Source organism: Plectrocnemia conspersa, unplaced genomic scaffold (assembly GCF_051122295.1).
Source record: "Plectrocnemia conspersa isolate PC_06_02 unplaced genomic scaffold, ASM5112229v1 ptg000010l, whole genome shotgun sequence".
Classification (NCBI taxonomy): domain Eukaryota; kingdom Metazoa; phylum Arthropoda; class Insecta; order Trichoptera; family Polycentropodidae; genus Plectrocnemia; species Plectrocnemia conspersa.
In genome coordinates, this window is record NW_028277174.1 from 31,085,535 (window position 1) to 31,329,327 (window position 243,793).

General features: G+C 31.4%; 19 protein-coding genes and 1 long non-coding RNA gene across 40 annotated transcripts; 11 read left to right on the forward strand and 9 right to left on the reverse strand.

Annotated features, from left to right (window-relative positions):
- Nucleotides 1-3,117: 3,117 nt before the first annotated feature.
- On the forward strand, nt 3,118-13,511 carry LOC148231357 (uncharacterized). 4 transcript variants are annotated; one of them, XM_088195251.1, is made up of 9 exons: nt 3,118-3,211; nt 3,616-3,724; nt 3,792-4,162; nt 9,261-9,365; nt 9,430-9,709; nt 9,789-9,857; nt 9,930-10,076; nt 10,296-10,456; nt 12,776-13,511. In XM_088195251.1, exons 2-9 carry the CDS (start codon nt 3,633-3,635, stop codon nt 12,847-12,849), a joined length of 1,299 nt encoding a protein of 432 aa, XP_088051377.1. In that variant the 5' UTR covers nt 3,118-3,211; nt 3,616-3,632; the 3' UTR covers nt 12,850-13,511. The 4 variants fall into 4 exon arrangements, with proteins under 4 accessions (XP_088051377.1, XP_088051378.1, XP_088051379.1 ...); XM_088195252.1 differs by having other exon boundaries at nt 9,261-9,341; XM_088195253.1 differs by lacking the exons at nt 9,789-9,857; nt 9,930-10,076.
- Nucleotides 13,512-14,922: 1,411 nt separating this feature from the next.
- Nucleotides 14,923-17,117, forward strand: LOC148231358 (uncharacterized). Its single transcript, XR_015811089.1, has 3 exons — nt 14,923-15,062; nt 15,232-15,285; nt 16,911-17,117. It is a non-coding gene; the product is annotated as an uncharacterized LOC148231358 (long non-coding RNA).
- Nucleotides 17,118-43,729: 26,612 nt separating this feature from the next.
- On the forward strand, nt 43,730-89,387 carry Sulf1 (Extracellular sulfatase Sulf1). Its single transcript, XM_088195205.1, has 16 exons — nt 43,730-43,910; nt 74,962-75,617; nt 75,829-75,968; nt 79,889-80,040; nt 80,361-80,530; nt 81,269-81,407; nt 81,573-81,760; nt 82,032-82,199; nt 82,262-82,656; nt 84,812-84,981; nt 85,204-86,591; nt 86,810-86,921; nt 86,992-87,211; nt 87,277-87,561; nt 87,628-87,688; nt 88,551-89,387. Exons 2-16 carry the CDS (start codon nt 75,049-75,051, stop codon nt 88,639-88,641), a joined length of 4,248 nt encoding a protein of 1,415 aa, XP_088051331.1. The 5' UTR covers nt 43,730-43,910; nt 74,962-75,048; the 3' UTR covers nt 88,642-89,387.
- Nucleotides 89,388-91,128: 1,741 nt separating this feature from the next.
- NdufA3 (NADH:ubiquinone oxidoreductase subunit A3) lies at nt 91,129-91,528 on the forward strand. Its single transcript, XM_088195270.1, has 2 exons — nt 91,129-91,172; nt 91,242-91,528. The coding sequence occupies exon 2, from the start codon at nt 91,244-91,246 to the stop codon at nt 91,454-91,456; it is 213 nt and encodes a 70-aa protein (XP_088051396.1). The 5' UTR covers nt 91,129-91,172; nt 91,242-91,243; the 3' UTR covers nt 91,457-91,528.
- Gnf1 (germ line transcription factor 1) lies at nt 91,527-99,723 on the reverse strand. Its single transcript, XM_088195208.1, has 16 exons — nt 99,644-99,723; nt 99,422-99,529; nt 98,308-99,109; nt 98,131-98,240; nt 97,939-98,067; nt 97,098-97,878; nt 96,230-96,353; nt 95,985-96,109; nt 95,774-95,920; nt 95,642-95,716; nt 95,232-95,575; nt 94,956-95,107; nt 94,775-94,883; nt 94,558-94,703; nt 92,024-92,423; nt 91,527-91,818 (listed from the first exon to the last, which is right to left on the reverse strand). The coding sequence occupies exons 1-16, from the start codon at nt 99,650-99,652 to the stop codon at nt 91,747-91,749; spliced, it is 3,633 nt and encodes a 1,210-aa protein (XP_088051334.1). The 5' UTR covers nt 99,653-99,723; the 3' UTR covers nt 91,527-91,746.
- A 727-nt stretch (nt 99,724-100,450) lies between these two features.
- Nucleotides 100,451-103,755, forward strand: LOC148231362 (uncharacterized). Of its 3 annotated transcripts, none has more exons than XR_015811084.1 (6): nt 100,916-101,070; nt 101,142-101,206; nt 101,273-101,341; nt 101,412-101,528; nt 102,514-102,591; nt 102,667-102,719. XR_015811084.1 is itself a non-coding variant. In XM_088195256.1 (6 exons), the coding sequence occupies exons 1-6, from the start codon at nt 101,040-101,042 to the stop codon at nt 103,590-103,592; spliced, it is 1,263 nt and encodes a 420-aa protein (XP_088051382.1). In that variant the 5' UTR covers nt 100,916-101,039; the 3' UTR covers nt 103,593-103,755. The 3 variants fall into 3 exon arrangements, 2 of the variants coding, with proteins under 2 accessions (XP_088051383.1, XP_088051382.1); XM_088195256.1 differs by having other exon boundaries at nt 101,412-101,505; nt 102,667-103,755; XM_088195257.1 differs by lacking the exons at nt 102,514-102,591; nt 102,667-102,719 and adding an exon at nt 100,451-100,793 and having other exon boundaries at nt 100,884-101,070; nt 101,412-101,666.
- A 1,668-nt stretch (nt 103,756-105,423) lies between these two features.
- Nucleotides 105,424-107,350, reverse strand: LOC148231363 (uncharacterized). The gene is made up of 5 exons (XM_088195258.1): nt 107,278-107,350; nt 107,150-107,214; nt 107,010-107,082; nt 106,873-106,940; nt 105,424-106,805 (listed from the first exon to the last, which is right to left on the reverse strand). The coding sequence occupies exons 1-5, from the start codon at nt 107,306-107,308 to the stop codon at nt 105,834-105,836; spliced, it is 1,209 nt and encodes a 402-aa protein (XP_088051384.1). The 5' UTR covers nt 107,309-107,350; the 3' UTR covers nt 105,424-105,833.
- Nucleotides 107,351-108,006: 656 nt separating this feature from the next.
- LOC148231364 (uncharacterized) lies at nt 108,007-110,729 on the forward strand. 4 transcript variants are annotated; one of them, XM_088195223.1, is made up of 4 exons: nt 108,017-108,091; nt 108,589-108,649; nt 108,709-108,794; nt 108,871-110,729. In XM_088195223.1, exons 2-4 carry the CDS (start codon nt 108,619-108,621, stop codon nt 110,650-110,652), a joined length of 1,899 nt encoding a protein of 632 aa, XP_088051349.1. In that variant the 5' UTR covers nt 108,017-108,091; nt 108,589-108,618; the 3' UTR covers nt 110,653-110,729. The 4 variants fall into 4 exon arrangements, with proteins under 4 accessions (XP_088051346.1, XP_088051349.1, XP_088051347.1 ...); XM_088195221.1 differs by having other exon boundaries at nt 108,023-108,452; XM_088195222.1 differs by having other exon boundaries at nt 108,023-108,164.
- A 1,626-nt stretch (nt 110,730-112,355) lies between these two features.
- LOC148231365 (uncharacterized) lies at nt 112,356-114,597 on the forward strand. Its single transcript, XM_088195224.1, has 5 exons — nt 112,356-112,445; nt 112,515-112,579; nt 112,635-112,695; nt 112,758-112,849; nt 112,915-114,597. The coding sequence occupies exons 1-5, from the start codon at nt 112,418-112,420 to the stop codon at nt 114,460-114,462; spliced, it is 1,794 nt and encodes a 597-aa protein (XP_088051350.1). The 5' UTR covers nt 112,356-112,417; the 3' UTR covers nt 114,463-114,597.
- A 7,417-nt stretch (nt 114,598-122,014) lies between these two features.
- Nucleotides 122,015-124,111, reverse strand: LOC148231366 (uncharacterized). Its single transcript, XM_088195244.1, has 5 exons — nt 124,027-124,111; nt 123,888-123,952; nt 123,772-123,832; nt 123,638-123,708; nt 122,015-123,573 (listed from the first exon to the last, which is right to left on the reverse strand). Exons 1-5 carry the CDS (start codon nt 124,052-124,054, stop codon nt 122,452-122,454), a joined length of 1,347 nt encoding a protein of 448 aa, XP_088051370.1. The 5' UTR covers nt 124,055-124,111; the 3' UTR covers nt 122,015-122,451.
- Nucleotides 124,112-127,480: 3,369 nt separating this feature from the next.
- Nucleotides 127,481-143,796, reverse strand: Smox (Smad on X protein). 2 transcript variants are annotated; one of them, XM_088195243.1, is made up of 11 exons: nt 143,544-143,796; nt 135,958-136,048; nt 135,783-135,888; nt 135,602-135,713; nt 135,448-135,525; nt 135,300-135,379; nt 134,436-134,601; nt 134,169-134,266; nt 133,993-134,100; nt 133,770-133,914; nt 127,481-130,639 (listed from the first exon to the last, which is right to left on the reverse strand). In XM_088195243.1, the coding sequence occupies exons 1-11, from the start codon at nt 143,765-143,767 to the stop codon at nt 130,516-130,518; spliced, it is 1,332 nt and encodes a 443-aa protein (XP_088051369.1). In that variant the 5' UTR covers nt 143,768-143,796; the 3' UTR covers nt 127,481-130,515. The 2 variants fall into 2 exon arrangements, with proteins under 2 accessions (XP_088051369.1, XP_088051368.1); XM_088195242.1 differs by having other exon boundaries at nt 134,436-134,616.
- A 109-nt stretch (nt 143,797-143,905) lies between these two features.
- On the forward strand, nt 143,906-148,751 carry LOC148231368 (guanine nucleotide-binding protein G(f) subunit alpha-like). Of its 7 annotated transcripts, none has more exons than XM_088195259.1 (9): nt 143,906-144,139; nt 146,007-146,101; nt 146,289-146,451; nt 146,516-146,613; nt 146,707-146,821; nt 147,306-147,392; nt 147,455-147,585; nt 147,649-147,832; nt 147,897-148,751. In XM_088195259.1, exons 1-9 carry the CDS (start codon nt 144,047-144,049, stop codon nt 148,095-148,097), a joined length of 1,167 nt encoding a protein of 388 aa, XP_088051385.1. In that variant the 5' UTR covers nt 143,906-144,046; the 3' UTR covers nt 148,098-148,751. The 7 variants fall into 7 exon arrangements, 3 of the variants coding, with proteins under 3 accessions (XP_088051385.1, XP_088051386.1, XP_088051387.1); XM_088195260.1 differs by having other exon boundaries at nt 146,707-146,815; XR_015811085.1 differs by lacking the exon at nt 147,897-148,751 and having other exon boundaries at nt 147,489-147,585; nt 147,649-147,773.
- On the reverse strand, nt 148,121-149,955 carry LOC148231369 (metaxin-2-like). The gene is made up of 6 exons (XM_088195264.1): nt 149,725-149,955; nt 149,542-149,648; nt 149,244-149,477; nt 148,997-149,173; nt 148,853-148,917; nt 148,121-148,706 (listed from the first exon to the last, which is right to left on the reverse strand). The coding sequence occupies exons 1-6, from the start codon at nt 149,762-149,764 to the stop codon at nt 148,535-148,537; spliced, it is 795 nt and encodes a 264-aa protein (XP_088051390.1). The 5' UTR covers nt 149,765-149,955; the 3' UTR covers nt 148,121-148,534.
- A 1,662-nt stretch (nt 149,956-151,617) lies between these two features.
- On the reverse strand, nt 151,618-163,476 carry Cul1 (cullin 1). The gene is made up of 17 exons (XM_088195211.1): nt 163,278-163,476; nt 158,076-158,354; nt 157,776-157,998; nt 157,557-157,703; nt 157,245-157,391; nt 156,868-157,182; nt 156,633-156,791; nt 156,428-156,557; nt 156,227-156,357; nt 154,312-154,491; nt 154,092-154,241; nt 153,907-154,025; nt 153,723-153,843; nt 153,551-153,651; nt 153,379-153,484; nt 153,202-153,315; nt 151,618-153,126 (listed from the first exon to the last, which is right to left on the reverse strand). Exons 2-17 carry the CDS (start codon nt 158,210-158,212, stop codon nt 153,046-153,048), a joined length of 2,361 nt encoding a protein of 786 aa, XP_088051337.1. The 5' UTR covers nt 158,213-158,354; nt 163,278-163,476; the 3' UTR covers nt 151,618-153,045.
- Nucleotides 163,477-166,047: 2,571 nt separating this feature from the next.
- Nucleotides 166,048-167,997, forward strand: LOC148231371 (NF-kappa-B-repressing factor-like). The gene is made up of 8 exons (XM_088195250.1): nt 166,048-166,380; nt 166,449-166,692; nt 166,752-166,898; nt 166,965-167,128; nt 167,203-167,342; nt 167,403-167,490; nt 167,588-167,796; nt 167,862-167,997. The coding sequence occupies exons 1-8, from the start codon at nt 166,165-166,167 to the stop codon at nt 167,968-167,970; spliced, it is 1,317 nt and encodes a 438-aa protein (XP_088051376.1). The 5' UTR covers nt 166,048-166,164; the 3' UTR covers nt 167,971-167,997.
- A 1,518-nt stretch (nt 167,998-169,515) lies between these two features.
- ND-19 (NADH dehydrogenase [ubiquinone] 1 alpha subcomplex subunit 8) lies at nt 169,516-170,433 on the reverse strand. Its single transcript, XM_088195267.1, has 3 exons — nt 170,243-170,433; nt 169,880-170,058; nt 169,516-169,816 (listed from the first exon to the last, which is right to left on the reverse strand). Exons 1-3 carry the CDS (start codon nt 170,366-170,368, stop codon nt 169,591-169,593), a joined length of 531 nt encoding a protein of 176 aa, XP_088051393.1. The 5' UTR covers nt 170,369-170,433; the 3' UTR covers nt 169,516-169,590.
- Nucleotides 170,434-174,529: 4,096 nt separating this feature from the next.
- LOC148231373 (synaptic vesicle glycoprotein 2B-like) lies at nt 174,530-191,021 on the reverse strand. Of its 6 annotated transcripts, none has more exons than XM_088195216.1 (12): nt 190,794-191,021; nt 184,752-184,997; nt 184,489-184,685; nt 179,809-179,956; nt 179,577-179,739; nt 179,282-179,506; nt 179,089-179,209; nt 178,827-178,997; nt 177,354-177,727; nt 177,062-177,285; nt 175,224-175,383; nt 174,530-175,155 (listed from the first exon to the last, which is right to left on the reverse strand). In XM_088195216.1, the coding sequence occupies exons 2-12, from the start codon at nt 184,822-184,824 to the stop codon at nt 174,975-174,977; spliced, it is 2,037 nt and encodes a 678-aa protein (XP_088051342.1). In that variant the 5' UTR covers nt 184,825-184,997; nt 190,794-191,021; the 3' UTR covers nt 174,530-174,974. The 6 variants fall into 6 exon arrangements, with proteins under 6 accessions (XP_088051342.1, XP_088051341.1, XP_088051344.1 ...); XM_088195215.1 differs by having other exon boundaries at nt 184,489-184,694; nt 190,794-190,935; XM_088195218.1 differs by lacking the exon at nt 190,794-191,021 and adding an exon at nt 187,250-187,533.
- Nucleotides 191,022-195,316: 4,295 nt separating this feature from the next.
- Amt (Ammonium transporter) lies at nt 195,317-202,794 on the forward strand. The gene is made up of 12 exons (XM_088195234.1): nt 195,317-195,570; nt 196,822-196,908; nt 196,977-197,175; nt 197,243-197,388; nt 197,447-197,610; nt 199,434-199,519; nt 199,585-199,667; nt 199,738-199,887; nt 199,952-200,029; nt 200,095-200,273; nt 202,224-202,346; nt 202,414-202,794. Exons 1-12 carry the CDS (start codon nt 195,426-195,428, stop codon nt 202,669-202,671), a joined length of 1,698 nt encoding a protein of 565 aa, XP_088051360.1. The 5' UTR covers nt 195,317-195,425; the 3' UTR covers nt 202,672-202,794.
- Nucleotides 202,681-235,947, reverse strand: qsm (Zona pelucida superfamily protein qsm). The gene is made up of 10 exons (XM_088195262.1): nt 235,482-235,947; nt 230,978-231,113; nt 204,699-204,794; nt 204,517-204,623; nt 204,299-204,453; nt 204,154-204,234; nt 203,938-204,087; nt 203,723-203,870; nt 203,525-203,654; nt 202,681-203,460 (listed from the first exon to the last, which is right to left on the reverse strand). Exons 2-10 carry the CDS (start codon nt 231,054-231,056, stop codon nt 203,240-203,242), a joined length of 1,167 nt encoding a protein of 388 aa, XP_088051388.1. The 5' UTR covers nt 231,057-231,113; nt 235,482-235,947; the 3' UTR covers nt 202,681-203,239.
- A 3,968-nt stretch (nt 235,948-239,915) lies between these two features.
- Nucleotides 239,916-241,788, forward strand: LOC148231376 (heparanase-like). The gene is made up of 2 exons (XM_088195263.1): nt 239,916-240,235; nt 240,869-241,788. Exons 1-2 carry the CDS (start codon nt 240,011-240,013, stop codon nt 241,520-241,522), a joined length of 879 nt encoding a protein of 292 aa, XP_088051389.1. The 5' UTR covers nt 239,916-240,010; the 3' UTR covers nt 241,523-241,788.
- The last annotated feature ends 2,005 nt before the right edge of the window (nt 241,789-243,793 follow it).

Here is a 243,793-nt window from a genome sequence, read left to right on the forward strand (position 1 = left end):
AAAGACTAAGTCACGCGGTTTATAGGCTGTAAGTGAATACAACCTGATAGAAAATAAATTGATGTACTTGCGGTGTCTAGCTAACCTACAATAATTCTTTTGTCTATTTTATCATTTTAATTTTATGTACTGTATGTATAATTTGTATCGTAAATAATTGTTTAAATTTTATAAAATATCTAGTATTTTGATTTAAAATTAATTTGATAAATATACTGAGACTCGAATCGAATTATATAATAGTTTTAGTTATATAACTAAAATTATTATATAATTCGATTTAATTACCCCTCAAATTGATGTAAGAAACTTTTACTCAACAGTGTCACTGACAACTTCCAGAAAATATAAAAATAATATTTTGACAGTTTACTCATTAACTGCTATTAAATTTGAATTAAAAGCCAAGCAAACATATTATGTTTTACTGGAGGAAAATAATGATAAGCAGCTCGAATTTTCAAAAAGAGGGCTTAACTTCTTCCTTCGATGAGGTTTTTTTTTAAGTGGGATGGTCGTCTTACCGAAGCTCTTATGATCAAATAAAATACTTAAGCTGGTTTCAATTATTGTACTTTATTACGTAACCTTGTACATAGGCTCACTACCGCATCCTCACAGTAAGGATGCCAGTAGTATAAGGAAGAGCCGGCGAGAGTGTACCGCTCGGCTTATACCAAACATCTTTTACCCGTTACAATATTTGTAACGGGCATGCCGCAAATAAATCAGAAGAACGAAAATAGCACATTCGTGTTATTCTTATAGCCTTGCCTACAATTAATAATTCCCAAAACATCCCTGTGAATTGTGTTGAACTCTTAGATTATGAATTTCGCATGTACTGAAGGATATGATATAACTAGGATCAAAAGCAAATGGTGAGCCTACGTTTAATGTTACGTTAAATAAAATATAGCAATCAAACCCATCAGAAGTGTTTCAGTTTTTCATGTTTATGTGATGCAACATGATATTACAAACAATACAAATAAGGTATGTGTCGTAGCATCTGTTTATTACGAGTCGTTGTTGTTATTCACGACATTAAAGAAATTCCTATTGTATATTTTATTGAAAAAAAGTACACACTGAACACGGTGTATCCGTCTATAATGCGAACGGGTATCAACCGTGAAAATGGAAATCACAAATGGAAAGTTAAACATGAGGGCTGTCAACGAGCTCGCAGTAAAAATTCCCCCGTGAGCCAATAATTGTGATGTCATTGGAATTTCTGCGTTTGTCCACGTGCCGAATTCAATCTTCGCAATTGAGGATATCTATTGTTGTTTATGTGCTAGATTAGCATCGTCAATGCTTGAGCGAATTTTATACATCGGAAACGAGCGCAAAGTAATTACGAGACTTTTAAATAAGCCGACCACGATAAATAAAAAAACCCACGTTAACAAATAAAAGTCTCTTGATAAATTCAGTGTAGAAGGCAAAGGGAAAACAAATTAATTTAATTAATTTCCAAAAAATACTAGTTGTTAATAATGTAAAAGATTCGTATCTCTATTGTTGCAAAATACTTTCATATGAGGCGTTGAAAATATTATGTACAAACCGAACAATGTGTCATTTTTTTTTATTTCATAATAGTATTTCTTAAGTTTCAAAGATAAGAAAAAGTTTATACCATAATACATTCTAAAAGTCCTCTAATATAATAAATAATCTTTTGTTGCTATTGCACTATTCCAAATGGATATTGAAAATTGATCAAAATTATATTAAAAGCACTCAACACGCAACGCAAGATATCTCAAATTTCCATCATTCAATTACCCGGCCTTGGTGGTGACAATGACGGCTACTAGAACCATGCGTTAAATTGAACCATAATTTTAATCACTTAATGAGCTTAGCATCAGTTAATGTTTTCAACACCTCATTTGTAAATGAATACTAACGGGGTAAATCAATTAGTACACAATCAAAATTTACAAAGTATTTACAATATTTACTTCGGTATTAAAACGCGAAACTAAAATCAGTCGAAATGTAAGAATCGGTGCGCTCTCTATTTAAAAACTCATGACCGGTCTTATACTACTGGCTTTCGTGATGTACGGTCGCAAACAAGGGGGGGGGGGTGAGTGTTTTCTGTTATTACGATCCACGTGAATCGAAGCCATACGCGTAAAAAAAAGACCCCTGACTTCTCCTCGAGGGGAGAAGTTGAACGTAAACGCATTATTTGGCCGCGTAATTTGTTCCTCCCGCTTCACGCTTATTAAGTTCCTCCACTGAATAAAAATTGAATGACGTTTATTATGTTAGACATTTTAGCTTTAAAATTAATTTAAATGTATGCATATTACATACATTTAAATTAATTAATTAATTACACAGCCCTAGTTCCAACAAGACTTACCACACATCGGGTGCAACGTTGGATATTAGTTGGATATTTCCCAGTAACGTCAGCTGGCCGTCAAGATAATGCGATTTAACGCCGTTGGATTTTTGGTGGGGTTACGCTAAGAAACGTGTTTAGGCCGACAAATCGAAAATGTTGGAGCACCTAAAAACCAACATCCGCCAAATCATATCCAAGATTTTTCCTGAAAAGTGCAAAAATTACATCGAAAGGATCATCTGCTACAAAAGGCCCAGAGGTGGCAATTTAATTGAAATTATTTTTCATAATTGATAAAATACGTAAAATATTCGATTAATAAAAGAAATTTGAAGATATCCTTGAACTTGTGTGTTTTTTAAAAAAAAATTCAAAAACTGAAGTTAGATTACCTTTTACTAATAAAAATAAAATACAATAAATATTGTAATTTATTATATAATTTATTTTTACAGGCAATTGTGAATTTTAATAGTATAACTGACACGTGGGTAAAATATAAAAAAATCACCTAATAATCCTACATGGAGACGAGTCAGAGTCGTATTTATTAATTTACTCTGTATCCCTAAAACATATGTACAATTTATCGCAATTTATAATTAAATATCACTGAAAATGTATTTGAATTAACTACTATTGTAAAAAATATTTTTAAGATTTATTATTAGTAATTAAATTGATTTAATAAATTTCCTCGTTTGTAATACATAAATTAGGTAATGGCAGAATTAAACGGCGCTACGACCGGCATGTATTCGACGAAAAGCGAGGCAACGCTGTCCGCCATTTGTGACGGCAAAAACTAGGCGTTCGCGGCCGGGCGTCGGATCTGACTGTAAAGTGAGTACTTAAGCTCTTTAGTATCGTCCGACGCCTTCGTCGATGACGGTCCGCGCTTTTTGCGTTCGGCCCGCCATTTTTTGCGTCGATAACCTGAGCGCTTCGTAAGGAGCATCGCATTTCTCCATTGACAGTAACCTAACGCCGAGAAAACGCTTTCGTACGCTCGAACGCAAACGGCATAACCTATATCTAAACCGGACGACGTTAGCTAGCTCTATTTTACGACGTCTCACCGAAATACGATACACTGGTGTTTTATTGCGTCCGAGCTTATCTTAACTGCGAGAGACCGGTTATTTTTCGCTTACATCGTCTCCGTTACAATTAAACCACAATCGCCGACATAATTCAGATGCAAACTGTTGACGTTATATTATAGAATAAACAAATCGCTTTTACAGGCAAATTGAACCGAGCGATGGAAAACGCTAACGGACCGAGAGGCCCTAGGCCGAGGGGAGGCGGACCCATGCAGAGGGGCAGTCGAGGAGGGTTTGACGGAAGAAGACGGTATGTGTCTATTTATAATCGGCGTATCCGACTGACGTGATTTTAATCTTGTTTATTTACGTTTTAGTGGCATGATGATGGGTATGAGGGGCAGAGGAGGCATGCGCGGAGGGCACATGGGTCCGATGGGTCCCGGAGGACCCGGCAATCACATGGGGGGACCCATGGGACCGCCGATGGGACCCAACGGCCCTATGGGGCACATGGGAATGGGCGGACCCATGGGTATGGGTGGACCGGGACCGATGCGCGGCCGCGGAGGATTCAACGGTCCGCGCGGTCCTTTCCCGCACGATCAGAGAGGCGGTTTCAATCGCGGAGGTCGATTCAACAGAGGAGGAAACTTCGGTAATCGTAGAGGATTCCCCATGGGTAACCCGCAAGGACCCGGACCTCATCCAGTACCCACCATCGAGACGAGGGGTCCGCCTCAGAATCGTAAGTATATTTTAATAGGTCCCAGTGAAACATACCTATTTATTTCCGATTCATTATGCAGCTCTAACCGATAACTCAAAAAGCATTTTCATGATTGATTTTAAACAGAATAGTATACTTGATAAATACTATTATTAACACACTTACTGACATCTTTGATTATTTTAGGGCACCAAAAGGGATTAATTATATTTTAGATAGTGTATTTCTTCTTCTAATAGATATCGATAATATAAAAAAAATTTTTTTCGAATATTGTTCAATATTATCCTAAATTGGTTTACTTAAATGTCACACCATAACGGATTCTTATTTAGGCTAGTCACACATGTGGTGTTCGTATTCTGAACTATCATTTTATGACTTAATGGCATTTTGCAAAAAGGGACAAACATTTTGCGTAAATTGAATATTTACGACCAAAAATTTCTCATTGATATTGTATTTGGTGAGTGCCCACACCAATTTCTAGTAATATGGCAATTTGAAAATTTCGATTATTTCTCACTTTTTTCGACCGCGTGCAAATATTCCGGCTGTACGTGTGTTTTTTCACGCAAAAGTGCGGTGTTGAGAACGGAATAGCGTAGTTCGTTACGTCTCAGACTAATAACTCCATAGAGTAATGAAATAAGTAAAGAGGGCGACGCGTACTAAAAAATCGTGCAATAAAAGATAAATCTAATAAGCTAGTCTCTCGGTCATCACCTCGCCGTGTGCGCCTGCACGGTACTAGGACTGCGCATGCTTTACTTGGCATTTATATTTAATATCAAATAATGAAAATTATATTTAATTAGTAAATACTTTTGTCACATATTAAGGTTAGTATTATTATAGTAGGGCATAATAAAAATCCAACGGCACTACAATTTACAAAAAGCTTGTTACTTACTTAGAATTAAGAGACTCGTTTAGGGGTAATTGCATTCCGTTACAAAATATTAGCATATTGTCTCCATCCAACCACATTAATATAACAACAGATAGGCATAGAATTACCGAAGTCAATGATACTGATGAAAATTTTAACTATTTAAATTTATTACGAAATTGTGGCATGGTCGTTTTTTCCCCGCGTAATCTGTGAAAACGGGCTGTTTCGGGAGAACTTTGCGCAACAAGGAGTTATAACAAAAATCTTCCATGGTTTAAAAATGTTATGCTTATAGCTCTGTCACGCTTTAAAAAAATTTAAGATCAAGGTTTATTATCAACTCTTGTTTATACAAAGAGCTCTTTGATTGTACCTCACATGGGAAGTCAGCTGGGGCAATAAAAATAATTATGCATTGAAATATTTTTTATCTTAAAGTACAAACATTCATTCATAGATGGTAGCACAAAATGCTTTAGTTTTTTGACAGTAGATAATACTGGATCCATCGTTAAAAGTCAGAAATCATAAAAAGTAGTCAATACTGGTCCCGTCAATTAACATCAGTGGATGAAGCCGGTAAATACTACCCGGCTTGTTGGTCAAGTGTTAATATAGATGTTGCCGATTCCCAGACTTTCAGTCTGGTGATTAATACTTCATTATATCTGATTGACTTACTCAGTTGGTACAGATTTAACCCGTTGTAACGCATTGGGCTTACACCTGTCAAATTACAACGGAGGATTTAAAAAAATAAATAAATATTACACAATTTATAATTGTTATTAATATATAAATGTCACCGATTCCAGACTTGACTGTCTGATTCACCCAGTCGATACAGATTTACCCCATTGTAACACATTGGGCTTATGTTACAGGATTTAAAAAAATGTTTTTACAGCTTTAGCCAAATTAGCATGATGGTGACAATTCAAAGATGCGAAATTATTTCATTAAAAAAATCAATTTGTGGTTAAGAATTGCTTGTTTCCCATTCATGTAAAAAATCAAGACTTGAAATATAATTAGACGTAAAGCCAAAATATTGATTTTCCAACATGCGTTAATCAATATATTAAAATATTAAGTCACTGATAATTTTTGTAAAATTACTGAAGTTTCAATGAATAAGAAGAATTAAAACGTTATTTACAGCTTTTTTTCTTAATAAATTGGATCTTTCGAAAAAAGTACATAGAAGAATGTTGATATAAAATAGTTTCTATATGCCAATTCCGCCTCAAATTTACAGTTCATTTTTTATTCTGTTATCTTCGTAATGTTTTTTATGCAATTAATTTGCCATTTCGTTGCCCTTTAAAGTAAAAGAAAAATAAGTAGTGAAGGCGTCTGTTTTCATTGACCAATGTGTAGTGTAGCAATGTTTTGAAACAATTTACAACAATAATAAGATATAAATAAATATAAATCATTCAGATAATACCAGCTATATTTAATAAAAACATGTTCAATAATTTCAACACAAATAATGGAATAATTCATAGATTTTTCTGAATCATATTGAGGTAATAAAATGTCACGAATTGAGTGTCATATTTTGATCTCATTTAAAGCTATAATAACAATTTTTTAAAGTCACAACATTCTTTTAGAAAATGACTCAAAAATTTCTTGCGCAAACCCATTCTTTCCTATACAGCAGTATAGGAAAGAATGCACAAATATATGCACAAATTGAATTTTTAACAAAAAAAGCCTACAAAAATTTTTTCGGCAAATTTGCTGATTTTTGAGATGATAATTCACAAATGTAATGATAATAATATTTTTTATTGAAATTTATTACTTCTAATATGCTACCACGACTATATCCATAAATATTTTTTATTACAGTTAAGGAAACTTGATATGTAATAAAAAAATCTTTTGGAAAAATTAAAAAGCATTTTTTTTGAGAGCTTATGGGCAGTTAGAAAAATAAAAAAAAATGATAATGTATGCAACAAAACATTAGAAATGTATTTTGATATAAAATTAATAAAATACATTTTAATCTCTAAAGTTGGTCATTGTTATTGATGTGATGAATAAGAAACTGGGATAAAAACATGTATGTAATGATGTATCGACATTTTTTCAATTTCCACAGTATCAAAGTTGAACGGTCTTGCGAATATCGTCACGTAAATCGATCATAAAGTGTTATGCCTCCACTTCACTCTCCGAAAGTTGTCCTAGTGAAAGTTCGACCGAAGTCGGTCAAGGTCGCCGTTTTTCGAATAGCGTTCGCATAGCCGGGAATTTCATACGCGTGCGCGCTTCCCGACATGGGGGACGTGCCGTCACCGCCCTATGTGCTCTCGCGTATTATAACTACGTGCGTGTTTTAAACACAAAAAAAAAATTAAAGCCAAATGGAGAAAAAGGAGATGGTGGATGATTGCAATGCACCAGAATAGATCAATGTTAGTAAATAAGACATTTTATGTTGAATCGAGGCTTCGCTGTCACTAATAAACAATAAACAGGAAACGTTCAAGTGTGCAACTAATGAATAATTTCTATTATTTTTTAAGGAAAAGTATGGAAAATCAATTTGCTGAATTGAGATTTTATATACAATATATAGCTTAGGTCTTTCTCTTTATGATACATGTAAAATTGACTGCGGATTTTTGCGGTTTTTAACACATTGCATACCTTAAAAATGCATTATTCTTAAAAATGGGACGGGACTTAGTCGCGAAAGTTACGACCTAAACCTTTTAAACCATTATAACTTTTTAAATAGGTAACGTGTTAACGTTAAATTTAAAATACACTTTTGTAATGATTGTAATTTTTTAATAATATGGATACCGTGGTAAAATCAGTAAACGTCAAATTGTGGATCGCGTACTAATAAAATAAAATAAAAATTTGTTTAGAATCACTAAATATACACATATTTAAAAAAAACGATACCGAGTATGATAAAATGCTAGTCAAATACTTCTAGTAAAATGTTGAAATGATAAATAGGTTTTGATTTCATATAGAAATCGGCAACAAAACGTGGCACAAGGCTTGAGCCACCAGACCTAAAGCGTTGGCATATGCATGGAACACGTGTGAGCCACCGGCTTTTAACGTTTGGATAGCCCATGGAACAAATGTTGGACCATCCGACTCGAAAGTGTTAATAAAAAACAGCAAATTTGTGACATATACAATTTTTTTTTTTTACGCTACGCGGCGAAATTCGCATGACCGTTCAACACGGAATTCCTATTCCTCGGGCCTACAATTAAAGAAATACTTTAAATAATTGTATTTTTTAGCACTTATTATAATATTATATATTTGACTAAGAGCACTTATGGAATCAACTAAAGTGGAGAAATAATTTTGGCCGTCCAGATCGGGCAAAAATACCAAACAGTGCAGCGATCGTGAAGACGCCCATATTGAAATTGAATCGTTATATCTCAGTTTGCGATAAACCATCTCTATCTCTCTCTCTCGTCACTTAATACGCGAGAGAGCGAAAGGGGAAGTATCTCGCCGCTCGCGCTCGAAAGGAAAATGCGTCTTCGGGAACCAACTTCGGAATATTTCGAGGCGGTCGAAGTTGACCGCGTGGACCTAAATTACTCCCACTTTACCTCCCGTTCGGGGTGACCTCGGAGAACTTGCGAGAGATTTTAGCGCGGGGACAACCGAGCTCGACCGAAGTAACCCCGAATTTTCAAATTATATTCTCCGTCCTTGGCCAACTGTCGCCTACTTTCGGAGAGTGAAGTGCAAGCATTAGCATAAACAACTTTTCTCGAGGCAACATTGTTATTAAATATATTTATGTTTTGCTATACTAATATTTAATTTTAAATAATTCTGTCGGTGCTCAATGCATTGTGAATTTCATTTTGTTTCTTTATATTAATTACATCAACCCTAGTAAAATAAATATTCACCGGTAAATATGATTTCACTAAAACAGTTGTTCAAGAATACCTTTGTTGTTCAAGAATATTTATCAGATAAGAATCACAATAATTGAAGTCGAGCATCCTGTTTTGTATTAGTGAAATATCAGTGAAATAATACAAGACATATCACTACAATAAGAAAACCTTTTTTTTTACTTAAAAAATTTACAATTTAATTTAGAATCGATCATAAATTTCTGTTATTTTTTTATAATTTTGCTAAAGCAAAAGATCTTTGTGACAAAGTTATTTGTACATATGCTTATTTGTGATCGTTTCGTTTAAGGTGATCAAGGCGGAAATTCCGGCTTTAAAGATCGCGGACCGATGAACAGAGGAAACTTTATCAGCCGCGGAGGTGATAAAGGTGGAAGAACTTTCACAGGAAGAGGTTCATATCCTCTTATTTCTAACGGTTAAAAAGTGTATTAAACTAACGATTGATTGCTTTTTAGGCGGCAAACTGAACATGCCAGGTAAACCGATGGGCAACTCAAACATGGGTAATTTTAAAGGAAAGCTTCCGGATAAGACGAGCAATAATACGTCCGATTCACCGAATTCGGGGATTCCCACGATCGAGAGGAGCAACGTGCCGGTGATCGGCGGCGGTATGAAGAGGAGCGATCGAGGAATGCACAACCAAGGCGGAAAGCGACCCAGGAGAGACTTCGGAGGAAAACAGCAGTCGTATCAACAGTCAAACCAACAGAGCAATGGATACGGAAGACCAAAGTGAGTGATCGTTCGTTGTAAATATGTGTTTCTGTACGTTTATAAGTATGTAATATAATGCACGTTGGTATTTTTCTAGTAATAATTCTTATCAGTCGTACGATAATACACCAGACCCTTATTCGTCCAACAATCAATATTCGCAAGGGTAATTGAATATCTAAAGAAATGTAAATGCCATCCTTTATGTATAGAATAAATAAAATAACGTAAATTTTAGTTCGTACCAAAACGATAACGGATATTCTGGAAATAACTTACAATACGGATCGCAGCAGGGATCAGGATACGCGCCCAATTCAGCTTATCCTACAAATAATATGCCTCCGTCTCAAGCGTATGAAGGGTATGAAGCTCGAGAATATAGGTGCTTAGTGTAAAACGACGAACAAACCCTGTATTAACATTTACTCTTAGATATAGACTGTCATATATATATATACAATAGATAATGTATCTTATTTATAAGCATATATTATTATTTTATTTTTATTTTTTTTGTTCAAATGTCAATAGTGGGTTTGATTTTTTTTTACTGATTAAATGTTGTTGCAAATTTTTTTATAATGTAAATTTTGTACGCCAGCAATCAATATCCGCCGGCTGACAACTTGCAGATGTACAATGATCAGTATTCGATGAGCGGCTCCGGATACGATCAGTCCGTTTCGCAATATGCTCCCGTACAATATAACACGCCGGCTGCCTATCAACAGGCGCCCCCGCCGCAACCAGGGTATAATTACGGTATGTGGTAATCATTAAAATGCAGTAAAATTCCTTAATTTGGAATTTTTAAATCCATGTATGTAATACAAACCAGCAACAAAAATAAGAATCTTGTAATTTTAAATGATTTTTGTCTTGAAATTTTTGTAAATTTATCATTATGAATGCGAAAAATAGTTAAAATCATTAAAATTAATATTTATTACAATATGTTAAGAGGTATATTACACTGTACGACAATTTTACACGTTCATTTTGCCACAAAGATTGATTAGCTTGGTTTATGTACAAAAAAATTACATGTTGATTGCAGCTGTATCGCTAGATTTTCTCAATGTTTATTTTGGGTCACAATCAGATTGAACAATAAATTTAAATCAAGCTACAGTCTGAATCGTTTATTTTTAATGAATTTCAACCAGAATACGTGGGAACTTTAGTTAAAAGAGCGAAAATCTTCTTCCCTTAACACTTTGATTGCCAAAATATGATCATCAGCTTTTAATACAATGGTAAAATTTGTCAAATCTGACATAATTATTGAAGATAGAATCAGATTATTTGCTTCAGTGGAAAATAACATGTTTTCTGAACATATACTTTCTTATTATGTTACACATCAATATTTAGATAGTAATCCCAAAGGGCTCGGCAATTAAAGGGTTAATTTTTTTACGTATAATAATTATTGCGAATTTTTTCCATAAGTCATTTACTTATAAATTAAACACCGTCCATCTGAAGATATCTAATATATCAACATATACTAATTATTATTTTTGGACGACTTAATATAAAAAATACGTTCTTTAATAAGTTGATCGAGACAAAGTTTATCTCTTCCGCTTTAGTCAATTTACCTATAGGTTAAGAAAAATAAATCACACGATAATGTAGTTTTTCTAAGTTATCGATTGTATTAATTTTTAAATTGATAACATTTTGAACACATCTTTGATGAAATATTTAAAAACAATCAATTCATTTTTAGTTGTTTTAAATTAGTTATTTTTACAGTAGAAAAAAATTGTGTCTAAGAATAATTTTTTATTTGATTTTTTTCAAGTCAGATTGTGATGCGTAATTATTTATATTATTTCGCTGAAGTTACATTAAAATAATAATTGCTATAAAGATTAAAATATCTGATTTATCTAATACAGTAGACCCCCCAATAACACGGTAAATTGGTGCGTGTAGTTGGGGTACTAGAAAATACTTATACAATTTTTTGCAATACGTGTGGTGAGATATCCTCTCTTTGGCTCACTCCCACAAAGTAACGGACATCCAAATAACACGTCCCCAATTTACCGTGTTATTGGGGGGTATACTGTATGTGAAGTTATGCAACGAATTGAATTTTGAAATCGGTGCATAATTTTTAGCTATTAGCTCTTTTTGGCAAGAAGTTGAATAATGTATATAATTTTCTGTTGTACTCATCTGTAAAAAACCTAGGGCGTTTTAAACACGATTTTAAAACCAAAAATTTCACTTTTTTTTGCTACATATTTATAATTATAATATGGAAACTTAAATATATATACTATTCGTCATAATTTATTGTTATCACTTATAACATCTAAATCTTAAATATTTTTCTAAAAAAAATACTTTATTAAAATTAAACTATTGCTACAGCTGGAATAAGCATTTAATTTTACATATGTATAAATATATATCTTTGTGGCAAAAATCTTGTTGTACAGTGTTCTAGTAGAAATGTTATGTAATTCGATGGGTGGCGCACTTAAAGTAGTCTGAAAAATGTGTGATATAAAAGCAAAAATACCTAAAAATCCATTTCAATAAAAATATATACATATTACATTGAATATGTTGTATTTGAATGTAGTTAATTTTGGAAAAAATTCAGATAATGAGATATTTTGTATATTGTAAATTTACGAATATGTAATTAGTTGTATATTTATTTAAAAAAATGTTTCATTGGACATTGGTGTTTTTGCCTTTAATCCACTTCTAAGTATTGGTGTGTTGAATATATTATGAATAAAAAAATCATTTTTATATTAATCAATAAGGTGTAGCAATTATTACTAATGATTGATGTGATTATTACTTATGGTATATATATAATATTTATTTTATAATAAATTATACAGGAAATTAATTCAATAAACTACATTTAGAATATACCTATATTTAAATCGAAATGTATTATTAATTTAAAATAATCTTAGAGAATTTACGATACACGATTTATTTTATATTAATTAAAAAATAGAGTTCATTGTAAAAAATTCAAATTATAGGAGTTTTACTGTAACATCCGTTGTATTAAAATGTACAGACTTATCGTTGATTTTATAGACTCCGCCTCTTACGCACCACCGATAGACTACAATGCAAAACCTGAATACGGAGCAGCTCCGGCGTATTATTAAGAATTATCTTGTGAACGATCGGTGAGTTTATAAGTAAGCAACGAGAGAATCTATTTAATATTGTAACGCATTAAAATATGTGCGTCCTTTTGGTATATATTGTATACATACACAAAAGTTCATGTACATTTTTTAAATCTATAACAATGTACTTTTATCGATGTGACTCAATATAACAGTAAAAATTTTAATTGTTCCAAGATGTGAGAATAACTCGATTAGATATGAACTCCATGGCATTTTCTTATTATTGTTTTTATATATGTATGTTATATGCAACACCTGTTATGTCAATATATATCAAGATATATATTATATACATACACATTGATGTATATTTTTTTATAATGATATGTATTGTTTATTTGTTTATTTTTTGTAACAATGCATGTGCATTTCTAACACCCATCGATTAGTAAATACATATATACAAGTTTGTATGAGATTCAATGTACAATTACAAATCTGCAGTTCGGGATTCAGGAACTGTAGATTGTTCATGTGAATTTAAAAAATGTAGTATACATTTACATTAATTTAGTTATTATAATAGTTAAAATTTTATCCAAAAATACATGAAATAACAGTATCGCCGTTGTAATGTGAAGTAATTATGATCTTGATGTAATTTTTTATATAATAAATTAGAAGCTGTGCAGAAAGGCTTTTCAATTCAATGTAATTCTTAATAATTTTATATACAAAAAATAATATGTACAACTTCAATTAATTTAACCAGTAATTTTTTATGGTTTTCTTAAAAAAATCTAAATTTCAATCTAACGAACAAATGTTAACTATTATTATTTTTTATATATGTGTGATTTTGATGGTATACAATTATTTTTCATTCACTATTAAGATAATAAACGACAATTTTACAATTGTGGAAAAAATTTCTGATTATTAAAATCCTCAAAATGATCCTAGTTTTTTAAAGTAAATTAATAAACTGAACAAATAATTCATGTAAAAAATTGACGAGTGATCAAACATAATTATTGTTATTTGATCAATTGCTTTTTTTGTTCATTTTAATTTATATATTATAATAAATAATTTATTGCTTTAAATATTCAACATAAATTTATTGATTTATTAGAAGGATAAAAATTGTCTTTTATTTTATTTTTAAACTAGAAAGTTTATACAATTGATGTTTTTCTATAAATACAAGTGAATTGATGAAGAGCATCTTAAATGTATAGAATCGGAAGATGCAGCACAATCAAATGGAAATTAGAGAAGACTGAAAACAAGGCAGGGTAAAGTTTCTATGAGAAGTTTTGTTAAACAAAGATTAAGTTCTCGAGACATAATGTTAACTATTTAATACATAAAGATTAAAAGTAAATTAATTTTTATAAAATGTATAGTACACATTTGCTTTTTATTAAATAAAGGGTTTCATTGTTATAAATTAAACTATAGTTTTTAATTGAAATATAAAATGCTAAATAAAGTATTGATAAAAGAAACCCTTAAAAAACAACTAATAACGATATAATATGTATGAATTTTAAGATTGTTACAGCACAATGATGGTGTTACAATAAGTGCAATTTGTAAGGTGTTGCATAAATTGTTAATGGCATTTGACCGATGGTCTAATTTTTTTGCAAATTTTACCATGACTTGATTGTTTATCTTATTTACTTTTATGATAAAAACAGTCTCGGTTAAAATTCAAGCATTACAATTAGTTAATGCTGTTTGCTATGGTAAGTTATTTTTCAATGAATCATTATTGTATTGTTAAATTAATGTGTAAGCGACGACCGATCGGTGACGATCGTTTCGTACAGTAGACTTACTTGAAACCGAAAACAGAAACAATTGGAACAAATATATTGATTGGAAAGACATTGTAAAAAATATTTGAATTTCATATAGAGCTAAATGTAAACCGTGCTTTTATTTTAATCTCTTGCGTACCGTTTGCCATAACAAAAATATTTTATTTTAAACATCTTGGCAAATTTGTCACGTGAGAGATTGAATTATAATTATAAATAGTGTAATGCAAATATAAATTAGTTTAACCTCGAAAAAATCTTTTGTGGGTCACAACCTAGTTATAATATGTGTGTATAAATTTGATGAAAATGTATTGTTGTTATATATTAAGAAAACACATTATAATGTATTCGCACATGTTTTAGGAAGGATTTCTTGGAATTGATCTTTGAAGGAATCACAAATTTCACATCAAGGTTAGTATGGATTTGTATTTTATATATACGAAAAGAAATCTTTTTTACTCAATTTTAAACACAAAGTGTTTGTTATTTATATGTATATATATAAAAGGCTTTCATTTCAGTATTTGTAATGCATACTAAAAATCCTGTTTAAATTGATAATTTTTATATATGTTTTTAGTCTATTAGATCAGATCAAACGTCCACGTTTATTGAAGAGAATTTGGCAAGCTTTGTAAGTAAATAATATCATATAATACAATAGATAAAGCTAAAGATAATATTTTAATCTATCACTGCTGGTAATATAATATATAAAAAACAATAAAGCAGTGCTGAAAAATCATCATTTTGGATAGGAATTGATGCGATACGTTTATTGTATATTGTGCATTTAACTGATGTAGAAATGAACAAGTGCGAACGACAAAGGTTAAGTGAAGTAAAGGCGCGTTTACAAATTCTTGTCCTACATATTTACATAATTTTTAAATTTTCTTTTTCTTATTAAAATCTTTTTATATATGTCATTGCTACTATTTTAATTTTTTGTTGTATTATTAGTGACCCCTATAAATCCATAATCGTATAATTCCTACTGAAGAAAAATATAATACAGTAGTCCCTCCCAAATAACACGGTAAATTAGTGTTATTTGGGTGCCCATTACTTAATGTATAAAGATATCTCACTACATGCGCCTAATTCGTACATACGTATTGCAAAAATTGTATTAGTATTTTCTAGACCCCCAACTACACGTACCCAAATAGCACGCTTCTAATTTACCGTGTTATTGGGGGGCTACTGTACTAGTTTATTTTACTAACGATGCCCATCGATTTAAACTATGTATATTATAGTTTGGTTCACACCTTTTTAAATCGATAAGATAATTCATAAAATTCATTAAAACATTTTTTCGATCAGGGGTGTTCAAACTTTTTATGCAGAGTCCAAATTTTTGTATTTGAGAGATTTTATTTCAAAGATAATTTTAAGTAAATAGCATGTTACAAAAATAATCACAATATATGACTTTTCGAGTCAATAATTCTGGTAATCTTGAGTGTACTTTCCTCTTGATAAAATAATGTCAATTCTGGATATCTACTTTTCAAGGAAAGACAAAAGCTTTCTAATTAGCTTTGCTTTAAAATATTTTGTAATGTAGAATCATTTTATTAATTTTATTAGTCATATTCAGTCAAACCATTTAGTGTGAAGAAATTAGAACATATTAGAGAAATGATTATGAAGAATGATAAGTGAGTGATTAATTTTAGTTTTGTGCGCAATAGTTTTAAAACCAAGTTCGATATGTGCTGTCTCGGAACATCGGCTTGAACGCTTAGATTTTGGTTTTCATTGACGTAAAGTGGGAAGCTGCTGCTTTCTTGTTAGATACTAGGCGTAGCTCCATAGTTTGGCTTAATTCGATTGCCCCAACCTGGAAGCGAAGTAGTAGGAAAATGAAGTTCTGATTTATGGAAGTGTATTCCAAAAGGCAGTGTTGTGAGTATGCTATTTTTTTTATCATATTGTTCTATAATGAGTTATAATCTTTCCTTAAACTTATCAACATCCCTCGGTATATACAAATTGATGATGAATTGTCCATTTATTTTTACGAAGATTTCATAATAGGGATCGTAAATCATAAAATCATATCTTATAAGAAGGTAGCATTATGAATTTTAAACATGGAAAGATTTATAAATATTGTGATATACACAAATCTGATTCTTATTTAATTAGTTGTTAATTAAATAATTAAATTAAACATTTATTTATAGCTTTATCTTGTGTATATATTAAAATATTATTTTATAAATCACTTGAATTTAATTTATTTTTAAGGGACTGGTCTGCAATTTAAAACAAGGTATGTTTCCATACAAGGTTCAGGTAAGTTAAATTTTCTGATTAATACATGTTTTTTAATATATTATAATTATTTCCCATACACAATAGAATAGTCTTATTTGTACAAAACTTACACTTTCCAGGTTATGATGTAAATCTGCTATAATAAACATATTTACATATTAAAAGCATTAAAAACAATTAACCTGTCTTTTCATTACTGTGATCTATAAATATACACTACTTTATATATTATGAAAATATCAACTGTCATCGCCGTAATCAACGGTGTTATTTATTTAGCATAATGTTAGTACTATGAGTCGATCGTAAATCTTAACACTTTCAGAGCAGACCCAGCCCGACCATTTGATACTTCCAGACCCATTAATCATAATCAATGGCGTACGAGTTGTAATTGAATTCATTGTACCCCACACAGGAATTACGCTATAAATTTACATAAGCACCGTTTAATTGATTCCTCGGTTACATTTTTCCACCAATGGGAAATGTAATTTGATACTGATTGGTAAGGTATTTGACCTATATACAAAAAGGAAAGGTAATTACTTATTTTATTTTGTATAAATTTTCAAATAAGTAGTTCTTTCTCAGTATCTTCTTTTCGTTTTAAATAATAAAATGTTTACTTTAAATCCAATTTTACTGAAAAATATTTGAGGTTGTGTCATTATTAGCTTTTCTAATGAAATATTTAATTTGCTATTAAATATATTATTAAAATCTCTATAAAATTATAACTGTTGCTATAAAAAGTAATTGAACACCAGTTTAGCGTGCGACTATAATTTGCAGCAATTATTATGCGTATTTACGACTTGCAGAACAAGTGTATTCGTCGTGCCGACGTTATACAAGCTCACGTAATAAATCAGTGATTTGGCAACTTTCCAATGCAAATTTATAATTGATCTGTATAAATTAAGGTGGCTTAATTAGATTTTGAAAATGTCAAAAAATAACACTAAAAATAAAAAGTCAATTAGACGCATTGAGCCGCTGCAGTAGTATTTTATTTAGATATAGTTACATATTTAATATATATAAATGATGAACAGTGCACGATGCTGCACCGGCCGTGTGATCCTGCCAAAGTTGCAACAGAATGTGCCTAAGCGTGCCAAAACTTGACGGCACTTTGGTAACACTGACGTGATGGACACACTTGCTCTTAGCGACTTTGGCGGTCTCATACGGCTGGTGCGTGCCCCACGCACCGTCCACCCACACACTTAAATTTTAACATGTAACTAATAATACTCAATAAAAATACTACTGCAGCGGCTCAATCTGTGTCTAATTACCACCCTTCACCTTCCGTCAACAAAAATCTATTTCTCGATCGTTGTGATCGATAGCAGAAAGTAAAAAAATCCTAACCTTAAACATTTTGCGAAACATAAATTACACAAAAATAATAAAATGGTTACTGATTGGAAGTCTGTGCTAGATATAATCGTCACATCAAGAATTCTCATTCCTTCTCATTACCCAATATGTTTATTCTGTTTATTAATTATAATGATCATAAAGTAATTTGTAATTATATGATGTTTAAAATGTCAAACGAAAAGGTCCAATTCTTTTGCACGGCAATGTGTAACAACACAACACTAGATTGACTACTCTAAAAATTGAATAAATTGTACAATGAAATGTCGACTAATTGAGCATCTCGCCGACAGATTATTAGTAAAAAATGCAACAGAATAAATTAATATTGTAATTAATTGGTAGAAATGTCTTGATAATAATGATGCTTATAAATGTAGTTGATATATTAGCTGATAAAAATGTATTTAAATTTGATGGTCTAGTTTTTAGTTGTACACATAGTTAGAGAATAGTGTTTCGAATTGTTGATGAGTGACCATTTGAGGAAAAGGCAGTTGAATTTGGCTTCCGAATGAAACTTGTATATTGCATAAATATATAATAAGCGGCTGAGAATGTGGGTGGGCAGCAAATGGACCCCGTCATTAAGAAGATTGCATCTGGAACGGAGCACGCGCCAACGCTCATCCTTTGGAGCACTCGACCTCCTAGCTGATGGATGGATTCGGACCCGTGGCTCTCTTGCAAAAGAGATGCTCAAACTACAAACATTTTAAAAAAAATTAAATAATAAATCTTATATAATTCTATATATCGTATGGTTTGGCGATTATTGTGCAAGCGGAAATTTCGATCATAGATGAGCAATATACACATACATGTATATTTAAGAATACGTCAATATATATATATAAAAAAAAATATATAAAAGTCTGTTTATATAATAGATATCAATATAATTTAAATTAAAAAATATCACGTTTTAAAATATTGGTATGATACGCTTACATTTTTACTTAACAATGGAAAAGAATATAAAGTCAAGGAATATCCACGCCTCTAGAGAGTGACGTTTGCTGGATAGACATTTTTCGAAGGTCGAATTGTGCAATGGGCTAAATGGTGTATTGTTTCCGCAACCGTTACACAACAAAGAAATATCTTTTCTCTGCATCGGAGGGTAATTACGACATATTTACTTGTTCCTTTTTTCCCCTGGATATAACGAGGGCTATTCTGGTGGTTCGTTCAGTTAGTCTTTTATCACGTTCATCCTTATAATTACTGTGGTTATTTAGATCCCTTCAACAGTTTCTAGGCTGAAAAAATATTGTACAAAAATGGATATAAAAACGACTTTAAATAATTTATCGCTTCCAAAAACACATTATTTTTCGAATCAAATATAAAGAAATTGAAAAATTATTAAGAATATATAATTTAGTAATAGTATTTATTACACGCTGTAATTTTATCTAATTTAATCCGCACCTTAAAAACGCAAAAACTGTGGGATCCCGTTTTAAATTTAGTTTCATTTGTTATGATTTATCTAGCATATGTTCCCCGAATAATTATTTTATTTGCTTGTCTATTCATTTGTTATTTTTCACTTAGACTTGGTTTTTTTATCTTTGTGTCTTACAGGAGTACAATTTTTTTTCGATATAAATCTATTGCTTTATTGATGATTTATGTAAGACTTAAGATTTATTGTAAAGTTTTGTGTTTTAGGTTTAAATTAGTTCTTTTCGGTTTTACTTTCAGTGTTAAATCACGTCGGAGTTACTTTCAGATTTTGAGGCCGAAGGAGTGTAATTTTACAGTCAAATAAACGCAGGAAAAGCTGGTAACAGTTTATTTTATAAACATATATAATTACTACATATGTATAGAAATTTAGATCATGCGGTGGAGTTGAATTGGCAGGTCATGAAAGTCGGAGAGTCTTTGCTGGCGTGCAGAGTTGTATTATTTTCGGTTGTGATTTCGTGGAGCAGCTGGGATCTGTAGTGGTATGTTTTCGTGGTGACTATTATATATTTTATAATGCTGGTTCGGGACCAGGTTGGCGGACTTTTTGGACACACTCGTGAAATGTGTTTACGCTCTAGATGGCCACTCTGGCGATCGCTGAGCAAAGGGTAGAAGAACAATAGTATTATATTAAGCGCAGGGTATAGCGTATCATTTAGGGCGCATCCTTTCCAAACAAAGAGTTGCTTTTTCTACGGTACTTATTGATTAACGTATCGGGACGAATGTGCTCTTAGGTGGTCCGTGAAATATTTGCAATTAATAATTTTCCATTGTTGTTAAAAATACTGTGTGCCTTACTTTCAAGGCGTGTTTTCGTTTTTCTAAATTTCCTACAAATTTTAGCTATGTATAAAATAATAATCCATTTGTATTTTTCTTGGCAAAAAATGTTTTTGCGCATTATAATGTATTTTATTTCAAATTTTTGATAATATATTTTATACATCTACTATGCAAACACAAATAAAAAAATAATTAATGTATGTAGGTGTACATTCTTAAATATGTACTTTTTTCATTATTTATTTCTGGTTATTTTACCATGAATACTATATTTATTAGCAATGAAATTAGATTTTTTTGTATAATTTTAAGCAAATATTTACATTAAAAAAATTTAAAACATACTAAATATCTTAATTTTTCGAGGACTTTCAAACCCGGTTTTAATTCGTTGGAGGGATTCCGACCTGCACAATTTGTTTCATTGTAAGCAAACGAAAAAACACCTCACACAGTATTTTTCACAATAATGGAAAAATCTCATGACTAAATAATGCGTCATTATTTGGAAATATTTCACAGACCACCTAAGAACACATTCATCCCAAGACATTAATCAATAAATACCGCTACTCATTGTTTGGAAAGGATGCGCGCTAAATAATACGTTTTACCCTGCGCATAATGCTATTAAAAATTTAAAAAATACCACGAACAATTAAACGACCATAAAATTAAAATTTTTAAAGATATGTATTCTTTTTAATAATATCTTAAAAAGGCTAATGCATCGAACTTTCTAATATTTAAAAACACTTTTCTCATCATTTTTATGATTTGAGGCAATTGTGTTATCTTGTATGTATTTATATCTGATCGAGATGATTCACTCGTTTCTATTACAATTTCATTATCTTTCGAAAAAATGTTTTTACATAATATAATAATCATTGCATAAGAAATTGTGGAAGCTTTGGAAATATATACTTAAGTTGAGCTAACTATTGTTTTAGGAATAACCGCAATTTGTAAATATTTTAACAAGGTAACTTTGCTTTTATTATGTAGTTCTAATATTCTATGAGTTAAAGCAGTTTTCATTTCTTAACTAATTATATTTTCAACAATATATATTATATTAAATTATTAATTTATGTTCTTGTTCTAAAACATATTTCTATAAAATAGAATTCCTTACACTATAATATTTAAAATCAACATACTTCAAATTGTATATTTCTTCCTTATAACTAGATTCATTACATTCGTAAAATTCAACATATTCATTTTCATTCCAAAAAAAAAACATGACAAAAAAAGATGACAGTAAGAAACCCTTTTTGGAACGGTTTTTCTGAGAAACGGCAGTCTTATATTGAAGCTGTCGCTTTGCTTAGGAATATATTCATCAATTTTGTGCTTTATTTATAATTACTGAAGAAAACTTAATATTTTTATTTTAATTAAAGAACAATCGTGTTTTTTTAAATGACAGAAAAAAACGGTTAATCGGTTTCGATTTCAGTTATAATATTATATTTCTTTCGTCGTTCATTGTTGCTTTTTGATTGCCTTATTAGTCTCAAGGAACTTCTTCTCCACTTGAATGTTTTTATATCCTCCCACTTATCATTTCATCTTCTTCCCTTATATATTGGTCATTGTAATTTTGTTTTAAATTTTGTTTCAATTAATTTGCAAATTCAAGATGTTTGTTTTCGTCCTTTAGAAGGTGTAAATTAAATTTTGTTTGAGTTGATTATTTTTTATATGACACAACCTTATATATTTTAGATATAGTTAAAAAATACAATAGAAATAATTCCAAACAAACCATTTTATTATATGTGAATCGATCATACATAAACAAACAGATGCCGAAGAAACGCATTTAACTTAGATACTTTCTTGTGCGAAATGGCGGCGAATTATTGCCAATATTAAATTTTATTTACGAGCGCACAATAAAAAGGCTGTGCTTTTATAGCCGTGCAGCTAATGGGGTTGACATTTTGTAAATTTCGGCGAGTAATATAAATATCCGATATACGTCCGATTTCGTTTCTCATGTGTTGGCCAAATCCGCTTCGAGTCGTAAAGGCAACATTTACCATAATGACTTACGATATATAAAGTTCAGCTATGCAATCTTGATAAGCAGTTGCGCTAACGTTTACGCTTGTTTAACACAATGCTACAGGGTGCATAGAAAGTATCTGATATCTCATCTCGTTATCATAGCAATTGTGAATAGAAACAAAACAAAAGTATCATAGATTACATGTCACAAAATCAACTCACATTCCCTGTAATTTTAATATGAAATAAAGTCCAGGATTAATATTGATAGATATAGAAAAAGCATTCGATTTTACGAGGGCCGTATAAGAAATCTTATCGCGCCTAAAAGAATCTCTCGGTAAAAAAACACTACTAACAAAGAATTTGGTTTTCGCGAAATGCATTCTACGACTCATCGACTTAACGAGCTTAGGATTATTACTGCTAGACATAGAAAAAGCATTTGACACCGTTTGGCGGCTGTAGTATATACAATAGTGTGGTCAGAACTAGAATTCTCAATCGTATATTCGAATTATTCGCCAGATTTTCCACTATATTAATATTTTAATAATTGATCGAATATTCACTTATACTATCTCGAAATATTTTTTTTAGAATGTAGTAATTTGTACACTTGAGTTCATTTTTCTCTCAATATATCTGATTAATTAGTGCTGCTCCAAAATGTATGGTTTTAATGCGTCTTTATTTTGTTTCGAAATGCGAGATAATGAGGATGCTTCTTCTCAACAAAAAAATGTTTTTACGCCTTTGAAAAACATTTTTGAATAGAATTTTTTTCGGCGGTATCTACTATGACCGAAATTTGCATTATTAGCTATTGAATATAATACAAGATTTTTTATTAGCTATTGTATATAGAAAATTTTCTTTGATATAAAAAAACATATTTTAATTGTATCATCTAATATTATACAACCATTTTTAAGTTAGTATCAGAAAAAACACACATTGCTTTATTTTCCAAATGAAAATGTTTTTTTTATAAAACATACATTTTGCGCAAATTTTTCAAATACGTTTTTTATTTAACTATAATAATTGCAACTTACTTATTGCTAATATTTAACACATATGTTTTGTGAAGCATATGCTGTGAATTTTTTGAGTAAAAATATGCTTGAATGGAGATACAAATGTACAAATAGTAAAAAAAAATTCGTGTGTGTTCTGTTTTGGTTTCTTTTCGCCAGCCATCCCTATCATAAATAAGGCTCCGGCAGGTTGCGGTGGCGCGGTCATTTTTTTTATCTAACATAATTACTGAAAACTGATAGGTATCGTTAGATTTGCGTGTGATAAAGCAAAAGTATTCCCTTTATGTTAACACGTCGCGCACATCGTATAAAAATATCAAATATGGTAAATTAAATTCTAAGTATTGGCTGGTGGGATTTTTTTCATAGGACTAAAAAGAATAATATTATTCTGCTTTTATATTCTACCCTGATTAAACTACAATTAGCATAATTTTATTATCCGCTTCTGCTTTTAAGCAATATGGGTATCGTCGTTTTTGTAGTTCTAAGCCATGGAGATATTGTTTACAACAAATAAGATGTATTGATTTCTAAAACATAATAAAAAAATATTATCGGTACTACAGGTATTTCATTTTATAATACCGGTATTACCGGTATCGGTTCTACCGGTATTACAATCCCTAGTTCCCACCCGCTACTAATGGTCTAACATAGGCTCTTATCTATCGCCCTATTAGCGACCCTTAGCTTCAACATCCTGAGGGCTCTATGAAAATTCTCGAAAAAATGCTGATTTCTCAAGAAATGAGAATTTTCAGTTTGTCATTTTTATCAATATATTAAAAAAATACTGGCTTATCAATGTACACTCTCACTACTAGTTATTACAAAAATCTTTAAAAAACCTGAATAATTATTTAATGAAATGAAAAATTAAAATAAATCAGAAAAAGTTCAATCAATATTTTTTACAACTTGCAGATAACTCGTGTCTTCACCTTTTAAACATGAACAAGAAAACTGCATTAAATGAAAGGCGAGCGTCAAAGATCTGGGTATGTACCTGAATTTAATTTACTAAACATATCGCGTAACTCAGGTCCAATAGACTCGCTGCCATTGCGGTGCTAAAACCAATATGTTATTATCCAAAGAAGCATACTATTTAAAAAAAATTTTACTATAAAAACAGCTAATTAGAGCGAAAATGATATTCGCTTGCTCGGTGTGGAGTAACACCAGTATTTTTTTTGAACTATAAGTCATTTAAAATAATATATAACACACCTTTCTATAGTAACTATAAAAAACTTCATAGTTAATATTTACTACCAATGATAAAAGAAAATTGCTTTACTATCTATTGTTTAAAAGGACGATTAAATAAATCATTTAGGAATAAAGACATAATTTCAATGAATGAAACGATATTTGTTATTTCTGTAGAATTGCTTGTTAACAAATGTGCACTATCAACCATTAGGAGTTGTAAATTAAAATTTCATATGTACCTATTACTTCCAAACGTTTTTTTTTGTTTTAAATTGGCACAAACGTTTAATCGCAGTCTAAATTGTAAACGCCGAAACTCGATAGCGCCAAGTCGTGGTCTGAGGCATTCGGGGGTGGATTGAGTGCTTTTCCGTGTACACTGTATGGGGTCGTAACCTCCCTTATTGGCTTAGTCGAGCTTAACCCGAAAGCACCAAAAGCGTCTTACAAACTCTACCTATCCTGCGAGCTGCTGCACTTTGCAGCTGAAAATTACGACTACGATTCAAGTTGTGCTAGACCAATGCTACGATTTGATTAGAACTTGTAAAATAATGAATCTGTTAATTCTAGAGTTGCATGGTTGTATTTCATTTTTTTAAATACATAATGGGCCATAAGTTTTTGCACTTCGATAAAAAAAAACTACAGGTCGTATAATAATGAATGTTTACTTCACTGAAAGAACACATTTGGGAAATTCATCTCTTACAAATTATGTCGTTTAAATGTCCACCACCCTGACGTTAACATTCTTCGAATCTGGCACCTGCTTTTGAAACATTCTGTGACACAAAGCGCGTGAGATCTCTGGACGAATATTTTCCTTCAGTTGGGTTATTGTGGCTGGTTTATTCAAGGTCTAATCAACACGGCTTTTGAGATAATCACATTAAATCTGGGCTGCGGGGAGGGGGGGGCATGGGATGTCGCCATGATATCAGTTTGTTAGAAAACATTTCCTTTACCACCCGTATAGTCACATTGAATATCTGGCAATTGTCCCAATTTTGTACTAATTAAATATTATATGAGTGTAGTTTCAAGTCCAGTTTCTAAATTCAACACAAAGTTGATATTGGTATCGCTATAGCAGCAGAACGCTTGCGAATCGACAAGCCCGGATCTTCTCGTACGGATTCGTTAACTTGCGCGACATTCTCCTCGCTTCTTTTGCTCCGTGGCCACCTGGTTTTCTTCTTATTTAGCGTTGAACCGATCTCCTCAAACTTCCTAAGCCACAATTTAATTTAATTAACACTCTGATATTGATCCACACTATGTAATCGGCAGTGAGCGCAAAACAGGTGCCGAACAATTTTTGTTTTTGTAAAACTGTTTTACGTAGAACGCGTGTTGTTCCCCCGTGAAGCTACACATTGCGACTAAATTTCCAAGGACCAAACTCTCGCGCGCCTCGCCCCTCTTCTGCGCGGTTTCCGCAAAGAAGAGATTTAAAATGTGCAAAAATGACCCATCTTGTATAATAGTCTAATTATCAATGTTCAACAATTCGAAAAAGTCACCTATTTTACAACTAATGCGTTCTTAAAATAATCATTGAGACGTTTTGGAATATCTGCCAAGGACTATGCAAAATATATTTTGCTTACACTCAATTAAGAAATCACAGTCAGTGGAGCGCTTTTGTCAATATTTATCTATTATTTTGTACTGAAAACATTTCAAAAAAATATTAATAATTAAGTTCAACTAATTAAATATTTATGCTTTATTTCGATTCTACGCTTATCTTATAATTAATATCAATAATAATATATTTGATAAACATAGATACAATCTTTTAATTGGTAAGCACTGGCAATAAATAAACTTTTTTCCCCACGCATTCATCAGTGATGAATTCGAGGTCTCGTGTGCTATCTCGAAAACGAGTATTTGATGTCTTCTTGAATTTCCTCGTGGTATGGAATGCGATCGTCATTCTCAAATTACTACCACTGAAAAGGGAAACAAAAAGTTGACGATTTCTGCTTAAATACAAAGTATCGTCGATGGAGCGAGACGTTCGTTGATCTCGTTTACGTTCCACGATAGTGATGGTAAAAAATCACTCAATGAATCAAACGAGCATGAATGAACGATGATGAATGTGAAGATAAATACGCGAGAGGTGCACTTAAAAGTAGCCCATATTTTATTCATTATGGCTGTGAGAAATAACGTATACACAATAAAAAACATGCATAAAAAAATTTCAACATATTTTGGTATCCGTATCGGTAATCCTTCCCACATGACATTTTAATACACCTACTAAATACATATTTAGAATAAATGCTTATAATTTTATTAAATTAATCACTGTCATTATGTAAGATAAATTTGACACTGCTTCTGTCATTGTTATGTATTTAATTATAATAAATAATAAAATAGTTTAAATGGTTATTAATATTGCGTTTTTAGCAAGAATATGTGTTATAAATATGCATTTCGTTGCTCACCTAATTTATTTTAACTAATATTTGCCATTAAGTTGACCCCGTGCGAAAGTGGGCGAGACACTTAATGAATCTCTAAAGTTGTTGTTATATATCTAATCAGTGTTTCTCAAACATGTTTTATTTTAACATTAAAATATATTTTTTTTTTAATTAATATTTTAAAGTATTAAAAATAACACAATAATGGCGCATTTAAAAGTAGCCTCTTTATGCAAATTTGACGTAGATCACTTTATCGTTTCTAATTAATTTAGAGCTCGTCAAAAATTAAATCATAAGTTGGATTGAAAAGTTTCATAACTTCGCACTTTGAGAGTTTTGCTAACTTTGCTGTGCTAATTTGCTATTTACGCAGACTCCTTGAGCTAATTAATTAATTAATATGGATATATACAAAGATACGTTATCATTGTATTTATCAATATAAAATTCTGAGAATCGATACTCGTAAGCCCAATGCATTACAGCGGTAACAATTATAATTGAAACAAATTTGGAGATCACATTATTCATGTATTTATTTTATTGTAAATTATACACTATATAAATAAATTAATTAGTATACTAAACATCCAGATATGCGAAAAAAGCTATAAACTGTTTGCATAATATTTGTGATAGTAACAAAATAATTCAATGTTATATTGCTAGAAATTCTTGACACAATTTATTTGGTTTTATTAAATATTATTATTTTGCGCAGTTTATAAATATTTAATTTTTAATTTTAATTGTGAATATAGTATGTACTTCTGTTTTTAATTTTTCAACTAAATGTCTAAGCAGTTACATATACATGTATATGTGTGTATAATTATAAACATATAATATATAGTCCCACAGGTTGAGCCTATTAGTTCTTAAACAGACATGCTTCTTATTGAAACATATTGCGTCAGAGACAGCGCAGTGTTTCATTAGCAATAAATACTAATAAATAAGTACATTTAATATAAATAATTTTTCTTAAAAGTTAAATAGCTAAGATCATGTTTTTATTGAATCATTTTTACCTTATTTATTTTTCAATGTAGTGTATTTTAGATTAAAGCTTTCACTAATATATAAACAGTGTAAAATTAAAAAAAAATTATATATATATAGAAGTGAAAAATATACATTTTTAGATGTTTTTAAAAATATCTTATTCCTCGTTTAAATTTTATAAAAAATATTAACTCTTGTCTGTAGATAGTCAATGCAATAACCTTCGATCTGGGCAATGAAACTGTACTTTTCGCACTTTGTTCTCGTACAAAGTTACATCATTACTTGCAACTGCATATACATATATACGATGCAAAGTCGTAAAGCAACTTTTTATGAAGGCTTTCGTTTAACACTCACATGATAACTCTCATTCAAACCGTTGAAAATGTGCAAAGGAAACATGCTCTCGCGACCTTTCAATGTCGCCGCAAGGTCGTACCTTTCGGCGACTGTAAACGAAAGTTTCCCATCGATAATATAAATTTTTCACATTTATTTCTAGTCAAAGGTCAGAAGCCTCGGTTAGAACAATGGATTAGGCGCTAAATTCATAATTTTCTAGTCATAACTTTAATAGACACATGCGAACTGAAAGGCAGTAAAACGAAGCAGAATATAAACGTTCAATGCAATAAATATAAATGGTGTAAACCGATCGAACCGCTCGGGTTAATCGAAAAGGTTAACGACGCCTGATTTTATTTTTAGCTTCGGTTAAAACGCGTGTATTTTTAATCGTGCGGTTCTAAATTTGACTCGTAAATGGAGTTTTGTATGCGTAATTAATGCGGAGATAAGGTTCTGTTTTAATTTATAAATATTAAATTGTATATATAAATAAACAATAATGTGGGAAAGGGTATGAAATTCTAATATAAAAAGTCACTAAAAATTGTTAGCTTACTTAGTAAAGAATACCACAATTTTTTGAGTAATACAGTTGCTATTTTTAATTGTATGTATTGGTTTTTTTCTTATCTAAGAACTATATGAATTCGATTCAAGGTTTGGTGAAATTTTATTAAATGTTATTTTGATAGCTGTCTTTTCAATTATATAGACAAATCTACAATATAATATAATTTAATTGTTGAAAATTCATATTTATAATTAGTACTCACAAATCGATCGTGTATACTTTAAAATATTTTACTAAAAAACCATAAATAATTCGTTGTGGTCAGAATTTATATTACATGGGTCAGAATTTGTATTAAAAGATCAGAATTTAAGCGACCAGTATAAATATTATATAGTCAGAATTTATATTAATTTAATTTCGACTGCTCAGAATTTGTATTAAATTCTAAGAATTATTTTGCCAGATAGTCAAAATCATTTTTTTCATTCGTCAGTATTTATAAAAAACAGGCAGTGCTTATATAATATGATCTGTAATACCATAATATATTATCATTATCAAGGTCTTTTAGGGCCAATTTGTTTGGTTGGGCTCGCAAGTCGCAACATTATCAAGCGTGTTCTCCGACGCCGCTCTGTCGTTATTCCTGTTTCGTTCGTCACTCTGAATCCTATATACCAGGGCTTCCCAAACTTTTTCAGCGACGGAACACTTGGCAAATCCGAAAACTTTGGCGGAACACTTAGCTTATTTTTTAGGTTGAGTAATTCATAATAGTAATATCATTTACTTCATAAACATAAAAATTAAAATAAATAAAACTCCTAATGACTCTGATGATTTTGGGTTCTTAAATTACAATTTTTTTTATATCAGGCATAATATTGAGTAGTTGTATTCTCAGTTTTTGGATTATTTTCTTCTTCGATGATAGATGTATCAGTAGAAGTATTTGGCCTTTCTTTCGTCAAATTTTCTGTTTTCAACCAAAGATCCATGGGTAGTTTTTGAATAATATGTAAATTCTGTAATCTTTTTTTTTGTCAAAATGGAAAAAAAATCTGTATTGTAAGCAATCAGACTAAATTAATGTACAAGAAAATCGATTCATTTTTATGCACATTTTATTTAAATCATTTATATTTCCAAAAGTATACACCCCATCCTGTTTTAACGCAATAAGTTACAATAGTATCAAGCTTTTTTATCAGATTTATGAACAATTTTTACGTATTTGCAAGACTAACAATTTTTTTAATTTACTCCAAATTTTTGTGAAATATCTATTTAGACTCCGCGGAACACCTATTTTGGATCCACGGAACACCAGTGTTCCGCGGAACATAGTTTGGGAAACCATGCTATATACAATTAAATAAAATCGTCGAAAATTATTCATGCGCTGTTAAATATTCTGACCAATGCATACTTCCAGCAAAACAGTTTTGGTGTGAGCGAGATATTTTATAAGATATTTCTAAAATAAATAATTTATTGCCTATTTATATTTATTAATGTTATATTATTTTTTAATTCACGTGATCGTCCTATATTTTTATTCTGACCATACTCTATTTTTATTCTAACCATTTTGCCTGCACTACACAGTCTGGAAGTTGGCCAAGGTTGGCCAAGGACGGAGAATATAGTGGGTTACTTCGGTCGAGTTCGGTCTAAAATCTCTCGGAAGTTATCCGAGGCTACCGAGAACGGGAGGTAAAATGGGGGTAATTCAGTCGACTTGGCCAGCTTCGAGCGCTTCCGAACATTGTCGGCAAACGGACCGAAGTCAAATGATCCGAAGTCGGAGCTGCTCTTTCGAGCGCGAGCGGTGAGATACTTCCCCTTTCGCTCTCTCGCGTGTTAAGTGACAAGAGTGAGAGAGATAATGATATGGTTTTTTCGCAAACTGAGATAGAACGAGTAGCTCGGTTCAATTTCAGTATGCGTGTAGGCGTCCTATGGTTAACACGCACGTCGAGCGCTGCATCGTGGTCACGTGGTCAAGTTATAATACCACATGCTTATCGGGGACTTCAACAGACTCTTACTGACATCTTTGAATATTAATTATATTTTTGATAGTATATTCTTCTAACAAATATCGTTATTATATTTTTTTTCATATAAAATTAAATAATTAAAAAATAATTAGTGGTACTTGACTTTGTTAAAAAAAATGGTTTCGAATATACTTATGTGTTTTCCTAGATTGGTTTATATAAATGTCACGCCATAACGAATTCTTATTTAGAATCGATGGCGACAAATTCTAGGATAGTCACAGATGTGGTGTTCGTATTCTGAAGTATAATTTTTATGTCTTATGGCATTTTGTAAAAGCCGACAAATATTTTGCGTAAATTGAATATTTACGACCGAAAAGTTTTCACTGATATTGTATTGGTGAGTGCCCACACAAATTTTTATTATTATCAGCAGCGTAATTTTAATAATACGACAATTTAAAAATTGCGATTATTTGGCACATTTTTTGATCGCGCGCAAATATGCCAGCTGTACATGACAGCAGCTGCCGTGCGCACATCACTCACGCCCGCCGTCCGGACGGCATATGAAATTTGTAGCACTGTGGCTGCTACACGGAAGTCGGCGACCTCGGCCGACTTCAGTTGAACTTCCGTTCGGACAACATCCAGAGAGTGTAGTGCAAGCATTTGATAATTGTTCTGACCCTGAATAACATAAATATGACCATTCATTATTTTATTTCGGACCGTATATAATTTTTATTCTAACCATTTAATATTTATTCTGACTCTGAATAATATAATTATGACCAGGCTGTTCATAAAATTCTGACCAAGATTAAATTTTCATTGTTTTTTAAATGTAAGTGTGACTGAGGTGTAAGTGTGATTGAGAAAGCTTTAATTATTTTCTATTCCGCAATTATTTTCAAGTAATACTTCTTAAAAGTCTGTACGAGTTCTTAATCCATGGGTTTTCATGATCATACAAAAGGTAGCCAAGTGCATTATTGACAATATATTGACAATAAAAATCACTTTGGTATATTTAAATTAGACTTAAAGTAAAGTAACACAAAGTTTTAGACTGTACTTAGATACATTATGAAATAGTTTTATCGGCTTGTTTTAGGATAATTTGTGTCTCTTTATTTACGCGGATTCGCGTATCTTCGAATCCGCGTTCATCGAGATTTATATCCGCAATGCACACTTGAAAGCTCAGATATTTTTTATACGCGAAAACTCCCTAACAGGTTATCCAGGAAGAGTGCTTGCTCCGAAACTGTTTGAGAACTCCTGATATAGAGGTATTGCGGTCCGGCGCCGCGGCAGATGGCGGCCGCCGTCTGGACCAAGAAACCGGTCCTGTGGGGACACCCCAGACACTTCCTACTATCCTGACCGGTTGCTATTCCCATCCCAACCCCAAGAATGATCCACACCATATTGTTACTTTGTATGATGAAAAAATGGATACGTAATGTGAAATGTGTACAAAAAGCCGGTTGTGTGTGCACAACTTTTTAACAAATTTCCTGTCCTGCGGTTCTGAAAGCTTACATTATTAACAATATGTTAAAAATGATGGTTAAATATTTCATTCACTGTATTTGTTGACAGATGTGCGTTTATCCTCCTTATGCAATCCCATGTTCAATAAAATCGCTCATATGACTCAATTCTGAAATAAATGTGTCATTGTGCACTTGACAAAATTCCAAGAACAGAATTTTATTGCATTTTGATATAGATAAAGTACTAAAGCGGCCATTTATCAAACGTTTTAACTTATTCTATAGCGTGATAAAAAAATAAAATATGTAATATAAATATTGCTATTTTTAATATATTAAAACTAGTATCTTATGTTTTATTTACTTATAGCAAAAAATTAGATTTATATATTTTATGCAATAAATGGATCTACAGTATTATCAAGCAATAGCGATTATAAATCTCTTTATGTGTAAACGTCATTATAATTCATCTCAAACATGGTTTTAATCCAATGCTTTAAGCTTTCTGAAATTAAAGCCGATGTTCTCCAGTCGCGCAGACTAACGATATTAAAACAATATTTTCGTCTCGCCTACTATATTTCATACGTTAAATTTTCATAATTTATCACTTTGTATGATATTCATTCCGAAATGCAGCTTCAGCGCCATATCCATGCGGCGTCACGTACTTTCTTCTACTAAAAAAATTGTATATATTTTATATACATATATACCGGAAACTCGCTCACCAATTTCTACCATCCACGTCACGTACGCAAACTTATTTTATTTGTTGTTCATATTTTTTGTTTCATTCCTCATTTTTTCGAGATTTCGCCATGAAATGTCAGTCACCGCAAAAGATTACAAGAACGCCATTATACGCTGCCATCCTCTTGGCATTCATTATCGTGTTTTCAGTAAAACTAATTTCATCCAGCATAGACTATATTATAACTTCAATATCGAAACACTTTAATTAACCAGATAATTACTTTCATAATCACGATTAGAGAGTAGAAAAAATGACATCGAATTACTATTTGTGTATCAGAAATACTTAATAATTTAATATAAATTTAAGTGAGCTTCAAAAAAATTCTATTTGTATAGTTTATCTATTTATATATATTATGAATTTTGGCATCTCTGGCAAGTTGTTCAAAATAAGCGTCTTTAGTAATAAGCTTCACTTATGAAAATAATGTACATTGTATGCTTTTTTTGAGATAACATTTCATCAAACTTCCTATCGTTAAAATTTATTTTAAATGGTCATCTGTTAATGCTAACCTGAAATTGTGATTTTATGTCCTTCATTTTTAAAAATGTCTTTAGTCATAAATTTTGCTAAAAACAAATATAAATCCCCAAAAATATGATCTTATTTAACCATATTCGTCATCTGAATTATTTTCTTTTAATTTATTTCCTTTTAGCGTTTCATTACTTTGCAGAATAGTTTTAATAATCGAAACGTATTATGCACTTGCATCAAGCTCAAATAAAATATCCGCCACAATTTTTTATAGGAATGGATACATAACCCTTTATGTGCCATGGACGCCGTACGAAGCTCAGTCGTGTCGCGACCGTATTTCCACGAGTTCCTACGAATCTCTCACAAAAATTCTCATTTATGCTTTGAAATTATATTACAAGACTGTTTGCAGTACCTGGCCATATTATTAGACCCAAGCAAAATTTCGGTTTTTTGCTTATTATATTATTTTTAATAAAAAAAACTAGTTTAGTGGTTAGGAATAATAAAATTTATCTTAAAATTAAAAAAACGGTCCACAAGGCGGTTCGGGGCTATATTTCTAATATATGTTATGCCCTCCTTTTGCTTTAATAAGTGCCTGAATTCGCCTAGGCATGCTTTCTATACATTTTTTAATTGTTTCTTGGAGGTTTGAATTATGATTCTAATCATAAATCACCTTCTCGATTAGCTCCCTTTAATAGTTTATACAATTTATTAATCTCCAATCAAAAGCTCCTAAACATTCTCGACGGAGCTCATATTAGGCAAGTTTCCTGGCCAATCTAACACTTTGATGTTTTTATCCTGAAGAAAAGCCACGATACTCTTAGCTTTATGACAAAGAGTGCCATCGTGCATGAATATCTGTTCTTCGCCTCCAGGAAACCATTATTCGAGTTGTGGTATAAGACGTGTATCCAATACCTTTTGTATTGGTCTTGACGCATCGTCTTCTCGACTATGTAAAGACTTTTAAGTTCCTTTCCTAGAAATTACTAACCAAATCGTGATGGGTGCTTAACAGCGAACACAAAACATTCTGGAATGTGTTTTGCACCAAGTAGTCATTGTGCAAATTTTGTTTTCTCCATCAAAACATGAAAAACGGACTCATCTGAGATAAAACGTATTTTTTTATTTATCAAATAAAAAATACGCTTTAAAGATGGGTTATTTTTTTCGTAATATACATTTGGCATCAAAATAACTTTTTCAATTATTTATTATTTATTAGTTTATATTACATAGGTAGGAGAATATCGTTATTCTACGAGCGGTGGTGGAGAAGCTGGCGGAAGGATGATGTCCAGTGGATGGTCCTCAGAGATCTTGTAGTTGTGGCAGCGACAGATTAGTGGAGGTTGGTACCTTTTCTGCTGTGGTACTCGTATGGTGTTCAGGCCGTATCTGACGGTATTTCTTCTCACCTCTCCTCAATGGAGACAAACCTTAAGTATCAAGGGTTGCAAAGCTCGCTGACGAATCACAACCATGCAGCGATCATCCAGCCAATTGTTGCATTCGTTTATTCAACGAACGAAATATTATACTTTTTGTCTTCCGGTAATATATTGTTTCCCGTGATCGTTTCGCAACAAAGAAATGTTTATTTTGGTAAAATTTGTCCTGTATTTCTTAATTTATTTTGGTAAATTTTGTCCTGTATTTCTCAATCTTATATTTTATCTTTAGTGTGTGCTCTAGTTGTCTAAAGTTTATCCCAAATATAGGTATTTTGTTGCATTTGCAATTTTACAAACGCTCATAAATTTACTATTTTAGTGTTTCATTTTACGTCGTATCTTTTATAGCCGTATTTAACTATACTAATGAGCATTTACAATCCCTGTCAATCATCAGCCATATCATCTGCTTATTGAGCTTTAGCAGTGCTTCGTCATAAATGTTTTTTGAACAATTATAAAAAATCAAATCCGAAAAATACAACATTATTATACTCCTCACTGTATTTCGGTTATTTATTATTTATTAATCGCTTACTTTAACTCTCACTTTTTGTTCACAATGAAAATTCGTGATAAATCAGTGATTATCGTCACTTATTTTTGACTTTATCAAACGCCTCCTCAAAATCGATGACACATACGTAAACATCTATATAATTTGTATCAAACAAAGCTTTTGTTGCTCCGAAACCTTTGCGAAAATCACGGGCTTCGGTAATTTTTGGGTGTAGTATATATTTCTATCGTGAATTACCTTATAATATTGATACGTATTTTTTAGCTGAGCGATTTTAAAGGTACTTCAATTGCTATCGCATTTGACGGGATATTGCGGGTTCTTAAATTATTATAATTCTGCGGTTATTGTGTGTATTTGTTATTGTTTTAAAGCATTGAACTTAATATGAGAGTTATTAATTAAAGTATTATAATAAATTAGTTTTTTAATCGTGTTTGACTGTACATCGCAGCATTTCAAGAAACTTGACAGAATTTTCGCTGTTTTGTTTTGTTACCAAAAGATACTGCTTCCGTCTTTCTTGTGTCAACTGAAATGACATGTGACAGTTTCGTATGTGCATTTATTAAGTCATTTAAAATTATATCCCCAACCGTAATATATGAATATGTTTATGAAAAATATATTTCTGAGATGAATCTAATCAGATTTTAATAAGATAATTATATTTTTTTTAAGCAACCTTATTTAATTTAATAAATTTAAATAAAGCGTTATTTTAAAAATATTTTTTTCGTGTGATAGCTAAGCTATTTATATGTCCTGAGAAAACAATGATTCCGGGCCTCATGATTAAAATGACATTATATATATTTTTTAACATCGTAACATAATTTCTTGAATAAATAATAATATGTTCTATGCTACAAATAAATATAAAAATCAGCCACCATTGCAACATATTTTCTGAAATCATAATTTATGCGAAATATTTTAATTAAACATTACAAATTATTAAAAATATCTACTCAGTCTTGTTTTCTTTGCTGCTCAGTGTTGCCATATAGTGAATTTCCAGTCCAGGTCAAAAGCAATAAAATCTTGTCATCGCTGTGTAAACGCTCGATTATCAAGCATTTATATTACAAATTTTTATAACAATATTACGAGTAAGAATCGAATTAAGCACATCTAAACCGAATTTTGCCCAATAGGAGAGCGCAAAAAACAATTATCCCTTCTCAGAAGTCAAAAATCCACGTCAAAAGCAATAAAATCGTGCCGTCGCCGTCACAGTGGGAACGCTCGTTACCGAGCGTTCCCACTGCGACGGCGCCGACACGATTTTATTGCTTTTGACGTGAATTTTTGCCTTCTGAGAAGTGATAATTGTTTTTGCGCTCTCCTATTGACCAAAATTTGGTTTGAATATATTTTAATCAGCCATTTTATATTAAAAGTGCATAGTAATATCAAAAAGGACAACTATTATATTTTTAAAACATAGTGTAATATCGAAATGCAGAAAAACTATGGAGCAATATGTGAGATGCGATGTCTGTCTGTACTTATTCTTCCGCTTATTCCCCCCTGAGAGATAAGTTGGCTTTGTTTGTATTTTGTACTTGATCAAATAAAAAGTTCTAAAACTATAATTAGTTTTAAAACTTTCATTGGGTTAGGTTTGGGTTTGAACAGAAAATGGACGTTTCGCAACTGTCAAATTGAGTTTCATAGACATTTTAAAGCAGCATATTAGAGCCTATCAGTTAACGCTCGTTACCGATCGTTCCCACTGCGACGGCGCCGACACGATTTTATTGCTTTTGACGTGAATTTTTGCCTTCTGAGAAAGGATAATTGTTTTTTGCGCTCTCCTATTGACCAAAATTTGGTTTGAATATATTTTAATCAGCCATTTTATATTAAAAGTGCATAGTAATATCAAAAAGGACAACTATTATATTTTTAAAACATAGTGTAATATCGAAATGCAGAAAAACTATGGAGCAATATGTGAGATGCGATGTCTGTCTGTACTTATTCTTCCGCTTATTCCCCCCTGAGAGATAAGTTGGCTTTGTTTGTATTTTGTACTTGATCAAATAAAAAGTTCTAAAACTATAATTAGTTTTAAAACTTTCATTGGGTTAGGTTTGGGTTTGAACAGAAAATGGACGTTTCGCAACTGTCAAATTGAGTTTCATAGACATTTTAAAGCAGCATATTAGAGCCTATCAGTTAACGCTCGTTACCGATCGTTCCCACTGCGACGGCGCCGACACGATTTTATTGCTTTTGACGTGAATTTTTGCCTTCTGAGAAAGGATAATTGTTTTTTGCGCTCTCCTATTGACCAAAATTTGGTTTGAATATATTTTAATCAGCCATTTTATATTAAAAGTGCATAGTAATATCAAAAAGGACAACTATTATATTTTTAAAACATAGTGTAATATCGAAATGCAGAAAAACTATGGAGCAATATGTGAGATGCGATGTCTGTCTGTACTTATTCTTCCGCTTATTCCCCCCTGAGAGATAAGTTGGCTTTGTTTGTATTTTGTACTTGATCAAATAAAAAGTTCTAAAACTATAATTAGTTTTAAAACTTTCATTGGGTTAGGTTTGGGTTTGAACAGAAAATGGACGTTTCGCAACTGTCAAATTGAGTTATATAGACATTTTAAAGCAGCATATTAGAGCCTATCAGTTAAATTATATTTTCGCTAATATAAATATATATCTACTAGTGAAAATGTATTTGACTTTACAAAAAAATACCCATTCGCTGTAATATTTATACATCGGATGTTAATAAATAATGATAAGTATATTAATATATTTATATATTACTACATATATAAATGTTGAAATCATATAATTTTACTAGCACCTGCCAGATAATTTATATTTTCTTTTGTAAAAATATATATCTACTGGTGAAAATGTATTTCGATATGATTTTACTGAATTGACATATTTTAAAAAATATTTTCGGGATAGATTCGAGACTGTTTTTTCTAGATTTTCTTTTATGAAGTAGCACATAAAACTGAATGTATTATTTATTTATTTTCCTGCATTAAATATAGTTGTAAAATTACCGATTATACAATCTATAAAACATTACATTTATATAATTCTTTGCTTCTTCCTTAGGTATTCGATCTGAATTTTTAGATCAAATATCTAAAGCTACTGCTACTAATTTACATTCGTTGAATATTTCCTCTCATAAGCGTTTAAAAAGCAATAAAATCAACAATAATTTGTAAACAAATTTTAACACAAATAGAGCTGCGTTAAAAAACTACAATCTGCCCCTTTGAATAATAATGTTTATTGTGAAAATACTACCTAGAAAGTGGGTGCTTTTGAAGGCAATGTTCCGAATCTTTTATTTATTATATAATATGTATAAAAATACCTGAAATACATCAGTATATAGGTACATCTCAAACAACTGTAGCTTAGATCAGATTCATTATTTGAGGCCGGCTTATATTTTTTTTTAAATATATTTTTGCTATAATTTTTTCCAGCTGGGCCCCAGGAATTTGTCTCCAGGTCCCCCTTTATTAGAATGCCTACTATATTTTTTTCAATAGAATGTGCTTAATAATAATTATAAAAATGTGAATAACTTTTTAGATTACTAATATGTACATTTATTTTACTTGTATTATATTGAAGCATTATACTATTGAAAAAAATGATCTTGAAGAAGTTTCTATTATTTATTTTTAAATAATAGAAGACTTTTAAATTTATTTATTTTAGTTACTACTCTTTTTATTGTTTAGATAATATTGAAGATATTAAATATATTTAAAAATTACTATCTAATTAAAATTATTGTTATTTTCTCACTTACTTTTACTAAGCTAATGTAATGTATACCTAAAAATATTTTTTTATAGCAAAATGCTACTTCTTTAAGAATAGTGAAAAACTCCGTATTTCTGTATCATTATTTTCGGATAAAATTAGTTTCTTTTTACTTCTTTTACGTTTAGATAAAACTTTATAAATAGCTGAGAATTTTTCATCGCATTTTTTAAAACAAAATTGAATTCTTGTTTTTTTTGTCATTCTTCGACGGAGAATTCGGTCCAGTCGCTAGAATTCGGTAAATTCTTTTTATTTTAAATTGCTTGGCATTTGAAAGGCAAAGGTATTTTCTGAAAAGCTAATATTTTAAATTAATGTTCTATAGAATATGATTTTTTGGATATGTAACCACTTGTAAAGTATAATAAAATTACTGAATATATTTTTTAATCGTTTCTCTATAGCACATATGTACATATATTATAATATATTGTATAATATATGCTTAAAAATAAACCCATTGTTAAAATATATTCATTTTTGAAAAGCGCAATTATTCCTTTAAAATAATTGTTTAATTAGAGTATTACATTTTTAATCTCAATAATTGTTAATTTTATTGAACTTATTATCTCTATTTCAATGATTACACCATAGAACTGTTTGTATCATATTTCAGTTTCCAAGTATCAGTTTTAATCATAAAACTGTCGGAATAAAATAAGTAATAGAAAAAATGATACAAGAACAGTTTTCGTGAGTAATACAGAAATGTATAAGTGAAACATATAAAAAAATGCTCTACGCAACCAATTTTTTTTATAATATAAGATAACAATTTTTGTGGAAATTTCTGTAAAATTTATATGATTTAATAGCAATTTATTAATACAAAAAATGGTGGAAGACACCTTAACGTTTTCTTCATGTAAAATGACTAATTTTTAAACTAAGCTTGTATTTTTAATATACTGGAGCGAAATGGAGAAAATATTTTCGCTACGCAGCTAAAATTCTTCGAATTAAATAGTATTTTTTGCTCTACTATACTGTAAATATGTATATATTTATAGTTTTTAAAAAATAACAGTCATTATAATTTGCTTTTTTTGTCTTAAAAGTTAACCAACCTCTGATCGGAGTGTGAAAGTTTAATTACACGGCGTGCAATAAAAAGCATAAGTTCTTATTGCCTTAATTTTATTGCCCCTTATTCCTTGCCTATAATAGAGCTGTTGTTTTGTAGCTTTATAGGAAAATATTCTACATTGTTGTATCGAAAGATGCGAGATGGTAATTAAAATAAACTGTTCCATATAAAGAGCAACTATAAATAAATGTGTGTATTAAAAGTTTATAAACTATGCCTACATTGTTTATATTTAAAATATTTGATTGAAGCTTATAAAGAAATTGTAGCTGAACTAGGGTTAATGTAAAGATTATAAAACGTATTTATTATAAAACTTAGCTTTGACATTGGCCTCAAGCTCAGAAGATAACTGAATATCTATTAACATCATCTGAAAATTTCTTAGAGCTGATTCCACAATAATGTTTAATGGATATAAAAAAATATTAAACATATTCTCGTAATTTTTTAAATATAAAAATATTATAATAAATCAGTAATTTTTGGGCATATTTAGAAAAAATATATTATTACTATTGAATTTACAACTGATTTCATTGTGATGTCTGTAAGGAAACATAAATCCAAAAGTCATTGTTAATCGTATATTTCAGGAACATTTTAATAATTTTCATTAAATTCCAAAATCTTTCTAAGTATCGAACTTTTGGGTAAAAAAGTAAATCGTTGTATTCAGAGTCCAGTCTTGTAACTGACGATGCTTTAAATAATTGTTTTTTTATTGCGTAAACCATTTTATAAACAACTGACTTCAAATTGTTTATATTAAATACTTGAGCACGTAAATTTTAAATATGCAAAAAATAATGGCAAATGAAAAGTATTTTGGCATGGCATTTCTATGCTCAAGAATTAATTAAACTGCTTCAATTGCTTGCCAATCATTGAAGCTGCACCATCTGTGGTGAACCCACATATATTAATTTCAGTTCATTGTCATGCATGCATTCGATTAGTTTCGTTTATATTTTTTCCAGTGGTTGTATCTTTCAAGCTCATAACATCGTATCCTTAATATATGTTGTTTTATCCAATGAGAAATGCACAAACTTCTATCATCCGAAAATAGCTTCATTTTTTTTCCAATAGTATGTGCTGGAATTGACGATGGCGTTCGATTGAACTATTTGTTTATGAAATACGTTTTGTTCTGCAGTCAGACTTGCCTGAAGTATTTGTAAATTCACTTTCCGTTCCTCGCCAGTATATTTTTTTAATCATCATGTTTTTATTCATAACGTTTTCTCAAATAGTATGATTTTAATATTAAAGTAGAGTCACGACGAATTAAACACGTAGCTTTGTCTTTCATCTGAACCAAAAAAATACAAATGCTTAAATTTTCTTTGTTTCATGTAAACTTTAATGTAGGATTTTTTCCGACGAAGTTATGAACTTTTTAGTATTTTTTTTTTGCCACCATTTTGCAACAAAGTGACATTTCAGCCATAATGGAAATAAAGAGCCTAATAGATTTTTTTAATTAAAAGCAATCACATTATATAAAATTATTAATTAATTAGCAACAACTGTGTCTCACGATTATTATTGACAGCCAAAGGGGCCTTAAACTTTTTGTTAAATCAATTAGAAAATATCAATTCTGAGCTAAGCTCGGAATTTCAACGGAAATTATATAGTCGAAGAAACCATACATTGATGTCATTAATTAAATATTTGCTAAATCCTGAATCTTTCCCCAGTCAAAAAATAGTGACTTCTTTAGTTAGTCTTTAAAAGCAGAAATATGTTAAATAGGAAAAGAATTTATTTATAGATTATTTAATGGTTCAAAGAATTCTAATGACCCTAGCGACTCTATTGAATCATTAGAATCCATAGATAAAATTTATCATTGGCGCTTTTCTTTCAGTCTTATAGAGATTATTGTAAGTAAAACAATATCTTACGGCTCAATGGAGGAAGAATTCAAAATATCTGAATAGACGAGCAAGAGAACGAATCATTTACAGTGCCTTGTTGTTGATTAAACCAACATCAAGAGGATTTTTTCCGTGGTCGAAATTTTTCAACAAATAAGAACGAGGATGTTTGATTCTAGTTTAAATGGCATGTGTTTTTAAAGGGTTATATTATTTATAAAAAATATATTACATAAATTTTTTCATTCATATGCAGTCGAAAATTCTCATTTCTCAAGAAATGAAAATCATCGAGAAATCAGTATGCCTAATTATGTTGAATTTATATACATTTACTAGCACCTGACAGATAAATTATATTTTCACTGGTAAAAATATATATATCTATCGATGAAAATTTATTTCGATATGATTTCACTGAAGTGACGAATTATAAAAAAATATTTTCAAGATTTCTGGTTTAGAATCAGGGTCGTCATTTCAACTTTTTCTATGAGGACAGAGCCAAAAGTTGTTTTTTTAATATTTCGATTTCTTAAAAATTCATAGTATTTCATTAAATGACATGCATTTTTCTGGCACAAATTCGGTCCACCCCCCCCCCCCACTCCTCCCAATGAGAGTACTTCGAAAGGACAACTTTTTGCGATCATAGAAAAGATAAAAACACCAAATTATGCATTTCACACGTATTTTCCGGATTGAAAAAACGCTGACATAATTGTATTATATTTAATGAGGACTACTTTGAAAAATACAATATCAATATGAAAGAATAAATTAATACTTTTTTATTGCTATTTTTTTATCTCACCTCGTATGTACATAGAATATTTCAGTCCGTGAAAAATCCGATTTTTCTCAATTTTTTTTTTTTAATTTTGCGGTTTTTACTTCTGTCATTCTTTCATAACCCACTCTCGTCTCGTGTCATCTCTGCGACATGTCGTGGCACAGAAAAGTGAAGATGCCAGTCAGTTCTGCGTCTAGCGAGCAGGAGCGTGATCGTCGTACCGTCAGTCGTTCTTCGCCGGCCGTCGCAGCCGGTCGTGGCTCGTCCTGTTGTTCTTCACCAAGTGTCCTGTATCTCCTTCTATCGCTACTGCCCTGTCTTCCGACGGACAACTGCCTTCGCTCCTTCGATATAATTTCGCCAGGTGAGCCTTTTAGCACTTTGTCTGTCAGCTATCGTGATTTTCTTGCTTTTCGGTGTTTCGATTCGTGTTTCTTGTGCAAACGGCTTCTCAAAGCGCGGCTCGCTGCCTGGCACCCCGAAGAAATCATCGGTCGATGCCGATGTAACGTAACCGACGCAAGATTACGTCTGAAGCACGTGCAAATTCTGTCGATTGACAAAAAAATCGGCGGTTAAATTTAACCGGTTCAACTCAATTTAAATTTATTTGAATCCTCAATGGCCCATTTAAAAGTAGCCTAGAAATAATCAATAGCATAATAGGAACATAAAGTTTGAATCTATAACATATCTTCATCATACATGACTCATATAAGCAAAAAAAAATAATTTACACTAAAACACAGCTGCTTTTTCTTATATACTGGCTTCTTGTTTATACTGAAAAAGTATATGTTTTGAAGTATGACGTTATTGAAACCGACGTATACTATATACGATAAAATTTAGGAAAACATAGGCATGACTAAGTTCAATTATAAATCACACTCAAATAATACAATAATCGTTCTTAAAACTGTCCATTTTTATTTAAATCGGTATATTTGTGAATAAAATACATATTTAATCATTTAATACTAATGTTTTTTATTAGTATTTTAACGCAAAATTTATGAAAAACAGTTTTTATAAAAAATTTCATTCCTGGAGAAAACCAGTAATTTGATATATAAATCGAGTGGCAAAACAGTGTCTAAAAGTAGCTTTAAATGTGTTTCAAATATTTTCGAAGATATAATAAAACGTAGTCTTTCATATGTAAAAATATAAATTGAAGAAACTGCACTAACAACTATGAATGATATATTTAAATGTATTGCTTTGAAACGATTTTTTTTAGATATTTCTTTTATATCTATATATATTTTTGACGTACTTATTAAAACATAATCATAATTACTTTTAGCTGTCAAAAATGTTTATAGATATAAATAAAATATCTATAAAAAAATCGTTTCAAAACCTTATATTTAAATAATTAAAACATAATCACAAAATAAGCTAATGTTATTACAAAAGTAACTCTGATTGAATTTTAAGAACATTATAATTACTATATTTTATTATGTTATTAAATGTCGATGGCATTAAATGTAAATAAACTAACTTCGCTAACTTTAACTGGGTGAAAATTATTTTAAATTTTAATATATAATCTATTAAAATTTTAATATAATATATGTATAATCTATGAAAAATTCACATTTAATCTTTCTTCCATCGTAGCATGGTTATAAGTATTGAGACTACAAACTGAAATTCAAGTGTGTAAATCAATGGCTTCTATTTTATTAATTATAATATTAACCACCTGAAAGACATGGGTTCGAATCCCATACGGATCATATAGTGTTTTTAAATTTCTATCTGAGAGATCGGAACTAGTAATTATTATATAATTATAATTCAGATCGATCATCACCGATTAAGTTTACTTAGATTTTCCTAATCTCACGGATGAATATCGTGATGATTAAATAAAGTCGTACATATTTGATATTGAAAATTTTCTAATAATGGGCTAATACAGCTCATAGAGAATTTCTTATGTGTATTAAAAAAATACTCTTTTTTCTACTTATGATCTTATCTATACGTATCACTCTATGATCGTTTCCAATTTATTTATTATAATTAACAATAAGCCAAGATACAAAAGTGTCCCGGGAAGTCCCAGGACTCAAGACTTTAATATTATTAATATTTTTTATTTGAATCATAGTTTCTCTTTATTTTTGTAGAATAAACATTTGTGAAAAATATAAGTAGTTTATATTTTTTTATTATTGAAACAGATAACATTTTTTTATCAGATATTTTAAATATTCGGAGCAAAATTAGATTTTAAAAATATTAAAAGTATTTAACACGTTAAATATATACGAAATAGTAAATTCACTTTCGTGTTATTTTTTTGAAATTCCTTGGACTCTAAACAGCAAAAAATTCAAAAATTCATGTAAATAAATTCTCGGATTATTTCGACACACAATCCCTACTACTAAGTAAGAAGTGAAACACCAGACTGAGAGCAGTTTGTAAATCAGCATTTTTTATCAAATTAATTAAAGCTCACAATCAATACATGTCAATATGCCTTACCTAACTTGATTTTATTTTAATTATTCATCGGTGAGATTAGGCAAATATAATTCAATGTAATCTATAATGATCGATCGAAAAATTAATTGGAACGATATCTCCAATTCTGATCAGTAAAACACTATATAAATTTGAAAATATTAGGTTTCATATTGAAAATTCACTAAAATGTAAAAATAAGGAAAATATGAAAAAAAAACATATAAATATAGAATAATATACTATCGCGTTATATCAGTTCTTTATCATTTAAGTTGGCAAATTTAGAATTAAAATATTTAATCTGAAGGATAATATTTTAAAGATCGAATAATGGCAGTACAACAAAACCTTGTTACAAATTTTGTATGAAATGATTTAAGTTACACTTCCGATTATGTTTTAAATTTTAACTTCGCACCACAAATAATGAACTCCACAGTGCGCCGCGAGACACACGCGAATGTGATTATACACATGTGTAAACAAAAAAAAATCTTGCATATACATATCATTAATTTAACTGAACTAATCACTTATTATCGCAGGAGTTTTTCAGCATATCGATTTAATTAGAAAAACTTAACGAACTGTAATGTAACATTACATATCTTGTCATGCTTCATTAAAGATATTTCGTTAAAACGGAATAAAGAATTTAATTTAACCATTAAATAAAATACTGTATAAAAGACGCTTATATTTTTTTCATTCGACTATTTTTAAATTCATTGCGTAATGTTTACACTGACGAATCTAATTGTACGCTTCTCAAATTTACCCAAATATTCGCACGTGCCTTATCTGCGAATCTAATCTCGCTTTTCAACTAAACACTGAAATACAGTCCATTCGATCAAAATAATACGACATGCTAGTTATTATTAACTATAGCTTCAATGCGATATCAATCGTCTGGGCTACTCTCGGTTGCGCCACCTGCGTGCTAAGTCGCGACATTAAATCGTTCATTCACATTCTTATTTAATTCATTGAATGAATTTATGCTTCTCGAATGTGAAAGATATCAATGAACGTAACTCCATTGACGGCGCGTTTTGAATTATGATAATGTAAAAAATAGTGATTTAACTTTTTAGATATGAAATTTATGCCGATCACGTATTTTTGGTTTTGCGAATAGCGTGTACGTGATTTATACTAAAATGTAATCTAATTTCGAATGACGCTCTTTTATATTACTTAAATATTATAGTTACATCTGTCACTAAATGTTTTTTATTTATTTATTGTAAATCATACGCTGTTACATGACAGATGTTAATCCAGTGGGGTAAACAAAATCAACACCTACTAAGTAAGTGGTGAAACACCAGACTGAAAGCAGTCTGTAAATCAGTGACGTATATTTTATTAATTATAAACTATTAATACAGCTTACGAATAATAAATGTCACTATGCACGACCTAGCTCGATTTTATTTTAATAATTCATCAAGAGATTGAGTTAATCTAAGAAAACCTAATATGTGATGATCGATGAGAATTATAATTATATATTAATCAGTAATCTTGATCTTCCATATACGATAATAATTAAACAAAACATTAAGGTCCATATCGTATTTGAATCAGGGTCAATTATGATGGTCACAAAATATGGTGATTGACAAATGAAAGAGCTGCAGGGTCGACTGAGGGTGTACAGTTTTTATTTATTAATTGATCGATTATAAATTATATTTTATCGAAAAGCTACGTTCTTTCAATATACTATTATTACACACAAGCCTTATTTTAATACCACACACTTGTGTGGGTGACCGGATTATTGCGCAAACGGAGATTCCACACAGAAAATGTCGAACATAGGTAATTGTTTGATTATCAAATATATTTTATTTTTAATTCCAACTGCTATATATTTTTCTTTATAGCAATGTAAATTATTAATATAATTTTAAAATATGATATATGCAAATTAAATCATATTAAAATCTAATATATGCATAGACATTATTTGTTAATATATATTGATGCATTCTATTATATTGCTCATCTATGAAATTTTCGCTGTCAGTAATTTTTGATTGTGCATTAATTACTGAGCCGCTTGTGTGCTATTGAAAACTCAATATTTCGCGTTTCATTTTCCGGGTATCTTCTTAGCCTACACATACCTTTGGAAATGTATGTAGTTTCATAGACATTTAAGAGCAACATTTAATTTTACTAGCGCCTATTAGTTAAATTATATTTTCGCTAATAGAATCTACTAGTAAAAATGTATTTGGACTTCACTTGTGAAAATTTAACTTTACCGAAAAATACACATTTACTGTAATGCTTGCACTACACTCTCTGGAAGTTGTCCGAACCAAAGTTCAACCGAAGTCGGCCGAGGTCGCACTGCCACAAATTTCATGTGCCGTCCAGACGGCAGCCGTGAACGACGTCTGCACGGCGGCTGCTGTCGCGTACAGCTGACATTTGCGCGCGATCGAAAAATGTGCCAAGTAATCGCAATTTTTAAATTGTCATATTATTAAAATTACGCTGCTGATAATTATAAAAGTTTGTGTGGGCACTCACCAATACAATATCAGTGAAAACTTTTCGGTCGTAAATATTCAATTTACGCAAAATATTTGTCGGCTTTTACAAAATGCCATAAGGCATAAAAATGATACTTCAGAATACGAACACCACATATGTGACTATCCTAGAATTTGTCGCCATCGATTCTAAATAAGAATTCCTTATGGTGTGACATTTATATAAACCGATCTAGGAAAATACATAAGGATATTCGAAACGATTTTTTTTAACAAAATCAAGTACCACTAATTATTTTTTAAATATTTAATTTTATATGAAATAAAATATAATAACGATATTTGTTAGAAGAATATACTATCAAAAATATAATTAATATTCAAAGAGTCTGTTGAAGTCCCCGATGAGCATGTGGTATTATAAATTGACCATGTGACCACGATGCAGCGCTCGTCATGCGTGTTGATCATAGGACGCCTACGCGCATACTGAAATTGAAGCGAGCTACTCGTTCTATCTCAGTTTGCAAAAAACCATATCATTATCTCTTTCACTCTGTCATTTAGCACGCGAGAGAGCAAAATGGGAAGTATCTCACCGCTTGCGCTCGAAAGAGCAGCTCCGACTTCGAATCATTTGACTTCGGTCCGTTTGCCGACAATGTTCGGAAGCGCTCGAAGCTGGCCAAGTAGACTGAATTACCCCCACTTTACCTCCCGTTCTCGGTAACCTTGGACAACTTCCGAGAGATTTTAGAGCGGGTAGAACCGAACTCGACCGAAGTAACCCACTATATTCTCCGTCCTTGGCCAGCTTTAGCCATCTTCCAGAGAGTGTAGTGCAGACATAACATTTATACATGGCATGTAAATGTATTCATGGAAAAGTTTAAATTATATATTTTTACTAGCACCTGCCAGATAAATTATATTTTCACTGATAAAAATATATATCTACTGATGAAAATGTATTCCAATATGATTTCATGGAGATGACATATTAAAAAAAATATTTTCGAGATAGATTGGATTTTTTTTTCGATTTTATTTATAGGATAACCCCAAGAATTTCTGGTTTAGAATCAGGGACGTCATTTCAGCTTTTTCCAACTCGTTTTTTTTAATATTTTTATTTCATTAAGATTCATAGTATTGCATTAAATTATTCCTTCCTAAATGTCGTCTCTGTCTCGCCGCAGTATAGTTAAAAATATTTAGATCGTCGTATATATACGTCTCTCCTATTAATTATCTTATCACTGATTCCTCATCGATCACTTCGGGGTCACCAATTTGCAGAACCGACACATGTTGAAATTGCGAATGTTCTAAATATAGTTTACGTGGTGCGTATTATGTCGTTTTGCGCGTTAAATAACTTTCATTGGAAATATCCTGTGGTGGTAATATGCGCATTTTCGCATTCAGTGATATCATGCGATTTAATTATTACTGTCTTACTTATCTCATCTGTATTATTACAGCATGTGTGTTAGTTAACACGTGGCACTGAAACGTACATAATTAATGTGTAAACATTTGGCATAGGAAAGGTCATAAGTCATTTTCTGCCCTTTCGGGGCGGAGTTATATCTCGATGTGTATAAAATTAGATTACAGAATCGTAAGATGGACTTTGCTACATTTCTTGCTTACCTTAATGAAGCGCTTCTTAAACTTGTGTTTTTATTAAATTGATGGCATGGTAGGGTGTTATATTTTTGTGACTTTTGATTTCTGAGCTACTCGATCAAGATCGGTTTGAAGTCGTTTATATTTATTAGCATAATATATATTATTATACTATTTTGACGCATAACTTTTTTAAATTATTAGTATATTTAATAAATAAATTAATAAACTATAGTATAATTTGTAATTAATAACTTCTGAATTACGCTGTGAACCCTTTATCGCTTTATTACTACATTTTAGAGATTGCTCCATTTGATATAAACATCCTTCAAACACATTACACGTTATAAAATTTTGGCGAGCGCGACTTTTTCGGACGATCGTAATAAATCTCGCTGCAAAATGTAAAAATCTCCAAAGGTCAACGCCTGGCCGAGGTTGACTTTTTTATCTGGTGAAAAATGCGACAGCGGGGTCAACCGGTGGGCGTTATTATGGATTTTAATGACCCGCCGATGCTTATCGCCGAGCGAAAAGGGTTAAAAAGTGAACACCGCTAATTAATAGTATTTTTGGCGAAAAAGTCTCGGGGTACACGCGCGGAACGCCATTAGTGAATGAATGACTCGGTGTAAAGTTGCATCGGTCTGATCGATAAGTTCCCGGACTGGTTTCGGTTTATTTATAAACCTCGGCTCGATTTACGCAATTTATCGCCCATCCATCGCCTAAGAGTATTATGTATGCGGCGTCGAGATTTTAAAGCGCGTTCTTGTAATTATTAATTTGTATGGTTATGCAATGTTGCAAGGAACGCCGACAGAATATATTTTAGTTAATTATTTCTGGTATTCATTACACTGTATAACGAATTTGCAGAAGGATCGATGAAAGGCGTTGAAAAGGGTGGGACTAATTTTTATTTTTGCTTCACTTATATCAACGCACTTTCTTTGATAACAAATTAAGCTCTGTCATTTAATAATCGCTGGCATTTAAGTGGTTCAGTACATGGAGTAAGTAATGTTTTCAGAAAGATCTGCAATTTTTATTAATTTATTTAGAGCTGATGCTTATTTAGCATTGTGATATAATTTTGCAACATTTTGCTAAATAACTCTTTTGAGCTACAATTAAAATATAAATTGATTAATCTGAAGCTAAGTGTATTTAATATAAATACAGATAAAATCTACTAAAATAAATATACTATTTATGAACATAAAAAATAATTTACATATATACATATAAATCAAGTTATTTAATTTTTGTAGAAAAAAATATGAATATATAATGCCATGCGTCACATAAAATATCAAAAAATAGTTAGCAAAAAACAGTATTTTCCAGCAAAAAAATTTATATAAAAATTCGGTAATAGACATTTTATAAAATGTTAGTAGAGGCAAATATTTTACAATAACTTTTATTACAGAAAATGTTACATTTTTTCTGAAAAATCATATTTATCCGATTTATTAGATAATTACTAAAATATTTTTTTCAAACCAAATACTATTTTGAAAAAAATAATATTTTTAATGACATATTAAATACCAGCGTGTATTTTTGTAATATATATAAAAAAATATCTCATCTTTGTGACAAATACTTTGCGTTATACAATAATAGTAGTATATTTATAACAAACTAAATGTTTTTTTTTAGAACAATAAATAATATAATAGCTATGTTATATTTTATTCCATGCATAATTTATATATTGTATTATATTATTAAAATGACATTATATGCCATTTTTAAGGCGTAATTTTATTTAATATTTAATAAGAAATATTTTCGTTTTCTGTTTAATCTTCAAACCATTTCTTTGAAAATTCAGCCAAAACGGTCCAAATATGATCAACCATTTCATTATTAAAATATAATATTATATAAAAAATAACTCAAAAATTACTGACCGTTTTATTAAATTACTGACTTACAAAATATTTATATTATATAATATAAAAAAATGTAAAATACATGTGCTTGCGGACAACACATAAATATATTGCATAGGTTATACTATTAATGTAGATAATTTATATAATAATTTAAGTATAATAGGAATATAGTTAAAAATAATATAAAAATAGTTAGAGACAACTCTATTATATAAATAGTTGATAATATAAAATATTTAAGAGTAATTGTAGATAAAAAAAAAAAATTTGTAGGTACATTGTAATTACATATTAAAAAAATAGGTGTATTATCTAAAATGAAAAGTATATTAAATATAAATACAAATATCGTCCCATTTTAATTATTGTGCAATATTAGATATGTTTAATAAATTAGATAAAATAATTGCAAAAATTACAAAATAGGGTAATGAAAGTAGTCTTTAATAAAAATAGACTTAATACTAGAAATAGAGGCAATTTAAGGATAGTTAGGTATAAAAAAGGCCAAGGGTATTTATGTAATATCATTGGACAATCCCCAAAAATATAACTGTAGAGTACGCTCGGGATAAGGATGCCGGTTTGTTATTGTGTGCGTGTACATGTATATGAGAGGGAAAAGCGATGTAGCGTGTACTTCGTTGTCTCGCTTTCTCTTTTAAGGACAGTTGCTGATTCGTCAACGCTGGTATTCGTCATTAAAGTGCAGTGTGGCACAGAAATTCGATCTTCTCTAGTAATTTATTTTAAATAATTTTGTGTTAATATTGGTTTAAAATCCAGATATGCCCACTGTCCCATGGGTAGGTCACTAAACTCGTGCCACTGTTTTTTATTTATAAATGAAATTATAAGAGAACAAAATTTCTTGGGCATATCTGGGTTAATTGATATCAAGGCTTCAAATATACACTGTAAGTTATTCGTTCTCTTACCTGTGGATTAAAATATTTTAATTATTTTTCCATTAATCCGTACGTTGATGGTTTTTTTTACACTATTTTCTGTAAGGCTTAAAAAAGTTATTATTCTTATCGTTGCGCCAATGATAATTTTTTAATTTATTCAATGGATTCTAATGATTTAATAGAGTCGTCGAGCCATTAAACAATCTGCGAATAATTTCTTTCACCATTTTATATCTTTTTCCTTTTGAAGAATAGCTAAAGACTTCATTATTTTTTTGACTAGTGAAAGATTTTGAATTTTGCGAATATTTAATTAATGACATCAATGTCTGGTTTCTTCGATTATATAATATATTTTTAATTGTCCGTTGAAATTTTCAACTTAGCTCAGATGTATGTATGAAAAAAAATTAAATATTCTGAGCGAAATTGTTTTGAGCCACACAGTTCACGCACACAATAACAAACCGGAATCCTTATCCCGAGCGTACTCTAGCTGGTTTCCTAAATGGAATAAAGAAACACCTTCATGCATTATTAAGAAATAAATTATAATATTTATTAACTCTTTTTTTACTTTATGTTTATATTTATATTATGTATTATATCATATGTATGTTTATAAAAATTAGTTATATTAGTTAGATAAATTAATAAAATAAATAAATAATTAAAAAATTCAAATATATCAACCTTCAGCATGAACAATTTATTATAATAAAACATTCAGCCTAATTAATTCTCGCATCGTATACATAGAATAGAGCACAAAATAATAAATATATGACAATTGATTCGGAATTTAATGCTCTCAAAATATATTGTTTAAATATTGAGTTGAATTAAATACAGTAATTTAATTTATTCAATGAAAATATTTACGTAAATATAAAAACAAAGCTTTTTAAATTAAGAAATATGAATAATAAATTACATGTCTAGATTTTGAGCGGTTAGCACAAACTAGTCAAAAAAAAAGTTTCTATAATCCATCTAAGGATTATCAGATAAAAAACATTTCCCGTTAAAATGGTTAGGAATCACTTAATATTTTTACAGTAATATCTCTGAGTAACTAATGAAATAAAATACTGGAAATTTTATTATCAGATCATTTAAAATGGCTTCAGAAAATATATTGGGCATGAAATAGATGTCTTTGAATTGCAATGGTAAAACATTTTGGGTGTGACATACGTGCCTTTGGATCTCTAAAGGTTAACGTCTAGAATTCGTTGACCGTTGGAGATTTTTATCGATGTAGACGTAATATCAGACTCGGTTGGTAAAACAACTGAAATGGTGAATCAGGACGAAAAAAAGTGAGCGTAGACTGCGGAAATCGCAGACCGCACAAGTGTCGGCACTTGACCTCAAAAACTTTTGAAAAATAGCACAATGGCACCGAGAAACTCAGACGTACGACGAAAAAAAGTTTTGTAATTATGAACTATTCCGTATATGTACACACGTATGAGATCCGTGTTTTTTTCTCTCTCTCGTTAGTCATCTATAGTGTACAGTAATTGCCATTTTTTATTTTAGCTTTGACAAAAAACTAAGATAATCACTTTTAGAGGAAAAAAATGTATTTGAACATACCAATGCTTCGTAGCTAACATAATGAGTTAAAGGTAAAAAATTAAAATTTATCAAATTCGCAATTTTTTTAGGTCTTAGGTATATATTTACTGATGTTGTAACCAATGATCAACCATACATATGTTAATATATTGGTTTTTATTTAATTTAATTGATATTAGTTGTTATTGAATCAATCCACAAATCTTTAATGAATCAGATTAGTTTAGAACCTTATTTCAATTAACGGTTTATTAGGAATAGAAAATTGAATATGGTATTCGATTATCTTTCGTTCTAACTAAATATCCTTTGAGGCACATCTGTTTCACTTTTGAGACTTTTTTGATACAAATCAGTTCATCACTAAACCACTACCTTAATCCCAGATAAATATTATACTGGGAAGTATTACTGATTTCGTTCAATATGCATTTTAATACTAATTCCTAGAACGTATCGATTATAGTTAAAACCTTCATTGACAATAAAACATCATTCACCGCTCAATATAATATTTTTTTACCTTTCATATATAGCAAAAGCGAAAAAGCAATCTCATGTTATATATTACTATATTTAGAATAAGTGTTCATTATTATTATATTATATTATATTATATTATACACCCTCGCATATTTTTAATTACAGAAATAAAACTATCCCTCTTATCCCACATTCGGTTTTGATCAGGAGTTATTAATGTTATTTATGGTGTCAATAACAGGGGCGTGTTAAACGGGGGATGTAGGAAACGAGGCAGGGGTGGCACTAGGCAATTTATTATTTCTATCATTTTATTCAGCACTATCACGAATTGTGTTGCTGACACACAAAAATATTTTCTCACGCACACATTCGCACAATCTGGCAAACTATAACACAACTCTTATTGGATAATTCTCGAGTTTTGGATTCTGCCAAAAGTATACTATATATATACGTGTATATTTATATTTATATATAAAACGTTGGAGTTTCCAGTTCCGGACTGATTAATATTCGGAAAATCGCATCTGGCGTTGAATTATTCAAGGGGGAGGTTTTGTTCGAATCTGCGACGTTCGATTAATATATATTTCATATAATATATAATAATGGATATATCTTTTTTCTAGATTTTTTATTAACGAAATCCTTAATAAATAAACCGATTTTCAATTTGGAAATTGGATTTTGGGACGGTGCAATTGGCGTTGGAAAACTCGTATATCACTTTTATTACTCTTATGTATACGGTATGAATATTTTATGTGTTTAATTTTTTTTCAATGCACTTGATTCTATCTATTATATCTATCTACTAATCTAAAGTGTCGGGTGCTCTAACCATAATTTCACACGTTCATACGAATCTAAATAGATCAGGTAAAATCTTCTGGGAAAATTACTGTATGCACAGTTGATAAGATTGTATCTTTAGCCTTTTGTCGTAAACACTTTGCTGGAATTAAATATACAAAAGCATAGCCGAAGCTTTTGTCAATCTACAAAAGAATATTTTATACATATACATAGTATTCATTACTATATTTAAAGGGCAGCTAATTAAATAATATTTTATAAACTTTGTAAAAAAATTGGCAAAATCGAAATTGGCAACATAACATGCCTTTAAACAAATCGTTTTTATTTGGCTAATTGATTAAAACATGACTGTGTTTATCATTTAAACTGAACAATATGTTTCTAAGTTTTAACTAAGCTTTCAGAGATAATTCCTGTTATGGTACAAGTAACTGTTGATAAGTTAACTGTTGCTGGTATAGTTGCTCTTTATACAACATATTTAATTATGTTTTAGTTTCTATTTTTAAATCGATAAAATACGGCTTTATAATAATTTTATTTTAGTGTCTAATAAAATGAAACCTAACAATGGTCTACATATTTTTCGAGTCATAAATAAATTTTATTAAAGCAGAGGTCAGTGATATTTACAGCATAGCCCGTAATATAACTTAAAATCGTTTGCTGAATGTTATTTTTTTTAATTCTAGTGATGAGATTTACTAAGCCGAAGTTTTCATATATAAATGTCATTTTATTTAAAAACAACACTTTGAAGTAATATAAGATTCCACTAATTCAAATATATCTTGACACATGTAGTCCAGCATTTTTCTTGTTTTCATATATTTTATATCCATAGCAAAAACATTTAGTATCTCAGGCGTTTTACACATGAATATTCATTCATCATTTTATTACATATGTCGACCGAACCTTTTGATTAGTTCAAGTATAAAATAATTTCTAACTCACCTCCACGCCGTAAAATCATTTTTAACAGTAAAACTACTGTTCTGATTTATTTGTGACATGTCCAGTAAAATCTTTGTTTTATAAAATAGCCTTTGCTGTAGAAAATAAAAGATTTTAACAGCTATCTAAGGGTTTCACTGGTCCTTCGAAGCCCGAAAAAATGGCTTTACAGTAAAGGTCAAGGTCACATACAAATAAAAATTTGCGTATTTTTTTCTTAAGAGTAGAAGTAAAACAGCTGCCTATTTTTTAGTGACAATTTATAATTTTTAAGTGTATATATTGTGAATTATTATAAGTAAATTACGAATGACTGTCTTTAAAATGGTATATTTATAGCGATATTTTTATAACATGTACACTTGATGTACATCATAGGGAGGCAAATGCTAACTGCGTATTATTTAAATTATCTAATCTGTTTTTTTCAAGGAATTTTAAATGTACATATTTCTGTGTTTTGACAATAGGTGACATATTTTTCACGCTACATTTGTCTGTAGACAATGTCGTTGTAGTAAATTACGAAAGATAAAAGCTCATTTAAATGATTAATTTATTTAACCTAAAATCGTGGGCAATTTTTCTTGAAAGTTGATTTGTTACTAATTTTATCCGATAATAGAATAAAATTGTATATTTTATTTTAAAATGCTACTTTACCGAACAACCTTTGATGGTAGATACCATTAAGCGTAATATGTAACCATTAACTACAATATTTCTACATAAATAGATTGTATGAATATCACATTCTAAATCTAACAGATATTTCTTGTCATTACAGGCAGAGTAAATAATCAGAAATTTCACTTAAGTTATAATCATGTTGTACCGATATAAAAATGTATTGTGGATCAATTTGAGTTGTCCTTAGATTGTTTTAAAACATTCAAAGAATACGATTTGAAAGTTGTTCAACTCCAGACACGCATCGAATCAACGAAGAATATATTTTCATCAATTTGATTCTGAAAACGTGTATAAATCCATTATGCATTCGTCTGGAAAAAATAGCATTTCACTGTCCAAAAGCGACCTCGCACGTCACCGAGGACGACTCGTTGAAAAGCTGGTTATCTGTGCTTTACACCTGTCCTTATCGCGCAGTGTTTGTTTGGCCTTTCGCCGAATTATGTATTGTTTCATTGTCGGCGAATTTTTCAACGGGAAAGAAAAGATTCCGATTGAGGGCTTAGTTTGAAATTCGTCAAAAGGCCGCAGAGTGGTTTTCGGAAGGCCAGTATAGCCATTATTGTCGGCCAGGTAACGAACGGCCTTTGAGGTAATTAAACCCTGACGAGGTGCAAAACTATCGCCGATGGAGTGGTTTCGAAAAGGTGCATTCACCGAGAGATTCTTTGGATTCCGGCGATGAGTAACAATGGTTTTTACCCTGACGCCGTGGGGTGTGTCTCATATATACAAGTTTTTGCAGACATGAACCCCCCACTGTGGATAATTCGCGACGCAGGAGTCACCAACTGTTTCTAAACGTAGGGGATGAATGTAAATATGAGGGTGTGTATGTTTTATTATTAAATATTCGACGCGGTTCGTTGTTGTTCAATTACTGCATTTAACCCTCTTGGTTTCTAACAGTAAATTTTTTATTATTATTTATGAACATAATTATTGTTTTATCTTATAAACCTCTAGAAAATATCATAAGAAAATAAAAAGTTTAAAAGCTCAAATATATAATAAAAAAATAAACAATATTTTTTCTTATTAAATACTCAAATATAAATATTATTTCAATTTTCTTTATAGAGTTTAATGATTATTATTTTATAATATTGTGCAAAAATGCATTTGCACTAAATGCTATAATTTAAACTAATCAACAGACTTTCAGTGTAAGTTTTTGTCCAAATTTTTGAGTGATTTCACACTTAAAATATGTCTAAAAATTTTTAAATATTGGTTAAATTATGACAACTATCATAGCAATACAAAAGTTGCTTCTTTTAAAAAATTTAGAGCCTCTTAAAAAAGCCGCATGAATACGTAAAAATAAATATGTAAAAAATAAGTTTTTTTTTTTATTTTTATATTATTTTACCATCTCATATATATATATAATATTTTAACCTCCTCACTTTTTTCTCTAGGTTTTTTTAAACGGAGCTACGATTTATATAATATTTTCTTAGCAATTAAAAGTAAAAATACCTTTTTACTTTACTTTTTGTTTCAATATTTTTCTTAAAAGAATTATTTTAATTTTTTTAATAATTTTTGAAAGAATAAATTTAATAATCTAAAACTTTTCTTACATTTTTCTCTATATTTTTGTAAATGACACATATCTTCCGTAAGTATTATCATATCGATATGAAATTATAAAAATAGATCTCGTAAAAATCTCGGTTATGTTCGTCTGCCTAATCCGTCATCTTATTTTAAAATAGTGGCTATTATTAATTCAAAAAATCGTAACACCTGCAAAACAAAGTAAAGAAGGGAAAAAATAAAAATACGGCTTTGCTGTCGTTTTAAAGACATTGCTATAAAAATTATTCCAAAAATAGCTCTTGTAAATATCTCGGCTAAATTTGTTAGTCAACTTAAACCGGTACCTTGTTTCAAAATGGCGGCTATTAAAAAGTTAAAAAATCATATCTTAGACAAAAAATCTTACAAAAAAGCATGTAAATAAAAATTGTTATAAAATAAATTCAAATATATTGTTTAAAAAAATGTTTTTTTTTTAAATTTAAACTCTTTTTACTTATTTACTTTTTGTTTCATCTTAAAAAAATTATTTAAATTTTTTCATTTTTTTCTATTTTTTATAAATGACACATAACTTCCGTAGTTTTTATGTATATATCGACATTAAATTCTAAAAATAGACCTCGTAAAAATCTCGGTTATGTTCGTTTGTCTACCAAATCCGCCATATTATTTTAAAATAACGGCTATTATTAATTTTAAAAAACAAAATATTTTATTTTTGCTGTTGTTTTAAAGATATTGCTATGAAAATTGTTCTAAAAATAGCTCTTGTAAATATCTCGATTAAATTTGTCAGTCAACTTAAACCGGTAACAAAAAATATTTATATACTAAACATATATAAATTTCTAATAAATTGTGAAAATACATAAGTATCACTTTAGATCCTAAACTTTTATGTAAATCTCATATAGATAAACTTACACAAATAATTAAAACAAAACTATTTCACTAAGAATTGTGTTAAATGCTGCTTGGTTCGTTAAACAACTTAATGTATATTTTCACAAAAATTTCATACACCTATTTCACAAACATATATTTTTGTCATGATATCCAGATTTTAATAAATTTCTTATAATTCATCAGTATACTCTGACTAATGCTTAAAATAATACCATGCCTTTTAATATCGAATCCCATAATTCCCACCAATCCGCAATGAATAATGTGCACCGTGATATTTTTCTACCTCACATATAGATATCTATTAACCTCTCGCTTGATTATCCACCCCCTGGCGCCAAATAAAGACGAATGTCGGAAGCAAAACTATTGTGGGAGTTCAAGACAAAGCCAGAGCTTTCTCGCGTACATCCATTTCCATTTATGTCCGCCTATTAGGAAATATTTATCGAACTCGGGAATAATCCCGTGAAACTTATCTCAATCGCGAAGCAGCACAGGGCGTTGTTTACCAGATAAAATTTCCATCCTAAGCACACACACACAGGTATCGAGAATTTCGATATGAAAAGTATGATATTACGAACGGGATACACTCGAACGTCACTCAAAACTACCTAACGTAGGAAAAGGTTTTTTGCCTTTACATCCAATCATGAGCCACAAATAAGCCATTCACACAACCGGCACCATTCAAACTATCTGGGTTACGAAAATCGATCTACTTGGTCGTTTCGGTCATTTATTTTTCGTGTTGTGCCTCTTTTCGCTTTGCATGACAATAGGGTGCTTCTTCGTGACTGTGTGATAATTAGGTGCATGTGCTATTTTTAAGATGTGCTATTTATTAAATTGAAGAAATTGTTTATGAATACATTTCGCGATGTGCAAACAAATATACTTGATGCGAAATCGAGACTAAGGTGCAAATATTTTTTTTATAATGGCTCATTGTAGAATAAGAATAATTTATATTTATTTTGTGAAGAGCTGTTGTTGATGCTTAAAATTAGTTTCTCCCAAACCGTTCTTTCATAAAGCTTAGACGAAAGGGAGAAAGGCTTATTTTGTCTAATTATGCCGTATTGGCAAATTCAGTCTCTCTAATGAAACATTAATGCCTCCTGGGTGTCATTGCTTAAATGAAACCATTGTGGTTGCTTCCCAATGACCACAAAAACTTGCTGTTTAGCGATAACAAACGGTTTTGGTTAACCTGATAGATGCCTTTGATAGATTTGTTAATTAAGTTTTTGCTATAATCGCACTCTAAACTTGAATTGGCGTTAGTGTACTTTCTAATCAAATTGGAATTTATCGGAACCTACGACTTTTTTTATCTTACAACCATCATACAACCACCAGTAGATATATATCACTTAGGGGAAAATAAATGTGACATGTCACATCTCACATATTGCTCAATATGAGTGCTTATCAAAGTATATTCAAACCACTTATGATATGAGAGTATTGGTCAAAGTGTATTCAAACTGAATTTTGGTCAAAAGGATTGCGCAAAAACAATTATCACTTCTCAGAAGTCAAAAATTCACGTCAAATGCAATAAAGTCGGTAACGAATATAATACTATGCACGAGCTAGCTTAGTATTATTTTATTAATTCATCAAGATCTGCAAAATTAGAAAAATATGGGAAAATCTAATCTGTGATGATCGATCGGAATTATAATTATATAATAATGATTAATTCCGATCTTCCAGACACGATAGAAAAACATAGGGGACTATGTCAAATTCGAAACCAGATTTTTAAGGTATTAGTCGTAAATTTAGACCAATTTTCTATCGTGCTAGTTTATTTGAAGAAATGCTTTAAAAATTTCTCCACTTCGTTTATTTATATTTATATCGCAAATAAAAACTAGGCATTTTATTTAATGATTTTTTTCAATTGACAGTAATATATTGGGCATCTTACTTTAAATTGCAAGTATACATTATGCAAAAACAATATGAATTTGATGGAAAAAAAATTAAATTTATATTTCACTGTGCTGATTTTCACAGACATACAATGAAACGGAATCATAACTAATCCACCAGAAGGCAACCAGTCGATTTTTATGTTATTTTTGTAGGTAGGTCAATTAACTGAAATGAAAATATGATTCATATGGCAATTTTATTAGTATGGGTTTATAATTATTTTTTATTTCCTTATCTAGTTATTATTATATTCTCAATGGACAACCCATCAATCAACAAATATTATAAAAAGTACTACGATATGAAATTCTTTTATGAATATAATGCGAAAAATATTTATAATAGAAACATGGTTAAACTAGTAGTGGCTTTGTGGTGTAAAATATCCAATCTAGACCATCAAGCGTTTTTTACCGCAAAAAGATAGCAATACAATTAAAATGAAAATCAGCTAAAAATTTTATTTTATTGTAATATTGAAAAAATGAAATCAGGAATAGCTGCATTTGAGTATTTTTTTCCGATAATATATAAAGTCATAAAATTTAGCTGATATATTGAATTGCCATTTAAATATCATCTAGTTTCACATTTAATTTGTATAATAGTTTATTTTAATGATTTTTTCATAGTACACAAAACGTGATTATAATCTAATCTGCTCTTTGTATAAATATGATTTTCGCGTGAGCACGAACTCATACATTGTTTAACTTCATCACTGTTAAAATGTTATGCACGTAACACAATATATAATTTTAATGCCATAGTTTAAGTGTGAATGACTGGTGAATATTTACAGAATATAATATCAGTGCTTTCGCAACGTTTTATTGTTTTTCCCTACTGTGAATATTGAGGGCACCGCTATAACAATGTTTGTATAATATGACCGCATGACTTGATACATCTGTATTATTAGCACTGCTTTTCACAAGTCATCCTTGTTCCTGATTAATAAGAACAACGAGAGCAAATCGCCCTTTGCCCTCAATTCGACCTATAAACAATAAGACGTCTACGGGTCTAATGTAATGCTTATTAAAATGCTCGAAGAATAAAATAACTTTACATTATATAGTTCAGTATTATTATTTTCCAACTGCCTGAAAATCGATGCACATAACTCAGGAGATTTTTCTCAAAATCTGAGACTGTTTGAGAATTGGAAATTGGCTTGGGATTTTTCGGAATATTTATTAATATTTAATAATATTTTTACAAAAAGTTCATTTGAAATATCACACTAACTTTTTTTAGTTTTTCCCTATAATATATTTGTATACAACGATCATTCACATAACATTTACACGATCATAAAAATACTTTAGATAGAATACGTGTTAATGCTTGAATAAGTAAAAGTAAGAATTGATTAGGTATTAATTTAAACACATTTAGCTAAACATCTGGAATCGTTAAAATGTTTTAGCTTAATAGCTATTTTTAATTTATAGGATACAAAGCGTGGGATGTTTTACTTATAAACTAATATTTAAGTAAAAATATATTTGGGAAACTAAATAATTTTAATAAAAACTATTTCACTTCAGGTTTTTAAGAACTATGTGTAGAAAATACTCGTTCCTTTTGATTTGTGATTTTAATCAGATATCTCAACAAAAATGATTACCGATTATATTTTTATTTGTATCCTGTGACTATTCTTAGTGCGTATTAAACGAAGCACTTTTTTCTGGAGGGTGGTGTCGACAATCCATCGATACTCAACGTTTTCCAACAGTAAACCGTAGAGTGCTCAAGCGATAATTAACATACACTAGAACATATAAAAATTCTAAATATTTGATATTAACATTTTTGGACCAAATTCAAGGTAATTATCCTTTCTCAATGCATTTTCGACGGATACTTTTAATTTTTGTAATTGATTGCGGATACTTTGACTTAATCTGCAATAACCTTTTCTCACGGTGGTGTCCCATTTAATTTTTTTTTGTATCTCACACGTTAAAAACCAGTCTTTGTGTATCAGGCGCTGAAACCGGTGTTAATAGCATAATATTACGATTTTTGCTCTTGTGAATTTGGCTAAAAGCTTTTAGACCGATTTAATCCATACATTCCCTAATTTTTCTATGGAAGTTTGGTTTAATTGATGCATTTGACACATGAAACAATATTGTGTGTATGTGTATCATATTTATTCTTGAGGTATAAGTCATAAATTAAATAGTCAATAAATTTAAAATAAAACGTTCAGTAACTTTTTCATAAACGTAAGTAATACTACTCAAAGAATTATATGTAATTTTTGTATTAAAATATTTTATTTTTAAGCCTTTATAATATTTTTATTTCCTAATCTAAATATTTAAATAATTAAATACGGAATAAATTCTACCGTTCTTTATACATTATTTAAATATTTGTAGTAAAATATTTTTAATTTTTAAAAATACCAAAAAGTCTAAAAAATCAGTTGTGTATTATTTTTCTAATCTTTGAGTAATTTACTAACGCATATACCCCCTTCGATTAACTGCTACAAAATATACAGCCCTTTTTTTTGCGAAATTTTATTTAAAAAAATATATTAAAAAAGCACTTTGTAATTGCCGAAATTCCATTAATTACTCTTTTTTATGAATTACTATTGTGCAGCTGTGGGTGTTTTTATTTTATTTTTTATCTATTTTAATTTAATATAAATAATGTTAAATGTTAAGTCTATCTAAGCTCATTTATGGTGGTAATATTTTCTTAACGTGTCTACATGCCAAATTGACTAGACTTTTAAATAGTTTCGAACTATTTATCAAGCATTTGTACTTTGGAATGATATTTTATTTGGCGAGTAGAATTTCCATATCCATAAACATACACGCGAGAGCCGTACAAATGCGTTAAGGCCCGAGATTTGAGTTCGGATGCTGTCAAAATGACAAGAGGCCCTTCCTCAAGTCGTAAGTCCGCATTGTGTTCTTATGTAAATATATACATTGGTGTAGTATACGTGCACAATAAAATATAAATAGTATTTGATCGATCTGAGCGTGACGTCATTGCCAAGGCCGCGAAGCCAATTTCGGTGATATTGAATGATTGTCGTCGAATTAGAACGACATATACATACATCGTTTGAAGACGTCTCAATGACCGAAATCAACAGTGATTCTCAAAACATAAAAGTATATTTATATAAAGATCCTTGTCTTGGAAAATATGTTTTTTTTTCATATAAAAAAATGCATTCTTGAACAGTAAAAATATTCGGGGATAAAAAGTTTGAATGATAGTACGACGTGTACGTCAAGGGTGAATAGTGAGTCTAACAGAAGGTCGTGATTAGTGGCAATTAGACCGGGGTCTGGCTCCTTGGGGTCTCGAGAATTTAATAAAGCCTGAGCTTGGGAGTTATGTGGAGTCAGGAATGTCAGGTGGCATTTCATGGCCACCACCATTAACGCCTTGTGCATATATCACGCGGCGATGCTCCCCTGCGATCATTCTATCGTAGAGTTTATGTAAGAATCCAAAATTTTAAAGTATTTAAATATTAAAATGAGGTATTTATACGCACACTTTTCGATAGTTTTCACAATTATAAATGTGTGTACAAATACTACACAAGAAATATATTTAAGCTGATATAAAAATCAGCTCTAGCTTTGGAGATACATGTATCTCACGCTTTACTACTACTAATATGGAATCATGTTAGCTAACCCTTTTCCTCACTAAAAAATTTAAACACTCTAAATCTAAAACAAAGTATATATCGATAAGAAATTATTCGCAAAATTAGCTCACGGAATTTTTTTAATGTCATTAAAAACTTGAAACATACCTTTCTAGAATTTGCATTCATTACTCAACAAACATCTTTGACGCCTGTATATTTTGAATATTTTCCAACCGTTTGGAAAAAGCGCTAAAATTCATCCAATAAAAAAATCTGATAAAGCTCCTATAATTCCGATTAGTTATCGCCCATTAGTTTATTACCGCAATGAAATTAAATATTTGCAAAATAATCGTTATGCGTTCAAAAGAATTTTTAGGTAATTGCAATAATTTTAATATGAAAAAAAATACGGGTCGCGTGATGTTAGATATAGAAAACGCTTTCGACACAGTATGATATGATGGTTTGATTCATAAACTATATAAATATAAAACCCCTGACTATCTGCTACGTTTAATACACACATACCTGAGAAGTAAAAGCTTTGTTGTTTCACTAAATATTGAACACTCAATACCGCGTAAAATTACAGCTGAGAAGTTTGCTCGGGACGTTTTTCCTTATCTTGTATAATGTATACAAACGATATTCCAAAAATAAAAAATACGTGTTATGTGTACTATGTACACTGACAATACAGCTATTTTAGCAAATTATTACGGTCTTAAACCAATCGCTGATAAATTACAAAAATCTTTAAGAAGCAGTTATTTTTACCAAACGTAGAAAAACTCTGCCGCCACCTTTACTTATTAAAAAGGGCCGTAACGTAGAATATAAAACAAGCATTGAATTTTAATTTTGATAAACATATTTTGGTACTTTGCTCTAAATGGCTTGCCACCATTGCGACCCTTAGACCAATATTTGATATAAAAGCGCGCTAACTATAAAAAAAATAATGCATAAACAATTAATTAGACCTGTTTTAACATATGCCTGCCCAGAGTAGAGTAACACAAGTAATACTATTTTTTTCTAAATTAAAAGTCATTCAAAATAAAATTAAAAAAATAATATATAATACACCTCTTTATACTAATCTTAAAAAATGTATATTAGCCTTCAAATACCAACAATTAAAAAACTGTTATTTTCATAACAGAAAATAATATAAAAATATTTTTCGAAACCACACTAACCCATTTATATTGTATATCGGTGACTACGATAAAAACAACCTTATATTGCTCTAGAGGCTAAAGACAACATATCAATAGTTTCAGATATTCAGTAAAATGTACTCAAATTATCACTAAATTTGTTTTTTTCCCTATATTTTTATTTCTCATTCGTGTTTAGTTTCTTTCCTTAAATTATAACCACAAATGTTTTTTGCAAAATTGCAAACATGAAAATGGTTATAAACCAGTGGCGTGTATATTATTGTGGCGCTGTGTCTCAGATGGACGAATGTTATGAAATAGCTGGGGGAGTAAGGATGCTCTGTGAATAATACGACTGTGCGATCCTGATTGTTTTATTAATTTAATTATTCCGTATTTATAATTAAAACGTAATGACATGAGTAATGTGTTATACGTGTATATAATGATAATTATATATAATTCGATTAATGCATTTCACGTGTATATAATAATTACTGTGTTACCGTGTATGTAATGTGTTATGATACAATACTGAGATAAATCTATAATCATTTTCCTGTCACTATATACATTACATTTAATTAAAACTCACGAGTATCACGATTCCAACATTATATATAATTAGTATGTTTGTTAAATTATTTATATAATATCATTGAATATATAAAGGTATTAAAAAATAACATTTCATCGATTCTGTTTTTACTATTTTATATTTTTTTTAATGAATCACATTTTTTCTTGTCCATGAAAATCAAACTAATGTTTTGTAATACTGTGAGAGAATTTATTTTGAAATTAGATTGCATACTTTTATTAACAGCTTCAAGCTATGTTTAAAATATGTTTCTTATGCGACTTCTATTTCAGTCTACTTAGTAGCGGTTGATTTTCTCCGTTGTAACGCATTGGGCTAACGTCTGTGATATTGCAGTGGAAAATGAACAATAATAAAATTTAAAAAAACATTTTTTAACCCAGTAGCTCTAAATGTTTAATGAAAAGTAGCACATTTACCTTTAGAATAAATAAAAGCAGTACTTTTATAGTTAAAATATATTTTAAAAGCTATCCATTAAACTGTTGAACAAAATTCAAAAAAATATGTAAAAGTTATAGTTATATAAAATATACAAGTATCTATAAGTATATATAGATAGTTATATATTGAAGTTGCATTGAAACCAGTTATTTTAATTACTGTCTTCATTAATTTAAAAATCTTTTAAAATAAAATATTCTTGGTAGATGCATTTAATAAGATATGCAAATTTTATAAGAGCCAAATCAGTGTTTCTTAAAATGTTGTAGTTAAATTATTGAACATTTAGACGGATCATATTTTGGCCATAAAAATTGCTAAATCATAAAATTAACTAATTTTCAATAATAATTAAAAATATAATGTTCTTACCTTAAAATCTGCATTTATTTACAGCTTGATAATATTATTACATTATATTTTGGCTTAACAAAACATCACTGAAATCGTCATTTCAGAACACCCAAGATTTGCACATTATTCGAGAACCATCAATTAACCAATTATCACAACATAAAACATTATTATCAAAAATGGCAGTTTTCTTAATAAGCTCCGAGAAATGCAGGAACAGTTTTTCAGCTTTTTCCAAGGGGGGCAAAAGTTGGCCTGTCAGTGATCGTTTTTTAATTGAGCATGGTATTTAATTAAATAACATGCATTTTTTAACGAAATTCAAGGGTGGGGGGAGAAAATGCCCCTACCTCCCCCTCTAAATGTCGACCCTGTTTAAAATCCACACCACAATAAATTATAGGGATACCCCGATAATTTATGCTTAAGAATCAGGGGCGTTATTTTAGTTTTTTCACGGGAGGGGGGGGTAGTCGTTATTTTAACATTTCGATTTTATTAAAATTTATAGTATTTCATCAAATAATATGCATTTTCCGCTTAAATTCAAGGAAGGAGGGGGGGGGAAACGCCTTCACCTGTCCATCCCAAATGACGTCCCTATAAAAAGAATGGTTTTGCATCGAATTAACATTGTTTTTTTTATTAGAGGGATGGATCAGAGAGGGTGTTAAACATTAACGCGATTGTCTCAAAGCGAGCCTTCACACCAATCCTTCAAGCTCATTCTAATGAGCACTATAAAGAATACATGTAGTGCTACTTATTACTGTCAAATTTTATAATGATTTTTTTTATTTATAATACCAAATCGACCACAATTTAGTTTGGGTATGATATTGCGTATTCGTCAAATAGGTTATCGACAAGACAAAATTTATATTCTGTTGATTTATAACGAATTATCAGTTCAATGCATTCTAATAAATCATAAATCAGGCTGAATGTAAAAATAATTACCCTTGGTTCAGATCGAGTGATACTACGAATGTGATTACGTAGTAGGCTTAAAACTGTGGATATTATCAATGAGTATTAGCGTTAGCGTATATGTGACTTAGGGAAGGCGATGTATGCAGTTGTATACCTGGCAAAAAAATGTTAGTTACCAAAGAAATTACCCAATCAACACAAAAGATTTAGATGTATAATTAATTTATACGTTTGTCATCAAGGTTGCAAAATATACAGCGAAAAATGTTATAATGCAACTGTGCGAAATCCATATGGGAGCGCTTCTTATATTACGGAATGGAAGGTATTCACTTCACCGACGGAACAGTGAAAGTTATGGTTTATAAAACTGTTTCCCAACTATTTTAATAAATATGAAAAGATTTGGAACTTGGAACTTTCACTATGTATTGATTTTTGCTGTACAACAAACCTATAAAGTATAAAACATCTTTCGGTGTATGTCTCTATTACCAAGTCTATGAATGTAATTATAATAATAGAATTACTAAGGAAAAGATTGCCAATTTTCACGTGTTCGTGCCACTAATACAACTACGATACTGGGTATTATAATACCCGAGTCTCAATTGAATCGTTCCGCGCGCGAAATCTGATAGAATCCGAGACGATGTTAATCGTAACCCAGTTTCTAAACAAACCGATGGCACGCCACCAGAGAATTAAAACTGGCAAATTAAACCGATCGTTAATTTTGTAGTTAATTTTTAGTGCAGCGCGGATTTTCGCGCTTTTCCCAAAAGCCGGGAAAATCAAATTACCACTGCTAGAATAGCTGAATTGCCTCACGTCACGCATCGTTTGTGTTTAATTGAAAATGGAGAAATAGATAGAAAGCTTTATATAAATTAATAAATAAATAATTTATTTTATAAATACACGAAGTGTGATAGAGAATAACGATAATTTATTTTTTATCAATGAGTATCTATTTTTACTTGGTTGCGGCATTACGATGGGGTTGTTTTTGGCCAAAAAAATATTTATTTTATTTAAATACATGCACAGAGCTTTATTTACATCAGAAAATTAAATAAATTAATATAAAATAAAGACTAGACCACAGTGTGGCCATCAGCTGGATGAAAACAAATCGATAGCTTTTCGTTTTGGGGAATTGTCCAATACTCTTATTTTTGCATGCAGTACTTAAACAATACTCGGAAACGCAGTACTCACAGAATCTCTGAATTGTGAATAATAACTACCAGCAACTTTAAGAAGTGCTTTCTAAGCATACATGTCGACGCGAATCCAAAGAATCATATCCCATCTTACTTTGTAGGAATTTTCTGGGAAATAAAAATAAATTATATTTCAATTCCCTTATCCGAGAAATACATCCTTGATTTCTCGATGTGACCAAGAACATATTTTTTATTGATCGTTCGAGACAGCTCTGGCAAATTGCAAATGATTATGTTTACGAACCAATCGCTTCTTAACTCATCTCAAAAATATGTTTACACCTTAAAAGAAAATACGGTCCAGCGGTCAGTAACCAGTGAGTTCGAAGAACACTGGTAATTGTTTCTGTGACGCGTCTTCTCAAACAAGGGGTTGTTGTTATTGATGGTGATCATTATCACCACCCATTGGTGGTTAGCGCCTTTGAAAGGATTGTGTTATTATGTCATTGTTGTTGACACTGGTCTTTTATGGTAACAAGAACTCTCTTCCGTGGTGTGATCTGTAGTCTTAACTGTCGTAACAGAATAATATTTTTTTAGTGTGGAAGATTTCCCTTTTCGTTGTTCAAGTGGTGACCTATAAATTTGTGATTAATGGCGCATATTAAACATATTGATACCGATTTTAAAAGCATAAACATTTTTTAGGAATCAGTTTTGGTTTATCATGATGAAAAACTTAATAGCTGTTTGCTCATAATTATAGGTATGCCTCTCACAAACTCATTTAGTGTTGTTGATTGTGTAGAACAGAAAACTTTTGGCTGTCAAACCCAAACTACTCGTCATAAAAATTTCATACAACATACAAATATGATATTTACAATGAACTTTAATAAAATATAATGAAAAACTTTCTATATATTATACAATACTTTGTTATGTACCTTATAACGAAGCATGTCTTTTTATTTAAAGCTTAAACAAAAATTCATTTACAAGCAAATTTGTATATTATAATTTATGCTTTTTTTAACAATATTATGGTAATTAAATTTCCGAATAGCTTTATTTACGGCCCCGTATCGTAAATTGTTCAAAGCTTGGCTTATGCACGTGTGCCACATAAACAAACAATAGCCAACGTTGCGCAGCATTATCAAAGTCAAAAACCATTATGCAAAGCGTGTCAACCATTATTCTAATAAATATTTGAACTAATCTCGAACATTTGCTCATTTGTCGGCACTGTTTCATGTCTGGCTATAATTTTGTCGCACGCGCAGCCGGAAGATATCATAATTCAGTGAATGCATTAAAACATAAGTACATGCCACCGAATCCTTTGTTTAGAATGCACGACTGCTATTTTATGCATATAGTTACTAAATTGAAAGATAGCGTCCACCCACTTTCCTGTTTTAGAACGTACACTGAAAAATTATAAGTAAATAAAAAAATCGACTCAATCTTCACCTTAATTGACGAGTGTTATAAAACTTACTTATTTAGGCACTTAAGCATCCATCTGGGCCATGGCCATCCAGATAGGAAGACCAGATTATTGATTGAAAGTCTGATAAGCTTCTCGAAAAAAGTCTGGACGTATTAAAAATTCATTGATATTCAGTTGAATAATTATAAGTCATACTTAATAACAAACAATATTACAACTTATAATAAGTGAGAATTGAATGAAGCGCATCTAAACCGAATTTTGACCAATAGGAGAGCGCAAAAAACAATTATCACTTCTCAGAAGTCAAAAATCCACGCCAAAAGCAATAAAATCGTGTCGACACCGTCGCAGTGGGAACGCTCGGTAACGCTTTTATTGCTTTTGACGTGAATTTTTGACTTCTAAGAAGTGATAATTGTTTTTGCGCTCTCCTATTGACCAAAATTCGGTTTGCATACCCTTTAACCAATACTCTCATATTAGAAGTCCGTGGTAATATCGGTAAGAATAGCTACGAGGGTATGTTAATAAGTTCTTACAAAACAATAGAAAAACATGCTTTGTCTTGATGGAAGACACTTTCTTCTTGGCCAAATGTAGACGTATTTTCCTGATTTTTTTACTCAACCGGTCCAATAACAAAGCATAATACTCTCCATTTATCCTTTTTCCAAGTAGTCAATGTGGATAATTCCGCGTGCATCCAAAAAAAACATGTCCATCACCTTGCCGGTTGATTTCACCATCTTCACCTTCTTTGACTCCGGATCGTTCCCAGAAACCAACTGCTTCGACTGTTTTTGTCTCTAGAATATAGTGGTAGATTCATGTTTCATCAACGGCCATGTAACAACTCAGATTGCAACGGAAAAGCGTCAAACCAGCCATTGAATCGACCGCATTTATTCTGCACTGTAAGCAAACGCAACACCTATCTTGCCGATATCTTTTCATACCCAATTTTTTATGCAAAATTGAAACAACTGAGCCATCTGATATGCCTGTAGCCTCAATAACTCGTGGATCAATTAAGACCATATCATGGATTTTGTCGATCGTTTCTGGGATAGCCACCTCAAGTCGACATCCCAAGCGATTTTAATCACTTGTGGATGAACGATCACGTTTAAGCTCATTCACCTAATTGTAAACACTTTTAAACGCTGGTGTACATGTCTCATGAATTTCATTCAACTCGATTTTGATTTTTTTACTGTTTTGCCATTCAAATTAAAGTGTTTAATTTCTACAGAAAGCAGCAGACAGCAGTCTATTAACAGATGTTACATTTCAGAAACAAACTTGTTTCGATACTTATTCTGACGTATTTATGTACAAAACGTTGTTGGCCGCTTTTTTATCCGTTAGGGCCAATCCAGCAATCGCAGCAGAAAGTTCATAACAATTGGTTTTTAAATTAAATATCCTTACATGTTACAGAAATGTTTATTTTAGTAAAAATATAATTTCACTAACTATGTAGCAAACAATTTATTTATAATTTCACTGGCCACACGTACGTTCGGAATAGTGTGGCCTTAATAGGTGATGTGTCGCCCTAATGTCGCTGAAATTCAATTTGACAATTGATATACGTCCATTGGGTGTTCAAAACCCAAATTTAACTTAAATGAATTAACCAAACACAACTTGACCTAACGAAATTTCAAAAACTATCTAGTTAGTAAGATTTGATTAATTGATTTAGGTTAGGTCTGGTTTTTAACATTTTGCCCTTAACAGGTGATGTGTTGCCCTACAACTATTTTTATAAACGAAAACCACTAGAGTGGTCCATATTTAATTTTATAATTTTTATTTTAAAGCACATCTGTAAAATTGTATTGTCCCGGTCAACTACACTCGGCTTTCGGGTAGTCGGATCGGAAATGTGCGTCCCGCAATTAGTTCGAAAAAATATAAAAAACATTTTTAATAAAAATATGCACTATTCTGATAATTAGTTGACTTCAATTACAGATTGATTACTTTTTAATATTTGAATCGACTTAAACACTTTTGTTTTTTTTTAAATAAAACACGCAAATATAACTTTCACGTCTTTCAAATGACAGTTTAGAGCAGCGTATATTTTTACTGGTAATATACATTTACTGTAACATATATAATAATTACTAGACTACAATTCTTTCACCAACCACGAGAAGCTGTATGAGAACTAAGCAATACTATTTGACAGTTAACAAGTTAGATAGCCGTGCTTTAAGTTATTCCAGAATCTCCGAATCGTGAATATTTGAAAAAGTGGGATTTATCCAGCATACTTTGTAGGAATTATGTGAGAAATTAATAAAAATATATAATATTTAAATTCTGAGAAATTGTGTATGAGAAACCTTTATTGGATATTTTTTAATAAAAGTGTGTCGGTTTCATTATTTGGCAATCAGACCAGAGAAGCCGGCTTAATGGTACTGCTTACCAGGTTATTATACAAGGCACACAGTGCCCTCGAGCTCCTCAATTGATGCGCCTAATGCAACACACCTCCCACATCTTTGATTATTACAAATGTTTTTTTATCTGTAGTCTTTCTGAAATAGGACACCTGATTCGGCTACCACTTCTGCGCAACGAAACATTTATAATCAAATTAAGTAGTGTTGTTGTTATTCTGTTGCTATAGTAGGCAATTGATGCTAAATGGTAATATATTGGTGAATGACTACGCACGTAGATTTTCAACATTGAATTGAAAGTTTTTACAATCCTTAATGAAATCTATTTAAAAAAATATTTAACGTCATAGGCGAATGCTTTTTCTTTAGATTAGGTTTGGGTTTGAACAGCAAATGTACATTTCACTGTCAAATTAAATTTCATAGATATTTTAGTAACATATAATTTCACTATCAGTTAAATTATATTTTTTCTAGTAGAAATGCATATCTACTAGTGAAAATGTATTTGGACTTTACTAGCGAAAATAAACCTTACTACGTATGGAAAACTTGAAAGCGTATAATTTTACTAGCACCTGTCAGATAAATTATATTATCACTGCTAAAAATATATATCTACCGATGAAAATGTATTCCAATATAATTTCACTGAAATGAAGTATACTAAAAAATATTTTTTCTGGCTAAATTTAAGGTATGGAAAATGCCCCTATCTGCCTCTCCCAAATGACGTCTTTGTTCACCTCATCATCTTCAGTATTATAAAAAATTCTAACCAAAAAACTGTGTACTAATTAATTTATTTTTTTCTATTACAGAATGCGGAAGAATTTAAGAAACATGGCAATTTCGAGCTCTATACCACTTCCAATCAATAAACTGAAGTATTGAGCTCCAACACCAATATGAATTTATTGGGATTATGTACGCTTTTGATAGCGTACTTCATACCTTTAATTGAAAGCAGAAAGTCAGATAAGTTTTCAACATTGACATCACATTTTGATGAAGGTTTAGACAGCGCTCATAGGAGTTCGGAATACTTCCCAGATGTACCTAAACCGAAGAACAGACTCACTAGAAGAAAAGCCGCCGATTTATCAACTTTAAACGTAGATCATGTTGCCAAGTTCAAGCGTAGTTCCGAAGAGTTCTTAAAAGATATAGAAGACATTGAACAGAATCCCTTCCTGCACAATGACGATCTATCCACCGTGCATAATTTGAAGAGGAACGAAGATCACGGCGGCAGACATAGAAATCAAAATGGAAGATCTTCTGCGAATAGGGGTGGATTCATACCTTTTCCGCCACCTAAGGAGAAGAAGCCGAATATTATATTGATATTGACTGACGATCAAGACGTAGAACTGGGCAGCTTGAACTTCATGCCCAGGACTATGAGATTGATCAGAGACGCCGGAGCTGAGTTTAGACATGCCTATACAACGACCCCGATGTGCTGTCCATCAAGGTGAGTTCCTTTTTAAATCCGTCTGGTTTCGAAGTCCCCCAGTGCGATTAGAGACAATGACACCATAAGGCACTTTGTCTATCGAGGTCATACTTCTTTATCCGAAGTATTGTTGTGTTGTGGCTATGGATCTCGCTTTTACCGTTGCGTCGCCTTCACAAAGTACGGAAAACCGTAATGGAATATAAAAATAATGTTGAAAAAATTGCAGGAGTTCTTTGCTGACCGGAATGTATGTGCACAACCACAATGTGTACACCAACAACGACAATTGTAGCGGTTCAGCGTGGCAGGCCGATCATGAACCTCGCTCCTTTGCTGCTTATCTCTCCAACGCTGGTTATAGAACAGGTGAGTGTGATTAGAAGTTTGTGGTGTTTAGTTATTAGCGATTTTCAGACCAATGAAGAATTTTGCAATTGCTGTTATTATGCGAAGAAAAATTTAATCATATTTTTCATAGTTAAAATTAAAAGTAAAAATATGTATCAATACAATTAAAAAATAATACTGAAAATACTAGTTTTTATATATTTATTACTCATAAAAAACTAATTAAATTTAAATAAATTCAGTCAAATCCTAAATATGTATAAACTACTCTTTATACAAATATGTATTTTCGTCACAATGACTCAATTCCCATTTAAAATTATATCATATTATGATTTCTAGTCGTGCTCTATACATAGATTAATATTTTTTCTATCGTATTAATAAATAGACAGTGCTATAATTAGTTTTTTCATAGAACATCTACTTTTTTCTTTGAAGTCAATTTTATCGGAAAAATTGAATTTTCACTCTGCGCGCTAAATTGAGTCATCTTGCATTTGAGACAAAAATCTTGTTCTACTGTATTAAATCAAATTTAAATAAAATTACTTTTTTTTACAAGATGGTTATATAAAAATGATAATGAACATATGAGTGGAAAAAATATATTATAAATGTTTATGTCGGGAATGCTTATATTTGATACAAAAAAAGTATTTATTTTATAATTGATATTGTGCAACAATTAGAGCAACGTTCACGTAAATTTGTATAATTATATTAATGTATACGTTAAGTTCTCTTATCTACGTCCTAGATAAGGATTACGTGAAAAGGGATGCGAAGTCTATCGATGATCGGTGGTTGCACTTCTAGTTGGTACAAACTCAGTGAGTCCAAGTTAGAGAGTTTAACGATGTTATTGGGAGTGAGTCTTGAACAGAAATAATCGATTTAAGTGATGTGTATATTTTTATAGGCGGCTTAGTGCTCGCCCACTTTTTACTGCAACGGCCAATTACGATGATCTGAAGAAGTAATTAGTTAAGCCTGTTTTCTTATTGGACTTATTGCGTATGATGACCGTTTGAACAGATGTTTTTCGAATGCGTAAAATCATTTTTTGGTTGAGAAAAAGCGTCTCATTGTCTTGCATGTTGAAACAAAATAAAGGCGCATAAAGACCATGGATTTTGGAGTGGCACTAGTCACTCGGGTATATTGAGAGAAAGAATGACCTAGTGTGATACTCAAGTATACAAATTATTTCATTAAAAGATTTTTTTCAAATTTTATTCGAGATAGTATAAACGAAAATTTTACGAATTTTCGATCAATAATACGAGTATCCCTATGGTTGAAATTTAGGCGAATAGTTCGAATATTCGATTGAGAACCCTAGTTATGATTCGCTGTGCTCTCGTATAAAATAGTACAGGGTGATCGAATTCGAGTTTCCTATGTTGACAGTACTATAAATCAGACAGCTGTCAATAATCACGCGTGTACAAAGTATCAAATGCTTGTTTGACAAAACACATTTACAAAATGGATCGCTTAACCACGAAATAACAATTCTGTACGAACTATGTATTGAAATTTACGGGAAGATTATGGTCAATTTCATCGTTTTACTAAGCGTACAATTCGTAATGTAGTGAAACAAATTTAAGATATTGGAAGCGTTGGAGATATGGCAAAGCCTGTGCATCATTGTGGCGCCCGTTCAGCTGAGAATATTGCTGTTTTAAGTAAAAGTGTAGTCGAAGACAAGGAATTTTTGGCGTTCGCAGCTTTTGGGTTTTTCTTATGGCTCCCCCTGGCGCATTTTGCATCTAAGCTTGCACTTAGACCCGTATAAAATTCTGATAACACAAAAACTATGGACAGTTAATCATTTACGCAGATTGCGTGTTAGAGCAACAGGCAGTTAATGCTGATTTTTCAAAATAAAATCTATTTCCATATTTCCACCTCTCTTGTTATGTTGATAAGTAAAATTTCTACATATGGTGTGAGGAAAATCTTCATGTGATTCACGAGAGAACATTACATGGCCAAAAAGTGACTATTTGGTGCGCATTGTGGTCAGGCGGCGTCACTGGGCCTTACTCTTTTGAAAACGATGAAGTTCGTACTGTATCAGTCAGCAGTGAGCGCTATAGGTCATGATTTTTTGGCACGAAATCGAAGATATTGACGTGGAAGACACGTGGTTTTAACAAGATGGCGCAGCTTGTCACACATCGGGTGCAACGTTGGATATTTTGCGTGAAAAGTTCCCAAGTCGCATTTTTTCACGTTTTGGTGACGTCAACTACCGCCTAGAACATGCGATTTAACGCCGTTGGTTTTTTTGTTGGGTTACGCTAAGGGGCTTGTATACGCCGACAAACCCGAAATGTTGGAACACCTAAAAACCAACATCTGCCAAGTTATAGCCGAGATACCGCACGAAATGTACGAAAAAGTCACTGAAAATTACATCACAAGGATCGGCTGCTGCAAGAGTTCTAGAGGCGGCTATTTAATTTATAAATATATATTTTTTAAAGTTACTTTTTTTAAAACAAAGTTTAGAAACTGAAGTTGCAGAACATTGCCATTGAAGTGTTTCTTCAATTTACTGAAAGAGAATTTTATTGTGGTGGTGTGTCTTAAAAAAGAATGTAAGGTTAACGATGCAGACTATGAAGACAGATAATTTGCGCCCAAGATTTGAAAACGAGAGGAAGAAGATGGATCGAGCGCGTGTCGGTCGCCCATTGTCGGGCAATTGACATTCCTGACTGATGAGGAGGAGCACGACCAGCAGGAAGCGTCCAATCAGCCGGACAACCGGACCGACCTGACGCCCACGCCCTCCCAGTGAAAGTAACCGTGTCCTAATTTACGGCGTTTCATCGCCGATTCCTGCTTAAATTCTATTCTCGGACCGGAACCCACTCGAATGGTTTGCAGTATGTACTTAGTCGAAGTTTACACTTCGAAACGGTCGATTACAAACTCTTAAATGTAAAGGTACCTCCATACGTTGGACAAATGTGAAATAGTAAACCCTTAGTGTATGAGCGCACCTTAAGGATGGTTATCCCAGAATCGATCAATCAAAACAATCAAGTTATATCGAAGATCGGGTTGAAATGTTAGTATTCAGGTGACTGCTTTGACTGGACTAGATTAAATGGTCGACAGGATGCTCCTGCTTTCTCGGGTTTCTAAGAGTCGTCTCGGTCAATTTGGCGCAGCTCCACTTCCTGCAATTTTGGCTGAATTCTCGTTAATTCCAAATCGGAAGCGAAGTGGTACATAAGTAAGTGATTCGGTAATGCAGTGTTTTAACTTATATACCCTTGAGAATTAGGGAAAAGTCCAATGACCTCTTTATTATTGTCTAATGTAGCTATGGTTTGAAGCAAAAGTTTTGACGTTTTTGTATGATCATAGCAAAAAAAGTTTTTTTCTCGCAACTGATGATAATATCTGTTTTCAAATTATCCTTTTGTATAAAGGATACTTTCTATTCAGTTTAGATCTAGTCAACGTACGGTAAACAACGTACCCCTTATATTTTTTCAAAATGTCATCAATTGTCAGCTGCCAATTTATTGACCATGAGTTGCTTTGAGTGCGAGAAAAACCACACAATAAATAATTTATAGGTATTTTAAAAATCTACACATTCCTTGTACATCCATTAAGATTAGCTCTAATAACTAATAGTTACACTACATCGTTAGGTTAGTTCTAACATATTGCATCTCAACTTCAAAAGTGATTTACTTTCTACGACTCAAATGTAAAAACATGTATATTAACTTTTGCCTGAAAGAGAAAGTATATTTTATCAAGACAGAATCGTATTTTGTAAATCTCTATATTGATGTAATATTTATTTTAGAAACATTATTTGTCGAAAATTATGTTTCGAGTTAAAAATAAAATAAAACACATATACAGATGTATATTTTAATATATTTATGTTTTACTTTTAGGTTACTTTGGAAAATATTTGAACAAATACAATGGATCTTACATACCTCCCGGATGGCGAGAATGGGGAGGTCTCATTATGAACAGTAAATATTACAATTACAGTATCAACATGAACGGAAAGAAAATCAAGCATGGTTTTGATTACCACAAGGTATAGTTCTTAATTATATATACCGTACAACATTTTTGCCAAAAAGATAAGATTACTCGTGTCAATTTTATTTTTGATAATTTTTATATATAATTTTTCTACTATAAAAATTCCCAATTATTATTTTAAAGCTCAAACCTCAGCTTTAAATAATTAAATATTCATCAACTATCACGATTATTAAATATTTTATTAAAATAAAAGTGTTAAAAATTATGAAAGCGAATGACACAGTATATTTATACATTATCTTATATTGTGGCAACAATCGTTGATTCATCTAATTGCTCGGTAGTGATTGAATTTAATATTTGTTTTAGGATTATTATCCCGACTTGATTGCAAATGATTCACTAGCGTTCCTGAGGCATAGCAAGCAGAGATCTTCCAGAAAGCCAGTCCTTTTGGTTTTATCTTTTCCGGCTCCGCATGGACCAGAAGATGCGGCGCCACATTTCACACATCTATTTTTCAACGTGACAACTCATCAGTTAGTTTTCAGCATATGTTTTTATTCGTTGAAGTGTTATAAAACGTTGGGTTGAGTGAATGAAACGTCTTGTTTTTTAGTTAAGTGCCCTCTTGACTCCGGTCTAGAGCAGCAATTCTCATGTGAGGTCATTAGAAAGTTTCAACACCACTCTAAAAGTGCAATATACATAAATATACCAAGATACCATGACAAAAATGTGTTAATACAGATTTATATTTGAACAATCATGATAGTATAATTGAAACTTAACAAAACTAAGATAGTTAGTATCTAGTTATGAAATACAGTTTTCAAGAAGACAAAATATGACATGAAGAGGATTAAAAATAATCTTACTTCGCGATTTCTAATGATCGGTTAATACAGTGGTATCTTTAATATAATGAAAAACGTTATAATATTTTCAATTTAGAGCTCTTTATATCATTCGAAAATGGATAATACCAATAATAGGTAAAATTTGCTACACATTCTATCAGAACTATGATACTGAAAATAATTGTTTTACCTGACTTAGTCTTTGTATATTTATATAAAACTATTATTTCAATATTATAATAAATAAATCGATCCATATTACATGTTATAAACATGATATGATGTAGGCTTAATCAGTTTTTAAATTTATCATACATTTACAATGAGATTCAGGCTAAGCATTGAAGGACTTGAAGTGAACTCAGTAAAGAGTACTTAAACTTAAAATTATTATAAACAACACTTTGTATTTTACAGTACTCCAACTTATGACCACGCGCCGAATCCGGACAAACAATGGATACTGCAAGTCACAAACAAAATGCAACCCATTCACAAAAAGTTCACTGACTTGTTGATGACGAAAAGACTCCAAACATTGCAAAGTGTAGATCAGGTGAGACTTAATTTTGCAATTGATCTTTCTTTGGTTCACAATATTAGTTTAAATTTGTTGAGTTTTGAGTGTAAGCTCGTATAGCGTTTTGTTTATTTTATGTTTCATATTTTTTGTTAGTGAGCCCATCTCATATAAGAGAACTTTCCTCATGTTGTTTCCCAGGCGGTGGAAAGAGTCTATCAAGAGTTGAAACAATTGGGCGAACTGGACAACACGTACATTGTTTACACGTCCGATCACGGCTATCACCTCGGACAGTTTGGACTCATTAAAGGCAAAAGCTTTCCGTTTGAGTTTGACGTTAGAGTGCCATTCCTCGTGCGGGGACCAGGAGTCGAGCCTGGAACAGTGTAAGTAATAATAAAATATAATTGAATATTAATTCATGTTTTCCATCAACGTTGAATTCCTGATACCAAAATAAATCACTTAAAAATAAGTATATGTATTTTTGGGACAGCAATAAAATATGGGTCAAGACACTATAGAATATAATTGGTAAGATCACCTATTGTCTTCCGCTAATATTTGACACGGAATGCGGACGAGATATGTTATCATGAATGAGATGCTGTTCAATGAATGTAGATATATTTCTAAAAATACTATTATATATTTCAGTGTCGATGATATCGTTTTGAACTTGGACATTGCGCCGACTTTCTTAGATATGGCTGGAGTTAATCCGCCATATCATATGGACGGTCAATCTTTCCTACCTCTACTGACATCGTCACGAAGATTCCACAAATCTCGTAATCCCAGATCTGATACATTCCTTATTGAAAGGTGATTTACTTTGCATTAATTAAGTTTATAACTAGATGACACAAGTTTAATTAAATTTATAGCTCCGGACGTCGCGAAACCCCTGAACATTTAGCCGAAGTCAAAGCTAGAATGGCTTTACACAGGTACAGCCAAAAGGCAAATAAAGAAACAATAGATACTAGCATTAACTCTCATAAATCAACATCGAGTCCAGCCAAGAATGAAGATAATATAACAGTCAACAGTGAATATGAAAGTCTGAAAGGATTTGATTCAAACGAAGACGATGACGATTTCTTTATTGACGACGATGATGATGAAATTGAGATTGACGAAGAGAACTCAGAGATAGACGAGGAGCAAGATAACGACGAAGAAGACGAGAAGATCAACATTCAGGATGAAATTTCAGAAGTGAATATAGTCGGAAATATCAATATTCCGTCTGTGTCGAATATCAACATTTTCAATTCAGGTATGCGTTTTTGTTATTAGAATATTTATTTGATGCAGAAAGAGCTTTAATTTAACGAATGTAGTTCTGTGATTAGAACGTTTCGAGTGTTGGGAACTAAGTGAGATCTATCTACTGTAAAGTTATAGGCATTTATTGCACTCCTGTGGGTACGAGATGCATATGAGCAAAAAAATATAGATGTATCACTTCTATGAAACAAAAAATGGGGTCCGGCATTTTTCTCAAGCACTATGCAGAAATAGCTTTATGAAAATAATATAGAAATACATTTCATGTGGATGTTGGGTTTTAGGTGCTCCTACGGCATTAAATCGCATTGTATTGCCGGCCAGTTTCTCCCCCTTGAATTTGGCCAGAAAAATACATGTCATTTAATGAAATACTATGAATCTTAATGAAATCAAAATATTATAAATACGACCACTGATTAGCCAACTTTTGCCCCCCCCCCTTTCCACCGCCCTTGAAAAAGCTAAAATGATATCCCTGATTTTAACCCAAAAATTCTCGGGCAATCACTCAAAAAGCAATCTATGCCGAAAATATTTTTTAAAACATATTTCAGTGAATATACATTTTCACCAGTAGATACATATTTCTACTAAAGAAAATATAATTTAACTGATAGGCGCTAGTGATATAATGGGCTACTCTAAAATATCTATGTAACTATTTGACAGTTGCAAAACGTCCATTTTCTATTCAAACCCAAACCTAACCTAATGAAAATTTTTAAACTAATTACAGTTTTAGAACTTTCATTAGGTCAAGTCTAAAATACAAACTAAGCCAAAGAGAAAATTGCTCCTGAGAAATCTATGGAGCAATATCTTCTCGCATATTGCTCCATAGATAAAATAGTTTTTCTCAAACTATTGTATATTCAAACCACTTCTCATATAAAATTGTTGGTCAAAATATATTCTAATCGAATTTTGGTCAATAGGAGGGCGCAAAAACAATTATCTCTTCTCAGAAGTCAAAAATTCACGTCAAAAGCAATAAAATTGACGTGAATTTTTGACTTCTGAGAAGTGATAATTGTTTTTGCGCCCTCCCATTGACCAAAATTCGGTTTAGACATGCTTCATTCGATTCTCACTTATTGTAAGTCGTAATATTGTTATAAAATATTTTAATATAAACGCTAGACTCTGGTCCAACACAAGCAATAAAAAAATACGCAAGGGAGAAGTTGTAACATATAAATGAACGAACAATAATATTATAGTAATTGCATTGACGGACAAAAAAATCATCACAATGTGGACTAGTCGTGGCTTATTAAATAAGTACTATTCCCATATAGTAAATTCCTATATTTAGTATAAAAAAAAAACTTGTAAAAAAAACAAGGGAGATATTTAAAAACGTAATTCAAAATCATATCTTCATATGGAAGATTGCTTCGAATATCATACGATGGGCAAATATAACCAAATATCAAGTATATAAATATGTAAGCAAACGTTGTATTAAAGTAATAAAAACAACAACAATAAATTCCGTGCAATTAAAAATATGTTGAGAACCATTGGTGTTGTATGAATTACAATATTGAACAATTAACTAAATACTATTTACAAGGATAGAGCGAAACATTCGTTCTTTTGTCATTGCATTATTGGGTGTTTTTTTTTTCACTAGTGGTCCCAACATCTGGAACGGGTACCCTAAATAAATGATATGTAATTAATAGGTAAGAAGCCTAATTTTTGTGATTAAATAAATTGGACTGCAGTGGATTCAATAAGAAAAAAGTTTTTGTCCGGTAAATGTTAAAGGTATATTAAATAATTTAGAAATATATATATGCAGAAAAATGTTATTCCTGAAGCAAAAAACTTAACAGCCCTTTAAAAATTCTTTTGATTAATTTTTTAATGATGACGTCGGATTCGTAAATTCTCGCCTAAGTAGCAAAAACCGATATTTTTTGATTTCGGCAATTAAAGGGTTAGAAATTTCAAATATAATTAAGAGCCTAAAACTTAATTCAACATATTGTTGATGATAATCAATACTAAAAACGTAATTGAAAACCATTTTTGAGAATATTTTAGCATAAGTGTTAAAATATAACTATTTTTATAAAGGCACCTTATAGTAAAATTTATTAGTGTTATTATTTAAACATATATTTATCTATCAGGTACAGAACAACTGGATAATACTTTGCCACGTATAGTGGGAGGCGGTAGAGCTGCTCGTTTGGCTCAAGCTTGTTCTTCTCCTGCGCTTCAAAGACCTTGCACACACGGACAAAGATGGAGATGCGAGCTAATAGATGGACGTTGGAGAAGACACAAGTGTAAATATGAGGTACATAATCATTTAATACTTACATAAGTAGCAGGGGCGGACGGTGCCATACTTTCCCTCTCGGTCGCTCGCATGTTAAGTGATGAGAGTGAATGAAAGATAAGGGCATGCTCTTATCTGTCACTCACTCTCGTCACTTAACACGCGAGCGATAGAGAGGGAAAGTATCTCACCGCCCACGCCTGATAAGCAGATATAATAAATTTAATATTACTTTTTCAGACTGAAATCAAAGTCAACAGTAAAAAATGTGCTTGTTTTACTCCCGGTGGTGTTGTTTATACTAGATTAGAAACAAATGGAAACTACCATAGCAATCCAACTCAAAATAAGTTCGATAAACAATCGCACTTAATCAGAAACAAACGTAATATACAAAACAACATAGAATCAGTGGAAAATATACTTGAAAATCATCATAGTGTTGCTCATTTAAATAACGATTACTCTAATGACGATTCGTACTTAGAAGGCTTAGAAAATACTTTAGTATTTCTATCGCAAGAGATTAAGGATACAGAAGATTTGATTTCATCGTATAATATTTTTATGGACGAAGATAGCAAAAGAACGAAGAGAAGCACTAAAAGTTCACACACTAGAGTATCTTCAACTTACAACGAATCAAAGCGTAGAGTAGTATTCAATAATAAAACGGGCAATTTAGAATGCAAAGTCGAATGGAACGGCAAAGTGAATTGTTCGAAGGCGGTTTATAAAGATTTGAAAACGTGGCAAGCAAATAGACTATCGATTGAAGATCAGATCAGGCGGTTAAAAATCAAACTTGAAGATTTGAAGGAGATCAGGAGACATTTGAAAGAATCGAGGCCGGATAACACCGATTTAACTAATCAATCGTATTTAACGACTCCCGAAACGATATCGCATCATAATACAAATCAAAAAGATTCGCTGGATCAGGATTATAAGAGTCAATTGAAGAGTGAGGATAATGAACAGAGAAGTTCTAATGAGTTGAACGAAGATGTTATAATTGAAACCACTGAGAATATCATTCGTCCTAAAATGGAAAGTGTGATAGATACGTTTTATGCGGAGTATAACGAATCGAAGCAGTTGAACGAAAATATCGATAAGCAGATCCCGCAGATCTCGCAATTAAACGATTCGCAAGAAGATTGGAAGAGCACATCTTCGAGTACGACTGAAGAAAGTATTATATTCGACGATATTTCAAAGCCACTGGTTGATAACAAGATTGAGTTTGATTCGATCAATAATGATACCGAAGAGTTCCAGAGGTATATTAACGTTCAAAATACAACCGATGAAGATAAATACTTTATAGATCAAAATTATTCGTCTCTGCTGTCCATCGTTAACGACACGGTTGAAACGTCAACACAAAACACGAAGCATTTCATGAAAACTTTCAGTACTTTGAGCTACGATGATTTGGATAAGTCGGAAAATGCTAATAAAATATCTAACGCGTTGGGACCGACTAGATTAGATATATCATTGTTTAGAGAATCTAAAAACAGAGATTTTAATCAGAGTAAATTTATCGACGGCGAACAGGAAAGACTCCAGCCATTTTATATTGATAATGAAGATCAACACATGTGCTATTGTGAATCAGACAAGTAAGTTACATTGCATTATTGTACTTTTTGACACAAAGATAAAACAAGTCGATTTATAATCTGATCTCATATTATTACTTTTGCTCTTTAATATCGTCAATTTTATTTTTGGAATATTTCAAAGAAATTTTATCTAAATTAACAAAAAAATCAAGCATAATTTTACTTTTAAATAAATTAATTGAATCTATATGGTGAAAAATATGCTTAATTTTTAGGAATGTGCATAGAGGAAATGGATTGAGCAGACCCGAAGAACTTGCACGAGAGGAGAGAAGACGCTTAAAAGAAGCTAGGATCAAGAAACGGCAACGTAAAGCTCGAAGAAGAGTAAATACATATAATCCGTGATATATTTTATCTATGATCTATTGATCTAATATATTTTATCTAATTGCAGAGCAGACCCGTTAAGGAATGTCTATCAGAAAAAATGAACTGCTTCAGTCACGATAACGACCATTGGAGAACTGAGCCTCGTTGGAATTTAGGTCCATTTTGCTTCTGCATGAATGCCAACAACAATACGTACTCCTGTTTGAGAACAATAAACTCAACACACAACTTTTTATACTGTGAATTCGTAACCGGATTAGTTACATTTTATAATTTAAGAATAGGTAATGATAATATATTTACTGAATATCCGAACAGTTCTGTAAATGTTTTGATGTATTTTTTACAGACCCATTTGAGACTCAGAATAGAGAAAAATATCTCACGGCAAGTGAAAAAGTATTCCTCCACAATCAACTTGAAGAATTAAAACGATGTAAGGGACGATCGTGTCATTCTGGTAGTAACCATCAGAATCATGTTTCCGAGCATTCGAATAACAGAGGCGGTAATGGGCACAATCATTGGAAGTCCAATGGGAGAAACTCTGTTATAAATAATCAGTACAATGAAGGTCCTATTGTGGGACAAATAACGCCGATTTCGGCAGCTGCCGCCTCAGCCATTTCATTAGGTAGATGATTGCTTTTTTTAATACATATAATTTAATATTAAATATTTTTTATTAATATTCTAATAGCTGCACCATCTGCATTGAGACTCATCGGGACTGAAAACAATTCACGAGGAAAGAACTCAAAGTATGTAGATAAATACTATTTAAAAAAATGTAAACATTAATTTAATAAAATAAATTAAGTATAGTATAATGGTAACGCTCGTTATCGAGCGTTCCCACTGCGATGGCACTGACACGATTTTATTGCTTTTGACGTGAATTTTTTACTTCTGAGAAGTGATAATTGTTTTTGCGCTCTCCTGTTGACCAAAATTCGGTTTGAATATACTTTGATCAACACTCTTATATCGCAAGTCAAACGAATCTGATCTTTATGTATACAAATGGATTCCAAATATTAATAGCTATTGTAAATATATACAATAAATTGGATAAAATTATGTTTTTAAAGTGCAATTCTGGTGATTTGAAAAAGCTGAAATGACGTTCCTGATCAAAATGTATGTAATAATAAATTAAGCATTTTCTTTTTGATGCTCTCGCTGGTCAGTAATTAGCATTGTATTGTGTTATGCATATTTTATAAAATTCAAAAAGTTTAACATAAGTTATTAATGATTTATTAAAATAATTATTATTAATTAAATAATATAATATTATACAGGCAATTGATTAAATAAATAAATATCGATAAAAACCGAGAAAATAATTAGGAATATATTCGAATACTTCATCCATTTTTATTCAATATTCGAATAGTTAAAAACTACGAATAATTGAGATCCATTCATGTGATCTTTTTACTCTGAATGAGTATAACAAATAATTGGCAAAATAAATCGTCAGACGATATTTTAGACAAGTTATAATTTTCTTCAATGGTCAATTGACCATTAAAAATTGTTTGAAAAAAAAAAATCTCATTTTTGTAGCTGAGGATTTATCTATTAATGCAAAGTTATAAAATAATTATTATTTTTCAGGCAATGGCGTAAACGTAAACCCTGGAACTCAAACAGAAACGAAAGAGAGAGACTCAAGCATAGGTCAGATCACCACCGACATTACAAGTGATAATGATGCCCAGCAACCGTCAAAGAATTGTTCAGTATTAAAAATGATGTGTCTTTTTTACGAATGTGATATAAAATTATATCAATATCTAAGTCTTGTTTGACAAGAATTTAAGTTTAAATCTCAACGCAAAATAAACAGTGAAAGTGAACTAGGTTACTAAAAACGTTTCTTTTCTAATAAATACTCCTACGCAAGTGTGTTCATATAAAGAATAAAAAAATTTAATATATACATATTTATTATATATATGTGAAATTAGTGTTAGAATGTTTTATATGTAATAGTGATAGAGCTTGTCTCGATGACAGCAAAAATCGATAGAAACAGTCGCTATGTTGTAGCAGTTATAATGTTCGAGACTATGTGGTTATTAGAATCAAAGTTTAGGTGTGAATTTCAATTGTAATATACACTAATGTATGTACATATTTATAATTATATGCTTATTCTTAGCCATGTAATGTTTAATTTTATTATTTTTAGTTGTACGTAATATGAAATGTGAGTTATTTCAAAGAATTATTCCAAATAATATATCGAAATTTAGTATGCAATTTAAAATAACTCAATGTATATTTTTATTTATTGAATCGTATCAATCTATAATATTATATATAGAGTATAAGTTATCCGAATTTATTTAAATTATTTTTTTATTTTGGTAGCTCATATTTATTATTGTATTGTAAATATAGGTTTATAATGTATAAATCATAGTTGAATAAAGCACAAATAAAGCAAAACATGCAGTTGTATTATTTACTTAATTAAAATTTAATATATCATCTAACTCGTCATCGTTATAATTTTTTTCTTCAAACAATATTACTCCTTTTTTAATCGTATCAATGTATTCATTCTCACCACTAATGCTATAATCTTTTAAATCAGCATCTATATATTTGTCCCATTTATTTGACTTTTGGATTGTCTCACATTTTATATCCAATTCTTCCTTATTTTTATATACTATTTGACAACTCTTTTTTTGCGATACTTCTCCTTCAAAATCTTCATTTATATCATTTGTATCTTCATTATTATCCTCGCCACACCGCTTTCTCTTTAATTTCTTTTCTGGAGTATTTAAAACATATTTAATTTCACTCGTAAATGAGTCATTATCTGCATCTTTGTCGTTTACTTCATCTTCGATATACTTCAACCATTTATTGATCGAATTTGATTTGACGTGTTTAGTTTCTACATTACTTATATGTTCTAATGATTCATCGCTCGTAGCTTCTACGCTCCCCTCAATGTTCATTTTATTCAACGTTTGAACATGTAATCTGCATTCTCTCGACGTTCCTGTGCCGTAATTTCTTATTGTTGACTGCTTATTTCCGCACATGTTGCAAACCCATTTTTTAGCTTTCTTAATGAAATGGACCTATAATCAGTACATATAAATATATTGAATTGTACAATTTACAATATGTTAATTGAACAATAATTTTTACTTGAAATATGAAGCATTTAAAACATTTCAAAACTTGAAAATTTTCTGACATTTTCAACTCAAATATAAAAGCGAACTGTCAAACTTGTGGTCGAAACAAACTATAATGGTTCATGTTTTATTAGTCATAAACTTCTATAGTACGACCATAAAAATTTATTTAAAATATTTTTTTTAGTAATTTAATCAATATTCAAGTTATAGTAACTTATATATTTGAAAATTGATCTTTATTTTTTTTAAATATTTATAAAACAGATAGTTGTATTAATTTGTGTATTTTATTTATATTTTTGTTGAGAAAACTAGAATGAATTATTTTTTAGTGCAATATCAAATATCGTTATTGACCAGACGTCACAACACTCAAAATGTTTGCCCTTCTTTGTCCTCCTCGAGCAAAAATTTCCCAGATGACTTTTTTAGTGCCCTTCTTTGTTATTTTTTTCAAAATCTAGTCACCTTAATTATCGGATGTTGAAAATCTATCTAACAACGATTATTTTAATCACTATCGTCAAGGACGTCATTTCAGCTTTTTCAGTGGGGCAAAAGATAGCCAGTCAAGTTTTATAGGTTTAATAACTCATGTTTTTATTAAAAATGTTCGAAAGCTATGTTTTAAATTACTCCAGGTACAATAAAGAAATGGTATATGTATTTATGAAGCAAATTACATCATTTAGAATTAAATTGAACGTATTTTATTATTCCGGTGGTGCCTTAACTCTAGAGAAGTTTAATTCATTACACGATAGACTCGTAACTAAAATTACTCGTATATCAAATCAATTTTCCTATCAAATAAAGAAAATTGAAATAAATTAATTACAATTTACTTAAATTAATGACAAAGTTTGTTTTTAAATTACGCAATACGTTTTTTGCTCGTATTTCTAAGCAAATTTTTAAAAATAAATTTGTTTGAATCTCGAAATACTCATGAGTCGAGTCACATTTAAATTGAATTTTTATCCTATTTAATTACCTACCGAAATTATGTAATACATACTTGAAATATTGAGTGCTAGGACCAAATCAGAGCTGTCAGTTGCGTAAAGAGACAGTACGCATTCCACCTCATTTATTACGTTTATTTTGAAATATATCATAAATTTTGTACCCTCTTCGTTAGAGATGGCGTCTAAGTTAGTAGCGCTGGCGAGGCAAGGATGGAACGAGATTCCAGAGGTCATCCTGACCACCGTCATCGCTCTCGCTACCGCAGGAATTGCAACCGTATCCTTGCTCAACACAGACGATCAAACATTAAACAACCATCGCTACAAATACTCTTACATTGTGATCCGCCCTGATGATCCTCGCGTGGGCCTCGTTCACAAAGACTAACCTAACTCCTATGCATCTCAACCAATTTGTGTAAAAATGTGTTGATATAATAAAATTATAGTTCAAATAATAGTTTGGATTTGTTTTATTAATACTAAAATGTAGACATGCATAAAGACATAATAAAAAATTAAGATTCAAGTATAAAATATTTCAATGAATGAAATTTTTCATATATACATTACCAGATTTTGATTAACGGAAATGTATTACAACAGTATAAATAATAATACTAATAATAAGAACAGGAACTTCGTCTCGGTGGTGAGTGTGAGTATTTTTTTAATCGGTCATTTTTTTTTATTAGCCTTAGGTTTTTTTGATTTAACGGTTTTCGCTCCTTTGCTCGGTTCAATTGATTTCTAAAATAAAATAAAAACAAATTAATTATATACATATATAATTGTTTCAAGACGTTCGGCACGGCACTTTACTTTCTCATGTTAACGAATCATGTGCGCTACTTTTTTACACATATTCACTATCTGTCGGTCGCTCAATATCGTGATGTACCAACAGCTAGTTGGTTCATTATTATAAAAAGATAGATTAAATAAAAATACGTACTTTAATCATAGCGTCGTTTTCAATGTCACTATTTTCTTCTTCTTCGCATTCAACGTTTTCAGCATCCACAGCTTCGTCTATATCTGTGTCTTTGTTTTGTGCTTTACTCTTCTTTACATTGATCTGAGAATAAGGCAACGGTGCCGCAGTTTTATTGTATTTTCTCGTAAGTGCCGATTTAACCTTCGAGTCGATGATAATGTCTTTAGATAGGCTACTTCTATTCCATTTGGTTAGTTCTTCTAACGATTCCATATCTTCTCTCAACAAATGATATGACTCCAATACTTCAATCGATTTATCGACACCTCCTATACCGTCTTTGGACAACGGTTTCAGTATAGCATCACGAATATGCTTCGCATAATCTAATCTGATGGATTGCTTCGATCCAGACGTGCTGAAAATTATAATATTATTATAAAATCAAATTAAGATAATAAAAGCAAAAATTAGTATTTTCTGCAATGGTCTCACAAGAATTGTTATACATTGTTCCAAATTATTTGGATGCCGTGTTAGTGCTTATATTGCAATTCTCTCTCAGAATTAGGGGAGGTTCTACTCCCATGGCATTAATGACATGATAAATATATCTATTAACTTGAGCCATATTTGTGATAGTATTTATATCATCAATGTTGATTTATATTTAATCTGATAGAAATATTCCAATTAGATGAAATATTTATTAAATTGATCGGCTATTTTTTATTATCTGTAATTAAAACTCCATTCATATTTAGAATAACTTTTTTCTCATTTTAATTTTTTGGATTATTTTTGATAATTGTTTAAATATTTTTCTATGTTTTAAATTGGTTATTATTTGCATCATTGCTCTTTTTATTATAGTAATCTAGTCTACTTTCTACTAGGTAGTCCTCCCCAATAACACGGTAAATTGGAGATGTGCTATTTGGATGCTAGTTACTTTATGTGTGAGCGAGCCAAAGGGACTTACTGCACGCGCCTGATTCGTACGTATGTATTTCAAAAAATTGTACGAGTATTTTTTAGTATCCAAATAGCACGTCCCCAATTTACCGTGTAATTGGGGGGTCTACTGTACTTTTATTTTTCTCCAATGAGCAGTTACAGCATTTCTAGCTAGATTTTTTTCTGGGTTAAGATAATACTAGGTTCTAGCTTCCATTTGTGAAGAGAAATATTTATATTATCGAAACTTTTTGTCGAGGTTTTATATCTACTTTTACTTATAGCGGTTTTAATTTTATTTATAAAATTATTAAAGTCTTCATTGACATTTTCTAATAATTAAAAATTGGAAATTTTTAATTATTAGAAAATGTAGTCATCTATAGATAATTTTAAATATATCTTTAATTGGTTCACGATTATTTGATAATTTTTTCATAATATTTAGACATACATATAAGCAAAATATTGTAATAGCTTATAGCATTGTCGATATTATAATTTTTTCATATTAAATTAAAATTTGACATATCAATGAATTGGTGTTAGTGCTAATCCTTATGTATAAAGATTTGTTTAAAATGTTGAAATTATAAGATTGTATCATTGTTATATATTATAGTCACATTTTTTTATGTAAGCTCATTATAACTATTTTGGTATAATATATATGTTGCGACCACACAGATAGGTCCACATTTGAAAGGGCCATTGTCTCATTGTTAATGACTGACCAAAAACGATCATTCATTAACAATAAAACAAATATCATGGCACAAGGATTTCTTTTGATCACACAACACGAGTCGTTAAGAGAGTCCCTTTGTGACAAAACGGCTACGGATGCCATAAATCACCACATCCGTGATTGTTCCCGATTAATTCGAAAGACCATGGACGAGCAAAAAGTCGCTTTCGAAAAGCATATCCGATTTCACCAGTTCTACGAAGCGACTGCAGCAATTGGCTAGAAGATCGATGCACATACGCGATTGGCCAGCAAGCGTGCAACCACTAGAGAATATAAGCCCGGACTCCGATGAGTAGAGGGTAGACGACCCAGTGCAGATGGTCAGAAACAGCCATGGCAGACAGTCAGCACGAATCAACTACGCGCTGATCCACCAGGAGCCTCTCAGTCACCAGTAGCCATCCGGAGGGACCAGCTACACGCCCTCACCGACAGACCTGAAGATCCCTCCTGGAACTTCCAAACCCAGTCGCACGAAGAATTAAACCTGACACTCGCCGCACGCAGACACAAGAGCCCTGAGAATCATCTACGGACATCACCACCTGCGTCAACTTCACCGCAGTTGGGAGAAACGTCTCATCATTAATCATCTATTGTCGCATGTAAACATAACTAATAAAAAGTCTACCTAGATTCACACAAGTCTCATTGGCCGCGACGTTAACCACCCCTAGGGCTATGCCCCCTAAAAATATAATGTACAACTAGGCTCAAATAGTGGCACGAATGTTTTCCGTAACATAGTTTGGTTTGTGAATAAACATATTTTTAATTAAATTATAATGCATTATTACGATCACAATTCTTGCTTTCAAGTTTCACAAATAAAAGGAAATAATACCTTAATTTAGTATGAGAATTAATTTCCTGAACGAGTCTGTTCAATTTGCTTTGTCTCGAGTTCTGCCCTAACCACGTCGGAAAATCGATTGTGCCGCTTATATGGCCCGATAGTTTAGCGCCAGGTATCACGGAACTAAACATTGCCTGTTAACGAAAAGATAAATACAATGCCCTATATTAAAATATGAATCGTAACATGTGTTATAGTGAAATACCTGAACGGGAAGTAAATTCCATGCCATAGAGCCTCTGATCTTCGCCTCTACGAGATCGCCAATGCTCAGCGAATCGGCAGTCTCAGCAAAACGCTCTAGTATCAAGTTTCTAAAATGAATTAAAATTAACATTGACAATAATTATTCACTGAAATAATTCAATCAACATAAAGTAACTAACTTGGAGCAATGAGGAATGACTTTCAAATAATTTTGTTGAACAAACAACGGTGCTAAACTGTAATCGTGAAAGAACAAATCGCTTTTATCGTATATGTTCATTTTTTTATGTTCGTCTTCAGTAAAAACTGATCGTAGAACCGTCCAGGGTCCCTTGAATTATAATAAATAGTTGAGAAGAGAAAATAAATTATATAAATAGAGAAAAATTTGAGTAATGATATTGAAATTATTCCGGAATCGACAATGTTATCATAAAATGTTTTTTACACAATACCATTTTCATATCTTTCTTAATCAGCTTCGAATCTCTCGATATGGAATCTGAAGACAGATTCTTATTGTTGACAGACCACATCGACAGCAAATTGAGGATCTGTCTCATATCTTGCGAAGCCCCAATTATGATCTCGTTGAACGAATCTTGCGGTATTTTGATGCATTCTTTGAAGCAAATAGATCTTATAGCGCTTTTAATCTGTTCCACCTTCGGTCTGCTAAACGTTAAATCGAAAGTATTGGTAACCAATGATCGCATCTTCATCAACGTTTTATCGTTACATATGCAAATGATCGGTATTGAGGTTTCTCTTATCAACGACAAAAGCTCCTGCATTCCCCCTAAAGCCACATAAATTACGATCAATGAACAAACTTAAAATCAAACACAAAATGTAGCTTTTATACCTCTGTCTTCATTTCCGGCCATTCCGTCAACTTCGTCCATAATAATCACATGCTTTTTAGTCACCGATTTTTTACCTAAAAAGCACTCGTATTAAATGACAATTTGATTGAATAATTTATATAATTAATTACCATGCATATAACCAAATAGAGTATTTGTTTTTGTGAGCTCAGATATCTGATCTTTGAGAAGCGTCTTGCTTCTCGTATCTGAAGCGTTAAATTCAATCACGTCAAACCCGAGTTCTTTAGATATGACGTTCGCTGTCGTCGTTTTGCCTAAATACATCAAATTGAAACATATTCTCATAGATTTAGATACAAACTAATAAAAAAAACTTACCAACACCAGGAGGTCCACACAAAAGCGCCGCTTTATAATAACCACCGTCGCCTTTGCTCCAAGGATTTGGAGCACTGTGTTTGATCTTTCTGTTTTGATACCATTTGGAGAGCCATTTATTTAATCTACAAATATATAATATGTATAATAAGATCCAAGGAGTACATTCATCTTATATTATTAAAAATTATTAAAATTAAAAAGTAATAATGTTACTTTTATATTAATAATTTATTTATATTTACTTCGAAGCACAACTAGCTTCTCCGTGTTGTCCGATGATCTGTTTTAAGGTTGTAGGTCGATACTTCTCAGTTAAAGATAAATTGTTATTCAACTCGGATTGTTTAATAGCATTTAGAGATTCAGCTGCAAAAGCAATAAATAAATTGCTATTAATAAAATACTAATATACCTCAAGTACTGTAATTAATTAAAAATATTAAAAAAAAACACTGCAATGCAAAATTTGAGGAATAGATACTTTTATTTATTTCTCTTTAAAATTTTGCATTGCAGTGTTTTTTTTTTAAATATTTTTATGCATTGATTATGTAAAAAAAAATACATTTTTTATCATTAGAAAAAGAGAATATTAATTTTCATGTAATATTTTTATTGGATCATAAATATTCAGAAGATTGCAGCATTTTTTTTGGGTTTTCAAAATATGTTTATGCATAACGAGTGGAAATGTTAATTAATTTTATAAGTAGAAATGAGTTTTAAGTTAATGTTACCTATATATTCTTATGGGTCATAATGTGTATTAACACAATTCACATGAATTTGAGCGCATTTTAAATATTTGGGTAGCCAACCCAAATTATCTTGCGAGCCATTTTGGAAATACATCATAACTGTGGGCCACATATAAAATTGTATATCCCCATATTAGATTTAGATACACTACAGACATTTTTTGGAGTGAAAAATTGTCTATAGTGTATTGGCCATTATAAAATAAATATATTTTGTAAAAAGCTGGAAAAATGTTTAAGGCGGTCCAAGTTGTCACAGCAAAAAACAAACATCTAAGAAATGATGTGGTGCATAAAGGCAGCCCAAACTTGTGCCCAAAATTTTTATTATTTTATATATTTAGAATTTTACCTTCTGTTTCGACAAATTTTGAATCGGAAGATGAATCATCCTCTACTTTAATTGTTTTTTTACTTTTCTTCGCAGGTGTTTCACTCTTGTTGCTTTTTTTATTCGGAGATTTCCTCTTTGAAGATATTTTAACGGGAGTTTTAATCTCAGTTGAATCATTAAATGAAGATTCTCTCTTCGTGTTACTTTTACTCTTGCTTCGCGATTTATTTGGAGATTCTCTCACTGTATTTTTCGTTTTAACGGGAGTTTTACTCTTGGATGTATTTTTAAATGGAGATTTGCTTTTCATGCCACTTTTAACTGGATTTTTACTCTTGGTCAACAATTCAATTGGAGATTCGTTCCTTTTGTTTTTTTTAACAAAAGTGTCTTCAAATAGAGATTCGCTACTTGTGCTATTTTTAATTGGAGTTTTACTTTTGGACCGCGTTGTAATGGGAGATTCGTTCTTCGTATTCTTCTTAACAGGTGTTTTACTCCTGGATCTGTTTTTAGCTAAAGATTCAGTCTTTGAGATATTTTTTACTGGAGAAGAACTCTTTTTATTGGGTGATTCGCTTCCGGTCCTTTCTTTTTTAGGCGTTACGCTTCTAGTACGTTTTCTTTCGAAACTCTGCTTTTTATTATTTTCCTCTTGCTTGAACGGAAATTTATTTGGCGATTTTACATCTTTAATCATACTTAGAAATTCATCCTCTGAAATTATTTTAACGCCTAGTTCTTCAGCTTTAACAGTTTTACTCGGACCAGGATCATCGCCGCAAACCAAATGAGTCACCTAAACAAACATATTATATTAAATTCATAAATAAATTATTTTAATTTAGATTCAATATACTTTTTTAGTCACGGATTTCTTAATTTCGCCGCCATGATTTTTGACAATATCATCGATATCTTCATGATTGAAAGAATCCAAAACCCCAGTGACAAGGAATACAAATCCTTTCAAACAATTCGGAGATCCCTAAACATAATAAAAATTTTAAAATATCACAATAAATAAATAAATTATAAGTTAATATAAAACCTTAGGAACTTCTTTAGCACCGAGATTTTTTGGGGCAGGTCGGTTTTTATAATTCTTAAATAATAATGCTTTGTACCTCATCCTTTCGTGACGTTCTTCATCAGTTAGTTCTAATTGTTAAGTATTTTTATAAATATTTTATACGGGGAATATAAAAGTATTTAACGAAAATAATACCTGTCATAGTTTCATTTAGCTTTCGTTTTCTGCTCTTCTCCGAAGTAGGAGTCTTTATTATGTTAGATTTTCTATTTGGGGATATATAATTGGATCTTTTACTTTCAGATTTATTTTTGTCATTTGATAAACTAATTTCCTCAGACATAGAATCATCTATACAGGAAAGAGAGTCATCCATGAATAGTTTAAAATCTTTTTTCTTTTCAGGCGTACTTCTCTCTGGAAGTTCATTTTTAAAGGAAGCCGATTGTTTGTTTAAATTGGGCGACTTTTTATTCGCATGTTTGTTTTGTTTAAATATAGATTTATTACTCTTATCCTTTGGAGTTGTTTTCGTATCATCTTTTTTATTAATGATGGAAATATCATTTTCATTTGCTGTCGGTGTATCAATTTCGTCCTTTACTTTAGATTCTTTCTTACCCTCGGACTTGAATTTTTCTAACTTAAGACGATCAGTTATATCCGAATGTGTAGGCATTGTTTCAAATTTATCAGTTTTCTCCAGTTTTTCATCAAGATCCAGGTTAAGTAGTTCCTTTTCAAAATCTTCGTTTTCATGAATGCTTTCTTCTGTTGTGATTTTAGGTATATTTTTAGATTTTATAACAGGCAAAACGATCCTATGGATCGGTGTCTTTGAAAATACATCACTTAGGCTGACCTCTTTCTTTTCTATCTTTGTACTATTCCCATTTTGTTTTTTACTGCCGGTCTCTACAGATGTCTTCTTAATTTTTGGTTCGAAATTATCCGTATCTGAATCTGAATCGACTATTTTTCGTTTTTTCTTCTTATTCTAAGCAATTAAACGCAATTTTTAATGTAATTAATAGACAAACATACATATAATAAGGTGACCAGACTTAAGGACGACGCTAAAAATAAAAAAATATCATATTGGAAATTTATGTTGGAGAATAAAATGTGTGAACCAAAAAAGTAATTTAGGAAATTTTTGTTCAAAGGCCATCTCAGACTTTAATTATTTGAGGACAAATTACTGCAAGCTAAAAATGTCATATCGAAAATTTTTGTTAAAGGTGGTCAATCTTCCTCAAAGGAAGACATCTGGTCACCTCAATACAATCTAATCAAAAGTCAAAATTACCTTTTCGATCGATTTTTTCGGTGATGCACGAGTATTTCTAACATTTTTACTACTCTCGACTTTAGGTGCATTTGGCTTAGCACCCTGGGAAAAATATGATCTTATATCCTGAAATTAAAATCGCAATAGCTCATAAATATACACATGATGAATGTAAATATACGTATTTTTATTAAAATGATTAATTTTCTAATAACAAACGTAACAAAATTGCACAATTACCCCCGACATGCTGAAAACATCCAACGGTTCTTCCTATCTGACAGCTAAGGATATTCCGCGCGAATGCCTTTTTTATTGTTGAGGCCATAACGAATTATTTTCCAACCAATTAATTATACTTGAAAACAAAACGCGTTATTTTTATAAATATATATAACCTACATTTTGCACAGTATAAATTACAAAAATAGCTTTCAAATTATTAGATTATGTAAATATTTTCTTAGCACCGTCTAAAGCGGAGTAGTCCAAAACTTTCAAAATTATTAATGGTAGTTTATATCTCTTAAATCGGCACCGAGGGGAAGCTTATCTTAATGACATATGCTTATCTATAACGTGCACGTCAATTGCAATTCGCAATAGCCCGTAAATTTCAACTATTAAGTGCATTTGCGCCGACGTAACGTTTTTATTATCTTTTATTATTGAACACTACAATCAAATATATTTTATTCTCAAAATTATAAAAAAGGTGACGATATTTTTCAATCCTGAATTCGAGAAAAGGAGAAGTACATAAGTATCAAATAAAAACATGTTATTTTTACAAGTACAGTAGACCTCAAATAACACAGTAAATTCGGTGCGTGTAGTTAGGGGACTAAAAAATATTTTTTGCAATACGTACGTACGAATCAGGTGCGTGTGATGAGATATCTTTCCAATTCAACTGCACTGACAATATGCCAATTGTTAGTGCAGTTGAAGCACCTATTCAAGAGCTGGCAAAATGTTTATGTGGGAGCCTAGATTTGTTATGGCCAAAACTTGGCGGCACTTGGGTAGCACTGGCGGACGGTTATTCTTTCGACTGGCAACTGTCAATCGATTCGGACGCGTGCCGTCGTGCATGCGCCCCGCACTTTGTAAACCCTGTAAACAACTTAAAATATTTCAATAAAACACTACTGCAGCGGCTCAATCTGTGTCAAATTGCCACCCGCCACCATTCCGTTGCCAAAGTTTCAACCGCTAACTGCAAAAATTGTCTTATACAAAAAAAACTAATTCGAGTTTGTACGGAACATACGGATTCCCACCATCATCCGGCATAGATTGAGCCAGTGGCTAATTGTCATTTTTATAGCGCGAAAGCTTTAGCCGATAGTGAACACATAGAATAATAGCAAAAACAACATAAATATAAGTAAGTTTAGTTTCTAATTTTAACACATTTAATGAGCCTTAAATATAATCGAAAATCTTTTGCACTAATTTACGATTCGGTTGTTTGTAGAATACAATAAATTTGCTATTGCGTGACATCATTTAATTATAGAAGATAAAAAATATGGACGAGCAAATAAACTATTAAGACCAAACGGTTAAACGCTGATGTGACATTTGATCCGATTAGAAAATAATACAAACATTTTTTTGATGAACAGATAAGATGTCAATTCAATGTGTTAGAATCAAAGCGGGTAATACTAATATTATTATTATCATTTCTTTTACATTAGCGGGTTTACTTTATAACGGTCATGATTTACAGAACCTGATGAGGAACATCCGAACGAAACTTTTGAATATTTCGTTACAATCCAAAATACCATCAAGGTAATTATAAATATTACACGAAGCTTAGTATTGGACGCTAAAAGAATTCAATTATATTATTTTAAGTGTGAAAGTGTCGATGAAAACCCAGAGAGCAGTTCAGAATCTCATACCAAAGTCAACTATCTAATTCAGGTAATTGGAAACATTTGTAATCGCTGAAATTTATTCCATATATTTACAAAATATATACTTTTGATTTTAGCATAAAGAAGTAAAAGTCGAGTACAGCAGTAGTGCCAGCGAAGAAAATGATAATGAAGATTCAGGAACAAAATTAGAACAAGGAATTGAAATTGGTCAGAAATGATACGTTCATTAGGTGCACAAATGAGCTTGTCTTTTTTAAATAATTATCATATTACTTTTCGCCAATTTTTATTACAAATGATATGAAATTTGCTGCATTTTTAAAAATAATTGTTAGATATTTATATAATAAATTAAACTAAATGCATTATATTAATACTCTACCCAAATCGACGAGATAATGGACGAAGAAGAAGCTACCAGTTATCTAATTGATCTACTATAAAAAATATAGCCCTTCAACATAAAAAATCAATAATAAATATATATTTATATTATATAAGATTTTTGCGCCTGAAGATTGGTAACTCTTTTATCCACTAAAACTGCAATTGGTTGTTTGTAAAGGCATTGAATTTATGTATATAATTGAGACAATGTTTAAAAACGAGTGTTTATAAAATCATACTGATTACTATAGTCTATTTATTTTCAAGAGTCAGTGCGCAAGAACATTGTTTAACGCGTAATCATAACGTGCTTTTAAATTTCTGCCCTGTGATTGGTCGTTCGCCGTAAGATCAATCGTTTCATTGTGAACGACCAAGCACAAGGCAGAAATTTAAGAGCACATTTTGATTACGCGTTAAACAATGTTCTTGCGCACTGACTCTTGAAAATAAATAGACTATAGTGATTTGCCTTTTCGCTTCAAAGAGATTCATTTCCCATTTTTCCTTGCCATTGTAATAAATAAGCCACTATAATATCTACGACAGTAGTTAGATGTGGCAGGAATTAGCTTAAAGACAAATCATGTTCAATTTTGTGTTACATTCAGTATACACAAAATACCAATAATACATTTGCTGACAGATAATTCAACAAAAAACATTACATTTTAATGATAATGATAAGCATTACAGTAAGTTCACGATCGCAATCAATAAATATTAAATTTTACACTATAAACTTAAAGAATAAAACTCATTTGTATACATATTAATACTAAACTATACTAATATAATAATTATAACTAAATAAATAAATGTTTTCAGAAGTATGCAATGTTAAAAAAGAATTCGATAAAAATACTAGTGATCGGCTGGGAAAAGAAAATTCTGAAAATAAAATAGGTACTGTTTTTTATTCAATGAAAACATATAGCTGTATAACTTTATTAATTTGCGTTGATTCTTGTTACTTTTCAGGTGATTCTGAAAGGCCAATTTCACCAAATTTATTAATCTGTAAGTGTAATATATGCGGAAAAGTATTTAAAACTAAATATTACCTCAAAAGGCATATGACCATTCACTTAAATTTAAAAGACCTCATTTGCGACATATGCGGCCAATATTTCAATTCTAAAAAGCAACTTTTAAATCACGCCATCAATCATGAAAGTTTCAATTTCAAATGCGAAGAGTGCAACAAAGTATTTAAAAATAAATCTAAACTATCGACTCATATGGACGTGCATAAGAAAGAGTACAAGTACAAATGCGACATCTGCGAAAGAAAATTCACATCGAAGGGATATTTATCGAATCATAAAAAAATCCATGCGACCTCTCGTGATTACAAATGTCCCAAATGCGAAAAAGCGTTTAAATCCAGGAAGGCTCTATATGTCCACATCAAGTATCGCGACTTTAAATGTGCTCATTGTCCTCTAACGTTCCACCGTAAGAAAGACCTAAAGCTGCATATGACAGTGCACAAATTCATTTTCAACTACAAATGCGAACTGTGCACAAAAGTAAAACTGTTTAAAAACGAACTGGAGTATTCGACGCATATGAAATACCACCACAGCGACAAAAATAAATGTCTGCATTGTCAGAAATCGTTCAAGTTTCTCAGCAATCTTAACCGACATCTACTTTTGCATTCAGAGGAGTATGAATTTAAGTGTCAGGTTTGCGGAAAGATGTTCAAGACTAAACCGTATCTGAACAGTCACATGTACGTACACTCTATTTCTTCTAATTTTATATGCGCTATATGTGGTAAAGGTCTCAAAACCAAACAGTATCTCGTAAAGCATTTGAAAACTCATAGAGGAGAAAGTGTAGAAGTTAACACAGAACAAGCGCAAGAGAATTCAAAATCTTTACATTTTCTGATCATATAAATTATGTTTCTTCTGGTAAAACTAAGTTTCTACACATTACACCCAGACCTCGTATAACAGTCATATGGTTCCACGAAACAACGCCATAAACACTATGTGCCATATTATCAGTTCATAAGATTATTTTAATATAAAGTTACTATTTAATAAATTGTTTAATAGTTTTATTATTATACATAAATATAATGCATTTTTATATAAATATATTATATATTATACATTTTGTGATATGTGTTTTAATCAGTATATAAACTACAGACATTTTCTTATCTTAGAACGGAGTGGTAAGCTAATGAAGGCCTGCTTTAGTTAATACCTGAATAAAGAAGTGGGTCAATTAAGTTTTGCTCAGGATTTCTAGTAGTTTATTGCGTTTCTTGAATGGTTAAGCGTCCGGGCTCTAAACAAACAAAGTTAATGTAGGGGGCCTATTTATATATATATATATATGGTATATATATTCATTTAGATTTTGTTATGACCAAAACTTGGCGGCACTCTGGTAACACTGGCGTGACGAGCTCTCTCGACTGGCGCGTTCGCAAGCCGTTGCGGGCCCACGCCCCGTTATTTTGTGAACACTATGTTAACTTCTTCAATATTCAATAAAACTTCTAATGCAGCGGCTCAATCTGTGTGCCACCCGTCACCTCTCATCGCCCAAAGTCATATGGGATTTTTTTCCTGAAGGTAAAGAAAAAGTCTTCGCGTAAATTTTGGTTTAAAATCCATCTCGTTAGGTTAACGGAGGACAGAATGCCACGAAAGCTAAAAAAGGTCGTTATGTAAATATTTGTTCAAAACTCGGAATTTTTTAATTTAGAAAATTTTATTAAATAGAGGAATGGAGATATTTTTGTAGTTTCTGCGGCAATCTGTCCTTCGACAAAATTTCCATTATAACGTTCTATTAGGTCTTTTTATTTTTACTTTCCTCCTTTAATATGTTCAAAATCTGGTCACTTTATATTAATGGATACATATTTTGGGCAAAATGGTATCCACAGAGGCGTAGCTAGCATGGCTTAGGGGAGGGGGACATATGTTCCCAGGTAACAGACTAAGGGGTAGGGGAGCAAAACGATATGTGAAATTTTTAAAGAATAATTTAAATTTAATTCGCATACAAAATCATTATGCCCACCTGCCCGCCCCCCCCCCCCCAACTCATGTAATATTTTGCACCATAAAAATAGACGGCATGCACAGCGTGGGATTTATTTTTGAGTTTTGTTAATTTGTATAGGTTAGGTTTTGGTTTGAACAAACAATGGACGTTTCGCAACTATCAATAGAAGTAAAGGTTGACCGCACACAATAATTTATAGTGAACTGTATAAAATTTATAGTGAAAACTATTTAAAATAAAGTGCAATTAATATGATGTTTTCGAAGGTGATGTGGTTTTTTGCATACTACTATATTTTTAAACTTGTCTGTTCACATATGCCATTAAAATAACTTTAAAATACTTTTTACAACAAATATCATGTGTTTTAAAAATATAGTATTTTTCATAAAAACTAGATATTTTAATAAATTATATATTTTTTAATCATTTGACAGTAATATATTATGTATATAAAGGAAAATCTTTAATAAATACATGTATAATTTACAAATTATATATCAACCTCATCTTAACTAACATTTTTAGTGAGATGTTTTATTGCTTCCCGATTTTATATAAAGCAAACCATTGCTAATCAAAATTTAATCAACTTATAATGTTCTACATTTTTATATCATTGCTTGATTTATAAATATTTATATCTAGATCTGACTAGGAACAGTGTTAGAAAAAGATTTATCCACGTTCGCTTTTCCACCCGTTATTATGTCATGCAGTAATTGTATACTAACCAAGTAAAATTAAAAACATTCGTATACTAAACAAATTAAAATAATATTTTTTTTATAATATACACTCACTATACCAACTTTCTTGATAATGAAATATGGAAATGTGTTTTAAATCGCTCTAAGAAATTAACTGGTTATCTCAAACAATTTATCATCATGCTGTATATTTTAAAATATGGGAAATAACCATATTGACAAGATAGAAAAAGACCAAACCAAATCTCATATGGTTGTAAATGCTACATTAGTTGTTGCAGTATCTTAAACTAACATTCAAATAATAAAAGTATTCAAAGTACTTCTAAAAATATTTAAAAGTGAGCAAAACATCTTATAAATTCTTTTGGTATCTCTGCATAGTCTGTAAAAGCTACACTTCTACGAATTATAAGTTACTAATACTTGAGGTCTTTCATGGATTATGCTATGTCTTATAAGATTCTGTCTAAATTTAAACGGTTTATCACAAAGTTCACATTTGAAGTTAAAAATGTCAGTGTGTAGAATTAAATGTCGTTTAAAATTGTTCATAAAAGCAAACGACTTATAACAAGTCGGACATTTGTGTTTCTTGTTCTTCTGATGTATTATAATGTGACGTCTGAGATTCTGTTTGACTTTAAATCTTTTCTCGCAGATGTCGCATTTAAAGTTGAACAAATCGGTGTGCGACGCCACGTGCCGATTCAAATTGCTCATGTAAGGAAACGATTTGTCGCAATGCGGGCATTTGTATTTCTTCTCCATGTGATACTTCCTATGGATCAACAGGGCTTTTCTAGCCTTGAATTGTTTCTCGCATTTATCACATTTGAAGTCGTAAGAATTTTTATGAACGGCCGTATGTTCGAAGAGGTGATGTTTCGTCGTGAAAGCTTTGCCGCATTCGTCGCAGCCGAAAATATGAGTTTCTAACTGACTCGAATCGGTTCTGTGGATACGCTTGTGTTGTGCGACGCATCTTTTGCTTTTGAAAGCCTTGTCGCAAATATCGCATTTGAAGTTGTACAAGACTGTGTGTACTTCTGAATGTCTTTTAAGCGTCCGTTGACTGACGAACGATTTTTGGCAAAGGTCGCACTTATATTGTATCACTCGCATGTGGATTGCTATGTGCCGGATGAGTTTCTGTTTATATCTAAATTCTTTTCCACATATGTCACATATGAAACTAAATAAATCTCTATGTAAAATTAAATGTCTTTTAAGTTGATATTTGGAAGGGAATATTATATGACAATGAACGCATTCCACGTTATTTTCTTCATAATCCGATTCTTTTTTGTTTCGACTTTTGCGTTTTCTTTTTGTTAATATTTTGGATGAATCGTTTAATTTCTTATTCTCTCTCTAAAAATACACAAAAATTATTTTAAAATAACTATACTACAAAACATATACTACAATATTAAATTACCTTAATCGTATTTTTAGAGCCATTTAAATTATTACTATCGGATAGTTCACATTTAACATCAGGAACTTCTATAAAAAAAATGAAACAAATAAAAACGCCCATACTAATAAAACAATAATATTTCAAAATTTACTTACCAATTTCAATTATTTGTTCTGTCTGTTCAGTATTATTTTCACGGCTATCGTATTCTATTTTAACATGTTCAAGCTGAAATATCACGAATTTTTAAAACTAAGCAATTTTCAATAAATAAATATAAGATAATTTCGATTACCTTAATGACATGAGAGATTGTATTAAAAGATTCTAAAGTTTCTTCAGGTTCTTCGTCCCTCGGTTCTATAATTGTTTATTAATTTATAACATAGAAACGATGCAATTAATTTTTACTTTTCATCTTACCGATCTTAATGAACGAAACTGGAAACGACATCAGTTGGGTTTTTATTGTAGTAAACGTCAAACCGTTGGGCGAAGTTTGGTCTTAGCACCGTAAATAATGTCTATATTTTAATAACATTATTTTATTTACAAAAATATCTGTATAAGTTCTAAATAAATATAAAAAGGGGTAAAATGCTTTAACAAATAAATTTTTATTTGGGTTTTCCAACGAATAAAAACATGATTTCTAATTATCTGTTAACCTAATTTTTATATTTATTATAAATCTTCCGTGGCAACATCACAGGCGTTAACTTAAAGCGTTGCAAAGAATTTATATTAGGTCTTATACAATGGGATACAATTCAAGTGTTCAAAGTGACAAATATTAGTTTGCAACAACACATTTACGAAATGGGTCGCTTAACCACCACTCAACGTGTTAAAATTGTTTGATTGTTGATAAGAAATAACAATTCTGAACGAAATTTACTAGAAGATTGTGGTCAATTTCATCATCCTATCAAGAGAACAATTTTCAACGCAGTGAAAAATTTTGATGGGAAAGTTCAGCCGAAAATATTGTTGCTGTAAGTAAAAGTAATTCGTCGGTGTTTCCAGCATTTGAGCTTTTCTTATGGTTCCCTTTCACGTAATTTTTTTTAATAAAAAATATAACGTGCGGATTTATTTGGCTGTTATGGAAAGAGAAAATATATAATACATATGAAAAATTAAAACATGCTCGTAATACATCATGCTTAGGCCAAAATTATCTATGCAAGTTGACAGCTGTTCGATTTAATGTCGTTTTCACTTTCTATTAAGACCGGTATCCTTTTAATAATAACTACATTTTTGTAGAAACTAGCGTTGAAATCGAAGATGAAACTTTGAAACTCAAGGCAATAATAATAATTATGTTTATGCTTAAACATAATTATTACCTACTATTTAAACATTAGACATTTTGGTTATTATAAACAAGCACATGATTTAGCAATACTTATAATGGTCTCAATCGACTTTGTTAAAACTCAACCCAACAATATCAAAAAAATATTTATATATAATAAAGTATTACCTACATAACAAATACTGGTTATAAAAATGTGACTAATTTAACCAAAGAGCTCAATAAATGATTCAGGTCAACGAGTATTTTTGTGAGACTTGGTTCTTAAAACTTTTAGGTACAACAATTATATAACCCTTTTTACTTTTTTGTCATATATGTCGTGCTGTTGGATTGAAAATAAAATACTTTGTACGCAAATGTCACGCCGTTGAATTGTTAAAAGTTATTAAACGCAAAATTTTGTATTTTAGTTTGAACCTGACGTCGATGAAGAATATTTTATGGAAGAAGAAGATGACAAGTTTGAAACAGGTTACTTATATTATAATATTTTTTATTACAAGCTAATTGAAATTAATATATATTTTCAGAAACACATGATATAAAAGATGTTCTTAATAATGATAATAAGAACTTTCATTTAAACTCTCATTCAAACCATAATATCCAAACACAAGTAATAGTATAATCTAATACATTCTCATACTTATTGTTTATCTATTATAATAACATTTCAACTTATTATGTTTTAGATTAACGGGAATGAAAAGTATGAAATACCTTCGACTGATTTTCAGCATAATAATGAAGATATGCAGTTTACCTGTGCGCATTGTCATATGCTATTTACTAAACAGAGAGATCTTATACAGCATCTTGATTTACATTCAAATTTTTGGAATCATAAATGTGAAAAGTGTGCGAATAGCAAACCGTGTCTCACATGCCAGATAATATTGGATAAAAAGTCCTATGCTGCTAATGTGTGCTTAAATGTATTTGAAAATAGCGAACATGTTTTTAATAATTTTAAATGTATCAACTGTGAAAAAGCATTTAAGACTCACGATTCCCTTTTAGAGCATATGAAAATTCATAGTAATATAATTTCTAACGAATGTAGCTTATGCGGAAAAATGTTTAAAAAGAAGTCGCATCTTATTCAGCATATTTTCACACATAATGATACTTTTGATTTTGAATGTAGCAAATGTGGAAAAGCATTTAGAACCAAAGATTCTCTCAAAAATCATATGAAAATTCATAATGATAATCTTTTTCACTTTGAATGCAAACAATGCGGAATAGTATACAATGCTAAAAGAACTCTTTTAATCCATATGAAAAGTCATGGTATTTATAATGAATGTAACATATGCAGAAAAATGTTCAAAATAAAGTATTGTCTCAAACTGCATATGTACACGCATAGTGATATTTACGATTTTGAATGTAGCAAATGCGGAAAAGCTTTTAAGACTAACGTTAGACTTAAGTCGCATATGAAAATTCATAACGATGTTAGTAATTTTGAATGCAATGAATGCGGAAAAGTGTTCAGTTCTAAAAAAAATCTTTCAGTCCATATGATCGCTCATAAGGATATTTTTTATGAATGTAGCACATGTGGAAAAATGATCAAAAGGAAATATGATCTTATACAGCATATAAAAATTCATAACAACATCGAACATTTTGAATGTAACGAATGCGGAAAAATATTCAATTCTAAAAAATATATTTCTCAACATATGCAAGTTCATAATTTTTTTAATAATTTTAAATGTGTCAACTGTGAAAAATCATATAACACTAAAAAATCCCTTTCCCAGCATATGAAAATTCATAATGAACTTTCTACAGAAATATGTAACAAATGTGGCAAAATATTCAAAAGTAAGTCTCGACTCAATCAGCATATGTATACACATAATGTTTCTTTAGATTTTCAATGTAGTAAATGTAGAAAAACATTCAAGTCCAAAGCTTGTCTTCATCAACATATGAAAATTCATAATGATATTACGTGTCATTTTGAATGTAATGAATGCGGAAAAATACTCAATTCTAAAAGAATTCTTTCACGTCATATGAAAACTCATAATAGTACTTATTTTGAATGTAGCAAATGTGAAAAAAAGATCAAAAGGAAGTATGATCTTATAAGACATATGTATTTAAAGCACAGTGATAATTTAAATTTTAATTGTAGCAAATGTGGAAAAGCATTTAAAACCAGAAGTGTTCTTTTACAGCATATGAAAATTCATAATGATATTTATAATTTTAAATGCAGTGAATACGGAAAATTATTTAAAACTAAAAAAAGTCTTTCAAGGCATATGATAACTCATAGTGATATTTATGATCACAAATGTGCTTTCTGTAAAAAAGCTTTTAAGACCAAAGGTATGCTTTCACAGCATGTAAATATTCATAATGCGATTTATGATGTCGAATGTAGTAAATGCAAAAAAATATTTAAGAGTAAAAGGAGTCTTTCTATCCATATGAAAACTCATAGTGCTATTTAAATAAATGTGGAAAATATGTAATTATAATATAAGGCATATGTAAATATATATAAATTAATAAATATGAATAATGGAAATATTATTTTTTAGTATTATTTGTTTAATAGCTTCGCTTAATAAACTGTTTTAGTGTAATATTTGATTCGCCGCTAAAGCTTAAAGTACTAAGATAAATAGTAATGTATACTATTTTATGGTTTTTAAATGTATATACACATAAATATTCTGATGTATATCATAATATTATAATATATCTATTTGTATTCACAACCAGTGGAATTGTTAAAAAATATAATTCCATAACACTACCTCCTTCCTACTCCCCCTTATTGTAATCAACGTAAATCAGTTTATATGGAAAAAATATTACAATTAATTATTGAAAAACTGAATATATACTTTCACACAGAATTCTACACGGTTCTTGAAATCGATTTAGTTGTTTTTATTGAGAATTGGATCAAGCATATTTAAACCGAATTTTGGCAAATAGGTGAGCGCAAAAAATAATTATCCCTTCTCAGAAGTCAAAAATTCACGTTAAAAGAAATAAAATCGTGTCGATAACCAGAGATTTTATATTTCAGAATCATGGACGTCACTTTAGCTTTTTTAGGGGAACAAAAGTTGGCTAGTCAATAGTCGTTTTTTAATGTCGATTTCATGCATTTTTATTAAATGATATGCATGTTTCTGGCTAAATTCAGTGAAGGGGGGCAAATAACGTCCATGGAAAACAATCATCTTGGGCGGCTTCCATAAATTATGCCGCAATATTTCGTGAATTTTCATTCCCCCCTTTTCCCCTCTTTGTTACAAGATTTAATTGAGTTCTTGTTTGTTTCACACTATCACAATACCGTTGAACCCCTCGCCCCCCTTTCCCTAAATCTGTAACATAATTTGCAAAAACCGCTCTACTTAAAGAGTCCCATAATTATTAAGTCATATGGCAAAAGGATTAAATATTTACTATTTAAATAAAAGTATTTAAAGCATATTTTGCAATTTATTTTTCATTTCTATCAATCTCTAAAGGAAATGATAAAAATATTCGTATGTTATGCTCCCAATATATCACGTTTAAACTAATAACTAAAGGATAAAATAAAATAACAGATACTAACCTCGTTTAAAATATATAATATATATTGGACTTGTTTTTTGCGTATACATTTACCATGTGAAAGAAAGAGTACTAGGCTTAATAGACTATCGTATTTTACATTGATTTATATGAGAAAAATTGTTTTGCATAACGAGTAAGATTCTGTAACGAATTATGCTTGTTCCACTGTATATGTATTCAAGAAACTGCTACATCAACTTTTAACAGTTGTATACAGGCCCAGCCGGTGAGATATTTTCCATTTGACAAGAATGGATGAGAAATAATAGGAAAAAAACTTATTGACTGGGCCTGGTTACTAGGTAGTACAAAAAAAATACCTAATGCTTAAATCTAGGGCTGTAATGGATTTTTCAAATAAGACCTAATTTTTTATTTTGTCACACGGCAAAGATTTTAATTGATTTTGTACCCAAATAAAATAACGCATCTAATCTGTAGCGTAACAAAATCATTTAACTTAATTTTAAATATATTTAAAACTACCTTTGCTTTTTTTATAAGCTTTTGTGCTTAAAATCAATTCTTTAAATATAAAATAAATATTTTATTCTTTTTCACTATGCTCACAATACACCATGCTAAGGCCAATTACAAATACATTTGACAGTTTGATGTTTCCCACTGTCGAAAATAATGTCGCTTCCACTTTTTATTAAGATCGGTATTATGTTAATAATTGTTTTATTAGTTTTAATAGATAATTCTTTAACAATATATTTGTTTTTTGTAGAAGCATGCGTTGAAAACGACGATGAAACATTGCATTCTTTTAATAAAATAGAAAGTGTAATTAAGGTAATAAATATCTACATTACATTAAAATAGCGAATGTTTAATGTATATTTTTTAGTATGAACCAAACAGTCCTGATGAATTCAATATAGAAGAAACGGATAATGCGTTTGAATCAGGTATGGTTATTAAAGTTTATTACATAATATTTATTATAATTTAAAATTATGTATCGTTTCAGAAATGCACGATGTTAAAGATGTACTTATTAACAACAGTATTGCCACAGATATTTCATCTTACCGGCATTCGAACGATCATATCGAAATTCAAGTAATTATGCAATAAAAAGTGAACTCATTCGTAAAATAGGATTTAAATATATTAAAATGTTTTAGATTCAGAAGAGTGAAAATGAAACACATTCGGTTAATTTACAATTTGTTAAAGAAGAAGAAATGATTAAGAACCGAGATTCTCTTTTACGTGTGAATTGTCATGAATGTAGCATATGTGGAAAAATTTTCAGAAAAAAGTATAATCTCACTCAGCATATGTTTATACATAGTAATAATTTTGATTTTAAATGTAGCAAATGTGGAAAAGCATTCAAGACTAAAGGCGTCCTTTCGCAGCATATGAAAGTTCATAATAATATTTATGACTTTGAATGTAGAGTATGTGGTAAATTATTCAAATCTAAAAGAAATCTTTCAAGCCATATAGAAATTCATAGTGAACTTTTTAATAAATGTAACGTATGCGGAAAAATATTCAAAAAAAAGTCTTATCTTACTCAGCATATGCTCATACATGACGTTAGTTTTGACTTCGAATGTAACAAATGCGGAGTAGCGTTAAAGACCAAAGATGAATTTTTACAGCATGTAAAAATACATAATGATATTAATAATTTTGAATGTAGTGAACTATTTTTTAGGCATAGAAAGATTAAAAATCTTTCTATGCCTATGAAAACTAATAGCGATATTGGTGCTTTCGAATGCGACTACTGTAGAAAAACATTCAAGTCGAAAGATGGTCTTTCACAACATGTGAAACTTCACAATGATAATTATGAATTTAAATGTAGTAAATGCGGGAAATTATTTAAGACTAAAAAATATTTTTCAAACCATATCAAAATTCACAGCGATCATATCGTTTTCGAATGTGACTTCTGTGGAAAAACATGCAAGTCTAAAGATGCCCTTTCACAGCATATAAAACTTCACAATGATAATTATGAATTTAAATGTAGTATTTGCGGGAAGTCTTTTAAGACTAAAAAATATTTTTCACACCATATCAAAATTCATAGCGATCGTAACGTTTTCGAATGTGACTACTGTGGAAAAACATACAAGTATAAAGGTGCTATTTTACAGCATATGAAACTTCACAATTATAATAATGAATTAAAATGTACTATCTGCGGAAAACTGTTCAAGTCTAAAATATATTTTGCAAATCATATCAAAATTCACAACCATCAAAACGTTTTCAAATGTGAGTACTGTGAAAAAATATTCAGGTCCAAAGGTTCTCTTTCACAGCATAAGAAACTACACAATGATAAATATGAATTAAAATGCGGTATATGCGGGAAATTATTTAAAACCAAAAAATATTTTAAATCCCATATCAAAATTCATAGCGATCATAACATTTTTAAATGTGACTATTGCGAGAAAACTTTCAAAACTAAAATTTACCTATCACAGCATATCAAATTTCATAATGGCATTTGTGACTTTGAATGTAGCAAATGTGGAAAAACGTTCAAAATGAAGTATAATCTTACGCGGCATAATACGTGCGTACACGGTAATAAGTATAATTTTGAATGTACTAAATGTGGAAGAGCGTTCAAGATCAAAGATAGCCTTTCACGACATATGAAAATTCATGATGATCTTTGTAATCTTGAATCTAATAAAGACTAAAAGATTTCTTACTCTCCATATAAAAAAAATAATACTTAAAAATAATGCATTTTATAATCAATAAGGTTTGGTATCTTATCCTAATTAGAGATTATTATTTGCCTGGAATACTTAACAGTTGACTGTTCACTAAGCAAATATGGATGATCCTTATATTTTTTCTAATTAATATATATATTTTAAGCTAATAATATTTTAAAACTGAGATGAATGTTACTAGTGTGTTTATTTGTATTTTATAAATATCGACTTGTTGAAATGTGCTTTGCGAGTCTATACAAATGTATTTATGGTCAGATATCGACGATAGGATCAATATTAGAGCTCGAGTTATCACACTTCATTAATAAAACACAGAAATATTACAAAATCAAATTATGTCGAGATCCAGAAAATCTAGATTAACACCTAAACATCATTGTTATCAATTACCGCAACCGTTTTCTTACAACTAACTTTTAAAACAATGCAAGCAAATAATTAAAACTATTTATTTATAGGAAGCTCAACTTAGTGACTAATAAACAAATAAAAGCGACAACTTAGTGAAATAATAAATCATATTTGATATATTTTCGTGTTTGAAAGAAATTTCAGGATGAAACATCATGTATCAAAATTTATTCAGAACGAACCCGTAACAAAAAAAATCTAAAACTAGTAATTTTGATAAATAATCATAGAATATAATAATCAGATTCTTAGAATTAAACTGTATCATTCCATATTTAAAATAGAAAGCATTTATCACTGCATAATAACAGAGAGAAGCTTCGTTACACAGTGTGCTCTTTTTTTGTACGAATTTAATTGAAAATAAAGACAATATTATTTTTAAATGTCGTTTTAATAACCTTTATTGTATATAATATATATAAAAAAAATACATATCGATACAGATATATCTTATAATATTAATTTTTATTATTTCCTACGCGTGCTATTCAACTAATTTATCATTATGATCATCTGTTTTGTGTAGTTTCCTACAAGATTGTTCAGTAGAAGGTAACCATCGAACGAATGTGCTATTCCATACAAAACACGATAAAAATAGTATTTTAGAAACACTTAAGAAATAAAAGGGCGACTAAACTCAACAGTCACACAAACTACTCAATCGTACATAATACTGAAGCATTATTCTGGCCAAAATCAAGAGGTTCCCTGTTTAGAATCCATGTCAAAAGCAGTAAAATCGTGCCGTCGCAGTAAAAACTTAGTCATCTAGCGAACGTTTCAAATGGGCCAAGGAACACAGAGATTAGACTACTAATGATTAGGAAAAAATATGTCTTTAAATTATGTTTTAAAATGATTTTTTTAATTTTTTTCAATTCACTATAAATGTTCACGGTAATTTTTTTTTGATAGGTTTGTTTTTCCGACGAGACAATTATGCGCACGTTGTACGAATAATGCGATTATGTGCATAAGCGATCTTCGGAGAAGTTAGAAGTACAAAGAAAAATTCATGAAAAGAGTCGTAAAATATCCAAATTCAGTGATGTTACGGTCTGTTATTAGCAACAACGGTGTAGATCGATATATATCAGTCAGATGACTGACCATATAATTTCAAGTTATGTGACGGAATACTCCCGAGCAAAGGATATTCCTCTAGTAATATAATTATGTTAATTAGTAGATTCAACATAAAGAAAAGAGGCAAATGGTCTAACAGTAAAAAAATAAATATGAAGCGTTGTGCTGACCAAAATTCATTTAAAGAGCTAAAATCTCAAAAAGCAATAATATAATATATAACATCACAATATTAATATACATTAGGTGGCCATATTTTGAAAATATTAAAAGAGGACCTGAAAAAAGGCCATCTTGGTTTTTTTGTTAATTTTAGGGATACTGCAGGAACTAAAAAAAGGTCATCTTGAAAATTTTTGCTCGAGGACAATTCTCTTTAAAGGAGCACGTATGGTCACCTTATATACGTAGTCTTCTTATCCTATCAATATTTAATGTATAACATAAGTTATGGGTAAGATTTAAGTTGTCGTTAATTTATTGTATACGTATCAGTATTTTATTGCTTATTGCTATTATTGTTATATATTTTTACGAATAATTGCTTCTTTAATATTTGAAAAAAGATCAAACTGTCCTAAAACTTATTACTTTTATAAAAAAATAATTATAAATATTCCTCCCCTTCTGCAAGACAGAATGGTTCTGTATTAGGAGCACAGCAAAGTACAAAGTCACGATAACGATAACGACAGAAACGTAGCTTAAGCGGTCACAGCAAACACGTCATATATTACGAAAGCAATCTCCTCACAGCTCTGCGCTCCTAAAACTAATCTCAATTGCTGCAGCAGATGGGGAGGAATATATTTAATTAAATTTATTTAAAAATACTACCTATCTTAAATATATTGGTCTGATAAGCACTATATAATGTTTTAACGACCTTCATTCGTCGACGGATTGGTACGAACAATATACGAACTCTTTGAAATTATGTAAAGCAACGGATTATTTTTTTGTCATTAATGTGGGATGTAGTGAAATTTGAAGACATGATATCATAGTTTTAAACATATCGACATGAAACGGCTGAATTCGTTAGCCAGTTTAATCCGCCATCTTACTCAAAAATGGCGACTATTAAAAAATGAAAAACTCCGTTAAAAAATCTTAGAGAAAATGTAATATTTTTTGCTCATTTGTGTGGGTTTTTGAGGAAATAATGCGTGTCGTAATTTTAACAATATATTGTATTTATGATTTAATTTAAGGAGGTAACAAACGTAAATTATATTAAATAAAAAAAAAATATTTTATATTTTTTTAGTCTATGTGGGATGTAACGAAGTTGAGGACACAATTACTGTTGTATTTTTAATCATATAGACATGAAACTTGTTTCAAAAATAGTTCTTATACTAATTTCGTTAATCAACCTAATCCGCAATCTTGTTCAAAATGGCAACTTATCAAAAAAATTAATAAATTGTAGCTCTGGTAAAAAATAAGGATGACAAAAATGATTATTATTAGAAATTAAAATAAAATATATTTTCTTATGAAAATTAATTATAAAAAATAAAAATTCATAGCTCCGTTTAAAACAATCCTTTGGAAAAACAAAAAGAAGTTAAAAATATTCTATAATACATATTAAAATAATAAAAAGTACTTCTATATATAAAAATCTACTCAATTTTTGCGGCCTTGAATGGTCAGAATTCTGCTGTAGTATTTTATTTAATAAAGTTACAATTTTTTATTTTTTAAATAGCTGCTATTTTGAAACAAGATGGCGAATTAGGGTGACCAGTGAAGTTATTTACAAGGACTATTTTTATAATTTTTAAATTAGTATCCTCATAAACTGTAATAAAAAAATTAAAAGCAATTCTTTTAATGATTCCCCATAACCTATACCACATCGTGAGGATTTTCTTGTCTTTCCATGCAAATACTAAAATATTATTGTTTGTTTATTTATATTTTACAACTTATCCCTTGCGTATTTTTTATTGCTAGTGTTAAACCTAACTAACTAGTTCCATATATAATTTTTGGAAAAGTAAATTATCAGCAAGTAATATAATCGTGTAAAATTAGCAGAATGATCCAATTCGAGTTATGTATGTTGGCAGCACTGTAAATCAGACAGCTGTCAATAATCACGCGTCACACAAGATTCATAGTATTTCATTAAATGATATGCATTTTTCTGGACAAATTCAAGAGGGGCAAATGCCTCCACCTACACCTTCTCCTCCCAAATGACGTCCCTGCGTGCATTTAATATATTGGTATACGTATCTTTTTGCCACCATCGGAAGCGACCACAATAGTTAACTATTATGAACGTTGGTAGAAATAAATAATTGCCTTCTCACTAATTTGTATAACCATCGTCTAAAAAAGCGAATAATAAGATGATTTGATATTTACTCACATCAACACTTGACTCCGACCATCGCTACTTGTTGACACCGGTACCGACACCTGCATTTAATTTGTATATCAGTATAATTTTTGTGTAAAACAAAATTATATATAAAACAGGTTTTCAATAAATCATACCCCTCGGAATATTATCTAAAAAAGTCTTTTAAAACTGACTCGTCGTACATGTAGAAAAGTCTGTACCAGACATTTTTTGTTATACGGTGCTCATCAGCCTGACCGTATTATTTATTTTGGAGCTTAAGTACAAGCGTGGAATTGTTGAAGATCTGCTCCTTATTTTTAGAAAACGTTAGTTACTGTTAATTAAAAATTTTGTTTACACTGTGCCCATGGAGATTAAACAGAAGCTAACACATAGTAATGTGTATAGGAGAATCTCACAGTTTTTCAGACGTATATCAAAAATAAAGTAATAACATTAGTGATCGATATGAAGTTTAAAGGGATATTTATTAATTACGGACGGACTGAATCAATAATGCCGGTTGATGTCGAGAGAATTGGAGGACATTGGTAAGAAATCTATAGACTAGTACAGGGCTTCCCAAACTTTTTCAGCGACGGAACACTTGGCAAATCCAAAAACTTTGGCGGAACACTTAGCTTATTTTTTAGGTTGGGTAATTCATAATAGTATAAATAAAAATAAAAAATGGTAAAAAAGAAATATCATTTATTTAATAAACATAAAAATTCAAATAAATGAGACTCCTAATTACTGATGATTTTGGGTTCTTAAATTACATTTTTTTGTATATCAGGCATAATATTGATCAGTTGTATTCTCAGTTTTTGGATTATTTTCTTTTTCGATGATAGATGTATCAGTAGAAGTATTTGGCCGTTCTTTCGTCAAATTTTCTGTTTTTGAATAATATGTAAATTCTGTAATATTTTTTTTTGTCCAAATGGAAAAAAACCTGTATTGTAAGCAACCAGACTAAATTAGTGTACAAGAAAATCGATTCATTTTTATGCAAATTTTATTTAAATCATTTATATTTCCAAATGTATACACCCAATCCTGTTTTAACGCAATAAATTACAATAGTTTCAAGCTTTTTTATCAGATTTATGAACAATTTTTATGTATTAGGAAGACTAAGAATTTTTTTAATATACTCCAAATTTTTGTGAAATATCTATTTAGGCTCCGCGGAACACCAGTGTTCCGCGGAACATAGTTTGGGAAACCATGGACTAGTATACTAAAATAGTTTTCTCTGTACGTTATTGCAATACTCGATAGAAAACATAATTTCCACAATTTTTGAAATGCACAGAAAAGCACACTCGTTTCAACAAGTTTCAGCCTTGCAGATCTAAGCTGAGAAAATGTTGATCTCATGCCACTGATATTACTCCAGAGAATGTAAAACCCTCTCATCAGTGATCACTAAGGATTTTGGAGATTCGTCGGCAATTCCCATTGCAATAGCGCCGACACGATTTTATTGTTTTTGATGTGAATTTTTGACATCTGAGAAGTGATAATTGTTTTTGCTCCCTCTTATTGACCAAAATTCGGTTTGAATATACAGTGGTACCTCAGTATACGTCCTTAATCCGTTTCAGATCCTTGGACTTATACCAAACGTATTTTTGTAATGTAAGCTATGTTGTAACTCATACAAGTTGTGCATACGCGATGTGCCTTTTTGACTCACAAGTTCTAGCACGCACGCGGGTCGTATTCCAAACGAGTCTTGTACCAAGCAAAATGTTTCTTGTCCAAACAGGATGTATACCAAGTTGGACTTATTCCAAAGCAGACGTATACGAGGTATCACTTTACTTTGACCTACACTCTTACATCAGAAATTAAAAAAGGAACAGCACTCGCTCTCGTGTATTCAAGAAGATGATAAAAAAAAACAAAGGAATTTCTTGAAAACTCTTTCCTCACCCACCGTATTCTTCAGACATTGCTCTAAACCAGTGGTTCCCAAACTCTTTTGGCCCACGGACCCCTTTTCATACTCAAAACTTGTCCACAGACCCTGGGTGAAAAACTACATAAATGCATAATAGAAAAATTAAAAAATTTAACTTTCATGTCTTGAATGGTAAATGGTGGCGTAAAAATAAAATATAAATAAAACATTTTGTTTAAGAAGTATTTATTAAAATTATAATTTTTGTTTTAAAATACAAAAAAATTAAAAGTCTTGGATGAACCTGATAAGATGTTATGAGTGTATTTATGTCCGGCTCAATGTTTGTGAGTAGCAACCTCAAATCCCCACGAGTACTAATTTCTAGTCGGTTTCTTTTTTTTGTGATGAGGCTCTTAACGGCACTGAATCAACATTCTACCAAATAGGAAGACTGAAAAGCAATCAACAGCTTCTGTACAATAACCCATAATGCTGGATATAAAATTGGGATCTGTTTTTGTAACCAGAACGTTGTCGTATCCTTGTTTAAACATTGGTTTCAGCTCCTAATTTGTGGATAATTCAATAAGCTGCTCTTGTATTAGTATGTATTCATTTGTATTTGTGCTCTGAGTATGACTACTTGCAAAAGGGTTCAACACCTAGTCGGGAATAACCAAGTGAAGAATATCTTTGGAAGATCCGAATGAAGCGATGTTAAGTGTTGACAATAAGCAAACAAATCTTCATCTCTACTTTGCAATTTTGAAAGATTGGAAACTGAGAATATTCTCCTCTTCCCTAGTTTTGTTTGTACAGCAAAAGTTTTGCAACAAACGCAGATATTACACTTTTAGTTTTGATTAAATTTAATGTGTCACCTTGTAGTTTCAAATTAGTCTCGTTAAATCTGGCAAATAAATCAGTCATATAACCGATGTCATTTTTGAGATATTTAAATTGTGACGCAAATCATTGTCTTTACTCTCCAGGAATTCTAACACTGAAACAAAGAGCGAATAGAAGGAATCCAAACATGCACTTTTAGATAACCAACGTACTTCTGTGTTAAGTAGTAAATGATTATAGTCATAAGTCATCATCATTTTTCAAACAAAGTTGAGCAAATAATCTCACATTTAAGGCATTCCTTTTGATTTTATTAACTGCTCTAATGACATAATGTAGTGATTCATGCAAACGTTCACTAAGGTTTTTTGCGAGAAAATGATGTCGATGAATCACACAATGTACCGATAATACATTCAGTATAGCTTGTTTTAAGTATGCCAGAAAGCTTCGGTGTCGTCCTACCATTGCCGGAGCACTGTCAGTAGCAACGGAGATGATATTAGTCAAGGGTATAGCTTTTACACCGAAAATTCTTTTTAATTCAGTAAATAACGTTTCACCTTTCGTATCAGTTTCCAAACATTTAGCAAATAACAATTATTGTGATTTTTTTATTCATTGTTATTTATTTTAACTTCCATATTAATAAAACCGTGTCACAATCTTTTTATTTTATATTAAACCTTGTGCGGATCCCTTGACGTTGTTCAGAGACGCCCAAATCAATTTTAATTTTCCACGGAACCCCTGATTGATCTCGGGAACCTCTGGGGGTCCATAGGGATCACTTTGGGAACCACTGCTCTAAACGAATGTCATCTATTTAGATCCCTGACACATATTTTGGGTGAAAAAAAAATATTTTACAAAAACGGATATAAAAAAGATATTAAAGGATTTATTGCTTCCAAAAATACATTATTTTTCGAATCAGATATTAAAAAAATTGATTAACACGTGGAGTATAATAATTTATTAAAAGTATTACACATTTTAATTTTTAACTCGTTCAAAATCGCAGACTAATGGTACAACTTGATATGTGTAAACATGCAAAGCACAATTCAATACTTCGATATTTATAAAACTATAAGTAAAAGTCGCTTCAGCTTTTAATTTTATTAGCTTAAAATATAATAAAATATAAAAATATGTATATAGGTCAGTCACATTGCTATGCAATTTAACCAAATAGTAATCTCTAATTACGATAAGATACCAAACTTTATAAAGATTATAAAATGCATTATTATTTTCAAGTTTTAAACTTTTGAGCAGTAGTATACAAACATTTGCCATAATATATACTTTGAATCTAACATTTTTGTACATTTTCTTTATTAATAGAAATATTACTATGAATTTTCATATGAACAGAAATACTTCTTTTAGTCTTTAATAATATTCCGCATTTACTACATTTAAATTCATAAATATCATCATGAATTTTCATATGCCGTGAAAGGTCACCCTTAATCTTGAACGCTTTACCACATTTGCTACATTCAAAATCAAAATTATCACCATGTACATACATATTATGCCGTGTAAGATTTGACTTCATTTTGAACATTTTTCCACATTTGCTACACTCGAAATCGCAAATGCCGTTATGAAATTTGATATGTTGTGATAGATAAATTTTAGTTTTGAACGTTTTCTCGCAATAGTCGCATTCGAAAATGTTGTGATCACTATGTATTTTAATATGGTTTGCATAATATTTTTTAGTCTTAAATAATTTTCCACAAATACTACATTTTAAATCGTAAATATCATCATGAAGTTTCATATGCTGCGAAAGAACACCCTTCGACTTGAATGTTTTTTCACAGTAGTCGCATTCCAAAACACCAATATCTCGATGAATTTTCACTTGTGTAGAAATACTATTAGGCTTTAATAGTTTACTATATTCAAAATCATAAATATCATTATGAATTTTCATATGCTGTAAAAGAACACCTTTGGTCTTAAATGCTTTTCCACACTTGTCACATTCAAAATCAAAACTATCACTATGTATATACATATGCTGTGTGAGATAAGACTTTTTTTTGAATATTTTTCCGCATTTGCTACATTTATTACAAAGTTCACTATGAATTTCTATATGACTTGATAAATTTCTTTTAGCGTTGAATAATTTTCCGCATATTTTACATTCATAATCATAAACATTATTATGAATTTTCATATGTTGTGAAAGAACGCCTTTAGTCTTAAACGCTTTTCCACATTTGCTACATTCAAAATCAAAATTATCACTATGTATAAACATATGCTGTGTGAGATTGGACTTCTTTTTGAAAAATTTTCCACATATGCTGCATTCATTACAAATATCACTAGTGATTTTAACAAGTGAAATTATTTTATCTTCGTTAAATCGCTGAAAATTAGTTGAATGGATTTCAATTTCTTTTCTCTCCTGAATCTAAAATATTTTAATATATTAAATATTATTTGTTTAACAAGTTCGCATTTAATTACACAATTACTTTAGTTTCTGATAAAATGTCCAATGCATTATTATTATTATTAATAAGTACATCCTTAACATCGTGCATTTCTGAAACGATATATAATAATTAAAATTATGATAAATAAAATTATTTACATTTAAAAATCTTACCTGTTACAAATGCATTATCTGTTTCTTCTATATTCAATCCATTAGGGCTGTTTGGCTCATACTAAAAAATAAGCATTAAATATCCACTATTTTAATAGTATTTACATACTGATTACCTTAATTGTACTTTTAATTTTATTCGTAGAATGCAATGTTTCTTCATCGTTTTCAACGATTGGTTCTATAAAAGGCAAACATAAAGACTGTTAATGATTTAATAAATAAAAATAATAAAATAAATTATTTAATTAATACCGATCTTAATAAAAAGTGGAAGCGACATTATTTTGGACAAAGTCAAACGTCAAACTGTCATACTGATATATAAGTTTTTGGCCTTAACTTCGTGTATTGTGAGCATAATGAAAAATGTCAAAATTGTAAAATATTAAACTTAAATTTAATATATACTTTAATATTTATATCACTAAAAATATTAATTATATAAAAGTTATTTTAACCTTTCAAACGCCGTATATTTTTTACGTAGGTATGTGCCCCACACCGTAGATTTTAAATGTGTTAGAACAAAAAATGGGTTCGATTATGTACGACACCCAGAGCCGGCCTTAGATTATTTTGCGCCCCAGGCAAAAACTAAATTTGCGCCCCCCCCCCCCCCCACCCTAATAATACTTTAATAACTCATTACATGAGCGCAAAAATATAATTGAAATTAAAGTAATTTGATATTACATATATTTGACACCATACTCTTTTTTGCGATTGAGGGTATTTAAGAATTTGTAGTTTTATTTTCGTCGCGATTTTTTACGCGTGAAATAATCTAAAGAGTACACAGTAGTGTATACAAAAAAATATCAGATTATATTCTTTAACAATATTGTTTGATAATTTTAAGTGAATATTGCGCCTTTATTTGGTGTCACGGCGCCCCACAGGATCTAGCGCCCCAGGCGATCGCCTGTACTGCCTGCCCCTCGGGCCGGCCCTGATGACACCCGAGAAATGTACCCTTAATTTCGAGCCGGTGGTTCGTGATTTAAATTTTAAGAATGAATCGGAAGGACAAGAGATGTCTCTCAAACATTCTTAAATAAAAACTTGAAATATTTCCATAGTTAATTTATTTTTAAAAGGGAATTCGGTGCCATATGGCGCTTGCGGTGTAGACCAGGTTTTAAGCACTTAGTTAGCAGACACCTTAACGCAAATTTTGACGATGTAGATATTAAACTCTCGAGTAAAACATTTCAGAATAATCCATTTCCACCTTAAATATAAAAGAATTTGGCATGGCAAAGAGATCTGGAAAATGGAGCTTGTGAATCTGCATTTGTACGAATACTCTGAAACGCTTTCAGGTCTATAATAAACATTTCCAAATATGTCTAACGTGTTTTGCAGTTGCTAGACTATAGCATCTTATCTGTTTATCTATTTTTGGCAAATGTTTGTATTACAAAAATCACTTTTTATTAATTTTTTTTTTTTAATTAGTAAGAGAATTTTTACCTATTGTTTATTGTTATTCCTCGTATATATTATTATTAATGCGTTTTTACGAGCTTTACTTCTTTCGTTGTGTTTTACGTTTAATTTATCGAAATGTTCAATTAGATTATATATAGTGTCTATTAATGTTTAGCAGTCTCTTGCCTGCTTAACGTAGCATTGGTGGATACATGGTTGAATTTAATCCATGCATCACCTTTTTTTTTTATTATCTAATTAACTAACTAACTAAGCTTGCTATTAATTTGTTGCGGTGAGATTTAATTCGTTCGAGATGCTTATTATTTAATTTTTCAAAATGCTTAGTGATAGTGTCTATTTTAAGGTCCCTATGTAATATCGAGTTGCGAAAGTACTAAGGAGCATTCGACACGATTCAATTAGATTATATGTTTTAAAATGACTGTGTAGCATTGATTGCAGACAAACCATGGAGCATTTGACACGATTATTGACGAAATACCTTGTTTTTATTATTTTGTATTCAAAATGCTTTGAAGTCAATCAATTCGTCGAAGAATGAAGGTCTTGAACGATTAGAATGCTTATTAAACCAATATATTTGAGATACTGTTTAAAATGCTTTGATAATTAGTATAAAAGTATATTTATTTCTCCCCATCTGCAAAGCTGATTGGTTCAGTATTAGGAGTGCATAGCTGTGACGCGTTACTTTCACAATATATGACGTGTTTGCTGTAACCGCGAAAGCGTTTAAAAAAAATCATTTGAAAAAACGAAGGAAGTCAAAAATATTCTACAATAGATATTAAAATAATAAAAAATACTTTTGTGTATAAAAACATACCCAATTATTGCGGCCTTTATATTTCATATGTTGGCAGCACTGTAAATCAGATAGCTGTCAATAATCATGAGTTAAAATCAATAATATCGTGCCGTCGCAGTGGAAACGCTCAGTTATTTACCGTCCATATTAAGACTTTTTATAACATTGTTAGGACTTACAATAAGTAGCTAGGTAATTCAGTTGATATAAACCCAATAGAAAATTGTCGAGCAGCTCTTAAATCCATTGTATATAAGTGCTCAAATACTAATTTAAATATTATGAAGAAAAAAATATTGAAAACGTGTGACTAAACGATCCAAAAATAAAATAAAAGCTATAATTGCTAGTATAGAGTATGCCCAGAAGAGTATCCGAAGTAATGAAAAAGAAAGGTGGTTTTACTAGATATAATTTTTAAAATTAAGTTTGTAAAAATATTGCTATTTTTAAATTACATAAAAGTCTGTAGAAACTACAAGAATATAAAAAATAATAGCTGGTCCAATTATTTTGTCACGCCCTTGTATATCTACCGGTGAAATGGTTTTGGACTTCACTAGTGAAAATATAACTGCTCTGAAAAATACACATTCACTGTAACACAGTGAACATCATACTATCCACTTTTTATCAAAAACACACATACGCTTTACTCACACAATCATATTGTAGGAGTTGATAACCAGTTACTGTGATATTACAAGTTTTTTATTTTGTGCGAAATATGTATTTTTATAGCCGGATGTGACACAGACGAAAATCCTTGGAATGAGCATTGCCGCTTCAACAAGAACAAGCGAGACAACGAATATTCTTACGCGCATGTATCGCTTCTCTCTCGCATACATCTTTATACGTAGACAACGCATTCACAAAATTATTGCAGTTTGAATTTTGACGTATCAGTTAACAGCAAACTGTTTTTGGATTCGGTACACACAATTTAACATAGTGACTTTTTAAAAATTGAAAATAAACTACCACTCTTCTTCTACATCCTTAGAAAGTTATTATTGTTGAAACGAAACCAAAGAAAATTGACTTCCAACTTAACCGTGATTTTGTTTTGAATTTTTATTTTTTAAATATAATTAATTGTATTTTAAAATATGTATATTTAAATCTATTATATGTAAGCAATTTGTATCACTACATAACAAAAATATTTTATTAATTTTTGAAATGTTTTTAATTGCATTTCTAAATAATATATCATATGTGTAAAAGCGTTTACGATCTCTTCTAAACTCTCCAAACTCTGCCGATACGCTGCAGTTTCTCGATAATAATCGTTATTGTGGCGCAGATAAAAACAAAAACAGCACACAATCGTATTTTCGTGCGACATATATCCTCATTCAAGACACACCCTAGAAATTTTAATACATATTGAAAGGATATGGATAGGCATTTTGGTCCGGCTTTTACAAAATACGAAAATTTCGTGTATTACATTTTATTTTATACAAGAAAAGTAATGATAGACATAAAGTACAGTCACACTAGACGATAACACTTTCATATACGTATTATTAATATATGTTTTTAATTTTTCTCTTCGTTCAAATGCAACCGACGACACTGTATCTTGGATGCAGTGCGATCGTTCGCCTCCCCAATAATTCATATAAACGTTATCATTATCACAATATTTAGACACAAATTTGACCAAAGTGACCCCGACTAGTGCAAGAGTTACTACAGCCCTAATGATTTCATCAACTTTACAATTATTAATATAAAATTATTTGTATCTTTGTATTATATTTACAATATTTTTGCGCATGCGCATATATGTACGAGCAGATCTAAACACGCTCGCTTGTATACGCACATTGTTAAAATAATCTTAACACTAATGTTTTTATTACAATCAACAATTCCACACTGTGGGATGAGATCCCATGTTCGTATTCGATAATCGCAAACATACAAAAAAATAACTTATCGATACATTAATACGCAAAAGGGAAGATGGGGAGTATGTTGCAGACTGAATCCGGGAGTGCAAAATTAACTTTATAATCATATCCGATCGTTTCATAACAGATTAACGTGTATACTCAACAACATAATATAAATTTCCAGCTGCATATATCTCGTTCGTTGCGAATAAAATAAACCTCTTAAAACGCTTCAATGCATCATTGAATTTAGGAACATGTAAACATATATTTATATTTTATATGCATTTTATATATGGCAACTTGTTTGTGAGAGTCTTATTAACATACGCACGTCGTACGCGACACACAAAATAAAATAAAAAACACTATCGAAACACATCAAACATGCTCAAGATAAAAACACAAAACATAATATTATTTTATCATCATTATAACAAATTATTAATTAAATTGATTGCATCTGTATTCTAACGATATATAATAATGAAAATAAAAATCTATACACGTAGATTGATAAATGTTATGATGAAAAATTCACTTTCATATCATCGCATCGACGCCAAAGTACAAAACTCTAATACGATCTAACCACTGAGCACCATTCTAATATGTAAATCATTAATCACCACAAAAAGTTTGTTGATATGCAGAAACAGATCTGATATATCGTTATCATTATTGAGCTTGTTAACGACTAATTTTAATTATATAATTCGCCTTCCACAATGCGATCTGTTTTATTTTTAACCCTTTTACTCTCAATATTGCAATTTATCTAGTCTATAACTATACTACTCGTACATTTACTTTGCAATATATCATCTAAGCCTGAGACGGCAAAGATTACAACATCCGCAAAATGAGCATAAAAGGGTTAAATCAACACAAAATGTCTTCAAAAATAGAATCGGGTTGTTCGGAACTCATTGATACAATTTTGAATTTCTCATAAATTTCCTTACAACCAAAAACACATAGGTGATTTCTGATTTACGCTCTCGTTTTCCATAACTTCAAAAATATTGTGGAAAAATAATACACAATATAATAAAAATTGAAAAAATTACAAATTGCCTATTGCTATCGATTATACATATAATACTCATTCCTCGCTTTCACGCAGTCCTTAATGCGGGCACACCCAACAACACGCGGTTTTAGTTTTATTTATCTTTTCTCATTAAACTCTTAACAATTTTTAATATTTCATAATAATCAATATATAAATTATGTAATTGCTTTCATTTATATTTGTATTATATATATCAACATCTGCAAAACGCATGTCTCGAGTGACGACATCCCTACAAAATAGGACACTTTATAAACCGTATACATCACTTAAAGCCTATTCTTCAAAACACTCCTTTGGCCGTTTCAGTCAAATGCGAGCGAGGCGACGATCGCCTCTCGCTCGGGATCTTAAAATAGAACAATCGTTCGACCCGCACTCGCACGTTAAACACTCATAAAAATGTCGGTAATGCAATTGCTACTACATGCAGCTCGAAAAAAATCATTCCTAAGCGCGTCGCTAAAAAATCAGATGATATGTCATTTAAACGATAGCAAACCTACGCGTAAAACTTACAATAAACAATGTTATCTACGTCAAAAAAAGCGCTCCAAAATAAGAATAATATAAATAATGTTGATTGCGTATCGTGACTAGTATTTATTACAATTCTGCTCAACTATACATACGCAAGATCGAAAGTATAATTTTGTGGCAAACCAATAGCGACATCGCTATACGTCCGTATAAAAATAATGATGCGTGATAATTTGACATATTAAATAATTATTACTACATATATATTTATATGCGTATATATTACATAACATAAATTTACATTCAGTACTAGGTGGTATCTAGCTATCGTCGTTATTCGCTAACATTTCACATCGCTACATCTGAAAGATACACCGTTTTACATTAGATCTGATATACGATTAACTCAACTCCGTTGAATACTTTAACATATGTAACATTTTTCTTGCGCTAATTTTTAAAAGCATTGTATCTTTACAGTATAAAAAATATTTCCTGTCGTTTTTCATTACGACTATTATGCCAACTCTAGATAATAATAATAAAAAAAGAAAACAGAAAATATCGGACGTCCCTCAATAAAGTTAATATCTCAACATAATCCAATGAAATGGTAACATAAATTTATAAACGCTCTTTACTGATATAAAATACAACTCAACGTAATCATAATAATATGTAAATATATCTGAATATACATAAAAAAATATAGAAGAAGCAACAAAATGATTCGGTTACGTTACTTATTTTGATAAATATAATAAAAATTACATTAGTCTCGCTGTCAAAATATAATAGATCCAGATCTGAACATGGAATTTAATTTATAACAGTTAATAACAATATATATGTGTGTGTGTGTGTATATATATATCCATAAAAGAAATTACAAAATAAAAATACACATATTTACGTATATGTGATAGTTACATTATATAATCTCAGATGGCAGCTGCGACACAGTGATGCATCTCCGCTGCTCTAATTGTGTTGTTCCAAAAGCGAGTCAATGTTTCTCACGACATAGAAGAGCACGGCAGCCGAGGAGATCCCATCTGAGTCAAAACGCGGTCCAGCCACTGAAGTGGTCCGTTCAAGTGTAATTCGATCCAGCATGGTGTCGACGTGACAGTTTGACGTCTATTAATTATAAGAAAAAAATCATTTTTTAAACATGATTAACACAGGCCCCTGAAAATTTAAGTATTAATGCTCGACTGACTCTTAACCCTTAGAGCGGTATTGCTTTACATGTACGGTGGTCGAATTTTCCCTGTTTTAAGGTACCCAAGATAGTTATTATAGTAAACCCCCCTACAGCGTATTCGTGTCCCTCCTATTGCGTACTTTTTGTTACTATTTGTTATGTTATGATATTCCAGAGATATTCATCACAATACATTAAAAAAATATTTATTTTTGTATAGCCATGGAAAAAATTATGATCAAGAAAATCTATGTACACGGTTTTTTAATACATTATGTAAACACTTTTCAGGGGGTTTCAACCATTCTAATTTTCTATAATAAAATTATTTAATTATGTAATACATATCTATTACAAAGCTAAAAAAGTATTAATGAATCATAAAATGTATTTAGATATGACACTTTATATCCAACATTCAAATTTTAGTGTATTTAAAATAATACTTAATCTTTCTAAACTTAGCTATTTTTTTATTTCAAAATTTAAATGCAAAACCCATGTAAATATAATAATTTATTCAATATGATTGTTCCACAGAGCAATCTGCTGAATTAAAAAAACAATAAGAAAAATGTCAAGTACCATATTATAAAATTCGGGAAGAAATGCAGAAGACTGAAGACAATAAAGAAAATTATCCTGTTATATTAATTAAAGTGGTGATGAAATTAATGTATTAAAAAGGTCTCGATGGAACATGATTAGATGACAGTGACAGTAATTAAATACATAATTACACGATTTAAGATGTTTAACTTTTTTATTTTTATTATTGTTTGGTTTTAATATAATTAATATCCTAAAATAAAACATACTGCAGAAAAAGTTTAATAATTTAAGTTTACTTTTTATTATTTATTCATTGTAGGCTTACGCGTTTTAAAAAAATTACTCAAAAATCTGTTGCATTTGACTCCCCTGGCACTTGCAAAATCAAGGACATTCTTCGCGCATGTGTCGCAATAAGAACATAGGGCATGTGCTCTTGTTTACAAACAAAATACGAGGTCATTTAACCCTTTCCGGTCCTATGTCGAATGTCATTCGACATCGACTTTATTCCAATGAGTCCTATGTCGAATGTCATTCGACATTTTTTTCTTCATCAGTTTATTGTCAAAATACAAGCAAACATATTTTTTTCTCACTTGTATTTAGCGTAACGGTATACTGGGATGAGGATTCAATGGTTTTTATGAGCATTTGAATGTATAACTTTCTACCTGAGAATACAAAAGGTTTGTTTTAGTGGCTAGATTGGTACGCGTCACTCACTCGGATCAGTTACGCTCGACCCATGCACGTGAAAACAGTTTGATAATTATTATTACCGATAACCATAATTGTACTATTATTCTAATAATTCGAACCCCTCAAAAATGCCTAGAATTACAAAAAAAAACCGCAATAACAACGAGTTTGAAAGAAGTAATGAAGAATATATGAATGAAGTGAAGTGACTGAACTATTTCTTGAAAGTGAAAATGAAGACGTTTCTGGTGTAATAAAACAAACAAAACCGAAGAAGAAGATTATCTATAACTGATCCTGGACCATCTGTTCCCCCGAGTGCTTGGAGTTCTAATTCTAATAAAGAAATAAATAGTCGTACAATACCACGAGTCTACAGAGTCTTGAGCAGCAGTGATAACGATTCCGAATTTCGATCAAGATTATTACTTCCTGTTTTTATAGTTAGGCGATAGGGAGCAAAGACTGGACAAATAGGGTCATTTCTTATACCTCAACCCTCAAGGGAAGCATAAAGATTGCCTGGTATGCTCCAACAGAAAAATTCCTGGGAGTAGGAAAGAAACGCAATATATTTGTGTAACTTGTAAGAGAAAGCCCGGCCTTTGCATCGGTGAATGTTTTCACCGATATCATACTTTGGATGTGTATAAAATGTAATAATTAGAGCATTATCCTATACCTTAAAAAAAAAAATTGTAAACATAAATATAGTTTTATTAAAAAAAAAACTAGATGTATTGTTTTACTTTGTAATTCTGTAAATCCTTTGTGGACCTGGTAGAAATTTTTTTTTTGTGGACCGGAAAGGGTTAATACATAAAAATTGGAAAAAAATTTGATTTGCTGATTTTATTTAATTCACAAAATAAAGTTGAAAGTAACCTAAAATTTTGTATGGTATAGGGGGGTCGACTGTAAATCTATAAACTAAAGAAACAATAAATAGAAAAAACATTATATTTACATATTTTTTTAAATGTCATATAATGTAAATAATTTTAGAAAATAATACCAATAAATTTAAAAGTACGAAATAAATTAACATAAAAAAAATATTTTATATTAATTTTATGAAAAATATTGAGAGCCTCTGAATTGATATAAAATATATATAAAATAAATTAACGATATTTAATAATATAAGTGTCATAATAAATTATTAAAACATACTAATACAAATAAGTGTTAAAAAATTCAAGTAATAAAACGTTGAAAATCACTAACTTTTTAAACTATAAATGCAATATAAAATAACAATAAATATATAATTGTGGAAAAATACACAAAATTCACTAACTACTCAAAGGGATTACGTTCTTACAAATGTTACATATTTGCATCATCGGATCTCAACGATAAGTTTTACAAATGACGCATATTTAAGTCATCGGCCCATAATTGTGCTACGTCATATTGCTTTTATAACTATCCCACTCGTAAAGCCAACTGGAGTATGTATATAAAAGTTTCTATCGATAGGTTAATAAATCAATTTGCATGGTGTTGCAGTAGAAGCAATTTTTATTATTATAAGTAAATGTATTTTCAGCAAAGTGAAAGTCTAAGGAAAATTCAGAGCAATCGGGAGTACTTCAAGGTGATATTTTGTCTCCCGAATATAGCTTTAGATAAAGCATCAGGTCAAGTTTTTATGCTAGCAAATAGTAAAAGTTTCGATGAGTTATCATCAAAATCATGATAACCACATTTACGTGGAAAAATCGGAGACACTTCGTAAGAGCCCCGATATGTTGTTACATTTTTATTGCATTGTATTTCATATAATTTATCGTTAGTATTCATCACCTGTATTCGGCACCCCATCCTTTCACAAACGACATGCGTATTGTGCACATACGCGTCAGTTGGAATACCGCCTCAAAGCCCTGCGACACAGATTGAGAGAGCAAAGCGGCGAACTCCTGATTATTAAATATTTTTAGATTGCAACCTAAAAACAATACAAAATAAACAGTTAAAAAAAACACATTGATAACGAATCATGGGTAGCAATTTAAATTATTATTACCAGGCGGAATTTTACATACGGTAGCCGGATGCCATCCGTAGCGTTGATTGCAATTAGGTGATTGTACAAAAATAGAAGAGTCGCTCAGACATTCTGCAAATACTTCCCCTAAAAAAAGTACAATTATTATAATCGAGTATTTCAATTATTTGTAGAATGCGTCAAAAAAATCTCACCTCCGATATAATATAGTCTCACGCCTTTTCCGATATGCCTCCTGGTTTGTTCGACTACATCGTTGCGATTAACATTCGACAAGAGACCGAGACAAAATCTAGAAAATCATAGAATAGGTTAACTCATCGCTTTGTTGACTTTGCCCATACATTATCTATCAGAAGTCTGACTACTACGTCTACTGTTGATGTAAACAATAATTTAATCTATGACCTGTTATCGATACATTTAGATTAGATCAGAAGACGGAAAAAACAACCCATTACCTTTCGCTATTGCTGGGATCTGTGAAACCGTCGACGGTGATGCTGGGTTGGGAAGCGTGAAACGTCTCTCCGACTCGGGTGTTCAACTCGTAGTAGCTGATGGAGCACCAAAATGCCGGTTCGTGATATAAAACGGGGGCCGCTTCGCCGGCGGGTGATCCTCGCGCTGTCAGCAAACAGGCTATATTAATATTGACAAGTGTTTACGTCAGACGAACTCACGAAACTGAGCTCAGCCTCACGTAAACTTAATACTTCACTACAGGTAGACGAACAAATATATTTATATTCATTAACAAGCATTCAACGTTCAAAATATCTTGGCAATTTAAACCCAATGATAGACGAATATAATTTATTTCAAAATTAAACTGAAAGTGAACGGACTAGTAGTATTATTGTGTATTCAAAAATCAATGAAATACATATAAATGTTTATATTTGAATTCATATTATATAAATATTCATAATACCAAAAATTCATTCAGCATTATATAAAGTGTGTCCCAAAATTAACGCAAGATTTGAATTAAATTATATATGGCGGAATCTCGTACCATATGAACAAAAAAAATGGAACGAATCACTACCGGTGTTTTCTAGAGGATTATACTGACTATAAAAGCTAAGCTTTAATTTATAATATGTCATAAAATAATTGTGCAGGCGGACTATTACATCTACTATATTCAACATGACCGAGTATAATTCTAGACACAAAAATAATATTTCTGTAATAAAAATCCTTAATTCTAGGTTCGAAGAGGAGCAGATTTTGATTCGAGTTTTTGTCAATGGAATAAATTTATTAGTCACCCTACAAATCTATGAAAAAATAAATAAAAAATTGCGACAGTTACTCACTCATGTTGTCATTGTGGTCCATAGGATCTCCATCTTCGCTCATGTAGCCGGGAGGAGGCGTTTCAATCTGCGGTCCAGATCTACAACGCAACAGCGATTATTAATAAATCTTCGTAAATTATTTTTTAAAGCTTGGCGAGATGCTTACAGATGGACCGTGGTGTTAGTCGGCACTTGTTGCGCTAGAGTCGCTTCCAGATACATTGCACTATGGGGTTGCATTCCCCTAAAAACAAGCATAATTAGGAAACAGACATAAATTTATAATATCATAAATAAGACACGTAGGCCAAAATACTAACCCGAGACTTGGATACAAGTTCACGAGCAAATGATGATTGTTCGGATTCGGAGGATAGGGAGGGGGAGCTTCTCCGCCGCTCCCCCCTCGAGGGACCAATATCGGAGGCAACGCTAAAAAAATAATTCAATAAATCGATCCACTTGATAAACAGTATAATATTAGGTCGTAAAGATATTTACCAGGAGTGTCCTGTCGCGTATAATGGTACGGGTTTATGCACACTTCTTCCTTCTTCAACTGATAGGCGAATTCGCAGTGTTCAAGCGGTCGCAATTCGTGTTGGCTCTGAATATTATGGGACTTGTTAATATTACCGCTTATAAAAAAAAGTATACAACAATTAAAATGCCTCACCTGTAAATGTGGCCAACGCCAGAGGCGACAGTAAATCACATGAGGCAATCCTTTACGGTGTGCTCCCAAGCCTTCGGTCCCAGGTTTTACTCTAAAATATACAATTACTATTATTGTAGACTGATTTTTTAAAATCCAAAGGATATGGTAAAATGGACGCTTTCTAAGAGAAACCTCTTTGACATAGTAAGTATACAATTTTATCCTCACAGAAATATTTAGAATTTTAAACAAAATAATAGGACATAAATGTTGTTTATATTATTAAGAAAATCATGTTTGAATTTTTAAGATTCAAAGATTTCATCGACAGAATTTCCCATATGTGCCATTTATTTACGAAACCCAATGATTGAATTGCAAAAAATTGCGTCTTCGAAGTCAACTGAAACAAAATCATACCCTTGAGGTACACCAATACGAACGAAAAAGTTTATCTATTGCTCTTAACACATTGCACAAATTTGTGTTTGTTTCAACTTCATACAGCAAAAACCCATTAAACTGCGGATCTACTGTAACATATTCATTTAGCGCTTTAGCCAAAGATATTACTGATATTATATTAATTTAAATTAATATCCAAAATTCCAGAGGTGCAAGACTTGAGTAAAAAAATTTCGTTATAAGACAGTGTTCATACATCCTACATGTAATATATTTGTAATGGTGAAAAAAGTTACCATAAAATTGTGAGTCGTGTACCAATATAAAATAAATAGTATTGTAATATTTTTTAACATTTTACAGTTAACATATGTGGTGATCTTCGCACGGTACTGAACTGTCGCTTTGACATTTTGTTTGATATTTAAACAACGTAACAGACAGATTTCTTTAAATTACTAAAAAAATACAATGAAAAACGAACTGTCACCTCCAATAGAGATACACTCGTATAATCTTATTCTATTATTATTTATACATATTATATATTCTAACACTAATGAAATTTTAAATTTAATATTTGTTTTTGTGTCACGATTTAGTAACGACGTGTCGGCATTTTTTCGCTGTCAATGGTAGCATAGTTGAACCTGTGTTGCAATTATTGCCGCGTAAATTAACCGTAAAGTGTTGAATATAAAAAATATTATAGAGGTCACAAAGTTTGATATTTGTTGTTTTAAAAATGAGTAAAAGTATTTCATCATAATCTGAATCGTTTTTATTTATAAAATATGTATATTTGGTGATTTCAAACATGAATTGATTATTTATTTTATTGGTATGCGATCTTACTATATTTTCTTAAGCTTCGAATCTCGTATAGAAAATACTATAATATATCATTTATAAACAAATTACACCTTCCTAAAGGGTTGGATTTGGAAATGGAACTAAACAATAACGCGATTGGCTCTCAATTTGCCTTATCTCCCATTCGTTCACGGTTCGTCGAAAGATTCAATACATATTGTAAAAAAGGTTGTTGAAACTGGTAAAAAACGTTATTTTTGTTTTGTAATTCTCAAGTAATTTGTAGTCATTTTATTTTTTATGTGATTTGTTAGGTTTTCTTTTTTTTGTAATGTATAATTTTTTTATGGAATTGTAAGATTTTTAATTTCTTCGTGTTATTTGTAGTTTTTATATAATTAGTAAGATTATTTTAATATAATTTGCGTTATAAAATAAATTTTATTATTATTATTATAAAATAAAATTTAGGCACAGATATGTGCCTAAATTTTACACAATAATTAATTAAAGTACATAAAAAAATGTTTTAAGCCACTGATGCACAGAAAGTTTTCATATTCGATCACTATGTACGTCATCAATGAGCAAACAACCAAGAATATCATTTCAGCTTTTTCCAGGAGGGGTGGGGCAAAATAAATGAGAATCGAATGAAGCATATCTAAACTGAATTTTGACCAATAGAAAAGCGCCAAAAATAAGTATCCCTTCTCAGAAGCAAAATTCCGGTAACGAATGTCCCCTGCTGCTATGACGTAGACACGATTTTATTGCTTTTGATGTGAATTTTTTACTTCTGAGAGGTGAAAATTGTTTTTGCGCCCTTTTATTGACCAAAATTTGGTTTGAATACACTTTAATCAACACTCATATCATAAATCCGTAGTAAATCGGCAAGGATAGCTATCATATTTTTAAACAATAATGTAATATCCAAGTGCAGACAAACTTTGGAGCAATATGCGCAGTATGTCCGTACTTTTAAAACTTTTATTAGGTTAGGTTTGCGTTTGAACAGCAAATGGACGTTTTGCAACTGTCAAATTGAGTTTCATAGAAATCAGTTAAATTATATTTATGTCTTTAGAAATATATATCTACCGTTAAAAATGTAGTTGGACTTCAGTAGTGAAAATATAACTTCACTGAAAAATACACACTGTAACATGTAAATAAATAATGATAAGTATGTAATGTATACATTATTACGTATGGAAAAGTTGAAATCGTATAAGTTGACTAGCACCTGCTAGATAAATTATATTTTCACTGGTAAAAAAATATTTTCGGGATCGATTCGACTATATTTTTTATTAAAATTCACAGTATTTCATAAAAGGACAAGCATTTTTATAGGAAAATTCAAGGGGTCTGCCCCCCCCCCCCCATGACGTCCCTGTAAACAACGATCGTTGTTAGCATTTCTCGCTATTTTTACGAACAACGATATATCGTTGCTTAGCATCCGAAATTATTGTTTTTAAATTGAATTTATGTAGATTTGCTAATTTATTTGGGTGCAGGGTAATAATAAAGTTAAAAATGAATTACTATTTTTGGAAACGAGAAAACGGTAATTCGAGGTTCGAGGCCCTGGAAATTATTTTATAACTAAAACGTAGTATTGTGCGACTTGACTATCCCTGTTGTGTACGAATCGAATTTTGACATATGCATATATACACACACACACTCGCACCTACCGGCAAACACAATCAACACAACATCGTCACGTTTTCCTAGGCTAAAATAAAAGCGCCGAGACGGGAGCGGAGTCTCTTCCCGAGGCGACTTCCACCGTTCGATCATGTGCGTGCAGAGCGTGCGCAATGGAAACGAAGCGGCCCGCGGCCCGCGGCCCGCGGTCGACGGTGAATAAGATCGGAAGTTGGAGATCGAAGACGAGAGGAGCGGACTTTTCGGAAAAGGCGAAGAGCGGGTAAAAAAGACGGCGCGTCGAAAACTCACCCCTTCGGAGACTTCGGAGCGGCGACGGAACGACCCCCACATTGCGCAACGCCGGCTCGCGTTTGGCCCGAGAGCGACGAATCGCGGCCAAACACCGGACCGGGTCGCGCGTTTTTTTTTCGACCAAAACAATAATAATCTAAAATAAATACGTTCGTCTGCGTTTCGAAATAGATTATAAAGCGGCCGACGCACGTTCGGCGTTTACTTCGCGACCTTGAACGGCCCGAAATTCATATTTTTCAATATTTCAATATTATCCGTAGGGAGGCAGGGTGGCTGAAACAAATTCAGTGTTTTGAACAACCACCAAAGTTTAGAGTTACATTTTGGAAGAAATTATTTGCAAAAGACTTGCTAAAAGGGTCGTAAATCTCGTTTGTTCGTCGGCGTGATGAACAAACCGTTTTGCGTATCTGGATGACATCCATTGGCATTTCCGAACAAATAAAATACAAAAACTCACTTGTAAAATACAAGAGTCGATGCCAAATATCTCCACCAAAGAAAAAGATGTTCCACATTCAGTGAAAAAGTGGAGCTACGCTGAATTGATTGAGAAGATCCTTAAAAAAAGCAACTTGGCTATACTTTTACCGTTCAATCTGGTCCAGTTGAATCTCAAGACTTCGACCACATCTTCGATACGATTCGGAGCACATAGGTAATATCTGACCGAACAACCCCGCGGTTGCCGGGCTTTAGCTATAGGATTACCCTACAGCTAGGGATATAAATACAGACAATGATCACACAATTGTATCAACTTAGAAAAAAGATTAATAAAAGATCCTTAATTAAGAAAGTCGTTTCCAAAGAATCATTTCAAGTACAAAAAGATTTTAAATTATTTGAATATACTAAACAGCGTAGTCTCGAAAAATTGTACAATTCCTTATTGCGCTTTATGCATTAGTCTATAATTATTTTTTAAATAAATAAACTGCAATAAATATCCTTATAATTTCCAATTATAATGTCTATTGCAGTGGTGGCCAGACCGTGGCGCATTGGATGATCACAAGTGGCGCATTGCATCATTGCGCCCACTTATTCTTTTAAAATAGGCATTATAACTGAATCCATATTCATATTTTTACCTCAAATGCCCTTAATTCAGCCTTTTCATAAATGAAATTAATAAAAAGCAAAACAATCGCGAATAACTGATTCGAATTTGAACAACGATCAATGTAGATTTGTGCTCTAATAAACGTGTGTCTTTTGAAATGACATGAATTAATTAATTGAATTCCGTGATTGAGTTATTCCTTTTCCTCCCATAAGCGAAGCTGTTCCTACTCCTATCTCTATTTTACAACCCCAAATGTGAACGTAAGAAGGTAAAAAAAGTGCTCGAGTTGTATGGTGCATCTAAACTTGTGAAAAAATTGGCGCATGGTATACAAAAGTTGGTCACTTCTGGTCTATTGTAATATATTGTATTGCAAATTTTTAAACAAAACAAAAACCATTTTTTCGGGCGGTTTTTGAAAACCACACGTGTCAGATGGATTCACCTGACACCAGGCCGGCGCCGTTTAGTGGGGAAGGTATTGTATGGGCTAGTACCTACCATTTCAGACGTGCCGGACGAATCCATCTGACGCCGGCCCGACGCTGCCCATAGAACACCACCCCAACTACACGGCGCCGGGCAAATCCATCCGGCACGTGTGAAACCGGTATTACTCTACAGCCCATTTAATGTATTCGATTCTTTCTTCAACGATGACGTCAGATCTCACAATTTGGCCTAAGTATCAAAAGCTAATATATCGGATTTTGGCAACTAAATGCTTAATTATTAATCTTCTTTTTAATTTAGAAGGAATTTTAAATGATTGAAGCATAAGGTGAAAAATATGCCTTATTAAAGATAGAAATGGAGGTCTACAATCCTCCATACGACTCGTGTTTCAAAAGTAAGTGCGACCTAATGAAGGTTACGAAGTACTTTCTCAAATAACTGACTAATATGAAGTGATTAGTATCAAAATTACTTTAGTAGTCTTCCGTTGCTTAGGTCAGGGGTAGAAAACCTCCAGCCCGTTGGCCCGCCACAGATAGGCTCAAAATTCAATAAATTTACCAATTTCTAATAATATTTTTTTATATTAAAAAATTTAATTTAATTATTGAATCGTGAATTTTTTTAATATCCTTGACTATAAACACTTCTGCCAGTAAAAAGTTACGGGTTACGCTCAGCTGGGCGCTTAAGATTTATGATCTTTTTGGAGAATTTTGGTGTTCATGCGTGACAAACAAATGATAACTTTGTAATTGAAAATTTTGAATAGCCTGCGGATGATTTTATAAATATCCAAATGGTCCTTGGCATAAAAAAGGTTCCCTGTCCCTGGCTTAGGCACATATATCAGCAAGAGACGCATAAGTTCTACAATATTTTTAAAGTTTTTTTTTAAATATCCTTGCACTGATATTTTTTCCACTTATTTTGATCTAACATTTAACCCATTTAAACCTACTGTACCATATATGGTACAGTAGGTTGAACTATTTTTCTGATGTATATCTAATCAAGTGTTATGGCAATGATTTAGTTTTGCGTCAAGTATAAGGAATAAACAAAATATTAATATAATAAATAAAACTATAGTCATCAGAAAGTTAAAAAAAATATTTGTTTCGTAATTATATATTATAATATATTTTGGAATTAACTTACAAATAATACTTCTGGTTATGATATTAGTTTTTTATTAATATTTGTGTACATTTTTTCACTTTGAAATATGGTGTACCCCATTTGGTACAGTAGGACAATGTACAATACAAAATTCGTGGAAAAATCTATCTTATGGATATTAGAAATAATTTAGTTGCTATGCTTTATTATGAGACAGATTTTTAACGATATTTACAAATTTGCATTGTGCTGATAATCTAGATTTAGATAAATCCGACAAATTTTCAAAATTTGGCCCATTTACAAACATTATATCTAGTAGTCTGTATAGAGAAAACCATAGTGTCGGAAACAATTTCAGTTTCAATTTCTGAATGTCAGATACTTGAATTAGATCTTAATGCCAATGTAGTTCCAACCTATACTGATAAACTTTTTAAACATTGAATGGGAGAATTACCACTTGTTGTTCATAGACAATTTTTTCACGGGCTTGCCTCTGGTAAATGAACCAAGTAAAAGAAATATACGAGTCGCTGGTACTATTGGAGAAAATCGATCTGGGAAATGTTCCTTACTTGAAAATAATGGTGAAAAAGAGAGGAGCGGAAAAAAAGAAACTACTACTGTTTTAGTGATGAATAAACCAGGTTCATAAATCGCAACATCTGAAAAAATATCACCATTTCACAAGCTCAATTGGTCCATTAATTAGTATCCATAGAAAGAAGTGGTACATGCCTCTCATTTTATACTGCATTGATGTGGCAGTACAAATTGCTTGGTTGGTTATCGGAGATAATAGCGGGACGATGGATTTGTTGACTTTTAGGAGATGTATTACAACAGGTATTATAGAAACAAAAAAGCCAGAATCAAACAGAGCATCTTCACTGTCGACTGAGGCAAGATATGATGGTAAAGAGCATTTGGTTATAAAACCAAGTGACCGAACAAGAACTGGGCTTTGCCATAAATAGTGCCCTGCCAGATGTATAGAATGTAATGTTGGACTACATGTTTAGTGTTTCTTGGATTATCATACTAAAAACTAATGTTAAATAACGAATCGTGGAAGATGTATACAAACTTGTAAGCGTAGGATTGTTTTATATTGTATTGTAATAATTAAAATAAAGTAAAATGAAATGTCAACAGGATTTTAAATATATATGCTATTTCTTCTGTTGGAAACCACATATTGTCTCTTAAGAGGAAAGTTATTTTCTGTAAGAAATCCAGACCATTTTAATTAAAATGTAATGTTAATAATTTTGAACTCTTCTACTACAACTTCTTTCCAATATGTAGTTTGGAATGTACCTCCTTTAAATTAAGCTAATATTTCTTTAATTAATTGTTGATATTTTGGTTCATTGGCAAAAATTTATATTTTTATGGTTTGCATATATTTGACAAGATTATGTTTTTTAAAAGTTTGCTATTGTAACTCAATATAAGAAAGTGACATATATAACATTAGAAATTGGAAATCATTTAAGAGCAAAAATGTCAAAATAACTGAACTAGACGACCTTGAAAATATTCGGATCGGTTTCAAATTGTAGATAACACTATTTTTAAATATGTTAAATTGAACGAACTATAATGTTGTCGACCTATAGAGCGTAGTTATCTATAATGAATACGAGTACGAGTACAGATAAACTAGACGGAATAATATGTACACAAATCATATTGTATATTTTGATGGAAGACAATGGAAGTAAAAGTAAAAATAAAAATAGCGCGTTCACGATACCTGGGTATGGTGACACACTTGGTGTTGGGGTTCCTCGTGGAGACGGCTCTCTCGAGCTCGTCTAGGGCGCCGCTGCGCTTGAGCTTCTTGACCAGCGAGCGCACCGCCTTCTCGGCCCACTTGTCCTCGGCGTCTTGGCCGGCGCCGGCGCCCCCTTGGCCTCCGCCCCCGCCCGCGCGCCACCCCAGCAGCCGCTTGACGGCGGGCGGCGTGAACGGCAGCATCTCCACCGCTGCGACTCGATCTAACGAGCGAAGAGCGCATCTCTACGCCGCCGGCGTTTCTATCTAGCGAGCGGTTATCAGAACGGCGATAAGCAAATCGAACTAAAGATAACGATTAGATGCATCGATCGAGATTATTCACGCTATACATGTGCAAGACGCACGAGTATTTTAATTGCACTTTTTTAACAAATTTCTAACTCGTTTAAAAGTTGTTCGGTTTTACCCTCCGCTTTGTCATTCATACTAGTATCAACTATTTTTGAAACATTGTCAAAAATGAAATTCTTGTGTCTCGGAAATAATGAAAATAAAATTGCATCACAGTTGCTCGATAAACAAATCAAGGACTGGTATAAGCCACACAAATATGTAAGTTATTTTTTAATTATATAGTGTCCCAAAATTAACGAAGGAAATTAAATTCAACGAACTCTCTTCGCTATGCATGGTCATTACGTCATTAGGCTTCAGTTTTTGTGTTATTTGAATTTTGTAAGCATGGAGACACGGATCTTTTGTGAGTATACGCTGTAAAGAGCTTCTTGAAATTTGCAATTATTGTTCAACACTCTCACGCACTGCTTCGATATTAACATTTAAACGGTTTGTTTTTGGACGACAGTGTGTAACTTAAAACACTATTCCGACCATATTTTGTATTCAATTTTCGAATTGCGGCCGCCAAACTTTCATTATTTTTCAGATATTGTTCAATAATGAAAACACGTTAGTGTATCGTGTAGTGCTCCATTTTTACTAACCCAAAACTTTCAGCTGTCAATTTTTTTTCAGGGCTGCCAACATTTACTGCACAAATGACGGCAATTTCAAATCTTTCAAATCATTAATTTTAAAACACTCTATAGAACTACTTTTTTTTAATTATACAGGTTTTTGCCGCTCCTAGCAACTTAGTAACTAAGCATCGTTCTTAAAATAAAAATGTATTGACTTATGTAACATTAAAAGATGCAAAAAGAAATCTACAAGAAAAACACCTACATATGTTTTATTATTGGATTTTTTAAGGAAACTTTATTTAAAACAGGGATTGGCAACCTTTTTTTACTAGGAAGACATATTTCAGAAATGTGGAAGTTCGGTGGGCTCATGGGATAAAGAGGGTGGAGGGGTACTATATTAACATACATATATAATTGCAACATTTACATAAATTAAAATTTTAATTGAAAAAACATAATTCTAAAATTGATAATTAATGCGATATTTAGCACTGTAAATCTGCGGCCAACTCGTAGTAATGTGGCACATAAATTGAATTCCCAGTTCTCAGACATTGGTCCAAATGAGTGTCAGTGAAGCTTGGTCGATACTTTGATTTAAAGTATTTAATATTGGAAAACCAACAATCACAAGCATATGTCGACACGCAAAAATGTTCAATTTTAAGGCACATTTTCTCAACAATGGGAAGCTATTTCCATTCACTAAATTCCAGAATTTTTCTTTGTTATGATGTGAATTAAAAAGGATGATAACTACTTGGTCTATAATCTCGGCATCCCTGGACATTTTTTTTTAAATAAATGGCTAAATAAAGCTTTTGCGAGCCGTAGTCTGTGGAATTATAGTTGAGTAGCGGACAAGTGGGTCAAAATATCTCAAATTGAATTGAGTGATAGTAAATTTCAATACAAAATGTTTACAAATATAATCATACCGTATGCCAACGCCATGAACTTCCTTAGATTGAACGTGAAATTGCGACGAAGCGAACTTTAACTGTAGCTTCAAGATGTCAAGGCATATTCAAATTGAAATTTGTCACAAAATGCAAATTTATAACTCATTTTAGAGCAAAACGCCAGGTAACATATTTTTACCTCGGATAACTATTTTCAGCATATCTAAACATTCGTAAGGGCTATTACTGAGGACTTACTACCACTGAATAACAAGGGAACCCTAAAAAAATGAAAGTTAACTTGAAAAAGATTTTAATTAAATATATAAGTATAATTTTGAGACAACGTGAAAGAGCTCCATTAAATATATCACATAAACATAAATAAGGTTATTGCACTCATTAAAGACGAAACATCGCCACGCAGTATTTTTATTACGAATACGATTTAACTAAAATATGTTTCCTTGTTAACCCTAAATTTTACATATTATTATCGCGTTGTTTCCTTAATTTTATATAAAATTATTCCCAGTAGCAATCGATATGTAAAAAAAAGGTTTTTGATAATTTATTTTATTGTAACTTTAGGCTGTTAAAATCCTACTACTCGGAACTGGAGAATCAGGAAAAACCACAGTACTGAAGCAAATGAAAATCTTACATGTGAAAGGATTTTCAGAAGTGTAAGTAATGTTTTTTTTAACGTCTTGTGATGATTTAAACGACGCTTCTTTTATCACCGCTTTTTAATGTCTTGATACATCTCTGTTCATTGTGAAATGTTTTTTCCCTTCCTTACCATTTTTAGTACATTATTTACTTTATAACTTCTAATTAAACATATGATAAAGTCGACGTAATCGTTTACAGTGAGCGTAAAGAACGAGCAGAGCAAATCAGAAATAATATTCACGAAGCTGCTTACGTTCTAGCTTCACAACTGGGTCCATTAGGATTTGAACCTAAATCTGAAGCAATGAGAGCGTCCATTAAGTTGCTAGAAATAGGAGCGACTCCTCCGAGATTCACTCAGGTAATCAATAGTAGACAACCGATAAATAGTCGCTTTTGATAGAAAAGCAAAATTAATTTTCTAGGAATACTTTGATACCGTTCAAGAGTTTTGGGACGACGAAGTCGTCAAGATGTGTCTGAGGCGTTCCAACGAGTTTCAACTGATCGATTGTGCGGAGTAGTAAGCTATATTTTATATAATATTTTACAATAATAATAAAAGACCAACGCCTTATATAATATAACGAAAATTTTTAACTATTTTTACTTTTAGCTTTTTAAATAAACTACAAATAGTCAGAGATCCAACTTACGTACCAAACGATGATGATATATTACAATCGAGACAAATGACTACTGGAATTCAAAAGATTGAGTTTAAGGTGAAGGTATATCAGTCATTACATAAAAATTAAAACGTGTAATACTATTTTGTGCTAGCTTCTGTATCGTTAACCTCGGTCCTTCGTTTTGATGGCAGCTCTAACATCCTCACTAACAACCAATAATTGTCAAAATTCCCGGATTGAATTTTTAGAAATATATTTGACACTTTCTAAATTTAATGGCATCCCTGTATTGCAGATATTTTTAACTGCTATTATAATGCATTATGACTGAGTACTCATAAAGCATTATAATAGCTTAACTAGGATAATTTTATCTCAAATGCCAATCGCAACAAAAAATATCCTATTACTATTCATACGACTACTCCTTAACAAACACCGAAAGAACAGTAAAATTATCGTTAATTTATAAAAAGTTACACATTTTTTCAAATGTAAGAAATAAAACGAATAGAATAATGGGACAACTTGATGTTGTTTTAAATTATGTTTATATGCTAAATGTTTATTTATAATTTCACAGGTATCGAATTCTCAAGATGGAGGAATGCAAGACTTTTGGTTGTTCGACGTCGGAGGTCAAAGAGGAGAGAGAAGCAAATGGATTAAGGTATTACAAGCTTGTACGATTAAATAAAAAGCTTAAGAAAGTCCAGAATGTATTATGCTTAGGTATTCGAAGGCATTCATGCTATATGGTTCTTAGTGGCTTCGAGCGATTTCGATCAAACTTTGAGAGAGGACAACAAACAAAATAGACTCAGAGAGTCCATCACTATCTTTGAAAGTACCTGGCAAAGCAGGCAGGTTAAATCAGTCGTGATAATTTAACAAATTAGTCAAATTTGTAAATATAAGTATTACAGGTTTTTATTGGAAGCCGGCTTAATAGTATTTTTAAACAAGCAAGATGTACTCAGACGTAAAATCGAAGAAGGAAGAAGCGTGAGTCAGTATTTTCCAGAATATGAAATTTTCAAAAGATCGAGAAGAGATCTTCCTAATAATGAGTATGAACGTGCGAGATTGTTTATTCAAAGTTTATTAGTGGTATAGTAGATATTTTTTATAAACGTTTATGAGTCGTGATATATAGCTTATTGTACATTTTTAGGAGAAAACCCAAAAACCGCAAACGTCGAATCGGAACACTCCTTTCGCGAGTTCCGATAACCTCGAAGCCGGAAGAACTCGACAACGAGAATGTTACTATCACTTCACGGTAGCGACCGACACTGAGAACATCAAAAAGGTTTTCAAAGACATCCGCAACGTCGTATTGAGAAATTCTTTGAAAGAAATGGGAATGTTATGATTCGAAGAAATAAAACGTTAATATAATTATTATATAACAAAGGCGAAACATGTATAAACATTTTATTTACAAAAAATATAATATTCACAAATAGTGTTACTTCTAAAAAATAACTATTTTGGTAGATATTTAATTCTCTGATATTCTAAGTGCAAAATCAATTAACATTAGCAAAAAAACGAACAACTGAACATATACTTTTAAATTTGAACTAATGATATTACCACTGTACATTTGTTTTGCCACAAATATAACATGATTTGTTTTAAATATAAAATTATGCACTGATTCAGTTTTTTTAAGTACTTTGTTAAAAATATTGTAGAAAAATGACAAATGAAAATTTTATTATCAACTAATGATACAGCTTAAATCAGCGTATAATTGTATATCTAAATCAAGTAGAAAAAAAATTGTTGCACGGTGTATTTGGACTGTTAACGCTTTTTGGACGTCAGATTAGTCTTGAAATAGATGTCTTCTATTCTACGTGTTAAATTCACTAATGTATTATATTTCCATACTACATTAGCCAAATGATCGCCAGGTAACGATGTAGTTATTATAGTAAAGATATGTCCGAAAACGAGCGCATCCAATTCAGTCGGACTGTAAAAAGTAAACATTAAAAAATCTGATAATACAGACTTTAAATATATATATATATATACATATACATATACATATACATATACATATATATATATATATATATATATATATATATATATATATATATCATATAATCCACTTACTGGCTCCCAAAAAAATAATCCTTATCGCCAAGTTTCTCGCTCAAGGCCTGACAACATTTTTCAACCTGAAATAACAATAACAGATAGCATTGTTTCATTTATATCATACTAATAAGTGATTTATAAAAGTATAGAATAGTTTACCTCGTTTATTACTTCATCCATAGATTTTTCGTACCAATTATACATTTTAAGTTGCTTGATTATCTTGGAACGTTTCGTCCAGTTTTGTACGATAGACAATGGCCAAGGAAAACCAGAGCCGTTTCTGACGGATGTTACGGTACTGTAAGTTTCGTCATCGGCCCAACATACGAAGAGCTGATAAAATAAAACATATACAGATGTTAAATCAGATTTAAGCGTCTCAATTAATTTAATAGTATAGTACCTCAGCGTTATACAGAACATTGTTGATTGTGCTTATATAAGCGCGAATTTCAGAATTTTCCATATCGTTCAACGCCGGCAGCGAAGGTTTGACGTTTCTCTTTTCACAATGTTGAGCGATCGCTTCCAAGTCGGATACGAGAAACTTGCCGCATTTGATAAACGGAACTCTGCCAGTGGGAGACATCCATTCGGCATTCCATCGCATCTCTTCGGTGTACGGCAACTTCCAAAACTAATTAAAACAGTTTATTTACAAAATAATAAATAATCAATAATGAATAATATTGAAATCTCACTCTAAGCAATGCTTCGACTGCGTTGCAGTTTGCAAGATCTGGAATCAAGATTTGCTCAATCTTATAAGGCATGAAAAGTTTCACGTCCTCGGGCCAGTATTGAGGATCTGAAGTTTGCATATACATTATTAACGTTATTCATCGCATATGTTAATTCAAATGAGGATTCTTGTTGTTTCTAACCTAGCTCCATAGCCACAGTTTCGGCTAACGTACGAGTCATTTTAAAAGGGGAAAGTGAAACTCTGGAATAAAATCAAGCACGTCGTCCAGCTATTACATCACGTTTTGGTTGCGAAAATAGCCACTCTAAAGCGTCATAAATAACAGTTCACGCAAAAATAAACCCTGACATCAGTCCGTAAGTTGACGTTTTAATAAAATTTGGTCTTAACAACCGTTTGACGTAACACTGGCAAAAGTTTTATTTTGGTTATAACATCCCGAATTTCCGCCATTGACTAAATTTATTTCATTTAAAAATGTTTTTACAAATTGCGTACACAGTAAAACCATATACATTTATAAGCTCTCATTAAACCATGTATCAAAGATATTCTACAAGAAACCTTGTCTTCTCAAATAATATACTTTCACGTAGAATTCATGATTTAGCAATATAAATGATTGAGAAATAATTTTAAGATTTAAATTTTGACACGAGTTTGGAATTAGACAAGGACGTTGCACAATTTCAATTTTTATCTTCTGTTATAACCTGACAGGGTAAGTCAATCAGATACAAACAATATTTATAAGTAAGAATTGAAAAGCTGGATTGAAGGTCGACAGTACTTGACCATATTATTAGACCCAAGCCAAATTTTAGATTTTTTCCTTTAATTGGTCTATATCATAGTGTAATGAAATATATAAAGGCGGCAACACATATTCAAAATATTTTCTACAGAGAAAAATTCTAATACTTTAGTATGGTGGTCAGTCACATCGTAGGCCTTTGTAACGAATACCGAAATAGCGAATTTCCTAGTATAACGAATATTCAATTTGCCTCCGAAAAACTTTCATACAAAATGTTTTCATTGTAACAAATACCGATCTCAGTATAACGAAATATATTGATCAGAATTTAAAAATGACGTTCCAACTTGCACAATATTTTTCCGAATTCAATTCGTCCTTGACTTGGCCTGTGCCAAGTGAGTTCACGAGCGACATTCAAGGTGTTCCGTCGACTCACAAACTTTTTTATAAAACATTTTTTTTAACAAATTTTATTGTGTTCATTACAATATTTTTAAAAATAGACAAAAAACGATCTGTCAGTCATGTAAGAGGTTATTTTGATGCTGTAGTAATATGGTAATTGAAAATAAAAAATATATATATCACCTTTCTTACATTCAATATAACGAATTTTTAGTAAAACGAAATTTTTTTTCGGTCCCGTGAGCTTCGCTATACTGAGATTTCACTGTATATGAAACAGGTTTTATGCCACTTCCAATATCAGAATATAATTGTCCACGATCGAATCAAACATTCAAAGAATAGTAGTGGGAAAATGTTCTTAATTATTCTGTGAACTGGAGTATATATGTTTAGCGACTAAAGGGTGACGGGTGGCAATTAGACACAGATTGACCCGTTGCAGTAATGTTTTATTGACGATTTAAAATAGTTACATGTTTGTAAAGTACGGAGCGGGCGCGCGTCTGAATGGGCCGAATATTGCCAGTAGAGAGAAACCGTTACGTCAGTGCTACCCAAGTACCGCCAATTTTTGGCCATAATAAAAATCTATATATAAATAGGCCCAACATATGTATTACTGTATTGAGCAAATAGCCAGTTTTGTAGTCGAAAAAGTTTAGGAGTTACTGGTAGTCGCGAGGGCAGCGAAAATCGGGACCATTGGCATATTTATTTTTTAATTAGAGCGGTATTTTGTAAACCAATGTTAGAAGTTAGGAGGTTGGCAGCCAATTCTATATTCATTAAACTTAAAGTTTGAAAATCAAGAGATTTTTAATCCTTCAAAATTAGAAAAAAATCCAGTAAAATAATTTAATAAAAACAGTATATTAATTAATCCGAAAAAATTTAAACACGTAGTTGGAGATTAAACTTTATTTTTATTTCTTGCAATTGGTCTGTACAGTACGCTGGTTATACAAAATCAATTTTACTTTTGTACGAAGTTTAAAAAATAATCAGAAAAAGAATTCAAATCTCAGGTTGAACAAATTAAAGACGAAGTATAATATTTAGGGAACCCTATAAACCAATTTGTTAGACAATATTATCCAAGCAAATATTCACAATCTGTCCGATCATTTTTAAAGCGATAAATAAAAAAGGAAATAATCCAAATACAAACTTAAAAATAATCAATAGTAATAAGATTACAATTCTCACAATATCACATCAGTAATATTTATTTAATAAAAAAAATAACACATGATTAATAAGAAGAGAAAAATAGAATAGTATTATAATTTCATTGTGAATTAAATTTCTGAACATTAAATGTTAGATGGAAATTTATTTACAAATTATATAATAAGGTATAATATATGTACGTACGTATCCACGATAACACATTTGCCGCAAAATCCTTCAGTTTGAATGTACAGTATTTGAATGTTTAAAAACATGCGATGGAATTTAACCCTTTGAAACTGTGGAATGTGCAATCGATTTCACCTATTCGAAAAGAACGACAATTAAAAACTAGACATCAAATTTCATCACTAAGCACGTGAAATCTCTAAAGTAAAAACAATTTGCCCCAAATTTTCAACTCTAAATGCCAGACATGATAATACGTGATATGCTTCATTGAAAAAATGGAATGCTACCCTTAGAAAACAGCGTTACGGATTAACTTGACAATTTCAAACGTTACGAGTGTATCTTTAATCTTAATTACACAATTAAGTATACAATTTGTTACAACATTTATATATTTTTTAATAATATCCTTCATCTTCAGTTCAGAATCACATTCGGAACCACCGCTTGATAAACATATTTTTACAACCGTTTTAATACCAGTCGTTTCGTACGAAACTCGACGATTATACACATAAATTAAATATACATACACCTTGCGGGTATATGTAATAATATAATATATTGTCGAAGTGAAGCCTAAAGGTGGCACAGATCAATGATTTACAAAATTAAAATACATGATGACAATGAAAGCTTCCGAGCCAAAGATAATGTATTTATGCACATAATGCGATTATTATCACAAACTATATACATTGCCAAATAAAACGCACACAATCTTGTCTAGTTTTTTCAAGTTAAAACATAATTAAAGCGCAGCTTTCTCTAATCACACTTCAAATAAATATCCACCATTGAAATCATAAAATATAATAGCAGCTGAACAACATTCAAATCAAGAATATCAAATTAGTTTCGAGTGAACGATGGATTTTGTAATGAGCAAAAAATTTCTTTATCTCGGTTAATGTGTACATATACGGATAGTTTAAATGAAATTCGATGGGAGTATATCTAGAAGATGGATCACGCCAAATAACTGTAGGTGTCTTTTTGCCCTTCAGTTCTCTCGAGATATTCCTTTTCGATCAAGATGTCTATACATTTCTATAAAATAATAATAAACATGTACAATGATTTTTAAACACATGTAACGCACAAATTTCTTTGTAAAATACTCACCTTAATCACTTGCACGCGCGGTTTAAATCTCGAAGACAGCTGATTCAGCACTTCTGCTACAAGTTGTTGATGTTTGAGAACTTTCCTAGTTTTCATTATTCGCACTATCGCAGCCTAAAATATTAATCGTTGATGAAAGCTGTTTAATTTTAATATTTATATTTAATTATTATATACCTGAATGAGCATCTTTCTGTCTTCTTCGATATATTTATGTGTGGCTTCTTGTTCGACTTTCATCTCAGTCTTCAGCGGAATGTTTATATTCACTCGAAGCTTTTTACTACAAAACCATAAAAATTGTTGATGAAAAGCATTTAACATAACGAGATAATAAATCTAGTCATACTTTTTATATCCTGTGAAGAGTTCAATCACTGAAGATTCCGTTAATTCTACTTCATCGTCTTGACAGATAAGTAACTTGGCTTTGAGCAGTATTTGTAAAACCTAAGAAAAACAACAGTAAAAAATTTATGTTGTATACAAATAAAAGCTTAGAATAACGCCTTGATACTGACTTGCATAAGAAAATCATGTTTGATTCCAGTATGTTGATGGAGTTGCTGAACAGTCCATGATACGTTATCGTTGTATTGTAATAAAACTGCCATTTGGAAGGTACTAGCTTGTAGTGTGTATCTTAAATTATAATTAAAATGTTATTTATCTCTTATCTCTTTGAACACACAAGTGATTTACTACCTGTTTTTAAAGCAATTTGTTACAAGCTCGCCCTTGCTCATGTTGTACAACCAATTTAGCTTCCGGCCAGAGTGTTGGCTGGCATAAAAGGATTTGAAACGATGGACAGACCTTTCCAGCTGATCGAAATAAAGTCAATATACAAACAATTCTAGTAACGGATAATGCGCATGTAATAATAATACCTCTGTCGGTAATTGAAAGGAAAAGGATTGCTGGAACGGCCACGATCCAGACGACAGCACCTGAATGCTAAAATCTATGTCCAGCGGTTCGTTTGATACTTCTAAATGGTTACGGAATTGTTCGTTCAAATCTTTCGAGACTCCGATGTCCTAAAATTAAATTTCCATATATCAATAAATTATTTTTATGAGCATGATAATACTTATAGCGAATACATACTTGGAACATCCTTTGCAATTTACTAGTGTATTCAAAGCCGCAGGATTGTTTCAATTTTGAAATCATATGAGCTTCAGCGTCATCGCTGGCTGACATGTGTTGGACGAGTCTCTTAGCAAGCATCTTCGAATAGAACTTTTGGAACACGTCTTTGTCTTCGATATATTTGAATACGACCATCTATAAGAGATATTCAATTAGGATTGTTGTAAAAAATTCAAACACTCTAGAAATACGTATATAAAACAAAATATCCAAATATAGTAAAGGATTTATCTCGGTTAATCTTTAATTTTCTTTATATTTCTTTAGTTGGAGACGATTACCAAATAATCAAAGGGCTTCATAAGTTAGTAATTTTAATTCATTAACAGGAGAGAATAAAATAATTTGGAGCAGTAACATTGAGAGCTGTAAAGAAATATTATTTGTGCAATTTAACAGGGAATTATTTTATGAGATATGCGCATTTAAATAAATACTTTGTTCCATAAAACGAATTGTTTGTGCATTAATGTAAGGTAAATCTTAGGATTTTTTTCGGAAAAGGATTCATTAAAGAGAGTTATTCATAAGGTGTTCGTTGTTCTGACCAACACTCGCTCGCTCTCACCTAATCAGCCCAATAGTAACGCACAAACAATTCGTTTTAGGAAGCAATTATTTTATATATTGCTCATTTAAATTATCTACAAAGATTATGTGACAACGGATTGATGCAACTGACTCACAGATAATGACGACTATACGTGTAGGGATTGCAATATCGGTATTGGGACAAAAATTGACCTTCGGTACTACCGGTATTACAAAATAAAATACCGGTATTAACAATTCTTTTTTCTCAAATCCATACATTTTATTTTCTAAAAAAGATATCTCCATGGTTTAGAACTACAAAAACGACAATTTCCATATTGCTTTAAAGCAAAATCGGCATAGAATCTTTGGATTTTTTTCGCAACAGTCAACAATATATTACAGTGTAGGGTATTATTCTTAAAAATCACGTTGATTTACTGTGACCAAAATGATCATCCATGAACAAGGAAACAAGAGAATATTGTAAAGGATGGGACCACACATAAAAGCCCTTGTTACGACCAGAAAAAATCACATAAATAACACTGTGTGTTCTTACTGTAAATATTCTGTCATTATGTGAATATTTCTTTGTTGTGAAACGGTAATGGAAACAATAAATCACCGGATCCACAAGATTCCCATTGCAGTATACGACCTCGGACAATGCCCATCAAGCAAATGTCGCTTTCTAAAGGCGTATACCTATTTCACTGTTCTAACAAACTACTACATTTATTGTCTGGATGATCGCTGCATGATTGTGATTGGTCAGCAAACTTTGCAGCCCTGGATAAATAAGCCTGGACTCCGATAAGGAGAGGGCAGTCACAAGCAGTCACTTGAACAGACCAGCAGACGCTGCTGCTCACAGACAACATACTGTCATGGGCACTCACATCCCAAGAGGGACTCCTCCATACGAGCACCATCATAGAGAGAGATCATCCTCCGCTATACTGTCGCTGCCACGCCACCTATAAGACCTCCGAGGATCTTTCACGGACATCATCCCTCCGCTAGCTTCCCCACCACCACTCGGAGAAAACATCTCGCCATTTATCGTCTATCGCAACATACGTAACTATAATCTAATAAAATTCTAACTAGATTTGAATTACTAAACCTTATTAAAACAGCATTTAGTTGGACATTGAATGAATGAACATTATTTTTTCAGTCCTTTTTTATTATCAATAAAAAATAATATCAATACCGGTATTGACTGTTATTCTCTTGGTAATGCCGGTATTATTGCAATCCCCTTATACGTGATTCGGCAAAACATCTTTAAACGCTTAGGAAAATACATAAAGATCAAAAGCCATTTTACCACTTGATTTAGAGTGTCTTCAAGCTCAGTTTCCTCTGGATTCTTTGATGACTTCTTAAGTAACAGATCACAGTATTTAGCTAACAATTCTGGCGACTTTGACCATCCAGCTGCACGAGTGACTGCATTGTCTACAATTTGATTAAATACAAAAGTTAATATAGTTCACATTGTAAGTACACGATTTATAAAAACACTAACTATTGATGAATCTGCCGCATGCTCTGTCCAAAGATGCTACAAAACCGGAATCGTTATTAAACGCAACCATCACCAGAGCGTTGTATTTCTTATGGACTTCTAATATTGTCGAGACGTATACTTTAGGATCCTGGAACGAAATGAATAAATATATATATTTAATCTTAAGCATCGATACCGAGTGTTCAATTAGAGAGCGACTCACGTTATTAGCACTTTCTCCACATTTTTCTATAGCCTGCAAGCCCTGTGTCGCGATATGTGTTTCTAATATAAAACGTAATTCAAATAAGCTATCCGGAATCCTAGTCACCAGTGAGTACATGCGACCCAGATCTACGTTCTTATCCATATCCAACAGATTCTGAAATAAACGACGACTCAAACGATATCATTACCAATTCCTATATATGCAGAGCGCTTTGTAAACAATATATCACCTGGAATTCTGTGTGGAATATTTCTAAATGTTTCTCGATAAGAACGCGTTCGCAAGTTTTCGACAGTCTTTCCAATGTAGTCTCATGCAAATACAAGTGGACTCTTTTGTGCTCCTCTTGCAAGCGTTGCTCAGCCTTTTTCATATATTCGGTGACGGGATTTTGCCTCAAAAACTCAGTACTCTCCCTTGTATAAAATCGCTCCGTGTCCTCCAAAAACACCACTTCGAACGAATCCTTGTACACTGCCAAATTTTGACCCCTGGCGCTGGGGTCCTCTTCGTTCAAACCGAGTTCGACATAGCAATTGATCACCTGTAATTGTTAGTATTATTACAAAAGTTTAAAAAAAATCTAGTCACCCGTATTTTACGTACTCCCGAAACGAGGCGAGTGTTGATCGGCTCTCCGTTTCTTTCGCGTTCGATCAGTTTCAAAACTGCATTGGTGACTTGCTTGTTGAGGCACTTGAACAGATTGTCTCTCCAGGTGACCAACGCTAGTTGATATATTTCATATATACCCTGCAAGCGATCAGTGAAATTAGTTATTAATTACTGTTCAGTAAATGTCGGGGAATACGTTGAATTCGCAAAAAGTGAGATTATACAATGACAAAACTTACATTCCACGAAACCGAGGAATTTGTAGACTTAAAAATGAATAAAAGGTTTATATGAAATACAAACCTTACGTCCTTCTTCGCACTCCCTTTTCACCCAATGTCGATTGAGATACGAACATACTCCGTGTAGCACATTCGAGGAGAACTGATACTCTTCCCATTGTTTCGTATAAAACTCCAGCACATCTTCTCCCATCAGTTCTTTGCCGTTCTGAAATCGTATACAAATTTCACTACTCGTTTCCTTCCAACAACAATCATACTGTATAAATTCAATAGTTACGTCGAGCAAACGAAGCAAATAGTTGCGTAAAAACTCTCTGAGCCGTTTGTAAAGCTCCAGACCGACGAGTTGAGCGCCTCCCGTTTGAGCTCCCGTTCCCGTCTGGCCGGCGGTGCTTTTCTTCGAAGAGATGGCCGGCGAAGCGAGTCCGCCGCGTCCGGCGCTCCTGCTGTTGCTGCTCCCTCCTTGTTGATGCACAGAAGTGCAATAATTGTATACATGACTGTCAGCTGAATGTCAAGGAAAACATACAAACATGCACACAAAACGTCAGTTATAAAATATTCGTTAAAAGGATACGTATAAAGCTCCATGTATCTCATCTTCGACATGGAAAGTCTCTTGTACACATGCTCGATGCCCTCTTTTAAGTCCCCCCATATTTGATCTAGATCGATCTGCTTAGTGCCCGAAGGCGGTCCACCTCTTGAACCCATGTTTAACTATCGTCAATATAGACAATCGAAGAGTTGCACGAATTTACTATATACCACAGAGATTCGATCGATTCAAGCAAATGGCATGATACACTACAAGGCACCGCGCATATAGATGCAACGCGTTAATTAGCCAAATAATCTGTAAAGAAAAAAAAGGCAATTAATAACAATACGATTTATGTTTTTGTCACCAAGAGATCTACATGTAGAATTACAATAATTTTAACTATATTACAGGGACATCAATTGGGGAGGAGGGGCATTTAGAAAAAGCTGAAATGACATTCCTGATTATTAAACCAGATATTCTCGGGTTATCCCTCAAACAAACTAAAAAAAAATCCCGAATCAATTCTGAAAATATGTCATTTCAGTGGTCATATTAAAATATATTTTCAACGGTAGATATATATTTTACCAATGAAAATATAATTTATCTGGCAAGTGCTAGTAAAATTATATGATTTCAATTGTTCCATAAGTAGATATATTTTCATTTTCATACTTATTATAATTTATTTACATGCGATGTATAAATTTTACAGTGAATGTGTATTTTTTTGTTATATTTTCAGAAGTAGATATATTTACTAGCGAAAATATAATTTAACTGATGGATGCTAGTGAAATTATATGTTGCTCTAAAATGTCTATGAAACACAATTTGATAGTTGTGAACGTCCATTTGCTGTTCAAACCTAAGCCTAACCTACTGAAAGTTCTAAAACTAATTATAGTTTTAAAACTTTTATTTAGTCAAGTATAAAATATAAAGACTTAATGGTACAACAGGGCGGTGTAACGGGTGGTACAAGGTTGTATTTCGAGACGTTGTATTTCGCATATTGCTCCATAGTTTGTTTGCACTTCGATATCCACAATGTCTTAGAATATGCTAGCTATCCTTAACCGATATTACTACAGACTTATGATATAAGTATTGGTTTAAGTATATTCCAATCGAATTTTTGTCAATAGGAGGGCGCAAAAACAATTATGACTTCTCAGTAGTCAAAAATTCACAGCAATAGCAATAAAATCGTGACTTTGCCGTCGCGATTTTATTGCTTTTCTCTCACTCTACTTTTTGTAATATACAAAATTTTGTGATAAAACACAAAAATAAAATAACTAATTTTACTCTTTTCTGTCTTATTTCTTTCAAATATGGTATTTAATTTATTTAGATAGATTATGATACATAATATATATAGAGATTGTGATCGAAAATTCTGAATAATATTGATTCTCTTTTCTCGAGAATTTTTTATTATGAAATTTCGAGAATCTTGTTTTTTGAAAAATTGTTTATGAGAATCTCGAGAATATTTCAAATTTTTCACTTATAGATATGTATATTGCCATTAATCAACTACTAAATGAAATAAAAAATAAAAATTCTAAGAGATGTGATCATTGATAATTTTTTTGCACAACGCAATTTATTTTCTTTGAGTTCAAAAGTTGAAATAATAAAATTATTGAAAACTACACCGAAACGACTGTTTCATTAATTAAATAACGAGACAAAAAAATATGTCTATTAAAATAGATACACAGCATCAAGTAAATTTAACCTTGGAAAAACAATTACAACACTATATCCTTCAGCACGTTAATCCAAAGATTAACCAAATAGCTGATGAACATTTCCAGACACTGAAAAAAGAGATGAACGTTTACGAAGCATCTGTAAAATTGACAATACAAAAACTACTAAAAGTAGCATTAAGTACAATAAAAATAACGTTGACACAGAATGAGAAAAACTTTTCAATCTCTGTAAATTTTATGTCGAAAAAAAGAACAAGATTATTGGATAAACCAATACTTGTTTTTTAAAAACCATTTTCTTAAAGAATATTTTTTTTATTATAACTTCAAAATAATTGTATAATATTTTTTCTTGTTATAAATCGTGATTTATTTTTGTAAATATTATTTTTCATTTGTATTATTTGTAAACCATTTATAAAAAAAATAAAAAAGTTTAGTATCATATTATTTCTGTATTTAGTTAAAAATATCCCAAAAACATCATTTACAGTAGATCCTCCAACACGGTAAATTGGGGACGTGCTATTTGGGTGGGTGTAGTTGAGAGACTAGAACATTACAATACAAATACAACTTTTTGTAATACGTACGTACGAATCAGGCGGGTGTGGTGATATATCCTCCCCTTGGCTCGCTCACACATAAAGTAATGGGTGCGAGTGAGAGGAGAGCATGCTCTTATATGGGTGACCAGACGTCTGTATTTACAGGACATGTAATTTTCTAACATGTTATCTCACTGTTTAGATAAACAGTTAAATGTTTCGTATTCAAGTAATTGTCGGTAAAAAACTATATTCATAATATATTTGAGAACATTTTATTCCAATAAATATTTAAAAATCATTCAGGATAGTAGCATTTTAGAAATGCAAAGACAATGTTTTTTGATGAAGTTACAGAGTACTATAAAACCTGCTTGGCTTATTTGAGGAACTGGAGTGAACCTTCAAACAAATATAAAGTTTTTATTTGAATGTTATTGAGAAAACCACCACACTATGAAGAAGTTCAAAAAACGGCCGAGTATCTATCTGATTTAGGAATAGAAATAAAAGAAAATGATCCCTTGAATCAATTTGTTCTAAAACAGTATTTTATTAAGCATAGAAGATGACCAAGCAAAGTGGATAAAAACAGCATGCAATGATAATTGGACCAATTTTTTCTTCATTGTTCAGGTAGTTAATAATTTAAATTTTTTAGCGTTTTATTAGCATTGCCTGCACATAATGCAAGCACAGAAAAGCTATTTCTATCATTAAAGCACAATAGACAGAGGAGCACGATAGACTTGATATTATCACAATGGAAAAAAATATATTTATATTATAAAACTATAGTAATGTCAATTGTGAAGTTTTTATAATTGAATAAAAGAAAACAAAGAGATTATAAAAAATGGAAAAGGTTCATTAAAATACATATGATTTCCAAAATGTGCCTTTTTATTATAAAATGTGAAAAATCTACCCGCCGAAAATGTCCCGTATTCGTATATTCTGAATCTGTTCCCCCTTATCTCTCACTCGTCACTTAACACGTGAGTGAGCGAGAGGCACGATAGGCGACCAACGGTAGGAATGCATATTGCATTGCAGAGGAGTTAAGCTCAAAAACTTTTATATTTGTTTTGGTTTTATTTTTAACTGAAGAATGAAGCAATCAACAATCACTCTCGGTGACATTGAAAATCAAATTCCAACGACATGATTTTTTTGAAGCCAGTTTAAGATCTTCATCACATACTGTTCTATTATTATATTGATTTATTTTCTGAGATTGCTCATACATAGTCTGACGTTCTTTTCTTAACTTGTAATATGGAGCTAGAGTTATTTGAAATTGTTTTTTAAATTTCTTAGAACCTTCCATTAAATGATCAAAATTAATAAAATAAGTTTTCAGCTCTTCTGCTAAATGTAGTTTTTGATTCAGATTTTCTAAATTTTTTTACTATTTGTGGAATTGGATCGAAATTCTTCTGTTAGTGTTAGCACTTCCTCATCTATTTCTAATTTCTAATTTATTAATTAGTTAATATTCTCCTTGTTCAGCTCCTCCAAGCCAAAAGATCGAGAAGTATTAATTTAAATGTTACTTGATATTATATTGGAATCAGAATATATTCATATATTAATTCAAAGTCTCTTAAAATTAAAAATAATTTATTGATCCAAAATATTTATTATTTCTTCTAAGGAAAAAACTTTCCTTTTAAATTTTTTATTCCCGTTGTTAAGCATGGCCTACAAGTAAAAAATAAAAATAAATTAAGTGTTGATAATATTTATATAGAATCCTAGAAAGTTGATAATCCCTGCCATCTCACTTGGGACTCAAGGCCAATCGAACCAAAACGAGCTGAGACAGTTCAAAAAGGAGACGCCGTAGTGTAAGAGCAAGCGTGACAAACGTACTTACACTACTCTGAGACCATACCGTACCGAATCATTCTTAGCGAGCGAGTGGGGAACGTGTTGTTGGGGGATGTGGTTGCAAATTTTTTCGATCGATCGTGCTAATAGGGGTAGTGTTATTCGGGGAGTCTACTGTACGATATTACTAATTAATTTTGGAAATTTTCGATTTTCTCGAGAATATTAAATAAAATTATCTAATTCTCGAGATTCACAAAATTGCAAATAAAAAAAGAATTTAATCACTAATTATAGACAGTAAATTAGCTGTTGTATAATCATATATTTTAAAAAACCACTAGAAAAAATGTAGTGTATACTCGATTTTTTAATTAGCGAGCACATGTAAAATGGGCTCAATTTATTATAATAAATTTAGTAATTTAAAATTTTTAACTGGTACTTAAATTTAAAGGTGTAAATGACGAATACAAGTAATATTCAAACTATAAAGATTACAAAAATTTTGGTCGAATTTGGATTGTAAGACAAGAGATAACGATTACGCTATTTTTGAGTATGCGCTAATTTATCTGAACATTTTAAAAATGAGAATATAATTTCCGCATGCTTATATGTGAACAGTTTTGGCTATTATTAGATTATTAATCAAAATTGATAGATTTCTCCCGCCTTTGAGCGATAGCAAATAACCTAAAAGTTAATTTAGAATTTCTAAATAGGAAAGTGAAATTCTAATTAGTGTGTCTTATAAGATTTTGTAGAGCTTTATTTTATGTAATTTTAAATGCAATAAGTAATAATCTGTGAATTTACGTTATTAAAAAATGCAAAAAGCCAGATCGGAATTACACGATATTGCCAAGATGGAGTATTTTTAAATAATATACAAACAAAAAATGATTATAACAAATAACAACAAATAAAATCGAAATAAACATGTAAAAGTGCGCAACGCGAAATACGGGAAATCCGCTCAGAATACACTTTACGAGTCATCATTTAGACCGAACGCCGTCTGACTAATCGGACGTCTCCGGTTCGACTGCGCCGTTGGATTCTGTCAGATTCGCGAGGGCTAAGGGAAAAACACAAGGAAAAAGTGTCCGCTTTCGATCCGTCACCTTATATCGGAAGCTCGCGCTACATTCGCCCACTGGCGCTCCGCCCTCTGGCAGTGGTTGAAGGGGCGCTGGGGCGTCTCCGGCCGGAGAAGGAGCCCAAAGCGAACCTAAGAGACGCGACGAAGCTCAGGACGGACCAGCTTTGGCCGCGGAGCCACCTTTGTCAGATGCCCTTTTGGCCAAAATCCCGTTGGTCTACGGCCATTGATCGCTCGTTACAGCAAAGCGTTTTATAAAGCGCTCGTTAAATTTAAAAATAAAAACGGTATTTCAAAATAATAAGCCTACTTTCTATTTTCCATTATAACTTTACATGACATGGCAATATTATTTAAATGTCCAGTGTAGTCCATTCAAGATGTCAACGCTCATCATCGATGTGTTGGAAATAAGCATGCATGCATACATATACAATTTTCCACATATTTGTTAACACCGATAGGAGAACGTTACCAATGCTAAATCAGGAGTGTTTTAATGGTAGGGTGACCATACGTTTACAATTTAATTAAAAATTATAATGTGTTAAATTTTATTATAAATTCTTGTCATGTTGTGTAATTTTGTAATCAATAAAACAATTCCAATAATATTATATTTGTATTTTTTTAAATATTATAAATTTTAAACAGATATTCAACCCGGTGAGTAATTTTTAAAATATGAAAATAAATATTAATTTTTCCTTCTCTATAGTTAGGCTTACCATATTTATAAAACTCTAACCCGGGACAGCTAAAAAAAATCGGAAATTTTACAAAGCAGAATGCTTGTAAGAGCTAAAAAATTAGAATAAAAAAAATTACTGACCTTAACAATATTTTAGATATATTACGTAGAAAAAAATGAATTATCGAGGAAGTTGTACCATTAAGTGAAATTAATTTAAATTGTCAAAGTACATCAAATTAGAAAATTTCACAGTATTAAATCTACTAAAAAATATACGCCTGAGATAAGAGTATTCGCATTAACTTTAAATTTTTATTCCAAAAAGGCATAAGGTTATGTCCAGAAATATTTTAATACTTCTTTGCATCATAGATGAACATTAGCTAAATGGTACTACTAAATAGACGGAGAACCAAAGTCAAAAATTCAAACTATAAATTTATTTGTTCTTTAGTTTTGGATGAAATGGCCATTAGGGAAAAAGTATAATGGAATGGTAAAACATACAACGGGAATGGAGGGAGAGAAAAATGAAATTGCTAAAGAAGCACTGATATTTATAATCGTGTGTATCAATGGTAATTGGAAACCTCCGATAGGGTATTTTTAGTCGATTCTATTACCTCAAATCAAAAAGCAGAATTAATAAAACAATGTTTGCAAAAACCCCACGACACAAAAATATGTTTGCGTATTCTTAGATGCTTGCCACATGATAAAATAAGTTAGAAAAACTTTTGAATTTAAATAAAAAATTATAGATAATTGGTCGTAATTCGCATATTGTAGCTACAGTGATACCTCGGTTTTCGATAATCCATCCGTAAACAGTCGTTGAAATATGTAACCGACGAAAACCGAGGCAATTATTTTCATATGAATCAAAGTCAATAAAATCAATAAAAAAAGCACAAAAACACTAACACTTGAATATAGCTGAATATACAGCAGGCTACATTGGAAAATCAATAGTTAAAATAATAGAATGGGTAAATTACTCTGATGTTTTATTTTGTAAAAACAATAGTTTTCTTAGTTGTTCATTAATCGACTTGAAAAATAAGGGAGATTTAATATATATACCCATCATAAAATGTCATCCGTATTTGTTTAACAACTGAAAATTACATAAAACTTATTATAAGTCTTACTATAGTTAATTCAGTGCTAAAAGTAAATAAAAATCAAATTGTCAATATGGTATTAAAATCTTTCATGAACGTAGGTATATTTTAAGATCTACATGACCATATTTTTAACAAATATGATAAATATCCAATGGAAAACCATTTATTACAATTAATTAAAGTAATTTATGAAAAATATTTACATTTTATAACAAAATTTTTTATAAATATTGAAAGTAAACGTAATTATTATAGTCTACTAATCCATAATCCAATGGTCAGTAATTTAAAAAAAATAATTATCGTATGTTAGATTTTTATATGTAATGTATAAATCGTATCTATACTAACAAAAGTCACTAACTACAGTTTTTATAAAATTTACACTTAAAAAAAATAACCAAATAAATATTGTCGGACAGCAGCGTGTTTTTGAAAAATCACTTATATAGATATGTTGCGTGTTGGAGTACAAAATTAAACAACATGACAGTAATTTATAACAAAAATATAACACATAACTTTTAATTCAATTTCTAACGTATGGTCACCATACTCTTAAAACAGCCCTGATTTAGTATTGGTGACGTTCTCATATTGGTGTAAATAAATTCGCGGAAAACTGTATATGTATGTACGCATGCGTACACGCACCCTTATTTCCAACACAACGATGATGAGCGTTGACACCTTGAACGGACTATAACATCATATTGTAGATTTTTAATTAAATCCAACAATTTCAATAAATAAACACTTTCACAGAATTTAATTTAGAAATACAGTCAAGTAGCATTAAAAACCCGTTATTTTAGGCATTTTTAATTTAATACATAATCGGAATAATAATAATGATTTTTTTATGAACTTCATTAGATAACAAAATTTGAAATAATTAGCAATATTTTTATTGCGAAATATATTTTTAATGCCATAAGAGGATGATGGTCAATTTTTGTTTTGCTTTACCCAGTATAGTTTTTATAAAGGATTCCGCGAGCTGTCAAAATATTAATGCAAACCAAATTGTCTGCTTTCGCTTAAACTTGTTAAATTGACCGAATTGTCAATATTTTACCACATTTAAAATGAGTCACTCTACAGAATGGGACATATTGCAATACAAATCACAAACGGAAACCGACGAACAGTGGGATCTACGCCGGACGTTCATGGAGAGATGGAAAAACGACATTACGGAAGACAGACTCGTTTGTTTGGCTCGCGTTTTTTTGAATATTGAATTTTTGGGATGTCGCTATCCCGGGCCGGTCATGCGGCAAGTGGCAGAGCTCTCAAAAGAGGTATTTAAAGTAAATTAAAGCAAATCAAATTGATTAGGTTATTTATTTAATTGTATATTGATTCTTAGGTGGCGCACGAGTTTAGAGAAAGCAAAAAGAAAAAAATACAAAGAACGTTCGTGTCCGCCTCCGATGCCGCAGGTGACAAAGCGAGGAGGACCAATAAAAGACATCACGACCAAGTCGAAGTAGCGAACAAAAAGATTGCTTTTATTTCGAGTGCAAATGATAACAGACCGAATAACGAAACTCGCGATGATCGTTATAAACAAAATCGATTTCAAAAGAATAGATCCAACTTTAAAAAAACTGGTAATATGCATTTTTTGAATAAAAATATTACTTTTGCTAAAATGTTTCTGTTATTTTAGATAATCGAGAAGGACAATTTGAGCAAAGAAATTCATCAATAAAGCCTTCAAATAATAAAAGAGTGAACATATATTCGAAGTATGGGAATTTAGTTTTGTTTGATAAAAATGAAAACATGACTAACAATTACATATCAAAGATTCACGGTTCGTATATAACATGCTTAATTAAAATTATTAAAATAGAATAACGCCAATTTGAGTCCCTTTTAGACTCTTGCCAACAATCTAAAGTGAAAATTGAGTGGACTTTTGAATTAATAAACGAAAAAGAAGAGTGGAACTGCTATTGTAAAATCAACGAACAGCACGTTGCCGTAGCTGTTGGCAACTCACAAAAAACTGCAAAAGATGCAACCGCCATAGAATCGTGGAAGGTGGAAAATATCTTGAATCTCTATGAATCGTATAATCTAAAATATAATATTTTAAACGATACTTCACTCTACAGAACTTACAAAAGGTGTGTTATACTATTGTAAATATACCTAGAAAAGACGGCGAAGCGATATCGATGAAAGACGTTCAGGATAATAATGCAAAAGTTATAGATCCACTCGACGTTAAAGTCGAAAGCTCGGTTGCTTCGAGGTATGCTAAATATCTTTATTTTTAAATGATTACTTTAATAATTCGTCACCGGTATTCTAGAATGATGAAACTGATGGGATGGAAAGGAGGAGCACTAGGAGCATTCGGAACCGGAATCAGTGAACCTATTTCAATTAACTTAAAACATGTTAGTATTTTTTTAATCAAGCTGATTTATATAAATTTTACTGTGACAGAACATTTTATTAATACATTTCTATTTAACAATATTCTTTTTAATTTAGATAACCAGAGCTGGAATTGGAGCCGAGTGCTCGGATAAAAACATTATGAAAGGATTGAAAGAGAAAATTACCAAATATAAGATGACGGACGGCACTGACTATGATCTCGTGTTCACAAATGATTTTTCAAAAGAAGAACGAGCCGATATGCACAAAGTATCTGCTCGTTTGGGCCTAAAATCGAAGAGTTACGGTCAAGACAATGACAGGTTGTTTGATACAAATTATTGTTTTGATTTTTATAAATTCTAATACTTTGATGCTAAATTTCCAGATATTTGGTGATCAGCAAACATACGACTCCACAGCAATTAGTACAAAATTTAAGCGATAATGGCGGTTCTAATAATAAGTATAAGTTGGTAAATCCGACTGGAATATGAATTTGAAATAAAACGTTCACTATAAAATTGCTTTGTTTTTTGTTTGTTTATATGAATAAGAGGATCGTCGAGCACTTTTATTCATTGTATCGACATTTAAAGGGTAAAGGGTATTCTTTTTTTAATGGAATTTGAATAATAGGGATATTTTATTGTATCGTTTTTAGTTTCGACTGGTCATTTTCTTTCTCAATGTTTTAAGTATGATCATTAGGTACAAGACAATATTAACCTTTTCCGCGTTTTTGCAGTGTTGTAGACAAGAGTTTCAAGAAGCGTATCTTATCAAAAAAATATCATTTTTACTTGAACCAAGCCTTTCAGAAAATTGGAGAATAATAACTAGTAATGACAGTGTAACTTATAAATAGCAATATTTGCTACCAAGTTTCCGCAAACTGTATACAATCTATTGATTATTTATTATTATTATTTTACACTGATGAGTTGGTATACTAATAGAACTTGGGACTTACGAAAAATTAAATAATATTTTTGCATATTTGTTTCTTTAATTTATAATAAATCAACATTCCACATATTATTAAACGTAGTGCCCTTTTTCGTACATCACTTTGTTTATTTTTATATAAAAATATGCTATTTAAGCAGTATAATCTCGAATATATAAAATCACAAACAAATATGTGCCATAAAGCTACTCATTAAAAGTTTTGTCTATTTTTAATTAAATAATATGACATTAACTGCAATGTTTCATTTGACCTACGATGGAACGTATTTTAGTTTTTTAAAATATACCCGACTTCAGTTTAAAACGGTACAATTTTGTATTTCTGCAAGCGATGTAAGCTTTCTTTGCTCGCAGGTAGATATATCTAAAACCGAGCGGCATGTCTGTTATTTGTGTATATTTATTTATTTATGATTAAAACATTTGTTGGTCCCATAAATATTTTAAAATGGGTCGTCGCACTATTGTGTTAATTTATACTTATTGATTGTCAACCAATGGTACTTGGGAGAACAAAAATAAATTAAAATGTAATTTAGAGAAATGCAAGTATTACTCTACATATATAATTTTAATTTTTAAAAAGAATTTAACATTTTTCCCGAGCTGGCGACATACCTAGTACGAAAACGATTACGAGTGCAAAGGGTTAATAGATAATAATTTTTATTTCGAAAAATATGTAATTGGCAAATTTTTTTAAAACTGACCCTATGAATGTATCTCTGAAAATGTGACTTGCTAATAAAAAATTCAGTAAGTGATACAATTCTGAGATTTGGTTCCAAGAACCCCTTCACTCCGCCAGACGCCAAAGATATCGGTGATAATTAATTCATTGATGTTTTAAAGTAGTTCAGTAAAAAATCAGCAGTGTTAATGTAACTATACATCACTAGTCGCTGAGCGACGATTGCAAAATAGCAAAGGACAGGTTTGATTATAGTTAAGCGAGCGGGGTTTAACTTAAATAAGGATATGGAGTTTAATATATTTTATTGAGATATTCGATACTCACAAGCCAAAGTGGCAACTAATAGGTTTAAAAAAGGTTTAAAAAAAACAGCTTATGCACGTTTACAATTTTATACTACTGTTAACCATTTTCATATATGATAAATAAAATTTTACAACAAATAACAAATTTAATCATTGAGCCAGTAGTATCTGGATCCGAGTCTGGCTGGCGGTCTAGGTGCATCAGCCGGCAGAGACGGAACGGCATCTTCGTACAAGGTCTTCAGTTCTCGCGGTGGTTTTGGCCTTTTAGAGTCATGGATGTGAACTCTACAAAAGTACCCGTATTCGGGACGGTCCAGACTCATCTTTTCCAACATGCACATGTCATAAACGGCTTGAGTTTTACGACACCTGTTATAAACGGCAAGTAAAATTATACGTTCAGTTATATGGATATTTCGTGTATACGCGTACCTTTTGAAGGCAAAGTCGGACGACGTCTGATCCAAGCAAGTGGCGAATTTCATAAACTCATCTTTGCAGACTTTCTTCACCTGGCGGAAGAAGTCGAGCGAGCAAGCAGTCACTTCTTTGCCTTCGTTCAAGCACTTTCTAGGATCGTGGTTATTTTCATCCTTACACAAGATGAACTCCTGCGAAATAAAAACGCGGTTATGGCCAAATTAATAAAAATTAAAACATGTTTGTTATTATCGAATTTGACAGATGGGTTATGCAACCGACTCGACGGAATTTTACACCGTTCGACACTGGCAGCCGATTGCGAATGAAATATATGGAAAAATAAACAATAAGAGGGCGTAGCGCCCGACTGACGTTGTTAGCGTTCTCGCAGTGCTTCCCCAGGTGGAAGGAGCCAGCGCGAAGGGAGGCCGTAGAAAGGTTCACTTCCTCGACTTCGAGTTCTTCGAACGTCGGGATTACGAAGTCTTTAGTGATCATTTTCCGTCGACAGCGCGGACTACTGACAGAGCTCGCCACTCTCAGCGAGTGGTGGTGGCCCTAACGCTCCATTTTTCGACCAGCGCAATGTTATCATTTTGCGCAATAATTTTATCCCTCATACCACTTCACCGACAATAATCCGTAAAACAGTGAATTTATTTTTTGTAAAATGGTTTAAATTAAGTACTTGTTATTGATAAATATTCAAATGAATTTTTTTGTACAATGACATTCGCCCTTATATGCAATAATTGTCTCCTCTTATTACCAATCGGACATTCATTTAATCTTATAAAATGTACATAGCTAATTTTTTTATTAAAAAAGTATTTAGAGTATGGTTACACTACTCGTTATATGATATCAATTTTATTAAATGTGTGATGATTGCAAAGAAATATTTATTTGAATGAAGTTTACCAAATTGCATGCTGGAGATAGAAAGAGCTAACACATTTAAGTTTGTAATATACTTGCTAGTCATTACTTACTTTAATTAAATTGTATAAAAGAAGCTTAGGTAATCGAATGACTACGGTTCAGCAGTATTCTTATTGAAATATTTGTGTTTGGCATAAAAACAGAATTATCTTTTGGAGACCTATTTATATATTTATTTATTCGTTCATTATAGCCAAAACTTTGCAGCACTCTAGTAACATTGACGTAGCACCTTCTTTTGGTGGACCTTGACGGGAAGACAACGGCCGGTGGTTCTTCGTCGGCCGTTGACTCGCATATATTATATTATCACGTAACATCATTTGTAAGCTATTATAAACTTTTTAATAGAAATACTACTGCAGCGGCTAAATATGTATATAATTGCCAATTTGAGAGGGGCGGTGTGGAGGGTGTGGTATTATTTGGTAAGTTGAATAATTCCATTTAAGTTGCCAAGATGGTGTGACCGGCGAACACCAAGGCTGTGTAGCAGAGATGTAATTTTGAGGAAGAATGTGTAACTGTTACGGTAGCTTCCAAGTGCTATGTCACCACACTGGAGAACTTTTTGCAACCCAGAGTTCAGGATGTTAAATTTCTAGACCTGTGGTTTCTTCAGGATGGAGCTACGGCCCGCACAGCTCGGTGTGAAATGTTCCCTGACCATCTGGTCTCTCAATGGGCGATGTGGTGTGGCGGCCCGTTCCTCAGATTTGAGCCCCTGTGTCTTTTTTTCTTTGGGGCTACCCTAAAACTACTACTACGGGTTATTTTAAATATTGACCAAGAAATCTGGATGAACTTACGAACAGCCGACCCTACGCGCAGGGTTATGGAAAGCTTCCGGGAACATCTCCACCAGTGTATTGCGACTAACAGCGAATTTTCAAAACCTGACAAAAAAAATTGGATTTGTGTACTTTTCATAAAATACATTTTTTTTCTCCCTACATGCTTTTTTAATTTATTGTTCCTAAGCAAAATCAGCGGAGTTTCGCTCCACCCTGTATATTTTATGTCTATATAAAAATGCTTTTTTAACTCGTGCAATATCAATTATTGGAAGTGAATCAAAAACAATAATTTTATTCTCAGATATATTTTTTTATTTTTTAATGTATTCTGTCATCATATTTTCTAGACAGCCCCCTCTCCAGGACCTCAATCTCAAAAATCATCACACTAACCAGAACCCCCGCTCCTTTATTGAGGTGCTATGTCATACATATACGGAGAATGTAAATTAAAGTACGATATAAATAAAAAAATATATATGACGCGAAAGTTCCAAGACGAACCATGTTAACTGACAATAACGTAGTTTCAAATGTAAAGGTTTTTGTAAATTGAACTGAATTTTTACAATGTATAAAAAATTGCCTATAAATTTATGAAGGGTATACATGACTCAAATATACATATTTTTCGGTGAAATAAGATTTATTATAAATTAAATTACGTGTTACTTACTCATATTAAAAATTATAGCCTAGGGCAGAGGTCGGCAAAGTGCGGCTACGGAGCCGCATGCGGCTCTTTGGCCCCTTAAATGCGGCTCTGGCACAAATATCCACCGGCATTTACGCGCCGGATTTAAAAAACAAGGAAATATGGAGCTCTAAATTTGAACGTCTTTGTGTTGATTTGGAAAATTATAATAAAGGTTTGCTAAATTAATAAATAAATTTGGCTCTCATTTTTTTTTTAATCGTTGTAATGTACATATTTGGCTCTTTGGCTAATAAGTTTGCCGACTACTGGCCTAGGGCAATAAATTGTTAACTATGTACACTCTATTCATTTTTAAGGGTCAGTTCATAATAATTCAATATGTGATTATCACATGCTTTAAAATTTCTGCCCTGTAAGTGGAAACTCTCTGTGAGGGATGTACAAGTATGTATAAGTACACAGAGTACCTAGTATTGGTTTGTGTTTTCGAGATTATTACGTTATCTAAGGTGACCAGATTTTGAAAATGTCAAAGGAGACTAAAAATAAATGGCCATCTTGGAAATATTTGTTTTGAGGACAAAGGGCACATTGCTATGGGACCTAAAAGAAGTTCATCACGGATTTTTTTTGTCAGATGACAAATTTCTGTGAGAACTAAAAAAGGTCATTTGGCCATCTCCGAAATTATTTTTGGGAGCTCAAAAATATTTTGCTTAAAAAGGGTAATCTTCCTCAGAGGACACCTGGTTACCTTATTTCACGCTACTTACACTTCATTTTTAATAAACAAAAACGACTTCTAGGAACAATGATAATAAGTTTTGTCCCTAATTCGCTCAGGGCTTTTGAATCCAAAAAGTTTAACAACGGAAAATTATTTGAAAACTGAATTTTAAGTGTTTTATTTAAGTAAGATGATGACACAGTTATTATGTTTCGTTTATTCTAATTCTTGCCGTACTCTATTGGTTTCGATTTAGTAAAAACACGAATGATTAAAAAAACGTTTATTCAGCATTTATTATTTTTTGTTTTCTTACATGTCAGGTAAAATGATTATTTGAACAGTGAATCAATAGCATTAAGATACTTTGATTAATACCAAAATGTCAAACCTATTGGCTAACAATAATACATGATGTACGTTTATAAAAATAATAACATAATTTAATCAGAGATTCCCAAAAGGCAATATTAGCAGCTATTGAAAATTATTTCCTTTCATTTTTTATACCAGAGTACAGTACATAATTTTACTATTCATATACCGATAAGGGTAGAGAAAGCTCTGGTTATGCTAATCACAAATATATATATATAAAGATGTATTTGAAATAAAAAAAATGAATGGAACCATAATACGAAACAAAACAAGGGAGCATCCCATTGCATAATTGACCGAATACGATATGTCATTTTTTGTTGAAAGAAATTCATTCACATATTTATTTATATATATTATCTATTATATATTCATATTTCACAACACATTTAATATATTTACACGTTTAACCCAAATAAAAATAAAATTCATACTAATGCTCGTTTTCAATATTGAATTCATGTATAAAAGCACTTCGATACGGCAAAAAATCAAGCTAAATAAATTAAAACTAACAATCACATACATAATTATAATGAAAGCTGCGCAGTCAATAAAATGTCTTTTTTCTTTTACTAAGTTACACACAAAATAATCTCCTGTATTATGTATATGGCTTCTCTTTTTACATGGCAATAAAAATATCACATAATTTACACCCAACGAGTCTTTGGTATTGCACATTGTTTACATAAGAAACTCAAATCACAAACTCACACATCAAATTTTTGTATATTTTTTTACAAGCAATAGGTTCGATCGCGTCTAATTTCTTATTTAAAATATTTGTACAAGTATGTCTAATTTGAATATCATAATATAATAGTTTCATTATATAAAATCATCACTTTATATGAAAAAATATTTATTAAATATATTATTTATAAAAGAAAACTAAATACAAATTATAAAGGTCACTTAGGCATTATAAAATGTTGGGAGATAATAATAAACTAATTTACTCGAGAATACGATCACAATGATAAAACTATACATATGGCATATTTCGATATATATAAAACATATTTTTATAAACACACTATTTAGCTGTAAATATATGTATATTAAATCTTATCGTTCTAAATATTAAAGCATAATTCATACAGATATGCAATATGTATACAAAAAAATCTAAATATCATATGAAAAAATAATTATTTTTAATATTACCAAAGATTGTGCTAAATATATAATTAATTAAACAGAGAGCATTTTAGCAAGTTTCATTGTTATCAGTCGATTAAATTTTTTTTGTTAATATTTAGATAGTAAAAATGACTGACATCTCCGAGGTTTTGACTAGCAGAAATAAACTTGACTAGAGTTTATAGATCCAACGAATACGGAGAAAAAAAAATAATGAATTTATCAGATTACCATTAAAATATACTCTTCGTAAAAATTTTCGCACCGCTCCCGACGAGAATACTTTACGGTAAATTAACAATATACATTACCATGTATACATAAATACAAAAATGTAAACGTCTACAATAACAAAATAAGAAATATTTGTCTTTTCCGCGTATCGATCACAATCGGAAGCTGAATAATTCAATTATATCAAAGCACCGAAATAAGATTATTTTACCAGCTGTCCGCTCACATTAGATTGGAGCTGCTGTCGACGATCCTGATCGCGAATATCGCGCCGGCCATGGCCACCGCTCCCGTCAGCAGCATGGCCAAAATGTAACTGTGCAAAGTGAGATTTGCGTATATGCCGGCCGCTATAAGACCCGCTATGTGGCCCATAGAATACAAAAAACCGTGGGCCGTACACCTGAAACCGAAAAGGAGGTATTGAAAAGTCCGTCTTTGTTTATGTCGTGGATTTACGATTTGATTTACCTAAGATGAACTGGATACGATTCGATGATGATTACGGTGAGTCCGACGTAAGCGATGGCGATGAGACCCGTGGAGATAGATGCAAATAATATAATTGTAGTTTCACTGTTCATAAAATACATTGCCGGTGTGTTTAGTGACATTAACAGCAAGGCACCAACTGAAAATATTTTAAATGATTAATTAGAAACGTAGAAAAATCTTATGGCAACCATACATAATCTCCATGATGTATGCTTTGAGAATGAACTAGGATCATAGATTATTATTATTAAAAAATACCCAGATTCATGTATAAGACATGAAGTAATCAGAAAGTGTCGTTTCTACTTAGGGTGCAAGTTTCATTATTGTTTTGCTATACTTTTGAAAACATTGTTTAGTTAATTTAGATCTGAAGGTATCATAGATAAATTCCTTCTTGATGAAAGTGGAACAAACTTGTATTAAACATATATTATAGAAGTGACTTTGTAATAAATCAGAGTGGTTGTGCTGTTCCTAAAAACTTTCTTAGTTAACAACAAATAATACCAAGTTATTGTTCCAAGAAATATTCACCACAAGTTTGAAAAATTAACTAACTCTTGGGGTGACACAAATATTTTTATTCAATCAAATAATAAAGTTATTAAGTATTTTTGTGACCATGATAATTGCCATTGTTTTAAAGGAATTCCCTTAACTTTTCTGATAAATTGACCTTATAAATATCTTGGCTAAGTTCATTAGCCAATCTAATTTTTTATCCTGTTTCAAAATGGCAACTATTCAAAATAAAAAAAAAAAAGTTGATGAAAATTAACCTAAATAAAAAAATATTTCCTTATATAATCATATAAAGAAATCTATCCGATTGATTAGTGAATTTCGTTAATTATTATATACGTTAGAGTGAATGTGTATTTTTCTGTGAAATTATATTTTCAATAGTAGAAATAAAACGAGGACAATTTAAATGAGCAAAATATAAAATAAAATGCGCATTTATTAAATCACTAGTTAAAGGGTATGGTTTTCGCTTTTCAAAAGCTATAATTAGTTTTAGAACTTTTATTAGGTTAGGTTTGGGTTTGAACAGCAAATGGATGTTTTGCAACTGTTACAGAGTAGTCATATTTTCAATGGTATGAATATAATTTTGATTTAACTGTAATAGATTTATTTAATGCTCGTTTTTAAATATTTTAATTCACAAATCATTCACACTACAAATAAAATGTTGCTCAATCTAATATTTTTTATTGAAGGTAAATATATTTATTTAAAGCTCATTTTTTATTATTGTAATGCACAAAAAAATCATATTATGGAACAAAGTATTTATTTAAATGCACATATCTCTTAAAATAATACCCTGTTAAATCAAACCCAAATATAATTTCACTAACTAGGCCAGTGAAAATGTATCAAACATTTTGATTTATAATTTTACTGGTCAATATCAGGGAAACTGTATTGACACACGTATATTCGGAACATTCTGGTATTAACAGGTGATGTATCACCCTACAATTATTTTTTGAAAAAAATCATCAAGATGATGGTTATGTTATTTTTTTAAAATAAAGCAAATTGACGTTTATCGCCTGTCAAATGACAGTGAAATTATATTTTCCCTAGTAGCAGTATATATCTACAGTAGAAAATGTATTCCGATATGCTTTGTGAAAAAACGGTGAATGTAAAAGGTAACTCATTTATATAAGTCACAAGGACTCATTTATTTAAGAGATGAAGGGTTTTCTTGTGGTCAATTTTAAGTTACAATGTCACAATCAGAGCGTCGAACGAATAATAAAAGCCGTGTAAGCAAGTTATTCACTTTATAAACATACCTGTAACACATTTTCTTCTAAAAAAAGACAATAACACTGCACTCAACAACATCGCTAAAAGAGCCGCTCCCGATGCCGCAGCCCTAGCGCGTAATCCTTCTTCTAAATATATGTTGTGATCAGTTTCGAGCGGACAAATTGGAGACAGGCCGAGAATAGTGCTATTTATTAGACGGCACGCAGAGTCCATGTGACGAGCCGTGTTAAGGTCGGTATCTATGAATCTATGGGTAAAATAATGTTAAATAAACGTTACATTGGATTATATTTTTTTAAAAGAATGAAGTATCACCTGGTGCCTTGAAAGAAGCTACCTTCGAAGAAAGTAAAAGAACTCATAATATTGGTAAACTCCACGTCGTAGAAGCTGCAATACTTGAAGACGACGTGCGAAAATGTAATGTCTTTGAACGTGCAGTTTGTGAACGTCGAATTTTCGAATATCGTGTTTTCGATGGATTCGTTGAACAATCTGTTCTCGAACGTTTGACTAGTGTTTATGGCCGTGTTCGCTTGGAATATGGCGTTCTTTGTCCTGACAATCATGTTCGGCGCGTACACGGTGAACGCTATGTAGCAGAACAGCGTGGCCGAGACGGCGCCGACGAGCATCCACGTGGTGGAACGGAACGGCGCCGAAAACAACTGTAGAAATGAATTCCAAAACTGAAACACAGGAAAAACAGAATTAGTAATAAGTTTACAACATGAAAGATATATTTAAAGTCTTGAAGATTAATTCGGATCCGTTAACGTTAGAGATCAACCAAACATTTAGATCTGGCTTTGACAGAATATAATAAAAATTTAATAGTGCATGATAATGTTGAGTGGGAGAACGCAGGGACATCATTTCAGCTTTTTCCAGGAGAGGGCAAAAGTTGGCCAGTCAGTGGTCGTTTTTTTAATATATCCATTTCATTAAGATTCATAGTATTTCATTAAATGACATGCATTTTAATACTTTTTATAACAATATTACAAGTTACAATAAGTGAGAATCGAATAAAGCACATCTAAACAGAATTTTGACTAATAAGAGAGCGCAAAAAACAATTATCCCTTCTCAGAAGTCAAAAATTCACGTCAAAAGCAATAAAATCATGCTGTCGCCGTCGCAGTGGGAACGCTTGATGGGTTTGGATAATTTGTGTAGGCTAGGTTTGGGTTTGAACAGCAAATGTACGTTTGCCAACTATCAAATTGAGTTTCATAGACATTTTAGAGCAGTATATAATTTCACTAGCGCCAACCAATTAAATTATATTTTCACTAGTAAAAATATATATCTACTGGTGAAAATGTATTTGGACTTCACTAGTGAAAATATTACTTTACTGAATAATACATTCCATGTATAAGTATGTAATGTATATATTATTTTACTATCAACTGTCAGATAAATTATATTTTCACTATTAAAAATATATATCTACCGATATGATTTCATTGAAATAACATATTTCAAAAATATTTTTAGGATGAATTCGACTGTTAAATTTTTAAATTTTCTTTGAGGAATAACCTGAGAATTTTTAGTTTAAAATTGGGGGAGAGGGGCTAAATTTGGTAAGTCAGTAGTTGTTTTTTTAATTATTTAAATTTCATTAAATGATTCTATCTGCCTTCTCCAAATGATGTCCTTTGGAGAATGAGGCCATAGATAGACCATGTTGTATCATCGATTTAGATTGTAATGAATTTTAGATTGAAATAAGTGGAAGCCTTACAACAGGCTGAAATTTTAAATATTTTAAATTAATACTTGATGAACACTGCAGGCCATATCTGCAAGCACCGACGTTGGCGGCGGAGCTGCTGGTGATTGCCGATGAGGCCTTTTAGAAGGCAGTTCCAACTCGCTCAATTGATAACCACCGCCTACTCCTCCGCCGGCGTTACCTCCGCTCCTCGAACGGTTTTTTTTATATATTTGCTGTAGTAAATCAAAAACAATACATCTATTAACCCATCTAAGAAAAGATTACATTATAAAATCAACGCATCCATCGAACATTGATCGTTACCTGATAGATCATTAAAGCTTCGACCTCTCGTCCGCACTCGAGAAGATACCGAGGAGATTCGTGAGCCCAAATTAAGCAAACAAGGGCAGCTATTGAGGGTATTGAGCAAAGCAACAAATATCTAAAATATCAACACACAGATATATTGACACCGAAAGCGATGACGGTCCAAGCAGTCGAGCCTTGATTTTACCTATGCCATGCGCTAAAGTGTTCCTTGTTTTCCACTACGGTGTCTCTTCCGGTGAGCGGCAAAGCGACGGAGGCTAGGGCAGCTGCCGATAACGCTCCGGCAATGCTGACGCTCAGCAACAGGGCCAGACATCGAGCCCGTCGGGCGTCGTTACCACCGACGATCTCGGCGAAAGCGGACGCGGCCGAAACGGGAGCCCCGCCCGCGCCGAGCGCAGAGCAAAATCTAAAATTACACGATATTAATAAAATTTTTTTTCGCATTATTCCATATTTAACTTGTGTTAAATCAATACCTGGCCATCATGAAAGGTCCATAGGTTGGCATAAACGCCGCTATCACACTAAACACTACGTTCACACACAAGCATGAAACTAGAGTCCGGCGCCGTCCCATTCTGTCGGCGAGATTCCCCCACACTATCGAACCGCAACTAATTCCTACTAAAGTAATAGAACCTGAAAATATGGTAATTTTTAGAGTTGCAAATATTTTTTAATTGCGTTTTTAATTTGCAGACAACTTACACAACCACCACTTTTGCCTTGTTGTCATACAAAATTCAACATCGGCAGATGGCAAAACGTACGAAACTGAGGCATACTCGATGCCGGATGCCACGAAAGCCAAACTGAAGATAACTCCTAATAATAGTTGATGTTTTCCAAAGCCAGCCTGAAAAGATCACATTGTTAAAGAAAATAAGTATTATATTAAAAACAAGTAGGTTAAACTAATTTATGAGGGACATTTAAAAAGTTCTAGCAACTTTTGTCTGCCACTTAATCAGCGTCCGTAGATAGAACAAATACGTTTAGGTTTAAAAATGTTGATTAGACATAGATCATTTAGTTTGCTGCTGTCATTTACTACATTTACTTCTCAAAAGTTGTGATAGTTTTGAGGCATGTAAGACATAGTTAGGCCAATAAGAATAATATTTTTCTTCTTACGGAAGGAAGATATCAAGACCTCATTTGGTTGTTTGCGATCAGACTGCTTAATTGAAAATACATTTAAAGATAGACTGATTTTAAACAGTAAACACAGTATTCTTATTCCTTTTATTAGGAGGTAAAATCTCTTGATAAAGTAAAAACAGATTGTTTTTAGTGAGAAATGTCTCGTGTTCTCTCAAAATGTATATTTAATTACACTCGTATTTTTTGGGACAAAATTTTAATATGGTTATGTATATATAAAATATTATATAACCTTTCATTTTTATTACTTTCTAATATATAATGCAATCTTATTATATAAATAAATTATTATGAAAACTATTTTTTCTTCTTATACAATAGTTTAACAATTTTTAATTCGATAGAAATGTTCATAAAAAAAAATTTGCTACAAAATTATGGTGAATATAATTATTGCAAAAAATGCCTGCATAAATAAAATATAATTTTGTATGCATTTTACATTTATTTTTTTAAGGATAAATAAATTCAGTATCAATAATTGTGTTTTTAAATCTTCTATATAAAGCGACCCTTGGACAATCTTACCTGCAAGTGCGAACCCTTATAAATCAATTTTATTGTCCATGCTCAAAAACTCACTCATTTAGTTGTTGAAGTCACTCTCATTTATTTATTGCCATTTCTATTTATACAAATTACTTTTAGTTTTACCCTTTTTAGGCTTAAATAATTAGACAGATAATAAAAAAACAAATGTTTTCAATAATTTCCCCTTTTATTTCTTTTGTTGTTATTTCATTGCTGCTATCCTTTTTAAACAAACAAAAAAAACATTTTTGAAATATAATCTACAATTTAAGAAGCACAGAAATCTAATTTTTCAGTATGCTGTACGCTTTCATAAGCTACTTGTCAAATACGCGGAAAAACCTCAGTTTCGAATTTTGTGTTGTTTGTGCTTTTTGATTCTGTTTAGTTAATATTTTAAACGGCTGATCAAAGGGAAGACACGTTTATGGAAGAAAATGTTGCCGATTGTTTGTCGGAGCCATCAAGTGATTGTGAAAACAGCATGTTAGATTCGATCATAGTGATAATTCATCAATACCTCGCTCACGTTTTTCAATAATAAACCTGCAAGACAGCGACACAGAATTTGAAGATTGGGCGGAAATTGATCAGCCCAGAAAAGATGAGCAATTTAATGGTATTGCAGGAATAAAAATCGTGCCTGAAGATGTAGAAAGCATACCATAGGTAACAAATATATTTCTTGAAGATGAATTTTTTCGAATAATCGCTATAGAAACAAACTAATATCAGGCACAAAACTGTCATTGATATAAACTAGTGGAAGATGCAAAAAAATGGATCGATTTAACTTTATGGGAATTACGAAAATGGTTTGGATTACTTATTCTAATGAGCATTGTGAGAAGCGGACGAATTGGTGATTATTGATCAATTAATCTAGTTGTCGTAATCCACATATTTTCTAAAACGATTAGCTGGAATCGGTTCCGCCTAATACTATCTTTTTACACTTTTCGGATAATGCCACCGCACCAGGAAATGCTTTACGCCTTTACAAAATACAAAATATTATAGATTATTTTTTGAAAAAATTCCAAGATGTATACACGCCCCAACAACAATTGTCACTTGACAAAGGAATGATCTCTTGGCGAGGAAGATTGTTTTTCAAAGTTAAAAATAATTAATAGCGTAAAAATTATAGTCTACTAATTAAAAAAGTTCGAATGTGTTGAACTTTGAGAGCAAATAGATGCATATCTGATTCGCTAAAAAATAAAAATTAAATATATTTCAATCAAAATTTTTGAGAAAAGGTGAAATACTTTATCGGATTTGGAGAACGGTGAAAAAGCGAATTGTTCAGATGATTTCCACATTTAATAATGCAGAAATAATTGACACTGGAAAAATTAATAGAAAAACTGGACTTCGTATATGTAAATCTAAATGCATTATCGAATATATTAAATTTATGAATGGCATAGATCGTAAGAACCAATATCTTTCATATTATCCAGTTTATAGGAAAACAAAAAAATTAACATAAGCTGCATTGTATTTATTCAATTGCGCTTTGTGTTTTTAAAAATCTGAGCCCTGATAATAAAATAAGATTTAACAGATTTATGTTGAATGTTGCAACAGCTTGGATAAGTAGTGCAGATATATTGATGGGAATAGAAGAAGAATAAAATAATGATCATCCTACAACATTAAGCAGTTTCTGATTTCTATCAACACAAGAGACTTTCCGGTAATTTACAACAGAACCAGTTAGTAAAAATTACAATGAGTAATAAACAACTAAGAAGATGCAGTTTGTTTTTGAAAAAAATTAAAATTGAAACAATGTAATGTTCCCCTACATTTTGGTGATAGGTATACAGATTTTCAATCGAAAAAACATATATTTTTTTAATTCGAAGCTTGTGTAGTGAATAAATAAACAATAAACATTTATAAGTTCAGATTTAGTTTTCAAATGTGTTCGAAATGTGTGATCGTTATAATTATAGTGAGATATTAATTTGTGTAGTGTCTTACTGACAAGATATCATAGGGAGGGGATATTGCATGGTGAGTCAAAATCTTTATTTAAATTTATATTTACTGAGATTATATTAACATATTATTTCTGGTATTACTTTATAATTGTTATTATAGAATAACATTTACACGCCGATATAAAAATCTACATGTTTTTATGACAATATAAAATATTACTATTCGTATTTAGATTCATTTATGTTTAAATATGTTTACTTGAGAGTCAATGGAAGTTTTGTTTATTCTAATATAGAATCTGAACATAAAATAAGCTACTTTTTTATTATCCAACATTTTTTATGAAACTGATATTCATAAATCATAAACGCTTAATTTATTTTAGTATTCATTGTTCATTCACAAATTTTTTAATCAAGTTTTATAGCTTATGGCCCAAGATGGATAAAACTTGTAATATTTTATTATCGATTTTACTTATTTATTTTTCAAGATCTATATTTAGTAATTTATTTTTGCTTTGTATATTTATTCTATGATCATTCCTGGTTCTATATTTTATCAAATGTTAAGTAAACCGCAAAAGAAAAATGTATTGTACGTTTCTATAGGTAACATATATAAAAATAAAATTTAAATCGATAGTTTGAGAGCCACAAGTTGTGTTGCAAAATAAAGAACATATATTGATGCCCTTAAATATATTGAACGTAACTTGAAAAATTCATTCGGTTTTCGGCACAAAAAGTGTTAAATTTCAGAATAAAGCGACCAGAATTTATATTAATTGGTCGGAATTTAAATCAAATTGGTTAGACTTTATATTGAATGGTAAGAATTATTTTGATAGATGGTCAGAATTAATTTTTTCAGTTAGCAATAGTGTTGTTATTGAAGATCGGTACAACTGGTCGATCTGTCATTTTCATATTGACAGTTAATTATCATTATCAAGGTGTTTATGGCCAACTTGTTTGGTTGGGCTCGCAACATTGTCAGATGTCAACATGACAACCCTGCTTCCCTCGTTATTCCCGCTTCGTTTGTCGCTCTGAATACTTTTGCCTCCTACATACAATTAAATGTATTCGTTAAGAGTTATTCATGGGGTATTCACCGTTTTGACCAACACTCCCTCGCACCTAACCTGTTTAACAGTTTTGGTGCTAGTGAGATATTTTATAAGATATTTCTAAAATAAATAATTTATTGCCCATTTATATTTATAATCATTATATTTTTTTTAATTCACATGATCATCCTGTATTTTAATTCTGATGATTCTATATTTTTACTATAAAACTAATGTGACAATCCTGACATTATGTTTTTTTATTTGTCTGCATCAAATTTGCTTATACCTATTTTTTTATATATATATATTTGAAAATATACAAATATTTTTTTCACGCAATTTTATTATTATTATTTTTTTTAATAGCTATGTGATAACCCTGGCATTTTGTATTTATACATTTGTATTAAATGAACTTATATTTTTTGTTTTTATATTTTGTAATGTGGCTTGGGTGGAAAAAAAAATATTGTGGAAATGACAGTAAAAATGACACATTGTTTATTTATTTTATACGTTGTCATAATATACCATCGATACATTTTCGAAAAATAAAAGTTTCAATAGATTTTATTTTTGCTAGAAAATTCCCGGTCTGTAGTGCACGGCCGTACTAATAATTTGCGGCATTTAAAAGGTTAATCAAAAACAATGACATAATTTACCTGTCTTATGGCATCTTCGTGAAACTGTGAAAACACATTCATGTCTTGATAGTCGATAAGTTCCCCGCTGTCGTTAGAGTCGGCGACTCCCTCTTGAAGCATGAGGTTGTTGGGGCTGGCGCCGTTGCCGTTCTCCCCGTTGGCGTTTGCGCCCTCCATCGTATAAGCCATCGTTCCTCTACCTATGCTGCCAAAGCCTACAATGACTATGTCAATAATTTACGATGCCGTACGAGTACGGTACGCCGAAAAGACCACATTACCTGAAAGATTTCTTCCGGAATTCTCAGAATCTGATCTGGCTCTCACCAAACAGGCTTGCTCCTCAGAAGACATGTTGGGGTGCTCGTTTTAGACGCGGTTTGATTAAATAAGTCGACGGCACGCGACGCTCCCTGTCGATTGTTTTTCAATGTTGCGTGAGAATCGTCGCTCGAGTTTAACGGTTCACTGTGACGTATCGAAAATGGCAAAAGGGACAAACGGCATGATGGAATTGTCGAGAACATCTGGAAAAGATCAAATTTATTAATAACGGTTTATTAATAACGGCCAACTTTAGATATAATGTCATGAATACTGAAGTTGAAGGCAGAATTCTGTTTTCCGTCTTGGATCATAAGGGCTAGAGAGATTAACGATGACACAATTTAAAAAGATCTCGAATTCAATTCTATTTTTCAATAAAATTTATTGTTTATAACTCTTTTGCTTTGATAAAATATTAAAAAATCATATTATATACATTTTTACTTTCGATTATTATTTAATCTAGTATATAATTATTATATTTTGTGCTTTAGATTATAATTATGGGTTTTAAAGTAAAATATTTTTCAGTATATTTTTTTTACAAAATGATCTTTGCTATTGTAGTAATATAAAATCTATTGCTATAACTAGATTTTTGCTGCCATGTAAAACGTTTCTGTAATAGACGTTTATATAATAGTCAAGTCTACATAAAAACACTTTTTGTTTCGACGAATATATTGAATTCAATGTAAAAATAACATCATTTTACAAATAAATCAGTCATTATGGTAGAGAAGTGTAAAAGTACATAAAAAAAATCATAATGGTATAAATAAGATCATTTTGTAGAAAACAATAAAAATTCACAATTATAATCTGTAGTCTGTTCACTTTCAAGTCAACAAGAAGCTAACGACTAAATTGTGCGTTACCTGTGTATTGTGAATATGAATATATACATGTGTACAGTTATTGATAAAATAATGTACCGAGTAGCACATTTGAATCTTCCTTTGAATTCGTGCAAAATTTCATTGATAAAAAACAAAGCGATCTTTCTGTCACATCTATCTGCTAGGAACAGAGACGTCATTTCAGCTTTTTCCAGGGGAGGACAAAAGTTGGCCAGTCAGTGATCGTTTTTTTAATATTTTCATTTCATTAAGAATCATAGTATTTCATTAAATGACATGCATTTTTCTAGGCAAATTTACGAGAGTCCCGAATAGAATTTACGTCAAAAGCAATAAAATTGTGTCGTCGCAGTTGAAATGCTTGGTTATCTAACGTTCATATTATGACTTTTTATAACAATATTACGACTTACAATAAATGAGAATCGAATAAAAAAAGCATATCTAAACCGAATTTTGACTTATAATACATGAGAATCAATTAAGGCATGCTGTCGCCGTCGCAGAGGGAACGCTCGTTACCGAGAGTTCCCACTGCGACGGCGACGGCGCCGACACGATTTTATTACTTTTGACATGAATTTTTCACTTTTGAGAAGTGATAATTGTTTTTGCGCCCTCCTATTGACCAAAACTCACTTTGAATACACTTTAATCAATGCTTTTATATCAGAAATCAGTAGTAATATCGGTAAGGATAGCTATCATATTTTTAAAACATAGTGTAATATCCAAGTGCAGACAAACTATGGAGCAATATGTGACATCTGTCTGTATTTCTTCTTCCGCTTATTTTTCCTTGAAAGATGAGTTGGATTAGTCTGTATTTTGTAAAATTTTCCGTTAGGTTTGGTTTGGGTTTGAACAGCAAATGGACGTTTGGCAACTGCCATATTGCGTTTCATACACATTTTAGAGCAGCATACAATTTACTAGCTCGTATCATTTAAATGACACGAATTTTCTCTAGTACAAATATATATTTACTGGTGAAAATGTATTTAGACTTCACTAGTGAAAATATAACTTTACTGTGGGACAAGCCGAGAATCTCTGGTTTAGAATTAGGGACGTCATTTTGTTGAGTAAAGGCAAAAGTTAGTTAGTCAGTGGTTGTTTTTTTAATATTTCGATATCGTATTTAATTAAATGACCAACCTGTCCGTCCCCAAAATGATATCCCTAGACTGGAAGTTGCCGACTGGTTTCTTTGTTGCAACTACGCTTTAGAGTTTGCTTCAGTCGAAATTTATTAAATGGTGACATTATAGCTGCATTTCAAAGATCCCTTGATAATATAAGTGATATCTCTTTTGTGATATACACAATAACTTGTTTAATGAATCATTTTGGTGCATCTTGGGTTGTCGAAATTCGATATACCGGCTTTTGATGAAATGATTTTTTAGTATTTCGTCAATGCAAAGCGATAGATTGTCAAAAGTAAATGAAAATACTATTCTAGCTAGAAAATTCCAAATTGATGACAATCTATAAATATATTTTAATGATACTGTTGACAGTCATTTCACATTACAGAGCACATGGTGTTACAGTACGGTAGCTATAAGCCATAAATGATAAACCCTAACCTTGACTGTGTTTTATCTCGCTATCCGCTATATCTTCAGCTGGGATATATTTATAAACATGGTGCAAAAGACGCGCACATAGCGCACATAGCGCACATTACGCGAATGGCGTCGCGCGAACCGAAGCGACGCCGGGGATCGTCGATCGAGGGGCGTAATGGCGATAGAGCCGGTTTTTCGATGGCCTCGGTCGATTTATTTCACCCCAGAAGCGAACATAAAGACGGACGACATTTGTCGGCGAGTCATAGCACGCGCTTTAACGACCATGTCCGATTGCGATCAAAAAACAGATAAAACTGTGCAAATAAAAAAAATCAATATTCATAATTGCGTTTATTTTCAGTATGTGTTTGGAACATTTAGAATTTGAACATCAATATGTGCTTTTCGAGTATAATGACGCTAAAATATAAAACATATCGCAAATAAAATAAAAATAACCTGTTAACCGTCAGTTGTATTCATTTTTGATTTCGTCTTACAAAACTAAAAAAATTATTATTTTTTCATAATGTACATACGATTAAATTAATGATTTCATTTGAAAAATTATGTTATTTTTGTGTCTATCTTATCTTATTAATAGCTTAATTATGTATTAAGTATTCATTAGAAAAATCTAATAAGTGATGATTGATCGAAGTTAAAATTAGATAATAGTCACTAATTCCGATCTTCCACATACGTAGAAATTAAAAAACATTATACCACTGTTTTATAATTTATACAAAAAATATATCAAGTGATGTGTACAAATATATGATACTTTAATATGCTTTTGAGCAATATCTTAATTTTAAAAGCTAGCAAAATTTTATATGTAAGCACGGTTGATCCAATTCGTGCGTTGAAAGTGTTAAATGTTAGTTTGCAACAACACATTTATGAAATGGATCGCATAACTACCGTGCAACACGTTGATATTGTTCACCTGTTCTACAGAAATAACAATTCTGTACGAATTGTGTATCCAAATTTATGGGAAGATTATGGTCAATTTCATCGTCCTACTGATCGAAAAATTAAAATTATAGAATTGTCGATTTGTCAGCGTTCGCACCTTTTGCGTTTTGTTTATGGCTCCTTTTGGCACATTTTGCATCTGGACTTGCATGTACACAAAGTTTAGATAATACAAATACCATGAACAGCGAACAATTTTCGCAGATTGGGTTAATGCTGATTTTTCAAAAAATATTTTTTCTCTGATGAGGCACATTTCCACCTCTCTGGGTATGTTAATAAGCAAAGTTGTGATTCACGAGAGAGCATTAAATGCCCAAAAAGTTACAGTTTGCTGCGCATTATGGTCAGGCGGCGTCGTTGAGCCTTACTTTTTTGAAAACGACGAAGGTCAGACTGTAACAGTCAATGGTGAGCGTTATGGGCGCATGATAAACGAATATTTTTTAAAAGTTCACAGATCCCATTAATTTACGTTTCGGTGACGTCAATTGGCCGCCAAGATCATGCGATTTAACGCCATCGGATTTTTTTGTGGAACAAACCCGAAATGTAGAGAGTTTTTAAAATTCTTTATGTAGATAAAAACTTTTGAACAATATTTTGATTTTAAAAGCTAAGTTTTTCGATAATATTTCACGTGAATTAGATAATAATAATAAACATATCAATAAACAGAATATATCAGTAATGTAAATCGATGGTTAATATCTGAAAGATATGAATTAAAGATGAACTATTCTATCATGTCTGGAAGATCGGAATTAATAATTATTATATTTATAATTCAGATAAATCGTCATTGAGTTTCTTAATTTTGCATATTAATATTGTGAATATAAATATAAATCGTGCATATACGTATCAAGCATTTCTAGATATATAGATTATAAGAAGTATGTATTTTTCAGTGAAATTATATTTTTAGTATTGGAAAAATACTTTAACTGACTAGGCCACTTAAAACGTGTCAAATAATTAATTTAAAATTTCACTAGTGAAACTGTATTATTACAGGTACATTCGATTTTTTTTTGCTTTAACGGGTGATGAAACTCAATTTGACAGTTGTGAAACGTTCATTTGCTATTCAAACCCAGACCTAACTTAACAAATAAAGAATTTGGATTTGACCATTTCGGCCTTAGCAGGCGATGTGTCGCATTGCAACCGTTTTTAAAACGAAATTCGGTAGTGGCGTTTATGCTTTAACTAATTTTAATTATTTTCGTTTTTTTAAAAGCATGTAAATGAACGTTTCACGTGTGTTAAATATCAGTTTAGAACAGCATATAATTTCAATAGCATCTGTCAGTGAAATAATATTTTTACTATACCATATATGCGTTAGCACAGTCAGTTCGAGAGTTATCCATTTCAAAATATAAACAGGAGTAATGATAAGTATATCGAACGCTTATCAGTATCGTGTGCTTTAGAGTTAATAGTAGACTGACCGTGTTAACGCAAATAGGGTATAGTAGAAATATATATTTACCGGTAGAATTGTATTCCGATATGAATTCATTGAAATAATATTTTCACATATACTAAAAACTACAGAGGCATATATCAAAACATGTTAAAGATAAATAGCTCGAAACAGAACTGTTAGTTAGCACGTTATTTTCTTGATGTTTTGCTTGACACCCGACTAAAACATAGGTATATAAGCACTACAAATGTAAAAGAACAATACATTCTTGCATTTGCAACGCATCTTCCTAAATTTGTCGTATTATATTATTAAACAAATAAATTATAAAACGCCTAAACATATCTTCTTTGGAGGCAAGTAAAGATGTATTGTATAATATATACACATCTTATATTAAAATAATCACTTATGTGTTTATAATCTTAAAAAACCAAAACCTAGCCGTTTTTGTATCTTATATAAATTTTAAAGTTATCATACTTGAATTTTTAGTTTTAGTCAGAAAGATTTAAGCCATTCTAAGTTCAACTAACTATGAAGAATTCAATCGACAACGAAGGTATAAATCTTGAAATACATTATCAGTTCATATAATGTAATCGAGCAGTGGTCTCAGTGTGAAAAGCGAAAATATTCTCTCTGTATTTGTATCAAAGTAAAGAAATTGAGTTGCGTTTAGTGCGAATGTAATTAATAGCGTCAGTATACTCGGCAGTTATTAATCGAGTTGACAATTTAACTATGTTTTTAAGCGTGCTAATAAATGTATACAATGAACACATACACGTCGAGTGGCCGACATAATGTGTATGAAAATCTTACTCGTTTTTCCGACTTTTCGTTCAAATACAACTCGTTTCTACGACGTCGTCCACCGAGTGACTTGACGAACTTGACAGTTTCGTCTTCGAGGTGTGTCTGCTTTGCGGAAATCGATACACGAAACGGAAAGGTCAAGCGAGATCGGAGCATTGTTTACTGAAATCCATTTTCGGCGAAAGGTCGACCCTAAAGGGCGCGCCTATGCGATAGTACGCTCACAATTATATAAACCACTTGCAGATCGATTTCTTCAACAAGCATAACAAATTATCAACGAAAAATGACATATCACGTAATAATCACTACCGCAACGGTTACCTTTAAATCGGCGACATATTCGACTATCCGACGATGCAGTGCCACTGATTGTCCCGAAAACGAATACTTTGTTTTATCTTATCTCGGTTTGTTATTATTATCTCAAAACAACGATCCGAACTCGATACCGCTAATTTAACCTAACGACTCGACTACATTAAAAATATGTTAATTTATTATGATCTCTAGTGGTGATTGTGGGGGTTTATCCGACGACGGCGCTCTATTGGAGGGAAACGGAAAACACCGAGGCGCCATTTCTAAAATGGCGTCAGGTAACTCATTTTCCGAGACAGGGGCGCATCGGGCGGCGCTCCTAAATTTAAATTGCAACAATAAAAAAAAACGTTTTATCGCAAATGATAACGATTACAAATTACAGAATACATTTATTGGGATCACGTCATATAATAGATAATGGATGATTAATAACATAACACAGTGAATTATAACCTTTTTAAATTGACATTCTTTAATATAATTTAGTTTAGCTTCATCGACATTCACTCGATGCCAAGCGTTCAGAAATATTTATTTTTGCAAAAGTCTTGATTTTTGCTTGATTTAGTAAATTTAGATATATGGGTACTTTTATTCTATCATTAAAGCATATTTTTTAATCATACTGAAAAATATAGGTTGCCATTCCCTAAGAACAGTAAACTTTCCCCCCCCCCCCGCCTCCTCTTCCATCCCGTCTCTTGAATTGATAGTAATAGTAATGCTATAGATCCCGATCGTGGCTGTCACTCACGACAACCCAGGTAGGAGGTCGCGCCTAGAATATAAAAGCTATATTTGTTAATGGGACGAAACTCCTGAGTCTTATTTAAGTACTGAACGAGGGCTGGCTACCCAAGGCCTTCTACCCGCATGCTTTTAGAGTGTCTATCCTGACAAATCCCATATAAACAAACTTATTAATGCTGACAGCGTATATATGAGGCGTTCAGGGCACAAAGGCCAAACTCGACATCTGACCAAAATTTTGAGATTGCCCCTATTCTATAATAAATTCACGAATTTATAAATTCGTGTGCTGATTTTTAGCCTTCTGATTACGAGCTCAAAGGGCAAACTATAATATCTATCTTTCTCATACTTGCGCAGTAGTTACGAGAAAGATAAATAGCTGTCGACTTCGCCCATACATAAACAAATTAATCTCGTTTTTTCATATAGTTCACAGCTTCAAATTTAGAATGTCCCTTATTCTACTAATTAAAAAGTCACTGACGACCTCTTCAAATGCTATATTAAAAGACATCTAAGAGAAAGAATTGCTTTGTATTTGTAAATAATAATTTTCCTTTTTTCATTATTAATTTGACGTGGTGAAAAGTTTGCATAGAATTAAGAATTCTTCCATTACTTCAATCCATTTTTCATAACTTTTATTAGATCATGTTGGGTTAATTTGTAATGGTTAAGGTTAGGTTTGCGTTTGAACAGTCGAATTGAGTGTCATGAATATGCACCTGCCAGTAAAATATAAATAATTATTAGTAAAAATATATAACTCACAGTGAAAATGTATTCATATATGATTTCACGGAAATGATATATTAAAAAAAAATATTTTCTGGATAGATTCGAGACGATTTTTTTTTAATTTTTTTTAAGGGATAACCAAAGATTTTTTATTTAGCTGTTTTCATGGAGGGGGGGGGGATTTGGTCAGTCCAACAGTGAAGCTCAATTATTTTATATATTGTTCATTTAAATTTTCCTCCAAAAATTTAATGAAAACCAAAAAATCGTTGTTTTGCGTTTATTTAATAATAATAAAAATATTACTGAAGTATTCCTTATAATAATTATAGTAATATTTTACTTACAAATAATATAATGAAAAATCGAAAAAAATCAATTTGTACCTCATTGCTTTTTTCATACTATGAGAATTTTATTTAATTCTAAATTTTACAAAAAATATAAAAAAATTCTAGTTGTTATCTATTTTCATACTAATTATATGGTGTGCAAGATAATAAGCAATAAATTTAATATGTCAAAAGACATTAATTTGCTTATCATTATTTACATAAAATATTTTCAACAAACATTTTGTAAAATTTCCGCATTCTAATATTACATAACAAAAATTTATATTCATTAAACACACAATTAAATGAAATCAAGTATTGTAATACATTTAATTGTAAAATTAGTTCCACCCTGTCAATAGACAGTGGTCGTAAAACTTTAAATTTAAGAACGAATATTATAGTTTTTAAATAGTAAAATAGTATAAAGCTACTAAAAGTTAATCATATAATGTAGTTAATTACAATGATTACAAACATTGTAAATTTAATAAAAGCAAATAAATATATGTGTAATCTATATGAAACGGGTAACCTAGTTACTAATTTATTATTTATTTTTATATTAATAAATTTATAAGTGTTCAACGCGTGACTGGTTGAGCTATCCTGAAGCGTGGGGTTGTATTGTTCGTCTCGTTTTCTCTCGCAACGAACAATACGTGCGAAAGAGACGAACGATCGAACGTTCTGCAGAATTATTGATTGTACGAAATGTTGCAAACTGGCCACGCAAGCGTATACTAAACAAAACATAACCTATAAACTATACGTCTTTAACGAAAGCTGAAATGTCAAATAATAAATATTTTAAAAAATATAAATAAAAAACAATAAACTTATTTTTTCATGGCTAAATAATGTTGTTTTATGGCTAACGTAGTAAAATAAAATAGTTCTAATTCAGAAACATAAAAGTATTTTTTGTATAGAAATTTAATAAAATGATGTCTGGTGGTATCTATATTTTATCTATTTATAATGTCTGATCATGAATAATGCCTAATGTCAGTGACCTTGAGCAATTTCCATTAAGATGATTGCACCCATTTGGCGCACGCAATCACTCATTTAAATCTGGCCGGCAAATTTGGTCCTAAAACACTCTTACACGAAGATGGCTATAAAATAACGTATACATTTATTTAGTTTATATTATAAATTATAAAACAAAACACGTTATATAAACTAACTTAGTGTGGACAGCTGGTAATTTTATAACATTTAGTTTTAAAAACTTGTCGGGACCATCCATAATCGTTGCGATGAAATTAATTGCAAAAAAATCGCTAAAAGGCTCTCATAATTTGCGATTAGCATTCTTTGGATTTTCTAAAAAACGATGTTTTTATCTGCATAAGCGATATTGAATATTCAAACGGGCTTAATATCTATTAAACGGTATAAATTAACAGTTTCAAAACATCAACATAAAATCGTAAACTTTACATGAACAAATGCGAAGGTCGGTATATGTTTCGGTAAATTAAATTATATTTGTAACTTATGAAACTAAATGTATTTTTAATAATTATAACGAGATGTTGATGATAATAATACAAAAACAATTCTTAAAATACCATATGAATAATAGGTATTATTTTTTGTATTAAATTATGTATTATTTTATTTTAACGAAGGCTTTTCATTTTCAATTGAATTTCATGTCTAGCAATGAATATTACCATTTTGTCTTAAAATACCAACATTTAGTCAAAATATAATTTTCGATATAATTTAAATGCGAAACATTTATTCTTAAAATAAAAGTAATAACTACCGATAACTTATATAGCGTTCGATTGTTTACGAACTGTCTATTTTTTCAAATTACTGACCATTTAATAACAATACTGATTGTTTAGTTGAATCAATGACCAAATTAATACTGAAAAAGATTGGCGCTTAAAGTGTAAATTCACTAATTTTACTTTTGGACGAAAAGACTGGAACGTGGGAAACGTAATCCGTTCATTGAATGTCTATTGATGACTCATCCCTTATCTCGCTGCTATTCGATTAATGAGTCATCCCTTATCTTGATTCCGTAATTATGACTGTGTTACACATGTCGGCCACCGCAATCTTAAAGTTTGTTTAGTAACTGATACGAGAGGCCAACCTTTACAACTGTGGGCCATTATGTCTGGTCCGACTGATTTTGGTAATCTATACTTGCCGATGACTTTATTGTGCTTTGCGCTCATAATCTCGGGCTTTCTGCGTGCCATTAGAAACATTTTTTGAAGCGCGAGATGAGCGCAAAACATGTATAACTGTCGGCAATTTAAAATTACTAAAATCAGTCGAGCCAAACATAGTGGCCCACAAAATAATTAAGGTGAAGTTCCGCAATTTCTCTAAGGAGTTTTCTCTTTTTGTCAGATTGTATAATACACATGGTTTCAGAAACCAAGAGAAATTATGTTAAAAATATTAAAATAATACTATTGACAATGGCATTCCTAGCTATATTTATCTTATCTTCAAAGGTTGCTCGTGAGTACCGCATGGAATAGTATGCATAATTGTGCAATAACTAGCTGAAAACGCCATTTTTAACCACAAAGCATTGAATAGCCACGGTCATCCAAACGGACGTATTTATTTCTTCTTCATTCTTTACAATCGCTTCGTGGTCGAACTATTCAATTATTCTTCTGTACCATAGTTTATTCATCAGCCTGGACAGACATTCTTCAATAATTGATTTGTTTATGTATCATCGCACGACATTCTAAAAGGAAAAACATTTTCATCCGACCAGATTCTAAGTTGATTCCGAAGAGTCAGCAGTTTTCCGATCATGGACTACCCGGAAAATTCTTCTATTATGAACGCTACAAATGACTCGAGTTTTCATCTTCCTGGAGGATACCTGTCTGAATTGGAAGTAGAAGACACAAATTGGATACTCACATCTTCCTTTATTATATTTACCATGCAGACAGGTACGATATTTTATTCTATATTGTATTTTTATCACGTTTTTATAATTGCAAATTTATTGATAAACTCTTTAACATTTTTCCATAAACCGGTTAATAAGTAAAATTCCACGATTTTTTCCAAGAATTTTAGTTTCTTAGATTACGATGAGGTGAATTTTAGACTAGTTAAAATGTAAAGTACTATGTGAATTTATGTACATGATTTTCTTATTATTTGATTAGAAATACTGATAGTTTTTACATACACCTACAATACTTTTTATTGATTTGATGCAAAAGTATTTGTTTTAATACCCGTTTTTTAATAATAAAAAACTTTAATAATACATATATATGTAATAAGGTGTATTTAATAAATAATAATTTCCATAATTATGTAAAACGTATAGATCAGTTAATATATTAATCCTATTATTTAAGTTTTAGGGCGAAAAATTCATCTATGTATGTTTTACTTTCTTCTACAGTTTCTTTACTACTAAAAAAATATGCAGGGGGTCAAAATAAATAGTAATTGCTAGTGAAGTCCAGGGACAATGAGGGATGTTATGGACGTTTGATTAGTCAATATTAAAATTTTCTGCAAGTTGTCTTGAGGTCAGTCGAGGGTCTGCCTCGAGATTTTAGTCATTAACTTTGATGGGACCTCTAGCGGGACTCGTATTCCAGTGATAAATCCCTGGAATGAAACTTATTGAACCAAAGAAGACACGTTCAAGTTTTCACTATATGTTTAATTAATATTAACATATGTTATTAGTCACTGTAGTCACATTACTTTATATTTTAAATTTAAATAACATTATTTATTATTTCAAATTGGAGGTTTTTACACGACCGAAGCTAAAACGAAACTGACCAACAGTTAAGTAGAAAATGTCCCTTTTTATTAATGACAAAAATATCGGTTTTAAAACCAGGTACGACCATTTAAACTTTCTGAAAAAGTGCCATTAAAACAACAGTAACTTTCATATCAACCTATAATAAAAGTGACGACACGAAGGGTGTTAATCAGGCGTGTACGGTGATATTCGTTCCCTTTCGCTCGCTCACTCGCGTGTTAAGTAACGAGTGTGAGTGAGAGATAAGGGCGTGCGTTACATGTGTTCCGCACGTTCATTTCTTCTCGCTCACTCTCGTCACTTAACACGCGAGCGAGCGAAAAGGCGTGTATCTCACCGTACGCGCATGGTGTTAACACGTATAGACAATATGAAAATAATCTAATGTACATGTTTTACCTTTAAGGTTTCGGTATGCTGGAAGCTGGATGTGTTTCCATTAAGAATGAAGTCAACATTATGATGAAAAATGTCGTTGATATAGTGGTTGGAGGTTTGCTTCAAATGTAAAAAATCTTTCTAAGATAAAATACAATTAGTGCTAATATTTTTTTTATTCAGGAATCACCTATTGGATGTTTGGTTATGGCATGTCTTTCGGCAAAGGTCCTTATACAAATCCTTTCATAGGAATAGGAGGATTTTTCATAGACCCATCCATCGGTAACCTAGAAATGGGTCCAGAATTCGCTGCGTTCATATTTCAACTATCATTTGCAACTACAGCCACGACTATAGTCAGCGGAGCGATGGCTGAGAGGTATTGAAATAATTTATTTACGTTAAAAATCAAACCAAGAGTTGTACTTGAATTATTTATTATTCAGGTGTAATTTTAAAGCCTATTGCATCTTCTCATTCTTAAATACTTTGGTGTATTGTATACCTGCTGGTTGGGTATGGGGAGAGCATGGATTTTTATACAATCTTGGAGCTGTGGACATTGCTGGTTCTGGACCTGTGCATTTAATAGGTAAGCTACTCTAATAACTATGAATTTATATATTTATTAACATAAAATATTATTTAAGGAGGTGCTGCTGCATTTGCATCGGCAGCCATGCTAGGTCCTCGCTTAGGAAGGTACAGCAAAGGAAGGACACCTTTACCCCCCGGGTCCCCAGTCAATGCTGTTTTAGGACTTTTTGTTTTGTGGTGGGGGTGGTTAGCTTTCAACTCTGGAAGCACTTATGGGGTTAGTATTGATTTTGTGTACTTTAAAACGCACAATAATCAAAGTTTGTTAATCGAAGGTCTAATGTCATAATCACTCAAGGTCAGGTCTGATTGTTTTTCGACGGAAAATCGATTTTCTTTATTATTTTGACACGCAAAGTGAATTAAGAATTCGTGTAAACAAATTAAATGATTTTGGACACAATAATGTTGATATATGTAGGTACATCCAGGGGCGAATTGATCCATTTTTGCCTGTCAAAATAATAAAGAAAATTGCGAAAATATTTTTTATTTTAACAGAAAATAACAATTTATTAATAAAATATTCATATATTTTTCGATAAATTTTCATAATCGATAAAATTTTTAGTTTTTTTAAATAATTTATTCCAAACCGCATATTTTTCTGACCCTTCCTGTACCATAAATTTAAAATTATGGTAAAGTAATATTTGAATATTATTATATATTTTATTTAGATTGAGTTGATAATATATGGGAGTGGGGAAGAGGGCAATTAAGATATTGCCTGGGGCGCTAAATAGGTTAGGTCGGCCCTGAATACACTCTCAGATCAGGATCTTCCATCTGGAACATCCACAAGTCAGAACTTGCCCTTCCTACTACTTCGCTTCACTATTCGAAATTAATAATATACAAACTATGCATTCTATAAAATTAAACGCACGACTGCAAGGTTCGCATAAAGTAATATTTTTCTGCCACTGAATAAGCCGCAGAACTTTAAAGTTTGGCAGCCTCTGTTATAAAATATTAATGCGGATAACTATTACTTTTAATTACTCATCAAAAAATTAACGCCAATTATTATTTGTTTATAATATTTTAAAATGACCAAAAAGCATAATTAGCTTACATTTTTGTAATATTGAATTAATTAAAAATCACATGCTCGTAAATATTTTTATTTTGGCCAAAAAGCGACTTTTTTTATTATGGCATTCTATTAAAATGAACGCCGAATCTAATATGTTTTGCTTGTAAAAGGACTAAGTTAATTTATATACTCTTATATAATATATCAGAAATAAAATAAATGTAATGAGCACTTAATCATTCATTGTGTTCGTGACATTTTGCGCATACTGTATGTCGCTTAGTTTCATCAAACAAGTTGGAAGCTTTTGAATGATTTTTTTTAATTTGTAATCATTACTTACTTTTTTATCATAGTCATAATGGTTTATTTGAATATACATTTATAATAAAAAGCTTGTTTGCTTTTTTATATACTTTTTTAATGGGACTTTGCTTTTAATAAGTGAGAATCGAATAAAGCATAACTAAACTGAATTTTGGTCAATAGTAGAGCGCAAAAACTGCCCCTTGCATATTCACCACCTGCCTCCCCCAACCCTCAAATGACGCCCCTGTTACACTTGAATAGTGCTTTAAAATGTCCACCCATCTCTCCCCCCAATACCCTACTTACTCCGCAATAAATAAATAAAAATATTACAATATTTCAACTATATCGTATTCTTAATTTAATCAATGCAACGTCTTATATTTCGCACAATAAATCACATTCTTCTCGATATACGTTAAATCGGTTCTACAGACGCCCCTTTTATGTCCGTCTTTTACGACTTTGGCTGAGCAATAACATCCAATGCTTTCTCTTCAGATGCATTTGTGATACGAACTTTCGATATTATTGATACCCAAAGTCCTTGAATTAATTTTAACTTGTTAAATATTGTTTATGGGTTCAGTGGTTTTAAATATTTTGTATTAATACATAAATTAGTTTTTAAAATAAATATTTCAAGGTGAACCGATCAATATTGCCTCAATTGTACGTTTAAATAATTACAGGTCAGCGGAGCTAAATGGCAGTATGCTGCACGTGCTGCTGTAATGACAATGATTGGTTCTTTCGGCGGAGGATGTTTTGGTTTATTGTCAGTATATTAGAATAAAATGTATAGTAGAGTGATATATTATTAATTTACTTTAAAAATAATAGGTATTCTTTGATACGTTTCAAAGGGAAGATAGACGTGATGGATTTAATAAACAGCATTTTAGGTTCTTTAGTATCAGTTACAGGTATGTATGATGGTACGATTTTTCCTCACGAATTATTATTGCGATTTATGTAATGCTTTAATGACTGCAGCCGGATGTTTCCTGTATCATTCTTGGGAAGCATTTATAATTGGTGTAATAGGAGGCGCCATAACATGTTTCACCACGCCGTTAGTCGACATCATGAAAGTAGACGATCCGGTCGGGGCTTCAGCCGTTCATGGATTCGGAGGATTATGGGGTATACATGTTTATTCAATATGATTATATCATTATAAATTTTATGGCTTATCGTTTCCTCATAGGTGTAATTGCAGTTGGATTCTTTGCAGACAATCCAGAACCTTTGGATACAACTCGTGGGCGTTGCGGCTTATTTAAAGGTCGTAAATAAAGTTGTATGTTCAACGAAACGTATTTAATATATATATGTGAAATTATACAATAGGAGGCGGATGGTATTTGGTTAAAGTTCAATTTTTATCAGCATTTTGTTTGATGGTATGGGGCTTAGCGAGTACTGCTGCACTACTATGGTTAATAAACCTCTTTGTGCCGATACGAATGACTGAAGAAGAAGAATTGTTAGGTGCTGATATAACCGAACACATGATTAGACATGGCCAGGTATTATAAACATAACACAAATAAAATTATACGAGTTTTTGAGTCTGAGTCAAATGAAAACAATGTGAGCCTTTCGTGCACCTCTTAACCCAACCTCTTTGATCCCATTGCCCCTTTGAGCGAGCAAGTTTTGTCCTTACCAGGCAAGTGGCAAAGTCCTTGACTTGAGGGTGCTGCCGCTCTGCTCTACGGTTGGCGATAGAAGTTCTCTGGTATTTATCTAGAGTGATTCTGGGAAGAACGCAATTATCTTGTTACCTAGCCGTTGCTAATGGGTGGCAATTGGCCTCCACAAAAAATATAATTAATCTTAAAATAATGACAGCATAACCTATAGTTGTGTGCAAAATTTCTTCAGTTTATATGGGAAGGTATAGCACCATTCCTTGCTCGCTATCTTTTTTTATAATTGGTTGTAATAAGCCCAGGTTTTATCTCCAGAATCACATTTTGCTTTGAAACACTCAAAAGGTGGCAGGCAGCTAGCTTGGTACAATCTGGCAGATACTTTATGGATCAGCAGAACACATGAAAGATGTGGTGTGCTAATCCACGATTTCACTTCAAAAATGAAGCATTTTAGTAATATAAACGCACCGTTTCGGAAATTTCAATAGTTTTATACTAACACTACTCAAAAAACGTTGCTTAACTTTGGTGCCTTCGTGCTTAATGCCTGATTTTTATTGCTACATGTCGGCTACTCTTTAAGCTTTCGGATTTGAGGCCAAATGTGTAAAGCTTGTCATGTGAATCAATCATATGTTTTTTATTTCACATAGTAAATTAGTGTTAGTGTGACTTTATCAGCCAGTAAAACGTCTATATATATGATATATATTATTATAAAGGTATTATTTATACATGTGTCAGTATCAGGCGGCGGTGTCGAATGCAGAAGAGTTCATTTTACCCAATAAGGTTGCGTCCAAAACAGTGGTGTAGCTATGGGGGGGGCGGAGGGGGCGGGCCGCCCCGGGCGGCACTTGCTTGGGGGCGGCATATTCGCGATGGGATCGTCTAGTGTGATTCTTAATTCTGAATGCACTGAAACATATATAAATCCACGAATAACAAGAGCTTAATAATAACCAATTTATTATTTTAAAAAATGCTGATTTTATGACCCTGTAAAAAATGTATGGGAGGGGGCGGCAATTTTAAGGATTGCCCTGGGCGGCACATACCCTAGCTACGCCACTGGTCCAAAATAAAGTAGTAACTTAAGAGTTGGCCATGGTGACTCTTACTACTTTTTTAAGTTTCTTATTATTAAGTTTCAAGTTATGTTATCTCACTGAAGCTTGTGCAAATTAATTTATTTTTATTTTTATAAATTAGGACGTATTATTAAACTTCGCCTGTCTATGTTTATCCGGGTGATCCTTTATAAATAAAACCATTGTGGTCAATTCCCGATGTCCACCTAATAATCATAAATACGAATGACTACTTGTTATGCGAAACAGTACTGTTTCTGCGAAAACACTATATTTATTATTATGTAAGTGCAGTATTTAGTGCTAGCGGTAACAAACGGTTATACAAGTTATGGTTGGCTAGCTCTTTTGTGTTTTAATATGACAATTTCTCACAAGGGTTTGTTAATAAAGCGCCTCTATAAAAGATGACACTTTTTAATAATGAATTATGTAAGACTGCTACATAATATTGGATAAAACGCAGCTTAAACAAATTCCATGCTGATTTATTTTGACCAATTGTATCATTTTACTTTTGAGGTGGTCAACCATAATGACTCTGTAGTCATAATAATAATACACCTGTCCCTATCATTTCAAGTCCTTCTCTCAATTTTCAACAATCATCCTAACAATTTAAACGCGTTTTTTTTTATTACTGCAATTTGAAGGTTTTCATTTGATTCATTCTTTTACACATAATAACCTGATGTACATCTACATAATATGTGTTTCAATTACAAAATAGATTGGAATTACAAGAATGATGGAAACTCTAAGACCTTATTACAAAGAAATCGAAGAACTAGAGGCCATAAATCCTATTGGTACAAACATGGGTCATTATTATTACATAGAACAAAAATATCCAGTAAATATTACACTTTATATTGGACTCATTTATATAAATTATTTTTAAATGTGGTTTTATATTTCAGTCAAACGATTTAGATGATTCTTCGCTTTATAATGAAAATCGTGGAAAATTTAATAAAGCACCTCATACTATAAATTTACCAACTTCAAAAAACAAGACTATATCTGAATACATTCAATACAACGGCAAAGATGTTGGTGTATTACAAATACCAAGAATCAAAACAAACAACGTTATGATTCGAATGCCCAGAATTAAAGTTATGCCACAAAATCAAAATACTGTTTTGCCCGAAGGTCATATGCAATGGATTAATTAAACGCAGTTATGTTAACAATTTTTTTATTCAGTTTAAGTACACTAGTTAGTTAAGAATAGTCATTGTAATGTTGACTATTCACTTTAGTACGTTTTAATAAAATAAATGTTTGTTTAAAGAAAATGTTTAATTTTACAATAAACTAAATGTTTGCATTAAAAAATAAAATTATTGGTAGAAGTTGTTCATTCTTGATATTTAATCACTTAATTGTTAGTATTCAAGGACTAGTTAAATTTATTTTAATAATATATTTACAACGTATTAAGTAAAAATGTAATTTTTAAAAGTAATAAGCGACGACTCCTTCAACGTTAAGAGGAATTTTTAATATTAGAGTAACGTTTCACAATTGCACATTAGTATTAAAATGTACTTAAAAATAGTAGCACCTTCAAAATTACTATTGTCGCGTCGGAGTGTTTACGTTTAAGACTTACTAAACATACTATGAATATGTTAAGCAATTTACAACAATTACTTAGTACAACCAAATCGATTGAAATGGGATTCAACCTGCACAAGTTGAACCGCAAACGCACATACCGTGTTAAATTGTTTATGTCTTTCACTTTGCAAACATCAAATTACATAAAGCAACTCCTATCACAAGTGCTATCAAATGTCCTTTCACTCTTAAAGACGTCGCTGAGCTGAACGTTGAGTTCACCAAACCGACGCTTTGTGGCTTTTCACGAACTGTGGCCTTTAAAACTTCTTCAGGATGATCTTCGTGTTCCAGCATCTGATTGGCTATCTTTAAGCTTCTCAATAGTTTAGGAATGTCATCTAGATATTAAAAAAACGATTGAGGGGAAATAGTTCAAGGAATAATTTGTTTATCTTAACATACCCGCTTCGTTGTTATCGTCTTCGACTTTGATGAACGTCGTTAATGATATTTCAAACAGTTTATTGATATCATTTCCTTGAATACTTCTTCTCCTTCTTCCATATCCTATCGCTCCATTACTACATTGTATCTAAAAAATCATATTATGATTAAATATTATTTCATTAATATATGTACATTTTATATAAAGTTATTTACCCCTTCACATTTATCTAAGCATACATTAACAGTGCCTCTGAATTGAACATAAGTAGTATCTGGAAACTTGAATGCTCTAAATTTAGCTTCTAAAGAGTCACCGTCAGTCGTTATAAAGTTGTCAAAAAGATACGGATCAACCGAGCAACTAAAATTTCAACTTTGTGTCAATATATTATAAAAATATATAATCACCATTATATTGTTCATTATACCCATTAAAGACAATAGTTTCTTGTTGAGTGGCAGTGTCTGATACTTGTAAATGATTTACCATCAAGCCATAAACCGGAGCTGAGTCTTTATTCAAGAAAACTTTCATAGTCAACGGAGTGCCTGGTCTCACCGATATCTCTCCGGATACTCTGAAATATTAAAATGTCAATAAAATACAAACTCAAAGACTCATTATATATATTATAAACACATACTCTTTTCCATTTTGACTAACAGCGACCCCTAATTGAGGTTCTGGAGCTCGTTCCGTTAGAGTCGTTGTGATGTCCAGATTTCTGTAAAGACATATCAAGAACTATAGAACATATTCCAGTGTAGCATTTCATTTATATAACTTACTCTGGCTCTTGGAATCCTGCTGGTAAATCTAAATCTCTTTTGTGAAGTTTATGAATATCCACGGGAACAACGGGTCCGATTGAACATCTCACCGATAATACCTCCCGGCTGTTCTCGCTCTCCACAACAATTTTGTGATAAAATACTCGTTTACCCTTTAAAATACACATTGTTAAAGCAAATAATTATATATTTATAAAGCAATTTTTATATGTTACCGTCGGTTGATATAAAAGTCTAGTAACGCCACATTGATGAACGTCGTTTAAGTCTAATTTAAATATAGCCGCTCCGTCGGTGATCAAAGGAGCACATATTTCATAACCTGAAAATTAAAGTACGTTTGTTAATTCTAAGTATATTCATAAAATTAATTAGCTATTATCTTATATGAATATACCTTTTAATTGATCGAGATATGCTCTTTCGTTGTCGGTATCCAAAGGAACGACGACAGTCATCATATCAGCAGCACAATTGACTTTAGCTTGCTTTCCTGAAATTCAGACATAAATATTTAATAAATATATAGTACTAATACAAAGAAAAAAAGCAATTATTTACATTAATGTGAGACAAGAAACCTTTATCAGTGGGAAATTATACGTTATATTATTTGTATACATCTTATAATGAAATTATAAAATTATTTAACTGCTATTTTTAGATAGTTTTATAAATATACTGCAATTGAGTTAAAGAACTATTATTAGAGTAATTTATAATATTGTTTTATTATATATGTATGTACCAATTCCCTTCACAATTTTACATCTAACGACCTGAATAAAATTACTTGAAATAAATGTGTAAAATAAATTAAATATCATTTATTCCAAAATGTACCCAGTTATACTCTAGGACACTCCCAATTTTTGCAAAAGAATAATCAGATAAAAATTGAAATACTCATATGGTTCATATGGGATTCGAACCCAGGTATCTCAGTTGTAAGTCATTGACTTACATTAATGTTTAACTTAGCATAATGTCATATTTATGTAGTGATACCGTTTTCTAAAAGACCGCCTTTCTATATATTAATATAATATAGCGATAAAGTTTATCTTGATTGATTTAAATATTATTTTTTTATAACCATAACCATAAATATTATTATAAAAAATCATAGTAATATATTTTGTATCAAATTCACGCACATAATTTATTTATTGTAAATCTTCCGTTGTAACATGACAGGCGTTAGCCCGATGCGTTACAACTGGGTAGGCACAATCAATACTTACAAATAAATAGTGAGACACCAGACATATTCTAATGTGTAATTAGTGACATATATTTGATTAATTATAAATGGCTCATATTTTTCGGGTCAAAATTTAATACAGTTTTGGTAAGAATTCCTATTAAATGGTTAGAATTTAAATTGGACTGGTAAGAAGTATTAAATGGTAAAAATTATTTTGACAGATGTTTATCAAAGTATTATCAAACCACTTCTGATATAATAATGTTGATCAAAATATATTCAAACCGAATTTTGGCCAATAGGAGAACGCAAAAAACAATTATCACTTCTCAATTATCACTTCAATTATCACACCGTCGCAGTGGGAACGCTCGTTACCGAGCGTTCCCACTGCGACGGTGCCGACACGATTTTATTGCTTTTGACGTGGATTTTTGACTTCTGAGAAGTGATAATTGTTTTTTGCGTTCTCCTATTGGTCAAAATTCGGTTTGGATGTGCTTCATTAGCTTCTCACTTATTATATGTCGTTATCTTCGAGAATCACAATCACGTCCTCTTTTGATGATCGCCGGGACTAGGACTTCCGCACTTGCCGACTTGCTTATGACTGTGGCCATCTGGCTCCTTTATAGGCTGGCATTACGCATTATGTTTAATGTCAGCTACTAAGAGCTGGTGCTAATGTTTTCGACAATCGTGACGCATTGGGATAACCTGTTACGATGGTATTAATTTAATTTAATTTAAATAAATAAATATTAAATATTGTTATTAAAAGTTCTTTTATGAAGTGTGCTGTGGATTCTAAACAGGGATATAGCTTAGGGTGTGCAGGTGGGGTAATTTGTTCCCTTATTGCATTTGGCCAGAAAAATGCATATAATTTAATGAAATATTATGAATCTTGATGAAGTCGAAATATTAAAAAAAATTATCACGGACTAGCTAACTTTTGCCCCCCTCCCTAGAAAAAGCTGAAATGATTTTCCTGCAAAGGAGTGCTGTATTGTATTGACTAGCCGAATTACAAGTCGACCTATATTATAAGTGCTGTCATCTCCAGCTGTTCAAATTGAAACTAACAGAAAATAAAAATTCTGTTTCACCCCTTAATCGTCGCATTAGTCTAAACGTTAAAAGTAGGCAGAACAATGGTACTTTCCTTATTATTAAAAGTGTATAAAAACAAACTTCGCGCCTTCGAGAACTTCCATCTGGAACTTTAATGAGACACTTTTGGCTTGGAACACATGATAGTATCCGAACTTGTATCTATGAGACGCAGACAAAGCTACAAGAACTTAACGTATCTATAGTAATTACCCAATTTGTACGTGATTCAAAAACTAATACCAATTTGATAATAATTTATAATATCAATAAATTTGCCTTCTACAAAAAAGCGCGAGTGGTCAGCACAAAAATTACACATATCTAGCATGAAATTATTTGAATGCTATCCACGTTTCGAAATATAAATAAAATGTTCAATGAAGCAACATATTTAGGCATTAAGGTGTGCTTAATATGTTCAGTCGAAAATGAATAGCTTCACAAGCACGGAAACGCCATTTAGTACCGAAATAATGACCACTGGATATTTTGTATGTGTTTTTTCTTTTCAATACGGTGATGCAATAAAAATGCATCAGAATGCCCCCTAAGAATGCATTTCGTTATAGGTGAGTAGCGTGTCTTGAGCAATTAAACACGAAGATGCGGTGTGTGACCGCCAAAGAGAAGTTCAGTAAGCGGAAACCGACCCTGAAGTTTCCATTAGCATCAAAATTGTAAAACTAGAAGCTCAAGCTTTTTCACAATGACTTGTGCAAACATTAAGTTGTGTTAAGTCAACTATCCTAACCAACAAGCAAGCAATTTGTACACCTGAAGTCATATAAGGGGCAATCCATGATATTTTTTTTTAATTTTTGCTAACTATAATTTCTGAAAAAAAAGTACGAAAATAAAATAATAGTTGGCCTACTTATTTAATTGTGTTAAATTAGTTTGGCTTGAAAAATAATTATACAAGCTTAAAAGCATTTATGATTTTCACGGATCTGAATGTTTATTATACTATACATTTACTATACGTAATATGTTTTTAGTCAAAGATGACCAATAAAACACCGATAGCTATAAACTATACCAAATAATGTAAGCGTATGAAAATTAATGTGGATTTTTTTTCTTCTGTAAAAAATAATGTATTGTGTCAAAATTAACATAAGAAACCGTGTAAAGATTTCTCTGACTTTTTCTTAACAAATACATAAATTTTACAACAAACAGTATTTCACTAAATGTGAATTGACCTTCATCTTTTGTGGTTTTTATCTAGACAAACCCACATCTTATTTCAAGGAAAAAGCTTTTTAGCAAACTGTGATGTCATGATTTATTAAAACTTCGACGAGTATGTGTACACAATATAAATATTGATGTAACGGAATATTAATGATCAGGACGTTATTTATGAGAGTCACGTATAAATTTTCTAATTATAAATTTAATAAAGGTTCCACTGAATCAATTCTAATGTCAGTTTAATTATATTAATAAAATAAAATACAGTAACTATTAAAACCTCACGTTTTGCAACGTATAACTAACACTTAAAATCCAAAGTTGGATTTAAAATCTATTTCATTAGAACCAATTTTATGAAGAAAATATTGAGGTCACTATATTTTTTTCGAAACAAACAATACCCATTGTACTTTTTCGTGCAGCAAAAATGTTTTCACCTAATAACCATTAGATAAATTTATAAAGATAATTATTTCCTGTAGAATTTATTTAAAATTATGTGAATATTATTTAGGAATATCAATACATTTTCACAAGTAGATTTACATATGTAGTTCTACTAGTACATAAGAAGTATATAGTTCTACTAGTGAAAATATAATTTCACTAGATGATAATATTAAAAAAAGCGTGTTTGTATCGATTAAAACATTAAAAAATTATTCAATCTGAGTTATTTAAGAATACTGATTATTTTCGATAAAAAGTTTTACAAACCAATTCACGGATAATACAATTTTACTGACGTTTCAAGAAATAGTTGTAGGGCGATACATCACCTGTTAAGGCCAAATTTTTCGAACGTACAGTTTGACTGTTATTGAACAGTGAAATCAATTGTTTGATACATTTTCACTTTATATATTATTTCTACTATTGAACATATGAATATTTTAAATATTTTTTATATATATTTCAATAATTGAAAAATCGCAGGAAATTCATGTCAATGATTCAATCTATATATAAGTAAAGCAATATCAAATATGTACACAATTTTGGCAGTTGCTCGAATTACATAAGTTCACATAATCTCGTACTTTGCGCTCGTAATTTGAGCATCAGACTTTGCTCATACTTCGGTATTAATGTATAAAATATTTATTATATCTTTATGTATGTCAATAATTAGGCTTAACATATTTATGAAACTCTAAACCGAAACAGATAAAAAAATAGGTCATCTCGAAAATTCCGTGAAACCGGGACGTATGGTAATCTTATCGATTATAAAATATTTGCAAACCTATATTATTTGGTAGCACTGTTTTGACAAAAATATAATATTTATAAACAGAATATATACTGTTTTATATTATATTTATATGCGTTACGTAGGTATCATTTTGTTTAGTGGCAACACTATTTAAAAAAAAAATAGACTCCCAAGTCAATGAATCAGAATATTTAATATTTTGTCTTCATTGTGTTTTAGCTATTTAAATAAAATTCATTACTAATATACACTTAGTTATTAATATGTTTTGAGAGCGTGTTAAATATTGTGTCATGTTTAATCTTGATTTTTTTTATATTCGCGATATAGCCGGCAAAACTTTTGTTATGGGCCAAAATGCTCGGACCATCCCAAGTGGAAGTTCCTCGCTCGTTTTTAAACTGCTAGTATCCGTAGTATACGGACGCAGGGGTAAACGTCACACGCAATTAGAATGCATGCTTTAGGTATGGGCTCTCGCTATATACTTTATTTCAACCAAAATATACGTGAAAACCAAGTGCTTTTGTTACAATTATAATATCGTAGATTGTATGTAATAGTAAAGAAAAATACATGCTTTATATATTACTCATATATCTAGCATATAAATATTGTTGACCTAATTTTGCGTCGTGACCCATTGGTTAAAAATTGTGCAATAGAGTCATATATTTATTATAATGTTTGCATGAATAGTTAACAGTAGGCTTTATATTTGTGTAGCGCTCATGCATTAGGACAGTGCTATGTATGTGCATTAGTTGAATCACATGGTAAATTATGCTCGTATCAAAAAGGATGTAAGTCCCTAAGAAGTTGTGAAAAATTTAAGAAAGGGGTGCTGCTTTAATAAATTAATAACGAAACATATTGGATATTTTTTTACTTTATAGTACCGCGTACCACCGCTCATCGTCTTATACTATATTTGTGTTAACACAGTCAGTTTGAGAGCTATCTATTTTATCATTATTAATAATTGTGAAAGAGATGGAAAGTTTGGGTTTGCGCCCCTACTATTAGCTCTAAAGCACACGAAACGGATATAAACTAAAACTTGCCATCTTTTTTTAAATTATGAATAATGATTAAATGGATAGCTCTCGAACTGACTGGGTTAACACAAATAGATTAAATAAACACGTGAATATATACCAGAAAAATACAAATACAAATAGGAAACTACAAATTCCGTCGCCGTCGCAGTGGGAACTTATGTTACCGAGCGTTCTTACTGCGACGGCGAAGGCGCGATTTTATTGTTATTGACGGGGATTTTTTACTTTTGAGGAAGGATAGTTGATTTTTGCGCTCTCCTATTTCTCATTTTGGGTCAAGCCCATTAAAATTACTGTTACGGTCTAGATGCTTGGACCAACCTAAGCGGGAGTTTACCGCTCTATCTTATACCGCTAGCGTCCGAAATTTACGGACGGGGGGTAAACCTATTTGTTATTAAGCATTTAGAAAGCTAATTCAAATTGAAAGTGTTTCACTGGTCCTTTAAGCTTGATAAGATGACATTTCTACGCAGGGAGAAGTTAAGCAAAGTATATATTTTTGCTTACTATCAACCTATACACATCAAATTATCGATTGTTTCATTACGACTGTGTATTAAATATGAAGTATACATTTTATAACCGAGAAAAGGCATCAAAGATTATTGAGTATAATCATAATCTGACGAACCATCGGGCAGAACTCAGATTTACATAAAATTTACCATTCAAATTGAAACAATTCAAGAATAACGAATCACAATTAAAATGCAAACATAAGAGCATCAACAGCGATAGAGTGTAACTAATAACTAGTTATATGATTCATTTTGATCTGGTTGGCAAGTTACTAACAATTGTGGGTTTGTAAAAAATGAGTGAGTACATACTAAGATACACATGTGTGTACATACCTTGAGCACGATACGCAGTATAAACGCGCGTTTTTAGCCCATTATCGCCGGGTAATAATCGATTCACTTGTATATAAGGTAAAGAGAGCCACTACTGATGACCGGTTTCTTCATGATGTTCCTGAAGATGAGGTGGAAGGTCAGTGCACCCCATTGTTTCGACACAGTGTCCATTGTTAGCACAGGAAACAAACTATATGAGTTTCGTATGCGTACTCGGAATAAAGCCGTTTCGATAAGCAGGGCCGTAATGAATTTATCATTGTAAATAATATAGATAATTATCTAGCTACGCTGCCTGGCTAACCGTTCAATTTGTGGCATTTTCACTAAAGTATCAATTTTGATTCGAATACATGGTAATTATTTATAAACATTTTTAATCAAAAAAATATTCAAGGTTCACAACAAATTTCGGGACCACCCATAATTGTTGCGCCATAAAACAGATTTGTTTCACAAATTCATTAGGAATCTAATTATTGTCGCTATTACCAGCACGATTATTACTAGGCTAGTGTGTCAATAGCAAAAATTCTAATCCCATATAGACCCTAGTGTTTTTTAATTTCTATCGTGATTATTATAAAACTATAATTTCAACCGAACATCGCACATTCAGTTTTCCTGGATTCTCCCTATCTCACGGATGAATAAATAATATAAACTCGAGCTAGATCGTACATCGTGACAACTTTTAATTATAAGCTGTAATAATAGTTATTATTAACTAATAACATAAATGTCACTGATTTAGGTGTCTCACTAATTGTTTGCCCTGTTGTAACGCATTGGGCTCACTTATGTGTTGCAATAAAATATATAAAATAGATAAATAACAACAAATAATTAATGCAGTGGTGCGTAAATGCGCAATTGCTATTGAAAAATTGCGCCAAAGAACTTTTATTTAAACCGTTGGACCCTATTTTAACAAATCTAGAAGATACCGACAAAGAGTGGTATTTATTCGACAAAAAGATTCTGGTTCCGCCCTGAATTATTGTTCATTGGACAAAATATGGAGGATTAGAGAGTACGTTGGATTCCCAATACTTCCCTAATAATGTATTCAATGATATATATGCCGAAATATTGCCGTATTTGACCATTTTATTCAATGTACTTATCGTTGCACATATTGTTCAAGCATGTTACGATTTTTTTTCATTTCACAATTAGCTAAGAAACGAAACTTCAAAAATACACTATAAAAAAATATCAAAGAGAAATTATTATAAACAGCAAAACTGCCAATACTACTCTGTCAATTATAAATCATTAGCAAATTGGCAAAATAATCTCGCATAAACGATGAGGTAATTTATTTTCCACAATTGGAGTGGAAAATTATTATCGACAGGAAATGATTCAATCTTATCTATTAGAAGTGAAATATATTTTTGAATGGTATCTGATGAAATTTTCCACTTTCGCCCAAATAGCGAAAACGCTTCAAGACAATACATAAGAATCTGTGAAAGTTTTCTTGTCTGAATATCATATACGAATCTTGGAAAGTTCTTTAAGAATTCTTCACATAAAATATGGACAATGAAAAGGCGGTATAATACGTGGCGTGGGATGGATGACGTTTCACAACACGTGGGAATGAAAGACAAAGAGAGAAATTAAATTATATCTCCTTTTCTGTATCATACGTATACTTGTCACGAAAATTGTTGTGTGAAAAATTGCTGCATAGTTTGAAGGTGATTCGCAAACAAGTCATTATGAAATTAATCTAAAACAAGAACAAGCCTCTTTTTAATCATATCTAATTTAGAAAATAATATTTTTACTCAAATATGATAAAATAACGTATAATAAAATATCAACAGTTGCTTGTTGTTGATGAACGGTTTACTATAGTATTTATTGTATTATAGTACAACCGACTCCCGTTTTGCATTTTACGCAACAGACTATTAAATTATTTTATTTCAATAATAAATCTCGGTAGTATAATTTAATAATATATAATTTAACAGGTATATCAAACTAAAGTTATTTTAACATTAAAAATATCAGAGATAATCAAATATATTGTTTTATAAATTTTTCGGTAAATGTCATAGGTTCACTATTGTAAAATCACATTGTAATATTCATTTAATTAGAATGGTAAGAGATAATCATAATATACAATCCAAGAAAAGTTACAAAGTTATTTTAGGTAATAAACAATTTAAATAAATAACAATATATGCCAACTAAATTTAGTTAGATCCTATAATATTACCCATAAACTAACCTTTTACTTTTAAAATAAGTAGACACATTTGGCTGAGCTATAATGTGCAATAATTACAATTACTATATATTTTTACATTCTTATCTCTACTATATATTCTATCAAAGTATCAATAAAATGAAAAACCTCTGTGAGGACTACCCGGTTAGGCTAAAAGCATTTATTTGCGTGTTAAAAGTACAATATACAAATTTATATTAGCTTTTACGACTCACCGACAAGATTCCGAGGGATAAGCATCACTGCATTAACAGCATTAGAATACAAGAAGGACAAGTGCAAGGTTGGCAAATCCACCGATGAAAATTTTAACGCTCATCAACGTTTATTATAAAAATTTTTCGATCTTCGGAAACAACTGGATTCTACTGACTCAGGCAAGGCTAAGAACATCAGGTAATCTGTTCATGATTCGAAAATTATTGCACGACAATAATAATTTATATCTATATAGCTTTGCCTTCTATAAAAAAATGACCACTGACAACTAGGATAGAACACTTTTTATTTCCGAATATTACTATTTTTTGCTAAAAAATATTAAAATTCAACACAAATTTATGATTACATCTAAAAATAATATATATTTAGAGAAAAAACCCCAAATAACACGGTAAATTGGGTACGTACTATTTCGGTGCGTGTAGTTGGAGGACTAAAAAATACTGCAATACGTACGTACGAATTAGATATCTTCCCTTTGGCTCGCTCGCACATAAAGTAACGGACAACCAAATAGAACGTCACCAATTTACCGTGTTATTGGGGGGTCTATCGTATGTATCTAAATATGTTCATAGCAAAACACACTGACATAAAAATGTCAGTGTGTTTTGTTATGAACATATTTAGATACATACAATAGACCCCCCAATAACACGGTAAACAAACTATGAAAATAGAAAAATGATTTTCATGACCGCGCAGTACAAATTTTTTGACTAAATATTTTACTTTTCTGCTAAACTTTGCAAGCCGCGCGTTTATTTTTGGATTTTTTAAATTAAATTGATCGCATGTTTGAGCTTCCAACGATTGTCAGATCAATTCGATGCTGCAGTAACAGACTATTTGGTATTGGCTATAAATATCAAGTTAGACCGTACTTGTAATGACAACGCATTATATGCAACGCATTCCTTTGTATTTGGCACCGACCATTCGGTATTTTTTCTTAGTAAGCTACAATTAAAGCTAAACCATGTGATTAATTTCATAACAAGAATCACGAATGGTCCCGACACTTCTTCTTTAGTGATAAAATTGCAAACAAATATAAAATATATTAAGGTTGCTTTATAAAATATAGAATAAGCGTGCTTAGTGCGCATCATCTTATTTATCGACGCCAAAAATCTTGTATAAAACAAATATTAGGAGTTTATACATATCTATCCTTACATACTTGTGTTCATTACTATTCAAGAATTTTAATAAGACCGGTCATAAAATTTTACAAACATGGTAATAGAATTGTTCTTATTATAGAAATATCATGTTATTTTGCACAGCAATAAAACTCAATTAACATAATCTAGAAGTCACACGATACTGCTTTTGTGTCAATGGATTTTAATCTGAGATGCGGAGAACGCGATGACATCTACAGGAAAATATAAGAGCAGATTCTTCATTTCACGCCGAGAATTAATTACAATCCACGCGTGTTTCACACGAAACATTACTCGTATACAAATGGGCGAAGAAAAGAGATTGCAAATAAACAACACGTTCATGGTCGTTATTCCGAGCGTTAAGATATTTTATGTTCTCTTAATGCTTGATTTTCCGACCATAATCTATTATTGTTTTGTTGATTCAGGTTTCAAGTTGCGATTGTGTCTATCATATTTTTATTAATAATTAAGAAAGTAAAATTTAAAATCTTACTACGTAATATCATTTGCAATATAAATCAAAACTTTTTTAATATTAATTAATAACATATTTTACCCCTTTCTAATACAAAAGAACAATAAATAATTTTCAAAAAAAAATGTGAACATAATTTTCTGCAAAATTTGGGAGAATGTATTTGTTCCTCCTTGAATTTGACTAAAAAAATCTGTCATTTCATCGTCATAATGTAATTAAAATAGCAAAAAATCGACCACTGACTGGTCACCGGTGGATATATATTTTTACCAGTGAAAATATGATTTAGTTGGCAAGTGCTAGTGAAATTATATTATTTCAACTTTTCCATACGTTTAATATATTTACATACTTTTCATTATTTATTTACATGCGATGTATAAATGTTATACTTATTTTTATTTAAAATATCCGTTTTTATAATTCGTTTTATATAATCAAGGAATATTATTTCCGCCTTCAAGCTCGAATTACCGTGAAACTAGGAGAACGAAAACCGTGTCGTTGGTTCACTTAAACCTATCGACAGCGATTATGCATATATTTGTAAAGAACTTAATTAAAAATCTTAATAAAATCGAAACATTCAAAAAACGACCACTGACTGGCTAATTTCCCCCCCCCCTTCATTTTAAAAATTCAATATCTGATTAAAAAAAAATGAGAAAAGAAAGGATTATAAAAATTACAGTATTAAATTACAACATACAACATATTTTTGCCACAAAAATAAACTAATTCACATAAATTTTTACTTCATTTTTTTTGTAATTTGATTTAAATAATAAAGGGATTTTGTCTCCGCCTTCGAGTACAAGTTACCGTGGAACGACAAGAACGAAAACCGTGTCGTTGATCAACTTAAGCCTACTGACAGCCGTGAATATAGTTGTGAAGAATTATATCAAACAACTTTCAATACATGATTCATCACTTTTAATGTAAGTGGGGATTTCTTTCGTACATTTAAACAGATTAGAAAACGTTGAAGTTGTATAGTTAACACTCTCATTATATTAAAATAATAATTATGTTAAATAAGATTACATATGATATACTGAAAAATCACTGGTGTATATTCGAACTATTTCTAATAATTATTTATTGACATTCTACAAATAAAATTTATTACTGTTATACACTTCACTCGTGCTAACAATTCAATATTAATAGCCTTATAAATTTACGTCGTGTTCTCTCAAAGAACGCCATAAAATATTACATTATATTCTTACAAATGCCGAATTAATCATATTTTTTGTTATGCTAATAAAGCTTCTAAAACATCTCATAAAAAAACTAACTTGATGTGCAAGTTATGGATGCGCCCGAAACCCGTTTATGTATTCACATTCAGGTATTATGTCATTATTTTCCGTTATATTATATACGGCAGTCGTGGCCAACCATCGATCTTTCGCACGTTATTTGTTTACGATTGTGCTCAAATTCGTTAACAGTTCGCACACAAATTGCTATTTAGCGTACAAAAAATTCTCACAAATGTCGCCCGACAGTTATGTAAATGTGCACTTTAAATTTACAATGGCACCTATTGTTCGATTAATTAAAAAATAATAGATTCCCCCTTTTTATGTTTTACCCTGGCAACCCTGTCGCGTCGAAACGTCGCCAACTCGATGGCGTCCATCCGCGTGACGGAATTTGAAAAGTCGCACGGATTTTGAAATAAAAAATAATTTTATTCCACACTCGGTCAGTTTTCGGAGTCGCGTGCGTCAGGGGCGTTTTTACAGTTTGTTTTGAAATCATTTTGGATATCCGTTGCTTCTGTAATTTGTTAGATTTTGTACCGCTGTCTTCTCGTTGGCGCGGAACGGCAGACAATCAATCCGAAATGAAAACGAGCGATAGACGAGTGATGAATTACACATCAGTCATGGGACACCCGAAACAATGGTGTCGGAAATTGGTCGCTGTCAATCAAGACGAGTTAGGGACCTTAACATAGAAAGGCTTTAACCTTTCATTATATGAATTGCCGGGGTGAAACGGTTTTACAACAATCATCTTCTTAAATTGGAATAGGATCTGACGAAAATTCTTTTGTAGCTCGTGTTTGGAAGGAATATGTGGGTAAAATCATGTAGCTCAATTTTTTTTACTTATTCTGGAAACCAATCAATATCCTGTTTTAACTGTTGATGTTCGAAAAAGTAAAAGATGGTTTTTTAAATTACGATCTTTAAATTTATCAAATATCAAGGATAATAAATCAGTGCGACGTCCAACCACTAAAAATAAAATAAAGACTGACACTCTTTTTTATACTACAGATATTAAGACGGGTGTCAATCAATCAATGGTCGTAAGACACTTGAATCTAAATGGCAATGATCAAGCAGTATAAATAAAAGTACTTTTCAACATGTATCTCATTCCGATATGCACCTATTTAAATCATTACAAAGAAACCCACATCTCATTATTGAACTAAATTATTTTTATTTATTAGTAAACAAGCGTTTTGAGAACTCAAAAATTATTATCGGGCATCGCGTTTCGTACATTTTAGAATATTATATATATATAGTGCAAATATAAATATTTAATATTTTTATAGTATTTTTTATTTATCCATAATTATTCATTAATAAATAATATTCGACGTGTTTAATACATTTTCCATTATTTAAAGGTTTTTCCTTAACATTTGCCTTAATTTTTGGTAATATTACTTTTTAAATTCTTTGACAATTGCTATATTTTGCTCGTGAAGATTTTCAGCAGTAAATATTGAATTTCTGTCATAAATAAATATATTTTTAAATGAAAAACTCGCATTAAAAATAAATAATTTATACAATAAATGTAATTTTTTTTAAAGATTCGACAACAATTTAGTTGTGAAATCTTGAAAGTCCCTGAATTTTATGTCAATGCGAGAGTAAAATAACTAATTGTCACATCATTTATACTGGTGTCTCAAGGAAGAAAATTTAGAATCAATCGCGATATTGCTTAGCTTCGCCTCCGCTACATCCCTTAGTGAAAGCGTGACCTTGAAAGTTGCCAATTGTAGGCGACCGTTTGATAATTACAAAGGTCTTGGATATCTATAGTATATCTGATATTCAGGAGATTTTTTTAATTTGCTTAAGAAATTATTTTATCAGTATAAAATTATATAAATAATAACATTGTGTCCAATGGATCTTTTGTCAATTTTTAGTTTCGGGATTTTTAACCCTTTGGGGTGTGACTTTGCAACCAGTAAGACGCAAATGGAAAGTAGTAAGAATTTTAGATTATATTACATATTGCGACAGACTATGATGGGCAAGGTGTTTTCTCCGAACAGTGGTGGAGATGCTGGCGCAGGAATGTTGTCGGTGGAAGATGTATGTATTCAGGCCTGCAAAGCTTGCTGACCAATCACAATCCTGCAGCAATCATCCAGCCAATCGCAGCGATCGCTTCTTAGAACAACGAAATAAGCATACGCCTTTAGAAAATTACATTTGCTTAATGGATATTGTAGCCTTACGATGTATTTGTTTTCTGGTGATATATTGTTTCCCGTGACTGTTTCGGAACAAATAAATATTCATTCAATGCACCGGAGAATCATTGCGTGCTATTTATGGGAGAACACTTATTTTTTCTAGTCGTAACGAGAGCTTTTGTGTAATCGCGCTATTGCCTAGTTGATTATTATTGATGAATGATTATTTTTGGTCACAGTAATTACGCTAGTTTCAAGAACAATTCCCCACAAACGAGAGCCTGTATGGTTCCCACAATAGCTTTTATAAGAGATGTATTCTCTGTAATGATTTTAATAGACATTTTATATTTAGCATTATTTTGTTTTGACGTAATTTGTTAATCGCAGGAACAGAGTTATATGAAATTTTGTATATTTAAATGTAATCAGTGTGAACAATGCATTAGCCGATGATATAATTTTGATAATCGATTTAAAAAATAGAAGTACTGTTGGCTCGTGTAATCCATTAAAAATTGTCTCATGTTAAGTATATGTAAAAGAAACTTGCACTCGGATAGAGAAAGAGAAAAAGTGATGTCAGAGTCAATACAACGTCTAAGTACTCATTTATGTACAAGTCTTTCGTTCAGTCAAGTCCTCCTCCCGGTCCTTAACACTAGAATAACAAAGAATTCTTTGACCGTTGGCACTAAAAAGCTTCAGCGTTCCGAATAAAAAACATCCGCAACCTGAGGCTTCATTACAAGTTATCCTCAATGGATCATAAACCGTGATCGTAACGAACTTGGGCAAAATAATAGTATTCATTGCGTCGAGTAGCGTTAAAAGCGAATAATCCCGACTCGGCTCGATTAACCGATAGTTCAATGGTGTCTTTTTTTCATTCCCGTTTGTCTCACGTATTGGTCCGCTATCTCTTGACAAGTGAACGTGCAAACCGAACCGTGTGAAAAAATCAGGTCAATAGTACAATAGTGGTAATTGTTTGTATAATCAAAATATCTATATAATAATGCATAATAGAGCACACACATTAACAATCCGTATTACACTATTTTCGGACTCACCGTTTGACCTAAAAGTTCTTTCGACCAAAGAAAACGGCTGTTCCAGGTCGGAACTCTTCGTGACGTTCAATTATATATAGCTTTTCGATCTAGAGTCGCACAAATACTATTTTTAGACATTTTATAGTGTTGTAAAACTGGCCGTATTAGACCGTAAATTGACCCAATGAACCTTAGTTATATTTAAATTGTACTATAGAGATCCCATGAACTAAGAGCACCATTAGAGTTGATTACTGTAATATATAGAATGGTTTAGTAATTAAGAAAAAGTTAAATACTGTGTCATAAATCAAGAACAAACCACTTATAAGTGTTATTTTGTTGGCTCTTTAGATAATGAGCACGTAAAGCAGTGAAATATGATTGTTGTTATTTACTCTACTCGTATATTTTAAAGAATATAAGGCATTTAAAATTAACTCCTTGAGTGATAATATAAAATGAAGTAGTATCACTCGTTTTCTATGAATGCACTTTGATTTTGCATCATAGTCGAATATGTGTTAAATGATCCTTTATCGAGTAAGCAAATTAACTGTAAATACTACATTGTGTATTGCGACTTCGAAGCCTCTAGCAATTTGTGACCTAACAAAGGTCATGGTTGTATTGAATTTTACCTTTCACGCTTTAGCGGAGCCGTAATAAAATTCAATGTATACTTTACGTATTTTTCCAATCAATAGTAGTTGAAAAAATCCACCTGAGTATCCTTTGAGTTAGTCTCATCTAACCGCAAATTCCTAGAGGCGTTCGCTCAAACGAAACCTGTTCGACTGGTTTCAATGCATATTTGGGAAAAAATAAAATATAACGGATTTAGTTTTATCCCACCACACCCTTGGTTATTGGGTCTGGAAATCGAGATACGTGCTCTTTGGTTAGCCTTCGATTCAGACAACAAACTCCCACTGCTGCCAACGCGATGCCTTTCGCCATTTTAAAACGCTGATTTTATTATTAGATGTGATCATATAATATACTTTTGTATATATTTTAATAATATAAGAATCTTATGGATCATATTTCGTAATCATTTAAAATTAATATAAAAAAACTAGATCTGCGTGGAATGGCATAAAGTAAATGGCATATTTTATTTAAATATAGATGTTACCATACGTAAAAAACATAAAAAATATTTAAATATTATATTTTTGAACAGTTCATAAATATTTAAGATAGATATAAAATACAGAAATGCTCTATTGCTTTTTTTATAACGAATATGATGTATATTATATAATAATAGAATACGTGTATATTAGATTTTAATTAAATAACAATCATCTATATTTATTACGGATATACTTATTTTCATATTTTAATCTACTAATATTAAACCTATTTAAAATCAATGAATAGTTTGCAATCTAAATTAAGCAAGGCGATAAAACTTATCTAAATATACAGATAATATATTACGTTTATAAAGCTAGAGAAACACTGGGATTCTCGGTCGAGAATGCACTTATGCGATTGATAACCACATATGTTTAGTACATTACCATCTAGGCTTTTATATTATTATATAATGATTACTGTTAAACCGAATAGTAAACTTTTCTCATTGGAAAGCAAAATTATAATAAGTCGGCGCGCTAACGTCGCGCGCTAACACCGACGTTAGCGAACCGACGTTAGCGCACCGACGTTAGCGCGCGATTTATTATTTTTTTGTATCTAGTAAAAAAATAATAGAATAATTATAAATTTAAAACATTTATTCTATAAAATTGAAACACATACCTACATGAAAAAAAAAACATAAAAACTATTAAAAAAATGTATAACACAAACATATAACATGGAATTTCCTTATCTTATTATTATTGTGTCAACTGTACTTATTCAAAAGCACTTGCGTAATTAAAATAATTGTTCAATTCAAACTACCTGTCAAAAAAGTATTCTCGAATATTTTCCATAAAGATCTAATGCTACCAATAAACATTTTGTAAATGATTAAAAAAATATTCGATTAATATTTTATAAATGAGTTTGTAAAATTACCAATTAATTATAAATATGATGTAATTTGCCCAAAAAAGTAATTTTAGGCATGTAAATTTCTTTAAATGAGTAGTCAAAAATATAAAATAAACTTATTTTGCGCGCTAATGTCCTGTGCGCTAAAGTCGGGGACGTACTGCGCGCTAACGTCGCTAAAGTTTCGCGCGCTAAATTCAGAATGCCCGAGTATAGATATATTGTTATGGTTTACGAATAAGTAGATTTAAGAAAGCGCAAAGAGAATTTTTTCGATTTTTTAAATATAGAAATGAAGGACAAAGCACTTTTTTCTACGACTGTAATATATTTTATAAATCCTCAAATAATTATTGATGGCAAGTAAGCCTTCAATATTAAAATTAGCAGTAAAAAATCACGATTTACTAAAACCTAAAAATGTCATGAATCTTTGAGCCCTGTAATATATCTTTTTTTGTATAATTTAAGGTTGAAAAACACTTTAATTTATTTAAATAACTTATGGCATAAATATGTGCTCCCCACATATTAGCAAAGTGCGAAATAACATTCAAAAATAGCAGCCGCGGTCAACGGGTTAATAATTATTGAATGTGAGTAATGAGACCGACGGACAATGTGAGACCGACATCACAATGTTGCCAGTGTACCACGTAGCTCGTTATCAACCAAATAAATCGCCCCCCACAATATTTTTTTTCAATTTTGAATCACTACTTTTTACACATTTTTACATGTATATTGTAAAAATGTATTAAAATTGATGGATTGCGCTTTTTGCACTATAAAGAAGAAGCTTTTCCCCTAAAACTATGAAACAATGATATGTGTTGTACTACTACTTACAAACTATGACTTTATTGACGAAAATACTTTCTGGATTTTATCTTTAAAATTTTTATTTGTGTGATGATCTAGATGTAAGCCATCACAGTAGATCATAATAAATTAGACTGCGCAGCAAGTAGTCTTATATATGTTCATTTTTATTCAAGAAAATGCCACAATGCTAAAATGCTGTTTTTTCGACTCCAAATCCGCCTCCATTTATACTAATATACTTTTAAGAATATAAGCGTAAATTTTTCATATCAGTTCTAATACGTTTACGTTCTAAACACAAATGTAAAAAATAAAAAGATCAAACTCCAAGGCGGAAAATCCATTAAAAGCGAAATGCACAAACACCATTTTTCACAACTAGCAACGGTAAAATGTGTACCGTCTACCAAAAAAAGCGTCTATAATTTAGAATAATAAAAGATTATCTATTTTGGAAGAAGCACCGGCAACTCGGAAGCATCTCTCGGGTAAATTAATTCTATTACCGCCAAAACAGCGGTACATCATGACGAGCAAACGAGTCGGAGAAAATTTCAACGCACGTTCGGGCATCATCGTTGGCTGCATACCTACTCGCTTTGAATAATAATTGTTGACCAGCCCTGCCAACCGACTCGTGAATATTGATTGACTGTATCATGTACATATACTTTCGTTCTGTTAATGAATGTTCATTAGTCACAGAACAAATGACAAAGAGATTTTTAAGGTCGCAATGACCTCAATCTTTTGCGAGAACTTTGCTCTCAGTTGTGCCGAAAGTGGTTGAGTCTGGGTGGGTGGATTTCGCCATGACACACGATTTGAAAAGTCATGTGTTTTGAAAGGAAACGATGTTTTCTGACCAGTTAAGGCAATCTAGGAGAATGCCCTGCAGCTGGTCGAATTGGAGCGTCACGACGAAAATGCTAACGAGTATGAAAAAATATTGAACTGAATATTTTTAAATCACGATTGTGAACTTTTATAGAGCTGAATTGAAGTTTGGGAAACACTGGCTTTAATCAGATTATCTCATAATATTCAAGTACATTCAGATTTACAAGTGTACTCGCTCACAAAAATCAATAAAAATGTAATATCTAGAGTGTTTAATAAACTCTTATGATAATATATATGATATTTGAGTAAATACATTTTCGATTTGTCAAATAGCATACCAATAATATATACACAAAAAATTCCAAAGTTTTGAAACGTGAGAAAATAATTCCATATAACGGTTTTGTATTTAGATATAACTATGCAATAGTTATGGACTTTATTTTGCACAAAGATTTATATTGAACCTCAGTAAAATTCCATCATATGTAAATCTGTAATAGTCGTGTTAGATCAAACTAAAGTAGTGTTTAAAATAACTATTAAATATATTTAATATGATAGTATCTAAACAATAAAATAATGCTATAAGCTAAAAAGAGTATACACGCAATAACTGTTCGGCAATTATTGCATTTTCAGAAAGATTTCATAAATTTTAACGATTGAAAACCAATTTACAATATATTGTATCTTCACATAAATTTTAATTTAAAAAACTATAATTAAGATTAGAAATACTAATTTAGAAATAGAATTTATGGAATTTAGGAAAAGCTTTTTATTTATTTTATTAATTTAATTAGCCAACATAACTAATTATTTATACACTAAAAAAATTAAACAAATCATACATTTAAGAAATAATAGAATATAAAAAGACTTTAATATTAAAATTTATTTATTAATGCATTATTTTTTTCAGATTGTCTTAGTAATATTATTATACAAATTCACAATATTCCCCTAGCCGTACTCGTTTTCTTATACCAAACTATCTTTAAATACAGGGACGTCATTTGGGGAGGTGGCGGGTGGGGACATTTGCCCGCCCTTGATTTTTGACAGAAAAATGCATTTCATTTAATGAAATACTATGAATCTCGATGACAGAAAAATATTTAAAAAATCTACAACTGACTAGCCAATTTTTGCAGAAATTCTCGGATTATCCATCAATGAAAATCTAAGAAAACAGTCTCGAATCTATTCCGAAAATAATTTTATTTATTAATATTGGAATACATTTTCACTGGTAGATATATATTTTTACTAGTGAAATATAAATTATCTGGCAGATACTAATAAAATTATATGATACATATTATACTTTTCCATACGCAGTAATATAATATATATGTACATTTATATATTTATTATTATTTGTTTATAATAATGTTGCAGTATATTTATATTTTTAAGTGAAGTTACATTTTCACCAATAGATATAAAATATTATTTTACTGATTATATGCTGCTCTAAAATGTCAATGAAACTCTATTTGTAAGTTATGAAACGTCCATTTTCTGTTCAAACCCAAACCTCACCTAATTAAAGTTCTAAAACTAATTATAGTTTTAGAACTTTCATTAGGTCAAGTCAAAAATACAAACTAAACCAACTCATTTCTCAGGGGAAAATAAGCTGAAGAATAAATACGGACAGACGTGGCATTTCCCATTTTGCTCCATTGTTTGTCTGCACTTGGATATTACACAATATCTACTGAATGGCATTGCACATTGATTTGTTTAATCTCAACTACGAGAAGCTGATTTTTTATGTTTATTTTTGTTTGCTTCTTTCCATGTATTATTTTAAATATATATTCTTTGTCTATTGTAATAATACAATGTATTGTTTTCGACCCCCGCAACTTAATTTCATTTAAATGAATAAATTTAAAAAATACGATAGCTTTTCTTACCGATATTACTACAGATTTCTGATATGAGGGTATTGGTCAAAGTATATTGAAACCGAATTTTGGTCAATAGGAGGGTGAAAAAACAATTATCACTTCTCAGAAGTCAAAAATTCACGTCAAAAGCAATAAAATCGTGTCGGCGCCGTCGCAGTGGGAACGCTCGGTAACGAGCGTTCCCACTGCAGCGGCGTCGGCACGATTTTATTGCTTTTGACGTGCATTTTTGACTTCTGAGAAGGGATAATTGTTTTTTACGCTCTCTTATTTGCTAAAATTCGGTTTAGATGTGCTTCATTTGATTCTCACATATTGCAAGTCGTAATATTGTTATAAAAAGTCTTAATATGAATGCAATTTTTAAATTTAAATTTATAATTTTATATAATAAAGCAACTATAAAATTTTAATAAGCCAACAGAAACATTTATTGGTATGGAGAAAATAGTAAATACCAATGTTTTTATAAACAAATTTCCGCGAAAAACTATTTTCCTTAATGAATTATATAGAATCGTTGAAAATAAAATTACTGCTGAATTTATAAAATTAAGAGAAACAACTATATATTTTTGATTATATATATTAATAAAAGAGTTAAACATAAAATGTTCAGGGATCCAAAATCATAACTGTGGTTTATACTTTATTGTACTATTGTAACGATTTTCAATTTATAGTACGGTCATTTATATGATGATATTTTCATTTCATTTTTTTTAATGGCAGCCCTACTTTTCTAATGCAACCTGCATTGAACCTTCGTCGGACTATAAACCTGTGTTTCCCTCCGCTTCGACGAATCGCTCTGTTGCTTTTCTGAATGTTCAATTAAGTGGCTCGGTCAGCGCTTCAGCGCTTGATGATTTCATTAGCTCCAACTCTTTAATATTCCGAGAAGCGTGCAGCAATTGTTAGGTATATACTACCTAGGTACTATACAAAACGGTCCATGCTATGAAGTAACAAACAGTCGTTGCGCCAAAGCTGGGATGTTCCGAATTAAATCAAATTAGTGCCGACAATCGGTACCGTAATCCTGGCGATAAAGATCTTCACTTCAGCATCATCTTCAGAGTATGAAGCGTGACATTCGAGTCACGGACCGTGGCGAGTCCGTTTCTTAGGTTCGCACGCATTTCCGGCTATTTCCACACACGCAACGAAATAGGCAAAAGTGGTCTTACATCATTAACTAAATTTTAAGCAAGTTTTGTTGGACCCGTTCCACTGTCAACAACCTTCTGTTTTTCCAAAACAACAACAAAATCTTTTGATGCAGGGATACAAGAAGACGTCGCCCAAGTTGGAACATTGAGGAACTCCTGAAGGGATGAAATAATCTCGTGCCAGATTACATGCTGTCTACGATCGCTCAAATAACCGAGTTAAATCATCTGAGCAACCGAGATCCGACAATTGTTTTACTAAAAACCCATGACAAATCTTGTTGAAGGCCTTCTCAAAGTTCGTATGACATGATAATCCATTTCAGGTACAATATCAAAATAACTTAATCTGATTCATTGACAATTTTTTTATGAAAAGTCGACAAAAATCAACAAATTGTTTCTGCTTTAAATCTCCGATAATTATTCTCTAAAATCTTTCAATCTGTTCAATGGTCAATACCTCAACACCAGAGGGAAATAAAATCATTCGTTGATGTAATAATACTCACAAAAGGCAAAACAGCATTTGTGAAAATGACAGCTTGTTTTTATAATCCTCTTAATTTATTTATACTAAAGGACAGATAGTTTTGAACAGCCCCGCGTAGATCACGAGTATAGTCTCTCGGTGTGCCAAGCATGAAATTGGCCAAGAAACGAAAGGAAGTGTGCCATTATGACATGGAATTAGTGGCACACGGGCAAGATTAAAGGCGATGTGCTGCTAGGGTGACTTCGTCTCGCGAAGGTTGTCGTCCTGGTATTATTATCCTATTCCAACGACGGATGTTCGTTATTCTAAAGCAACAAAAAACGTGTAACGTCTTGTAAGGCTTGTACACACATGGTGAATGCCTTTAGCGAGTTATATAACAACTTTTCATTTTTATTCTATTCTACTTATGTCAAACTAGATCTAATATACAGACAATCTAATTTATGTATTAAACGGTTCCCAGCACTCAAACTCGGCGAAAGTTTTTCTTTTTCGGTCAGTTTCATATACAATCTCCCAAATTGAAGCCTGCTAGAGATAAGAGTTATTCTTCCGCTTTTTGAAGCGCTTCGGAAAAATAACCTTGGTTGCAAAACGTTTGTGTTTTCCGTGTAATTTGTATATGTAGTCATATCCGTTGTATGCGGTAGCTAAGGCATTACGACGGTGTCATTTTTGGCAAAAATTCACGAATTAGTAGTGAAATGTAAGTTATCGCGGTCCAACAGTTTAGTGACGTAAATCCAGGGGGGCAAAAGTTAAGATTAAAATTAATACTATTTCATTAAATAACATGTATTTTTTCCAAATTCAATGTGGTCATTGTTTAGAATCCACGTCAAAAGCAATAAAATCGTGCCGTCGTGCCAGTGGAAACGTTCGGTTATCTAGCGTTCATATTAAGACTTTTTATAATAATATTACAACATATAATTGAGAATCAAATAAAGCACATCAAAACCGAATTTTGACAAATGGGAGAGCGCAAAAAACAATTATCCCTTCTCAGAAGTCAAAAGCAATAAAATCGTGTCGCAGTGAGAACGCTCGGTTATATAGCGTTTATATTAAGACAAAATATAATTTGTTTTCATAGTTGTAATTTTTATATTTAGTTAATATATATATATATATGAATTCAATTACATATTATTAAGAAAATTAAACTCATAAATATATGGCCAAATAATATTTGATTTAGATCATGCGTGAGCATCTGTCAAATATGATAGAATACTAGATTTTTGTTATTTTATAACCAAAATATTTTTTTAATTAAATAAATATCGTAATGATTGCCGAATCATTGTATTATATTTTAAATCGCGACTAAAACTAATATTTATTTGGTATAGTGTTGCCATATGTCCAAATTGGCGAACGAGTTGTTCTAAAATTGGTATCATTTCTCATGTTTTGATATGATTCAGAATTAAATTCAAATTCAAATCTACTTTTTGTAGTATTTACATAAAAGCTAACGCGTTGGATAATATAGTATCAGATTTCAAGAAAAAATTAACCTAGTAAATATATCGGCTAAGTTCGTTAGCAAGTCTGATCCGCACGGACGTCATATCAGCTTTTTCCGGGGAGGGGCAGAAGTTGGCCAGTCAGTGGTAGTTTTTTTTTAGTATTTCAATTTCATTATGATTCATTAAATGCCAAGAATTTTTCTGGCCAAATTCAAAGGACAGGGGCAAATTTCTCCAACTGCCCCCAAAATGAATTTAAAATCCACGTCAAAAGCGATATAATCGTGTCCAAAAAAGGTAAATCCGGCCGCGCATCATTTTAACTTAACCACTAATAATAGCTTTATTCAATATTCAGGACCATATAATTCCATTTCTATGCAAAACCCTAATATTGAGGACATACCATAATTAATAAAAATTCTATCCGGCAAAAGCTGCAAGAATTAGGTTGATTTCTGTACATAGTTTATACATTTCATATTTTTTTTATATGTCTGTTAACTGATGTAGGCGACACGTCGAGCTTTTATGCTAGCTTCTGTATCGTTAATCTCGGATCTGCTTTGATGGCAGCCCTAATATCCTCACTAACAACCCGCCCTTACGTAGATACATTGTCAAAATTCTCAGAATGAAATTTTAAGAACCACATTTAACACTTTCTAAATTTAATGGCATCCCTGCACTATGTTTTTAACTGCTATCATGACCGAGCTTAAATTTTGATTCAGGGCTGAAAATATCCCGTTACTAAATAGCATCATTGATACAACTACTGTTAACAAATAGAATAGTGAACTTATCATTAATTTATAAAAAGTAATACATTTTTGCAAATTTCTGGGAAAAAAACGCATACTAATGGGACAACCTGATACTGAAAAAATAATATTTTATCTAAATGTTTCTAATCCGAAACGATTAAAATTACAGCTTCACAATCTTTTTCACTATCACATACGTAAATCTTTCATCGCATCTCAGATTAATCCACCTTGTCGGCAATTAACACTATCCATCCCAATTTTCATGCCTTCGCGGTAATCTCTATGCGATTTATGGCACACGAGAGTACGAATTATAGTCACGTAAATTACGGTAAGCTACATCGCGTATTACGGTACTGACACATTTCTCACGCCTCCCGTCCTTCTTCTCTCGATAATGATTGACTGATACTAATTCCACTATCAATATGCAAACGTATCGAGGAGTACGGGCAATTATATTTTCGAGTCACTCGGTCTTCGGGCCATATTAAGACAACCGACGGCTAACAGTAAGTTTAGCTTGCCGCGAAGGCATTTTAAAACAACATATTCCGTTATTGAATAAACAATCGCGACTGTTTGGACAAGACTTAGAAGGCTTTGCGAGTCCCAGGGAAGCTCCGACTTGGATTTATATTTAGGTTTGAGGCAAATAATTGGCTTGGGAACTACACAGTTTTGCTCTGAAACTAGCACTTCCTATACATTGAAGTTCGGTTTTGATCGTTCGCGATATTGAGATGTTATATAAGGCCGGTTGTGGTTGCGTGTCTGCCTTCATTAAATCACACTTAGAGTGTTCAAGGCGGTTTATTAATTTCCACATACAAATAGTATCTATCTACTGACATCAATATAGGGATAATCGATCCATTTGAGATTAACACGGCTAAACTGACATTTCATGTGAACGACAAATCTTGCAGATAAATAATTCCCTCCCTATTATGCCCACTGATTTAGTTAATTATAAGCTGCTTTAAATAGCAACGACAGTTTAAAGCAGCATATAATTTACTAGCGACTATTAGGCAAATTATATTTTCGCTTGTATAAATATATATTTACCAGTGAAAATGTATTCGTATATATTATAAATTCACTACAATACTACCTTACTATTACTACATATTTAAATTATAGAGGTGTAACTCAACTATTGCTAAACATCACAATGTTGAGTTTAAGTCATAAGTATCAGATATCAGATTTTTTTTGTAATTACAAAAAAATATATACGGACATATTGTTGAAATATGTCTTAAATATAAAAGCTTAATAATCGAAATATTAGTTCTATTCAAATGCTTGGAATATTAATGTGTAACAATTCTCACAATAATTCGCATACTTTCGGACTAATTGCAGCATTTTAAAGTGTAAATTCCCACATTTTATTTAGCCTCTTTATGCAAATGTATCGCTATTAAAAATAACCATTAATCTGCCTAGCTTTAAATTCTATAAAACTGGAATCACATGAAACAAACGCATGTGTATATGTGTGAATATAAATACTCTTAACTCGTATCTTTGAATTGCAAATATTTTAGAAGCTGATCTTGCATTCAATGCACGTAGGAAAAATCCAGTCTTATGAATATGGTAGTAAAAAGCATTTTTCTTGAAATTCTACATTATCCTTGCAGTGAAATTATAATATAATATGAAATAAATAAAAAATGACGCCAGTCTCTGTCACCGCCGCTTTTGTGTAGGCGGTCTGACCTCCACTTTTCAGGTTCTTATCCCACGCCTATGTGTGACTCATCACCGGTTGGTGCAGTAGCCAACCGCAATGTCAAAGCACAAATGCATTTATTTTTTTGTATAGACTGTATATCACTGACCTTTAGCGCTTATCGCCATAGGAGAAGAGCACAAGATGAATGCGGCCAAAAAGACCGATATGCAACTGGAAGAACTCATCGTGTCGATCGTCGGATTCCTGGTCAGAACTGGTTGATCATAGTCGTCTTTTGAAACCTGAAATTATGCAAAAAAATACATTATTTATTAATTAACTACATAAAATAAAAATTGCAATAGAACATCTTTACTATTCTCTCTATATACAGTATTAACGACGATATGATAATTAATTTTAAGTAGCCGTCATTTTGAAACAAGATGGCGGATCAGCAGGGACGTCATTTGAGAAGCGGGCATTTTCTCCCTCTTGAATTTGGCCAGAAAAATGCATTTCATTTAACAAAATACTAGAATCTTAATAAAATCGAATATAAATTTTTGGGTTATCCCTCAAAGAAAATAAAAAAAACAGTTTCAAATCTATCCCGAAAATATTTTTTTAATGTCATTTCAGTGAAATCTTATCAGAATACATTTTCACCCGTAGAAATATATATTTCTACTAGCGAAAATATAATTTAACTGACGGGCGCTAGTGTAATTATATGCTGCTCTAAAATGTATGTATCTCAATATGGCAGTTGCGAAACGTCCATTTGCTGTTCAAACCCAAACTGAACCTACACTAATTATCCAAACCCAGCTTGCTCAATGAAAATTCTAAGACTAATTATAGTTTTAGAACTCTTATTAGGTCAAGTACAAAAAAATACAAAATAAACCAACTCATCTCTCAGGGTATAAGCGAAAAAATAAATACAGACAGACGTCGCATATCTGCATTTATTTTAATTAGCTAATATAGCTAATTGTTCACACACTAATAAAATGAAATCATAATATACACATATAAAACATAATATAAACATAAACAGTATATTAATAATACTAATGTTCCTACTGCGACGGTAACGGCACGATTTTATTATTTTTGACGTGGATTTTTTACTTCTGAAAAGGAATAATTATTTTTTGCGCTCTCTTATGGGGCAAAATTCGGTTTAGATATGCTTCATTTGATTCTCACGATTTTTTCACTTTTGACGTCGATTCTAAATAGGAACGTCTTTTGTGAGGTGGTTGGGGAATTTTGTCCCTCCTCTGAATCTTAATGAAATCGAAATATAAAAAAACACTACTGACTGGCCAACATTAGCCCCCTCCCTGAAACACGCTGATATGACGACGTCCTTGCGGATCAAACGTACTACCGAACTTAACCGATATATTTACTATGTTAATTTTTTCTCGAAAACCGATACTATATTATTCAACGCGTTAGTTTTTATGTAAATACTACAAAAAGTTGCTTTGAATATAAATTTAATACTATATCATATTAAAAAATGAGAAATAATACCAATTTTAGCACAACTAGTTCGCCAATTCGGACATCTGGTAGCACTATTACAAATATATATTATTTTTAGTCGCGATTTAAAATATAATATAACGATTCGGCCATTACTGCGGTATCCATTTAAATAAAACAATATTTTGTTCATAAAATAACAAAATTCGACCGTTTTATAATATTTGACAGATGCTCACGCATGGTCTAAATCAAATATTATTTGGCCATATATTTGTGTGTTTATTTTCTTAAAAATATATAATTAAATTCTTATACATGTATTTACTAAATATAAAAATTACAACAATGAAAACAAATCATGTTTTAAAAGGTAAAATGTATTTTATCTGAAGATATTTTTATAAAGTTTCATACTTGTTTAATGTAATTACTAAATAACTGTATAAAAAATCTGAGTTGATTCCTGACAGCTACACTACAAATATCACAAATCTGATTGGCCAGGTTTATCCAATGCGTCTTATTAGCCTATATACAAAATAATTTAAACCATTACATTAACATATGTACTTACATATTTACCACACAACAAGTTAATATATATAATATATAAACATACACACGCCTATAACACGCCTATACATATTACAAATGCGCACGAAATGTTTTGTAAAATATAACAAATATATTGGTGCACGCCCAAAAGTTTCCAGCTCCTTTCTGTTATTGCCAAAGACATACATGTATTTGGCAAGCTCGTTGCAGAGTTAAATGACTAATATAAGGGAGCATTATCGGTTAAGAATAAGGGACGCAATCACGACTCTTTAGAACAATGGTCACTAAAGCGAGTATACGTGATATTTACAAGATCGTAAACATTAAATAAGCGAATGTATTCGGATACTCGTAGAAGAGTTGACATCAAATATTTTAGATATATTTCATTTTTTACCAATGTGTATATTCAGAGATAAGCACTATTTTTTTCTGTCTTAAGGGTATGCGATCAAAATATTGTAGTTTGAAAACTACTACTTCCCGCAACTGAAAAAAACCGTGCATCGACAGATTGTCGGCACCTCCCCTCAGCTTCATTGTATGTGCGTTAAATAATACAACGATAACGATATAATCTAGAATTTGAATAAGGATACGATTGTAATTGCTGGTATATTAGACAACAAAATAATGTATTTTTTATAATCTTTTCGCTAACAATAAAGTTCAGATGTACGAGATTTTGTTAGAAGCAACGTGATTATTAAGAAATCTTCATCCAAAAGTGGAACTAACCAATTTAAAATTAAGGCATTCTAAATGTATTATATTTGTCGACGAGCTTTTTATGTTTTTCGTTTTTAATAAGACACTATCATATGACAAACTCATATTATATTTATTATAATGAAATAATAATAACACTTTTGATGCAACATTTCTAAAATCATGATTTTTCGTGTATGGCAACAAAGTATATCTAGATTTGTATATATATGGAGTTATTTACTCGTTTAGTTGTTTCATAAATTTTTAAGGCTTGTGATACATAAGCCCAATGCGCTACATGAGCTTTTTATTCCTACGTGCATTTTCCAGAATGCTTTATAATCTCTTATTATTTAATTTTAAATTATAATTAACGCAATAAAATCTTTATTGTAATGAATTACTCTTAATTCTTGAATTAATGGATAAGCACAGGGAGGTTGGCGATCGCTGTCGTGTAAGCTTCCCAAATAAGGATCACTCGCGGTGGGCGACTCGGGCCTTGGCGTGCCATTCTTTGTCTGCCATTTTTTCCTGCAAATGGAAACACGCCAATTAAGGGTCTTTAACCCTTGGGTGAATTTTAGGCACCATCATCATCCTCAATTTGCGAAGGTATGAATAATCGAAGATACCCTTCTTTGGTGATAAATGGGAATCATGCGTGAAGATTCTGTTTTTTGGCAAAACTAAATAGTTGGAATTAATCGTTTCTTCAAGCTTTTTGTACACACTTTTTATTCATTTTGTACAAACATTCACACTTTATTTATAAGCTACTGTTGAAAAAAATTGAATTGAATCGCGAACAACTTCTAAAATATTTTAAAAGCCTTTTATTATACCTACATTGGAAATATGAATATTTAATATGTATAATGTACATAACTACTTTAATAGTTTTTTTACAAATATTATTTTTTATAATTAATGTATAAAGCAATTACACTAATTATTTACAATTTCTATGCTATTTATATAAACGCCATATAGATAAAAAAAATATTGAAATGATTCAGTTTGAAATTGCAGTCTGTTTGTATAAAGTACAATACTAAATAATTTCGATGAATGCATAAATTATTTTATTTTAAATTTAATTGTACATCATAAAAAATATTATATTTTGTATGGATTTATTTATACTTTAATGTACCTTTCGTCCATTTTTTGCAAAGTACCATTTTTTTTAAATCTCACTAAAAATAATATATACAAAATTCAATCTTCATCTCAATAAATAATTTGATTTCTATATAATTTTAATTATTCCGATTGACACACGTGACTTCCATCAGGCGATTGAAAGCAAAGGGAAACCACTAATTCGCAAAATTGTATCTTATTATGTTATCACTTTTATCAACTAAAATAATATTATTTAAATCTACTAAAAAAATATAAATTTCTGTACATTATTAAATAAAGGATAAGAGCTCATTGTACTGCACATGAGGGACTTAAATGCAAAAACGGATATGTCTTCGACTAATAGTTCTGACTTACTGACATAAATAAATATATAATATGAAGCTTATAACAATAGAATACAAAAAAATATATAATGTTTTTGAGAAGGGTAAAAATATGCTTATGGATAAAAACATAAATCATAATTTTGCAACTTAAGCATACTGATTTCCGATCAGAATTTATTGATTCATTGGGATAAGGGTAAGTTCGCTTATCATATACAGGTGGATCTTAGTGAACTACTAGTGATTTTAATCCTACAGGATTAGGTCACAGTATAAAGAACATTTCGAATGATCGTTGATAGACAGTGTTCGATAGTATCGAATGTGTCCATTCAGATTGCGTAAGTTTGTTGTACATATTCGACTTTGTTACGTGTCACCTAAGCAAATATGGTATACAGAATCGAAGTCAAGGCTCACCTTTTCGTACTTCTGCAGCGCCTTCCCCTGGATCACCTGGCCATCGTCTTCTCGGCTAAGAACGAGTACAAGCAAGAACAGAATCCGCGAAAGAACAACGCGACAACCTCATGCGCCGGAGGCCATCCACATACTGGTTTCAAATCTGTACAGGTAGTTGCTCCTCCTGCAGCGCAGCAACCTCACTCGCTCTCTCAGGTGGGGCAACACATCGATGTCTTCATACCTGATGAATTGTTAATGTACACACACGCTGGCCACGCTCGTGTGTGTATTGAGAATGAGTCGAAGGATTGTGGAAATGCAGCTGCAAAAACAGGAACTCATCTGGGTGGATTCTTATAGTGGACGCTGAAAATCTTTTTGTTTTATGATATTTCGTAAGGAGTGCTCCTTGTGAATCGATCGTTGTTATTGTTCCTTTTGTTGTGTATGCATACTTTTTAGGTAAATAGAAAAAATATGTGCTAAATCCATAGACAATTGTATGCATTTCGTTTTTAGTGTTGCACAACCGCACGTGATGTGTTTTTTTAATGCTGTTCTTACTTATGAAAAACTTTCAGTATGCATGCAGAAAAACTACTTTAAAATGAATACAAATAAATGGGTTTTTTAATATATTTAACAATAAATTGTATAATATATTAATTATATTAATAATACAAACTCTATATTTAATACTTTTTAGTTAACTATATAATTCGATTCTAGAAGTATTTTTTTTTTAATATATATTTATTTTTAATCGCAAGAATTATATATTTTTTTATATAAAAGTTTACAAATTTTTTAATTTTAATTTTATTTTATTACTTAATATATAACATATTCGACCTCTACTTTTTTCTCTATAATTTTTAACGGAGTTACGATTTATTTATTTTTTAATAGCTAATATTTTTAAACAAGATGGCGGTTCAAACTTAGCCGAGATAATTGAAATAACTATTTAATGTTGAAATGATCAAAACTACAGCAGTGATCGTGTGTAAGTACTCAAATATCGTTTAATCACACATGTTGGCAAATATAAAATAAAAATATTTTTTTTATTTCAATTTCTATAATGTAACTTTTTTGACAGGGAAGTCATTTAAGGCAGGGTTAGGTGGGGACATTTCATTTAATTAAATACTATGAATCTTAATGAAATAAAAATCTAAAAATCTAAAATGACGTCCGTGATTCTAAACCAAAAATTTTCTATCCCGAAAATATTTAAAAAAATATGTCATTTCAGTGAAATCATATCGGAATACATATTCACCGCTGTGAAAAGTGATTTCTATAATAATAATTTAATCGTTTTTAATCAAGTGATAAATAGGTATTATATAATTTTTAGTATACATTCTGTAAATAAAAATTGAATGCAATTTTTTTTTGTTTTTTAAATACATTAATAAATGGTCAAAATAAAATATGGTTTAGATATTAAAAATGATGTAACAAAAAATTGAGAAAAATCGACGTAATTTTTTTCTATTTTTGTCCTGCGAAACCTAATTTGAAATCTGGCAGCCCTAGGCAGGTGGGGGGATATTTGTACCATCTTGAATTTGGCCAAAAAGATTAATGTCATTTAATATAATACTATGAATCTTAATGAATACTCACCACTTTTACCACACCCTGGTAAAAGCTGAAATTACGTCCCTGATTCTAAACCATAAATTCTTAGGTTATCCCACAAAAAAATCTAAAAAACAGTCTCGAATCTATCCCGAAAATACTTAAATATGTCATTTCAGTAAATCTTATAAGAATAAATTTTCACCGGTAGATTTTTACCAGTGAAAATATAATCTATCTGGCAGGTGCTAGTAAAATTATATAATTTCAATTTTTCCGTACGTAATATATACATTTACATACTTGCAATGTATAAATGTTACAGTGAATATGTATTGTGAAGTTATATTTTTAGTAGTGAAGAAGTGAAATCCAAATACATTTTCACCAGTAGATATATATTTCTACTAGCGAAAATTTTATCTCGTTGGCGGTAAAAACGGTTAAAAAATAGTTTTGTATATTGTGATAATTGATGATAGCTGGTGGCTTCAAAGACTGGGTGGATAATATGCAATTCTTTGGAGTTCTGAAATGTTGAATTTGCTTTTATTTTGTTTAGTTAAAACTTGTTTCTTGTAATTTTCTAGCGGACTATGTCTTCCATATATCTTCAATTTCGTGCCAAAAATAATCGGTTATCATTAGTTTATAGAACTCACCATTGACTGTTACAGTCCAGCCTTCATCGTTTTCAAAAAAGAAATTCCCAATGACGTCGCCTGACCACAACGTGCACCAAGCAGTTAATTTTTGGGCATGTAATGATCTCTTGTGAATTACACAAGGATTTTCCTCGCCCCATTAGCGGCAATTTTGCTTATTAACATACCCAGAGTGGTGAAAATGTGCCTCATCAGAAAAGGTTTTCTTTGAAAAATCAGCATCAACTTCCTGCTGCCCTAACTCCCAATCTGCGTAAATTATTCACTGTCCATGGTTTCTGGGCTTCAATTCTTGTATAATTGTAAATTTTATACAGGAGTAAGCTGTAAGTGCAAGTCCAGATACAAAATGCGCCAAAGGGAGCTAAAATAAAAGCCTAAATTCTGCGAACGCCAACGATTCGACAATTCCGGGTTTTGAAGCACGAAGCGAACCACTGAACGATACTGCACTTTTTCCATTTTAGTGAAAACCACGTTGCACTGCTTACTGCAATGACTTTCAAATACAAACTAATCTATGAGTCAGGGTTAAATTTGTTTTTGGCGTCTTTTAACAGATGGCAGCACACGATGGTAACAGCCTTAACAACGCCATCTGTCGTTAAACACGGATACTTATTGAACCGCGCTCGTATAAACAGACAAGTGGAATAGTAAAATCCACAAAATTTTCAAATTTCACAACTAAGCAGACCGTTTATTTAAATATATTTTTTTATACATATGAAAAATTTGTAATCTGTCCTTATGGGATATTAAACAATTTGTTCGTCCGTCTAGTGGCAGGGCAATGAGTCGCCCATCAGCAATTCACTTCGCAAGTGAAAATATCATTTTAGCCTTTAATTTATAAGATTTCCTTCCTCTTCAGGCGTTTGCTGTATTGCACTGTTGTTAAATCCTTTGCAAGCTGATTAGGATGGCTCGTCAGCTTTTTTTTATATAGGGTGTCCCAAAATTAACGCCAAACTAAGGCAAAATTCTTTTGCCATTGCGATATTCTGGTCCCGGTAGATGTATGAATTTAGTACAAACCATGCGGCATCCAATATCATCCTTACAATTTTAATTTGATATCTTTGAATTTTATCTATATTATAGTTGCTTGTTGAGCCCCATAGTTATATCCTGTATACCCAAATCGGTTTTATGATGGCCTTGTATACAAGCAGTTTACTGTCAACTGGCAACTGAGAGTTTCTCCCTGAGTGGGCATGTGTCCTTGTTATGATAAATGTCACATGGACAGATTTTTTCTCGTTTGCCTCGATTCTTCAAAATTGTAGTCATTTTTGATTTTTTATCAGATTTTCTGTATAAGTCTAGACGCCTTATCTGGATCTTCATATGAGGACATAAAGATAATAACAAAAGTTTCGCTAGTTGGTAGGTCTGCTATGTATAGTAGGTACATTATCAAGCACATTGTCTTGAGGCACCCCCGATCTAATTGTATGAAGAGCTGACACTCCATCCTGGTATTTCGCTTGAAAATGTTTGTCACTCAGATATGACTTAAGCATTACATACATATTATAAGGGAGTGCGTTTTTCAGTTTATATTGTAGGGCCACACTTTGTCGAACGCCTGGATGATGTCTAGAAACGCAGCTGAACAGTACTACTATTCATAAAGACCTCGGTTTACCATACTTGTTCTATTGTACTGTGTTTCTGAAGAAAACCAGTGATGGTAAGCAACCAATTATTTTTCTTTAAAACAGATCTTATTCTTCTGAGCAACAGTTTTTTGAAAAGTTTTGATAATATAGGCAGGAGACAAACCCTCATCCGGGTGTGGCATCACTCAACTAAGACAAAATAGAAAGATGTGCATTGAGAGTATGCCACGACTATTGTGAATAACGTATATGGTGTTGAAATGTTTCCAATTAAATGTTCTTATTAATAAATAATTATTACTGTGCTTACAATCATAGATTTTTCAGGAATATAGTAACAGCGAAAAAGACGTACTTATTAAAAACTTTTTATTATTTAATAATGCCGCTTATTTTGATAGACGTTAACACCCCCCTCCCCCCTATATATTACAAAGGGATAAAACTTTGGATATTACCCCAGTCTAAAATAATTACGGGTTTATTTTTTATAGCTATATATTTTTAATATTATTTTTGCACATTAATCGATTTCAATTATCGCGTTCGCAAATACGTCAGCTGGCAACACTGGAAAGTTGCGGTCATCGGAGGTGTCAGATGCGCAAACAATAATAGTTGTTCCATCGGCGGCCGCGTCGGCAGTACTCGTCCAACCGTCGAGATGGGCTACGAACAGCTGATCGTGCGGGGCAAGCCGCTCTCCTACTACCTCAAATCGTTTATTTTGGTCGTCATAATGTACATTACGACGATATACGTCTTATACCTTTTGGGCGAAGTGCACAGAGTCACCTTGAACTACCAAGACGAGCCCATCAACGTGATCGACGACAAGTTCCTCAGCTACGGCATCGACACGGCCAAGCTGACGAAGGGCGCCGACAAGGTGGGTTTCGACAATCGACTCTTGCTCAATTTGACCGCACTATTGTCTCCCGCGTACCTCAGGCTGGGCGGCACTCTGGCCGATCGGTTGATATTCGCACAAAACGGACAAAAAGGACAAAATTTTCTCTTACCTTACGTCGCCATGAACAAAGAAGACTGGATCGCGATCAATCGTTTCTGCTCGAAAGTGGGCGCTAGGCTCTTGTTCGATCTCAACGCGCTATTGCGAATCGGCGACGAATGGGACGCGACCAACGCTATTCAACTTATTAAATTCACTAAAGAATCGGGCTTCGATCGTAACGTAGATTGGCAGTTGGGCAATGAACCTAATTCGTTTCCGCACGTTTTTAACGTCTCCGTTCCTCCGGAACAGTTGAGTCGAGATTTCAAGAAATTGAAAAGCATCGTTAAATCAACATCGCCAGATTCTCGGATCGTAGGTCCAGATACGACGAGACCTCAGCCGCGTAGACCCGAATGCGTCAAATATATGAGGGATTTTCTATTAGGATTCGGTGAAAACGTATCTTCGTATTTAGACGCGATAGCTTGGCATCAGTATTATTTGAACGGACGTTTGGCGACTTTGAATGATTTTTGGGACTATACGACGTTCAATTTGTTGCAGAGCCAGATCGATACGATGAGGAAGAACATCGACGGCATACGCGGAGACGTTCCCATGTGGCTGAGCGAGACGAGCTCGGCTTACGGCGGAGGAGCTCCCGGATTGTCCGACTCTTACGCCGCCACTCCTCTATGGATCGATAAACTGGGAGTGTCGGCTCTGAAAGGCATCGACGTGGTCGTCAGGCAGAGTTTGATCGGCGGCAGTTACTCTCTCCTCGGTGACGACTTCAAACCGCATCCGGACTGGTGGGTCAGTTTACTCTTCAAGAGGCTCGTCGGTAATCAAGTTTTAAACATCACGGTCGAGGCCGGCCAAATGCAAAGGTTGTACTGCCACTGCAGCGCTTCGGGCATTCGCAAGAACGGCAGCGTGACTATCTACGGCTCCAACTTATCGCACGTCTCCACTCGTCTCAGACTGTGGGGCGGCGTTTTCAACGATAACATGACCATAGAAGAATACGTAATATTGCCCAAGGACGGTAACCGAATGTCTCAAGACGTGACCCTCAACGGAGAGCTGTTGGAATATAAAGGAGAAGTCCCCGAATTATCGCCAAAGATTTACGTCAACAAGACCACGGTTTACATGCCGAGTTATTCGGTCGCGTTCTGGGTGATCCACGGCGTAAAAATGCCATTATGTTATTAAGATCTGTGATTAGTCAAACTAATTTTAATTTTACTTACATACCAAATGTATCGAATATTATATAATGATATCCATATTTTAAGTCATTATTTTATATTAATGGAATATTATCCTTCGATTTTAGTTTTATTATTTTGACAAGTATATACATAATCGATTTATTTTATATGTTGACTGCGATTATAAGACTTGATTATTATAGTAATTATACTTATTTTTGTATCGTTTATTTTCATAATAAATAAAATGCATTTAATAGTCCCAAGAATAACTGTTTGTTTTATTTCATCGTCGTTCCTTAATACTATTTCGGTATATATTTTATTATATATACAAGTCACATTTCTTTAACAGAAACTTGAACAAAATACTTATTTTGAACAATTAGACGTCATTTCAGCTTTTTGCAGAGAGGAGAAAAAATTGGCCATTCAGTGGTCGTTTTTTTAATATTTCGATTTCATTATGATTTAAGGTATTTTGTTAAATGACATCGATTTTTCCAGACAAATTTAAGAAGGGGGCAACTTTAGAATCCATATCAAAAGTAATAAAATCGCGCAGCCGCAGTGGAAACAATCTTCATAATAAAACTTTTTATAACAATATTACAACTTATAATAAGTGAGAATCGAATGAAGCATATCTAAAACGAATTTTGACTAGGAAGGTGCAAAAATCAATTTCATTTTCAAAATAAAAAATTCTCGAAAAATCATAATAATAAAAATAAATGAAATACCGTATTAGAAATAAGTGAGACAGAAAAGGGTAAAACTAGTTATTACATATTTGTATTTAAAAATTGCTATTCTATATATTTTTAAAAAAGTACTGAACAAATTTGTAGAGATTTCACTATTTCTGCTTTAAGAAAATTGTGGCCTAGTGGTGTGACCTTTGCAGCCAGTTAAATACCAGATCTATTTAACACGCAGCTTATAAAACAAAAAGTATATAATTTATGTATAATAAGAATGCATGTGCCAGGATAATTTATAATCTATAACTTTTATTATCATTCTTTTCTCAAAACAACTATAAAAAAAAATTAATTTGCTACAATAATGCCCTTTTTTATAAAAGAGGAACAGAGACGTCATTTCAGCTTTTTCCAAGGAGTGAGGGGTGCAAAAATTGGCTTGTCACTGGTGCTTTTTTTTAATATTTCGATTTCATTATGATTCCTAATATTTCATTAAATGACATGCATTTTTCTGGACAAATTCAAGGGGTACCCTGTCGCAGTGGAAACGCTCAGTTATATAGCATACATATTATGACTTCTTATAACAATATTACCACTTGCAATTAGTGAGAACGAATGAAGCACATCTAAACCAAATTTCGACGCAAAAAACAATTATCACTTCTCAGAAGTCAAAATCAATAAAATCATGCCGTCGCAGTGGGAACGCTCGTTACCGAGCCGCCAACACGATTTTATTGCTTTTGACGTGAATTTTTGACTTCTGAGAAGTGATAATTATCTTTGCGCCCTCCTATTGACCAAAATTCTATTTGAATACACTTTAACCGAAACTCATATCAGAAATTCGTAGTAATATAGGTAAAGATGGCTGTCATATTTTTAAAACAGTGTAACATCGAAATGCAGACAAACTATAGAGCAATATGCAAGATGCAACGTATGCCTGTACTTCTTCTTCCGCTTACTTCCCCCTGAGAATTTGTATTTTAGATTTGACCTAATGAAAGTTTTAAAATTATAATTAGTTTTAAAACTTTCATTAGGTCAAGTTGGAATTGGTTAATTCGTGTAGGTTAGGTTTGGGTTTGCAGAGAAAATTTACGTTTCACAACTGTCAAATTGAGTTTTAGAGACATTTTAGAACAGCATATAATTTCATTAGCGCCTATAAGTTAAATTATATTTGGTAGTATAGATACATTTCTACTGGTAAAAATGTATTTGAACTCAACTAGTGAAAATATAAGTTCACTGAAAAACACAACCATTTATACATCGCATGTAAATGAATAATAATCTTTGATGGGTGAAAGGTATCAGTGGTCGTTTAAGATTTATAATATTTCATTAAATGACATGCATTTTTCTGACCAAATTCAAAGGGGTCCCTGATTAGTTCACTGAAATTTAACAGCATTTTCTTGATGTTAAAGCGAAACCGCGTAAATCGAAGTATGAGTGTATATATCGGAAACCAATTGTTATCCCTATATAAACGAAACTATTGAGATTGCATCCCGATAGCTGCAAAATACCTATTGTTTTGACGATAGCACAGT

Coding starts and splice junctions, on each gene's coding strand:
- LOC148231364 (XM_088195220.1), top strand. CDS start 108,619: ATGGAAGAAGAAGATGACAAGTTTGAAACAG. Junction 108,650..108,708: donor AGATGACAAGTTTGAAACAG/GTTACTTATATT, acceptor ATATATTTTCAG/AAACACATGATATAAAAGAT. Junction 108,795..108,870: donor ACCATAATATCCAAACACAA/GTAATAGTATAA, acceptor ATTATGTTTTAG/ATTAACGGGAATGAAAAGTA.
- LOC148231362 (XM_088195256.1), top strand. CDS start 101,040: ATGTCAATTCAATGTGTTAGAATCAAAGCGG. Junction 101,071..101,141: donor ATGTGTTAGAATCAAAGCGG/GTAATACTAATA, acceptor CATGATTTACAG/AACCTGATGAGGAACATCCG. Junction 101,207..101,272: donor CAATCCAAAATACCATCAAG/GTAATTATAAAT, acceptor TATTATTTTAAG/TGTGAAAGTGTCGATGAAAA.
- LOC148231373 (XM_088195215.1), bottom strand. CDS start 184,824: ATGTCTTCTGAGGAGCAAGCCTGTTTGGTGAGAGCCAGATCAGATTCT. Junction 179,957..184,488: donor ACGAAGATGCCATAAGACAG/GTAAATTATGTC, acceptor TGATCTTTTCAG/GCTGGCTTTGGAAAACATCA. Junction 178,998..179,088: donor AAGCTTTAATGATCTATCAG/GTAACGATCAAT, acceptor GATTTACTACAG/CAAATATATAAAAAAAACCG.
- LOC148231365 (XM_088195224.1), top strand. CDS start 112,418: ATGTCGCTTCCACTTTTTATTAAGATCG. Junction 112,446..112,514: donor TCCACTTTTTATTAAGATCG/GTATTATGTTAA, acceptor TGTTTTTTGTAG/AAGCATGCGTTGAAAACGAC. Junction 112,696..112,757: donor GGATAATGCGTTTGAATCAG/GTATGGTTATTA, acceptor GTATCGTTTCAG/AAATGCACGATGTTAAAGAT.
- LOC148231371 (XM_088195250.1), top strand. CDS start 166,165: ATGAGTCACTCTACAGAATGGGACATATTGCAATACAAATCACAAACG. Junction 167,129..167,202: donor CCGCCATAGAATCGTGGAAG/GTGGAAAATATC, acceptor TTCACTCTACAG/AACTTACAAAAGGTGTGTTA. Junction 167,343..167,402: donor GAAAGCTCGGTTGCTTCGAG/GTATGCTAAATA, acceptor CCGGTATTCTAG/AATGATGAAACTGATGGGAT.
- Cul1 (XM_088195211.1), bottom strand. CDS start 158,212: ATGGGTTCAAGAGGTGGACCGCCTTCGGGCACTAAGCAGATCGATCTA. Junction 156,558..156,632: donor GTGGAGAAAGTGCTAATAAC/GTGAGTCGCTCT, acceptor ATTTCGTTCCAG/GATCCTAAAGTATACGTCTC. Junction 153,127..153,201: donor CGCGCGTGCAAGTGATTAAG/GTGAGTATTTTA, acceptor ATTATTTTATAG/AAATGTATAGACATCTTGAT.
- LOC148231368 (XM_088195259.1), top strand. CDS start 144,047: ATGAAATTCTTGTGTCTCGGAAATAATGAAAATAAAATTGCATCACAG. Junction 144,140..146,006: donor GGTATAAGCCACACAAATAT/GTAAGTTATTTT, acceptor TTGTAACTTTAG/GCTGTTAAAATCCTACTACT. Junction 146,822..147,305: donor AGATTGAGTTTAAGGTGAAG/GTATATCAGTCA, acceptor ATAATTTCACAG/GTATCGAATTCTCAAGATGG.
- LOC148231376 (XM_088195263.1), top strand. CDS start 240,011: ATGGGCTACGAACAGCTGATCGTGCGGGGCAAGCCGCTCTCCTACTAC. Junction 240,236..240,868: donor TGACGAAGGGCGCCGACAAG/GTGGGTTTCGAC, acceptor AATTTGTTGCAG/AGCCAGATCGATACGATGAG.
- qsm (XM_088195262.1), bottom strand. CDS start 231,056: ATGAGTTCTTCCAGTTGCATATCGGTCTTTTTGGCCGCATTCATCTTG. Junction 204,088..204,153: donor GTTAGTCAAAATGGAAAAGA/GTATGTGTTTAT, acceptor TTAATATTTCAG/AGTATCCGGAGAGATATCGG. Junction 203,871..203,937: donor GAAACTATTGTCTTTAATGG/GTATAATGAACA, acceptor TTGAAATTTTAG/TTGCTCGGTTGATCCGTATC.
- LOC148231366 (XM_088195244.1), bottom strand. CDS start 124,054: ATGTCGCTTCCACTTTTTATTAAGATCG. Junction 123,833..123,887: donor AAATTAAAAGTACAATTAAG/GTAATCAGTATG, acceptor CTTATTTTTTAG/TATGAGCCAAACAGCCCTAA. Junction 123,574..123,637: donor ACATTTTATCAGAAACTAAA/GTAATTGTGTAA, acceptor AAAATATTTTAG/ATTCAGGAGAGAAAAGAAAT.
- Gnf1 (XM_088195208.1), bottom strand. Junction 95,108..95,231: donor TTAAGAAAGATATGAAAATG/GTATTGTGTAAA, acceptor TTATAATTCAAG/GGACCCTGGACGGTTCTACG. Junction 92,424..94,557: donor AATTCTCATACTAAATTAAG/GTATTATTTCCT, acceptor TATAATTTTCAG/CACGTCTGGATCGAAGCAAT.
- LOC148231363 (XM_088195258.1), bottom strand. CDS start 107,308: ATGTCGTTTCCAGTTTCGTTCATTAAGATCG. Junction 107,083..107,149: donor CAATCTCTCATGTCATTAAG/GTAATCGAAATT, acceptor GTGATATTTCAG/CTTGAACATGTTAAAATAGA. Junction 106,941..107,009: donor AGAACAAATAATTGAAATTG/GTAAGTAAATTT, acceptor TTTTTTTTATAG/AAGTTCCTGATGTTAAATGT.
- ND-19 (XM_088195267.1), bottom strand. CDS start 170,368: ATGATCACTAAAGACTTCGTAATCCCGACGTTCGAAGAACTCGAAGTC. Junction 170,059..170,242: donor ACTGCGAGAACGCTAACAAC/GTCAGTCGGGCG, acceptor TTTATTTCGCAG/GAGTTCATCTTGTGTAAGGA. Junction 169,817..169,879: donor TCCGACTTTGCCTTCAAAAG/GTACGCGTATAC, acceptor CGTTTATAACAG/GTGTCGTAAAACTCAAGCCG.
- LOC148231357 (XM_088195251.1), top strand. CDS start 3,633: ATGGAAAACGCTAACGGACCGAGAGGCCCTAGGCCGAGGGGAGGCGGA. Junction 3,725..3,791: donor GGGTTTGACGGAAGAAGACG/GTATGTGTCTAT, acceptor TTTACGTTTTAG/TGGCATGATGATGGGTATGA. Junction 9,858..9,929: donor AACAATCAATATTCGCAAGG/GTAATTGAATAT, acceptor CGTAAATTTTAG/TTCGTACCAAAACGATAACG.
- Smox (XM_088195242.1), bottom strand. CDS start 143,767: ATGCTGCCGTTCACGCCGCCCGCCGTCAAGCGGCTGCTGGGGTGGCGC. Junction 136,049..143,543: donor AAGTGTGTCACCATACCCAG/GTATCGTGAACG, acceptor TGTATATTTTAG/AGTAAAACCTGGGACCGAAG. Junction 135,889..135,957: donor GGCGTTGGCCACATTTACAG/GTGAGGCATTTT, acceptor CATAATATTCAG/AGCCAACACGAATTGCGACC.
- Amt (XM_088195234.1), top strand. CDS start 195,426: ATGGACTACCCGGAAAATTCTTCTATTATGAACGCTACAAATGACTCG. Junction 197,389..197,446: donor TGGACCTGTGCATTTAATAG/GTAAGCTACTCT, acceptor ATATTATTTAAG/GAGGTGCTGCTGCATTTGCA. Junction 197,611..199,433: donor ACTCTGGAAGCACTTATGGG/GTTAGTATTGAT, acceptor AAATAATTACAG/GTCAGCGGAGCTAAATGGCA.
- NdufA3 (XM_088195270.1), top strand. CDS start 91,244: ATGGCGTCTAAGTTAGTAGCGCTGGCGAGGCAAGGATGGAACGAGATT.
- LOC148231369 (XM_088195264.1), bottom strand. CDS start 149,764: ATGACTCGTACGTTAGCCGAAACTGTGGCTATGGAGCTAG. Junction 149,649..149,724: donor AACTGTGGCTATGGAGCTAG/GTTAGAAACAAC, acceptor TGCAAACTTCAG/ATCCTCAATACTGGCCCGAG. Junction 149,478..149,541: donor CAGTCGAAGCATTGCTTAGA/GTGAGATTTCAA, acceptor TGTTTTAATTAG/TTTTGGAAGTTGCCGTACAC.
- Sulf1 (XM_088195205.1), top strand. CDS start 75,049: ATGAATTTATTGGGATTATGTACGCTTTTGATAGCGTACTTCATACCT. Junction 75,969..79,888: donor CAACGCTGGTTATAGAACAG/GTGAGTGTGATT, acceptor TTTTACTTTTAG/GTTACTTTGGAAAATATTTG. Junction 82,200..82,261: donor GATACATTCCTTATTGAAAG/GTGATTTACTTT, acceptor TTAAATTTATAG/CTCCGGACGTCGCGAAACCC.